Genomic DNA, 288,358 nt, shown 5'->3' on the forward strand with positions numbered 1-288,358 from the left:
TGCGCTGCTCTACCTTTTAATCATCTGACGGCTTAAGGCAATTTCAAATACGACAGCGTATATCATGTTGTAGCGCCAATGTAATATACTATGCTACATGCAGGTGCTCCATGATATATGTTGGCCTCACCTCAAGAGAACTGCGTATTAGGGTACGTGAGCATGTGCGGGACATTTGCGCGGCCAAGACAGTGGCTGACTATGCTGAACTCAAATCCATCCCTCGCCACTTTAAGGCTTATCACAACTGTGATCCAACTACATTTAAAGTGAGAGGGATTGAGGCCATCCACCTTGGGATTCGCGGTGGGAATTATAAAAAGATACTGGCCCATGCGCATGTGCATGCGCTGTGACATGTGACGCCCGTTATTTACCATGCCTGGACCTGGGGTACGCACCGCGCATGCGCCGCTCATGCCGCTTTCTTATTTGTCTACTTAGACCTTGTGATGTGTCACATGCTGCGTCTCCATGACTACTAAAGGTCCTTGTCCATACTGATTCAGTATACCCTCTGAAGAAGTGTCCAGCGTGGACACGAAACGCGCGTCGAGCTTTTCACCATCCAGAGAGGGTCTGTGCACACAGCGGTAAGCATTGCGGATACCATTTCATTACGTGCCTTGTGCTATTCTCGCATATTTGCTCTGCAGCACTTTGTAGCATAGCATAGCATGTTTTATCTCATGCCTATCTGGGCTGCACCTGGCTTTGTGCCGGATCTTATTTGTTACTCTTGGCGCTTTTTGCAGATTATAGCCATAACTATAAACATACTTCATCGGTGATGTGGATATTGTTTTAAGCGCTTTCTATATGTCAATTTACACGTACTACTTATTATAGAGGGCCCTGTAGCATAGTACAGCGTGTATTGATTCTACGCCCACCTGGGCTGTACTCAGCTATATATCGGATTCTACCTGCCGTTCCTGCCGCTGTTTACAAATTATAGCCACAACCATAAAATTTAACTCCTGTGTCAGCATTTTACACATAATTGCTATGACATAATATTGTGCTGTGGTTATTAAGGCTGGGCTCTATATTACTGCATGATATGCACTTATTTTTACATTTATTAGAGCCTTGTCTGGCTATCCGCCACATTACTTATGCTGCTCCTAAAGGGCTGAAGTTATACGTACAATTATACCAATATCTTGATATATAACTACTGTTAAAACTTTGTTATTGGCCTGCTGTGTGCACATCACCATATACTGTATATTCTGAAACCTTATCATATCTTATGTGTTTTTAAAAAATATTTGTTTAAATAAATGTGTACTTTTTTCTATATACTATGATTTGAGTCACTCCTGTATTTTGCTCCTGAGTCCTATAGTATCTATGGAGTCTGAATCGCTCTTTATGTGTTGGGCTACTACTTAGTACCCCCACTCAATGGCATCTTTCATGCACCTGGGCTCATTTGTATACATACTTAGGCAGTTAACTGGTTCATGCAGCTTTACATGAACACCCAAGCCTTACACTATGGCTGGTCCAAATAACTAAAGCAATTGTTACCATCCACCTCTCGTGTCTCCCCTTTTCCTCATAGTTTGTAAGCTTGCGAGCAGGGCCCTCATTCCTCTTGGTATCTATTTTGACCTGTGATTTCTGTTATGCTGTAATGTCTATTGTCTGTACAAGTCCCCTCTATAAATTGTAAAGCGCTTCGGAATATGTTGGACTATATAATTAAAATTATTATTATTATTATTATTATTATTATTAATAGACGCTGTAGCTTGTGCCTAATTCTGGATGACACAGCCTGGCGCTAGGTAGCTCAATCACCCAAGTACTTTCAACAACACTAGGGATGGGAATGATTAAGGAACTTTCATCAGATTCAGTCATACATTAGCCTTCAGGAACCTTCCTAGTGATCAAATCAGAGACACTACAGGACCTGAGCATGTGACTCCCGACCTCCAAAGAGAGGTCGTCCTGTGGGCTTGCTCAGTAGAAGAGAAGTATGACTTTGCCCCTTCAAAATCTGCTCACTGCTGATCAATGCTGGTTACAATGGCTAAGCCTGGAAAGGCAGCTGTAGCCAAAAGCACAGTATCTGCTTGAACCAGACGCTGGGATCAACGTCTCTGTTAAGCAGGCTCCACTGTGGCTGGAGGAGAATGGGAGACCGCAGCGGACATGGTTTGAGATTCCCCCTGTGCAGCGGCGGGAACTCGACACCTAACACACACACATGGTATTAATATGATCACTGCATCAGTAGATTAATTCATTGAGAGGTGTAGTTCACAAAATGGGGTCACTTATGGGGAGGTTCTGCTGTTCTGGCATCTCATGTACTCTCCCAATGGGTTATGGCACCTGCAAACCATAATTGTAAAATCTGGCGCTCCTTGCCTTCTGAGCTTTGCACTGTGCCTGAAAAACATTTCCTGATTACATGTAGGGTATTGAAGGATAGAATGTGCGGTCAGGCGGAGCACTGGGCATATGGATAAGGACAGAAGGTTACAAAATGTTCAAACCTTTAATAAAATGCTGAACACACAACGCATAATGCCTGATGAATAGTGTTGAGCGATACCTTCCGATACTCAAAGGTATCGGTATCGGATGGGATCGGACGATATCCAAAAAATATCGGATATCGCCGATACTGATACCAATGCAAGTCAATGGGACACAAGTATCGGAAGCTATCCTGGATGGTTCCCAGAGTTTGAAGGAGAGGAAACTCTCCTTCAGGCCCTGGGATCCATATTCATGTAAAAAATAAAGAATAAAAATAAAAAATATGGATATACTCACCCCTGTGACAGACCCTGGCTCTCAGCGCTGCAAACGTCTGCCTCCGTTACCAAGAATGCAGTGAGTGAAGGACCTTCGATGACGTCGCGGTCAGGTGACCGGTCACCTGACCGCTCACGTGACCGCGACGTCATCGAAGGTCCTTCACTCACTGCATTCTTAGGAACGGAGGCTGCCGGTTGCATCGCTGAGAGCCAGGGTTCGTCGGAGGGGTGAGTATATCCATATTTTTTATTTTTATTCTTTATTTTTTACATGAATATGGATCCCAGGGCCTGAAGGAGAGTTTCCTCTCCTTCAGACCCTTGGGACCATATGCACCGCACACGCCGAAGATGACTGGGAACACTTCCGATTCCGATTTCCGATATCACAAAAATATCGGAACTCGGTATCGGAATTCCGATACAGCAAAAATCGTATGATACCCAATATTTGCAGTATCGGAATGCTCAACACTACTGATGAAGGGACCTGCGTAGTTTCAAAGGCTTGCAATTTGTTACCATCTTTTCAGTTAGCCATTAAAAGGCATCAACCACAGAGCACTCTCAATTCCAAATGTTATTCTATCTAAAATTGCAAAAATATGCAATTTAATGGTAGAAATTTTCTTTATTATTCTCTAATTTTGTGTGTATTTATTGTTTGTAACATGTACTTTGTCTTTATTTATTGTTTGTAGGTGTCTGTTTGTACATTCAACATGTCCCTATCTGCATTTAGATGTTTCTGGTATTTTCTTGTCACTCCTGCCGTTTCTGCTGCGGTTTGCCCCTTTCCCTTTTCCAAAATGGAGTCCCCATCTATTGCATGCCTTTGCGCATGCGCGGCTGTGTTCCCGTGCTGCATCGATGCCATGGCTGTGCCGTTGCGTGCTCATTACTGGGGGACACAGGGCCCTGTGCCGACCCGGTGTATGACGCTGTGCAGCGTACCCGCTGGTGTCGGTCCAGCAGTGACATCGCCGCTTGGACTCCATCCCATTTTGTGATGTGGGGAGATGGTTGCCTAGCGACTATATGTCACTTCCGGTTGCGGCAGTATTCCATTTCCGGTGACGGCGGCGTTCTATTTCCGGTGTTATGAGTTAAATAGCCGCACATCAGACCTCTCTGTATATTCCCCCTGAGGAAGGTTTATCACCGAAACGTGCGTTGGGGAGGGCGCACGGACCCTGGATCTGTTCTACCGATTTGCCCTGTTTCAGGTAATGTTGATTCACTTATGCCAATTATGTTATTGGGCCTTGGTAATGTCTATGTGGTTACATTATGACAGTAATATTTTCCAACATAGTGGTATGGACATTTTAGTCCACCGTGCGCTGGTATTGAGTGGATTTGGATCCCGGCTCCGTGCGCTCCAGTATGCTCTTTCAGTGGTGTCCTCATACACCCTGTGGTACTGAGCCTCATCTGTTCCTTTGTATTGTGTGTCTCTTTATATAAATATACATTTTTGTACTTTAATAAAGTTGATGTTTACATATATTTATTTGGGTTTTTGGTCGTTTTTGGGTCTTCATTGACCCACATCTTTTTTGTTCGGTAGAAATGTAACTTATTCTTCACCGCTCAGTGGTATAAAATTCTGTGAGGCACATGTGGTGTTAATATGATCACCGCACCCCTAAATTAATTCATTGGGGAGTGTAATTTGTAAAATGAGTTCACATATAGGGGTTTTTGTTGTTCTGGCACTTCAGCGGCTCTGCCAATGTGACATGGCACCCTCAAACATTCCACCAAAATCTGAACTCTAATATGGCGCCTCTTTCCTTATGAGCTTTGCACTGTGCCTCAAAAGCAGTATTCCCCTACATATGGGGTATCAGCGTACTCAGGGCAAATTGCACAATACCTTTTGGGGTCAGTTTCTCCTCTTACCCTTGGGAAAATAAAAAATTGGGGGAGAAAAAATTATTTTTGTGGTAAAAATGATTTTTTATTTATACGGCTGTACGTTATAAACTTCTGAGAAGCACTTGGAGGTTCAAAATGCTTACTACAAATCTAGATAAGTTTGTTGGGTGGGTCTAGTTTCCAAAATGGTGTTACTTGTGGGGGGTTTCCACTGTTTAAGCACATCAGGGGCTCTCCAAATGCGACATGGTGTCCTATCTCAATTCCAGCCAATTTTGCCTTGAAAGGTCAAATTGCGCTTCTTTCCCTTCTGAGCTCTGCCATGCACCCAAATAGTGGTTTTCCTGCACATATGGGGTATCAGTGCACTCAGGATAAATTGCACAACATCTTAATTGGTCCAATTTCTCCTCTTACCCTTGGTAAAATGAAAAAAATTGGATCTGAAGTAATTTTTTTGTGTAAAAAAGTTAAATGTTCATTTTTTTTAAACATTCCAAAAATTCCTGTGAAGCACCTGAAAGGTTAATGAACATCTTGAATGTGGTTTTGAGCACCTTTAGGGGTGAAGTTTTTAGAATGGTGTCACTTTTGGGAATTTTCTATCTTATAGATCCCTCAAAGTGACTTCAAATGTGAGGTGGTCCAAAAAAAAAGTGGTGTTGTAAAAATGAGAAATCACTGTTTAAATTTTAACCTTATAACTTCCTAACGAGAAAAATTTTGGTTCCAAAATTGTGCTGATATAAAGTAGACATGTAGGAAGTAGGGTTGAGCGAAACGGGTCGAAATTGTTCAAAAGTCGCCGACTTTTGGCAAGGTCGGGTTTCATGAAACCCGACCCGACCCCAGTGGGGGGTCGGCCATGAAGTCGGCGATCTTTTGAATCTGGAATCGGAATTCCGATCCAGATTCCCGATATGTTTAAGATATCGGGAATTGGTATCGGAATTCAGATTAAAGTGTAAAATATAGAATTAAAATAAAAAATATTGCAATACTTACCCTCTGACACGCCCTGGTACTAACCGGCAGCCTTCCTCCTTCGAATCCGCGCTTCTAGGACCTTGCCGTGACGTCGCGGTGACGTCGCGGCTTGTGATTGGCCGCGCGGCCGCCCATGTGACCGCTCGCGCGGCCAATCACAAGCCGCGACGTCACCCGCGACGTCACCGAAGGTCCTGGAAGGCTGATTCTAAGGAAGGAAGGTTCCCGGTTAGTACCAGGGCGCGTCAGAGGGTAAGTATAAGGATATTTTTTATTTTAATTCTATATTTTACACTTAAATATGGATCCCAGGGCCTGAAGGAGAGTTTCCGCTCCTTCAGACCCTGGGAACCATGGAAACCCAATGCACTGCATTGGGTTTCGAGTTTCGGCCGACCCCGACCCCGACTTTTTTATAGGATCGGCCGATTTCACTCGACCCGACTTTTCCAAAAGTCGGGTTTCGTGAAACCCGACCCGATCCTATAAAAGTGAAGGTCGCTCAACCCTAGTAGGAAGTGTTACTTATTAAGTATTTTGTGTGACATATTTCTGTGATTTAAGGGCATGAAAATTCAAATTTTTAAAATTGCAACATTTTCTAAATTTTTTACAAATTTCCGTATTTTCACAAATAACTGCAAGTCATATCATAGAAATTTTACCACTATCATGAAGTACAGTATGTCATGAAAAAATTATGAGTCACAGCTCATTTGTGATTTTTTTCTCAGCTGACATAATACAGCATGCTGCGACTGTTCAATGCAAGTCAATGTGTACAAGAAAAAATTGCAAGGGTACTCAGACCATGTAAGTGCCGTCTGATTTTTACACACTGATGTCCTTTGAAAATCCGGCAATTCATCTGCCCCATACAGTAAAATCACAGCATGACCTGTACTGTACATGATGTAAAAAATGATGTGGGATTCTCTGACATTTCATTAACCAGCATAGAGAAAACGGACAGCTGGGAACGGATGTTTATAGCTTGGGAAGGGGGTAATACCCATGGAGCTTCCCAGGCTATTAATATCAGTTCACAGCTGTACACTTAGCCTTTCCTGGTTATTAAAATGGCGGACCTCCTGAAAAAAGTTATGTAGGGTCTCTCTATATTTAATGACCAGCAAAAGGTAGGCAGACAGCTGTGGGGTGATATTAACCCCTTACCGGCATCGGACGTACTATACCGTCCGATGCCGGCTCCCCTGCTTTGATGCAGGGCTCCGCGGTGAGCCCGCACCAAAGCCGGGACATGTCAGCTGTTTTGAACAGCTAACATGTGCCCGTAATAGGTGCGGGCAGAATCGCGATCTGCCCGCACCTATTAACTAGTTAAATGCCGCTGTCAAACGCAGACAGCGGCATTTAACTACCGCTTCCGGCCGGGCGGCCGGAAATGACGTCATCGCCGACCCCCGTCACATGATCGGGGGTCGGCGATGCGTCTCCATTGTAACCATAGAGGTCCTAGAGACCTCTATGGTTACTGATTGCCCGTCGCTGTGAGCGCCACCCTGTGGTCGGCGCTCACAGCACACGTGCAATTCTGCTACATAGCAGCGATCAGCAAAGGAGGCTATTGAAGCATGGCAAAAGTTAAAAAAAAAAGTTTAAAAAAATGTGAAAAAAATAAAAAAAACATAAAAGTTTCAATCACCCCCCTTTCGCCCCAATCAAAATAAATCAATAAAAAAAATATCAAATCTACGCATATTTGGTATCACCGCGCTCAGAATAGCCCGATCTATCAATTAAAAAAAAGTATTAACCTGATCGCTAAACAGCGTAGCGGGAAAAAATTCAAAACACCAGAATTACGTTTTTTTGGTCGCCGCGACATTGCATTAAAATACAATAACGGGCGATCAAAAGAACGTATCTGCACCGAAATGCTATCATTAAAAACGTCATCTCGGCACGCAAAAAATAAGCCCTCAACCGACCCCAGATCATGAAAAATGGAGACGCTACGAGTATCGGAAAATGGCGCAATTTTTTTTTTTTTTTTTAGCAATGTTTGGAATTTTTTTTTTACCATTTAGATAAAAAATAACCTAGTCATGTTTGGTGTCTATGAACTCGTAATGACCTGGAGAATCATAATGGCAGGTCAGTTTTAGCATTTAGTGAACCTAGCAAAAAAGCCAAACAAAAAACAAGTGTGTGATTGCACTTTTTTTGCAATTTCACCGCACTTGGAATTTTTTTCCCGTTTTCTAGTACACAACATGCTAAAACCAATGATTGACAGAAAAATAAAAAAGTTATGGGTCTGGGAAGGAGGGGAGTGAAAAACGAACACGGAAAAACGAAAAATCCCCCGGTCATGAAGGGGTTAATAACCTAAGAAGGGGCAATGGATATTAGCCCCATCCCAGACTAATAACATCTCTCAGCCACCCCAGAAAAGGTGCATCCGTTAGATGCGCCAAATCTGGTACTTTGCCTTGATTTTCCCACTTGCCCCGGATTGTACTCATATGAAAATCTCATGGAACTTGCATGGCATCAGTCCTACTTTTCTGGACCGAAATCTGCACTTTTTTTCACAGGGAAGGGTGCGAGTCCTTAGGCTATATAAAGTAGCTGAGATTCTCGGCCAGAAAACTTGAAGAGTGTCATGCCTTTTTTTCTCATCTAGCATCCATATGCCATGCGAGTGCTATATGAGTGTGCATTTTTCCCCACCTAGCAACAGTATGACATGCGTGTGCAATCCATATGCGTTTTTAACATCAGCTTTTACATACAGTGATTCTTTGTGTCATTTCAAACATTTTCTAAATAATGAAACAATCTTATATACAGAGATAGATAGAAATAGAACAGTGAGATACATTATCAGTTCTTTGTGTATGTAGTTTTCTGCATTTTTATTTAGCTAATAAATAAAAGAAAAAAGTGTTATGGGGTCATATTTTTATTAGCCAGCTAAGGGAAAGCAGACAGCTGAGAGCTGACTTTAATAGTCTGGGAAGGTGGCAATAAACATGGAGCTTCCCAGGCTATTCAAATCAGATCACAGCTGTCTACTTGATGTGCGGTCCCCCTTATTTTAATAACCTGCAAGCTGGATGTTCCCTGCCCAGAATAATAACTCCAGCCACCCAGAAATGGCACATTCATTAGAGGCGTCAATTCAGGTGCTTAGCTTCGGTTCTTCCTGCTTGTCCTGGTGCATTGGAAAGCGGGGTAATCGTTTTGGAGTTGATGTCAGCTTTGTAATGTCAGCACACCATTTTTTTGGACTTCCCCCTCTTTAATAACTAGTAATGGCAGACAGCTGACAGCTCACATTAGTAATTAGTATTGTAGACAGCTGTGAGCTCACATTAATTGCCTTGAATGTTTTTCCCCCTTCCCAGACTATTAAGACCCTCTGTTTTACACATTCACAGCACTAATTATATATCTCAATGGCATATATATCTATTCTATCCATTGTATTCTGATGGTTCACGCTGTGAATTTATGGTACTCTGCTAGGGTTGAGCGAAACGGGTCGGCCATTTTCAGAAGTCACCGACTTTTGGCAAAGTCGGGTTTCATGAAACCTGACTCAACCCCTGTGTGGGGTCGGCCATGATGTCGGCGATCGTCTGAATCTGGTATCGGAATTCCGATACCGAGTTCCGATATGTTTGCAATATCGGAAATCGGTATCGGAATCCATATTTAAGTGTAAAATAAAGAATTAAAATAAAAAATATTGCTATACTTACCCTCTGACGCGCCCTGGTACTAACCGTCAGCCTTCCTTCCTTAGAATCAGCGCGTGAAAGACCTTAGATGACGTCGCGGCTTGTGATTGGTCGTGCGGCCGCCAATGTGACCGCTCACGCGACCAATCACAAGCCGCGACGTCACCAAAGGTCCTTCAAGCGCTAATTCTTAGGAAGGAAGGCTGCCGAAAAGAAGCAGGGCGCGTCTAAGGGTGAGTATATACCTAATAGGGCACGTCAGAGGGTAAGTATAGCAATATTTTTTATTTTAATTCTTTATTTTACACTTAAATATGGATCCCAGGGCCTGAAGGAGAGTTTCCTCTCCTTCAGACCCTGGGATCCATAGTATCCCATTGCACTGCATTGGGCTTCGTGTTTCGGCCGACCCCGACTTTTCTATAGGATCGGCCGATTTCACTCGACCCGACTTTTGAGAAAGTCGGGTGTTAGGAGTCGAGTTTCCTCTGCTGCACAGGGGGAATCTCGATCCGTCTCCGCTGCGGTCTCCCATTCTCCTCCAGCCGCAGTGGAGTCTGCTCAGCAGGGACGTCGCTCCCAGTGTCTTGCTCACTCTCGCTCTGTACAGAGTTACTGCTGCTTCTTCAGCTCCTGCCATTAAAGTCAGTGCTGGTCAGCGGCGAGCGGACTTCCCTGGGACTAAGTCCTTGTTTGCGCACACTGAGCATGCCCAGAGCAAGATCTCCCGTTGGAGATCGAGGGTCATGTGCTCTGGCTCTGCAGCGCATTCCATTGGTCCTCTTGGCAGGCCCTGGAAGGGCAAAGTTTCTGTGGCCACTTCCTGTCCTGCAATTATATAAACTGCGCATGACCGCACGGCCATGCGCTAGTGTACAATTGAATACGTGTGTTTGTTGTGAGTGCAAGTCGTTCATTAAATACCCCTACCCTATTGCATGACTGTTCGCGTATGGAGTATGGCTGCTATCTAGCGCCCGACAAATCACTCAACGTGTCACACACGTATCAGCGTCTATTGCTGTGACCGCCAGTGCGGCACCACGCGCCAGTAGTGCGCTTCCTGACCCACGTCTGGGTGCTTAGTGGTGCCTGCCAGCACGGCACAGTTCGCACTTCGGTGCTCTAATTATAAGAGTTGCCTAACACACCCTGTTGCGGTGTTGTGTCAGCAAGTGGTCTAATCGGACTTCAATCCTAGTTGGGGTTAAGTTCGCTGACTGCTTGCTCGCCTTCTATGTGCGGTACCGCGATCCTGTGACGTAACAGGATCGCTTCCTTCACGTTGGGTGAAGTTTAACCCACGCGAGTATACTTATGAGTACCACCATATAGTCCGTCATTACTCAGCAGCAGGTTCCATCTCTGCACGGTGGACCCCGGGCTACGAACGCACCGTACACTATCAGTCTTATTATTTGGTGCGTTTCGCTAGCCCTAACATTACACTAGCGCCAGGGTCTGGCTAGTGATGACGGACAAACAGCAATCCCTGCGGTATATACAGCAGCTGGAGGGTAGGTTGGCGGCTCTCGAGAGCGCAACCTCAGCTGTGGATTTTACCGCAGTTGCTGTACAGGCTGCCAGCGTGGCTGCAGCAACTTTGTCCATTGCCACCTCTGTTCCGACATTTTCTCGCCTCCCGCTGCTAGAAAAAAATTCTGGTAATAGCAAATTTTGTAGGGGATTCGTGAGTCAGTGCTCTATTCATCTCGAGCTTCTGGCTGCACGTTTCCCCACGGAGCGGGCTAAGGTGGGATTTATTGTGTCTCTATTGTCGGACAGGGTGTTGGAATGGGCTACGCCGCTGTGGGAGCGTGGCGATCATGTGGTGCAGAGTGCTCCTCTGTTTTTGAGCACTTTAAAACAGGTCTTTTTAGGACCTCAAGTCACCCATGACACTGCGCTCCAACTGCTGGCATTAACTCAGGGTGAGTCCTTGGTCAGTCATTTTGCCGTCCAATTCCGCACTTTAGCATCTGAGCTGGAATGGTCGGATAAAGCTCTTATCCCCATATTTTGGAGGGGCTTGGCTGACCATGTAAAGGACGCTCTGGCCACTAGGGAGATTCCTGCCACACTGGAGGAGTTAATAACAGTCTCCACTCGAATTGACCTCCGTTTTAATGAGCGGAGGTTAGAGCGAGCCCAGTGTAGGCAGAGGTTTCGGCTGGCTCCTACTTTCGCCAAACCTCTGGAATCTCCAGTCCTGGTTCCTGAGTCACATGAGGCCAGGGATGTGTCACAAGCGGGACCTAAGTCCCGGACCGCTTGTGCACTCAGGGTCTGTCATGTTTGCCAGCAGTCTGGACATTTAGCCACCAGATGTCCTCAGCGGTCGAGGAAACGTCAGCGTCTAGTGGTCATAGGTGGAGGTACACTAGACACGGCGACGTTTGCCTCTAAATTGTCCTTTAAGGGGACAATTACTATAGGCTCATTCTCCCACTCGGTAGAGCTCTGCGTGGATTCTGGGGCGGAGGGCAATTTTATGTCTTCTGCCTTCGCCCAACGCCACGCAATACCTCTGGTTATGCTAGCTCAACCTGTAACAGTACGAGTGGTGAATGGGTCGACTCTGCCCTCACAGATAACTCACCAGACCATCCCTTTTACTCTGTCCATGTCGCCATCTCATCAGGAGATTATTTCTCTGCTCGTCATTCCAGAGGGAATTGATGAAGTCCTGTTGGGAATACCTTGGCTACGGTACCACTCTCCTCATATCGAGTGGTCCTCCGGCAGAATTCTGGGATGGGATGAATCTTGTGGGGGTAGGTGTCAGAGGGAGTGCGTTCAGGTAGCTACAACTGAGGTACCCGCAGATCTTTCCTCTCTCCCCAAGCAGTATTGGTCGTATGCAGACGTATTCTCCAAAAAGGCGGCGGAGACCCTTCCGCCCCATCGCCCCTATGACTGTCCTATTGACCTCTTGCCTGGTGCTGAGCCTCCCCGGGGTCGAGTCTATCCGCTATCTCTCCCGGAGACGGAGGCAATGTCACAGTTCATCCAGGAAAATCTGGCAAGAGGGTTCATCAGGAAGTCAGTGTCACCTGCTGGGGCAGGGTTCTTCTTCGTGCAGAAGAAGAGTGGGGAATTGCGTCCATGCATCGACTACAGGGGTCTTAACGCCATCACCGTTAAGAATAAATACCCTTTGCCTTTGATATCTGAACTGTTCGATAGGCTTCAGGGAGCAAGGGTATTTACTAAATTAGATCTGCGGGGTGCTTACAACCTGATTCGCATCCGTGAGGGGGACGAATGGAAGACGGCTTTTAACACCAGGGATGGGCACTATGAATATCTGGTGATGCCCTTTGGGCTCTGTAATGCCCCAGCCATTTTCCAAGACTTTGTGAATGATATCTTCCGGGATATGCTTTCCACCTTGGTCGTAGTCTATCTGGATGATATTCTCATCTACTCTCCAGATATTGACTCCCACCGGAGAGATGTTTGCAAAGTCTTCGACCTCCTACGGGCAAACTCCCTCTATGCCAAGTTGGAGAAGTGTATGTTTGAGCAGGAGTCCTTACCTTTCCTAGGCTACATCATCTCAGCCCAGGGATTGGCTATGGATCCTGCCAAACTACAGGCTGTGATGGACTGGCAGGAACCCCATTCTCTTAAAGCGGTGCAGCGCTTTATGGGGTTCATCAATTATTATCGCCAGTTCATCCCGCATTTCTCAATTTTGGTAGCTCCCTTGGTTGCCCTCACCAAGAAGGGGCGAATCCCAAATTGTGGTCTGAGGAGGTCTCCAAGGCTTTTATCTCTATAAAGTCACACTTCGCTAGCGCTCCCATTCTTCATCGCCCCGATGTTGATAAGCCATTTATCATGGAGGTGGATGCCTCTTCTATTGGTGCTGGAGCAGTCCTCTTCCAAAAGGATGCTCAAGGTCGGAAGCATCCTTGCTTCTTTTTCTCCAAGACCTTCGCACCAGCAGAGAGGAATTATTCCATCGGGGACAGGGAGTTGCTAGCCATGAAGTTGGCTTTCTCGGAGTGGAGACAACTCTTGGAGGGAGCACATTTTCCCTTCCAAGTCTTCACAGATCACAAAAATTTGGTGTATCTGCAGACAGCTCAGCGGTTGAATTCTCGCCAGGCCAGATGGTCCTTGTTCTTCTCCCGGTTTCATTTCACCCTCCATTTCCTTTCTGGGGAGAAGAACATTCGGGCCGACGCTCTCTCTTGCTCCGTTGTGTCATCTGCGGAGGAGGAGGAGGAGCCTCGGCTTATTGTCCCCACAGAGAGTTTGAGAACCGTGGCCCCGGTTTCGCTGGAGTCTGTGCCCCCGGGCAAGACTTTTGTTCCATCTAGTTTGCGACCGGAGGTTCTCTCTTGGGCGCACTCGTCCAGGGTGGGTGGACATTTTGGTACTAAAAGGACATCAGAGTTACTGGCGAGGACATACTGGTGGCCGCATATGGCTCGTGATGTCGCGGAGTACGTTCGGGCGTGTGTCTCTTGCGCCAGGAACAAGACTCCTCGGCAACGGCCAGCTGGGTTGCTTTATCCTCTGCCCGTGGCTGACAGGCCCTGGGAGATGGTCGGGATGGACTTTGTGGTTGGCTTACCCAAGTCTCGTAATTGCACCATTATCTGGGTGATCACCGATCATTTTTCCAAAATGATGCATTTGGTGCCTCTTTTACGGCTACCATTTGCACGGGCGTTGGCTGTCTTGTTTATCAAGCATATCTTTCGCTTACACGGTATGCCAGACAAAATTGTTAGTGACCGGGGTCCCCAGTTTAAGTCTCGATTCTGGAGGGAGCTATGTCGTCTACTCAGTATTGAGTTAAATCTCTCTTCGGCATATCATCCCGAGACGAATGGGTTGGTAGAAAGGGCCAAACAGACCTTGGTCACATATCTGCGACATTTTGTTTCTGCCAGACAGGATGACTGGGCATCCTTGCTACCGTGGGCAGAGTTTGCACATAACAATGCCGTAGCCGACTCTACCGGTCAGACTCCATTCCTGTTAAATTACGGCCAGCATCCGCGTGTTCCTGTGCCCATGCCTGTGTCTTCCGCTGATCCCAGGGTGGCAGACTGGGCTGTGGAGGCACGGGACATTTGGGATCGCACGCAGGATGCCATTCGGGCCTCCAAGGAGAGAATGAGGTCCTCCGCCGATGTTCATCGGCGCCCCGCTCCGATTTTTGCCCCTGGCGACTTGGTGTGGCTCTCCGCCCGTAACATCAGGCTGCGAGTTGAGTCCACTAAGTTTGCTCCTCGCTACTTGGGTCCCTTCAAGGTTCTCGAACAGGTTAATCCTGTGGTCTACCACCTGGCTCTTCCTCCACGCTTGGGTATCACCGACACCTTTCATGTGTCCCTCTTGAAACCCGTATACATGTCCCGGTTTTCCGAGTCATCTGCCGGGACATCGGGTTCGTCTACGGACGATTACGAGGTGAACGCTATCTTGGGGTGCAAGGTGGTACGCGGCAAAAAGTTTTATTTGGTGGATTGGAAGGGTTATGGTCCAGAGGACAGGTCTTGGGAGCCTGCTGAAAACATTCGGGCCCCACAGCTCATTGCTGCCTTCGAGCGTAGCGAGGCCCAAGGAGGCGGGGCAATGTTAGGAGTCGAGTTTCCTCTGCTGCACAGGGGGAATCTCGATCCGTCTCCGCTGCGGTCTCCCATTCTCCTCCAGCCGCAGTGGAGTCTGCTCAGCAGGGACGTCGCTCCCAGTGTCTTGCTCGCTCTCGCTCTGTACAGCGAGTTACTGCTGCTTCTTCAGCTCCTGCCATTAAAGTCAGTGCTGGTCAGCGGCGAGCGGACTTCCCTGGGACTAAGTCCTTGTTTGCGCACACTGAGCATGCCCAGAGCAAGATCTCCCGTTGGAGATCGAGGGTCATGTGCTCTGGCTCTGCAGCGCATTCCATTGGTCCTCTTGGCAGGCCCTGGAAGGGCAAAGTTCTGCGGCCACTTCCTGTCCTGCAATTATATAAACTGCGCATGACCGCACGGCCATGCGCTAGTGTACAATTGAATACGTGTGTTTGTTGTGAGTGCAAGTCGTTCATTAAATACCCCTACCCTATTGTATGACTGTTCGCGTATGGAGTATGGCTGCTATCTAGCGCCCGACAAATCACTCAACGTGTCACACACGTATCAGCGTCTATTGCTGTGACCGCCAGTGCGGCGCCACGCGCCAGTAGTGCGCTTCCTGACCCACATCTGGGTGCTTAGTGGTGCCTGCCAGCACGGCACAGTTCGCACTTCGGTGCTCTAATTATAAGAGTTGCCTAACACACCCTGTTGCGGTGTTGTGTCAGCAAGTGGTCTAATCGGACTTCAATCCTAGTTGGGGTTAAGTTCGCTGACTGCTTGCTCGCCTTCTATGTGCGGTACCGCGATCCTGTGACGCAACAGGATCGCTTCCTTCACGTTGGGTGAAGTTTAACCCACGCGAGTATACTTATGAGTACCGCCATATAGTCCGTCATTACTCAGCAGCAGGTTCCATCTCTGCACGGTGGACCCCGGGCTACGAACGCACCGTACACTATCAGTCTTATTATTTGGTGCGTTCCGCTAGCCCTAACATCGGGTTTCGTGAAACCCGACCCGATCCTATAAAAGTAAAAGTCCTATACTCTGCTGTTGAAATGTTAGATTTTCCTATGAGATGGATGCGTAGAAATCGTATGGCACAACCATGCCTTAATGTTGAGATTTTCTCAATAATTTCATTGCATATCCCACATAAATTTCATGTGAATTCCACCCAGAAAAAAACTCCTTCTGATTTCAATAACAAATTTGCATTGATTCTCAAAACGATCCTTCTGGGAAAAAGAAAGTTGCCACTTCTCAACAAGGATTTCACATTGACATACGTCTACTAAACTAAATAAGCTAAAATCTATCTGAAAGCTATAGTGAAATCTACTCTCAAAATCTGCACAAAAAAATCTGTTATCTGAACACAGCTTTAGTGTTTCTGTCCCCATATATCAGGACCCTGCAGAAGCTTTATGGCCCTTCTGGGACTCTTCCCACTTTGTGGGAAATGATAGAAACCAAGTTTTACCATTGTTATGTATTAAGTTTTGCCTTTTCAGTTTATATTTAAAATGTGCAGCTGACAAAAAATGACTGGTGTGTAATTGGTTATCAGTAATTTTGCATTCTCCCACTGCACAGGGTAGATTCTAAGCCTTGCCTGCATCTGTGATCTCCCTTTCAGCTTTGGCCACTGAGGGTGCTGCTAAGCATAGATGTCGGTCACTGCGTCTTGCTCTGGTTCGTGCTATTCATCTGGTTACTGCTGGCTCTTCTGCCAAGTCTATGGTAACCAGTAGGGTTGAGCGAAACGGGTCGTTCATTTTCAAAAGTCGCCGACTTTTGGCAAAGTCGGGTTTCATGAAACCCGATCCGACCCTTGTGTGGGGTCGGCCATGCGGTACGCGACTTTTGCGCCAAAGTCGCGTTTCAATGACGCAAAAAGCGCCATTTCTCAGCCAATGAAGGTGAACGCAGAGTGTGGGCAACGTGATGACATAGGTCCTGGTCCCCACCATCTTAGAGAAGGGCATTGCAGTGATTGGCTTGCTGTCTGCGGCGTCACAGGGGCTATAAAGGGGCGTTCCCGCCGACCGCCATCTAACTGCTGCTGATCTGAGCTTAGGGAGAGGTTGCTGCCGCTTCGTTAAAAGCAGGGATAGCGTTAGGCAGGGTCCATTAACCACCAAACCGCTTGTGCTGTAGCGATTTCCACTGTCCAACACCACCTTCGGTGTGCAGGGATAGTGGAAGCTACATTTTTTTTTGCTCAGCGCTGTAGCTCATTGGGCTGCCCTAGAAGGCTCCCTGATAGCTGCATTGCTGTGTGTACGCCGCTGTGCAAACCAACTGCTTTTTTCAAAGCACAAATCCTCTTGTTCCTTCCTTTCTGCACAGCTATCTTTTTTGTTTGTCCACACTTTTTATTTAATTTGTGCATCAGTCCACTCCTTATTGCTGCCTGCCATACCTGGCTGAGATTACTGCAGGGAGATAGTAATTGTAGGACAGTCCCTGTTTTTTTTTTTTTTTTGTGGGAGATTAAGATTGGCATTTCTGCTAGAGTGCCATCCCTGTGTGTGCCATCTCTCACTCAGTGGGCCATAGAAAGCCTATTTATTTTTTTGGTTGATTTGGGTTCTAAATTCTACCTGAAAAAATCACTAAATCAATCAGTGGGAGAAAAATATTGGCCTCTGGGCTTGTGTGCCACTCCTGACTCCTGTGTGTGCCATCTCTCACTCAGTGGGCCATAAAAAGCCTATTTATTTTTTTGCTTGATTTATGTTCTAAATTCTACCTGAAAAAATCAATAAATCAATCAGTGGGAGATAAATATTGGCCTCTGGGCTTGTGTGCCACTCCTGACTCCTGTGTGTGCCATCTCTCACTCAGTGGGCCATAGAAAGCCTATTTATTTTTTTGCTTGATTTGGGTTCTAAATTCTACCTGAAAAAATCACTAAATCAATCAGTGGGAGAAAAATATTGGCCTCTGGGCTTGTGTGCCACTCCTGAATCCTGTGTGTGCCATCTCTCACTCAGTGGGCCATAGAAAGCCTATTTATTTTTTTGCTTGATTTGGGTTCTAAATTCTACCTGAAAAAATCACTAAATCAATCAGTGGGAGATAAATATTAGCCTCTGGGCTTGTGTGCCACTCCTGACTCCTGTGTGTGCCATCTCTCACTCAGTGGGCCATAGAAAGCCAATTTATTTTTTTGCTTGATTTGGGTTCTAAAATCTACCTGAAAAAATCAATAAATCAAACAGTGGGAGAAAAATATTGGCCTCTGGGCTTGTGTGCCACTCCTGACTCCTGTGTGTGCCATCTCTCACTCAGTGGGCCATAGAAAGCCAATTTTTTTTTATTTGGTTTCTAATTTCTCCCTGAAAAAAATCATTTTATTTTATTTGGTTTCTAAATTCTCCCTGAAAAGAATCATTTTATTTTATTTGGTTTCTAAATTCTTCCTGAAAAAATTATTTTATTTTATTTTGTTTCTAAAGTCTCCCTTAACAAAAAAACAAAAAAAATCAGTGGGAGATTAACATTGCCCTTTCTGCTTGTGTGCCACTCCTGACTCCTGTGTGTGCCATCTCTCACTCAGTGGGCCATAGAAAGCCTATTTTTTTTAATTTGGTTTCTAAATTCTCCCTGAAAAAAATTATTTTATTTTATTTGGTTTCTAAATTCTTTCTGAAAAAATCATTTTATTTTATTTTGTTTCTAAAGTCTCCCTGAAAAAAAAAAAAAAATGGGAGATTAATATTGATATTTGTGCTTGAGTGACAGTCCTGCGTGTGTGGCATCTCTGTGATTTGGTGCCACAGAAAACAGAGTGTGTAAAATTGTGCCTGATTTTCCTTGCGGTCTCACCAACCTGTAAAGGGATATCGAAATCATACTGAAGTTATAGCTCACCGTGTAAGTTGTTTGACAGCAACAAATAAAGTTACTTTGGTTAAGTTTTTAAAACAATGAGGAAGTCTGGTGCAAGAGGTCGTGGCCGTGGGCGTTCATTGTCAGCTGGTAATGATGGTAGTGGTAGTGGAGTATCAGGTGGTCGTGGGAAAAAAATATTCCACCTAAGTCTGGAGCTGTGGAGCCAGGTTCGTCGTCTGGCTACACAAGGCCTCGAACGCTCTTTTTCTGGGAGTAGGAAAACCGCTTTTAAAGCCGGAGCAGAAACAGCAAGTTTTGGCTTACCTTGCAGACTCAGCCTCTAGCTCTTTTGCCTCCTCTTCTGAAACTGGTAAATGTAAAAGCAGCGCGTCGTTTGTGGATGTTCACGGTCAGGGACAAGTCGCTTCCTTGTCCTCTTCAGCAAAAACAACAACAAGAGAGAAGGATGCAGCAGGCGACACAACGGGTTACTCCATGGAGCTCTTTACACATACCGTCCCTGGCTTAGAAAGTGAAACAGTTAACAGGCCATGCCCATTACAAGTAGATTCTGACATGGAGTGCACTGATGCACAGCCACAGCCAGACTACTATGCTGGTCCTTTGACTCAGACCACAACATTGCCCTCTCAGGTTACTGATCCACAATCAGACCCTGATGAGACTATGTTGCCCCGTCACCAACGCTATACCACCGACCGACACGGTGACACAGACGAAGTTGCACACGAGCTAGAAGAGGAGGTAATAGATGACCCAGTTGTTGACCCCGATTGGCAGCCATTGGGGGAACAGGGTGCAGGCGGCAGTACTTCTGAAGCGGAGGTGGAGGAGGGGCCGCAGCAGGCATCAACATCGCAACAGGTTCCATCTGCCGGGCCCGTATCTGGCCCAAAACGCGTGGCAAAGCCAAAACCTGTTGGAGGACAGCGTGGCCATCCGGTTACAGCTCAGTCTGCAATCCCTGAAAAGGGATCCGATGCTAGGAAGAGTGCAGTCTGGCATTTTTTTAAACAACATCCAATTGATCAGCGCAAAGTCATCTGTCAAAAATGTTCAACTAGCTTAAGCAGAGGTCAGAATCTGAAACGTCTCAATACAAGTTGCATGCATAGACATTTAACCACCATGCATTTCCAAGCCTGGACTAACTACCAAACGTCCCTTAAGGTTGTAGCACCCTCGGCCAATGAAGCTAGTCAGCAACGCAACATCCCTTCCGTCACTGTAAGGCCACCATTTTCCGCACCACCGGCAGTATCTGTGCAGGTTTCTTTGCCAGCCAAAAGCAGTCAGGGTATCACCAGTTTTGTAGGAGGAAATATTGCATCTAGGGCACCGGCGGAAACAATGCCGTCTCCAACCGTCTCTCAGTCTGCCATGTCCACCGGCACACCCGCTAGTTCCACGATCTCCAGCTCTCCAGTCCAGCTCACCCTACATGAGACTCTGGTTAGAAAAAGGAAGTACTTATCCTCGCATCCGCGTACACAGGGTTTGAACGCCCACATAGCTAGACTAATCTCGTTAGAGATGATGCCCTACCGGTTAGTTGAAAGCGAAGTTTTCAAAGCCCTGATGGAGTACGCTGAACCACGCTACGAGCTACCCAGTCGACACATTTTTTCCAGAAAAGCCATCCCAGCCCTGCACCAGCATGTTAAACAGCGCATCGTCCATGCACTCAGGCAATCTGTGAGTACAAAGGTGCACCTGACTACAGATGCATGGACCAGTAGGCATGGCCAGGGACGTTACGTGTCCATCACGGCACACTGGGTGAATGTGGTGGATGCAGGGTCCACAGGGGACATCAATTTCGGGACAGTTGTGCCTAGCCCACGGTCTACGAAACAGTTGGCTGTAGGCGTTCGCACCCCCTCCTCCTCGTCCTCCTGCAGAAGCGAGAGCTCTTCCACAGACCGCAGTCACCCAACCACTCCATCGGCAGCTGACACTGTTGCACACCAGTTGTCCCATTATGGGGCAGCTACTGGCAAGCGTCAGCAGGCTGTATTGGCTATGAAGTGTTTGGGCGACAACAGACACACCGCGGAAGTTCTGTCCGAGTTCTTGCAGCAAGAAATGCAGTCGTGGCTGGGCACAGTAGATCTTGAGGCAGGCAAGGTAGTGAGTGATAACGGAAGGAATTTCATGGCTGCCATCTCCCTTTCCCAACTGAAACACATTCCTTGCCTGGCTCACACCTTAAACCTGGTGGTGCAGTGCTTATTGAAAACTTATCCTGGGTTCTCCGACCTGCTCCTCAAAGTGCGTGGACTTTGCTCACATATCCGCTGTTCGCCTGTACACTCCAGCCGTATGCAGACCTATCAGCGGTCTTTGAACCTTCCCCAGCATCGCCTAATCATAGACGTTGCAACAAGGTGGAACTCAACACTGCACATGCTTCAGAGACTGTGCGAACAGAGGCGGGCTGTTATGTTTTTGTGGGAGGATACACATACACGGGCAGGCAGTAGGATGGCAGACATGGAGTTGTCAGGTGTGCAGTGGTCGAAGATACAAGACATGTGTCAAGTCCTTCAGTGTTTTGAGGAATGCACACGGCTGGTTAGTGCAAACAACGCCATAATAAGCATGAGCATCCCCCTAATGTGTCTGCTGATGCAAAGTTTGACGCACATAAAGGATCAGGCGTCTGCACCAGAGGAAGAGGAAAGCCTTGATGACAGTCAGCCATTGTCTGGTCAGGGCAGTGTACAGGACGAGGTAGCGGGCGAAGAGGAGGTGGAGGACGAGGAGGATGATGGGGATGAGTATATTTTTAATGAGGAAGCTTTCCCGGGGGCACTGGAAATTGGTTGCGTGGCAAGGCCGGGTTCTGATTTTTTGAGGGACACAAGTGACGTAGATTTGCCTGAAACTGCCCCTCAACCAATCACAACCGCAGATTTGACAACTGGAACTTTGGCCCACATGGCGGATTATGCCTTACGTATCCTCAAAAGGGACACACGCATTATGAAAATGATGAACGATGATGATTACTGGTTGGCCTGCCTCCTTGATCCTCACAATAAAGGCAAATTGCAAAATATTATGCCACATGAGAACTTGGAACTAATATTAGCAACCAAACAATCAACTCTTGTTGACCGTTTGCTTCACGCATTCCCAGCACACAGCGCCCGTGATCGTTCTCACACGAGCTCCAGGGGGCAGCAGACCAGGAGTGTTAGGGGTGCACACATCAGAAGTGGTGTTGGACAGAGGGGTTTTCTGACCAGGTTGTGGAGTGATTTTGCTATGACCACAGACAGGACAGGTACTGCTGCATCAATTGAAAGTGACAGGAGACAACATTTGTCCAGTATGGTTACAAACTATTTTTCATCCCTTATCGATGTTCTCCCTCAACCGTCATTCCCATTTGATTACTGGGCATCAAAATTAGACACCTGGCCAGAATTGGCAGAATATGCATTGCAGGAGCTTGCTTGCCCGGCAGCTAGTGTCCTATCAGAAAGAGTATTCAGTGCTGCAGGTTCAATATTAACCGAAAAAAGGACTCGTCTGGCTACCCAAAATGTTGATGATCTAACATTCATTAAAATGAACCACAACTGGATTTCGAATTCTTTTGCCCCACCTTGCCCGGCCGACACCTAGCTTTCCTATGAAAAGCTCTTGCCTGTGGACTACTGTGAATTACTTTTCTAATGTCTAATTTGCTGCAGCTGATTGTCCAGCATACGACATGTTTACACCTCCCTAAATGGCCAAACTCCCCACACTGCGCCGTGGTATCGCGACTTGGCGCAAGCACCCGTGAGAGTGCTCTTTGTCTGAAGAGGTGGGTGTGCCCGCTTTTGGTCGACAGCACTGCCACTTGGTCCCTCATAGTACAATAAAGTGTCTCTGGCGGTGGTGGTGCGCACCCAACGTCAGACACACTGTTGTAACATGAGGGGCCCTGGGCCTGTACCACCGGCCACAAGAGAGTTCACCCACCCCCAGGTCAAACATTACTCTACCACTTCCACAGTTATCTCTCACACTTCCACCAATGTTTAGTCTATGCGCTGACATCCTTCCATTCCTGCCACTGACAATACCATTGTGTTGACATGTATGATGGTACTTAACATAGTCAGGGGCAGTGTCCTCTATTTACCACAGTAAATACTTTGCGCTAAATTAGTAGGTCTGAAACTATGCAGAGGATCCCACCCCTTCACCTAATGATTGCACCCTTTAGTGTTTTCGTTTTGTTTTAATGCGAGACATTCACATTTATTTATTGTTTTGGACTACTAACTGGCAGACACTCATTACAGTCGGCCTCCGCTGACCAGACCACTGCTGCCCGTGTACCCCTGGAACCAATTTTAAATTGCCTACAGCCAGCCCAATTTTATTATGTTAGGCCTTCGAAGCCTGTCTGCGGTCCCTCCTTCCACTAGGCCTCCACTGACCAGACCACTGCTGCCAGTGTACCCATGGAACCAATTATAAAGTGCCTACAGCATGTCCAATTTTATTATGTTAGGCCTTTGAAGCCTGTCTGCGGTCCCTTCTTATACTAGGCCTCCACTGACCTGTGTACTGCTGCCCGTGTACCCCTGGAACCAATTATAAAGTGCCTACAGCCTGTCCAATTTTATTATGTTAGACCTTTGAAGCCTGTCTGCGGTCCCTCCTTCCACTAGGCCTCCACTGACCTGTGTACTGCTGCCCGGGTACCCCTGGAACCAATTATAAAGTGGCTACAGCCTGTCCAATTTTATTATGTTAGGCCTTTGAACCCTGTCTGCGGTCCCTCCTTCCACTAGGCCTCCACTGACCTGTGTACTGCTGCCCGTGTACCCCTGGAACCAATTATAAAGTGCCTACAGCCTGTCCAATTTTATTATGTTAGGCCTTTGAACCCTGTCTGCGGTCCCTCCTTCCACTAGGCCTCCACTGACCTGTGTACTGCTGCCCGTGTACCCCTGGAACCAATTATAAAGTGCCTACAGCCTGTCCAATTTTATTATGTTAGGCCTTTCAAGCCTGTCTGCGGTCCCTCCTTCCACTAGGCCTCCACTGACCTGTGTACTGCTGCCCGTGTACCCCTGGAACCAATTATAAAGTGCCTACAGCCTGTCCAATTTTATTATGTTAGGCCTTTCAAGCCTGTCTGCGGTCCCTCCTTCCACTAGGCCTCCACTGACCTGTGCACTGCTGCCCGTGTACCCCTGGAACCAATTATAAAGTGGCTACAGCCTGTCCAATTTTATTATGTTAGGCCTTTGAAGCCTGTCTGCGGTCCCTCCTTCCACTAGGCCTCCTCTGACCTGTGTACTGCTGCCCGTGTACCCATGGAACCAATTATAAAGTGCCTACAGCCTGTCCAATTTTATTATGTTAGGCCTTTGAACCCTGTCTGCGGTCCCTCCTTCCACTAGGCCTCCACTGACCTGTGTACTGCTGCCCGTGTACCCCTGGAACCAATTATAAAGTGCCTACAGCCTGTCCAATTTTATTATGTTAGGCCTTTGAAGCCTGTCTGCGGTCCCTCCTTCCACTAGGCCTCCACTGACCTGTGTACTGCTGCCCGTGTACCCCTGGAACCAATTATAAAGTGCCTACAACCTGTCCAATTTTATTATGTTAGGCCTTTGAAGCCTGTCTGCGGTCCCTCCTTCCACTAGGCCTCCACTGACCTGTGTACTGCTGCCCGTGTACCCCTGGAACCAATTATAAAGTGCCTACAGCTTGTCCAATTTTATTATGTTAGGCCTTTGAACCCTGTCTGCGGTCCCACCTTCCATTAGGCCTCCACTGACCTGTGTACTGCTGCCCGTGTACCCCTGGAACCAATGATAAAGTGCCTACAGCCTGTCCAATCTTATTATGTTAGGCCTTTGAAGCCTGTCTGCGGTCCCTCCTTCCACTAGGCCTCCACTGACCTGTGTACTGCTGCCCGTGTGCCCCTGGAACCAATTATAAAGTGCCTACAGCCTGTCCAATTTTATTATGTTAGGCCTTTGAACCCTGTCTGCGGTCCCTCCTTCCACTAGGCCTCCACTGACCTGTGTACTGCTGCCCGTGTACCCCTGGAACCAATTATAAAGTGCCTACAGCCTGTCCAATTTTATTATGTTAGGCCTTTGAAGCCTGTCTGCGGTCCCTCCTTCCACTAGGCCTCCACTGACCTGTGTACTGCTGTCCGTGTACCCCTGGAACCAATTATAAAGTGCCTACAGCCTGTCCAATTTTATTATGTTAGGCCTTTGAACCCTGTCTGCGGTCCCTCCTTCCACTAGGCCTCCACTGACCTGTGTACTGCTGCCCGTGTACCCCTGGAACCAATTATAAAGTGCCTACAGCCTGTCCAATTTTATTATGTTAGGCCTTTGAAGCCTGTCTGCGGTCCCTCCTTCCACTAAGCCTCCACTGACCTGTGTACTGCTGCCCGTGTACCCCTGGAACCAATTATAAAGTGTCTACAGCCTGTCCAATTATATTATGTTAGGCCTTTGAAGCTTGTCTGCGGTCCCTCCTTCCACTAGGCCTCCACTGACCTGTGTACTGCTGCCCGTGTACCCCTGGAACCAATTATAAAGTGCCTACAGCCTGTCCAATTTTATTATGTTAGGCCTTTGAAGCCTGTCTGCGGTCCCTCCTTCCACTAAGCCTCCACTGACCTGTGTACTGCTGCCCGTGTACCCCTGGAACCAATTATAAAGTGTCTACAGCCTGTCCAATTACATTATGTTAGGCCTTTGAAGCTTGTCTGCGGTCCCTCCTTCCACTAGGCCTATACTGACCTGTGTACTGCTGCCCATGTACCCCTGGAAAGAAATTATAAAGTGCCTACAGCCTGTCCAATTTTATTATGTTAGGCCTTTGAAGCCTGTCTGCGGTCCCTCCTTCCACTAGGCCTCCACTGACCTGTGTACTGCTGCCCGTGTACCCCTGGAACCAATTATAAAGTGGCTACAGCCTGTCCAATGTTATTATGTTAGGCCTTTGAAGCCTGTCTGCGGTCCCTCCTTCCACTAGGCCTCCACTGACCTGTGTACTGCTGCCCGTGTACCCCTGGAACCAATTATAAAGTGGCTACAGCCTGTCCAATTTTATTATGTTAGGCCTTTGAAGCCTGTCTGCGGTCCCTCCTTCCACTAGACCTCCACTGACCTGTGTACTGCTGCCCGGGTACCCCTGGAACCAATTATAAAGTGGCTACAGCCTGTCCAATTTTATTATGTTAGGCCTTTGAACCCTGTCTGCGGTCCCTCCTTCCACTAGGCCTCCACTGACCTGTGTACTGCTGCCCGTGTACTCCTGGAACCAATTATAAAGTGCCTACAGCCTGTCCAATTTTATTATGTTAGGCCTTTGAAGCCTGTCTGCGGTCCCTCCTTCCACTATGCCTCCACTGACCTGTGTACTGCTGCCCGTGTACCCCTGGAACCAATTATAAAGTGCCTACAGCCTGTCCAATTTTATTATGTTAGGCCTTTGAACCCTGTCTGCGGTCCCTCCTTCCACTAGGCCTCCACTGACCTGTGTACTGCTGCCCGTGTACCCCTGGAACCAATTATAAAGTGCCTACAGCCTGTCCAATTTTATTATGTTAGGCCTTTCAAGCCTGTCTGCGGTCCCTCCTTCCACTAGGCCTCCACTGACCTGTGTACTGCTGCCCGTGTACCCCTGGAACCAATTATAAAGTGCCTACAGCCTGTCCAATTTTATTATGTTAGGCCTTTCAAGCCTGTCTGCGGTCCCTCCTTCCACTAGGCCTCCACTGACCTGTGCACTGCTGCCCGTGTACCCCTGGAACCAATTATAAAGTGGCTACAGCCTGTCCAATTTTATTATGTTAGGCCTTTGAAGCCTGTCTGCGGTCCCTCCTTCCACTAGGCCTCCACTGACCTGTGTACTGCTGCCCGTGTACCCATGGAACCAATTATAAAGTGCCTACAGCCTGTCCAATTTTATTATGTTAGGCCTTTGAACCCTGTCTGCGGTCCCTCCTTCCACTAGGCCTCCACTGACCTGTGTACTGCTGCCCGTGTACCCCTGGAACCAATTATAAAGTGCCTACAGCCTGTCCAATTTTATTATGTTAGGCCTTTGAAGCCTGTCTGCGGTCCCTCCTTCCACTAGGCCTCCACTGACCTGTGTACTGCTGCCCGTGTACCCCTGGAACCAATTATAAAGTGCCTACAACCTGTCCAATTTTATTATGTTAGGCCTTTGAAGCCTGTCTGCGGTCCCTCCTTCCACTAGGCCTCCACTGACCTGTGTACTGCTGCCCGTGTACCCCTGGAACCAATTATAAAGTGCCTACAGCTTGTCCAATTTTATTATGTTAGGCCTTTGAACCCTGTCTGCGGTCCCTCCTTCCACTAGGCCTCCACTGACCTGTGTACTGCTGCCCGTGTACCCCTGGAACCAATGATAAAGTGCCTACAGCCTGTCCAATCTTATTATGTTAGGCCTTTGAAGCCTGTCTGCGGTCCCTCCTTCCACTAGGCCTCCACTGACCTGTGTACTGCTGCCCGTGTACCCCTGGAACCAATTATAAAGTGCCTACAGCCTGTCCAATTTTATTATGTTAGGCCTTTGAACCCTGTCTGTGGTCCCTCCTTCCACTAGGCCTCTACTGACCTGTGTACTGCTGCCCGTGTACCCCTGGAACCATTTATAAAGTGGCTACAGCCTGTCCAATTTTATTATGTTAGGCCTTTGAAGCCTGTCTGCGGTCCCTCCTTCCACTAGGCCTCCACTGACCTGTGTACTGCTGCCCGTGTACCCCTGGAACCAATTATAAAGTGCCTACAGCCTGTCCAATATTATTATGTTAGGCCTTTGAACCCTGTCTGCGGTCCCTCCTTCCACTAGGCCTCCACTGACCTGTGCACTTCTGCCCCTGTACCCCTGGAACCAATTATAAAGTGCCTACAGCCTGTCCAATTTTATTATGTTAGGCCTTTGAAGCCTGTCTGCGGTCCCTCCTTCCACTAAGCCTCCACTGACCTGTGTACTGCTGCCCGTGTACCCCTGGAACCAATTATAAAGTGCCTACAGCCTGTCCAATTTTATTATGTTAGGCCTTTGAAGCCTGTCTGCGGTCCCTCCTTCCACTAGGCCTCCACTGACCTGTGTACTGCTGCCCGTGTACCCCTGGAACCAATTATAAAGTGCCTACAGCCTGTCCAATTTTATTATGTTAGGCCTTTGAAGCCTGTCTGCGGTCCCTCCTTCCACTAAGCCTCCACTGACCTGTGTACTGCTGCCCGTGTACCCCTGGAACCAATTATAAAGTGCCTACAGCCTGTCCAATTTTATTATGTTAGGCCTTTGAACCCTGTCTGCGGTCCCTCCTTCCACTAGGCCTCCACTGACCTGTGTACTGCTGCCCGTGTACCCCTGGAACCAATTATAAAGTGCCTACAGCCTGTCCAATTTTATTATGTTAGGCCTTTGAAGCCTGACTGCGGTCCCTCCTTCCACTAGGCCTGCACTGACCTGTGTACTGCTGCCCGTGTACTCCTGGAACCAATTATAAAGTGCCTACAGCCTGTCCAATTTTATTATGTTAGGCCTTTGAAGCCTGTCTGCGGTCCCTCCTTCCACTAGGCCTCCACTGACCTGTGTACTGCTACTCGTGTACCCCTGGAACCAATTATAAAGTGCCTACAGCCTGTCCAATTTTATTATGTTAGGCCTTTGAACCCTGTCTGCGGTCCCTCCTTCCACTAGGCCTCCACTGACCTGTGTACTGCTGCCCGTGTACCCCTGGAACCAATTATAAAGTGCCTACAGCCTGTCCAATTTAATTATGTTAGGCCTTTGAAGCCTGTCTGCGGTCCCTCCTTCCACTAGGCCTATACTGACCTGTGTACTGCTGCCCATGTACCCCTGGAAAGAAATTATAAAGTGCCTACAGCCTGTCCAATTTTATTATGTTAGGCCTTTGAAGCCTGTCTGCGGTCCCTCCTTCCACTAGGCCTCCACTGACCTGTGTACTGCTGCCCGTGTACCCCTGGAACCAATTATAAAGTGGCTACAGCCTGTCCAATTTTATTATGTTAGGCCTTTGAAGCCTGTCTGCGGTCCCTCCTTCCACTAGGCCTCCACTGACCTGTGTACTGCTGCCCGTGTACCCCTGGAACCAATTATAAAGTGCCTACAGCCTGTCCAATTTTATTATGTTAGGCCTTTGAAGCCTGTCTGCGGTCCCTCCTTCCACTAGGCCTCCACTGACCTGAGTACTGCTGCCCGTGTACCCCTGGAACCAATTATAAAGTGCCTACAGCCTGTCCAATTTTATTATGTTAGGCCTTTGAAGCCTGTCTGCGGTCCCTCCTTCCACTATTCCTCCACTGACCTGTGTACTGCTGCCCGTGTACCCCTGGAACCAATTATAAAGTGGCTACAGCCTGTCCAATTTTATTATGTTAGGCCTTTGAAGCCTGTCTGCGGTCCCTCCTTCCACTAGGCCTCCACTGACCTGTGTACTGCTGCCCGTGTACCCCTGGAACCAATTATAAAGTGCCTACAGCCTGTCCAATTTTATTATGTTAGGCCTTTGAAGCCTGTCTGCGGTCCCTCCTTCCACTAGGCCTCCACTGACCTGTGTACTGCTGCCCATGTACCCCTGGAACCAATTATAAAGTGCGTACAGCCTGTCCAATTTTATTATGTTAGGCCTTTGAACCCTGTCTGCGGTCCCTCCTTCCACTAGGCCTCCACTGACCTGTGTACTGCTGCCCGAGTACCCCTGGAACCAATTATAAAGTGCCTACAGCCTGTCCAATTTTATTATGTTAGGCCTTTGAAGCCTGTCAGCGGTCCCTCCTTCCACTAGGCCTCCACTGACCTGAGTACTGCTGCCCGTGTACCCCTGGAACCAATTATAAAGTGCCTACAGCCTGTCCAATTTTATTATGTTAGGCCTTTGAAGCCTGTCTGCGGTCCCTCCTTCCACTATTCCTCCACTGACCTGTGTACTGCTGCCCGTGTACCCCTGGAACCAATTATAAAGTGGCTACAGCCTGTCCAATTTTATTATGTTAGGCCTTTGAAGCCTGTCTGCGGTCCCTCCTTCCACTAGGCCTCCACTGACCTGTGTACTGCTGCCCGTGTACCCCTGGAACCAATTATAAAGTGCCTACAGCCTGTCCAATTTTATTATGTTAGGCCTTTGAAGCCTGTCTGCGGTCCCTCCTTCCACTAGGCCTCCACTGACCTGTGTACTGCTGCCCATGTACCCCTGGAACCAATTATAAAGTGCGTACAGCCTGTCCAATTTTATTATGTTAGGCCTTTGAACCCTGTCTGCGGTCCCTCCTTCCACTAGGCCTCCACTGACCTGTGTACTGCTGCCCGAGTACCCCTGGAACCAATTATAAAGTGCCTACAGCCTGTCCAATTTTATTATGTTAGGCCTTTGAAGCCTGTCAGCGGTCCCTCCTTCCACTAGGCCTCCACTGACCTGTGTACTGCTGCCCATGTACCCCTGGAACCAATTATAAAGTGGCTACAGCCTGTCCAATTTTATTATGTTAGGCCTTTGAAGCCTGTCTGCGGTCCCTCCTTCCACTAGGCCTCCACTGACCTGTGTACTGCTGCCCGTGTACCCCTGGAACCAATTATAAAGTGCCTACAGCCTGTCCAATTTTATTATGTTAGGCCTTTGAAGCCTGTCTGCGGTCCCTCCTTCCACTAGGCCTCCACTGACCTGAGTACTGCTGCCCGTGTACCCCTGGAACCAATTATAAAGTGCCTACAGCCTGTCCAATTTTATTATGTTAGGCCTTTGAACCCTGTCTGCGGTCCCTCCTTCCACTATGCCTCCACTGACCTGTGTACTGCTGCCCGTGTACCCCTGGAACCAATTATAAAGTGGCTACAGCCTGTCCAATTTTATTATGTTAGGCCTTTGAAGCCTGTCTGCGGTCCCTCCTTCCACTAGGCCTCCACTGACCTGTGTACTGCTGCCCGTGTACCCCTGGAACCAATTATAAAGTGCCTACAGCCTGTCCAATTTTATTATGTTAGGCCTTTGAAGCCTGTCTGCGGTCCCTCCTTCCACTAGGCCTCCACTGACCTGTGTACTGCTGCCCATGTACCCCTGGAACCAATTATAAAGTGCCTACAGCCTGTCCAATTTTATTATGTTAGGCCTTTGAACCCTGTCTGCGGTCCCTCCTTCCACTAGGCCTCCACTGACCTGTGTACTGCTGCCCGTGTACCCCTGGAACCAATTATAAAGTGCCTACAGCCTGTCCAATTTTATTATGTTAGGCCTTTGAAGCCTGTCAGCGGTCCCTCCTTCCACTAGGCCTCCACTGACCTGTGTACTGCTGCCCATGTACCCCTGGAACCAATTATAAAGTGGCTACAGCCTGTCCAATTTTATTATGTTAGGCCTTCGAAGCCTGTCTGCGGTCCCTCCTTCCACTAGGCCTCGACTGACCAGACCACATTCTGCCCGTGTACCCCTGGAACCAATTTTAAATTGCCTACAGCCAGCCCAATTTATTATATTAGGCCTTCGAAGAGTGTCTGCGGTCCCTCCTTCCACTAGGCCTCCACTGACCTGTCTACTGCTGCCCGTGTACCCCTGGAACCAATTGTAAATTGCCTACAGCCAGCCCAATTTATTATGTTATGCCTTCGAAGCCTGTCTGCGGTCCCTCCTTCCACTAGGCCTCCACTGACCTGTGTACTGCTGCCCATGTACCCCTGTAACCAATTTTAAAGTGGCTACAGCCTGTCCAATTTTATTATGTTAGGCCTTCGAAGCCTGTCTGCGGTCCCTACTTCCACTAGGCCTCCACTGACCAGACCACTGCTGCCCGTGTACCCCTGGAACCAATTTTAAATTGCCTACAGCCAGCCCAATTTATTATGTTAGGCCTTCGAAGCCTGTCTGCGGTCCCTCCTTCCACTATGCCTCCACTGACCTGTCTACTGCTGCCCGTGTACCCCTGGAACCAATTGTAAATGGCCTACAGCCAGCCCAATTTATTATGTTAGGCCTTCGAAGCCTGTATGCGGTCCCTCCTTCCACTAGGCCTCCACTGACCTGTCTACTGCTGCCTGTGTACCCCTGGAACCAATTATAAAGTGCCTACAGCCTGTCCAATTTTATTATGTTAGGCCTTCGAAGCCTGTCTGCGGCCCGTTCAAACTACTACTCCTACACTGACCAGACCACTGCAGCCTGTGTTCCCCTGGAACCTATTTAAAAGTGCCTACAGCCCAATATTTTTTTATGTTAGGCCTTCGAAGAATGTCTGCGGCCCGTTCTTTCTACTACTACTACACTGACCATTCTACTACTGCCCGTGTACCCCTTGAACCAATGTTAAAGTGCCTACAGCCCAATAATTTTTTTTGTTAGGCCTTCGAAGCCTGTCTGCGGCCCGTTCTGTCAACTACTACTACACTGACCAGTCTACTGCTGCCCGTGTACCCCTGGAACCTCTTTAAAAGTGCCTACAGCCCAATATTTTTTTATGTTAGGCCTTCGAAGCCTGTCTGCGGCCCGTTCTTTCTACTACTCCTACACTGACCAGACCACTGCTGCCTGTGTTCCCCTGGAACCTATTTAAAAGTGCCTACAGCCCAATATTTTATTATGTTAGGCCTTCGAAGCCTGTCTGCGGCCCATTCTTTCTACTACTACTACACTGAACTACCTAAATATGGATCAATAAAGACCCCAAAAGACGATCAGGAACCCAATATATCTGCATAAATATCAACTTTATTAAATAGACAAAACAAATATATAAATACAAACAGTAACACAGATGTGGCTCAGTACCGCAGGGTGCACAGGGACACCACAGAAAAGAGCATAAACGGAGCGCACGGAGCCGGGGTCAGAGTCCACTCATAACTAGTGCCAGGTGGATTATAACAATCATTACCACTATAGTATCCATGCCACCATCAGCATACTAGCTACTAGACAGGGCCCAATAATGTAAACATCAGAATTATACGTTACCAATAAAGCAGGGCAAGTGAGTAGACCAGATCCAGAGTCCGTGCGCCCTCCCCAACGCACGTTTCGGTGATAAACCTTCCTCAGGGGGATATGTAAGGAGAGGTCAAATGCGAGTTTAAATAGCTGCTAGACCGGAAATAGAACGCCGTCATGACCGGAAATGAAAAAACGCCGCAACCGGAAGTGACAAATAGTTACTAAGCAACCCATTCCCTATAGGGCCGAGTGGAATAGAATACAAGCCCGACCGGAAGCTAGAAATCGCCGCGGCCGGAAGTGACAACCAGTCACTAGGCAACCAATACCCTATAAGTCCAAGTGGATCAAAATGAAACGACGATATAACCGCCATCCCGACACCATCGGGTAACGCCGCACAGCGCCGTATACCGGGCGGACACAGGGCCCTGTGTCCCCCAGCAACATACGCATCGCGGCGTCACCATAGCGACGAGACACCCGGATACATGGCCGCGCATGCGCAGACGCATGCAATGGACACAACCTCCATCTTGGAATAGGGAAAGAGGCACACACAGCAGAATCAATCAGCAGCACAAGAAAAAAAGGGGAAAAAAGAACAAAGAAAGACAACAAATAAATGGGTATATACACAAAGGGGCATATAGGAAGTAAAAATACATCCTGTAGACACAAATTAAATAAAAAATAAAAAATAAAAGATAAAGCAAATAACCCCCATAATGGAAATGTGCATACCACAGATACAAGATATCCAAATATATACGTATGAGATTATACAGATCACATATTAATATATACATACATAATAACTATAATATTGACGAAATGATAAGTCTCGTATAAATGTATGCAGAGGTAAACAATGAAATCAAGTCTCGTATTAATCAGTCCATGGTATCCATTCCGCTACATAAAGGCTGTTGATGATAAAGTCCAGGTATCTGTAGAACACTGCCACCGGTGTAGAAAACCCCAAAACAGGGAGTAGACCCATCCAAATGTCCACATCAGCACGTAACACCACCAATATGAAAAAACGCACAACAAGACCTAAATATAGATATAGATATAAAAATATAAATGTTAGTAAAATACAACAAAAAAAAAAAAAATTTAAAACATGTAATAAAACAGTGTCCCGCACACATGTGCAGCAGAAGGGGAATCACAAAAAGGACGAGAAGTTGAAATATTCATTAAGGCCACGAGGGTGGACAGTACCGAGTGTCCAGATCCATCGAGTTTCTAATTGGGAGAGGCGTTGAGAAATATTCCCCCCCCGGATACCCAGGTCGATGGAGTCAATGCCCTTTACTCGAAATCCCCTGCTATTACATCCATGATGAATCTTCTTCATCATTGGATTTATTTTTTGAGGGAGTCAATAAGAATGATCTTAACATCCGTCTGACTGTTAACCACCATAGGGACGTTATTGAGTTTCTAGATGTTACTTTACGGAGGGAGGCTGACGGTATGATAGGTACAAATATATTTCGGAAACCGACATCCACCAATATGCTGCTGCATGCCTCCTCCTCGCATCCTCCACATATGGTTCGGGCTGTGCCTGTGGGGCAGTTTTTGAGACTCCGACGTATATGCTCCACACAGGCACTGTTCGAGGTGGAGGCGGATAAGCTTGGCCGGCGGTTTCTAGAAAGGGGTTATAGTCGTAGGGCCATCAAGAGGGCTTATCATAGGGCTAAGTGGACAGATAGGGATTCCCTATTGTACCGTACCCGCACTGACACGAAAAATGTCAACGTGATGAGGTTCGTTACTAACTTTAGCTCTCAATCCGAGACAGTGCGAGCTGCCCTTACAAATGCTTGGCCCATTCTGATGACTGATGAGACAATCGCAAAAATTATCCCAAAAAAAACATCTATTTCATTTCGTCGTGGGAAGAATTTGCGTGATTGCCTCGTCAGAAGTCATTATGAGAACATATCTCCCCGTACATTCCTAGATAATGTCCGGTCAGAAGAGGTTGTAGGCCCTGTGGGCACTGTGTCGCCTGTAGTAACATTGAACGTAGTAGTTCTTTTGTCGATTCCTCTGGATGTAAGAAGTATGATATCGTTAAGTCAATTACATGCGAATCGAGTAATGTTATCTACTATGCCACGTGTCCGTGCTCCCTGATTTATGTTGGCCTTACCACACGCCAGCTTAAGGTTAGAGTCAGGGAGCACGTACGTGGCATTGAGGCGGCAAGAGAACAAGGCGACATGGTGCTCCTAAATACTATTCCGAAACACTTCAAGATTCATCATGGATGTAATAGCAGGGGATTTCGAGTAAAGGGCATTGACTCCATCGACCTGGGTATCCGGGGGGGAAAATATTTCTCAACGCCTCTCCCAATTAGAAACTCGATGGATCTGGACACTCGGTACTGTCCACCCTCGTGGCCTTAATGAATATTTCAACTTCTCGTCCTTTTTGTCATTCCCCTTCTGCTGCACATGTGTGCGGGACACTGTTTTATTACATGTTTTTAAATTTTTTTTTTTTTGTTGTATTTTACTAACATTTATATTTTTATATCTATATCTATATTTAGGTCTTGTTGTGCGTTTTTTCATATTGGTGGTGTTACGTGCTGATGTGGACATTTGGATGGGTCTACTCCCTGTTTTGGGGTTTTCTACACCGGTGGCAGTGTTCTACAGATACCTGGACTTTATCATCAACAGCCTTTATGTAGCGGAATGGATACCATGGACTGATTAATACGAGACTTGATTTCATTGTTTACCTCTGCATACATTTATACGAGACTTATCATTTCGTCAATATTATAGTTATTATGTATGTATATATTAATATGTGATCTGTATAATCTCATACGTATATATTTGGATATCTTGTATCTGTGGTATGCACATTTCCATTTTGGGGGTTATTTGCTTTATCTTTTATTTTTTATTTTTTATTTAATTTGTGTCTACAGGATGTATTTTTACTTCCTATATGCCCCTTTGTGTATATATACCCATTTATTTGTTGTCTTTCTTTGTTCTTTTTTCCCCTTTTTTTCTTGTGCTGCTGATTGATTCTGCTGTGTGTGCCTCTTTCCCTATTCCAAGATGGAGGTTGTGTCCATTGCATGCGTCTGCGCATGCGCGGCCATGTATCCGGGTGTCTCGTCGCTATGGTGACGCCGCGATGCGTATGTTGCTGGGGGACACAGGGCCCTGTGTCCGCCCGGTATACGGCGCTGTGCGGCGTTACCCGATGGTGTCGGGTTGGCGGTTATATCGTCGTTTCATTTTGATCCACTTGGACTTATAGGGTATTGGTTGCCTAGTGACTGGTTGTCACTTCCGGCCGCGGCGATTTCTAGCTTCCGGTCGGGCTTGTATTCTATTCCACTCGGCCCTATAGGGAATGGGTTGCTTAGTAACTATTTGTCACTTCCGGTTGCGGCGTTTTTTCATTTCCGGTCATGACGGCGTTCTATTTCCGGTCTAGCAGCTATTTAAACGCGCATTTGACCTCTCCTTACATATCCCCCTGAGGAAGGTTTATCACCGAAACGTGCGTTGGGGAGGGCGCACGGACTCTGGATCTGGTCTACTCACTTGCCCTGCTTTATTGGTAACGTATAATTCTGATGTTTACATTATTGGGCCCTGTCTAGTAGCTAGTATGCTGATGGTGGCATGGATACTTAGTATTATAGTGGTAATGATTGTTATAATCCACCTGGCACTAGTTATGAGTGGACTCTGACCCCGGCTCCGTGCGCTCCGTTTATGCTCTTTTCTGTGGTGTCCCTGTGCACCCTGCGGTACTGAGCCACATCTGTGTTACTGTTTGTATTTATATATTTGTTTTGTCTATTTAATAAAGTTGATATTTATGCAGATATATTGGGTTCCTGATCGTCTTTTGGGGTCTTTATTGATCCATATTTAGGTAGTTTTAGAGTTGGTAGCGATTTACCCTTCAATATATGTATATCTTTATTAGTCCTTGTGGCATGGCGGTTTTATGAATATATTTTTGACCACATTATCTTGCTATGCATATTTTTGTCGTGTGCTTGTTTCCTACTACTACACTGACCAGACCACTGCTGCCTGTGTACCCCTGGAACCTATTTAAAAGTGCCTACAGCCCAATATTTTTTTATGTTAGGCCTTCGAAGCCTGTCTGCAGCCCGTTCTTTCTACTACTACTACACTGACCAGTCTACTGCTGCCCGTGTACCCCTTGAACCAATGTTAAAGTGCCTACAGCCCAATATTTTTTTATGTTAGGCCTTCTAAGCCTGTCTGCGGCTCGTTCTTTCAACTACTACTACACTGACCAGTCTACTGCTGCCCGTGTACCCCTCGAACCTATTTAAAAGTGCCTACAGCCCAATATTTTATTATGTTAGGCCTTCGAAGCCTGTCTGCAGCCCGTTCTTTCTACTACTCCTACACTGACCAGACCAATGCTGCCCGTATACCCCTGGAACCTATTTAAAAGTGCCTACAGCCCAATATTTTTTTATGTTAGGCCTTCGAAGCCTGTCTGCGGCCCGTTCTTTCTACTACTACTACACTGACCAGACCACTGCTGGCCGTGTACCCCTGGAACCTATTTTTAATTGCATAGAGCATCCTTTTTTTAATAGTAGGCGTACAAAGTCTGTCTGCGGTCCACTATTGAAATTGTCCTCCACTGCCCAGAGCAATGCTGCCTGTGTACCCCTGTAACCTTTTTTAAGCTGCAGTGAGCCACATTTTTGGTTTAAGGCCTACTACCTGTGTCTGTCTGCGCCACTCAATTCAGCTGTGTTCCTTTGAAAAAAGCTGAGCGTCAATAGTCTTGTTTTCAGCCTCTAGGAATTTTAAAACTGCATTGGGGCTACAAATTTGGTAGGGCCTACAAACGGTGTCTGCCGCCCCAAGGTGTGCCCCAGGTTTCATCCACTTTGCTTCGATCTTCCTACTCTCGTTTAGTAGTTGTTGCAAACTACACTGCATTAGGCCTACAAATTGGGTATGGGGTGTAGAGAGACGGTGTGTTACACTCCAAGGTGTTCCCCAGGTTTCCTCTCCATTGCTTCAATCTTAATGCTCTCGTTTAGTAGTTGTTGGAAACTACACGGCATTAGGCCTACAAATTGGGTATGGGGTGTAGAGACGGTGTGTTCCACTCCAAGGTGTTCCCCAGGTTTCCTCTCCATTGCTTCGATCTTAATGCTCTCGTTTAGTAGTTGTTGGAAACTACACTGCATTAGGCCTACAAATTGGGTATGGGGTGTAGAGACGGTGTTTTCCACTACAAGGTGTTCCCCAGGTTTCCTCTCCATTGCTTCAATCTTAAAGCTCTCGTTTAGTAGTTGTTGGAAACTACACTGCATTAGGCCTACAAATTGGGTATGGGGTGTAGAGACGGTGTGTTCCACTCCAAGGTGTTCTCCAGGTTTCCTCTCCATTGCTTCAATCTTAATGCTCTCGTTTAGTAGTTGTTGGAAACTACACTGCATTAGGCCTACAAATTGGGTATGGGGTGTGGAGACGGTGTCTTCCACTCCAAGGTGTTCTCCAGGTTGCCTTTCCTGAGCTTCTATCTTCAGGCTCTTGTTAAACAGTGCTTAAATGGAACAACTGCATTTGGCTTACTAGTTGGTTTGGGGCCTACTAACAGTGTCTGCCGCTCCTTGCTGTTCTCCTGGTTTCCTGTCCTGAAATTCCATTTTCAGGCTCTCGTTAAGTAGTTGTTAATGTTAGACTGCATTTGGCCTACTAGTTGGGTTGGGGCCTACTATCAGTGTCTGCCACTCCTTGCTGTTCTCCTCCACTGAACAAAGCTGTGCCGCCTGTTTACTACGGTTGCCAATTTTGAACTGCATTTCGACTACTTACTGATTTGGGCCTACTCTCTGTGTCAGCCTCTCATTCCAGTTGTCCTCCACTGCAATGCCCCCTGGTTAGTCCTGTGTTACCAATTTTGAACTGCATTTAGCCAACTTTATTCTTTGGGCCTATATCTGTGTTTCCTCCTCATCCTGCCCATTGCCCAGCCAGTGATAGATGAGTCTGCTGGTACATTGACCCATAACGCAACATTCCCCGTGCACGCTACGCAACAAGATTGTGACCCTGCTGAATGTCAGGTTCCTCTTCCCGCATACCATACCACCTTACACGGGGACAAAGAGGAAGGTGCAGATGAAAGTCCAGGTTCCTTCATCAGGTCGGGGGAGGAATACTAGTTGGCGACGTCACTGGCACAGGGCCTCTCATAGTATGCAAAAGTGTTGCTGCCGGTGGGAGGAGCAGTGCCAATGCCAACGAGTGGGCCCCCCCTGCTTGCTCAGGATCACATCACTTGCAAAGTTTAAATACTTACCTCTCCCTGCTCCACTGCCGTGACGTGGTCCATATTTCCTGGGCCCACTAATTACTTGAACCAGCCCTACCCCCCACAACTTTAGCTAAATGACCCCCAATTTCAAATGCCTTCCAATTATTATAAGGTAAATTACGATTGACAAGCTTCTGTAACAAGAATGGATGTTTTTGCCATTAAAATGGGCAGTGTAGGTGTTTTCCTGGCCTCCACTCACTGCCGACTATGCTCCCCCATTGACTTGCATTGGGTTTCGTGTTTCGGTCGATACCCGACTTTTCGCGATAATTGGCCGATTCCACTCGACTCGACTTCTAAGATAGTCGGGTTTCGCGAAACACGGCTCGACTCTAAAAAGGTCAAGGTCGCTCAACCCTAGTAACCAGCGGTAGGCATCAATGAGCAAACGCTCTGGAAACTGTCCAGAAATCACCCTACTGAGCATACTCGTGATGTGGCGACATCTCATTGGTGGTCGGTCCTCAGCTACTCTGGTGATGTGGCAACTCCAGATTGGTCCACAGGCAAGGTCCTGTCCGACTGGACTTAAGGTTTATATATAAAAGGCTCTCAGAGGTGCACACCGATGCGCTAGTATCAATCATTTTACATGTGAGTATGAGACATTGCAGCAGTGTGGTCTATGTCAGCATGTGCTCAGAGTCGGCGGTAAGCTGTTAGAATTCCGGCACCTCCGGAGAGGAGTTTGTCTGTATAGATTCAAGGCTGGCATCTAGCCATTAGAATTCCGGCACTTCCTGAGAGGAGTTGATTGAGTGCTGTTGCTGACTGTGTGACCACTGTTTGCTGCTTGTCGCATTAGTGGGCTTCAATCCCCTGTGAAGTTAACAGGGATCGTGTCAAATGTCATATCTACTTTGTTACTGTGTGTGAGTGAAACAGCTCTATTGCAGATCATATGCTTCGTTAGTTTGTGCAAGTGACACAGCTCCATTGCAGAGCCTCTGCTTTGTTACTGTGTGCGAGTGACATGTAACTCAGTGCGAGCTAACAATCGCTCACTGTGTGCTCCACCATTGTTCACATTAGGTGCAGTTTTACATCTCTGCACGATGGACCCCGGGTTGTGATTGCACTTCTTTATTACATTTATTTAGTGCAATCCGCCAACCCTAATATCATAATCTTCATGTGACCCTAACAGCAGTACCATGTGTGCTTCCCTGGTGTTAGGACATGCTAGCAACTCTGTTTAGTGCAAAGTTGTTTTTTGCGTTATTTACTTTTTGTTGATTGAAAAATATTCTCCTCAAACCTTCATTCAAAAGGCGAGATAGTAACTATAGAACTATAAGTTCTGTTTTTCCAGAAAATGAAATTACCTTAAAAATAAGTGTTTCATTATTTACCATACACTTCTCAATAATTGCCTTCAGCCTTCAGTGAATACCTTTTTGACTATGTACATGATTGATCATTCTGCCAACCATTTTTTTTGCATTTCCATCATTTTTTAAGAGTTACATTGAGGTTTATTTACAACTGCGGACTTGAGTTGATGGAAGCTGAACAGCGCTGGCATTGTGTCTAGAACAACAGAACAGCTCATGAATCATTTCAAACCTATTCCAAGCCCTAATAAATAAAAGTTTGTTTTTTTAATACATTTTATTTTATAAAGTGGTAAAATTATTTGTTGACTAAGCAGATTACATTTTTACACACAGATTTCAAGATTTTTTGAATCCAAAACAAAATATTTTGTCAGAAGAAATACTTTTTCACCTGAATAGTCAGGTTCTATCAAGGATTTGAAAGTGCTTCATAGTTTTCCAATCTTCTGTCTGTGCTAATCATCTTTGATGTTTCACATATGCATGGAATGTGTTGCCAGCATTTAAAATAGCTCTTTGCTACATTCTGGTTTATTTATTCATGCAGTCAGACTGTCTGGTTGATGTGCTATTGCATGTGTAATGCACATTCATAGATCAGCCAAACATAAAAGCCATAATAAATGATTCTATGGAGCTACATAATATCACAATGATGCTGAGCTATTTAACAATGGAATATATATAAAAAGGTCAAATCTACCTTTCTGTACATGAAGAATATTTAATATGCTACCAAATCATGCCATCCTCACAGACAAGCGGTGGACTCTGCGTCTTTTCCTGGACACTGTCACCCTACAAGAAACATGGATCTCCCCCTATCCGACTTGATGGCCATATATCTCTGATTAATCAGACTACATATAATGCTCCATGCTGTTATGGCCCCATAGATGCCCCATATAATGCTCCATGCAGTTATGGCCCCATAGATGTCCCATATAATGCTCCATGCAGTTATGGCCCCATAGATGCCCCATATAATGCTCCATGCATTTATGGCCCCATAGATGCCCCATTTAATGCTCCATGCAGTTCTTTATGGCTCCATAGATGCGCCATACAGCATTGTGCCACATGTAATGCTGCTGCTGCAATAAAAAAAAAATCACATACTCACCTCTCATCGCTGCTCCTCAGTGTCCCGTCTCTCCGCACTGACTGTTCAGGCACACTAATACATCATTGCGCCCTCTGAACTGCACAGTCACTACAAGAGGACGGGAAGACGGAGCCGCGCCCGGCGGATGGAACGCAGACAGGTGAATATTAAATACTCACCTGCTCCTGACGCTGTCCCTGTCTGTTTCATAGTACCGCAGCTTCTTTGCGCCTGCGCGAGAAGGACCTGCCATGATGTAATGGTCACATGACCGTGATGTCAAGACAGGTCCTTCTCACGCAGGCGCGCAGGGCCTGTGATGACGTTGCGGTCACATGTCCTTGTCGCATACCATCCTTAGCACCTGAACGTTGTGAAGAGCGGGAAAGGTGCCGGAGGGTGAGTATATGATGATTTTTTATTCTTTTTATTATTTTTAACATTAGATCTTTTTACTATTGACGCTGCATAGGCAGCATCAATAGTAAAAACTTGGTCACACAGGGTTAATAGCGGCGGTAACAGAGTGAGTTACCAGCGACATAACGCGGTCCGTTACCACCGGCATTAACCCTATGTGAGCGGTGACTGGAGGGGAGTATGCGGGTGCCGGGCAGTGACTGTGGGGAGTAAGGAGCGGCCATTTTCTTCCGGACTGTGTCCGTCGCTGATTGGTCGTGGCTGTTTTGCCGTGACTAGGGTTGAGCGACCTTGACCTTTTTGGAGTCGAGCCGTGTTTCGCGAAACCCGACTATCTTAGAAGTCGAGTCGAGTGGAATCGGCCGATTATCGCGAAAAGTCGGGTATCGCCCGAAACACGAAACCCAATGCAAGTCAATGGGGGAGCATAGTCGGCAGTGAGTGGAGGCCAGGAAAACATCTACACTGCCCATTTTAATGGCAAAAACATCCATTCTTGTTACTGAAGCTTGTCAATCGTAATTTACCTTATAATAATTGGAAGGCATTTGAAATTGGGGGTCATTTGGCTAAAGTTGTGGGGGGTAGGGCTGGTTCAAGTAATTAGTGGGCCCAGGAAATCTGGAACACGTCACGGCAGTGGAGCAGGGAGAGGTAAGTATTTAAACTTTGCAAGTGCTGTGATCCTGAGCAAGCAGGGGGGGCCCACTAGTTGGCATTGGCACTGGCACAGGGCCCCTCAAAGTACACCGGTGTGTTTGCACGGCGGGGGCGCCTCCCACCGGCAGCAACACTATTGCGTACTATGAGAGGCCCTGTGCCAGTGACGTCGCCAACTAGTATTCCTCCCCCCATCTGATGAAGGAACCTGCACTTTCATCTGCACCTTCCTCTTTGTCCCCGTGTAAGGTGGTATGGTATGCGGGAAGAGGAACCTGACTTTCAGCAGGGTCACAATCTTGTTGTGTAGCGTGCACGGGGAATGTTGCGTTATGGGTCAATGTACCAGCAGACTCATCTATCACTGACTGGGCAATGGGCAGGATGAGGAGGAAACACAGATATAGGCCCAAAGAATAAAGTTGGCTAAATGCAGTTCAAAATTGGTAACACAGGACTAACCAGGGGGCATTGCAGTGGAGGACAACTGGAATGAGAGGCTGACACAGAGAGTAGGCCCAAATCAGTAAGTAGTCGAAATGCAGTTCAAAATTGGCAACCGTAGTAAACAGGCGGCACAGCTTTGTTCAGTGGAGGAGAACAGCAAGGAGTGGCAGACACCGATAGTAGGCCCCAACCCAACTAGTAGGCCAAATGCAGTCTAACATTAACAACTACTTAACGAGAGCCTGAAAATGGAATTTCAGGACAGGAAACCAGGAGAACAGCAAGGAGCGGCAGACACTGTTAGTAGGCCCCAAACCAACTAGTACGCCAAATGCAGTTGTTCCATTTAACCACTATTTAACAAGAGCCTGAAGATAGAAGCTCAGGAAAGGCAACCTGGAGAACACCTTGGAGTGGAACACACCGTCTCTACACCCCATACCCAATTTGTAGGCCTAATGCAGTGTAGTTTCCAACAACTACTAAACGAGAGCATTAAGATCGAAGCAATGGCGAGGAAACCTGGGGAACACCTTGGAGTGGAACACACCATCTCTCTACACCCCATACCTATTTTGTAGGCCTAATGCAGTGTAGTTTCCAACAACTACTAAACGAGAGCCTGAAGATAGAAGCTCAGGAAAGGCAACCTGGAGAACACCTTGGAGTGGAACACACCGTCTCTACACCCCATACCCAATTTGTAGGCCTAATGCAGTGTAGTTTCCAACAACTACTAAACGAGAGCATGAAGATCGAAGCAATGGCGAGGAAACCTGGGGAACACCTTGGAGTGGAACACACCATCTCTCTACACTCCATACCCAATTTGTAGGCCTAATGCAGTGTAGTTTTCTACAACTACTAAACGAGAGTCGGAAGACCGAAGCAATGTGGACGAAACCTGGGGAACACCTTGGAGTGTAACACACCATCTCTCTACACCCCATACCCAATTTGTAGGCCTAATGCAGTGTAGTTTCCAACAACTACTAAACGAGAGCATGAAGATCGAAGCAATGGAGAGGAAACCTGGGGAACACCTTGGAGTGGAACACACCATCTCTCTACACCCCATACCCATTTTGTAGGCCTAATGCAGTGTAGTTTCCAACAACTACTAAACGAGAGCATGAAGATCGAAGCAATGGAGAGGAAACCTTGGGAACACCTTGGAGTGGAACACACCATCTCTCTACAACCCATACCCATTTTGTAGGCCTAATGCAGTGTAGTTTCCAACAACTACTAAATGAGAGCATGAAGATCGAAGCAATGGAGAGGAAACCTGGGGAACACCTTGGAGTGCAACACACCATCTCTCTACACCCCATACCCAATTCGTAGGCCTAATGCAGCGTAGTTTCCAACAACTACTAAACGAGAGCATGAAGATCGAAGCAATGGAGAGGAAACCTGGGGAACACCTTGGAGTGGAACACACCATCTCTCTACACCCCATACCCAATTTGTAGGCCTAATGCAGTGTAGTTTTCTACAACTACTAAACGAGAGTCGGAAGACTGAAGCAATGTGGACGAAACCTGGGGCACACCTTGGGGCGGCAGACACCGTTAGTAGGCCCTACCAAAGTTGTACCCCCAATGCAGTTTTAAAATTCCTAGAGGCTGAAAACAAGACTATTGATGCTCAGCTTTTTTCAAAGGAACACAGCTGAATTGAGTGGCGCAGACAGACACAGGTAGTAGGCCTTAAACCAAAAATGTGGCTCACTGCAGCTTAAAAAAGTTACAGGGGTACACAGGCAGCATTGCTCTGGGCACTGGAGGACAATTTCAATAGAGGACCGTTGACAGACTTTGTACGCCTACTATTAAAATAAGGATGCTCTATGCAATTAAAAATAGGTTCCAGGGGTCCACGGGCAGCAGTGGTCTGGTCAGTGGACGAGTATTGGAAGGAGGGACCGCAGACAGGCGTAGTAGGCCTAACATAACAAAATTAGGCTGTAGACACTTTAACCCCTTCCCGACCCATGACGCCACGTAGGCGTCATGAAAGTCGGTGCCAATCCTACCCATGACGCCTATGTGGCGTCATGGAAAGATCGCGTCCCTGCAGGCCGGGTGAAAGGGTTAACTCCCATTTCACCAGATCTGCAGGGACAGGGGGAGTGGTAGTTTAGTCCAGGGGGGGTGGCTTCACCCCCTTGTGGCTACGATCGCTCTGATTGGCTGTTGAAAGTGAAACTGCCAATCAGAGCGATTTGTAATATTTCACCTATTATAACGGGTGAAATATTACAATCCAGCCATGGCCGATGCTGAAATATCATCGGCCATGGCTGGAAATACTAATGTGCCCCCACCCCACCCCACCGATCGCCCCCCCAGCCCTCCGATCTGGCCGGTACACTGCTCCGGCTCCCCTCCGTCCAGTGCTCCGCTCCCCCCGTGCTTTTGTCCGCTCCCCCCGTGCTCCAATCACCCCCCCATGCTCCAATCACCCCCCTGCACTCCGATCCACCCCCCCTGGTGCTCTGTTCCACCCCCCCGTGCTCCATTCCAGCCCCCCCGTGCTCCGTTCCACGCCCCCCGTGCTCCGTTCCACCCCTCCCGCGCTCCGATTCCCCCCCCCGTGCTCCGATCCCCCCCCCCGTGGTCCCCCCCCACCCCATCATACTTACCGATCCAGCCGGGGTCCCGTCCGTCCTCTCCCTGGGCGCCGCCATCTTCCAAAATGGCGGGCGCATGCGCAGTGCGCCCGCCGAATCTGCCGGCCGGCAGATTCGTTCCAAAGTGCATTTTGATCACTGAGATAGATTATATCTCAGTGATCAAAATAAAAAAAATAATAAATGACTCCCCCCCCTTTGTCACCCCCATAGGTAGGGACAATAAAAAAATAAAGAAATTTTTTTTTTCCACTAATGTTAGAATAGGGTTAGGGTTAGGGGTAGGGTTAGGGGTAGGGTTAGGAGTAGGGTTAGGGGTAGGGGTAGGGTTAGGGTTAGGGGTAGGGTTAGGGTTAGGGGTAGGGTTAGGGTTAGGGGTAGGGGTAGGGTTAGGGGTAGGGTTAGGGGTAGGGTTAGGGTTAGGGGTAGGGGTAGGGTTAGGGCTAGGGGTAGGGTTAGGGTTAGGGTTTCGGTATGTGCACACGTATTCTGGTCCTCTGCGGATTTTTCCGCTGCGGATTTGATAAATCCGCAGTGCTAAACCGCTGCGGATTTATGGCGGATTTACCTCGGTTTTTCTGCGCATTTCACTGCGGTTTTACAACTGTGATTTTCTATTTGAGCAGTTGTAAAACCGCTGCGGAATCCGCACAAAGAAGTGACATGCTGCGGAATGTAAACCGCTGCGTTTCCGTGCAGTTTTTCCGCAGCATGGGCACAGCGATTTTTGTTTCCCGTAGGTTTACATTGAACTGTAAACTCATGGGAAACTGCTGCGGATCCGCAGCGTTTTCCGCAGCGTGTGCACATACCTTTAGAATTAGGCTATGTGCACACTGTGCGGATTTGGCCGCTGCGGATTCGCAGCAGAGTTCCATCAGGTTTACAGTACCAAGTAAACATATGAAAAACCAAATCCGCTGTGCCCATGGTGCGGAAAATACCGCGCGGAAACGCTGCGTTGTATTTTCCGCAGCATGTCAATTCTTTGTGTGGATTCCGCAGCGTTTTACACCTGTTCCTCAATAGGAATCCGCAGGTGAAATCCGCACAAAAAACACTGGAAATCCGCGGAAAATCCGCAGGTAAAACGCAGTGCCATTTACCCGCCGATTTTTCAAAAATGGTGCGGAAATATCTCACACGAATCCGCAACGTGGGCACATAGCCTTAGGGTTAGGGTTGGAATTAGGGTTGTGGTTAGGGTTGTGATTAGGGTTATGGCTACAGTTGGGATTAGGGTTAGGGGTGTGTTGGGGTTAGTGTTGGAGGTAGAATTGAGGGGTTACCACTGTTTAGGCACATCAGGGGTCTCCAAACGCAACATGGCGCCACCATTGATTCCAGCCAATCTCGTATTCAAAAAGTCAAATGGTGCTCCCTCACTTCCGAGCCCTGACGTGTGCCCAAACAGTGGTTTACCCCCACATATGGGGTACCAGCATACTCAGGACAAACTGCGCAACAATTACTGGGGTCCAATTTCTACTGTTACCCTTGTGAATCAAAAAAAATGCTTGCTAAAACATAATTTTTGAGGAAAGAAAAATGATTTTTTATTTTCACGGCTCTGCGTTGTAAACGTCTGTGAAGCACTTGGGGGTTCAAAGTGCTCACCACATATCTAGATAAGTTCCTTGGGGGGTCTAGTTTCTAAAATGGGGTCACTTGTGGGGGTTTCTACTGTTTAGGCACACCAGGGGCTCTGCAAAAGCAACGTGACACCCGCAGACCATTCCATCAAAGTCTGCATTTCAAAAGTCACTACTTCCCTTCTGAGCCCCGACGTGTGCCCAAACAGTGGTTTACCCCCACTCATGGGGTATCAGCGTACTCAGGAGAAACTGGAAAACAACTTTTGGGGTCCAATTTCTCCTGCAACCCTTGGGAAAATAAAAAATTCTGGGCTAAATAATTATTTTTGAGGAAAGAAAACGTATTTATTATTTTCACGGCTCTGCATTATAAACTTCTATGAAGCACTTGGGGGTTCAAAGTGCTCACCACACATCTAGATAAGTTCCTTTCGGGGTCTAGTTTCCAAAATGGGGTCACTTGTGGGGGGTTTCTACTGTTTAGGCACATCAGGGGCTCTGCAAACGCAACGTGACGCCCGCAGAGCATTCCATCAAAGTCTGCATTTCAAAACGTCACTACTTCAATTCCAAGCCCCGGCATGTGCCCAAACAGTAGTTTACCCCCATATATGGGGTATCACCGTACTCAGGAGAAACTGGACAACAAATATTGGGGTCAAATTTCTCCTGTTACCCTTGGGAAAATTAAAAAATTCTGGGCTAAATAATTATTTTTGAGGAAAGAAAACGTATTTATTATTTTCACGGCTCTGCATTATAAACTTCTATGAAGCGCTTGGGGGTTCAAAGTGCTCACCACACATCTAGATAAGTTCCTTTCGGGGTCTAGTTTCCAAAATGCGGTCACTTGTGGGGGGTTTCTACTGTTTAGCCACATCAGGGGCTCTGCAAACGCAACGTGACGCCCACAGAGCATTCCATCAAAGTCTGCATTTCAAAACGTCACTACTTCACTTCCGAGCCTCGGCATGTGCCCAAACAGTGGTTTACCCCCACATATGGGGTATCAGCGTACTCAGGAGAAACTGGACAACAACTTTTGGAGTCCAATTTCTTCTGTAACCCTTGGGAAAATAAAAAATTCTGGGCTAAATAATTATTTTTGAGGAAAAAAAATGTATTTATTATTTTCACGGCTCTGCATTATAAACTTCTATGAAGCACTTGGGGGTTCAAAGTGCTCCCCACACATCTAGATAAGTTCCTTTGGGGGTCTAGTTTCCAAAATGGGGTCACTTGTGGGGGGTTTCTACTGTTAAGCCACATCAGGGGCTCTGCAAACGCAACGTGACGCCCACAGAGCATTCCATCAAAGTCTGCATTTCAAAACGTCACTACTTCACTTCCGAGCCCCGACATGTGCCCAAACAGTGATTTACCCCCACATATGGGGTATCAGCGTACTCAGGAGAAACTGGAAAACAACTTTTGGGGTCAAATTTCTCCTGTTACCCTTGGGAAAATAAAAAATTGCAGGCTAAAAGATCATTTTTGAGAAAATAATTTTTTTTTTTTATTTTCATGGCTCTGCGTTATAAACTTTTGTGAAGCACTTGGGGGTTCAAAGTCCTCACCACACATCTAGATTAGTTCCTTTGGGGGTCTAGTTTCCAAAATGGTGTCATTTCTGGGGGATCTCCAATGTTTAGGCACACAGGGGCTCTCCAAACGTGACATGGTGTCCGCTAATGATTGGAGCTAATTTTCCATTTAAAAAAGCAAATGGCGTGCCATCCCTTCCGAACCCTGCCGTGCGCCCAAACAGTGGTTTACCCCCACATATGGGGTATCAGCGTACTCAGAACAAACTGGACAACAATATTTGGGGTCCAATTTCTCCTATTATCCTTGGCAAAATAGGAAATTCCAGGCTAAAAAATCATTTTTGAGGAAAGAAAAATTATTTTTTATTTTCATGGCTCTGAGTTATAAACTTCTGTGAAGCACCTGGGGGTTTAAAGTGCTCAATATGCATCTAGATAAGTTCCTTGGGGGGTCTAGTTTCCAAAATGGGGTCACTTGTGGGGGAGCTCCAATGTTTAGGCACACAGGGGCTCTCCAAACGCGACATGGTGTCCGCTAACAATTGGAGCTAATTTTCCATTCAAAAAGTCAAATGGCGCGCCTTCCCTTCCGAGCCCTGCCGAGTGCCCAAACAGTGGTTTACCCCCACATATGAGGTATCGACGTACTCGGGAGAAATTGCCCAACAAATTTTATGATCCATTTTATCCTATTGCCCATGTGAAAATGAAAAAATTGAGGTGAAAATAATTTTTTTGTGAAAAAAAAGTACTTTTTCATTTTTACAGATCAATTTGTGAAGCACCTGAGGGTTTAAAGTGCTCACTAGGCATCTAAATAAGTTCCTTGGGGGGTCTAGTTTCCAAAATGGGGTCACTTGTGGGGGAGCGCCAATGTTTAGGCACACAGGCGCTATCCAAATGCGACATGGTGTCCGCTAACGATGGAAATAATTTTTCATTCAAAAAGTCAAATGGCGCTCCTTCCCTTCCGAGCCTTACCATGTGCCCAAACAGTGGTTTACCCCCACATGTGAGGTATTGGTGTACTCAGGAGAAATTGCCCAACACATTTTAGGATCCATTTTATCCTGTTGCCTATGTGAAAATGAAAAAATTGAGGCTAAAAGAATTTTTTTGTGAAAAAAAAGTACTTTTTCATTTTTACGGATCAATTTGTGAAGCACCTGGGGGTTCAAAGTGCTCACTATGCATCTAGATAAGTTCCTTGGGGCGTCTAGTTTCCAAAATGGGGTCACTTGTGGGGGAGCTCCAATTTTTAGGCACACGGGGGCTCTCCAAACGTGACATGGTGTCCGCTAAAGAGTGGAGCCAATTTTTGATTCAAAAAGTCAAATGGTGCTCCTTCCCTTCCAAGCCCTGCCGTGCGCCCAAACAGTGGTTTACCCCCACATATGAGGTATCAGCATACTCAGGACAAATTGGACAACAACTTTCGTGGTTCAGTTTCTCCTTTTCCCATTGGGAAAATAAAAAAATTGTTGCTAAAAGATAATTTTTGTGACTAAAAAGTTAAATGTTCATTTTTTCCTTCCATGTTGCTTCTGCTGCTGTGAAGCACCTGAAGGGTTAATAAACTTCTTGAATGTGGTTTTGAGTACCTTGAGGGGTGCAGTTTTTAGAATGGTGTCACTTTTGGGTATTTTCAGCCATATAGACCCCTCAAACTGACTTCAAATGTGAGGTGGTCCCTAAAAAAAATGGTTTTGTAAATTTCGTTGTAAAAATGACAAATCGCTGGTCAAATTTTAACCCTTATAACTTCCTAAAAAAAAAAATTTTGTTTCCAAAATTGTGCTGATGTAAAGTAAACATGTGGGAAATGTTATTTATTAACTATTTTGTGTCACATATCTCTCTGGTTTAACAGAATAAAAATTCAAAATGTGAAAATTGCGAAATTTTCAAAATTTTCGCCAAATTTCCGTTTTTATCACAAATAAACGCAGAATTTATTGACCTAAATTTACCACTAACATGAAGCCCAATATGTCACGAAAAAACAATCTCAGAACTGCTAGGATCCGTTGAAGCGTTCCTGAGTTATTACCTCATAAAGGGACACTGGTCAGAATTGCAAAAAACGGCAAGGTCTTTAAGGTCAAAATAGGCTGGGTCATGAAGGGGTTAAAATTGGTTCCAGGGGTACACGGGCAGCAGTGGTGTGGTCAGCGGAGGAAAATTTGAATTAGGGACTGCAGACAGACTTTGTAGGCTGTCCCCTGTGGACCATGCATCCAACACATTAACCCAGTGCGCCGTAATGGACACATAACTTTTTGAGGACATGCCTACTGGTCCATGCGTCTCTTGTCAGGTGCACCTTTCTACTGTTTGATTGCCTGAGTGCTATGACAATGCAGACTTTTTCATGCCGCTGGAGCGCTGGGATGGCTTTTCTCACAAAAGAAATGTCGACTGGGTAGCTTGAACCGTGGTACAGCGTAGTTCATCTGGGCTTTCTAAATATAAAACAAAGAAAAAAAGGAGGCTCCATGCACTTTCAGCTGGGTTCCAGGGGTACACGGCCAGCATTGGTCTGGTCAGTGGAGAACTATTGGAAGGAAGGACCGCAGACAGGCTTCGAAGGCCTAACATAAAAAAATTGGGCTGTAGGCACTTTATAATTGGTTCCAGGGGAACACGGGCAGCAGTGGCCTGGTCAGTGTAGTAGTAGTAGAAAGAACGGACCGCAGACAGGCTTCGAAGGCCTAACATAAAAAAATTGGGCTGGCTGTAGGCAATGTTAAATTGGTTCCAGGGGTACACGGGCAGCAGTGGTCTGGTCAGTGGAGGCCTAGTGGAAGGAGTGACCGCAGACAGGCATCGAAGGCCTAACGTAATAACAGATGGCTGTAGGCAATTTTAAATTGGTTCCAGGGGAACACGGGCAGCAGTGGCCTGGTCAGTGTAGTAGTAGTAGAAAGAACGGACCGCAGACAGGCTTCGAAGGCCTAACATTAAAAAAATTGGGTTGGCTGTAGGCAATTTAAAATTGGTTCCAGGGGTACACGGGCAGCAGTGGTGTGGTCAGTGGAGGCCTAGTGGAAGGAGTGACCGCAGACAGGCATCGAAGGCCTAACATAATAACAGATGGCTGTAGGCAATTTTAAATTGGTTCCAGGGGAACACGGGCAGCAGTGGCCTGGTCAGTGTAGTAGTAGTAGAAAGAACGGACCGCAGACAGGCTTCGAAGGCCTAACATAAAAAAATTGGGCTGGCTGTAGGCAATTTTAAATTGGTTCCAGGGGAACACGGGCAGCAGTGGCCTGGTCAATGTAGTAGTAGTAGAAAGAACGGACCACAGACAGGCTTCGAAGGCCTAACATAAAAAAATTGGGTTGGCTGTAGGCAATTTTAAATTGGTTCCAGGGGAACACGGGCAGCAGTGGCCTGGTCAGTGTAGTAGTAGTTGAAAGAACGAACCGCAGACAGGCTTCGAAGGCCTAACATTAAAATATTGGGCTGGCTGTAGGCAATTTTAAATTGGTTCCAGGGGTACACGGGCAGCAGTGGTGTGGTCAGTGGAGGCCTAGTGGAAGGAGTGACCGCAGACAGGCATCGAAGGCCTAACATAATAACAGATGGCTGTAGGCAATTTTAAATTGGTTCCAGGGGAACACGGGCAGCAGTGGCCTGGTCAGTGTAGTAGTAGTAGAAAGAACGGACCGCAGACAGGCTTCGAAGGCCTAACATAAAAAAATTGGGCTGGCTGTAGGCAATTTTAAATTGGTTCCAGGGGAACACGGGCAGCAGTGGTCTGGTCAGTGGAGGCCTAGTGGAAGGAGTGACCGCAGACAGGCATCGAAGGCCTAACATAATAACAGATGGCTGTAGGCAATTTTAAATTGGTTCCAGGGGAACACGGGCAGCAGTGGCCTGGTCAGTGTAGTAGTAGTAGAAAGAACGGACCGCAGACAGGCTTCGAAGGCCTAACATCAAAAAATTGGGTTGGCTGTAGGCAATTTTAAATTGGTTCCAGGGGAACACGGGCAGCAGTGGCCTGGTCAGTGTAGTAGTACTAGAAAGAACGGACCGCAGACAGGCTTCGAAGGCCTAACATAAAAAAATTGGGCTGGCTGTAGGCAATTTTAAATTGGTTCCAGGGGAATACGGGCAGCAGTGGTCTGGTCAGTGGAGGCCTAGTGGAAGGAGTGACCGCAGACAGGCATCGAAGGCCTAACATAATAACAGATGGCTGTAGGCAATTTTAAATTGGTTCCAGGGGAACACGGGCAGCAGTGGCCTGGTCAGTGTAGTAGTAGTAGAAAGAACGGACCGCAGACAGGCTTTGAAGGCCTAACATAAAAAAATTGGGCTGGCTGTAGGCTATTTTAAATTGGTTCCAGGGGTACACGGGCAGCAGTGGTGTGGTCAGTGGAGGCCTAGTGGAAGGAGTGACCGCAGACAGGCATCAAAGGCCTAACATAATAACATATGGCTGTAGGCAATTTTAAATTGGTTCCAGGTGAACACGGCCAGCAGTGGCCTGGTCAGCGGAGGATGATTGTAATGAGTGTCTGCCAGTTAGTAGTCCAAAACAATACATAAATGTGAATGTCTCACATTAAAATCCAGCGAAAACACTAAAGGGTGCAATCTTTAGGTACAGGGGTGGGATCCTCTGCGTTGTTTCTGACCTACTAATTTGGCGCAAAGTTTTTACTTTGGTAAATAGAGGACACTGCCCCTGACTATGTTAAGTACCATTATACATGTCAACACAATGGTATTGTCAGTGGCAGGAATGGAAGGATGTCAGCGCATAGTCTAAACATTGGTGGAAGTGTGAGAGATAATTGTGGAAGTGGCAGAGCAATGTTTGACCTGGGGGTGGGTGAACTCTCTTGTGGACGGCGGTACAGGCCCAGGGCCCCTCATGTTACAACAGTGTGTCTGACGTTGGGTGCGCACCACCACCGCCAGAGACAGTTTATTGTACTATGAGGGACCCAGTGGCAGTGCTGTCGACCAAAAGCGGGCACACCCACCTCTTCAGACAAACAGCACTCTCACGGGTGCTTGCGCCAAGTCGCGATACCACGGCCCCGTGTGGGGAGTTTGGCCATTTAGGGAGGTGTAAACATGTCGTATGCTGGACAATCAGCTGCTGCAAATTAAGACATTTGAAAAGTCATTCACAGTAGTCCACAGGCAAGAGCTTTTCATAGGAAAGCTAGGTGTCGCCCGGGCAAGGTGGGGCAAAAGAATTCGAAATCCAGTTGTGGTTCATTTTAATGAATGTTAGATCATCAACATTTTGTGTAGCCAGACGAGTCCTTTTTTCGGTTAATATTGAACCTGCAGCACTGAATACTCTTTCTGATAGGACACTAGCTGCCGGGCAAGCAAGCTCCTGCAATGCATATTCAGCCAATTCTGGCCAGGTGTCTAATTTTGATGCCCAGTAATCAAATGGGAATGACGGTTGAGGGAGAACATCGATAAGGGATGAAAAATAGTTTGTAACCATACTGGACAAATGTTGTCTCCTGTCACTTTCAATTGATGCAGCAGTACCTGTCCTGTCTGCGGTCATAGCAAAATCACTCCACAACCTGGTCAGAAAACCCCTCTGTCCAACGCCACTTCTGATGTGTGCACCCCTAACACTCCTGGTCTGCTGCCCCCTGGAGCTCGTGTGAGAACGATCACGGGCGCTGTGTGCTGGGAATGCCTGAAGCAAACGGTCAACAAGAGTTGATTGTTTTGTTGCTAATATTAGGTCCAAGTTCTCATGTGGCATAATATTTCGCAATTTGCCTTTATAGCGAGGATCAAGGAGGCAGGCCAACCAGTAATCGTCATCGTTCATCATTTTAGTAATGCGTGTGTCCCTTTTGAGGATACGCAAGACATAATCCGCCATGTGGGCCAAAGTTCCAGTTGTCAAATCTGCGGTTGTGCTTGGTTGAGGTGCAGTTGCAGGCAAATCTACGTCACTTGTGTCCCTCAAAAAACCAGAACCCGGCCTTGCCACACCACCAATTTCCAGTGCCCCCGGGAAAGCTTCCTCATTAAAAATATACTCATCCCCATCATCCTCCTCGTCCTCCACCTCCTCTTCGCCCGCTACCTCGTCCTGTACACTGCCCTGACCAGACAATGGCTGACTGTCATCAAGGCTTTCCTCTTCCTCTGGTGCAGACGCCTGATCCTTTATGTTCGTCAAACTTTGCATCAGCAGACGCATTAGGGGGATGCTCATGCTTATTATGGCGTTGTCTGCACTAACCAGCCGTGTGCATTCCTCAAAACACTGAAGGACTTGACACATGTCTTGTATCTTCGACCACTGCACACCCGACAACTCCATGTCTGCCATCCTACTGCCTGCCCGTGTATGTGTATCCTCCCACAAAAACATAACAGCCCGCCTCTGTTCGCACAGTCTCTGAAGCATGTGCAGTGTTGAGTTCCACCTTGTTGCAACGTCTATGATTAGGCGATGCTGGGGAAGGTTCAAAGACCGCTGATAGGTCTGCATACGGCTGGAGTGTACAGGCGAACGGCGGATATGTGAGCAAAGTCCACGCACTTTGAGGAGCAGGTCGGAGAAACCAGGATAAGTTTTCAATAAGCACTGCACCACCAGGTTTAAGGTGTGAGCCAGGCAAGGAATGTGTTTCAGTTGGGAAAGGGAGATGGCAGCCATGAAATTCCTTCCATTATCACTCACTACCTTGCTTGCCTCAAGATCTACTGTGCCCAGCCACGACTGCGTTTCTTCCTGCAAGAACTCGGACAGAACTTCCGCGGTGTGTCTGTTGTCGCCCAAACACTTCATAGCCAATACAGCCTGCTGACGCTTGCCAGTAGCTGCCCCATAATGGGACAACTGGTGTGCAACAGTGACAGCTGACGATGTAGTGGTTTGGCGACTGCGGTCTGTGGAAGAGCTCTCGCTTCTGCAGGAGGACGAGGAGGAGGAGGAGGGGGTGCGAACGCCTACATCCAACTGTTTCCTAGACCGTGGGCTAGGCACAACTATCCCGAAATTGATGTCCCCTGTGGACCCTGCATCCACCACATTCACCCAGTGTGCTGTGATGGACACGTAACGTCCCTGGCCATGCCTACTGGTCCATGCATCTGTAGTCAGGTGCACCTTTGTACTCACAGATTGCCTGAGTGCATGGACGATGCGCTGTTTAACATGCTGGTGCAGGGCCGGGATGGCTTTTCTGGAAAAAAAGTGTCGACTGGGTAGCTCGTAGCGTGGTTCAGCGTACTCCATCAGGGCTTTGAAAGCTTCGCTTTCAACTAACCGGTAGGGCATCATCTCTAACGAGATTAGTCTAGCTATGTGGGCGTTCAAACCCTGTGTACGCGGATGCGAGGATAAGTACTTCCTTTTTCTAACCAGAGTCTCATGTAGGGTGAGCTGGACTGGAGAGCTGGAGATCGTGGAACTAGCGGGTGTGCCGGTGGCCATGGCAGACTGAGAGACTGTTGGAGACGGTATTGTTTCTGCTGGTGCCCTAGATGCAGTATTTCCTCCTACAAAACTGGTGATTCCCTGACCCTGACTGCTTTGGGCTGGCAAAGAAACCTGCACAGATACTGCCGGTGGTGCGGAAAATGGTGGCCTTACAGTGACGGAAGGGATGTTGCGTTGCTGACTAGCTTCATTGGCCGAGGGTGCTACAACCTTAAGGGATGTTTGGTAGTTAGTCCAGGCTTGCAAATGCATGGTGGTTAAATGTCTATGCATGCAACTTGTATTGAGACTTTTCAGATTCTGACCTCTGCTTAAGCTAGTTGAACATTTTTGACAGATGACTTTGCGCTGATCAATTGGATGTTTAAAAAAATGCCAGACTGCACTCTTCCTAGCATCGGATCCCTTTTCAGGAATTGCAGACTGAGCTTCAACCGGATGGACACGCTGTCCTCCAACAGTTTTTTTCTTTGCCACGCGTTTTGGGCCAGATACGGGCCCGGCAGATGGAACCTGTTGCGATGTTAATGCCTGCTGCGGCCCCTCCTCCTCTGCTTCAGAACTACTGCCGCCTGCACCCTGTTCCCCCAATGGCTGCCAATCGGGGTCAACAACAGGGTCATCTATTACCTCCTCTTCTACCTCGTGTGCAACTTCGTCTGTGTCACCGTGTCGGTCGGTGGTATAGCGTTCGTGATGGGGCAACATAGTCTCATCAGGGTCTGATTGTGGATCAGTACCCTCAGAGGGCAATGTTGTGGTCTGAGTCAAAGGACCAGCATAGTAGTCTGGCTGTGGCTGTGCATCAGTGCACTCCATGTCAGAATCTACTTGTAATGGGCATGGCCTGTTAACTGTTTCACTTTCTAAGCCAGGGACGGTATGTGTAAAGAGCTCCATGGAGTAACCCGTTGTGTCGCCTGCTGCATCCTTCTCTCTTGTTGTTGTTTTTGCTGAAGAGGACAAGGAAGCGACTTGTCCCTGACCGTGAACATCCACAAACGATGCGCTGCTTTTACATTTACCAGTTTCAGAAGAGGAGGCAAAAGAGCAAGAGGCTGAGTCTGCAAGGTAAGCCAAAACTTGCTGTTGCTGCTCCGGCTTTAAAAGCGGTTTTCCTACTCCCAGAAAAGAGAGCGTTCCAGGCCTTGTGTAGCCAGACGACGAACCTGGCTCCACAGCTCCAGACTTAGGTGGAATATTTTTTTTCCCACGACCACCTGATGCTCCAATACCACTACCATCATTACCAGCTGACAATGAATGCCCACGGCCACGACCTCTTGCACCAGACTTCCTCATTGTTTTAAAAACTTAACCAAAGTAACTTTATTTGTTGCTGTCAAACAACTTACACGGTGAGCTATAACTTCAGTTTGATTTCAATATCCCTTTACAGGTTGGTGAGACCACAAGGAAAATCAGGCACAATGTTACACACTCTGTTTTCTGTGGCACCAAATCACAGAGATGCCACACACGCAGGACTGTCACTCAAGCACAAATGTCAATATAAATCTCCCACTGTTTTTTTTTTTTTTTTCAGGGAGACTTTATAAACAAAATAAAATAAAATGATTTTTTCAGGAAGAATTTAGAAACCAAATAAAATAAAATGATTTTTCAGGGACAATTTAGAAACCAAATAAAAAAAAAATAGGCTTTCTATGGCCCACTGAGTGAGAGATGGCACACACAGGAGTCAGGAGTGGCACACAAGCCCAGAGGCCAATATTTTTCTCCCACTGATTGATGTAGTGATTTTTTCAGGTAGATTTTAGAACCCAAATCAAGCAAAAAAATTAATAGGCTTTCTATGGCCCACTGACTGAGAGATGGCACACACAGGAGTCAGGAGTGGCACACAAGCCCTGAGGCCAATATTTTTCTCCCACTGATTGATGTAGTGATTTTTTCAGGAAGATTTTGGAACCCAAATCAAGAAAAAAAATAATATGCTTTCTATGGCCCACAATTTGAGAGAGAGAGAGAGAGAGAGAGAGAGATGGCACACCCAGGAGTCAAGACTGGCACACAAGCAGAAAGGGCAATATTAATCTCCCACCTATTTTTTTTTTTTCAGGGAGACTTTATAAACAAAATAAAATAAAATGATTTTTTCAGGAATAATTTAGAAACCAAATAAAATAAAATGATTTTTTCAATGACAATTTAGAAACCAAATTAAAAAAAAAAAAAAGCTTTCTATGCCCCACTGAGTGAGAGATGGCACACACAGGAGTCAGGAGTGGCCCACAAGCCCAGAGGCCAATATTTTTCTCCCACTGATTGATGTAGTGATTTTTTCAGGTAGATTTTAGAACCCAAATCAAGCAAAAAAATTAGTAGGCTTTCTATGGCCCACAATTTGAGAGAGAGAGAGAGAGAGAGAGAGAGATGGCACACCCAGGAGTCAAGACTGGCACACAAGCAGAAAGGGCAATATTAATCTCCCACCTATTTTTTTTTTCAGGGAGACTTTATAAACAAAATAAAATAAAATGATTTTTTCAGGAATAATTTAGAAACCAAATAAAATAAAATGATTTTTTCAATGACAATTTAGAAACCAAATAAAAAATAAAAAAAAGGCTTTATATGACCCACTGAGTGAGAGATGGCACACACAGGAGTCAGGAGTGGCCCACAAGCCCAGAGGCCAATATTTTTCTCCCACTGATTGATGTTGTGATTTTTTCAGGTAGATTTTAGAACCCAAATCAAGCAAAAAAATAAATATGCTTTCTATGGCCCACTGACTGAGAGATGGCACACACAGGAGTCAGGAGTGGCACACAAGCCCTGAGGCCAATATTTTTCTCCCACTGATTGATGTAGTGATTTTTTCAGGTAGATTTTAGAACCCAAATCAAGCAAAAAAATAAATAGGCTTTCTATGGCCCACTGACTGAGAGATGGCACACACAGGAGTCAGGAGTGGCACACAAGCCCTGAGGCCAATATTTTTCTCCCACTGATTGATGTAGTGTTTTTTACAGGTATATTTTAGAACCCAAATCAAGCAAAAAAATTAATAGGCTTTATATGGCCCACTGACTGAGAGATGGCACACACAGGAGTCAGGAGTGGCCCACAAGCACAGAGGCCAATATTTTTCTCCCACTGATTGATGTTGTGATTTTTTCAGGTAGATTTTGGAACCCAAATCAAGCCAAAAAATTAATAGGCTTTCTATGGCCCACAATTTGAGAGAGAGAGAGATGGCACACCCAGGAGTCAAGACTGGCACACAAGCAGAAAGGGCAATATTAATCTCCCACCTATTTTTTTTTTCAGGGAGACTTTATAAACAAAATAAAATAAAATGATTTTTTCAGGAATAATTTAGAAACCAAATAAAATAAAATCATTTTTTCAATGACAATTTAGAGACCAAATAAAAAAATAAAAAAAAGGCTTTATATGCCCCACTGAGTGAGAGATAGCACACACAGGAGTCAGGAGTGGCCCACAAGCCCAGAGGCCAATATTTTTCTCCCACTGATTGATGTTGTGATTTTTTCAGGTAGATTTTAGAACCCAAATCAAGCAAAAAAATAAATAGGCTTTCCATGGCCCACTGACTGAGAGATGGCACACACAGGAGTCATGAGTGGCCCACAAGCCCAGAGGCCAATATTTTTCTCCCACTGATTGATGTTGTGATTTTTTCAGGTAGATTTTGGAACCCAAATCAAGCCAAAAAATTAATAGGCTTTCTATGGCCCACAATTTGAGAGAGAGAGAGAGATGGCACACCCAGGAGTCAAGACTGGCACACAAGCAGAAAAGGCAATATTAATCTCCCACCTATTTTTTTTTTTCAGGGAGACTTTATAAACAAAATAAAATAAAATGATTTTTTCAGGAATAATTTAGAAACCAAATAAAATAAAATGATTTTTTAAATGACAATTTAGAAACCAAATAAAAAAAAATAAAAAAAGGCTTTCTATGCCCCACTGAGTGAGAGATGGCACACACAGGAGTCAGGAGTGGCACACAAGCCCTGAGGCCAATATTTTTCTCCCACTGATTGATGTAGTGATTTTTACAGGTAGATTTTAGAACCCAAATCAAGCAAAAAAATAAATAGGCTTTCTATGGCCCACTGTCTGAGAGATGGCACACACAGGAGTCAGGAGTGGCACACAAGCCCTGAGGCCAATATTTTTCTCCCACTGATTGATGTAGTGATTTTTACAGGTAGATTTTAGAACCCAAATCAAGCAAAAAAATAAATAGGCTTTCTATGGCCCACTGACTGAGAGATGGCACACACAGGAGTCAGGAGTGGCCCACAAGCCCAGAGGCCAATATTTTTCTATCACTGATTGATGTGATTTTTTCAGGTAGATTTTGTAACCCAAATCAAGCAAAAAAATTAATAGGCTTTCTATGGCCCACTGACTGAGAGATGGCACACACAGGAGTCAGGAGTGGCACACAAGCCCTGAGGCCAATATTTTTCTCCCACTGATTGATGTAATGATTTTTTCAGGTAGATTTTGGAACCCAAATCAAGCCAAAAAAATTAATAGGCTTTCTATGGCCCACAATTTGAGAGAGAGAGAGAGAGAGATGGCACACCCAGGAGTCAAGACTGGCACAAAAGCAGAAAGGGCAATATTAATCTCCCACCTATTTTTTTTTTTTTTCAGGGAGACTTTATAAACAAAATAAAATAAAATGTTTTTTTCAGGAATAATTTAGAAACCAAATAAAATAAAATGATTTTTTCAATGACAATTTAGAAACCAAATAAAAAAAAATTAAAAAAAGGCTTTCTATGCCCCACTGAGTGAGAGATGGCACACACAGGAGTCAGGAGTGGCACACAAGCCCTGAGGCCAATATTTTTCTCCCACTGATTGATGTAGTGATTTTTTCAGGTAGATTTTAGAACCCAAATCAAGCAAAAAAATAAATAGGCTTTCTATGGCCCACTGACTGAGAGATGGCACACACAGGAGTCAGGAGTGGCACACAAGCCCAGAGGCCAATATTTTTCACCCACTGATTGATGTAGTGATTTTTACAGGTAGATTTTAGAACCCAAATCAAGCAAAAAAATAAATAGGCTTTCTATGGCCCACTGACTGAGAGATGGCACACACAGGAGTCAGGAGTGGCACACAAGCCCTGAGGCCAATATTTTTCTCCCACTGATTGATGTAGTGATTTTTTCAGGTAGATTTTGGAACCCAAATCAAGCAAAAAAATTAATAGGCTTTCTATGGCCAGCAATTTGAGAGAGAGAGAGAGAGACAGAGAGAGAGAGAGAGATGGCACACCCAGGAGTCAAGACTGGCACACAAGCAGAAAGGGCAATATTAATCTCCCACCTATTTTATTTTTTTTCAGGGAGACTTTATAAACAAAATAAAATAAAATGATTTTTTCAGGAATAATTTAGAAACCAAATAAAATAAGATGATTTTTTCAATGACAAATTAGAAACCAAAAAAAAAAAAAAAAAGGCTTTCTATGCCCCACTGAGTGAGAGATGGCACACACAGGAGTCAGGAGTGGCCCACAAGCCCAGAGGCCAATATTTTTCTCCCACTGATTGATGTTGTGATTTTTTCAGGTAGATTTTGGAACCCAAATCAAGCCAAAAAATTAATAGGCTTTCTATGGCCCACAATTTGAGAGAGAGAGAGAGAGAGATGGCACACCCAGGAGTCAAGACTGGCACACAAGCAGAAAGGGCAATATTAACCCCTTTACCCCCAAGGGTGGTTTGCACGTTATGGACCGGGTCAATTTTTACAATTCTGACCACTGTCCCTTTATGAGGTTATAACTCTGGAACGCTTCAACGGATCCCGGTGATTCTGACATTGTTTTCTCGTGACATATGGTACTTCATGATAGTGGTAAAATTTCTTTGATATTACCTGCGTTTATTTGTGAAAAAATGGAAATTTGGCGAAAATTTTGAAAATTTCGCAATTTTCCAACTTTGAATTTTTATGCAATTAAATCACAGAGATATGTCACACAAAATACTTAATAAGTAACATTTCCCACATGTCTCCTTTACATCAGCACAATTTTGGAACCAAAATTTTTTTTTGTTAGGGAGTTATAAGGGTTAAAAGTTGACCAGCAATTTCTCATTTTTACAACACCATTTTATTTTAGGGACCACATCTCATTTGAAGTCATTTTGAGGGGTCTATATGATAGAAAATACCCAAGTTTGACACCATTCTAAAAACTGCACCCCTCAAGGTTCTCAAAACCACATTCAAGAAGTTTATTAACCCTTCAGGTGCTTCACAGGAATTTTTGGAATGTTTAAATAAAAATGAACATTTAACTTTTTTTCACAAAAAATTTACTTCAGCTCCAATTTGTTTTATTTTACCAAGGGTAACAGGAGAAAATGGACCCCAAAAGTTGTTGTACAATTTGTCCTGAGTACGCTGATACCCCATATGGTGGGGGTTAACCACAGTTTGTGCACATGGCAGAGCTCGGAAGGGAAGGAGCGCCATTTGACTTTTCAATGCAAAATTGACTGGAATTGAGATGGGACGCCATGTTGCGTTTGGAGAGCCACTGATGTGGCTAAACATTGAAACCCCCCACAAGTGACACCATTTTGGAAAGTAGACCCCCTAAGGAACTTATCTAGAGGTGTGGTGAGCACTTTGACCCACCAAGTGCTTCACAGAAGTTTATAATGCAGAACCGTAAAAATAAAAAATCATTTTTTTTCACAAACATTATCTTTTCGCCCCCAATTTTTTATTTTCCCAATGGTAAGAGAAGAAATTGGACCACAAAAGTTGTGGCACAATTTGTCCTGAGTACTCTGATACCCCATATGTGGGGGTAAACCATTGTTTGGGCGCATGGGAGAGCTCGGAAGGGAAGGAGCGCCGTTTGACCTTTCAATGCAAAATTGACAGGAATTGAGATGAGACGCCATGTTGCGTTTGGAGAGCCACTGATGTGCCTAAACATTGAAACCCCCCACAAGTGACACCATTTTGGAAAGTAGACCCCCTAAGGAACTTATCTAGAGGTGTGGTGAGCACTTTGACCCACCAAGTGCTTCACAGAAGTTTATAATGCAGAACCTCAAAAATAAAAAATCATTTTTTTTCACAAACATTATCTTTTCGCCCCCAATTTTTTATTTTCCCAATGGTAAGAGAAGAAATTGGACCACAAAAGTTGTGGCACAATTTGTCCTGAGTACTCTGATACCCCATATGTGGGGGTAAACCATTGTTTGGGCGCATGGGAGAGCTCGGAAGGGAAGGAGCGCCGTTTGACCTTTCAATGCAAAATTGACAGGAATTGAGATGAGACGCCATGTTGCGTTTGGAGAGCCACTGATGTGCCTAAACATTGAAAACCCCCACAAGTGACACCATTTTGGAAAGTAGACCCCCTAAGGAACTTATCTAGAGGTGTGGTGAGCACTTTGACCCACCAAGTGCTTCACAGAAGTTTATAATGCAGAACCGTAAAAATAAAAAATCATTTTTTTTTCACAAAAATTATCTTTTCGCCCCCAATTTTTTATTTTCCCAATGGTAAGAGAAGAAATTGGACCACAAAAGTTGTGGCACAATTTGTCCTGAGTACTCTGATACCCCATATGTGGGGGTAAACCATTGTTTGGGCGCATGGGAGAGCTCGGAAGGGAAGGAGCGCCGTTTGACCTTTCAATGCAAAATTGATAGGAATTGAGATTGGACGCCATGTTGCGTTTGGAGAGCCACTGATGTACCTAAACATTGAAACCCCCCACAAGTGACACCATTTTGAAAAGTAGACCCCCTAAGGAACTTATCTAGATGTGTGGTGAGCACTTTGACCCAATAAGAGCTTCACAGAAGTTTATAATGCAGAGCCGTAAAAATAAAACAAAATTTTTTTCCCACAAAAATAATTTTTTAGCCCCCAGTTTTGTATTTTCCTGAGGGTAACAGGAGAAATTGGACCCCAAAAGTTGTTGTGCAATTTGTCCTGAGTGCGCTGATACCCTATATGTGGGGGAGAACCAGCGTTTGGGCGCATGGGAGGGCTCGGAAGGGAAGGAGCGCCATTTGGAATACAGACTTAGATGGAATGGTCTGCAGGCGTCACATTGTGTTTGCAGAGCCCCTAATGTACCTAAACAGTAGAAACCCCCCACAAGTGACCCCATATTGGAAACTAGACCCCCTAAGGAACTTATTTAGATGTGTTGTGAGAACTTTGAGCCCCCAAGTATTTCACTACAGTTTATAACGCAGAGCCGTGAAAATAAAACAAAAAATTTCCCCTCAAAATTATTTTTTAGCCCCCAGTTTTGTATTTTCTCGAGGGTAAAAGGAGAAATTGGACCCCAAAAGTTGTTGTCCAATTTGTCCTGAGTGCGTTGATACCCCATATGTGGGGTGAACCAGCGTTTGGGCGCATGGGAGGGCTCGGAAGGGAAGGAGCGCCATTTGGAATGCAGACTTAGATGGAATGGTCTGCAGGCGTCACATTGCGTTTGCGGAGCCCCTAATATACCTAAACAGTAGAAACCCCCACAAGTGACCCCATGTTGGAAACTAGACCCCCCCACGAACTTATCTAGATGTGTTGTGAGAACTTTGAGCCCCCAAGTGTTTCACTACAGTTTATAACGCAGAGCCGTGAAAATAAAAAATCTCTTTTTTTCCCACAAAAATTATTTTTTAGCCCCCAGTTTTGTATTTTCCCAAGGGTAACAGGAGAAATTGGACCCCAAAAGTTGTTGTCCAATTTGTCCTGAGTACGCTGATACCCCATATGTTGGGGTAAACTCCTGTTTGGGCACACGGGAGAGCTCGGAAGGGAAGGAGCACTGTTTTACTTTTTCAATGCAGAATTGGATAGAATTGAGATCGGTCGCCATGTCGCGTTTGGAGATCCCCCTGATGTGCCTAAACAGTGGAAACCCCCCAATTATAACTGAAACCCTAATCCAAACACACCCCTAACCCTAATCCCAATCGCAAATGTAATCCAAACCCTAACCCTAACTTTAGCCCCAACCCTAACTGTAGCCTTAACCCTAACCCTAGCCCTTACCCTAACCCTAACCCTAGCCCTAACCCTAGCCCCAACCCTAACCCTAGCCCTAACCCTAGCCCTAACCCAAGCCCTAACCCTAGCCCTAACCCTAGTCCCAACCCTAACCCTAGCCCTAACCCTAGCCCCAACCCTAACCCTAGCCCTAACCCTAGCCCTAACCCTAGCCCTAACCCAAGCCCCAACCCTAACCCTAACCCTAGTCCCAACCCTAGCCCTAACCCTAGCCCTAGCCCTAACCCTAGCCCTAGCCCTAACCCTAGCCCTAACCCTAGCCCTAACCCTAGCCCTAGCCCTAACCCTAATGGGAAAATGGAAATAAATACATTTTTTTCATTTACTTTTATAGCGGGTTTTTTAGCGGATTTTTATGATTGGCAGCTGTCACACACTGAAAGACGCTTTTTATTGCAAAAAATATTTTTTGCGTTACCACATTTTGAGAGCTATAATTTTTCTATATTTTGGTCCACAGAGTCATGTGAGGTCTTGTTTTTTGCGGGACGAGTGGACGTTTTTATTGGTAACATTTTCGGGCACGTGACATTTTTTGATCGCTTTTTATTCCGATTTTTGTGAGGCAGAATGACCAAAAACCAGCTATTCATGAATTTCTTTTGGGGGAGGCGTTTATACCGTTCCGCGTTTGGTAAAATTGATAAAGCAGTTTTATTCTTCGGGTCAGTACGATTACAGCGACACCTCATTTATATCATTTTTTTATGTTTTGGCGCTTTTATACGATAAAAACTATTTTATAGAAAAAATAATTATTTTGGCATCGCTTTATTCTCAGGACTATAACTTTTTTATTTTTTTGCTGATGATGCTGTATGGCGGCTCGTTTTTTGCGGGACAAGATGACGTTTTCAGCGGTACCATGGTTATTTATATCTGTCTTTTTGATCGCGTGTTATTCCACTTTTTGTTTGGTGGTATGATAATAAAGCGTTGTTTTTTGCCTGGGTTTTTTTTTTTTTTTTCTTACGGTGTTTACTGAAGGGGTTAACTAGTGGGCCAGTTTTATAGGTGGGGTCGTTACGGACGCGGCGATACTAAATATGTGTACTTTTATTGTTTTGTTTTTTTATTTAGATAAAGAAATGTATTTATGGGAATAATATATTTTTTTTTTTTCATTATTTAGGATTTTTTTTTTTTTTTTTTATTTTTTTTTTTTACACACTTGGAAATTTTTTTTTTTACTTTTTTACTTTGCCCCAGGGGGGGACAATACAGATCGGTGATCTACCAGTTTGCACAGCACTCTGACAGATCACCGATCTGTCTGAGAGCAGTGCAGCGTTACCAAGTGCCTGCTCTGAGCAGGCACTTGGTAAGCCACCTCCCTCCCTGCAGGACCCGGATCCGCGGCCATTTTGGATCCGGGACTTACTGCAGGGAGGGAGGTAGGAGACCCCCGGAGCAACGCGATCACATCGCGTTGCTGCGGGGGTCTCAGGGAAGCCCGCAGGGAGCCCCCTCCCTGCGCGATGCTTCCCTGCACCGCCGGCACATCGCGATCATCTTTGATCGCGGTGTGCCGGGGGTTAATGTGCCGGGGGCGGTCCGTGACCGCTCCTGGCACATAGTGCCGGATGTCAGCTGCGATAAGCAGCTGACACCCGGCCGCGATCGTCGGCGCTCCCCCCGTGAGCGCGGCCGATCGCGCTGGACGTAATATTCCGTCCTTGGGAATTAAGGCCCACCTCACATTGACGGAATATTACGTCCAATGGCAGAAAGGGGTTAATCTCCCACCTATTTTTTTTTTTTTTTTTTTTTAGTGAGACTTTTTAAACAAAATAAAATAAAATGATTTTTTCAGGAATAATTTAGAAACCAAATAAAATAAAATGATTTTTTCAATGACAATTTAGAAACCAAATAAAAAAAAAGGCTTTCGTTGCCCCACTGAGTGAGAGATGGCACACACAGGAGTCAGGAGTGGCCCACAAGCCCAGAGGCCAATATTTTTCTCCCACTGATTGATGTTGTGATTTTTTCAGGTAGATTTTGGAACCCAAATCAAGCAAAAAAATAAATAGGCTTTCTATGGCCCACTGACTGAGAGATGGCACACACAGGAGTCAGGAGTGGCCCACAAGCCCAGAGGCCAATATTTTTCTCCCACTGATTGATGTTGTGATTTTTTCAGGTAGATTTTGGAACCCAAATCAAGCCAAAAAATTAATAGGCTTTCTATGGCCCACAATTTGAGAGAGAGAGAGAGAGAGAGAGATGGCACACCCAGGAGTCAAGACTGGCACACAAGCAGAAAGGGCAATATTAATCTCCCACCTATTTTTTTTTTCAGGGAGACTTTATGAACAAAATAAAATAAAATGACTTTTTCAGGAATAATTTAGAAACCAAATAAAATAAAATGATTTTTTCAATGACAATTTAGAAACCAAATAAAAAAAAAAAAAAAAAGGCTTTCTATGCCCCACTGAGTGAGAGATGGCACACACAGGAGTCAGGAGTGGCCCACAAGCCCAGAGGCCAATATTTTTCTCCCACTGATTGATGTTGTGATTTTTTCAGGTAGATTTTGGAACCCAAATCAAGCAAAAAAATTAATAGGCTTTCTATGGCCCACTGACTGAGAGATGGCACACACATGAGTCAGGAGTGGCACACAAGCCCTGAGGCCAATATTTTTCTCCCACTGATTGATGTAGTGATTTTTTCAGGTAGATTTTAGAACCCAAATCAAGCAAAAAAATAAATAAGCTTTCTATGGCCCACTGACTGAGAGATGGCACACACAGGAGTCAGGAGTGGCCCACAAGCCCAGAGGCCAATATTTTTCTCCCACTGATTGATGTTGTGATTTTTTCAGGTAGATTTTGGAACCCAAATCAAGCAAAAAAATTTATAGGCTTTCTATGGCCCACTGACTGAGAGATGGCACACACAGGAGTCAGGAGTGGCACACAAGCCCTGAGGCCAATATTTTTCTCCCACTGATTGATGTAGTGATTTTTTCAGGTAGATTTTGGAACCCAAATCAAGCCAAAAAATTTATAGGCTTTCTATGGCCCACAATTTGAGAGAGAGAGAGAGAGAGATGGCACACCCAGGTGTCAAGACTGGCACACAAGCAGAAAGGGCAATATTAATCTCCCACCTATTTTTTTTTTTCAGGGAGACTTTATAAACAAAATAAAATAAAATGATTTTTTCAGGAATAATTTAGAAACAAAATAAAATAAAATGATTTTTTCAATGACAGTTTAGAAACCAAATAAAAAAAAAATAAAAAAAGGCTTTCTATGCCCCACTGACTGAGAGATGGCACACACAGGAGTCAGGAGTGGCACACAAGCCCTGAGGCCAATATTTTTCTCCCACTGATTGATGTAGTGATTTTTTCAGGTAGATTTTAGAACCCAAATCAAGCAAAAAAATAAATAGGCTTTCTATGGCCCACTGACTGAGAGATGGCACACACATGAGTCAGGAGTGGCACACAAGCCCTGAGGCCAATATTTTTCTCCCACTGATTGATGTACTGATTTTTACAGGTAGATTTTAGAACCCAAATCAAGCAAAAAAATAAATAGGCTTTCTATGGCCCACTGACTGAGAGATGGCACACACAGGAGTCAGGAGTGGCACACAAGCCCTGAGGCCAATATTTTTCTCCCACTGATTGATGTAGTGATTTTTTCAGGTAGATTTTGGAACCCAAATCAAGCCAAAAAATTAATAGGCTTTCTATGGCCCACAATTTGAGAGAGAGAGAGAGAGAGAGAGAGAGAGAGATGGCACACCCAGGAGTCAAGACTGGCACACAAGCAGAAAGGGCAATATTAATCTCCCACCTATTTTTTTTTTTCAGGGAGACTTTATAAACAAAATAAAATAAAATGATTTTTTCAGGAATAATTTAGAAACCAAATAAAATAAAATGATTTTTTCAATGACAATTTAGAAACCAAATAAAAAAAAAAAAAGGCTTTCTATGCCCCACTGAGTGAGAGATGGCACACACAGGAGTCAGGAGTGGCCCACAAGCCCAGAGGCCAATATTTTTCTCCCACTGATTGATGTTGTGATTTTTTCAGGTAGATTTTAGAACTCAAATCAAGCAAAAAAATTAATAGGCTTTCTATGGCCAGCAATTTGAGAGCGAGAGAGAGAGAGAGAGATGGTACACCCAGGAGTCAAGACTGGCACACAAGCAGAAAGGGCAATATTAATCTCCCACCTATTTTTTTTTTTTTTTTCAGGGAGACTTTATAAACGAAATAAAATAAAATGATTTTTTCAATGACAATTTAGAAACTAAATAAAAAAAAAAAAAAAAGGCTTTCTATGCCCCACTGAGTGAGAGATGGCACACACAGGAGTCAGGAGTGGCCCACAAGCCCAGAGGCCAATATTTTTCTCCCACTGATTGATGATGTGATTTTTTCAGGTAGATTTTGGAACCCAAATCAAGCAAAAAAATTTATAGGCTTTCTATGGCCCACTGACTGAGAGATGGCACACACAGGAGTCAGGAGTGGCACACAAGCCCTGAGGCCAATATTTTTCTCCCACTGATTGATGTAGTGATTTTTTCAGGTAGATTTTGGAACCCAAATCAAGCAAAAAAATAAATAAGCTTTCTATGGCCCACTGACTGAGAGATGGCACACACAGGAGTCAGGAGTGGCCCACAAGCCCAGAGGCCAATATTTTTCTCCCACTGATTGATGTTGTGATTTTTTCAGGTAGATTTTGGAACCCAAATCAAGCAAAAAAAATTATAGGCTTTCTATGGCCCACTGACTGAGAGATGGCACACACAGGAGTCAGGAGTGGCACACAAGCCCTGAGGCCAATATTTTTCTCCCACTGATTGATGTAGTGATTTTTTCAGGTAGATTTTGGAACCCAAATCAAGCCAAAAAATTTATAGGCTTTCTATGGCCCACAATTTGAGAGAGAGAGAGAGAGAGATGGCACACCCAGGTGTCAAGACTGGCACACAAGCAGAAAGGGCAATATTAATCTCCCACCTATTTTTTTTTTTCAGGGAGACTTTATAAACAAAATAAAATAAAATGATTTTTTCAGGAATAATTTAGAAACAAAATAAAATAAAATGATTTTTTCAATGACAGTTTAGAAACCAAATAAAAAAAAAAATAAAAAAAGGCTTTCTATGCCCCACTGACTGAGAGATGGCACACACAGGAGTCAGGAGTGGCACACAAGCCCTGAGGCCAATATTTTTCTCCCACTGATTGATGTAGTGATTTTTTCAGGTAGATTTTAGAACCCAAATCAAGCAAAAAAATAAATAGGCTTTCTATGGCCCACTGACTGAGAGATGGCACACACATGAGTCAGGAGTGGCACACAAGCCCTGAGGCCAATATTTTTCTCCCACTGATTGATGTACTGATTTTTACAGGTAGATTTTAGAACCCAAATCAAGCAAAAAAATAAATAGGCTTTCTATGGCCCACTGACTGAGAGATGGCACACACAGGAGTCAGGAGTGGCACACAAGCCCTGAGGCCAATATTTTTCTCCCACTGATTGATGTAGTGATTTTTTCAGGTAGATTTTGGAACCCAAATCAAGCCAAAAAATTAATAGGCTTTCTATGGCCCACAATTTGAGAGAGAGAGAGAGAGAGAGAGAGAGATGGCACACCCAGGAGTCAAGACTGGCACACAAGCAGAAAGGGCAATATTAATCTCCCACCTATTTTTTTTTTTCAGGGAGACTTTATAAACAAAATAAAATAAAATGATTTTTTCAGGAATAATTTAGAAACCAAATAAAATAAAATGATTTTTTCAATGACAATTTAGAAACCAAATAAAAAAAAAAAAAGGCTTTCTATGCCCCACTGAGTGAGAGATGGCACACACAGGAGTCAGGAGTGGCCCACAAGCCCAGAGGCCAATATTTTTCTCCCACTGATTGATGTTGTGATTTTTTCAGGTAGATTTTAGAACTCAAATCAAGCAAAAAAATTAATAGGCTTTCTATGGCCAGCAATTTGAGAGCGAGAGAGAGAGAGAGAGATGGTACACCCAGGAGTCAAGACTGGCACACAAGCAGAAAGGGCAATATTAATCTCCCACCTATTTTTTTTTTTTTTTTTCAGGGAGACTTTATAAACGAAATAAAATAAAATGATTTTTTCAATGACAATTTAGAAACTAAATAAAAAAAAAAAAAAAAGGCTTTCTATGCCCCACTGAGTGAGAGATGGCACACACAGGAGTCAGGAGTGGCCCACAAGCCCAGAGGCCAATATTTTTCTCCCACTGATTGATGATGTGATTTTTTCAGGTAGATTTTGGAACCCAAATCAAGCCAAAAATTAATAGGCTTTCTATGGCCCACAATTTGAGAGAGAGAGAGAGAGAGAGAGAGATGGCACACCCAGGAGTCAAGACTGGCACACAAGCAGAAAGGGCAATATTAATCTCCCACCTAATTTTTTCTTTCAGGGAGACTTTATAAACAAAATAAAATAAAATGATTTTTTTTAGGAATAATTTAGAAACCAAATAAAATAAAATGATTTTTTCAATGACAATTTAGAAACCAAATAAAAAAAAAATAAAAAAAGGCTTTCTATGCCCCACTGACTGAGAGATGGCACACACAGGAGTCAGGAGTGGCACACAAGCCCTGAGGCCAATATTTTTCTCCCACTGATTGATGTAGTGATTTTTTCAGGTAGATTTTAGAACCCAAATCAAGCAAAAAAATAAATAGGCTTTCTATAGCCCACTGACTGAGAGATGGCACACACAGGAGTCAGGAGTGGCACACAAGCCCTGAGGCCAATATTTTTCTCCCACTGATTGATGTAGTGATTTTTACAGGTAGATTTTAGAACCCAAATCAAGCAAAAAAATAAATAGGCTTTCTATGGCCCACTGACTGAGAGATGGCACACACAGGAGTCAGGAGTGGCCCACAAGCCCAGAGGCCAATATTTTTCTCCCACTGAGTGATGTTGTGATTTTTTCAGGTAGATTTTGGAAATCAAATCAAGCAAAAAAATTAATAGGCTTTCTATGGCCCACAATTTGAGAGAGAGAGAGACAGATGGCATACCCAGGAGTCAAGACTGGCACACAAGCAGAAAGGGCAATATTAATCTCCCACCTATTTTTTTTTTTCAGGGAGACTTTATAAACAAAATAAAATAAAATGATTTTTTTCAGGAATAATTTAGAAACCAAATAAAATAAAATGATTTTTTCAATGACAATTTAGAAACCAAATAAAAAAAAATAAAAAAAGGCTTTCTATGCCCCACTGAGTGAGAGATGGCACACACAGGAGTCAGGAGTGGCCCACAAGCCCAGAGGCCAATATTTTTCTCCCACTGATTAATGTAGTGATTTTTTCAGGTAGATTTTAGAACCCAAATCAAGCAAAAAAATTAATAGGCTTTCTATGGCCCACTGACTGAGAGATGGCACACACAGGAGTCAGGAGTGGCACACAAGCCCTGAGGCCAATATTTTTCTCCCACTGATTGATGTAGTGATTTTTTCAGGTAGATTTTAGAACCCAAATCAAGCAAAAAAATAAATAGGCTTTCTATGGCCCACTGACTGAGAGATGGCACACACAGGAGTCAGGAGTGGCACACAAGCCCTGAGGCCAATATTTTTCTCCCACTGATTGATGTAATGATTTTTTCAGGTAGATTTTAGAACCCAAATCAAGCAAAAAAATAAATAGGCTTTCTATGGCCCACTGACTGAGAGATGGCACACACAGGAGTCAGGAGTGGCACACAAGCCCTGAGGCCAATATTTTTCTCCCACTGATTGATGTAGTGATTTTTTCAGGTAGATTTTAGAACCCAAATCAAGCAAAAAAATAAATAGGCTTTCTATGGCCCACTGACTGAGAGATGGCACACACAGGAGTCAGGAGTGGCACACAAGCCCTGAGGCCAATATTTTTCTCCCACTGATTGATGTAGTGATTTTTTCAGGTAGATTTTAGAACCCAAATCAAGCAAAAAAATAAATAGGCTTTCTATGGCCCACTGACTGAGAGATGGCACACACAGGAGTCAGGAGTGGCACACAAGCCCTGAGGCCAATATTTTTCTCCCACTGATTGATGTAGTGATTTTTTCAGGTAGATTTTAGAACCCAAATCAAGCAAAAAAATAAATAGCAGCAAGACGAAGAAACTTGGCGGCACTCACCGGTCTTCAAACAGGTATCTTTTATTGCTTCACGGCACGGGGGTACAAATAAGAAGAGAGCAGCAGGCGAACCTGCTGCTATATCGCTTACACTTGTTGTTCCGGCTGGAGCACTGCAGGTCTGCCGGCTGGCTAGCAACTGTGGATTCTGGAAGCCTCGGTCATGAGAGTGGTGGTGCGGTCAGCTGTTCTCTCTTTCTCGCATATAAAAAAATAAATAGGCTTTCTATGGCCCACTGACTGAGAGATGGCACACACAGGGATGGCACTCTAGCAGAAATGCCAATCTTAATCTCCCACAAAAAAAAACAAAAAAAACAGGGACTGTCCTACAATTACTATCTCCCTGCAGTAATCTCAGCCAGGTATGGCAGGTAGCAATAAGGAGTGGACTGATGCACAAATTAAATAAAAAGTGTGGACAAACAAAAAAGATAGCTGTGCAGAAAGGAAGGAACAAGAGGATTTGTGCTTTGAAAAAAGCAGTTGGTTTGCACAGCGGCGTACACACAGCAATGCAGCTATCAGGGAGCCTTCTAGGGCAGCCCAATGAGCTACAGCGCTGAGAAAAAAAAAATGTAGCTTCCACTGTCCCTGCACACCGAAGGTGGTGTTGGACAGTGGAAATCGCTACAGCACAAGTGGTTTGGTGGTTAATGGACCCTGCCTAACGCTATCCCTGCTTCTGACGAAGCGGCAGCAACCTCTCCCTAAGCTCAGATCAGCAGCAGTAAGATGGCGGTCGGCGGGAACGCCTCTTTATAGCCCCTGTGACGCTGCAGACAGCAAACCAATCACTCCAATGCCCTTCTCTAAGATGGTGGGGACCAGGACCTATGTCATCACGCTGCCCACACTCTGCGTTCACCTTCATTGGCTGAGAAATGGCGCTTTTCGCATCATTGAAACGCGACTTTGGCGCGAAAGTCGCGTACCGCATGGCCTACAACGCACAGGGGTCGGATCGGGTTTCATGAAACTCGACTTCGCCAAAAGTCGGCGACTTTTGAAAATGTTCGACCCGTTTCGCTCAACCCTAGCCGTGACCAATCAGCGACTAGGATTCCATGAAAGACAGAGGCCGCGACCAATGAATATCTTTGACAGAAAGACAGACAGACAGACAGAAAGACGGAAGTGACCCTTAGACAATTATATAGTAGATGTACACATGGTGGTGGTTTGGAAGGCATGGGAGATATGTCAGGTTCCCTTTAAGTGAAATCAGTGGAAAAGGCACAAATTTAAGATTCAGATATACATCTCCTCATAGCTTACATAGTAATAATATCCTACCATTTCTGTGAATGTGTGCCAGATTTATTCAGTAGCTTACGGCTTTTAAAACATTTTCTGCAGATCACTTCATCTATCCTCACTTCTACAATCAGACTGATAAAAAAATGTAAAACTTAGTATATGTGGGTAATTAACTTCTAAACTAAAATATTTAGTAAGATTTATAATACATGTAAATGTGATGTTATGCTAGTATAAGTGCATCACCTACATAAAATGAGTCATTTTGGAATATGTATATTTTTACCACAATATGTAAAATTGTTGAATTAGAAAATCTTTTACATATGGTGTGTAGTTCACTTTTAAATTGCTGTTAACTGAAATATTTCAAACAAAGAATCAGTCTTTTTATTTTTAACATGGAAGGTACAATATTTGCATTCCTTCTTTTAGGTCAAACTTTGTTGTTTGCTTCTAGCAATTTAGTTTTTCTGTTTCTAGTAGGTCATACAAAATTGTGCACTTTAGAAAAGTACTAAAACTGTATGTGCTTTAAAAAAAGCTACTGGGCAAATTTAGTTGTCCCATTCAGCAGCTTCATTTATTTAACTTTTAGTGTCATTCAATGCTATTTTAACAGTAGGTGAAGCTATTTTAAAATAAAGAGTATGTATAATTTACATTCATATGTCATATGTGCCCACCTGGAAACACCCAGTGTTTGGGGTGCCAAACCCGAACAGTAACATGGACTTCCTGGTGAAGTCCATGTTCGAGGTACGTGCCCGAACAGTAGGTGTTTGGTACGGACCCCGAACTTTACTGTTTGGGCTCGCCCATCTCTAATAAACAGCAATACTTCTGAACTACAGTATTGCAATATATTATAGTTGCTCATTAAAACTGACAGGTATTCTTTTAGGACTTGCCTCTAGGTCAAACATGGAATGTAAACATTGGAGAGTAGAGGCATTTGCTAGACTAGAGGCATTTGCTAGAAAATCATCAGCACTCAAAGATAGTCTTGTAGAGGCAATAAAGGGGAGAAAGAGAGAGACCCTTATTTACAACAACTTATGCACTACGGTTGGTATTGACACAGCATTTCAAGGGTTAGACAGCAAGAACTAGAGATAGCTCTCACCAAAGATATTACATCAGAGTATCAGCTGCATGTTACAGATTACACGGGTATTGATAATGTTGATCAATCTTTTGAAGGAAGGGTTTCAAGGGTATTAAAATTTCATAAACTAAATATTTTAAAAATGAAAAGTTATAAATCTATGTTATCTGATAGACAGAAAGGTAGTTGCTTGCTTCTTTGCAAGACATAGCTTTGATAACAATGTGATGAAAGAAAGCTATTTGTATTATAGAATTCCGATCTTTTTTTCAGCCAAATTAAAAAGTGCATGATATACAGAGACTGATAACTATCATGTTTACACACTTTGACCATGTACTAGTCCTAATCATACCATGTGGTATTTAAAATATTGCTTAAATTTAAAGCCAATGGCCACTCCTCTTCTGATGATATCATAAATACGAAAATATAAACTACCGTATATACTCGAGTATAAGCTGAGATTTTCCGCCCAAATTTTTGGGTTAAAAGTGCCCCTCTCGGCTTATACTCGAGTCACGGTCGGTGGGTGAGGGGAAGAGAGGTCTGAGGCATACTTACCTGCTCCCGGTGCTCCTGGCGCTCCCCCTGCCCGTCCCACGGTCTTCGGTGCTGCAGCTCTTCCCCTGTTCAGCGGTCACGTGGGACCGCTCATTAAACTTATGAATATGGACTCCACTCCCATAGGGGTGGAGCCGCATATTCATTCCTCTAATGAGCGGTGCCAGTGACCGCTGACAGAGGAAGAAGCTGCGGCACCCGGAGACAAGCTGTCCGGGAGAAGGAGCGGGATGCCGGGAGCAGGTAAGTATTACATATTCACCTGTCCACGTTCCACACGCCGGGCGCCGCTCCATCTTCCTGTCCTCTGGCTCTGACTGTGCAGGTCAGAGGGCACGATGACGTATAGTGTGCGCGCCGCCCTCTGCCTGATCAGTCAGTGCGGAGAGAAGCCGGGACGGGACGCTGAGGAGCTGCAAGCAAGAGAGGTGAGTATGGCATTTTTTTTATTGCAGCAATCGCAGCATTATATATATCGGTAGCACAGTTTTATATGGCACATCTATGGGACCATAATGAACGGTGCAGAGCACTATATGGCACAGCTTTATATGGAACATCTATGGGGCAATAATGAACGGTGCAGAGCACTATATGGCAGAGCTTTCTATGGCACATATATGGGGCAATAAAGAATGGTGCAGAGCACTATATGGCAGAGCTTTCTATGGCACATCTATGGGACCATAATGAATGGTGCAGAGCACTATATGGCAGAGCTTTCTATGGCACATCTATGGGGCAATAATGAAAGGTGCAGATCACTATATGGCAGAGCTTTCTATGGCACATCTATGGAGCAATAATGAGCAGTGCAGAGCACTATATAGCACAGCTTTATATGGCACATCTAAGGGGCAATAATGAACGGTGCATGTTATGATCTGGTGGCCTAGGAGCAGCATGTGATGTACTCTGGAGAAGGTGGTACCTGTACTGACCGCAGACCCTGAACTAGCACCGCAACTAGAAGTAGCCGTGGGATGTATCTAACACTCCCTAGACACCTCGACACAGCCTAAGGACTAACTTCCCCTAAAGATAGAAACGGGAAAACTATCTTGCCTCAGAGAAAATCCCCAAAGGATAGACAGACCCCCACAAATATTGACTGTGAGAGGAGAGGGAAATGACATACGCAGACTGATATCAGGATTAGCAAAGGAGGCCTTTCTAGCTAAAAATAAAGAATAGGACAGAGTACTATGCGGTCAGTATTAAAACACTAGAAAATATCCACCACAGAAAATACAAATCTCCACATCTGACTAAAGACATGGAGGGTATATCTGCATCTCCAGAGATACAACTTGGCTGCAAAAAATCCACACACAGACAAAGCTGGACAAGACAAAACATGAAAATGCACAGAACTAGAAGGCCCACAGCATGTGGACAGCAAAAACAAAGCCAGCACTTATCTTTGATGAAAAGAACAGCAAAACAGGAGAGACCAGTCAGGGATGTGAATCCTCCAAAAACAATGGACAACTGGCACTGACTAAAGGATCAAGCAAGACTTAAATAGCCCAGTCCAAATTGCAATAAGTGGACACACCTGATAAATGCTGTGATCCAAAGACAGCAGCACTACCACTCATAACCACCGGAGGGAGCCCAAGAGCAGAATTCACAACAGGTGCAGAGCACTATATGACACAGTTTTAGGAATAGAAGAAAGGCGTTCCAGCTCCTTTAAAAATTTCAAAAACTTTATTTCTCCATTAAAATGCGAAACAGCAATCCTTGCCTTAGTGCGAAAATGTGAGTGCAGAGTACATGCGACGCGTTTCGATCTAAATGATCTTACTCAATGGATTGAGCAATCCATTGAGTAAGATCATTTAGATCGAAACGCGTCGCATGTACTCTGCACTCACATTTTCGCACTAAGGCAAGGATTGCTGTTTCGCATTTTAATGGAGAAATAAAGTTTTTGAAATTTTTAAAGGAGCTGGAACGCCTTTCTTCTATTCCTTCTGCTATTCACTCATCCTGGTCCGAGATGAAGTTCCATACACCTGCGTGGATCGGTGAGCTGGCTGTGGCTATTTAGTCTTTTTTTTTCAGCACATGACACAATTTTATATGGCACATCTATGGGGCAATAATGAACAATATGGAGCATTATATGTGGCACAGCTTTATATGGAGCATCTATGGGGCAATAATGAACAGTATGGAGCATTATATGTGGCACAGCTTTATACAGAGCATCTATGGGGCAATAATGAACGGTATGGAGCATCTATTTTTATTTTTGAAATTCACCGGTAGCTGCTGCATTTCCTACCCTAGGCTTATACTCGAGTCAATAAGTTTTCCCAGTTTTTTGTGGCAAAATTAGGGGGGTCGGCTTATACTCGGGTCGGCTTATACTCGAGTGTATACGGTATATGCAAAAAAACAATATAAATTGAACAAAACAATAAAGTAACAAGCTGTAAATATTTGCTCAAATAGACCCTCGTGTCATGCAAATGAGTTTGAACCCTTGAGCCTGTGTTTATTATTATTTGGTCGGCTTCTCTATCCGCCAAGCCACAGCAGATGCACCTTATTTCCTGGTGTTCAGTTTCTGTTACTCTTGCTTCAGTCCGTTTAGGGGTAACAGATATTTTAATTTGCTGAATTGTCTGCCCTATCACCTTTTGGGTGCTGCATTATATACTTTTTCCCTGCTGGTATTTCCTGCTGGTAATAGTCTCATTTGGATGTCCAGCTATACTGCTGCAGTTAAAGCCAGGCAGTGAAAAAACAGCTAGGATTTATCTCTCTGCTGCTTATGTTCTTTACCGTGCACCTATCTTCTGTTTCTTTTTAGGAATTAGGATGCAAATTATTTAACAGTGTGAACTTTATCGGTAATTTTGGGGTTTGTTCTACTCACCCTGGGATCTATTTCTATTTCAGCACACTTTCCCTTCTGTAGGTTATTTGCACTCTGCCCTGCTCTCCAATTCTTTAAGAGGAAGAGCAATCGCTTTGCGGCCTTTCATTGCGCATAAATCCGAATCACAATTGTTTAGTCTGTGGTTAGGGCTATCTCAGATCACGCAGGAACCACTAAGGACTGCGGGATCAGGATTTCTAGTCTGTACAGGAAATGGCAAGGTCGGTTGCAGTTTTCAGTGTGTTACCTATTTTCCTGAGGGAGTTGCCACACTATGATAACACCTCCTTTCTTTGAATTGCTTTGTATAGCTATGATAACTGTAACTCTGCACCTGTGTGTTCATCACATCACCATGTACTTGAAGTATACAATAAGGCAGTGGTCCCCAACTCCAGGCCTCGAGGGCCGCCAACAGTGCAGGTTTTCAGGATTTCCTTAGTAATGCACAGGGGTTGGAATCATCACCTGTGCAGATGATCACATTACCACTGATGAAATACTAAAGAAATCCTGAAAACCTGCACTGTTGGCGGCCCTCGAGGCCTGGAGTTGGGGACCCCTGCAATAAGGGTTCTTACTAAAAGCAAGCCTAAAAAAATTAAGACATTTCAGAGACGTATATAAAATATCCTTATGCAAACATTATGTTTCATATATAGTGAGATGACTGCTCAAAATTTATAGAAAATGGTCTTCCTAAGCATTGTAAATGATGGGATTAAAATTTGTCAGAAGAACTCTGGTCTAAATGAAAAGATGGTCTATTGAAAAAGGAATGACCTTTTATCGAGGTTTCTCTGTATAATGTGAAATATTTGTTTCAGTTTCAAAACATCTAATTCTTAACTTTCTTACTGAAATGCCATGTAATAATATTTAAATTGATACTTGTAGGATTTGTGCCACGTTTCTTAAAAGCTTTATTTTTAAAAAACCTTATTTTTTTACTTAATAGATGAATAATTATTTATTTCATTTTAGAACGCTTTGTAGATTGGTGATTTTATTTAGATTATTTTGAACCATAGAGTTATTCGCAATATAAGCCATACATAAATGGATTCATCTCCTTCTTAGTAATGTTTGTACAGTTTTCAGCTACCAAAATGTATCATTGTGACATTTTTACATTTTGTCCTGGAGTAATATCTTCATAACCAACTCAATATGACTAGAAGTCTTTTGAAACATTTTTACTTTGAACACAATAATATATTCAGAGACTTTCAAATAATACAGCGCGGATGTGGACATTTAAAGATAATTTGAAATATTTAGCTTCACTTTGTCTTCTATCAAAGCAATAAAAAACATCTCAGATAAAAGTGCAGACGGTAAAAGCCAGTAAACTGCTTCTATAGTTCAGCACAATCAGGTATTATTTTCCAATGATTATATTATGCATGTTTAATGATAAATGCAGCATGTACTCTCTAAGTGGCTTGAATACAATTAATGCAGATATTAGCTTTACATATTATTATTATTATTATTAATCATAGAAGAGTTAGTGAGCTATAAGTACAGTGCAAATAATCAAAGGCTTAAACATCCCACACAATAGAGCTGAAATAATTACTCTCCCTGAGCTACTATTGTTTCCAGCCCCAGGCACCTCTAGACTAATAAAAGGTTTCATTTTAAATTATATGAAAAGAATGTCAATATTATACAGCAAGTATGTGTTCAGCTGCAGAGAGCTGCATCAGATGAAAAAGGTTCAGTAATGAATTTTTATAGAATTGGCCAGATGTATTAAATCTTGTGACACTTTCCCTTTTTCATCTTTTTGTTCACCTTCTTGGTAATAAAAGAGATTCAAATATTGTATGATTTACTGTAGAGGAAGTCATTTTAATTGCACACATCTTACAGTTTACATGCATAATTTGATTTTAACTGTTAAAATTGAAAGGAATAAAATATTTTTTTGGTTTGTATTCTTACATGACTGTGATCTATTTGAATGTAACAGCAAGGTGCAATCGGGCTTAGTCTGGCCCACATTGGAGCAGGTGAAACCCCTTTGGTGGCCTCCTGTGCGGGATTGGGCACTCCATCCACTTTATTGGAGCAAAAATTGGCACAATACACTTGATTAAATATGTGCAGACAAATGCAGCAAACTACATTCATTTAACAAAAAGCCCAGCATATTATTGTCATGTAGCTGAACAGTGGGCCCTCAGAGTCAATGTTATTGGTGGATCCTTGGCACCCCTCTCTGAAACTGCACATAATTTTTATTGTGAGACAGGAAAAGCTATCCATACTTAGTGCAAAATGCAAGATTATTAGTATAGAAATTATGAAAAGTTATAAAAATGGCTGAGATACAAAAATGATCATCACATGGAGGCAAATGCTATTTATGAGCTGGGATGAGTTTTGTGCCTATCGGCCTTCGATTGTCCCCTCTATTACCATAATTGGAAGCAATGATCTTATTATTATTGATTATTATCATTTGCTTATATAATATAATTATATATAATTTTCCCAGCATTTTACAGATATTATCATCACTGCCCGCAGTATGTCTTTGTAGTATGAGAGGAGACCAAAGTGCACTGAGGAAACCGACATAAACACGAGGAGAAAATACAAAATCGTTGCAGTTGTTGTCCTTGGTGGGATCTTGTAACCAGTCTTAATGTTTATCAGAGTGAATTTTTCAGCTATTGTCTGAAAAGGAGCCAGTTGAAATAATTTTGTCCAATACTCAGTAGTCATGAATGAGCTTTCTGAAAGAACATTCCCAGAATGTTCATAGATCATTCCACAAAAAAACAGATTTAACAAATGAAATGGCCAAGATTGACCAAAATATATATGGCTGGTATGGCTGAACATGGCTGATAAGTAGTGTTGAGCATTCCGATACCGCAAGTATCGGGTATCGGCCGATACTTGCGGTATCGGAATTCCGATACCGAGATCCGATATTTTTGTGATATCGGGTATCGGTATCGGAAGTGTAAAATAAAGAATTAAAATAAAAAATATTGTTATATTCACCTCTCCGGCGGCCCCTGGACATCAGCGGGAGGATCCGGCGTCCGGCACGGCTTCTTTCTTCAAAATGCGCGCCTTCAGGACCTGTGGAATGACGTCCCGGCTTCTGATTGGTCGCGTGCCGCCCATGTGACCGCCACGCGACCAATCAGAAGCCGCGACGTCATTCCTCAGCTAAAGTCCTAGAATGAGCGCCTTCTAGGACCTGAGGAATGACGTCGCGGCTTCTGATTGGTCGCGTGGCGGTCACATGGGCGGCACGCGACCAATCAGAAGCCGGGACGTCATTCCACAGGTCCTGAAGGCGCGCATTTTGAAGAAAGAAGCCGTGCCGGACGCCGGATCCTCCCGCTGATGTCCAGGGGCCGCCGGAGAGGTGAATATAACAATATTTTTTATTTTAATTCTTTATTTTACACTTTAATATGGATCCCAGGGCCTGAAGGAGAGTTTCCTCTCCTTCAGACCCTGGGATCCATGAGGATACATTCCGATACTTGATGTCCCATTGACTTGTATTGGTATCGGATATCGGTATCGGCGATATCCGATATTTTTCGGGTATCGGCCGATACTATCCGATACCGATACTTTCAAGTATCGGACGGTATCGCTCAACACTACTGATAAGTTTTAACAACTCTGTAGATACCAGACCCATTAAAGGAGCAAACATTGACTGATAAGGTAGCTATCTTGTCAGATTTTGTTCTGCATGAGCTAATTTGCATATTCTCTCCCTCAGACCTTTGCTTGTAAGACTCAATACTCAACTGGGATCTTTAAATGTGAATTTTGCTCCCCTGGAAAAAAATGAATGCAGCAATTTAGATAATTATTTTGATGTACAATAACAAATTATATAGTGGTTCCGTTATAGCCAGAAAAATTGATGTGAATACTTTTATGCCCAATGATGACAAAAGTATTCTTGGAGTGATTCCTTTATTGGCGAACCAGAAAATAAAATGCTTGCAAGCTTTCAGAGCACAAAGGCTCCTTCTTCAAGCAGGATTAGAAATACATCTATTTGTAATCTTGCCTGAAGAAGAAGCCTTTGTGCTCTGAAAGCTTGCAAACATTATATTTTCTAGTTCGCCAATAAGGAGGAAGAAAATGAAATCATTGTTTTATTTGTTCAACAAAAAAGACAGGAAAACTGAGCATTACTGTACAATTTCTGGACAAAATGTCTGTATAGAACATTCATGAGAAAAGATAGCATGTGCAAACTGTTCTGAAGACCAATAAAATTGAAAAGGAAAAATTGGAAAAGAAATGTAGTTGTAGGTTTTGTTTACTTACATTCAAATAAACAAGGCAGCACACTGCGGCACTAAAATATGCAAACATGAAACAGTTTATTCTCAGCGAGGAAAGGAAAGTTTAGGACCTGATATATGAGAGATGCCTTAATGTGGCTACTAGGTACACATGAATTGGCCAATTGATGCGCTAAACGCTCTCATTTTTTCATATTTCTAGTGCAGTAATGCAGTTCAATTTTCATGTTTGCATGTTTTAGCGCTGCAGTGTGCTGCCTTATTTATTTGACTGTATACGAGTTGGTGACTCTGGGTTCAGCACCTGTTCACACTTAGGATATGTTTGGATGGGACGGTCAGTTTTTTGAAATTTGTATTCATTAGCCTTCTGACTGAGCACTCCTCCACCTCTTAGCTACAGGTGTTTTAATCGCAGCAGGTCCAATACCCCTCCACAGAGAGAGAGAAATTTAGTCTAAGAAGAGGATCCACAGGTTCCCATTCAGATGAAGACGTTTATTCTCAGCGAGGAAAGGAAAGGTATACGAGAGATGCCTTAATGTGGTACCAGGTACACATGACTTGGCCAATTTATGTGCTAAAAGCTCTCATTTTTTCATATTTCTAGTGCAGTAATGCAGTTCAATTTTCAATTTTCATGTTTGCATGTTTCAGCGCTGCAGTGTGCTGCCTTATTTATTTGACTGCATACGAGTTGGCGACTCTAGGTTCAGCACCTGTTCACACTTAGTCTATGTATAGATGTGATGGTCAGTTTTTTGAAATTTGTTTACTTACATTAACATTTTAATACCCTTGATAACAATTACAATTTTCTTTATTTTTCATATCTTACTTGCCCATTTTGAAATAAACTTAAAAACTGCTAAAAAGTTATTTATTTCAATTCCGCCATATATTTTGCACACGGGGCTGAAAGGCCCCTGTTATGTGAATGAGTAGATTTTTACTGTCATGCATAGTAGGGTTAACCAGGCAGGCATGATATAATCTGTGCATCATGCTGCAATTATGATGTTGCACCAGATCGACTAATCGAAAGGCACGCTGAGGATCCCTGAAGGTAAGAGATTTGGGAGCCTTTCAGATTGTGGCCAGAGAACGAATCGATCCACCCAACTCTACTTGCTGCTAAAAAGAATTAGTTTTTAGTATGCAGTTATAAAATGACTTGCTATAGGCTAAGTCTCTGAGTCACTGGATTAATCTGTTATGCCAATAGATTATTGATAGAAGTGTTCTATGATCCCTACTGATCTCCAGAATAGACACCAAGCCATTTTGTCCTTTGAGATCAGAAGATTCCAAAATCAATAATCATAATCTCCCATCTCTGGTCGCCTGTAGAAGTAGCTTTTGTTAAGAGGACACAATTATTTGATTTAAGGATAGAACAGTTAAAGGACTTCTCTGAGAAGGAGATAAAATGGCTTCTCTGATATAATTAAAACTGCAGCCCACCCGAGTCACCTGTCAGTACAGGCTGCAGACTGAAGACATACAGCTTCCAAGACCTGTGACTCAATGACAAGAGATGTTTCACAAATTTCTCAGGCAGGGAGCATGCCTGACGTATGTAAAGAAATGTATCTCTTCTGGCGGAGCACACAGGGAGTTATGTCCAGCTTCATCCTCCTCAATGATTATTTATTATCCAGTTGGCACAGTCAATCTCCCTGTGAGTCGCCCGTCAGTGCTGTGGGGTACTTGGTACCGGGTCAGGTACTTAAAGGGAAGTGTCACGGTGGCGGCGACCTGGTCCATGGTCCTGGGCGCCCATGTTACAGGCAAGTCTTTAAAGGGATTTGTAGAAATAAGGAAATTTTGTGACACCACCTGTGATATTCGGGCAGGGGTGACCGACGCTGCTTAAGAGGGTCCTCTGGGGTGATGTTATGGCAGCCAGAAGGTATAACTTCCCGCAGGTGAAGTAGGTCCCCAGGGCTCCCGGTGAATAGATGGAAGATGGTGAGTTGTGCAGTAAAGAACGAATGACACAGTTGTGCAGTCTTTTTACCTGGTTTACTGATGGCAGCAAGTAGCCACAGTCCAGGGCAGCAGATCACAGGTACAGGCAGGGTCTGGCGGGCTTCACACCTGCACTGCTAAAAATCTGTCAGACTGACAGAGGAGGAGGAGGAGAGGAGAATGAAGCTTTAGATCTGTATGTGTGATACAGCTCTTATCAGTCATGATGCAGGTCTCAGGAGTAGAGATGGACTAACCCGAACAGTAAAGTTTGGCATCCATACCGAACACCTACTGTTTGGGCACGGACACTGAACACGGACTTCACCAGGAAGTCCGTGTTACTGTTCGGGTTCGGCTGCCTGAACGCCGGGTGTTTGTTGCACTGTCTGTTTGTGATAAGGAGTGTACTGTCGACACTCACTTCTGTGATTATGACAGCTGTGATTGAAAATCTACCTGTGTGTTAGCTGAACACTAAACAACTGTAGGAATAAGGGTGCACACCAAAAACATAATCCAATATAGTTCAAAAAAAGAAAAAAGGTGGCATTCACCATCCAATTAAAACAGTCCTCTATTTAGTTCATAAAACGGGTACAGCAAGAGCGCTGACTGCGCTTCAAAGGGTCCTGTTTTCTGTTTTATTTCTAGGAAAGGATTTTATTCTGGCTGCTGTCTTTATTTACCATACAGCTGTAGGATTAATAATGGATATGTGTCTTATAAATGCCTCTCCATTACTAAGGAGTGGGCTTGATGTCACCTGACAATACAAAGGTAACATCAACTCCACAAATATTAACCCCACTTGCCACCACTACAGAGCAAGTGGGAGGAGTTGGGCAAAGCGCCTGAATTGGTTCGTCTAATAGATGTGCCTTTCCTGGGCAGCTGCGGGCTGCTATTTTTGGGCAGGGGGGGGCAATATCCATGGCCCCTTACCAACCTGAGAATACCAGCCCCCAGCGTTCTGCTTTAACAAGGATGATTGTCAAAAATGGGGGGATTATTAATTTAAATAATTAAAAAAGCTGCATTGGGATCCCAATATTCTTGATAACTAGCCGTGCTGAAGCTAACAGGTGAGGGTTGCACCCTCCAGCTGTAAGTTTTGCCTGGTTGGTTAACAAAAATACAGGGGAACCCACGCCGGGTTTTTCTTTTCTAATTATTTATTTACAGTGCAGTGAATACTCTCATCAGCCGGAGCAGCTGATGAGAGTATTCACTGCACTGTAAATCTCGCTGTTGTTAGCGGCAGCAGGTGTCAGATGATGGGAGCAGTTGTCACACCAGCTGACACCAGTGACTGGAGGTAAACTTTTTATCTCCAATCACAGCTGCGCGCTCACGCTGTCTTTTGACAGCATGGGAACCGCAGCTCTCTGACCGGGGGGGATGGTTTCACCACCGATCAGAAGCATTGTTTGCCGTTCTGTCATGCAAATGAGAGTGCAGCAAACACTGGATGTTTAGGTTCCCCATTCAAGTGAATGAGGTCCGGTACTGCTCTGGTACCCGAACCCGAACTTTTTTTTAACTGTTTGGCAGAACCCGCCAGATCCGAACATCCAGGTTACTTGAGCGCCTTATGTTTTCACTCTGAAGCCCATTTTAACACATGACTAGGATGTGCTCCAGCTTTAACTACAGTATATTAGGGACTCCATTTTATCTCATTCTTGGAGAATCTCTTTAAAAAGCAGCAGGGTGACACACAGTGAAGAAATTATTTACCAGTACATTTGCTATTATATTTAGTGTTGAATGATTTGTCTAATTTTTGCAATAAATATTAATCTCCTGCTTTTTCTGGATAAAAAAAATGTTTTGACTATTAGTTAAATAAATCATTAAAAAGTCTTAGACTTTGGTGTAATATAGTAAATTTAGTTTTCATGTTTTCAGGATTTCATATAAGATTCAACTGCATGACTTTAATTAAAATATCACTCAAAGGATTAAATAGAAATAAACTACAAATGCAAAACTGTCTGCAACAATATTCATCTCATGACAAATTAATGTTGTAATGCATTTTTGCCCTTGGCCAAGGATTTTCTACATCTTAGATATCGCTAGATGTAATACCATAAACATGTCACATTAAGTAGAAGATCAGCAAAAACATATGGATGGAAGTTAAAGCAACCAAACTGAAGGAAATTTCTGGTGTCATTGAAAGGGTAGCTATCTTTAACATACTAAGTATGTAGTTTACAATTTTTTAGTGTTTATTTGTTTTGGTATTTTTTACTATTGTCAGTAAAGAAGCACTCCCATCAAAATTATTATCCTATGAATATATTGCAGTTATCATATTATATAGCACTGTGTACTTACAAATGCTCATTTTGCCTTTCTACCCAACTGATTCTTCTCTTTTCCACTTGGTCTATGGCATCATGTTTTTAAAAACTGACTAGCTGATGCCTTCTAAGCTCTATGTAGAAACGGTAAGTCAATTTTCCCTGTATAAGTCATAGGTCAGTGCAAAAGTAGATAAAAGGAAGAGGAGTAGAGGAGCTGGGTCAGGAGTTGAAGTGAGGAATGATAAATGCGGGGACAAAAGACTTCCTGTTTCTACATAGAGAAGAGAAAAGAGAATTAGTTGGGTAGAATGGCAAAAAGAACACAGTGCTATGATGATTACAATATATAAAGAGGATAAAAACTTTAATGGGAGGGCATCTTTAACCCCTTCCTGACATGCGCCGTACTAGTACTGCTTTGCAGGAACTGCATTCCCGCAAACCGCAGTACTAGTACGGTGCTGATGTTTCCGGTCACCGCTCTGCATCGCACAGTGACCGGGTGAGGATGGCTGCTGTTTCTAATAGCAGACCATCCTGGCACGTCACCACGAGGGGCTGATCCGCCCCCCCGCGTCGCCGAGCGCTGTGATTGGCTGGTGAACTCTCACAGCCAATCACAGCAAAGCTGCTAATAAAGTTGTAAAAAATAAGAAAAAAGCATGTGACAGGCTGTGATTGGTGCTGTGTGATGTAGCACCAATCACAACCATCACAGAAGGTGGGGGGATCGCCATGTCACCTCACCTGATTAACCCCTATGGCGCTGATTGGCTGTACAATAGCTTCTAGCTATTCAGCGCCAAAGGGGTTAATCAGGGGTTAATTTAAAATAGCAATCACCGCCCTGAACGCCATCTTTACCTCAGATTTGGTGGGCAGAGCGGTGGTCTAAGCCCCTCTGTGTCACATGAGAAAAGATTCCATTGGTGGCCAGTGCGATCGTCTCTGCGATCTCCTGCCCTCCTGTGCTGATCTGCGATCTGTGCTGTGCTGCCATCTGCCTGCTGTGTGACTCCAGTGATCACAGCAGCAGCACCTCCCCCACCCCTTTCCCATCCCCATCCCTGTTCCAGTACCCCCCTCTCCTCCCTCCAATTGATTTTTTTGCACACTTTTTTTGCACTTTTTTCGTGTGCGCGGCATCCTGCGCAAAACATTCGTGCTCTTCCTGTGTCCGCAGTGCTTTGATCAGTATCGCTGCTGATCAGAGACTGTGCCACAGGACTTTTCTTTAGCTAGTTAGTGTAGCGAACTTCGCAGTCTAAGCAAAGTCCGATTTTTTTTTTTTTAGAAAAAATAATAATCGTAGTTAGTACAGTACAATGTAGTTTCAGGCTCAGCAAAGTACCATAGCCAGCGTCAGTGTTTGATGTCCCCTTTCCCTTCCCCCTCCCTGTTCCAGTACCCCCTCCCTCTCCTCCCTCCAATTGAATTTTTGGCACTTTTTTGCGCTCTTTTTCCTGTGTGCAGCATGCCGTGCAGAGCATTTGTGCTCTTCCTGTGTCCGCAGTGCTTTGATCAGTATCGCTGCTGATCAGAGACTGCGCCACGGGAATTTTTCTTTTTTAGCTATTTAGTGTAAGGGACTTCGCAGTCTAAGTGACGTCCGATTTTTTTTAGAAAAAAATAATAATCGTAGTTAGTATAGTGTAGTTTTACACGCAGCAAGGTCGCGCAGCCGGTGTCAGTGTTTGGTGACATCCCCCCGTCCAATTGAATTTTTAGCGCACTTTTTTTGCTCTTTTTTCCTCTGCGCATCATCCCACGCAGAGCATTCGTGCTCTTCCTGTGTCCGCAGCGCTTTGCTCAGGATCTTTGCTGATCAGAGACTGCACCACGGGACTTTTTCTTTTTTAGCTAGTTAGTGTAGCGGACTTTGCAGTCTAAGTGATGTCCAAGTTTTTTTAGAAAAAAATAATAGTAGTTAGTACAGCATAGTTTTAGACATAGCAAAGTAGCGTAGCTGGTGTCACATCAATAGTGACGACCGATCTTCTTTTAGAGAAAAAAAATTGTACAGCGTAGTTTTAGTGGTAGCGTGTTAGTACAGCCGGCGTCACAGCGTTAGTGATGACCGATCTTGTTTTAGAAAAAAAAAGTACAGAGTAGTTTTATAGGTAGGGAGGTAGTTTTTATTTTCTTGCATAAAAAGTGCATTAGGGGAGCGTACGTCACATTGTTGGTGATGTCCGTTTTTCTTTTGTAAAAAAAAGAATTAGTTGCGTCGATTAACTTTTTAGCGAGTGCATTAAGGGAATGTATGTCACATTGTTGGTGACGTCGGTTTTTCTTTTGTAAAAAAGAATTTGCATCAGATAAATTTATAGGGAGGGCATTAGTGTAGCGAATGTCTGTTTTTTATACAAACTTTTTTTTAAATCAGTTTTTCTTTACAGTTTTCTTCTACATTTTACCTCTCCACTACTTTTTTCTCTGTTTTGCTATAATAAAGAGTACCTTATGCACAAGCCCCACACATTACACATGTAAAAGCACCACTTACATACACATCCCCGGGGTTTGGGAAAAAAATAAAAATGACCCATTCATCGACAAGGCGCTATTCACCAGAGGAGGCTTACGCCAACCTTGTGTCCGACAAGAATTCAGCCAGTGAGGAAGTTCCCACATTCCTCTATTTCTCCTCCTCTTCATCTGGTGAGGAAGGACCCCCAACAAGGCGCGCTAGGACCCACGCAACTCATTTCGGATTTCAGCAGCAGCTCAGGAATCCAGTTTGACACCACTGGCCTCACTGAAATTGACTTCTTCAAATTCTTTTTCAGTGAGGAAATAATAAATCTTATGGTGGCCCAGACGAACCTGTATGCCCAGCAATTTTTCACCCAAAATCCCACGTCATCATACGCCAGATGGACCCCCGTAAATGCAGCAGAGATGATGACATTTTGGGGAATTGTGCTGCATATGGGCATAATAAAGAAAACAGAGATTCGTCAGTACTGGAGTACTAATATTCTGTACAGTACACCAGTATTCCGCATGGCCATGAAAAGGACACGATTTAAAGGGATCCAAAAAATTTTGCATTATAGTGATAATGCACAGTGTCCTCCCCGAGACAATACTAACTTTGATCGTCTATATAAAATTCAGACAGTGGTTGAACACTTCAGCAGAAAATTTGCTGAGGCGTACATACCCAAGAGGGACATCGATATTGATGAATCTCTCGTTCATTTCAAAGGGAGGCTAAAATTCCGACAATACCTGCCCAGTAAGAGGTCCAGGTACGGAATAAAGCTGTACAAACTGTGCGAGAGTACCTCATGCTGGTGGTAAAGTATAAGTACAAAAGGGATGTCATTATCCTGACCACCATACACCATGAAAACAGCACCCTTGTCACTGTTCGTGGGACCACAGCACAAGTCCGAAAGCCAGCTTGTATCTTGGATTACAATCGGTACATGGTGGGTGTGAATCTTTCAGATCAGGTCCTCCAACCATACAGTGCCATGCGAAAAGCCAAAGTATGGTACAAAAAATTGGCCGTGCACATTGTACAGATGGCGCTGTACAATACTTTTGTGCTGTCCCGATCTGCAGGCAATACAGGGACCTTCCTTCAGCTTCAGGAGGAAGTCATCAAGGCCCTAATGTTTGGCACTCGGGGAGGTGAGGGCCCCAGTACTTCTGAATCTGATAGTGCCTGTATTGTCCCAGGTCAACATTTCCCAGGACAGGTTCCCCAAGCAGTGAGGACAGGCCGATCACAAAAAACGGTGCAGAGTATGCTCCAAGAGGGGAATCCGAGAGGACACAACTTACCATTGTGAAACGTGCCATGAGAAACCTGGCCTTTGCATTAAGGATTGTTTCAAAGCATACCACACATCCACAAATTAATAAAATTAGTTTATACCCTTTTGACACAACACATCTATAATCTGATGTACCGAGCACATCTTACACATACCGCCACATTATAAATTCATACACTAAAACCAAAAGCATTATAGTTAATACTATAAAACTATGCCTCTAGATAAATTCCCTCAGAGGTGTAGTTTCCAAAATGGGGTCAATTGTGGAGGATTTCCACTGTTAAGGCACATCAGGGGCTCTGCAAATGCAACATTGTGCCCGCAGACCATTCCATCAAAGTCTGCAATCCAAAACATCACTCCTTCCATTCTGAGTACTGCTGTGGGCACAAACAGAGGTTTCCCCCCACATATGGGGTATCGGCATATTCAGGTGAAAATGTGCAACAACTTTAGTGGTTTATTTTCTCCCATTACCTTTGTGAAAATACAAAAAATACAAAATTGGGGCTAAAAGATCATTTTTGTGGAAAAAAATGTGATTTTTTTTTCACGGCTCTACGTTATAAACTTCTGTGAAGCACCTGGGGGTTCAAAGTGCTCACCACACAGCTACATAACCTCATTAAAGGGTCTAGTTTCCAAAATGGCATCACTTGTGGGGGTTTTCCAATGTTTAGGCACATCAGGGGCTCTGCAAATGCAACATGACGCCCACAGTCCATTCCATCAAAGTCTGCAATCCAAAATGGCACTCCTTCCATTCTGAGTCCTGCTGTGCGCACAAACAATGGTTTTCCCCCATACATGGAGTATCAGCGTATTCAGAAGAAAATGTCCAACAACGTTAGTGGGTTTTTTTTCCTGTTACCTTTCTGAAAATAAAAAAATTGGGGCTAAAAGATCATTTTTGTGGAAAAAAATTTGATTTTTTTTTTCACGGCTCTACGTTATAAACTTCTGTGAAGTACCTGGGGTTAAAAGTGCTCACAGCACAGCTACAAAAGTTAGTTAAAGGGTCTAGTTTCCAAAATGGGGTCACTTGTGGGGGTTTTCCAATGTTTAGGCACATCAGGGGCTCTTCAAACGCAACATGGCGTCCACTCTCAATTCCAGCCAATTTTGCGTTCAAAAAGTCAAAAGGTGCTCATTCCCTTCCGAGCCCTGCTGTGTGCCCAAACAGTGCTTTTCCCCCACATATGAGGTATTGGCGTATTCAGGAGAAATTGCTCAACAATTTTAGTGGACTATTTTCTCCTTTTACACTTGTGAAAATAAAAAAATTGTTGCTAAAAGATATTTTTATGGCAAAAATGGGATTTTTTTCACAGCTCTACGTTATAAACTTCTGTGAAGCACCTGGGGGTTCAAAGTGCTCACCACACAGCTACATAAGTTCGATAAAGGGTCTAGTTTCCAAAATGGGGTCACTTGTGGGGGTTTTCTAATGTTTAGGCACATCAGGGGCTCTTCAAACGCAACATGGCGTCCACTCTCAATTCCAGCCAATTTTGCATTCAAAAAGTCAAAAGGTGCTCCTTCCCTTACGAGCACTGCTGTGCGCCCAAACAGTGGTTTTCTCCCACATATGGGGTATCAGCCTATTCAGGAGAAATTGCTCACCAACTTTAATGGATCATTTTCTCCTTTTACCCTTGTGAAAATAAACAAATTGTTGCCGAATTATTATTTTTGGGACTAAAAAGTTAAATGTTCATTTTTTTCCTTCCACATTGCTTCAGCTCCTGTGAAGCACCTGAAGGGTTAATAAACTTCTTGAATGTGGTTTTGAGTACCTTGAGGGGTGCCATTTTTGAAATGGTGTCACTTTGGGTATTTTCTGTTGTATAGACCCCTCAAAGTGAGGTGGCCCCTAAAAAAAATGGTTTACTAAATTTTATTGAAAAAATCAAAAATCGCAGGTCAACTTTTAACCCTTATAACTTTCTGACCAAAAAATATTTTGTTTCCAAAATTGTGCTGATGTATAGTACACATGTGGGAAATGTTAATTATGAACTAATTTTTGTGACATATCTCTCTGATTTAAGGGCATAAAAATTCAAAGTTCAAAAATTGCTAAATTTTCCAAATTTTCGCCAAATTTCCGTTTTTTTCACAAATAAACGCAAGTCAAATCGAAGAAATGTTACCACTATCATAAAGTACAATATGTCATGAGAAAACAATCTCAGTATCCCTGGATCCGTTGATTCAGAGTTATGTCCTCATAGTGACATTGGTCAGAATTGAATAAAATGGCCTTGTCAGGAAGATAAAAACAGGCTTCGGGGTGACGGGGTTAAAAAAAACATTGAAAAAATAAATCATAAAATGTTTCCATATGTAATATGCAATACAGTATGTAAGGTATTGAAGGGGTAGTCTCATAAAGACAACTTATTTTTACAATAATGCTGGCCACAGATCAATTGATAAGCACAAGTCTTATGTTGAGATTTTCCTGCAATCAGCTGGTGTTACCAAATGGCACTGCATGGTAAATATGGCATTACATGGTGGCTATTTAACTGAAAACTAAATGGGCTCTTACCGCCAGAGTCAGTAAAATGTTGGTGGCTATCAATGAGGCTCCGATATGTACAAATGAAAATCCCTTCAAGATTATTTACATTATATGGCCTACATATTTCAGCAAAACATAAAAAAACTAAGAACTAAAATTAGCATAAAAGGGGTTATCAGAGATTTTATAATTGGGGCAAAAGAGGAAATCCAAGTAAAATATTTAAAAAAAATTTGGAGGATCTCTGAATCCTCTTTTTGTGCTAGTATTGGTTAAAGTAGGACTCGTAAGCGTGGGGACCCGTGACGTGGGTTACGAGCTTGCGTATTTTGGCCAAAATATAAACTAATACTTCACATATTTTTTATGTGTTTTTTGCAGTTTTTTGGGGTGCAGTTGGGCCCATTCTGTTTTGTAAACTGTGGTGTCTGTTCACATAGGATGCATCTTAATAGCGCTGGGCAATCCGCATGAGCTAATAGAAGGGTGTCACTAATAGGCTGTTAACCTGGATGCTGTGCATTCCCATTGAGTGAACAGCGCCACATACAAGTCTCTTATGTGCAGTCATATGCCAAGCAGCCACCCCCTCCATTAATTTGTGAGTGGCTACCTCATCGGTATTTCTGCACCTGTGTTGCCGCCATCTTAACCACATGGGTCCACTGCATCCTGATAGCGCATTTGTTTGGAGGCCTAGGCAGTTAAGCATCTCTGCCTTTTTTGCTATTTTTCAGAATTTTTGGAGGATCTCTGAATCCTCTTTTTGTGCTAGTATTGGTTAAAATATTTAAAACAAAAAACATTACTCATTTTTTTAAACCCCTGCCATAACAGTAACATGGTCCTTACCGGTCATGCAATGATGATGTCACATCTGCTGGTTTCTGTCACCGGCATCACTATGTTGATGGTGGCAAATAATTGGCTGCAGCAGTAACTAGAATGATGGATGTGACGTTTCTGTGAAATGAGCCAGGCACTGGTGCAGAGTTCAATAGATAAGTAATGCTTTTATTAATATTTCATAGCATTTCCTGCCTTTATTATAGTTTTTTAAAATTCTGGATAGCCCCTTTAAATGACATCATGATCAAAAGCTGCAACCACAATATAATTTTTTGTATATGTAACATAGGAAACGAGTAGTGAAAAGTAAAAGTAAAGTGCAGCTTTTCATGTGAAATTATGTGGAGTATAAGAATTTAGGGGATATTGATTGAACTGGAATATTGAATAAGTATCTCATATACAGTATATACTCCGGTATAAGCCAACCCGAGTATAAGCCGAAACCCCAAATTTTGCCACAAAAAAATGGGAAAACTTATTGACTCGAGTATAAGCCTAGGCAGCAGCTACTGGTAAATTTCAAAAATAAAAATAGATACTTATAAAAGTAAAATGAATTAATTAATCAGTAGGTTAAGTGTTTTTGAATATCCATATTGAATCAGGAGCCCCATATAATGCTCCATAAAGTTCATGATGGGCCCAATAAGATGCTCCATATTAAAATATGCCACATATAATGATGCATAAAAGGTTAATGATGGCCCCATAAGATGCTCCATAGAATATTATGCCCCATATAATGCTGCACAAAGGATGATAGCCCTATAAGATGCTCCATAGAATATTATGCCCCATATAATGCTGCACAAAGGTTGATGGCCCCATAAGAAGCTCCATAGAATACTATGTCCCATTTAATGCTGCAAAAAGGTTGATGGCCCCATAAGATGCTCAATAGAATAATATTCCCCATATGCTGCTCTGTAAAGGATGATAGCTCCATAAGATGCTCCATAGAATATTATGCTCCATATAATGCTGCACAAAGGGTGATGGCCCCATAAGATGCTCCATAGCATATTATGCCCCATATGCTGCCCCCTAAACGTTGATGGCCCCATAAGATGTTTCATAGAATAATATGCCCCTTATGCTGCTGCGATTAAAAAAAATGACATACTCACCTCTCATCGCTGGGTGCCGAGTACCGGGGGCCTGAGCAGGCGGGGACACTGTTGCGCTCTGGGGGCCAGGTGCCAGAGTCGCTGCTGGCTGAGGCCCCTGACACTTGCAATATTCACCTGTCCCTGTTCTACCGCCGTGCGCCGCTGTGTCTTCCAGATCTCTGCAGTGACTGTTCGGGGTAGAGGGCACGCACTAAACACATCATCGCACCCTCTGACCTGAACATCACAGCCAGAGGATGTGGAAGACACAGCGCGGTGGTGGAACGGGGACAGGTGAATATTGCATAGCTCACCCTCCTCCGTCGTACTCACCCCCTCCTGGCAGTCTCCCTGTATGTTCCTGCTTCTCCGATGGTCTCCGGCTCATGCCGGCAGCTTGTTACTGTGTTCAGCGGTCACACAGTACCGCTCATTAAAGTAATGAATATGCACTCTACACCTATGGGAGTGGAGTCACGTCCATATTTATTACTTTAATGAGCTGTACCATGTGACCGCTGAACACAGGAAGAGCTGCAGGCATCGGAGACCATCGGAGAAGCAGTGAAGTACAGAGACCGCTCCGGGGGCAGGTGAGTATGATGTGACAGCTGCCGATCCCCCCCCCAGCCGACTCATTGGGACAATGACTCGAGTATAAGCCGAGAGGGACACTTTCAGCCTAAAAAAAGGCCTGAAAATCTAGGCTTATGCTCGAGTATTTACAGTACTTGTCCTTTTTACCATTTTATGTTTACTTGTTGCTGAGCCTTTCTTGTTAGGTTACCATTTGCAAGCAAGAGCTTACTTTTGTCTGAGTGATTATCATAGAATTGTAAATATAAAGTATCAAATCAAATGTAGCCAATATTTTCTCTTATTTTATTTCTGCAGTTTCCCTTAGTATTCAGTTTTTTTCCTTTAAAAATCAGCAAAATGGTTCCAGAGATATGGTCCTTTTTGTTACGTGCAGCCAATATGCTAATTTTTATAGCGTTTACAAAAGGGTGTTGATCAAGGTACTCTGGGAGTGTTATTAGCCTGCTGCACATGATTACCCTGTGAGCAAGATCACCTTGGTATAGCATAACAATTTGCACATTTTTGTAAAAATGCCCATATAACATATTTAAAAAGCCTTTATCTCTAAACCATATGGCAGATTTCAAACACTTTAACACCCATCATTGAGTGCCTCTGCCTATTTAGTGTGGGCTCTGGTGCTGAGCCCACACCTTTTTCAGCACATGACAGCTGATCTGATCAGCTATCATGTGCACCTAACATCTGCAGGTGGAATCGTGGTCCACCCGCGGCTGTTAACATGCTAAATGCCAGTTCATTTTCCCACACATCAGAGTTCAGCGCAGGTCAGGCTGTGAGTCAGCTCACCTTCAGAGATGGCACCGATAGTCACTGATGCTGCACCGCCAGCATCTCATTCATTCAACAGTGGTTTACAGCCGGGGCGGTCGCATCTTAGCATCATCCTGGTTGTATACTGTATATCCCCCAGACATGGATTACTGTGTTGGACACAGCAACAGACAGGTATGGGTATATTGTTGTTTTTTTATTTTATTATTATTACAGTAGATCGAGGGAGTTGCATGGATGAGCTGTATAATAAAGATGGGAAACTGTGTAGTGTTTTATTTCATTATAATACTTTATTCTGGCTGTGTCTTTATTTAACCTGTAACCACTATAGGATTAGTAATGGATGGATGTCTTATTGACACCTCACCATTACTAAGCCAGGCTTGATGTCACCTTACAATATAAAGGTGACATTAACCCCCAAACTATTACCCCACTTGCCACCGCTACAGGGCAAGATGGAAGAATGAGGCTAAGTGCCGGAATTGGCACATCTTACAGATGCGCCTTTTCTGGGGTGGCTGAGTGCTGATGTTTTTAGCCGGGGGGGGGGGAAATATCCATGGTCCCTTCCAAGGTTATTAATATCATCCTGCAGCTGTCTGCATAGCCTTTGCTGGTTATTAATTATGGGGGGACACTACATCATTTTTTGGGGGGTCCCCCATTTTAATAACCAGTAAAGGCTAAGTATACAGCTGTGAGCTGATATTAATAGCCCTGGAAGCTCCATGGGTATTACCCCCTGCCCAGGCTATAAACATCTGCCCCCAGTCGCTGGCTTTCCTTCTGCTGGTTTTGAAAATTGCAAGGGAGCCCACACTATTTTTTTCTGTAAAATAATCTTTTATTAATTAAACGCATGTCCTGTAATTTGCACACACACTGTACTAATTGTATTTGTGACATCTACACTGTGTGCAGAATTATTAGACAAGTTGTATTTTAGAGGATTATTTTTATTATTGATCAACAACTATGTTCTCAATCAACCCAAAAGACTCATAAATATCAAAACTTAATATTTTTGGAAGTTGGAGTGTTTTTTTTTTTAGATTTGGCTATCTTAGGAGGATATTTGTTTGTGCAGGTAACTATTACTGTGCAGAATTATTAGGCAACTTTATAAAAACCAAACATTTTCCCCTCTCACTTATTTATTTTCACCAGGTAAACCAATATAACTGCACAAAATTTAGAAATAAACATTTCTGACATGCAAAAACAAAACCCCCCCAAAATTAGTGACCATTATAGCCACCTTTCTTTATGATGACACTCAACAGCCTTCCATCCATAGATTCTGTCAGCTGCTTGATCTGGTTACGATCAACATTGCGTGCAGCAGCCACCACAGCCTCCCAGACACTGGTCCGAGAGGTGTACTGGTTTCCCTCCCTGTAGATCTCAGAGAGGTGTACTGGTTTCCCTCCCTGTAGATCTCACATTTTATGAGGGACCACAGGACCTCTATGGGGTTCAGATCAGGTGAACAAAGGGGCCATGTCATTATTTTTTCTTCTTTGAGACCTTTACTGGCCAGCCATGCTGTGGAGTAGTTGGAGGCATGTGATGGTGCATTGTCCTGCATGAAAATCATGTTTTTCTTGAACGATATCGACTTCTTCCTGTACCACTGCTTGAAGAAGTTGTCTTCCAGAAACTGGCGGTAGGTCTGGGAGTTGAGTTTCACTCCATCCTCAACCCGAAAAGGTCCCACAAGTTCATCTTTGATGATACCAGCCCATACCAGTACCCACCTCCACCTTGCTGGCGTCTGAGTCAGAGTGGAGCTCTCTGCCCTTTACTGATCAAGCCTCTGGCCCATCTATCTGGCCCATCAAGAGTCACTCTCATTTCATCAGTCCATAAAACCTTTGAAAAGTCAGTCTTAAGATATTTCTTGGCCCAGTCTTGACGTTTTATCTTATGTTTCTTGTTCAAAGGTGGACGTTTTTCAGCCTTCCTTACCTTGGACATGTCCCTGAGTATCACACACCTTGTGCTTTTTGTTACTCCAGTAACATTGCAACTCTGAAATATGGCACAACTGGTGGCAAATGGCATCTTGGCTTCACGCAAGATTCACATTTGGTTTTCCTCAATTCATGGGCAGTGATTTTGCTCCTTTTTTGCCCAACATGCTTCTTGCGACTCTGTTGGCTATTTGCCATGAAACGCTTGATTGTTTGGTGATCACGCTTCAAAAGTTTGGCAATTTCAAGACTGCTGCATCCCTCTGCAAGACATCTCACAATTTTGGACTTTTCAGAGCCCGTCAAATCTCTCTTCTGACCCATTTTGCCAAAGGAAAGGAAGTTGCCTAATAATTAAGCACACCTTATATAGGGTTTTGATGTCATTAGTAGTGTTGAGCGATACCTTCCAATATTCAAAGGTATCGGTATCGGATGGTATCGGCCGATATCCAAAAAATATCGGATATCGCCGATACCGATACCTGATACCAATGCAAGTCAATGGGACACAAATATCGGAAGTGATCCTGGATGGTTCCCAGGGTCTGAAGGAGAGAAAACTCTCCTTCAGGCCCTAGGATCCATATTCACGTAAAAAATAAAGAATAAAAATAAAACATATGGATATACTCACCCCTCCGACGAACCCTGGCTGTCACCGCTGTGAGCGTCTGCCTTCGTTCCTAAGAATGCAGTGAGTGAAGGACCTTCGATGACATCGCGGTCAGGTGACCGGTCACGTGACCTGGAAACCATACGCACCGCACACGCCAATTCCGATTTCCGATATCGCAAAAATATCGGAACTCGATATCGGAATTCCGATACAGCAAATATTGGCCGATACCCGATACTTGCAGTATCAGAATGCTCAACACTTGTCATTAGACAACACCCCTCCTCATTACAGAGATGCACATCACCTGATTTACTTAATTGGTCGTTGGCTCTCAAGCCTGAACAGCTTGGAGAAGGACAACATGTACAAAAAGTATCATGTGATCAAAATACAACTTGCCTAATAATTCTGCACACATTGTATATATCTAGCTATTCTATATGTATTTACTGTATGTAATCCATATCTTCTATCCTGTCAGCTCCTGCACTGATTTTACCGAAGCCGTCAGATGAATTATCGATTTTTCCTCTATCTTTCTGTGTAATATCAATACATATATGTATATATGTGTGTGTGTTACTGACATGTATACACATATGTATTCTATGTGTATATTTCTATTCTATCTATTCTATTTTAAGCTGTCAATGTGATTTTACTGTACACCGCACATGAATTACCGTTATTTCAAAGGACACTGATGCGTAAAAAGTGGACAGCATTCACAAGGTGCGAGTGCTGTGTGATTTTTTTTCTCGCATCCATTGACTTGCATTGGCTAGTCTCAGCCGATATACACAGCAAATCGCAGCATGCTGCGATTTCACTCATGCGTATAATATGGCCGAGAAAAACAACCGTGGAAGCTGACCCCTAGATTAACAGCAGTCCGAGCGCTATGTGCTTTTTTCTCACATAGCACTCATCCATATACCTCGCTAGTGTGACTCCAGCCGTACTTTGCAATTTTGTGTCTCAGGAAGGTGATTAAATAAAAATCATAATTTTCTGTTGTATTAAAAAATAGCATATCTTTATCTAGCAGTTGTGCAACTGATGCAACCCGGGTCCAGATAATCTTATGTGACTATTTAGCAGGGGTAATAATCTTCTTTACTCTGCATTTGGAGTGTGTCAGCAAGATAATTGGAAAAAAATCATAATTTTCTATTGTTTTTTTTTTTTTTTTTAAAAGCGTATCTTTATTTAGCACTTTTGCGACTGGTGCAATCTGTGTAGCGATAATCTTACGTGACAATTTAGCAGGGACAATAATCTTCATTACTCCACTTTTGGAGTGTGTCAGTGAGATGATTTAAAAAAAAACATGATTTTCCATTGTTTAAAAAAATAGCATATCTTTAACTAACATTTGTGCAACTGGCGCAATACGGGTACAGACAATCTTACGTGACAATTTAGCAGGGGCAATAATCTTCTTTACTCCATATTTTGAATGTGTCAGCAAGACGATTGAAATAGAAGATTTCTATTGTTTTAAAAAATAGCGCATCTTTACCTTGTACTTGTATGACTGGCGCAATCCAGGTACAGATAATCTTACTTGAGCGTGTCAGCAAGCCGATTGGAAAAAAATCATAATGTTCTATTGTTTTTTTTTTTTTAAAAAACGTATCTTTATTTAGCACTTTTGCGACTGGTGCAATCCGTGTAGAGATAATCTTATGTGACAATTTAGCAGGGACAATAATCTTCACTACTCCGCATTTGGAGTATGTCAGCAAGAGGATTTTAAAAGAATCATAATTTTCTATTGTTTTAAGAATAGCATATCTTTATCTAGCATTTGTGCGACTGGCGCAATCCGGGTACAGATAATCTTATGTGACAATTTAGCAGGGGCAATATATTTCATTACTTTGTGTTTTGAATGTGTCAGCAAGACGATTGAAAAAAATCTAAATTTTCTATTGTTTTAAAAAATAGCGTATATTTAGTAGTTGTGTGACTGATGCATCAGTCAATCCGGGTAAAGATAATCTTTTGTGATAATTTAGCAGGGGCAAAAATCTTCATTAGGCCGGGGTCACACTTGCAAGTTCAATGTGAGAAACTCACATGAGTCTCTTGCATCAAGTACTGGCACAAGAAATACATGCAGATGCAAACTCCGGTCCCGAGTGCCAGCAGCAGTGCTGGGACTTGATGCGAGAGACTCACGCGAGTTTCTCGCATTGAACGCGCAAGTGTAACCCCGGCCGTACTCTGCTGTTGGAGTGTGTCAGCAAGGGAATCAATAGTGTTTACAAGTTTCACTATTGCACAATGTGCCAAGGTTTCACAAAGTACAAACCATTAGCCACATGGGGAATATATACATGACCACTAAGTATTTGTTGCAGAAGCAGGAGGAGGTGATTTCATAAACAAAATGGGTTTCGATGGTAAGGGATGAATGTTAAGACAACTTCTCAAACAAAACATTTGGGCTGCTTTTACATTACATTGCTGTCAACCGTAGGGCTTACAAAGTTGCTGAAAATCCAGTCCTTGTTTAATTTTAGAAGAGTCAACCTGTCTGCATTTTCCTTTGACAGGTGTGTGCACCTATCCATTATGATTGCACCAGCCAAACTAAAAACCTGCTCAGACAACACACTTTCAGTAGGGCATGGCAGCACTTCCAAGATGTAGAAGGAGAGGTAAGGCCAAATGTGGAGCTTGGGCAACCAATAGTTAAAGGGTACTGAAAAATAAGGAAGCACGCAGGTATGGTCACTTAAGTAGTCCTTCACCATCTTGGTCAACTTCTCCCTCCTTGTCATAGTTATACCCACAGATGGCCCTTGCTGATATAACCATCTCATGAAAATGTGTAAGTTGGTGGACATTCTCCCACCCTCTGATTTGCACCAGGTGTGTGTGACCCTCCCTTGTAATCTTTGTGGGTGAAAAAAGGCAGTACCTCTGCCAGCAGCGTTGTCTGAGGGTAACATTTTTAGCAAGTCTTCCTGTCATGCTGCAGCTATGCAGGATGATACAAGCTCCACTAGAAGGCAATAGAGTGGAGGGAGGATAGCAAGTCTGCAAGAACAGACTTGCAGCATTGCAGCAAGGCTACCACCAAGTAGCAGCAGAATAGTCAAACGAGCCAGGTCAAAACCTAGAGAGTAATGCAGTACAAAGGGAAAACACCAAATACAGAGTCAGCAGGGCACCAGGGGGTCAATACCATTCAGACGCCGAAGTACCAGAAGCAAAAGACAAAGTCAGGTAAGGCTCAAAGCCGAGTCAAACACCAGGAAATCCAAATAATAAGGGAAGAGGATTGGGAGAGAGGAGGGAACAGACATGATCGAAGTCAGCTAGAGCAGCAAGACAAATCAGGGTAACAACAGAGTCAGATACTCACATGGTAGGCAGAAAATACAACTGACACCCCTTTGCAGGATGCAGCAAAGATAAATAGCAAACTTGAACCCAGAATGAAGCAGAGCAAAGTTAACCCCTGACATAACCAGACCAGGAAAGGGGTAGACAGGATTCAAAACCCAGTCTGGATCATGACACTTCCACTATGGCCCTCTGGCATGCATTCACTTAAAATGGCAGGTCTGCCTCAGACATGAGAGAAGCAGATTTCTCCTTGTACCAAGGGTCAAAAAAAGGTGTGCAACCAAATTTCACGTTGGACAAAAATGTGTTTCACGCAAGGGTCTTGGGAAAGGCATGAACTCTGACATGTGTGGCAGATTACAAAGAGTCAAACGTTCAATGTTCAACACTAATCATCCTCTTCTCCTTACGGTGCATAGCCTCCTCTTCTTTTTCAGGCCATCCATGCTGGACAGGCATGAAGCTGGGATTGGTAGTCCCCTCTGTAGTGCAAACCAAAAACTCCTGGTCCTCCTCTTCCTCCGCCTCTTCCTCCTGTTCCTCGTCATCACCCAATGTGGCTTGAGAATATTGTGTGAGGCTGGGCTGTGTGGTATCAGCCACTGTAAAATTTGGCTCCATAGCCACCTACTCGGCATTCATAGCTTACTCTTTGAGATTCTGTAACAAATGTTTTAATAGACAGAGCAGTGGGATGGCTATGCTGACAATAGCGTTATCAGCACTCACCATCTTCGTGCAGTACTCAAAGTTTTGAAGAACCTCAGAAATGTCATGTGGGTGCTGAGCGTTACTCTGATGGGCATTGAGAAGCAGGAATTCAGGCACTGTTCTCACTAAGAATTGCTAACATATGAACCACCTACCTCCTCAACACATTTATCTAACTATCCCTGTTTTGCTCATTCAAAATTTTTTCCTAACCAGGATTTTTGTGTTATTCTGTAATGTCTTTTATTGTTTGTACAAGTCCCCTCTAAAATGTAAAGTGCTGCGGAATATGTTGGCTCTATAGAAATAAAATTATTTTTTATTATTATTATTATTATTAAAGGTTGAATTATAGCATGTGGGCAGGTCACAAATCAGTCGGTGATGAGGCAAATTAAAGCACTGCTGCAGCAAATCTAGTCCGGAGAAAGCCTGAGATGACTTTTGCAAATGTTCCCTGACACGCTTTACCTTGGCAAGTAGGTATAGCAAGTCAAGGTATGATTTAAAAAATGCTGTACAACCAAGTTCAGCACATGGGCCATGCATGGAACATGTTTACCAGCTTGCCGAGGTTTAAAGCCGTCACCAAGTTACACCCATTATTGCACACAACCAGACCTGGTTGGAGGCTCAACAGGGAGAGCCACTGATCAGTCCGTTCTTTTATCACCTTCAACAACTTAGCGGCGTTCTGAGCTTTATCACCTGTTATGAAAGGTAATTCAGTACCACAATGGACATAGAGGTCAGCGCACATACAGTGACCTGGCAATAACCCAAAAAACAAGAACGAGCTCTGAGACGTGGGAACTCTGTTGACCGCAATCCCTAATCCTCTCCAACCACACTAAAGGCAGCCGTGGATTGCGCCTAACGCTCCCTATGCAACTCGGCACGGCCTGAGAAACTAGCTAGCCTGAAGATAGAAAATAAGCCTACCTTGCCTCAGAGAAATACCCCAAAGGAAAAGGCAGCCCCCACATATAATGACTGTGAGTTAAGATGAAAAGACAAACGTAGAGATGAAATAGATTTAGCAAAGTGAGGCCCAACTTTCTGAACAGAGCGAGGATAGGAAAGGTAACTTTGTGGTCAACACAAAACCCTACAAAAACCACGCAAAGGGGGCAAAAAGACCCTCCGTACCGAACTAACGGCACGGAGGTACACCCTCTGCGTCCCAGAGCTTCCAGCAAGCAGTAAAAAACAAATTGACAAGCTGGACAGAAAAAAACAGCAAACAAATAGCAAAGAGGAACTTAGCTATGCAGAGCAGCAGGCCACAGGAACGATCCAGGAGGAAACAGGTCCAATACTAGAACATTGACTGGAGGCCAGGATCAAAGCACTAGGTGGAGTTAAATAGAGCAGCACCTAACGACTTCACCACATCACCTGAGGAAGGAAACTCAGAAGCCGCAGTACCACTTTCCTCCACCAACGGAAGCTCACAGAGAGAACCAGCCGAAGTACCACTTGTGACCACAGGAGGGAGCTCTGCCACAGAATTCACAACAGTACCCCCCCTTGAGGAGGGGTCACCGAACCCTCACCAGAGCTCCCAGGACGACCAGGATGAGCCATATGAAAGGCACGAACAAGATCGGGAGCATGTACATCAGAAGCAAAGACCCAGGAATTATCTTCCTGAGCATAACCCTTCCACTTAACCAGATACTGGAGTTTCCGCCTTGAAACACGAGAATCCAAAATCTTCTCCACAATATACTCCAACTCCCCCTCCACCAAAACCGGGGCAGGAGGATCAACAGATGGAACCATAGGTGCCACGTATCTCCGCAACAATGACCTATGGAATACGTTATGTATGGAAAAAGAATCTGGAAGGGTCAGACGAAAAGACACAGGATTAAGAACCTCAGAAATCCTATACGGACCAATAAAACGAGGTTTAAACTTAGGAGAGGAAACCTTCATAGGAATATGACGAGAAGATAACCAAACCAAGTCCCCAACCCGAAGTCGGGGACCCACTGTTGTGAGTTCTGTTTTTGGGCTCCCTCTGGTGGTTACTGATGGTACTGGGTGATTTGTGTTCTGCTGTCTCTGGTGTCCACCTGTTCTATTAGGATTTGGGAGTTTCCTATTTAACCGGGCTTTCTTGTCATTTCCCTGCCGGCTATCAAGGTTATCAGAGTGTTTTGTTACCTCAGCTTCTGGCTTCAGTAATCTTCAGGACAAGCTAAGTTTTGATTTTCTTGTTCCACGTTTTGCTTTATTTTTGTCTTGTCCAGCTTGCATATAATTGTCTCTTTGCTGCTGGTTGCTTTAGTGGGCTGTAATTGCTCCTCATGTTCCATGAGTTGGAACATGAGTTCAAGTAATTACAGGATGGTTTTTTGAAGGGTTTTTTGCTGACCGCGCAGTTTACTTTTGTATCCTCTGCTATCTAGTTTTAGCGGGCCTCATTTTGCTGAATCTGTTTTCATACTGTGTATGTGCCTTCCTCTCATTTCACCGTCATTATATGTGGGGGGCTGCTATTTCTGTGGGGTATTTCTCTGGAGGCAAGAGAGGTCTTTGTTTCTTCTAATAGGGGAAGTTAGATCTTCGGCTGGTGCGAGACGTCTAGGATCAACGTAGGCACGTTCCCCGGCTATTGTTATTTGTGTGTTCAGGTTTAGGGTCGCGGTCAGCTCAGGTTCCATCACCCTAGAGCTCGTTGGTGCTTGTCCTTTTGTGATTCCCTGCCATTGGAATCATGACAGTATAGCCGGCCAAAATGTTTGGGCTGAAGTAGGAGGAAAAGTACTCTGAGGAAGTTTTTTTTTTTTTTCTCTCCTCTGAGGTTGCTGTCTAGCCTAATTGCAGCCAGGCTGATTTTTTTTTTTTTTTTTTTTTCCCTCCTCTTAATCCTTGAATGGCTCTGACCTTAGCTGTTTATCATGGACGTCCAGAATTTAGCTTCCAGCTTGAATAATCTTGCTGCTAAGGTTCAAAATATACAAGATTTTGTTGTACATGCTCCTATGTCTGAACCTAGAATTCCTATTCCAGAGTTCTTTGCTGGAGATAGATCTAGTTTTCTGAATTTTAGGAACAATTGCAAGCTGTTCCTTTCTTTGAAATCTCGCTCTTCTGGAGACCCTGCTCAGCAGGTTAAGATTATTATATCTTTCCTGCGGGGTGACCCTCAAAATTGGGCATTTGCATTGGCACCAGGGGATCCTGCGTTGCTTAATGTGGATGCGTTTTTTCTGGCATTGGGTTTGCTCTATGAGGAACCTAACCAGGAGATTCAGGCTGAAAAAGCTTTATTAGCTCTCTCTCAGGGGCAAGATGAAGCAGAAATATATTGTCTAAAATTTCGGAAATGGTCAGTGCTTACTCAGTGGAATGAGTGCGCCCTGGCTGCAAAGTTCAGAGATGGCCTTTCTGAGGCCATTAAAGATGTTATGGTGGGGTTCCCTGTGCCTACGGGTCTGAATGAGTCTATGACTATGGCTATTCAGATTGATCGGCGTTTACGGGAGCGCAAGCCTGTGCACCATTTGGCGGTGTCTTCTGAACAGGCACTTGAGACAATGCAATGTGATAGAGTTCAGTCTAGAAGTGAACGGCAAAACTATAGGCGGAAAAATGGGTTGTGCTTTTATTGTGGTGATTCAGCTCATGTTATATCAGCATGCTCTAAACGCACAAAAAAGGTTGATAAGTCTGTTGCCATTAGTACGTTACAGTCTAAGTTCATTCTGTCTGTGACTCTGATTTGCTCATTATCATCCATTTCCGTCGATGCCTATGTAGATTCAGGCGCTGCCCTGAGTCTTATGGATTGGTCATTTGCCAAGCGATGTGGGTTTAGTCTTGAGCCTCTGGAAGTCCCTATTCCTTTGAAGGGAATTGACTCTACACCTTTAGCTATGAATAAACCTCAGTACTGGACACAAGTGACCATGCGTATGACTCCCGTTCATCAGGAGGTGATTCGCTTCCTGGTATTGTATAATTTACATGATGTTCTAGTACTTGGTCTGCCATGGTTACAAACTCATAATCCAGTCCTTGACTGGAAAACAATGTCTGTGTTAAGCTGGGGATGTCAGGGGGTTCATGATGATGCACCTCCGATTTCTATCGCTTCATCTACTCCTTCTGAGGTTCCTGTATTTTTGTCTGATTATTGGGATGTTTTTGAGGAGCCTAAGCTCAGTTCGCTTCCTCCTCACAGGGATTGCGATTGTGCTATAGATTTAATTCCTGGTAGTAAATTTCCTAAAGGTCGTTTGTTCAATCTGTCAGTGCCAGAGCATACTGCTATGCGGGATTATGTTAAGGAGTCCTTGGAAAAGGGACATATCCGTCCATCTTCGTCCCCTTTGGGAGCAGGTTTTTTTTTCGTGGCCAAAAAAGATGGGTCCTTGAGGCCTTGTATAGATTATCGTCTTTTGAATAAGATTACCGTAAAATATCAGTATCCTTTGCCTTTGTTGACTGATTTGTTTGCTCGCATTAAGGGGGCTAAATGGTTCACTAAGATTGATCTTCGGGGTGCGTATAATCCTATACGAATAAAGCAAGGTGATGAGTGGAAAACCGCATTTAATACGCCTGAGGGCCATTTTGAGTATTTGGTAATGCCTTTCGGACTTTCTAATGCTCCTTCAGTCTTCCAGTCCTTTATGCACGATATTTTCCGTGAATATCTGGATAAATTTATGATTGTGTATTTGGATGATATTTTGTTTTTTTCTGATGACTGGGAGTCTCATGTTCAGCAGGTCAGGAAGGTGTTTCAGGTCCTGCGGGCTAATTCCTTGTTTGTAAAGGGCTCAAAGTGTCTCTTTGGAGTCCAGAAGATTTCTTTCTTGGGGTATATTTTTTCCCCTTCTACTATTGAGATGGATCCCGTCAAGGTTCGGGCTATTTGTGACTGGACGCAGCCTGCATCTCTTAAGAGTCTGCAGAAGTTCTTAGGCTTTGCTAATTTCTATCGTCGTTTTATAACTAATTTTTCTAGTGTTGTTAAGCCTTTGACGGATTTGACTAAGAAGGGTGCTGATGTTGCTGATTGGTCTCCTGCGGCTGTGGAGGCCTTTCGGGAACTTAAACGCCGGTTTTCTTCTGCTCCTGTGTTGCGTCAGCCTGATGTTTCGCTTCCTTTCCAAGTTGAGGTTGATGCTTCCGAGATTGGAGCGGGGGCGGTTTTGTCACAGAGAAGCTCCGATTGCTCGGTGATGAAGCCATGTGCATTCTTTTCTAGAAAATTTTTGCCCACTGAGCGGAATTATGATGTGGGTAATCGGGAACTTTTGGCCATGAAGTGGGCATTTGAGGAGTGGCGTCATTGGCTGGAGGGTGCTAGACATCGTGTGGTGGTCTTGACTGATCACAAAAATCTCATTTACCTTGAGTCTGCCAGGCGTCTGAATCCTAGACAGGCTCGTTGGTCACTGTTTTTCTCTCGTTTCAATTTTGTGGTTTCATACCTGCCAGGTTCAAAGAATGTGAAGGCGGATGCTCTTTCTAGGAGTTTTGTGCCTGACTCCCCTGGAAATTCTGAGCCCACTGGTATCCTTAGGGATGGGGTGATTTTGTCGGCCGTCTTCCCAGACTTGCGACGTGCTTTGCAGGAGTTTCAGGCGGGTAAACCTGATCGTTGTCCGCCTGAGAGACTGTTTGTTCCGGATAGTTGGACCAGTAGAGTCATCTCCGAGGTCCATTCTTCTGCGTTGGCAGGTCATCCTGGAATATTTGGTACTAGAGACTTGGTGGCCAGGTCTTTTTGGTGGCCTTCCTTGTCGAGGGATGTGCGTTCTTTTGTGCAGTCTTGTGAGGTTTGTGCTCGGGCTAAGCCTTGCTGTTCTCGAGCCAGTGGATTGTTGTCACCTTTGCCTATCCCGAAGAGGCCTTGGACGCACATTTCCATGGACTTTATTTCGGATCTCCCTGTCTCTCAAAAAATGTCTGTCATCTGGGTTGTGTGTGACCGCTTTTCTAAAATGGTTCATCTTGTACCCTTGCCTAAGTTGCCTTCCTCCTCTGAGTTGGTCCCTCTGTTTTTCCAGAACGTGGTTCGTTTGCATGGGATTCCGGAGAACATCGTTTCTGACAGGGGATCCCAGTTTGTGTCTAGATTTTGGCGGACGTTCTGTGCTAAGATGGGCATTGATTTGTCCTTTTCATCTGCATTCCATCCTCAGACGAATGGCCAGACGGAGCGAACTAATCAGACCTTGGAAACTTATTTGAGGTGTTTTGTTTCTGCTGATCAGGATGACTGGGTTACCTTTTTGCCGCTGGCCGAGTTTGCCCTTAATAATCGGGCTAGTTCTGCTACCTTGGTTTCTCCTTTCTTTTGTAATTCGGGGTTTCATCCTCGTTTTTCCTCTGGTCAGGTGGAGCCTTCTGATTATCCTGGAGTGGACATGGTGGTGGATGGGTTGCATCGGATTTGGAGTCATGTGGTGGACAATTTGAAGTTGTCCCAGGAGAAGGCTCAGCAGTTTGCTAATCGCCGTCGCCGCGTGGGTCCTCGACTTCGTGTTGGGGACTTGGTGTGGTTGTCTTCTCGTTTTGTTCCTATGAAGGTCTCTTCTCCTAAGTTCAAGCCTCGGTTCATCGGTCCTTATAGGATCTTGGAAATTCTTAACCCTGTGTCGTTTCGTTTGGATCTCCTGGCATCGTTTGCTATTCATAATGTGTTCCATCGGTCGTTGTTGCGGAGGTATGAGGTACCTGTTGTTCCTTCGCTTGAGCCTCCTGCTCCGGTGCTGGTGGAGGGAGAATTGGAGTATGTTGTGGAGAAGATCTTGGATTCTCGTGTTTCCAGACGGAAACTCCAATATTTGGTCAAGTGGAAGGGTTATGGTCAGGAGGATAATTCTTGGGTGGTTGCCTCTGATGTTCATGCTGATGATTTGGTCCGCGCTTTTCATAGGGCTCATCCTGGTCGCCCTGGTGGTTCTCGTGAGGGTTCGGTGACCCCTCCTCAAGGGGGGGGTACTGTTGTGGGTTCTGTTTTTGGGCTCCCTCTGGTGGTTACTGATGGTACTGGGTGATTTGTGTTCTGCTGTCTCTGGTGTCCACCTGTTCTATTAGGATTTGGGAGTTTCCTATTTAACCGGGCTTTCTTGTCATTTCCCCGCCGGCTATCAAGGTTATCAGAGTGTTTTGTTACCTCAGCTTCTGGCTTCAGTAATCTTCAGGACAAGCTAAGTTTTGATTTTCTTGTTCCACGTTTTGCTTTATTTTTGTCTTGTCCAGCTTGCATATAATTGTCTCTTTGCTGCTGGTTGCTTTAGTGGGCTGTAATTGCTCCTCATGTTCCATGAGTTGGAACATGAGTTCAAGTAATTACAGGATGGTTTTTTGAAGGGTTTTTTGCTGACCGCGCAGTTTACTTTTGTATCCTCTGCTATCTAGTTTTAGCGGGCCTCATTTTGCTGAATCTGTTTTCATACTGTGTATGTGCCTTCCTCTCATTTCACCGTCATTATATGTGGGGGGCTGCTATTTCTGTGGGGTATTTCTCTGGAGGCAAGAGAGGTCTTTGTTTCTTCTAATAGGGGAAGTTAGATCTTCGGCTGGTGCGAGACGTCTAGGATCAACGTAGGCACGTTCCCCGGCTATTGTTATTTGTGTGTTCAGGTTTAGGGTCGCGGTCAGCTCAGGTTCCATCACCCTAGAGCTCGTTGGTGCTTGTCCTTTTGTGATTCCCTGCCATTGGAATCATGACAACCCACACAGCGTCTGCGATTAGCGAAACATTGAGCCTTCTCCTGGGACAAAGTCAAATTGTCCACTACATGAGTCCAAATCTGCTGCAACCTGTCCACCACAGTATCCACACCAGGACAGTCCGAAGACTCAACCTGCCCTGAAGAGAAACGAGGATGGAACCCAGAGTTGCAGAAAAACGGTGAAACCAAGGTAGCGGAGCTGGCCCGATTATTAAGGGCGAACTCAGCCAAAGGCAAAAAGGACACCCAGTCATCCTGATCAGCAGAAACAAAGCATCTCAGATAAGTTTCCAAGGTCTGATTGGTTCGTTCGGTCTGGCCATTAGTCTGAGGATGGAAAGCTGAGGAAAAAGACAAGTCAATGCCCATCCTACCACAAAAGACTCGCCAAAACCTCGAAACAAACTGGGAACCTCTGTCAGAAACGATATTCTCTGGAATGCCATGTAAACGAACCACATGCTGGAAAAACAATGGCACCAAATCAGAGGAGGAAGGCAATTTAGACAAGGGTACCAAATGGACCATCTTAGAGAAGCGATCACAGACCACCTAAATGACTGACATCTTTTGAGAGACGGGAAGATCTGAATTAAAATCCATAGAGATATGTGTCCAAGGCCTCTTCGGGACCGGCAAGGGCAAAAGCAACCCACTGGCACGAGAACAGCAGGGCTTAGCCCGAGCACAAATCCCACAGGACTGCACAAAAGTACGCACATCCCGTGACAGAGATGGCCACCAAAAGGATCTAGCCACTAACTCTCTGGTACCAAAGATTCCAGGATGACCAGCCAACACCGAACAATGAACCTCAGAGATAACTTTATTCGTCCACCTATCAGGGACAAACAGTTTCTCCGCTGGGCAACGATCAGGTTTATTAGCCTGAAATTTTTGCAGCACCCGCCGCAAATCAGGGGAGATGGCAGACACAATTACTCCCTCTTTGAGGATACCCGCCGGCTCAGATACACCCGGAGAGTCGGGCACAAAACTCTTAGACAGAGCATCCGCCTTCACATTTTTAGAGCCCGGAAGGTATGAAATCACAAAGTCAAAACGGGCAAAAAACAACGACCAACGAGCTTGTCTAGGATTCAACCGCTTGGCGGACTCGAGATAAGTCAAGTTCTTATGATCAGTCAAGACCACCACGCGATGCTTAGCTCCTTCAAGCCAATGACGCCACTCCTCGAATGCCCACTTCATGGCCAGCAACTCTCGATTGCCCACATCATAATTTCGCTCAGCAGGCGAAAACTTCCTGGAAAAGAAGGCGCATGGTTTCATCACCGAGCAATCAGAAATTCTCTGCGACAAAACAGCCCCTGCTCCAATCTCAGAAGCATCAACCTCGACCTGGAACGGAAGCGAAACATCTGGTTGACACAACACAGGGGCAGAAGAAAAACGACGCTTCAACTCTTGAAAAGCTTCCACCGCAGCAGAAGACCAATTGACCAAATCAGCACCTTTCTTGGTCAAATCGGTCAATGGTTTAGCAATACTAGAAAAATTGCAGATGAAGCGACGATAAAAATTAGCAAAGCCCAGGAACTATTGCAGACTTTTCAGAGATGTCGGCTGAGTCCAATTATGGATGGCTTGGACCTTAACAGGGTCCATCTCGATAGTAGAAGGGGAAAAGATGAACCCCAAAAATGAAACCTTCTGAACACCAAAGAGACACTTTGATCCCTTCACAAACAAAGAATTAGCACGCAGGACCTGAAACACCGTTCTGACCTGCTTCACATGAGACTCCCAATCATCCGAGAAGATCAAAATGTCATCTAAGTACACAATCAGGAATTTATCCAGGTACTCTCGGAAGATGTCATGCATAAAGGACTGACACACTGATGGAGCATTCGCAAGTCCGAATGGCATTACTAGATACTCAAAATGGCCCTCGGGCGTATTAAATGCAGTTTTCCACTCATCGCCTTGCTTAATACGCACAAGATTATACGCACCACGAAGATCTATCTTGGTGAACCAACTAGCCCCCTTAATCCGAGCAAACAAATCAGATAACAATGGCAAGGGGTACTGAAATCTAACTGTGATCTTATTTAGAAGGCGGTAATCTATACAAGGTCTCAGTGAACCATCCTTCTTGGCTACAAAATAGAACCCTGCTCCTAATGGCGACGATGACGGGCGAATATGCCCCTTCTCCAAAGACTCCTTCACATAACTCCGCATAGCGGCGTGCTCAGGCACAGATAAATTAAACAGTCGACCTTTTGGGAATTTACTACCAGGAATCAAATCGATAGCACAATCACAATCCCTATGCGGAGGTAGGGTATCGGACTTGGGCTCATCAAATAAATCCCGGTAATCAGACAAGAACTCAGGAACCTCAGAAGGGGTGGATGACGAAATAGTCAGAAATGGGACATCACCATGTATTCCCTGACAACCCCAGCTGGACACAGACATGGATTTCCAATCTAATACTGGATTATGGACTTGTAGCCATGGCAACCCCAACACGACCACATCATGCAGATTATGCAACACCAGAAAGCGAATAACCTCCTGATGTGCAGGAGCCATGCACATGGTCAGCTGGGTCCAGTACTGAGGCTTATTCTTGGCCAAAGGCGTAGCATCAATTCCTCTCAATGGAATAGGACACTGCAAGGGCTCCAAGAAAAACCCACAACGCCTAGCATACTCCAAGTCCATCAAATTCAGAGCAGCGCCTGAGTCCACAAATGCCATGACAGAATACGATGACAAAGAGCAGATCAAGGTAACAGACAGAAGAAATTTTGACTGTACCATACCAATGGTGGCAGACCTAGAGAACCGCTTAGTGCGCTTAGGACAATCAGAGATAGCATGAGTGGAATCACCACAGTAGAAACACAGCCCATTCAGACGTCTGTGTTCTTGCCGTTCAACTCTGGTCAAAGTCCTATCGCACTGCATAGGCTCAGGTTTAAGCTCAGGTAATACCGCCAAATGGTGCACAGATTTACGCTCGCGCAAGCGTCGACCGATCTGAATGGCCAAAGACATAGACTCATTCAGACCAGCAGGCATAGGAAATCCCACCATGACATCCTTAAGGGCTTCAGAGAGACCTTCTCTGAAAATAGCTGCGAGCGCACCTTCATTCCACTGAGTGAGTACGGACCACTTTCTAAATTTCTGACTATATACCTCTATTTCATCCTGACCCTGACACAGAGCCAGCAAATTCTTCTCTGCCTGATCCACAGAATTAGGCTCATCGTACAGCAATCCGAGCGCCAGGAAAAATGCATCGATATTACTTAATGCAGGATCTCCTGACGCAAGAGAAAATGCCCAGTCCTGAGGGTCGCCACGCAAAAAAGAAATAACGATCCTAACTTGTTGAACTGGGTCACCAGAGGAGCGAGGTTTCAAAGCCAGAAATAGTTTACAATTATTTTTGAAACTCAGAAATTTAGTTCTATCTCCAAAAGACAAATCAGGAATATGAATTCTCGGTTCTAACATAGAATTCTGAACCACAAAGTCTTGAATACTTTGTACTCTTGCCGTGAGCTGATCCACACATGAAGACAGACCTTTAATGTCCATTGCTACACCTGTGTCCTGAACCACCCAAATGTCTAGGGGAAAAAAAAGGCAAAACACAGTGCAAAGAAAAAAAAATGGTCTCAGAACTTCTTTTTTCCCTCTATTGGGATTCATTAGTACTTTGGGCCTCCAGTACTGTTATGAAAGGTAATTCAGTACCACAATGGACATAGAGGTCAGCGCACATACAGTGACCTGGCAATAACCCCAAAAAACAAGAACGAGCTCTGAGACGCTCCCTATGCAACTCGGCACGGCCTGAGAAACTAGCTAGCCTGAAGATAGAAAATAAGCCTACCTTGCCTCAGAGAAATACCCCAAAGGAAAAGGCATCCCCCACATATAATGACTGTGAGTTAAGATGAAAAGACAAACGTAGAGATGAAATAGATTTAGCAAAGTGAGGCCCAACTTTCTGAACAGAGCGAGGATAGGAAAGGTAACTTTGTGGTCAACACAAAACCCTACAAAAACCACGCAAAGGGGGCAAAAAGACCCTCCGTACCGAACTAACGGCACGGAGGTACACCCTCTGCGTCCCAGAGCTTCCAGCAAGCAGTAAAAAACAAATTGACAAGCTGGACAGAAAAAAACAGCAAACAAATAGCAAAGAGGAACTTAGCTATGCAGAGCAGCAGGCCACAGGAACGATCCAGGAGGAAACAGGTCCAATACTAGAACATTGACTGGAGGCCAGGATCAAAGCACTAGGTGGAGTTAAATAGAGCAGCACCTAACAACTTCACCACATCACCTGAGGAAGGAAACTCAGAAGCCGCAGTACCACTTTCCTCCACCAACGGAAGCTCACAGAGAGAACCAGCTGAAGTACCACTTGTGACCACAGGAGGGAGCTCTGCCACAGAATTCACAACAATCACCTAAACAGATGAACTTCAGCAAAGCGTGCTGCCACTTTGCCAAGGCAGTGCTGCAGACCTCTCAGCTGGGTAGTGATGGGGAGGCTACATTTGGTGAGGAGAAGGAGAAGAAAAAGGAACTTTAATACAAGGAGACTTAAACCATGATGAAAGTTGAGACCTCTATGCTTGGTGTGGGTAAAATGTGCCAGCCTCTGACTCTGTCCAAGACTCCACCAGATTCAGCCAGTGTGGGAAATGTAAGGGAAATGTAGCGTCCCTGTCTACAAGAACTTGTCCACATGTCTGTGGTAAAGTAGACCTTCCCTGTGACTACATTGGCCAGAGCACCCCTGATATTATGTAACACAACTGTTTATGTAATGCCTTGGTGGCACACCGGGAAAAGTAGTGTCAGATGGTAATCAAGTACTATGGGGCTACCACTGCCAAGAAGTTGTGGAAAGACTCAGTTCCCTCAAGTCAAAATGGCAATATTTCCAGGACTACCAATCTGGCTGCATGTTTAGCATTTTGACCTGTCCGTGGGGATGTCGATATTTCTGCTATCTGCTTAATGTATGGGGCAGAGACAAGTGAACGCTGTGATGGGACAATGAACTGAACGCGGCTGCTGACCGTCGTATCTGTTCAAGATCCAGTCACCTTCTGATCTGTAACAAGGCTATCATGCTACACGGGAGTGAGACAGAGGGAATGATGAAATCGAGAGTGGACCCTCTGGGTCACGGCCCCAGAGCCCCCAAGGGCGAGCAAACCTGATGGACGCACCCCCCTATACAGGGAGTGTTAGGAACAGGCCCAAGGAGGATGGAACCGCAACTGCCGGAGCCAAAGGGATGACTGGGCCAAGATGGTAAGCAGGAACACTGAGGATAAGAAGATGACTGGAGGCGGTGAGCTGAAAAAGAAACAAAAATAGTAAGCGACCGCAATACAGGAGAGTATGGAGACAGAGAGGGACAATAGAGCCAGGAATAGACGACACAAGCACAGGAGGGAAGGAGCACTTGGAACTAGCAAGTGAGAATGCAGAAGAAGGCCTGAGAACGATGCAGGATCAGCTACTAAGCAGAATAGCAGCAGCGGAGATACACAGGCGCTTACCTGGGTAAGCGCCAAGCAGAAATACCCGGTGGGCACCGCCATATTGGAGGTGAGGCAACCGGGTCACAACCTCCCAGAAACCCGAGCGTCGGAAGAGACGCTATGGCGCATGCGCAGGCGTGTACTACGGAAGACAGAGAATGAACTTCAATCCAATATTGCGGCCAGCATTCAGCCAGCGGGTAAGGAAAGGGTGAATCAAACACCTGAAAACTCCGCCCATATGACCAAAAACTGGTCCCGCCAAATTCAGGTTACAGATTCCCGTTAAAACTGAACTGTGGAGCTTACAAACTGCAGGTCTCACAGCACCTGCTGGCCCTCTGCTAATTGTCAGCGAGGGCCGCATAATGACATGACTGTGGACATGGTAGAGGTGGCTGGCAAAGCCCAAAATTCAAATGAGGGAGGGACCTCCTGAAAGTAGGGGTAAGAGCCCTCCCAATTGTATGATACAGGGCCACCTGAGGGCTCTTACAAAACTCAGATTTCACGGCACCTTCTGGCACTCTGATAATTGTCAGCGAGGGCCGCATAATGACATGGCGGTGGACATGTTTTAGCTGGCATTGTAAAGTGATAGGAAATATGGATTCCACTATCTTGCTAACTATTTGACATGAGGGAGGGACCTCCTAAAAGTAGGGGAGAGAGCTCCCCCAAATGTATGATACAGGGCCTCCTGAGGGCCCTTACCAAACTCATGATTCACGGCACCTGTTGGCGCTCTGCTAATTGTTGTTTTTTTATGCTTTATGGCCAAAGTGAACATGCATTTAAGTGCTGAATGTATACCAACTTTAACCAAGCTCATTTTTTTTTTGTGTATTTTTGCATTCTGCTGGAGTGTGGCCTTCCTCCCTTGAGCTGGAAACTAAATTTAAGAACTGCCCTAGACTGGTGTCCACAGGTCAGGACTCGGTCCTTTTGTCTGCCCTATTCACACATAAAGGTCAACTCTGACACTTGGTATGGTTTCTAATATTAGACAGCGTAGAACCGTCCCAATCAGGATCACCTTATCGATGGTGGGATGGCTTTTATGCTATTTATGATCAAAAACAGTATTACTAAGAACTCTGTTATTTAGATGCACTTTTGCATTTTACTTATTTAGTTACAGCAGGGCTTCCGCTTATTTTGCTTTATGTAATGACTAATAGTCTGCTCTCCTGATCTACATTTTTCACAGTGGTAATGAACCCTTTTATTTAAAATAAGCTCTGGAGACTGATTATTGGGGCGATCTGTGCCCGGACCCTGACGCTCTTAAAAGTTCATTTACCTATTTAGGAAAATGTGGATGTCTCTGGAATAAGACATCGAATTGCATATATCAAGGTCCTATTTTATTCAGATTTCTATGACCTAGATACCCATATAGAAAGACTAGAAGAGTTGAGTCTATTGATGGATTCCCTTTAAGAAAAAAAGACAAAAAAGCAGAATATGCAGGGGAGCATCATGAATGAGATAAAGGCGAAGACTGGCCACTTTTGACCTGTTAACAAGTCTTCTTTAAAGATCTCAATCACAGATAATTCTACAAGTGCAACTCTTGAACTTTGAAAATCAATTTTATTATCACAGTTGAATCATTCTTGATAAAGTTGTATAATTCATAATTAAACTTTCTCCTCTGTGTTCACTTGTATGGCTGCTTCTAGCGATAATATTCTATACACACAGCACTCTGCATGAACCTTATATAAACAGAGTCTGTGGCCATGTGATTCCAAGTCTCAGCGCTAAATGATAAAATAAGCACAACTCAGTTTGAGCACTCTGTAATTGAATGTGGATCTCACTTGAGCTAGTGTTAAATTACCACTACATTTGGGCCTAGCACAACAATATGCTATATCTGCATTTCCAGAGCCTATACATTGTCCCATGCATCTAAAATCTGAATAAAATTATTTATGTTAACCTGCACTAAACCTCCAGACAATTTCAAATGCACCTGATTTATTTAAGAGGTATGTGCCCATTAATAAATTAATTGCAAATCTCACAAACTATTCTCTTGATTTTCATTGGTGCAAAACATACTATATTTTCAACTTGTTTGATAAGGGGGATGATTGCCCTCCTGTGCACCCACAAATACAGACTGATGTGTATCCCAATACGCCACAGATAAGCTATCATGTGTACAGATGAGTGAATCAACTGTAAAAAAATTGATTTCTCTATGAATTTCCTCTTCAAAAATCAAATTTGTTGAGCATCCGTTTTGTGTGAATCTAATAAAAAAATGATAGCCAGCCATGGCACTGACATTAGCAAATTGTGTCACACCCCCCATTATTGCAATAGGCCTAATCAGCAAAAGCAAACGCTGGAAGACCTGAAACAAGAATCAGAAGACTAGCTATTGTTAGGACTGGTGGAACGCACCAAATAATATTTAGAGAGGATATGAGGTATGTTCGCAGTCCAGGGTCCACCGTGCCGAAAGGACACCTGCTGCTCGGTAATGGCGGACGAGATGGCAGATTAATGTGAATACACACACGGGTTAGCTTCACTCAGTATGAAGGAAGCGAACCCTGTTGCGTCACAGGGCCACGATACTACACAGAGAACCCAAGTAAAGGGTCACAGAACTCTGTCCCAAGACACGGGGAAAAAGTTCCTCTAGACCTCTTACGCTTGACACTGTTACTGTGGTGTCAGGGGTAGAACTGAACTAATAATCATAATTTATCGCACAAGAGTGTATACAACGCCGCTCTGGCGGATGCCACTAACCCCCCTTACCAGGGCCCAGAAAGCGCACTAAGTGCATGGTGTCACACTGGCAGTCACTGCTGAGAGATGCTGATTTGTGTGCTAGATGTGCAGAGTAGCACTGACTGGCGCTAGGTAGCTTACACCATTCGCGAGCAGGCAATAACACTATGGATGGGAATGATTCGGAGCTTTCATCCAGCAACAGGCATTCATCTACACACACACAAGTAAATAAGTTTACACTAGCGCATGGCCGAGCGGCCATGCAAACCTTTTATAGCAGTAGCGCTCCAGGACCTTCCTGATGGTCCAATAGGAGTTGCAACAGGACCTGAGCATGTGACCCCCGACATCCAATGGGAGGATGTCATTCCTCAGCTAAAGTCCTAGAATGAGCGCCTTCTAGGACCTGAGGAATGACGTCGCGGCTTCTGATTGGTCGCGTGGCGGTCACATGGGCGGCACGCGACCAATCAGAAGCCGGGACGTCATTCCACAGGTCCTGAAGGCGCGCATTTTGAAGAAAGAAGCCGTGCCGGACGCCGGATCCCCCCGCTGATGTCCAGGGGCCGCCGGAGAGGTGAATATAACAATATTTTTTATTTTAATTCTTTATTTTACACTTTAATATGGATCCCAGGGCCTGAAGGAGAGTTTCCTCTCCTTCAGACCCTGGGATCCATGAGGATACATTCCGATACTTGATGTCCCATTGACTTGTATTGGTATCGGATATCGGTATCGGCGATATCCGATATTTTTCGGGTATCGGCCGATACTATCCGATACCGATACTTTCAAGTATCGGACGGTATCGCTCAACACTACTGGTCAATATCCTTTGAGGTACAATAGTATAACCAGAGGAGTAACTAGTCTGATGGGCCAGTGCACAATTTGAGCTTTGGCCCCATCTGCATGTTGGTCAGACGGAAGTGCTCTTGTAGTGTTCTAGATCCTATAAAGACAAATATATTCACCTCCATGTAATAATCTCCCCCCTTCCTGTCTCCTTTTTGAAATATTGCATTGCAGTCTTGCAGCACTGGAGTCCAGTTTCCTCCCACATTCCAAAAACGTACTAATAGGCAATCTAGATTGTGAGCCCCATTGGAGACAGCAATGATAATGTATGTAAAGCACTGCGGAATATGTTAGTGCTATATAAAAATAAAGATTATTGTTATTATTATAATCTCCCCCATCCTGGGTCACTTCCTGGTATAATGTCCCCCATCCTGGTATAGTCTTCTCTATCCTGGTTTAATGTCCCCATCCTGATATAATGTTACCCATCTCGGTTTAATGTCCCCATTCTGGTATAATGTCCACCATCCCGATATAAAATACACATTCTGGTATAATGCATCCCATTCTGTGCCTTTTATGTTCTCCTCCAACACATTTCAAAAAGAAACAAATGATTCAAATCACCTACCTCCGCTTTCATGCTGTGCGGCATAACTTTCTGTAGCCACCGGAAGGAGTCGGCTGTTGATTTTGGCAAGCCGGTACAGGTAGCACATGACATCATTGCCATGCGCTGCCCGTCACGGGCAAGCTGATGTCTGCTGATAGCCATTGATAGGCCAGCATGTTGTATTGCAGAATAGACACCTGACAAATCTCTGTTGAACAATACATTTCACCTGAATATATTCCTCGGACGTGCATTCAGGTGAACTTTGCATCAGTATGTCCCCTGTTATGGACCTGGTGGTTAGGAGCACCCGGCACAACCTGATAGTTAAACTCACACAGGACAAGCTCTGGGATGTGGGAGCTCTGCTGACCGCAGGCCCTAATCCTATCACAACAACTAGAAATAGCCGTGAAGCGTTCCTGACACTCCTTAGACGCCTCTTCACAGCCTAAGAGCTAGCTAGCCCTAGAGAAAATAAAGCCTACCCCACATATATTGACTGTGAGTAAAGATGAAAGTCACAATCGCAGAAATGAAACAGGTTTCAGCAAAGGGAGGCCAGACTTACTAAACAGACAGAGGATAGGAAAGGTATCTTTGCGGTTAGCACAAAAAACTACAAAAGACCACGCAGAGTGTGCAAAAAGACCTCCGCACCGACTAACGGTGCGGAGATGCCACTCTGCATCCCAGAGCTTCCAGCTAGCAAGACAAAATCATGATAACCAGCTGGACAAGGAAACAATGAACAAATAATAACTATCAGGAACTTAGCTTCTGCTGGAGAAGACAGGTCACCAGAAAGATCCAAGAGCGAACTGAACCAATGCAGGAACATTGACAGCTGGCATGGAGTAACGACCTGAGTGGAGTTAAATAGAGCAGCCAACCAAAGGATAAACCACGTCACCTGTGTAAGGAGCCTCAGAAGCAGCAGCTTCACTCACAGCCACCAGAGGGAGTCCATGGACAGAACTCGCCGAAGTACTATTCACGACCACAGGAGGGAGTTCGACAACAGAATTCACAACAGTCCCCCTCCTGCATCGGCCCGATTGCAATTGTTAGGCCTCTGAGTATAACCACATCTGTATTTGAAAAGATAAAACTATTTACTAATTTTAAAACAACAGAATTTGCTTTACTAACATTAGGAGAATATGCTGAATCTAGCTTGAGCCAGCGAGGTCCATGACCAAAGCCCTGGTATCTGTTTCAATTTCATACATTGAAATTATAACGTTTTGTAATTGCATATACTTTGACTGCAAAAAGACCATTTCAATTTTAAGGTTTTTCTCCATTTAACTTTTCACAAATATTTATACTTGCCATGATAAAAATATACCAATATCAGCTGATATTCAAATTCCCAGGATCCAACACTATATCTCAGCTATTATTCTGGTGATTGTGCACAGGCTGTAATGGTGATGATGTCACATCTACAGTATACAGTTACAGCCTATCAATGAGCTCATATAGACAGATGCTGTGCTCAGGGCTAGGCTGGAGTTCTGTAGATGTGACATCACCATGCATAATCACCAGAATAGCATTGGAAACATCACTGTACCCGAAGAACGGGAGCAACTGGATTTAAATCCCACCAAGGTCAACTTGTGCAAGGAGTTTGTATTTTCTCCCCATGTTTGCATAGGTTTCCTTCCTTCTATGGTTTACCCCACACTCCAAAAACATACTGATAGGGAATTTTGAAAGTGTGCCCCAGTGGGGACAATGATGATGATGTCTATAAAGCACTGCGGAATATGATGGCTCTATATAAGTAAGCATAATAAATAAATAAAATACATTTAGATAAAACCCATTTAGAGGTCAAAATGTCAGGGTCATCACTGTTAAATGCTGTGATAATAATACTTAACTGTCAGACTAAAAATAGATGGGCAGCATGGGTGAATATGCTGTTAGTGTAACTTGTATAGCCACACAGAGACTCAAAATATAAGGGTGCCAACTTCTATCTCCAAAACAGACAAAATTGTGCATTATGAGGAGCTAGTGGACAGCAAAGAGCCCATGCAATGCTGGGTTCATCTGGGTGGGTGAAAATCCCACCAAGGGCAACATCTGCAAGGAGTTTGTATGTTCTCCCCATGTTTGCATGGATTTCCTCCGGGTTCACTGGTTTCCTCCCACACTCCAAAAACACACTGATGGGGAATCTAGATTGTGAGCCCCAATATGGACAGAGCTGATAATGTCTGTAAAGCGCTATGGAATTAATGGTGCTAAATAAGTGAGTAAAATAAATAAATATATTGTCCTTGCACAGGGCCCCTATTCTATTTGTATCCGCTCTTGATGGGCAGAGCACGATGTTTATCATCATTGCAAGTTTCTTTTTTACTTGCATAGAAAAAAATCTCAAAACAAAAGTAGGTAATATGGTTACATTTTCCATTTAAGCAATATGCCGAAAAAGAGAATGGTCAGCATCTCCAAAAATCATACATTGATCTAATACCGCTAGGCAAAAAATATATGTAACTGAATATGAGTGTAGTGACCTGGTCCAGAGTGTGTCCGTCCCTTTAAGTAACCCTGGACTGTGAGAAGCTTCCCTACACTACAGCTCACTCTCTAGCTGTCCCTCTACATTTATTCCCTGCATTTGTGAGCTGTAATTATCCATTTCTAGTCACCTCCATTTTAGACTCAAGGCAACTCTCATCTGTGTTTTATTTCAAGGTGTTCCTTAGTAGTATTTCTCATTTGCTGTGTTCTTGCACCATCTGCTGGTGAAATGTATGATTTAAATTATACTCAATGTACGATCTCACACAGCATTGGGGATAGATCCTATTGGTCAGTGATCCTGTCACCAAGATTCAATAGGAGGAGCTACCTCCAGTTTCTGTCGAGACAAGACAGAGATCTGGAAAGTCCCCAAGGAGTCTGGTACAAGATGTGACCCCGAGCAGACCTCAGTTGAGAGGTCTCCTTGCCCCTTCAGGCTCCTTACCTGGAGGTTCATCCTTCTCTTCATGTTATTCATCTAAAGACTTTTAAATTTTTCTTTTAACCCTTGGTCTTGCACTCTCCGGATTTACTCATGCTTCTCCAGCATTAGGTCACCCTGAAGTGCACAGAAGAGCCTATTGCCCCGCGTGTTGAGGAAATTGAGGGTATCCCACCTTACCGCAAACTATCCATTATTTTCTTCAAGTATGTTTCTGCATGGACCGCAAGAACCTTTCAAATGGATACAGGACACTAGGTCTGTAAATACCCTGACTATATATCTCCTTTTCTACTTATATGCCCCAAAAGACTTTCAACCCTCTTTTAGTTACCTGCAAGTACTGCTTCTAACTCATGCAGGTTCTTAAAGCTCCGGAACCTAAATTCTGTGTCAGTATCTAAGTGTGAACTGTATTTGCCATGCACCACCCACGAGAGACTGTTCCTTTTTTGTTCCCAGTTATATTTCCCATTCCTGCTGAAGGAAAGGCAACTGTTATCCCTGATACCAGTGTGTGTAATAATTCCTTCGGCTGCGGAGATCGTGTGGGGGTGGAGAGCAGGGAACATTCGGCCTGGTCTAATGGTTTAACATTCTGATCAGACTGTATGAAGCCCACTGCCATGTCACGGTGCACCTCTTAGTGGCATGTAGCCATATGCTGACCACCGCTGCAGCGACAATGCACCGGCAGGGCAGGCAGCCTGTTGCCTCACAGCGCCCATGCTGCAAGACCGAGTCCCCACGATTGCCCTACCAGCACAAAACCACAGTGACAATGGCCGCCACACAGCATCAACATCAAATGAAAGGAACGTTGAAATTCACCTTCCTCAAGCTCTCCAGTGAGAGCAAAAATGGACTAGACCCCTTTCCTTGCAGTGTCCTGCTAATTTAAAATGATGTGACATGGCAATGGGTTCCATACAATCTGATCAGAATGTTAACCTAAGAACCTCATGTTCAGTTATATATATTTTTGTCTACCGGTATTAGATCAATGTATGATTTTTTGAGTTGCTGTCCATTCTCTTTTTCAGAATTTTCCATGTAAGGCTATCGTGACTATACATAGTTTTCTGTCCTTGTGATACGCTAAAAAGAAATACATATCAGTGTATGTTATTCTGGCCTCCTATTACCGATTTTGTATCCTATACCTCACTTCATTGTGAATTACACCGATGACAATTTTTTTTTGCGTTTTTTATTTCATTTTTTTTGTTATCTTTGATGCTTTTTTTATGGTAGAACACAATAATTACATGAATGAACAAGCAGGTTCCAATAAAGCAACTGCCAATAACATTCACCAGATATTCAAGAAAAAATTCCTGCAGCTTATCAGAAGTAAAAAAAAAAAAAGGGACACAAAACTGTGATTATTGGTGGAATGTATTTTCCTAGACATCTTGTCAGTAATCTCGCTGAAGGACAATCAACTTATTTCAGGCTCCATGGACAGAGGTTTTCCACTCAGCAAAACCAAATACAATATAAAATATTTCAGGTTGTGTTTAAGCACATGAACACAATGAACGGTATATATGGAATCTTGTTTGGAGCTCTTTTACAAGGCAATTATATTTTATGTTCATTCGGTGGTCGTTTAGGCATAATGACAAATGAGAAAATTCATACATTCTCAGAGACATATAATACCGTGATTTTAAGTTTTACTGTACCCCATTAACATAATATGCTTGAGTTTTGGAACTTGCCTGCATCTTGACTAGCATAATGCAGGCTTTTCATTACATTCACACATACTTTATTTTACAGTGGAAAGACAGTTTTTCTAAAAGTAATTGTGGAGAAACATTTTTCCTACCGCTCTGAGGTAAACTAATTAAGTCCATGTTGCAATAAAGACGCATTTACATTTTCTATCTTTTTTTTACACCCCGGCACAAATTAGAAATATTTCCACTCATATCAGATTGTCTTTATTGTACATTCCAAATCTTAACGTTCAATCTGATCAATCTAGATTAAAAATAAAACAATTCCCTCACTTGTGTATAATGTTTCATATGCACCGAAGCAGTATGTAAACAGAGTATTTGGCATTTTTATTAGGATGTGGAACTCAGTCATTTCCTTTGCAACAACATCTCATAAACTATTTTGACAGTCTAATAAACTATAAAAAGCTGTGGTAAAAACTGGCTCAGAATGTTATAACCGTACAAAATGGAAAGAGCAAGAAAAAACATCTATCACTGGGATTATTATCGCTGTTGTCATAGCAACTTAGTTGCAAAGGCAATATCTCCATGGTTCTGCTGTTTGTTATCATCCTTCTTGATTTTACATCATTGAAATTGTAGTAATTACACTCTGCCTGATGAAAAATGCATGCTGTCATGGCAACTAAGTCAAATATTCTTAATCATTTCACCTCTTCAATCTAAAATATAATTGTTTGTCAGTAAAATAGGTTAGACTGAAGGCTTCTACAGAATTATGATTGCCTTAAGTGTTTCAAAAAATGTACTCTTAAGTTTAAAGCTTTAAGATAAACCACAGTAATAGCCCGATACACAAAACAAAGGCTTTTTCCGGAAATAAATCAGCCTTTGAAAACACTTCTGCTGAACAAATTTGAGGGATTATGCTCTAAACATTTTTATAATTGCGCTTAAATATTTATGTTTGACTTGCTATTGTGTCTAGTCTCATGAGAAGAGGAGCAGAGACATATGCTAATATTACAACAAGTATTTTCATATTCTTCACCGTAAAAACGTTTGCAATAAAGAACTACGTATCAATAGCTACAGATGTATCACGCTACTAATTATTAAACTGTGGACACAATCTACATCCAGTTGTGGGGCCATTAAAGGGACCCTTTCATATGAAAAAACACTAGTAACATGCAGATATGGGGGTTAATTTGCAGGTTAATAGCGTTCTACAGCTTCCCGGTGCTCTCACTTATAGCCCCGCTTCCGGGAGAAAATTATATTTATTCCTACCAGCAGTGTTTGGCTTTCAGTCATGAGGGTGGTGCCAGCAAGATTTCAGTCACTGCTCTGTGTATATGGCAGCTGTAACCACGCCCCTTGTACTGACTAAAAGCCAGCCCTAATGCTGATCCTGCTATTAGTCAGTGCCAGCGGTGTGGTTGCAGCCATTGTTCTCTGTACAGAGTGGTGACTTAAGCTATGCTGGCACCACCCCCATGACTGAAAGAGCGAGTGAATAAAGCTAAAGTTCATTTCCTTCCAACAGCGTGGCGCTCACTGAGTGCACTATTAACCTGCAGATTAACCCCATATCTGAAGGTTGATAAAATTTTTTCATGTGAAAGGTTTTATTTAATCAGGATAAGGTTAGAGTGAGGATAGAAGAATCCACTTACAAACTGAAGTCCAAATAGGCAACAGTTTATATGCTTTATATCAAGGGTGAACCACCTGCAGTCTGGGAGACACATGCCGCCCATGATGCCATTCTGTATAGCCCCCAAATATATGGATTGAAAAATGAGTGACCTTAACTATATGTGAGCAGACTCACACAGAAGAGTAGAGGCAAGCAGCGGAGGAGCAATGACTGACAAGTACACATGGTGCAATCTGTAGACATCTCTGGATGCCTCACACACCAGTACAATGGGTTCTTTTAACCCAGAAAACTATCTCAAGCAGAATGTGAGTTAGACAAATGGCCTTCCAAACCAGTGTCTAAACTCTAGTTTATGGAAATTGTGAAAAATTAGGCAGTAAGTAAAAAAAACATCATCTACTGTAGAGGGCCATGTTTATTCATCAGTTTGTTATGAGGAAATTGAAGCAAATTTTTCCTGCAAATCCACATTAAAAAGTGCTTCAAATACTCTATGAATAGGAGTCCTGCTGGTTTTACTGGAAAATGTTCAAAATGTGTTTTTGTTTGTAGATTTGGGAGCAGAAGCTATTTCTAAATCCTTGTGAGAAACCTATGAACATGAGAGTGTTAATTGGTAGAGTCGAGAGTCCTGTAAATAGAATTCGTACCTATCAGACATTTATTGTATATACATGCAATATGACATAAATGTCATTGAGGGTAATACCCCTTTAATTTTCAGTGCTCCCTCCACATTAGTTCTACACATTAGTAACTGGTCATCAGGTATTTTATATATTTCTATTAGTTACCTTACAAGCTCCATGGATGTTATATACTCACTTGTCTATTTACTGGCTCCATAGAACACCTTATGTGATAATAGTAACTTTTACTATCATTTTGCAGAGTAATTTATTCTGTACACTTTTTTTGGCTATGTTGTAACTTCTTACCATTGATCTCTCTCCTGTACATGGCACTAGTGTGTTGCCTTTTCACGTATTATTGTGTCTTGTATTATTGTTTATTTATTATTGTTGTTTGACATCTTTTAGAATATTTTCAATAAATTTCTATATTTTTAGCTCAAGTGTCCATCTTTTTTGGTTTTCTTTTCTAACACACGTAAATGTTGAACACCAAGCTTATTCCCCTTCCACCACAACCGTTCTTTTTTCCACTTATGTTGAACCTTCCCATCTTGTAACCTGCTACACACACCTGTCAGTCACCTGTCACTAAAGGAACAATCAGTATATATTTTCTTAGTGTGCCTGAACAACAATGTTATAACTAACGATGTGTAAGTGGAAATCTGGCCTTCTGATTTGTCTCTGAAACACAGTTTTATCATAAATGATTTGGATTAGTAAATTGGGCCTCGTGGCTGCACCTCAATGTTAGGCCTAATGATTTTTAAGTGGAAATCTGACCTTCTGATTTGCCACTGAAACACGGCTTTACTAGAAACGATTTGTAGTAGCTAATTGGGCCTCGTGGCTGCACCCCAATATTAGGCCTAATGATTTTTAAGTGGAAATCTGGCCTTCTGATTTGCCACTGGAAAAGTTTTATCACAGAAGATTTGGATTAGATAATTGGGCCTCCAGGCTGCACCACAATATTAGGCATAACTTTTTTTAAATGGAAATCTGGCCTTCTGATTTGCCACTAAAACACAGTTTTATTACAAATGATTTGCAGTAGCTTTTTGGGCCCCATGACTGCACCTCAATATTAGGCCTAACAATTTTTCAGTGGAAATCTTGCCTTCTAATTTGCCACTGAAACACAGTTTTAGCACAAATAATTTGGAGTAGCTAATTAGGTCTCGTGGCTGCACCCAATATTAGGCCTAGAGATTTTTAAGTGGAAATTGTTTCTTAAACACAGTTTTATCACAAACGATTTGGAGTAGCTCTCCACACATTCTTCTTCTCCACACACCCTCTCCTTATCAAACACATCTTCCCATCCTCCCCACTCATCATGAGGCACCACTATCCTAGCCAAAGTAATAACAAAAGGATTAGTGGAAATGCGATGAACTATAGAATTGTGACCAAATTTTAATGACTTTGAGTAAAAATTCTTGTGAAAGCGAACACGAATCCGAATATACTACATTCGTTACAAATTTAAGATTCGTGAATGTTTTCCGAAAAAGTTTGCTCTTCTCTACTGATAATAAAATAATCATTTTATTTCTATAGCACCAACATATTCTGCAGCACTTTTCATTTTAGAGGGGACTTTTACAGACAAAGGACATTACCAGCATAACAATAATCACATAAATCAACAGATGTCAAGAGGAATGAGGGCCCTGCTCACAAGCTTGCAATCTATGAGGAAATAAGGGAGACATGAAAGGTGGATGGTAACAACTGCTTTCATTGTTCTGACCAGACACAATGTAAGAAATCGGGTGTTCATGTAATATGCTGCTTGAATCGGTTATCAGCCAGAATATGTAAAAGTATAAAAACAGAGGGCTATTAAATGCATAAAGCATGTGAGAACATTATAAGAGGAACCAGGTTATGGTAAAAATTTTGAATGGGCAACACAGGGATAGTAAGATTAATGTGTTGAGGCGGTAGGCCAGTCTGAAGAAATGCATTTTTAGGGCACGATTAAAACTGTGGGTATTGGGGATATTTTTCGCTTTGTAAGACGCTCCTTATTATAAGACGCACCCCAAATTTTTAGAAGACAAATAGGAAAAAAACTTTTAAATAAATTGGTGGTGCTTCTTATAATCCATGCATCTTATTGCTTACTGGGGGTTGTGGCTGCAGTGGATCAGGGTACCAGGGTCGCTGCTGGAGACAGGAATGAAGCGTTGCTGCAGACTGATATGAGCGGGTGTGCAGGTGTCCTGTGCTGCAGGGGGGCTCCAATGATGCAGGGGTGTCTCTGGTTGTGGGGGTGTCTCCGGTGCTGCGGGGGGGCTCTGCTGACATTTTGTGAAAGGCCAGAGCCCCCCAGCAGTTCGTCCATGCTTTCTTTTGCGGTGGACTTCGGGAAAATGTCCACCGCGAGGTAGCGCATGCGCAGATGGAGATCTTGGGACCGAGATCTTGAGAGATGAGATCTCAGTGCTGAAATCTCATCTCCCGAGATTCCTGCGGCCATTTTCCCGAAGTCCGTCGCACAGGAAAGCCTAGACTAATTGCCAGAGGGCTCTGGCCTTTCACAAAATGTCACCAGAGCGCCCCCAGAGCACCGGAGACTCCAGCATCATCCTGGACAGCAGCGGAAAACCGAGGCAGCGGTGGCGGACACCCCCTCATCCCAGCTGTAACCGTAAGTGGTATATCCGCTTTGTAAGATGCACCCCCATTTCCCCCCCAAATTTGGGGGAAATAAAGTGCGTCTTGCAAAGCAAAAAATACGGTAATCAAATTATCCTGGGTAATGCATTCCAAAAAATTGGCGCAGCATGTGAGAAGTTGGGGAGACTGCAGTGGAAGCTTCTGATTATTGAGGATGCTAACCTTAGGTCATTAGCAGAATGAAGGGCATAAGTAGGGTGGTAGACTGAGATGAGGGAGATGTAGGGTGGTGATGAATCATGGAGTGCTTTGTGGGTGAGAGTGACAAGTTTATATTGAATTCTGGAGTGGATGGGTAACCAGTGCAATGAATGGCATAAGGTAGAGGCATTGGTGTAACGGTTTGTGAGGAATAAGATCCAGGCTGCAGCATTCAAGACAGATTGAAGAGGGGAGAGTTTGGTAAGAGGGAGACCGATTAGTAGAGAGTTACAATAGTCCAGATGAGAATGAATAAGAGCAACAGTAAGAGGTTTTGCAGAGTTAAAAGTAAGAAAAGGTCAAATTCTAGAAATGTTTTTGAAGTTCAGATAACAAAAGCGAGCCAGTGATCTTATGTGAGGGGTGAATGAAAGCTATGAATCAAGTATAACCCCAAGACTGCGGGCATATGTTGCTGGGGAGTAATGGTAGAACCACACATGGAAATGGCAATGTTGGGCATACAGTTAGGGCCAGAAATATTTGGACAGTGACACAAGTTTTGTTATTTTAGCTGTTTACAAAAACATGTTCAGAAATAAAATTATATATGTAATATGGGCTGAAAGTGCACACTCCCAGCTGCAATATGATAGTTTCCACATCCAAATCGGAGAAAGGGTTTAGGAATCATAGCTCTGTAATGCATAGCGTCATCTTTTTCAAGGGACCAAAAGTAATTGGACAATGGACTCTAAGGGCTGCAATTAACTCTGAAGGCGTCTCCCTCGTTAACCTGTAATCAATGAAGTAGTTAAAAGGTCAGGGGTGGATTCCAGGTGTGTGGTTTTGCATTTGGAAGCTGTTGCTGTGAGCAGACAACATGCGGTCAAAGGAACTCTCAATTGAGGTGAAGCAGAACATCCTGAGGCTGAAAAAAAAGAAAAAATCCATCAGAGAGATAGCAGACATGCTTGGAGTAGCAAAATCAACAGTTGGGTACATTCTGAGAAAAAAGGAATTGACTGGTGAGCTTGGGAACTCAAAAAGGCCTGGGCGTCCACGGATGACAACAGTGGTGGATGATCGCCGCATACTTAATTTGGTGAAGAAGAACCCGTTCACAACATCAACTGAAGTCCAGAACACTCTCAGTGAAGTAGGTGTATCTGTCTCTAAGTCAACAGTAAAGAGAAAACTCCATGACAGTAAATACAAAGGGTTCACATCTAGATGCAAACCATTCATCAATACCAAAAATAGACAGGCCAGAGTTAAATTTGCAGAAAAACACCTCAAGAAGCCAGCTCAGTTCTGGAAAAGTATTCTATGGACAGATGAGACAAAGATCAACCTGTACCAGAATGATGGGAAGAAAAAAGTTTGGAGAAGAAAGGGAACGGCACATGATCCAAGGCACACCACATCCTCTGTAAAACATGGTGGAGGCAACGTGATGGCATGGGCATGCATGGCTTTCAATGGCACTGGGTCACTTGTGTTTATTGATGACATAAGAGCAGACAAGAGTAGCCGGATGAATTCTGAAGTGTACCGGGATATACTTTCAGCCCAGATTCAGCCAAATGCTGCAAAGTTGATTGGACGGCGCTTCATAGTACAGATGGACAATGACCCCAAGCATACAGCCAAAGCTACCCAGGAGTTCATGAGTGCCAAAAAGTGGAACATTATGCAATGGACAAGTCAATCTCCAGATCTAAACCCAATTGAGCATGCATTTCACTTGCTCAAATCCAGACTTAAGACGCAAAGACCCACAAACAAGCAAGACCTGAAGGCTGCGGCTGTAAAGGCCTGGCAAAGCATTAAGAAGGAGGAAACCCAGCGTTTGGTGATGTCCATGGGTTCCAGACTTAAGGCAGTGATTGCCTCCAAAGGAATTGCAACAAAATATTGAAAATAAAAATATTTTGTTTGGGTTATGTTTATTTGTCCAATTACTTTTGACCTCCTAAAATGTGGAGTGTTTGTAAAGAAATGTGTACAATTCCTACATTTTCTATCAGATATTTTTGTTCAACCCTTCAAATTAAACGTTACAATCTGCACTTGAATTCTGTTGTAGAGGTTTCATTTCAAATCCAATGTGGTGGCATGCAGAGCCCAACTCGCGAAAATTGTATCACTGTCCAAATATTTCTGGCCCTAACTGTAGGTAGGTTAGTAGAGGTATGAAACACAAGGAGTTCAGTTTTTGACAGGTTCAGTTTCAGATAGAGGGAGGACATGATGTTAGAGACAGCGGTAAGACAATCACTTGTGTTTTGTAATAATGCAGGTGTGATGTCAGGAGTAGAGGTGTATAATTTGGTGTCATCAGCATAGAGATGGAACTGGAAAAAAGATCTACTGATTTGCAGCAGCCAGGGTCATCTACCTGGCTAATCGGTATTCAGATGCAGTCGCTCTTCGCCAGTCATTACAATGGCTGCCCGTTCATTATAGGATCCAATTCAAAGTACTTGTTCTCACCCACAAAGCTCTTCACAGTGCAGCACCCCCTTATATCTCCTCCCTTTTTTCTGTCTATTGGCCTAACCGACCGCTACACTCTGCAAATGACTTTTGACTAACCACTGCACTAATCTGTACCTCCCACTCCCGTCTCCAAGACTTTTCCCACGCTGCACCAATCCTCTGGAATGCCCTACCCCAAGAAATAACGACTATCCACAATTTGCATAGTTTTAGGTGCGCCCTCAAAACATATTTGTTCAGTGCGGCCTATTATGATCTCTAATCAAAGTTATTTTATGTTTAAGGGCGCGTGTTTAGCCCATTCCCTATCTCCATCTATCCCCCATTCCCTCAAGATGGCTGGACCATCATTGTAAATACATCATTGTAAATAATTTGTAGATTGTGAGCCCTCGCGGGCAGGGTCCTCTCTCCTCCTGTACCAGTTGTGACTTTTATTGTTCAAGATTATTGTACCTGTTTTTATTATGTATACCCCTCCTCACATGTAAAGCGCCATGGAATAAATGGCGCTATAATAATAAATAATAATAATAATAATAAGCTCGTGTACCTTGTATCTCCCCCACCATATTGTACAGTAGATTGTAAGCTCTCATGAGCAGGGTCATCTTATTTTGCTTTAATTATTGCATTGTTAACGTTGTTACTTATGACTTGCGTTTGAAACTGTTAAACTGTAAAGCCCTGAGGAATATGTTGGTGCTATATAAATAAAGATTATTATTATTTACTGATTGTTTGTCCAATAGGGTCAGTATACAAGGAGAAGAAAAGGGGGCCTAGGACTGATCCTTGCGGATTTTCAACAGTAAGGGGAAGATGAGAGGAGGAGGAGCCAGCAAAAGATAAAGTGAATGAGGGTCAGAGAGGTAAGAGGAGAACCAGGAGAGAACAGTGTTTTTGAGGCCGATGGAGTGGAGCATTGTGAGGAGGAGTTGATGATCCACAGTGTTGAATGCTGCAGAGAGATGCAGGAGAATTAGCAAGGAGTACTGACCATTAGATTTAGCTGTCAGCAGATCATTAGAGACTTTAGTAAGGGCAGTTTAAGTACAATGTAAAGAATGTAAACTGCATTCAGGAGGGTCAAGAAGAGAGTTATCTGATACTGATGACTAGAGATGGGCGAACCCGAATAGTACAATTCGGTGCCCATACTGAACACTTACTGTTCGGGCTCGGGCACGGACACCGAACACGGACTTCACCAGGAAGTCTGTATTACTGTTCAGGTTCGGCCCCCGAACCTCCAAGTGTTTCTTGCACTTTCATGTACACCAGCGGTAAAATCATTACTGCCAGTCAGACAGCCACGGTTCCCATGCTGTGAAATCCCAACGTCAGCCCGCAGCTGTGATGGGAGGTAGAAAGTTTACTGCCAGTCACTGGCGTCAGCTGATGGGACTGCTGCTCTCATCAGCCTACACCTGCTGCCACTAATAACAGCGAGATTGGGTGGCTGCTGCTCTGAGTATTAATCAGCCGGCTCCTACGCTCTAAATAAATAATAAAAAAAAGGTGTGTGTTCACCTGTAATTATTATAACAAGACAGATAAAACTCATTGCTAGAGGCTGCAACCCTCAGCTGTCAGCTTTAGCAAGGCTGGTTATCAGGAATAGAGGGGTCCCCATGCTGTATTTTTAATTATTTAAATAAATAATTTTAAATAATGGTGTGGGTTCCCCTCCATTTTTGACAATCAGTTAAGCTAAAGCAGACAGTTGGTATTCTCAAGCTGGTAAGGGGCCATGGATATTGCCCCCCAGCCTAAAATAACATTACTAATCCTATAGTTATATTGTAAATAAACACACAATCAGAATAAAGTATTTTATTTGAAATAAAAACAAAACACACTTTTCCATTTTTATTTACAAATAATAAACACAGTTATACTCACCTAACACATTCCATTGAAGCCCTTGTCTCCTGTAATAAAAGTAATTAAACAAAAATAAAAAACAACCATATCCCTCACCTGTCCATCGTTCTGTCCCACACCATAATCAATATCTGGGGATAAATAGTTTTCAACTTGGATGGTGCAAAAACAGGCAGAGATGCTTACCTGTCTAACTAGGCCTCAATACAAATGCACTGACAGGGTTTGTATTGAGGCCTAGTTAGACAGGTAAGCATCTCTACCTATTTTTGTTTGTTCTTGAATATTGCCTCATCTTTTTGTGGTTTTGATCAACCTGGATGGTGCCAAGATGCAACTATTCAGGCTGAAAACCACTGGGAGATTGAGCTGCTGTGAGCTCAGCATCATGGTCTAGCAGTGATGTCATTGAGGTTACCGCTAGTCATTGAGGCTGTGTGGGATGGAGGGATGATTGGATAGATGGATGGATGAGGGATGGATGGATGGATGGATGAATGGATGGAGGGATGGCTGGATGAGGGATAGATGGATGGTTGGATTGCTCTAGAGATGTATGAAGGTATGGCCGAGCAGATGATAGATGGATGGTTGGATCAGGGAGAGATGGATGGATAATGGATGGATGGTGGGATAGCTGGATGGATAGCAGAGGGATGGATAGAGGGATGGATGGATGGAGGGATGTCTGGAGGGTTGGATGAGGGATGGATGGAGGGGTGGCTGGAGGGTTGGATGAGGGATGGATGGAGGGGTGGCTGGATGGAGGGATGGTTGGAATCCATAGGATCCCACACCATAATCTATCTCTGCGACATGTGCTCTTCAGCATGTCATAATGCGACCGATCATGCTGAGAAGCAAGGAAGAATGAGCTGCAGCGAGTGTGCCCCTGAACTACAGTGATCACTGCTAGCACAATGAGAAAAAGTCTCATGGAGCAGCAGTGAGTTCACCGTAGTTCACCAAGATAAATTACTCCAGGTGAACTCACCTCTGCACCAAGAGACCTTTCCTCACTGTGCAATCGGTGCTCTCACCAAGGTCACCACAATTCATTGGCCTGGCTGGGAACATAGTCTCAGTGACCTGCGGTAACCTCGATGATATCACTGCTAGTGACTGACACAGAGCTCGCAGCAGCTCATTCTCCCAGAGGTTCTCAGCCTGAACAGTTGTGTTTGACACCTTCCAGGTTGATAAAAACCACAAAAAGAGGAAAAAAAAAGGTTCTCAGCCTGGACGGTCACATCTTAACACCGTCCAGGTTGAAAGCTGTTTATTCTCAGACATGGAATACGGTGTGAGATAGAACATTGGACAGGTGAAGGATATGATTTTTTTCACTTTTGTTTTTTACAGGAGACGCTGGCTTCAGTGGAATAGGACACTAGGTGTGTATTTCTGTTATTAATTATTTTACGTTTTGTACAGGAGACAATAGCTTTTTTTAAATTTGAATTAAAACTTTTTAACTGTTTGGCCAAACCTGCCGGACCCGGACATCCAGGGGTCTACCCATCTCTACGGATGACAATTATTACTACTAGAAAGCAGACCGCGGTCCAGAAATATTAGTTATTTGACCGAAAATGGCTTCAAGATGGCTGATGCTATTTATTTATTTCCCAGACTACTAGAAAACACACAGTGGTCCAGAAAAATTAGCTTTTTGGCCTACAAATGGCAATGAGACTGCTGATGCCAATTATTTATTTCTCAGAGTAGTAGAAAACAGCAACTTAAAGGCACAGTACTTCCACAGCCGAGGGGTGCAGGCTACACAAAACAGAAGAAACAGTACTCCTACAGGCAGAGTTGCATAGTAAACACAGCGGATTACAGGAAGAGTACTCCCATAGGGGTTGCAGAGTACACACAGGGGTTTAATGGCACAATACTCTCACAGGAAGGGTTGCAGAGTGCAAACAGCAGCTTAAAGGGGCAGCACGGTTGCTCAATGGATAGCATTGCAGCGCTGGGGTCCTGGGTTCTAATCCCACCTTGGACAACAACTGCAAGGAGTTTGTATGTTCTCCCCGTGTTTGCGTGGGTTTCCTCCAGGCACTCCGGTTTCCTCCCATATACCAAAGACATACTGATAGGGAATTTAGATTGTGAGCACCATCGGGGACAGTGATGATAATGTGTGCAAACTGTAATGCGCTGAGGAATATGTTAGCGCTATATAAAGATTATTATTATTAAAGGCACAGTACTCTCACATGCCGGGTTGCATAGTGCATACAGTGGCTTAAAGGAACAGTACTCCCACAGATATGCATTGCTAAATAAACACAGTGGCTTTTGGCACAGTACTCACATAGGTGAGGTTGCAGAGTACACGAAGCTGTTTTTAGCACAGTACTTCCACAGATATCGGTTGCAGAGTATGCACAGTGGTTGTTGGCACTGTACTCCCACAGTTATGGGTCGCAGAGTTCACACAGCAGCTTTTGGCACAGTATTCCCACAAGCAAGGTTGCAGACTACACACAGCAACTTTTTTTGCACAGTGCACAGTCAGATTCTGTCCTTCAAACCAGCTCCATCATGTCCCTAAACTAGTATAATAGAAGAATGGCTGCGCAGTCATGATCGGGCCTCTACAAAGACAGGGACATGTGGAGCCATGTCAATACTTGGCTCCAGAAGTGCCCACAGTCTAAAAGCTTGTTGATTGGCTGTGCTGCAGCCTTTCAACAAGCTTTATTTGTTTGGCGAACCCAGACAGGAAACCGGACATACATGAAAAAGTCTGTGTTCGAATTTGCTCATCCCTACACAGGAACTGTTTTCATATTGTTATTATTTCTGTTACCATTAAGAAGTATTTGTAGTCTCATTATCACAAGTAGGTATTAGGTCTTTTTTTGTCACTAAAGGTGGAGAAAGGTTAAACTTGGTAGACCTACTGTACAGACCAAAAATTTGGACACACCTTCTTATTTAAAGATTTTTCTGTATTTTCATGATTATGAAAATTGTACATTCACACTGAAGGTATCAAAACTATGAATTAACACATGTGGAATTATATACTTAACAAAAAAGTGTGAAACAACTGAAAATATGTCTTTTATTCAAGGTTCTTCAAAATAGCCACCTTTTGCTTTGATGACTGCTTTATACACTCTTGGCATTCTCTTGATGAGCTTCAAGAGGTAGTCACCGGGAATCGTCTTCCAACAATCTTGAAGGTGTTCCCAGAGATGCTTAGCACTTTTGCCTTCACTCTGCGGTCCAGCTCACTCCAAACCATCTCGATTGGGTTCAGGTCTGGTGACTGTGGAGGCCAGGTCATCTGGCGTAGCACCCCATCACTCTCCTTCTTGGTCAAATAGCCCTTACACAGCCTGGAGGTGTGTTTGAGGTCATTGTCCTGTTCAAAAATAAATGATGGTCCAACTAAACGCAAACCGGATGGAATAGCATGCCTCTGCAAGATGCTGTGGTAGCGGTGCTGGTTCAGTATGCTATCAATTTTGAATAAATCCCCAACAGTGTCACCAGAAAAGCACCCCCACACCATCACACCTCCTCCTCCATTCTTCACGGTGGGAACCAGGCATGTAGAGTCCATCCGTTCACCTTTTAAAACACGGTGGTTGGAACCAACGATCTCAAATTTGGACTCATCAGACCAAAGCACAGATTTCCACTAGTCTAATGTCCATTCCTTGTGTTCTTTAGCCCAAACAAGTCTCTTCTTCTTGTTGCCTGTCCGTGCAGTGATTTCCTAGCAGCTATTTTACCATGAAGGCCTGCTGCACAAAGTCTCCTCTTAACAGTTGTTGTAGAGATGTGTCTGCTGCTAGAACTCTGTGTGGCATTAACCTGGTCTGTAATCTGAGCTGCTGTTAACCTGCGATTTCTGAGTGTGGTGACTCTGATAAACTTATCCTCAGAAACAGAGGTGACTCTTGGTCTTCCTTTCCTGGGGTGGTCCTCATGTGAGCCAGTTTCTTCATGTCACTTGGGGACACTTTCAAAGTTTTCCCAATTTTTAGGACTGACTGACTGTTAGGGGACGAGTTCCCGCCTCTGCACCTGGGGAATCTCGGGCCATCTCCGCTGTGGTCTCCCATTCTTCTGCAGCAGTGGAGCCTGCTCAGCGGAGTCGTCGGTCCCAGCATCTTGCCCAGTCTCACTCTGTGCAAAGGGTTACTGCTGCTTTTCCTGCTTCTACCATTGAATGCAGCGGTGAGCAGACGCTTTTGGGACTAAGTCCTGCTTTTCCCCTTCTGAGCATGCCCGGGGTAAGATCTCTCATTGGAGATCGAGGGTCACATGCTTAGATACTGCAGCAAAACTCATTGGTTCTCCAGGAAGGTCCTGAAGTTGCTCAGGCTCTGTGGCAGCCTCTCATTGGTCCTTCTAGGAAGGTCCTGTACTTGCTGCAGCTATAAAAGGTTTGCATGGCCACACGGCCATGCGCTAGTATCAAATCTAAGTGATGTGCTTTGCGCCAGTGTGGTTAGGGGTGTATGTGTTCAGGGACCTGGCTGAAATAAGCCCTTAGAATACCGACACCTCTGGGGAGGAGATTGTATGATTGCATAACCACAAACTGCTATCTGCTTGGCAGTTGCTGTGTACTCCTGTGAGTTAAACAGGACACAGTGCTTTCTTTAGGTGACTCTGTGAAGTAATAGAGTTCACTTCTACCACCATATAGGGCCGCCATTTGCCAGCAACAGGTTCTCTCCTGCACGGTGGACCCGGGGCTGCGAACGCACCAAATAACATCTCTCTATTTACTCGGTGTGTTCCACCAGCCTGTTATGTTTGCTAATGACAGGTGTTATGAAGGCAATCCAGAAACACAGTGTGCTTAGCGATCTGACAAATACCCAAAAATACAAGAACGAGCTCTGAGACGTGGAAACTCTATAGACTGCACACCTGATCCTATCCTAAACACAACTAAAAGCGGCTGTGGATTGCGCCTAACAACTACCTAGGCAACTCGGCACAGCCTAAGAAACTAGCTAGCCTGAAGATAGAAAAATAGGCCTGACTTGCCCCAGAGAAATTCCCCAAAGGAAAAGGCAGCCCCCCACATATAATGACTGTGAGTAAGATGAAAAGACAAAACGTAGGGATGAAATAGATTCAGCAAAGTGGGGCCTGATATTCTAGGACAGAGCGAGGACAGTAAAGCGAACTTTGCAGTCTACAAAAAACCCTAAAGCAAAACCACGCAAAGGGGGCAAAAAAAACCACCGTGCCGAACTAACGGCACGGCGGTACACCCTTTGCATCTCAGAGCTTCCAGCAAAACAAAAGACAAGCTGGACAGAAAAAAAGCAACAAAAAGCAAAAAGCACTTAGCTATACAGAGCAGCAGGTCACAGGAACAATCAGGAGAAGCTCAGATCCAACACTGAAACATTGACAAGGAGCAAGGATAGCAGAATCAGGCGGAGTTAAGTAATGAAGCAGTTAACGAGCTCACCAGAACACCTGAGGGAGGAAGCTCAGAAGCTGCAGTACCACTTGTGACCACAGGAGTGAATTCAGCCACAGAATTCACAACAGTACCCCCCCCCTTGAGGAGGGGTCACCGAACCCTCACCAGAGCCCCCAGGCCGACCAGGATGAGCCGCATGAAAGGCACGAACAAGATCGGAAGCATGAACATCAGAGGCAAAAACCCAGGAATTATCTTCCTGAGCATAACCCTTCCATTTGACCAGATACTGGAGTTTCCGTCTAGAAACACGAGAATCCAAAATCTTCTCCACAATATACTCCAATTCCCCCTCCACCAAAACCGGGGCAGGAGGCTCAACAGATGGAACCATAGGTGCCACGTATCTCCGCAACAACGACCTATGGAATACATTATGTATGGAAAAGGAGTCTGGGAGGGTCAAACGAAAAGACACAGGATTGAGAACCTCAGAAATCCTATACGGACCAATAAAACGAGGTTTAAATTTAGGAGAGGAAACCTTCATAGGAATATGACGAGAAGATAACCAAACCAGATACCCAACACGAAGTCGGGGACCCACACGGCTTCTGCGATTAGCGAAAAGTTGAGCTTTCTCCTGGGACAAGATCAAATTGTCCACTACCTGAGTCCAGATCTGCTGCAACCTATCCACCACAGAATCCACACCAGGACAGTCCGAAGACTCAACCTGTCCTGAAGAGAAACGAGGATGGAACCCAGAATTGCAAAAAAATGGAGAAACCAAGGTAGCCGAGCTGGCCCGATTATTAAGGGCGAACTCAGCCAACGGCAAAAAGGACACCCAATCATCCTGGTCTGCAGAAACAAAACATCTCAGATATGTTTCCAAGGTCTGATTGGTTCGTTCGGTCTGGCCATTAGTCTGAGGATGGAAAGCCGAGGAAAAGGATAGGTCAATGCCCATCCTACCACAAAAGGCTCGCCAAAACCTTGAAACAAACTCGGAACCTCTGTCAGAAACAATATTCTCAGGAATGCCATGCAACCGAACCACATGCTGAAAGAACAAAGGTACCAAATCAGAGGAGGAAGGCAATTTAGCCAAGGGCACCAGATGGACCATTTTAGAAAAGCGATCACAGACCACCCAAATTACTGACATCTTTTGAGAAACGGGAAGGTCAGAAATGAAATCCATCGAAATATGTGTCCAAGGCCTCTTTGGGACCGGCAAGGGCAAAAGCAACCCACTGGCACGAGAACAGCAGGGCTTAGCCCTAGCACAAATCCCACAGGACTGCACAAAAGTACGTACATCCCGTGACAGAGATGGCCACCAGAAGGATCTAGCCACTAACTCTCTGGTACCAAAGATTCCAGGATGACCAGCCAACACCGAACAATGAAGTTCAGAGATAAGTTTATTAGTCCACCTATCAGGGACGAACAGTTTCTCTGCTGGACAACGATCAGGTTTATTCGCCTGAAATTTTTGCAGCACCCGCCGCAAATCAGGGGAGATGGCAGACACAATGACTCCTTCCTTGAGGATACCCGCTGGCTCAGATAAACCCGGAGAGTCGGGCACAAAACTCCTAGACAGAGCATCCGCCTTCACATTTTTAGAGCCCGGAAGGTACGAAATCACAAAGTCGAAGCGGGCAAAAAATAACGACCAACGGGCCTGTCTAGGATTCAAGCGCTTGGCAGACTCGAGATAAGTCAAGTTCTTATGATCAGTCAATACCACCACGCGATGCTTAGCTCCTTCAAGCCAATGACGCCACTCCTCGAATGCCCACTTCATGGCCAGCAACTCTCGATTGCCCACATCATAATTACGCTCAGCGGGCGAAAACTTCCTGGAAAAGAAAGCACATGGTTTCATCACTGAGCAATCAGAACCTCTCTGTGACAAAACCGCCCCTGCTCCAATCTCAGAAGCATCAACCTCGACCTGGAACGGAAGAGAAACATCTGGCTGACACAACACAGGGGCAGAACATAAACGACGCTTCAACTCCTGAAAAGCTTCCACAGCAGCAGAAGACCAATTAACCAAATCAGCACCCTTCTTGGTCAAATCGGTCAATGGTTTGGCAATGCTAGAAAAATTACAGATGAAGCGACGATAAAAATTAGCAAAGCCCAGGAACTTTTGCAGACTTTTCAGAGATGTCGGCTGAATCCAATCCTGGATGGCTTGGACCTTAACTGGATCCATGTCGATAGTAGAAGGGGTAAAGATGAACCCCAAAAATGAAACTTTCTGCACACCGAAGAGACACTTTGATCCCTTCACAAACAAAGAGTTAGCACGCAGGACCTGAAAAACCATTCTGACCTGCTTCACATGAGACTCCCAATCATCTGAGAAGATCAAAATGTCATCCAAGTAAACAATCAGGAATTTATCCAGATACTCACGGAAGATGTCATGCATAAAAGACTGAAACACAGATGGAGCATTGGCAAGTCCGAACGGCATCACTAGATACTCAAAATGACCCTCGGGCGTATTGAATGCAGTTTTCCATTCATCTCCTTGCCTGATTCTCACCAGATTATACGCACCACGAAGATCTATCTTAGTGAACCAACTAGCCCCCTTAATCCGAGCAAACAAGTCAGATAACAATGGCAAGGGATACTGAAATTTAACAGTGATCTTATTAAGAAGGCGGTAATCAATACATGGTCTCAGCGAACCATCCTTCTTGGCTACAAAGAAGAACCCTGCTCCCAGTGGTGATGACGATGGGCGAATATGTCCCTTCTCCAGGGATTCCTTCACATAACTGCGCATAGCGGCGTGTTCGGGCACGGATAAATTAAATAATCGACCTTTAGGGAATTTACTACCAGGAATCAAATTGATAGCACAATCACAATCCCTATGCGGAGGTAGAGCATCGGACTTGGGCTCTTCAAATACATCCTGATAATCAGACAAGAACTCTGGGACCTCAGAAGGGGTGGATGACGAAATCGACAAAAATGGAACATCACCATGTACCCCCTGACAACCCCAGCTGGATACCGACATGGAATTCCAATCCAATACTGGATTATGGGTTTGTAGCCATGGCAACCCCAACACAACCACATCATGCAGATTATGCAACACCAGAAAGCGAATAACTTCCTGATGTGCAGGAGCCATGCACATGGTCAGCTGGGCCCAGTATTGAGGTTTATTCTTGGCCAAAGGTGTAGCATCAATTCTTCTCAATGGAATAGAACACCGCAAAGGCTCCAAGAAAAACCCACAACGTTTAGCATAATCCAAATCCATCAGATTCAGGGCAGCGCCCGAATCCACAAACGCCATGACAGAAAACGACGACAAAGAGCATATCAAGGTAATGGACAGAAGGAATTTGGACTGTACAGTACCAATGACGGCAGACCTAGCGGACCGCTTAGTGCGCTTAGGACAATCAGAAATAGCATGAGTGGAATCACCACAGTAGAAACACAGACCATTCAGACGTCTGTATTCCTGCCGTTCAACTCTAGTCATAGTCCTATCGCACTGCATAGGCTCAGGTTTAACCTCAGGCAGTACCGCCAAATGGTGCACAGATTTACGCTCGCGCAAGCGTCGACCGATCTGAATGGCCAAAGACAAAGACTCATTCAAACCAGCAGGCATAGGAAATCCCACCATGACATCCTTAAGAGCCTCAGAGAGACCCTTTCTGAACAAAGCTGCCAGCGCAGATTCATTCCACTGAGTGAGTACTGACCATTTCCTAAATTTCTGACAATATACTTCTATATCATCCTGACCCTGGCACAAAGCCAGCAAATTTTTCTCAGCCTGATCCACTGAATTAGGCTCATCGTACAGCAATCCGAGCGCCAGGAAAAACGCATCGACACTACTCAATGCAGGGTCTCCTGGCGCAAGAGAAAATGCCCAGTCTTGAGGGTCGCCGCGCAAAAAAGAAATAATAATCAAAACCTGTTGAATAGGATTACCAGAAGAATGAGGTTTCAAGGCCAGAAATAGCTTACAATTATTTTTGAAACTTAGAAACTTAGTTCTATCTCCAAAAAACAAATCAGGAATAGGAATTCTTGGTTCTAACATAGATTTCTGATCAATAGTATCTTGAATTTTTTGTACATTTATAACGAGATTATCCATTGAAGAGCACAGACCCTGAATATCCATGTCCACACCTGTGTCCAGAATCACCCAAATGTCTAGGGGGAAAAAAAAGTGAACACAGAGCAGAAAAAAAAAAAAAAAAATGATGTCAGAACTTTTTCTTTCCCTCTATTGAGAATCATTAGTTAGGCTCCTTGTACTGTTATGTTTGCTAATGACAGGTGTTATGAAGGCAATCCAGAAACACAGTGTGCTTAGCGATCAGAGCGCACACAGTGATCTGACAAATACCCAAAAATACAAGAACGAGCTCTGAGACGTGGAAACTCTGTAGACTGCACACCTGATCCTATCCTAAACACAACTAAAAGTGGCTGTGGATTGCGCCTAACAACTACCTAGGCAACTCGGCACAGCCTAAGAAACTAGCTAGCCTGAAGATAGAAAAATAGGCCTGACTTGCCCCAGAGAAATTCCCCAAAGGAAAAGGCAGCCCCCCACATATAATGACTGTGAGTAAGATGAAAAGACAAAACGTAGGGATGAAATAGATTCAGCAAAGTGGGGCCCGATATTCTAGGACAGAGCGAGGACAGTAAAGCGAACTTTGCAGTCTACAAAAAACCCTAAAGCAAAACCACGCAAAGGGGGCAAAAAAACCCACCGTGCCGAACTAACGGCACGGCGGTACACCCTTTGCGTCTCAGAGCTTCCAGCAAAACAAAAGACAAGCTGGACAGAAAAAAAGCAACAAAAAGCAAAAAGCACTTAGCTATACAGAGCAGCAGGTCACAGGAACAATCAGGAGAAGCTCAGATCCAACACTGAAACATTGACAAGGAGCAAGGATAGCAGAATCAGGCGGAGTTAAGTAATGAAGCAGTTAACGAGCTCACCAGAACACCTGAGGGAGGAAGCTCAGAAGCTGCAGTACCACTTGTGACCACAGGAGTGAATTCAGCCACAGAATTCACAACACCAGCCCCAATAGAATACTAGCACCAGGGTATGGCTAATGAATGGCGGACGATCAGCGTTTACATCGGTACATCCAGCAGCTGGAGGGTAGGTTGGCGGCTCTTGAGCACACAACCTCAGCTGTGGATGTCACCGCATTCGTTGTTCAGGCTGCAAGTGTAGCTGCAGCCAGTTTGTCCTCTGCTACCCCTGCTCTGACTTTATCCCATCTCCCGCTTCCAGACAAGTTTGCTGTTGACACTAAGCTATGTCAGGGATTCGTGAGTCAGTGCTTCATACATCTAGAGCTCCTGGCTGCATGTTTTCCTACGGAACGGGCGAAAGTGGGATTTATTTTATCCCTTTCGTCTGGCAGGGTGTTGGAGTGGGCAATGCCACTATGGGAGCATAATGGTCGTGTGGTGCAGAGTGCTCCTCTCTTCCTGGACGCTCTGAAACAGGTCTTTTTGGGACCTCGTGTCACCCACAATACCGCTCTCCAATTGTTGGCAATAACACAGGGTTCATCCATGGTCAGCCAGTTCACTGTCCAATTCCGGACTCTGGCCTCTGAGCTGGAGTGGCCGGATAAAGTCCTTATTCTGGTGTTCTGGAAAGGACCGGCAGACCATGTGAAGGATTCCTTGGTCACCAGGGAGATTCCTGCCACACTGGAGGAGCTCATTTCAATATCTACCTGCATCGACCTCCATTTTAACGAGCAGAGGTTAGAGCGGACCCAGTGTAGGCAGAGGTTTCGGCTGGCTCATGTTAGGGGTCGAGTTCCCGCTTCTGCACAGGGGGAATCTCGAGCCACTTCCGCTGCGGTCTCCCATTCTTGTCCAGCCGCAGTGGAGCCTGCTCAGCAAGGACGTCGGTCCCAGCGTCTTGCTCATTCTCACTCTGTTCTGAGAGTTAGTGCTGCTTCTCCAGTCTCTGCCATTAAAGTCAGTGCTGGTCAGCAGCGAGCGGACTTCTCTGGGACTAAGTCCTTGTCTGCATGTACTGAGCATGCCCAGCGTAAGGTCTCCCGTTGGAGATCGAGGGTCATGTGCTCAGGCTCTGCAGCACATTCCATTGGTCCTCTTGGCAGGTCCTAGAAGGGCAAAAGTGCTGTGGCCACTTCCTGTGCTGCTGCTATATAAACTGCGCATGACCGCACGGCCATGCGCTAGTATTGTCTTACAATTGCTTATGTGTGTATGTTGTGAGTGCAAGTCGTCCTTGGAAACCCCTACCCTATTGAATGTCTGTTCGCGGAAGGTGTATGGCTGCTACCTAGCGCCCGACAGCGTCCTGTAGCTGTGCCTGCCAGTACGGCGCCGTGCGCCTGCCTTGCGCTTTCCATACCCGAGTCTGGGTGGTTAGTGGCGTCCGTTAGTGCGGCATCGCTCGCACTCTTGTGCACATAGATTTCTTAAGGTTCTCTACACACCCAGTTGCGGTGTTACGCCAGCAAGGGTCTAATCGGGCTCCAATCCCTTCTGGGGTTAAGTCCGCTGACCACTTGCTCGCGCACTAGTGCGGTACTGCGGTCCTGTGAATTAACTGGCTCGCTTTCTTCACGCTGGGTGAGGTTTAACCCACGCGTGTATACTTTAGTGTACCGCCATATTGTCTGCTAATTGCTAGCAGCAGGTTCTCACCTGCACGGTGGACCCCGGACTGCGAACGCACCTTTATCATCTGTCTTGGTGCGTTCCGCCAGTCCTAACAGAATACTAGCGCCAGGGTCTGGCTAGTAAAATGGCGGACGATCAGCGTTTACAGCGGTACATCCAGCAGTTGGAGGGAAGGTTGGCGGCTTTTGAGCGTTCAACCTCAGCTGTGGATGTTACTGCTGTCGCTGTTCAGGCTGCAAGTGTGGCTGCAGCTACCTTGTCCACTGCCGCTCCTGTACCGACGCTATCTCGCCTCCCGCTACCAGAGAAATTTTCTGGTGACAGTAAATCCTGTAGGGGTTTCGTGAGTCAGTGCTCAATACATCTCGAGCTTCTGGCCTCTCGTTTCCCTACAGAGCGGGCCAAGGTGGGCTTTATAATTTCTTTATTGTCGGACAGGGCGTTGCAGTGGGCTACGCCGCTGTGGGAGCGTGGCGATCATGTGGTGCAGAGTGCTCCGTTATTCCTGAGCACTCTGAAACAGGTCTTTCTAGGACCTCGTGTCACCCATGACACGGCGCTCCAACTGTTGGCACTGACTCAGGGCTCGTCCTTGGTCAGCCTTTTTGCCGTCCATTTCCGCACTCTGGCATCTGAGCTGGAGTGGTCGGATAAAGCCCTTATCCCTATATTTTGGAGGGGGCTGGCTGACCACGTTAAGGACGCTCTGGCCACTAGGGAGATTCCCGCCACACTGGAGGAGTTAATAGCAGTATCTACTCGCATTGACCTCCGTTTTCACGAGCGGAGGTTAGAGCGAGCCCAGTGTAGGCAGAGGTTTCGGCTGGCTCCCACCTTCGCCAAACCTTTGGAATCTCCAGTTCTGGCTCCTGAGTTCCAGGGACCTAAGGTGGTGTCACGAGCGGGATCTAAGTCCCAGACTGCTCGTGCACTCCAGGGTTGCCATGTTTGCCAACAGTCAGGACATCTTGCCACCAGATGTCATCAGCGGTCGAGGAAACGTCAGCGTCTAGTGGTAGTAGGTGGAGGTGCACTAGACACTGCGACGTTTGCCTCCAAATTGTCCTTTAAGGGGACAATTACCTTTGGCTCATCCTCCCACTCGGTAGACCTCTGCGTGGATTCTGGGGCGGAGGGCAATTTTATGTCTTCTGCCTTCGCCCAACGTCACGCAATACCCCTGGTTATGCTATCCCAACCAGTAACGGTACGAGTGGTGAATGGGTCGACACTCCCCGCACAGATAACACATCAGACCATCCCTGTTACTCTGTCCCTGTCGCCATCCCATCAGGAGATTATTTCTCTGCTCGTCATTCCTGAGGGTATTGATGAGGTCCTGTTGGGGATACCTTGGCTACGGTACCACTCTCCTCACATCGAGTGGTCCTCAGGCAGAATTCTGGGATGGGGTGAATCATGTGGGGGTAGGTGTCACCGAGAGTGCGTTCAGGTTGCTACTACTGAGGTACTCGCAGATCTATCCTCTCTCCCCAAGCAATATTGGTCTTATGCAGACGTGTTCTCCAAGAAGGCGGCGGAGACCCTTCCGCCCCATCGCCCCTATGACTGTCCTATCGATCTCCTGCCTGGTGCTGAGCCTCCCCGGGGTCGAGTCTATCCATTATCTCTCCCGGAAACGGAGGCAATGTCTCAGTACATACAAGAGAATCTGGCAAGAGGGTTCATTAGGAAGTCAGTGTCACCTGCTGGGGCAGGGTTCTTCTTCGTGCAGAAGAAGAATGGAGAACTACGTCCATGCATAGACTACAGGGGTCTTAATGCTATCACAGTTAAGAACAAGTACCCTTTGCCGTTGATATCTGAGCTTTTCGATAGGCTTCGGGGAGCTAGAGTGTTTACGAAACTAGATCTGCGGGGTGCTTACAACCTGATTCGCATCCGTGAGGGGGACGAGTGGAAAACGGCATTTAACACCAGAGATGGGCACTATGAGTATCTGGTGATGCCCTTCGGGCTCTGTAATGCACCTGCCGTTTTTCAAGACTTTGTCAATGACATCTTCCGGGATATGCTTTCCACCTCGGTTGTAGTCTATCTGGATGATATTCTCATCTTTTCTCCAGATATTGACTCCCACCGGAGAGTTGTTGGCAGAGTCTTCGACCTCCTACGGGCAAACTCTCTTTACGCAAAGTTGGAGAAGTGTGTGTTTGAGCAGGAGTCCTTACCTTTCCTGGGCTATATCATCTCCGCCCAGGGATTGGCTATGGATCCTGCCAAACTACAGGCTGTGATGGACTGGCAAGAGCCCCATTCTCTTAAAGCGGTGCAGCGCTTTATGGGGTTCATAAACTATTACCGCCAGTTCATTCCCCACTTCTCAACTCTGGTAGCTCCCTTGGTAGCCCTCACCAAGAAGGGAGCGAATCCCAAATTGTGGTCGGAAGGGGTCTCCAAGGCCTTCACTTCTATTAAGTCCCACTTTGCTAGCGCTCCCATCTTACATCGTCCCGATGTGGATAAGCCATTCCTACTGGAGGTGGATGCCTCGTCCGTTGGTGCTGGAGCAGTCCTCTACCAAAAGGATGCTCAAGGTCGGAAGCATCCATGCTTCTTCTTCTCCAAGACCTTCACGCCAGCGGAGAGGAACTACTCCATCGGGGACAGGGAGTTGCTAGCAATGAAGTTGGCCTTTTCGGAGTGGAGACACCTTCTGGAAGGTGCGCGGTTTCCCTTCCAAGTTTACACGGACCACAAAAATTTGGTTTATTTGCAGACAGCCCAGCGGCTAAATTCTCGCCAGGCCAGATGGTCCCTGTTCTTCTCCCGGTTCCACTTTTCCCTTCATTATCTCGCCGGGGAGAAGAATATCCGTGCTGACGCTCTCTCTCGCTCCCTTATGTCAACTGAGGAGGAGGAAGAGGAGCCTCGGCTTATTGTCCCTTCCGAGAGCCTGAGAACCGTGGCGCCGGTTTCGCTAGAGTCTGTGCCTCCGGGCAAGACTTTTGTGCCCATTAATTTGCGACCGGAGGTTCTCTCTTGGGCTCATTCGTCCAGGGTGCGTGGACACTTTGGGACAAAGAGGACATCTGAGCTACTGGCGAGGACGTACTGGTGGCCGCATATGGTCCGGGATGTCAGGGATTATGTTCTGGCGTGTGTCTCCTGCGCCAAAAATAAATCTCCGCGTCAAAGGCCAGCTGGTTTGCTCTATCCCTTGCCGGTGGCAGATAGGCCCTGGGAGATGGTCGGGATGGACTTTGTTGTGGGTTTGCCCAAGTCTCGCGGCTGTACCATCATTTGGGTCATCACCGATCATTTCTCAAAAATGGTGCATTTGGTGCCGCTGCCGCGGTTACCTTCTGCACGGGCCTTGGCAGCGTTGTTCATCAGACATATCTTCCGCCTACATGGTATGCCAGACAAAATTGTCAGTGACCGGGGTCCCCAGTTTGCGTCTCGGTTCTGGAGAGAGCTCTGTCGTCTTCTCAGTATTGAGTTGAATCTCTCTTCCGCTTATCATCCCGAGACGAATGGGTTGGTAGAGAGGGCCAACCAGACCTTGGTCACATACCTGCGACATTTTGTTTCAGCCAGGCAGGATGACTGGGCATCCTTGCTATCATGGGCAGAGTTTGCACTGAACAACGCCGTTGCCGACTCCACTGGACAAACCCCATTCCTCCTCAACTATGGTCAGCATCCACGGGTTCCTGTGCCTATGCCCGTGTCTTCCGCCGACTCCAGGGTGGCAGACTGGGCTGTGGAGGCACGGGATATTTGGGACCGCACTCAGGATGCCATTCGGGCCTCTAAGGAGAGAATGAGGTCCTCCGCTGATGCTCATCGGCGCCCCGCCCCGACCTTTGCTCCTGGCGACTTGGTGTGGCTCTCCGCCTGTAACATCAGGCTGCGAGTTGAGTCCACTAAATTTGCTCCTCGCTACTTGGGTCCATTCAAGGTCCTCGAGCAGGTTAATCCTGTGGTCTATCGTTTGGCCCTTCCGCCATGCCTGGGTATCACCGACACCTTTCATGTGTCCCTCTTGAAACCCGTGTATATGTCCCGCTTTTCCGAGTCATCTGCTGGGACATCGGGTTCGTCTACGGACGATTATGAGGTGAACGCTATTTTGGGGTGCAAGGTGGTGCATGGTAAAAAATTTTATTTGGTGGACTGGAAGGGTTATGGCCCCGAGGACAGGTCCTGGGAGCCTGTTGAGCACATTCGGGCTCCGCAGCTCATTGCTGCCTTCGAACGTAGCGAGGCCCAAGGAGGGGGGGGGCCCTAGGAGGGGGGGTAATGTTAGGGGTCGAGTTCCCGCTTCTGCACAGGGGGAATCTCGAGCCACTTCCGCTGCGGTCTCCCATTCTTGTCCAGCCGCAGTGGAGCCTGCTCAGCAAGGACGTCGGTCCCAGCGTCTTGCTCATTCTCACTCTGTTCTGAGAGTTAGTGCTGCTTCTCCAGTCTCTGCCATTAAAGTCAGTGCTGGTCAGCAGCGAGCGGACTTCTCTGGGACTAAGTCCTTGTCTGCATGTACTGAGCATGCCCAGCGTAAGGTCTCCCGTTGGAGATCGAGGGTCATGTGCTCAGGCTCTGCAGCACATTCCATTGGTCCTCTTGGCAGGTCCTAGAAGGGCAAAAGTGCTGTGGCCACTTCCTGTGCTGCTGCTATATAAACTGCGCATGACCGCACGGCCATGCGCTAGTATTGTCTTACAATTGCTTATGTGTGTATGTTGTGAGTGCAAGTCGTCCTTGGAAACCCCTACCCTATTGAATGTCTGTTCGCGGAAGGTGTATGGCTGCTACCTAGCGCCCGACTTAGCCTACAGCACTAAACACACATCACAGCGTCCTGTAGCTGTGCCTGCCAGTACGGCGCCGTGCGCCTGCCTTGCGCTTTCCATACCCGAGTCTGGGTGGTTAGTGGCGTCCGTTAGTGCGGCATCGCTCGCACTCTTGTGCACATAGATTTCTTAAGGTTCTCTACACACCCAGTTGCGGTGTTACGCCAGCAAGGGTCTAATCGGGCTCCAATCCCTTCTGGGGTTAAGTCCGCTGACCACTTGCTCGCGCACTAGTGCGGTACTGCGGTCCTGTGAATTAACTGGCTCGCTTTCTTCACGCTGGGTGAGGTTTAACCCACGCGTGTATACTTTAGTGTACCGCCATATTGTCTGCTAATTGCTAGCAGCAGGTTCTCACCTGCACGGTGGACCCCGGACTGCGAACGCACCTTTATCATCTGTCTTGGTGCGTTCCGCCAGTCCTAACAGCTCATACCTTCTCCAGCCCTCTAGAATCTCCTGCTCAGGTGTCTGACTCCTATGAGGCCATGGAGGTTTCTAGAGCGGGACCTAAGTCTTGGACCGCTCGAGTACCCATGGTTTGTAAAAATTGCCAACAGCTAGGACATTACGCTAATAAATGTCCACGGTGGTCGGGAAACGATCGCTGTTGTGAATTCTGTTGTCGGGCTCCCTCCTGTGGTCATGAATGGTACTTCGGCTGGTTCTGTCCATGGACTTCCTCTGGTGGGTGTTTCTGAGTTTCCTTCCACAGGTGACGAGGTTAATTCGTTAGCTGCTGCTCTATTGAACTCCACTTAGATCTTTGCTCCATGCCACCTGTCAATGTTCCAGTATTGGTTTAGTTCACTCCTGGATCGTTCTTGTGACCTGTCTTCCCAACAGAAGCTAAGTTCCAGCTTGTATTTCTTTGGTTTGCTATTTTTCTGTCCAGCTTGCAATTTTTATTGTTGTCTTGCTTGCTGGAAGCTCTGGGACGCAGAGGGAGCGCCTCCGCACCGTGAGTCGGTGCGGAGGGTCTTTTTGCGCCCTCTGCGTGGTCTTTTTGTAGGTTTTTGTGCTGATCGCAAAGTAACCTTTCCTATCCTCGGTCTGTTCAGTAAGTCGGGCCTCACTTTGCTAAATCTATTTCATCTCTGTGTTTGTATTTTCATCTTACTCACAGTCATTGTATGTGGGGGGCTGCCTTTTCCTTTGGGGAGTTTCTCTGAGGCAAGGTAGGCTTTATTTTTCATCTTCAGGGCTAGCTAGTTTCTTAGGCTGTGCCGAGTTGCATAGGGAGCATCAGGCGCAATCCACGGCTATTTCTAGTGTGTTTGATAGGATTAGGGATTGCGGTCAGCAGAGTTCCCACGTCCCAGAGCTCGTCCTTTATTATCAGTAACTATCAGGTCATTCCGTGTGCTCTTAACCACCAGGTCCATTATTGTCCTGACCACCAGGTCATAACAGTACAGGTGGCCAAAAGTACTAATGCATCTCAATAGAGGGATAAGAGAAGTTCTGAGACCATTTTTTTTTCTTTGCAGTGTGTTTTGTCTCTTTTTTCCTCTTTACCTCTGGGTGGTTCAGGACACTGGTGTAAACATGGACATTCAAGGTCTGTCCTCTTGGATGGATAATCTCACTACAAGGGTACAAAACATTCAAGATTTTGTGGTTCAGAATCCGATGTCTGAGCCTAGGATTCCAATTCCTGATTTGTTTTTTGGTGATAGATCTAAGTTCTTGAATTTCAAAAATAATTGTAAATTATTTCTTGCCTTGAAACCTCGCTCCTCAGGTGACCCTGTTCATCAAGTAAAGATCATTATTTCTTTGTTACGTGGTGACCCTCAAGACTGGGCATTTTCCCTTGCGCCAGGAGATCCGGCATTGCGTGATGTTGATGCATTTTTCTTGGCGCTTGGATTGCTTTATGACGAACCTAATTCAGTGGATCAGGCAGAGAAAATCTTGCTGGCTCTGTGTCAGGGTCAGGATGAAGCGGAGATATATTGTCAGAAGTTTAGAAAGTGGTCTGTGCTCACTCAGTGGAATGAATGTGCCCTGGCAGCAATCTTCAGAAAGGGTCTCTCTGAAGCCCTTAAGGATGTCATGGTGGGGTTTCCCATGCCTGCTGGTCTGAATGAGTCTATGTCCTTGGCCATTCAGATCGATCGACGCTTGCGTGAGCGTAAAGCTGTGCACCATTTGGCGGTACTATCTGAGCATGGGCCTGAGCCTATGCAATGTGATAGGACTTTGACCAGAGCTGAACGGCAAGAACACAGACGTCGGAATGGGCTATGTTTTTACTGTGGTGATTCCACTCATGCTATCTCCGTTTGTCCTAAGCGCACTAAGCGGTTCGCTAGGTCTGCCACCATTGGTATGGTACAGTCTAAATTTCTATTGTCTGTTACTCTGATTTGCTCTTTGTCATCCTATTCTGTTATGGCATTTGTGGATTCAGGCGCTGCCCTGAATTTGATGGACTTGGAGTATGCTAGGCGATGTGGTTTTTTCTTGGAGCCCTTGCAGTATCCTATTCCATTGAGAGGAATTGATGCTACGCCCTTGGCCAAGAATAAGCCTCAGTACTGGACCCAATTGACCATGTGCATGGCTCCTGCACATCAGGAGGATATCCGCTTTCTGGTGTTGCATAATCTGCATGATGTGGTCGTTTTGGGGTTGCCATGGCTACAGGTTCATAATCCAGTATTGGACTGGAAATCTATGTCTGTGTCCAGCTGGGGTTGCCAGGGGGTACATGGTGATGTTCCATTTTTGTCTATTTCGTCATCCACCCCTTTTGAAGTTCCAGAGTTTTTGTCGGATTATCGGGATGTATTTGATGAGCCCAAAGCCAGTGCCCTACCTCCTCATAGGGATTGCGATTGTGCAATTAATTTGATTCCTGGTAGTAAGTCTCCTAAGGGCCGATTGTTCAATTTATCTGTGCCAGAACACGCCGCTATGCGGAGTTATATAAAGGAATCCTTGGAGAAAGGCCATATTCGCCCGTCGTCATCACCGTTAGGAGCAGGGTTCTTTTTTGTGGCCAAGAAGGATGGTTCTTTGAGACCTTGTATTGATTACCGCCTTCTTAATAAAATTACAGTCAAATTTCAGTATCCTTTGCCGTTGCTATCTGATTTGTTTGCTCGTATTTAAGGGGCTAGTTGGTTCACCAAGATAGATCTTCGAGGGGCGTATAATCTTGTGCGTATTAAACAAGGCGATGAATGGAAAACAGCATTTAATACGCCCGAGGGCCATTTTGAGTACCTGGTTATGCCATTCGGGCTTTCCAATGCTCCATCAGTATTTCAGTCCTTTATGCATGACATCTTCAGAGAGTACCTGGATAAATTCCTGATTGTGTATTTGGATGATATTTTGGTCTTTTTGGATGATTGGGAGTCTCATGTGAAGCAGGTCAGAATGGTGTTCCAGGTCCTTCGTGCAAATTCCTTGTTTGTGAAGGGGTCAAAGTGTCTCTTTGGAGTTCAGAAGGTTTCATTTTTGGGGTTCATTTTTTCCCCTTCTACTATCGAGATGGACCCTGTTAAAGTCCAAGCCATTTACGATTGGACTCAGCCGACATCTGTGAAGAGCCTGCAGAAGTTCCTGGGCTTTGCTAATTTTTATCGGCGCTTCATCGCTAATTTTTCTACTGTTGCTAAACCATTAACTGATTTGACCAAGAAGGGTGCTGATGTGGTCAATTGGTCTTCTGCAGCTGTAGAGGCTTTTCAGGAATTGAAGCGTCGTTTTTCTTCTGCCCCTGTGTTGTGCCAGCCAGATGTTTCGCTCCCGTTTTAGGTTGAGGTTGATGCTTCTGAGATTGGAGCAGGGGCTGTTTTGTCGCAAAGAAGTTCTGATGGCTCGGTGATGAAGCCATGTGCTTTCTTTTCTAGAAAGTTTTCGCCTGCTGAGCGTAACTATGATGTTGGTAATCGTGAGTTGTTGGCCATGAAGTGGGCATTCGAGGAGTGGCGTCATTGGCTGGAAGGAGCCAAGCATCGCGTGGTGGTCTTGACAGATCACAAGAATTTGACTTATCTTGAGTCTGCCAAACGGTTGAATCCGAGACAGGCTCGATGATCGTTATTTTTCTCCCATTTTGATTTTGTGGTTTCGTACCTTCCGAGCTCTAAGAATGTGAAGGCTGATGCCCTGTCAAGGAGTTTTGTGCCTGACTCTCCGGGTGTTCCTGAGTCGGCGGGTATTCTCAAAGAGGGGGTAATTTTGTCTGCCATCTCCCCTGATTTGCGGCGGGTGCTGCAAAAATTTCAGGCTGATAGACTTGACCGTTGCCCAGCGGAGAAACTGTTTGTCCCTGATAGATGGACTAGCAGAGTTATCTCTGAGATTCATTGTTCAGTGTTGGCTGGGCATCCTGGAATCTTTGGTACCAGAGATTTGGTGGCTAGATCCTTCTGGTGGCCGTCTTTGTCACGGGATGTGCGTTCTTTTGTGCAGTCCTGTGGGACTTGTGCTCGGGCTAAGCCCTGCTGTTCTCGTGCCAGTGGGTTGCTTTTGCCCTTGCCGGTCCCGAAGAGGCCCTGGACGCATATTTCTATGGATTTTATTTCGGATCTCCCCGTCTCTCAAAAGATGTCGGTCATTTGGGTGGTTTGTGATCGCTTTTCTAAGATGGTCCATTTGGTACCTTTGTCTAAATTGCCTTCCTCCTCTGATTTGTGTTGTGAATTCTGTGGCTGAGTTCACTTCTGTGGTCACAAGTGGTATTGCAGTCTCTGGGCTTCCTCCCTCAGGTGTTTTGGTGAGCTCGTTGGCTGCCTTGCTATTTAGCTCCACCTGAGTCTGTCTTCCTTGCTCCTTGTCAATGTTCCAGTGTTGGATCTGAGCTACTGCATCTTTCCTTGGGCCTGCTGCTCTGCTAGATAAGTGCTTCTAGTTTGTTTTCTGTTTTTTCTGTCCAGCTTGCTATTAACTTTTGCTGGAAGCTCTGAGAAGCAAAGGGGTGCACCGCCGTGCTGTTAGTTCGGCACGGTGGGTCTTTTTGCCCCTTTGCGTGGTTTTCGTTTAGGGTTTTTTGTAGACTGCATAGTTCTCTTTGCTATCCTCGCTCTGTCTAGAATATCGGGCCTCACTTTGCTGAATCTATTTCATTCCTACGTTTGTCTTTTCATCTTGCTAACAGTCATTATATGTGAGGATAGATCAGGTACTGCAGTCTACAGAGATTCCACGTCTCAGAGCTCGTCCTATTGTTTTTGGTTATTGCCAGATCTCTGTATGTGCGCTGATTACTGCACGCTGTGTTGCCTGATTGCCAGCCATAACAGTACAAGGAGCCATACCAATGATTCCCAATAGAGGGAAAAAAGAAATCCTGACATCATTTTTTTTTCTTAGCTCTGTCTTCAGTCTTTTTTTTCCCCTAGACATTAGAGTGCTTCAGGACACAGCTGTGGACATGGATATTCAGGCTCTGTGCTCCTCAATGGATAATCTCGTTGTAAATGTACAAAAGATTCAAGATACTATTGATCAGAAATCGATGCTAGAACCAAGAATTCCGATTCCTGATTTGTTTTTTGGTGACAGAACTAAGTTCCTGAGCTTCAGAAATAATTGTAAGCTATTTTTGGCCTTGAAACCTCATTCTTCTGGTAATCCTATTCAACAGGTTTTGATTATTATTTCTTTTTTGCGCGGCGACCCACAGGACTGGGCGTTTTCTCTTGCACCAGGAGATTCTGCATTGAGTAATGTTGATGCATTTTTCCAGGCGCTGGGATTGCTTTACGATGAGCCTAATTCAGTGGATCAGGCTGAGAAAAATCTGCTGGCTTTATGCCAGGGTCAGGATGATGTAGAAGTATATTGTCAGAAATTTAGGAAGTGGTCAGTACTCACTCTGTGGAATGAATCTGCACTAGCGGCTTTGTTCAGAAAGGGTCTCTCTGAAGCTCTTAAGGATGTAATGGTGGGATTTCCTATGCCTGCTGGTTTGAATGAGTCTATGTCCTTGGCCATTCAGATCGGTCGTCGCTTGCGCGAGCGTAAATCTGTGCACCATCTGGCGGTATTGTCTGAGAGTAAACCTGAGCCTATGCAGTGCGACAGGACTATGACTAAAGTAGAACGGCAAGAAAACAGACGTCTGAACAGACTGTGTTTCTATTGTGGTGATTCTACTCATGCTATTTCTAATTGTCCTAAACGCACTAGGCGGTTCGATAGCTCTGCCGTTATTGGTACTGTACAGTCCAAATTCCTTTTGTCCATTACCTTAATGTGCTCTTTGTCATCGTATTCTGTCATGGCGTTTGTGGATTCAGGCGCTGCCCTGAATCTGATGGATTTGGATTATGCTAAACGTTGTGGATTTTTCTTGGAGCCTTTGCGGTGTCCTATTCCGTTGAGAGGAATTGATGCTACACCTTTGGCCAAGAATAAGCCTCAGTACTGGGCCCAGCTGACCATGTGCATGGCTCCTGCACATCAGGAAGTTATTCGCTTTCTGGTACTGCATAATTTGCATGATGTGGTCGTGTTGGGGTTGCCATGGCTACAAACCCATAATCCAGTATTGGATTGGAACTCTATGTCGGTAACCAGCTGGGGTTGTCAGGGAGTACATGGTGATGTTCCATTTTTGTCTATTTCGTCATCCATTCCTTCTGACATCCCAGAGTTCTTGTCGGACTTTCAGGATGTATTTGAAGAGTCCAAGTCTGATGCCCTACCTCCGCATAGGAATTGTGATTGTGCTATCAATTTGATTCCTGGTAGTAAATTCCCTAAGGGTCGTTTATTTAATTTGTCCGTACCTGAACACACCGCTATGCGCAGTTATGTGAAGGAGTCCCTGGAGAAGGGACATATTCGCCCATCGTCGTCACCATTGGGAGCAGGGTTCTTTTTTGTAGCCAAGAAGGATGGTTCGCTAAGACAGTGTATTGATTACCGCCTTCTTAATAAGATCACTGTTAAGTTTCAGTATCCCTTGCCATTGATTTCTGACTTGTTTGCTCGGATTAAGGGGGCTAGTTGGTTTACTAAGATTGATCTTCGTGGTGCGTATAATCTGGTGAGAATCAGGCAGGGAGATGAATGGAAAACGGCATTTAATACGCCCGAGGGTCATTTTGAGTATCTGGTGATGCCGTTCGGACTTGCCAATGCTCCATCTGTTTTTCAGTCTTTTATGCATGACATTTTCCGTGAGTATCTGGATAAATTCCTGATTGTTTACTTGGATGACATTTTGATCTTCTCAGATGATTGGGAGTCTCATGTGAAGCAAGTCAGAATGGTTTTCCAGGTACTGTGTGCTAATTCCTTGTTCGTGAAGGGATCAAAGTGTCTCTTCGGTGTGCAGAAAGTTTCATTTTTGGGGTTCATCTTTTCCCCTTCTACTATCGAGATGGATCCGGTTAAGGTTCAGGCCATCCAGGATTGGACTCAGCCGACATCTCTAAAAAGTCTGCAGAAATTCCTGGGCTTTGCTAATTTTTATCGTCGCTTCATCTGTAATTTTTCTAGCATTGCCAGACCATTGACCGATTTGACCAAGAAGGGTGCTGATTTGGTTAATTGGTCTTCTGCTGCCGTGGAAGCTTTTCAGGAGTTGAAGCGTCGTTTTTGCTGTGCCCCTGTGTTGTGTCAACCTGATGTTTCTCTTCCGTTCCAGGTCGAGGTTGATGCTTCTGAGATTGGTGCAGGGGCGGTTTTGTCACAGAGAGGTTCTGGTTGCTCAGTGTTCAAACCATGTGCTTTCTTTTCCAGGAAATTTTCTGCTACTGAGCGTAATTATGATGTGGGCAACCGAGAGTTGCTGGCCATGAAGTGGGCATTCGAGGAGTGGCGTCATTGGCTTGAGGGTGCTAAGCATCGCGTGGTGGTTTTGACTGATCATAAGAACCTTACTTATCTTGAGTCTGCCAAGCGCTTGAATCCTAGACAGGCCCGTTGGTCGTTATTTTTTGCTCGTTTTGATTTTGTGATTTCATACCTTCCGGGCTCTAAAAATGTGAAGGCGGATGCTCTGTCTAGGAGTTTTGTGCCCGACTCTCCGGGGTTATCTGAGCCGGCGAGTATCCTCAAGGAAGGAGTCATTGTGTCTGCCATCTCCCCTGATTTGCGGAGAGTGTTGCAGAAATTTCAGGCTAATAAACCTGATCATTGTCCGGCCGAGAAACTGTTCGTCCCTGATAGGTGGACTAGTAAAGTTATCTCTGAACTTCATTGTTCAGTGCTGGCCGGTCATCCAGGAATCTTTGGTACCAGGGAGTTGGTTGCTAGATCCTTCTGGTGGCCATCTCTGTCACGGGATGTGCGTGCTTTTGTGCAGTCCTGTGGAATTTGTGCTAGGGCTAAGCCCTGCTGTTCACGTGCCAGTGGGTTGCTTTTGCCCTTGCCGGTCCCGAAGAGGCCTTGGACACATATTTCGATGGATTTCATTTCTGACCTTCCCGTTTCTCAAAAAATGTCGGTCATTTGGGTGGTCTGTGATCGCTTTTCTAAAATGGTCCATCTGGTGCCCTTGGTTAAATTGCCTTCCTCCTCTGATTTGGTGCCTTTGTTCTTCCAGCATGTGGTTCGTTTACATGGCATTCCTGAGAATATTGTTTCTGACAGAGGTTCCCAGTTTGTCTCGAGGTTCTGGCGAGCCTTTTGTGGTAGGATGGGCATTGACCTATCTTTCTCCTCGGCCTTCCATCCTCAGACTAATGGCCAGACCGAACGAACCAATCAGACCTTGGAAACATATCTGAGATGTTTTGTTTCCGCTGACCAGGATGATTGGGTGTCATTTTTGCCGTTGGCTGAGTTCGCCCTTAATAATCGGGCCAGCTCGGCTACCTTGGTCTCTCCATTTTTCTGCAATTCTGGGTTCCATCCTCGTTTCTCTTCAGGACAGGTTGAGTCTTCGGACTGTCCTGGTGTGGATTCTGTGGTGGACAGGTTGCAGCAGATCTGGACTCAGGTAGTGGACAATTTGACCTTGTCCCAGGAGAAGGCTCAGCTTTTCGCTAATCGCAGACGCCGTGTGGGACCCCGACTTCGTGTTGGGGATCTGGTTTGGTTATCTTCTCGTCATATTCCTATGAAGGTTTCCTCTCCTAAATTTAAACCTCGTTTTATTGGTCCGTATAGGATTTCTGAGATTCTCAATCCGGTGTCTTTTCGTCTGATCCTCCCAGACTCCTTTTCCATACATAATGTATTCCATAGGTCGTTGTTGAGGAGATACGTGGCACCTATGGTTCCATCTGTGGAGCCTCCTGCCCCTGTTTTGGTGGAGGGGGAATTGGAGTATATTGTGGAGAAGATTTTGGATTCTCGTGTCTCTAGACGGAAACTCCAGTATCTGGTCAAATGGAAGGGTTATGCTCAGGAAGATAATTCCTGGGTTTTTGCCTCTGATGTCCATGCCCCAGATCTTGTTCGTGCCTTTCATGTGGCTCATCCTGGTCGGCCTGGGGGTTCTGGTGAGGGTTCGGTGACCCCTCCTCAAGGGGGGGGTACTGTTGTGAATTCTGTGGCTGAGTTCACTTCTGTGGTCACAAGTGGTATTGCAGTCTCTGGGCTTCCTCCCTCAGGTGTTTTGGTGAGCTCGTTGGCTGCCTTGCTATTTAGCTCCACCTGAGTCTGTCTTCCTTGCTCCTTGTCAATGTTCCAGTGTTGGATCTGAGCTACTGCATCTTTCCTTGGGCCTGCTGCTCTGCTAGATAAGTGCTTCTAGTTTGTTTTCTGTTTTTTCTGTCCAGCTTGCTATTAACTTTTGCTGGAAGCTCTGAGAAGCAAAGGGGTGCACCGCCGTGCTGTTAGTTCGGCACGGTGGGTCTTTTTGCCCCTTTGCGTGGTTTTCGTTTAGGGTTTTTTGTAGACTGCATAGTTCTCTTTGCTATCCTCGCTCTGTCTAGAATATCGGGCCTCACTTTGCTGAATCTATTTCATTCCTACGTTTGTCTTTTCATCTTGCTAACAGTCATTATATGTGAGGATAGATCAGGTACTGCAGTCTACAGAGATTCCACGTCTCAGAGCTCATCCTATTGTTTTTGGTTATTGCCAGATCTCTGTATGTGCGCTGATTACTGCACGCTGTGTTGCCTGATTGCCAGCCATAACAGATTTGGTGCCATTATTTTTCCAGCATGTGGTTCGTTTACATGGTATCCCGGAGAACATCGTTTCTGACAGAGGTTCCCAGTTTGTTTCGAGGTTTTGGCGATCCTTTTGTGCTAGGATGGGCATTGATTTGTCTTTTTCCTCGGCTTTCCATCCTCAGACAAATGGCCAAACCGAACGAACTAATCAAACTCTGGAAACATATCTGAGATGCTTTGTTTCTGCTGATCAGGATGATTGGGTGTCCTTTTTGCCGTTGGCTGAGTTCGCCCTTAATAATCGGGCCAGCTCGGCTACTTTGGTTTTGCCGTTTTTCTGCAATTCTGGTTTCCATCCTCGTTTCTCTTCAGGGCAGGTTGAGTCTTCGGACTGTCCTGGTGTAGATACTGTGGTGGATAGGTTGCAGCAGATTTGGACTCATGTGGTGGACAATTTGACATTGTCCCAGGAGAAGGCTCAACGTTTCGCTAACCGCCGGCGCTGTGTGGGTCCCCAACTTCGTGTTGGGGATTTGGTTTGGTTGTCGTCTCGTTATGTTCCTATGAAGGTTTCCTCTCCTAAGTTTAAGCCTCGTTTCATTGGTCCGTATAAGATTTCTGAGGTTATCAATCCTGTGTCATTTCGTTTGGCCCTTCCTGCTTCTTTTGCCATCCATAATGTGTTCCATAGGTCGTTATTGCGGAGATATGTGGCGCCTGTGGTTCCATCCGTTGATCCTCCTGCCCCGGTGTTGGTTGAGGGGGAGTTGGAGAATGTGGTGGAGAAGATTTTGGATTCTCGTGTTTCGAGACGGAAACTCCAGTACCTGGTCAAGTGGAAGGGTTATGGTCAGGAAGATAATTCCTGGGTTTTTGCCTCTGATGTTCATGCTGCCGATCTAGTTCGTGCCTTTCATTTGGCTCATCCTGGTCGGCCTGGGGGCTCTGGTGAGGGTTCGGTGACCCCTCCTCAAGGGGGGGTACTGTTGTGAATTCTGTTGTAGGGCTCCCTCCTGTGGCCATGAATGGTACTTCGGCTGGTTCTGTCCATGGACTTCCTCTGGTGGGTGTTTCTGAGTTTCCTTCCACAGGTGACGAGGTTAATTCGTTAGCTGCTGCTCTATTTAACTCCACTTAGATCTTTGCTCCATGCCACCTGTCAATGTTCCAGTATTGGTTTAGTTCACTCCTGGATCGTTCTTGTGACCTGTCTTCCCAACAGAAGCTAAGTTCCAGCTTGTATTTCTTTGGTTTGCTATTTTTCTGTCTAGCTTGCAATTTTTATTGTTGTCTTGCTTGCTGGAAGCTCTGGGACGCAGAGGGAGCGCCTCCGGACCGTGAGTCGGTGCGGAGGGTCTTTTTGCGCCCTCTGCGTGGTCTTTTTGTAGGTTTTTGTGCTGATCGCAAAGTAACCTTTCCTATCCTCGGTCTGTTCAGTAAGTCGGGCCTCACTTTGCTAAATCTATTTCATCTCTGTGTTTGTATTTTCATCTTACTCACAGTCATTGTATGTGGGGGGCTGCCTTTTCCTTTGGGGAGTTTCTCTGAGGCAAGGTAGGCTTTATTTTTCTATCTTCAGGGCTAGCTAGTTTCTTAGGCTGTGCCGAGTTGCATAGGGAGCGTCAGGCGCAATCCACGGCTATTTCTAGTGTGTTTGATAGGATTAGGGATTGCGGTCAGCAGAGTTCCCACGTTCCAGAGCTCGTCCTTTATTATCAGTAACTATCAGGTCATTCTGTGTGCTCTTAACCACCAGGTCCATTATTGTCCTGACCACCAGGTCATAACAGATCGCATCTAGTAACCATTAGAGGATGTTCACTAGACACAGCGGCATTTTCCTCCAAGCTGCCCTTCAAAGGGACAATCATGTTAGGCTCATCCTCCCTAACAGTCGAGCTTTGTGTGGATTCTGGAGCACTGGGGAATTTCATGTCCTCTGCTTTTGCTCTGCACCATGCAATACCTCTGGTGATGTTCGCCAATCCGGTAACTGTTGGAGTAGTGAATGGGTCGACACTTCCTTCACAAATTACACACCAGACTGTCCTTTTCAGGTTATTCATGTCCCCTTCCCACCAGGAGATTATTTTTCTTCTTGTCCTTCCCGAGGGAATGGACGAGATTCTACTGGGAATACCATGGCTTCGTTTTCACTCCCCACATATTGAGTGGACCTCTGGGAGGATATTGGTTTGGAGTGAATCATGTCAAGGCAGAGGTGTGAGAGAGTGCGTTCAGGTTTCCACCACCGAGATACCCGCAGATCTTTCTTCTCTTCCCAAATGCTATTGGTTCTATGCAGACGTCTTCTCCAGAAAGGCTGCTGAGACCCTTCCGCCTCACTGCCCCTATGACTGTCCTCTTGATCTCTTGCCTGGAGCAGAACTTCCTCGGGGATGGGTCTATCCCCTCTCTCTCCCGGAAACGGAGGCTATGTCCCAATACATCCAGGAGAGTTTGGCAAGAGGGTTCATTAGGAAGTTAGTGTCACCTGCAGGGGCGGGGTTCTTCTTCATGCAGAAGAAGAATGGAGAATTATGTCCTTGCATAGATTACAGGGGTCTTAACGCCATCACCGTTAAGAATAAGAACCCGCTGCCCCAGATTTCTGAGCTCTTTGATAGGCTATGGGGAGCAAGGGTATTTACCAAATTAGATCTGCGGGGTGCTTATAACCTGATTCGCATCTGTGAGGGGAACGAATGGAGGACGGCGTGTAATGCTCTGGCCATTTTCCAAGACTTTGTCAATGATATCTTCCAGGATATGCTCTCCACCTCGGTCGTAGTCTATCTGGATGATATGCTCATCTTCTCTCCAGATATTGACTCCCACCGGAGAGATGTTGGCAGAGTCTTCGGTCAGACGCTTTTGGGACTAAGTCCTGCTTTTCCCCTTCTGAGCATGCCCGGGGTAAGATCTCTCATTGGAGATCGAGGGTCACATGCTTAGATACTGCAGCACAACTCATTGGTTTTCCAGGAAGGTCCTGAAGTTGCTCAGGCTCTGTGGCAGCCTCTCATTGGTCCTTCTAGGAAGGTCCTGTACTTGCTGCAGCTATAAAAGGTTCGCATGGTCACACAGCTATGCGCTAGTATCAAATCTAAGTGATGTGCTTTGCGCCAGTGTGGTTAGGTGTGTATGTGTTTAGGGACCCGGCTGAAATATGCCCCTAGAATACCAGCACCTCCGGTGAGGAGATTGTGTGTATGGATTCAGGGCCCCGGCTGAAATAAGCCCCTAGAATACCAGCTCCTCCAGTGAGGAGATTGTATTATTGCGTAACCACAAACTGCTATCTGCTCGGCAGTTGCTATGTACTCCTGTGACTTAAAAAGGACACAGTGCTTTCTTTAGGCAACTCTGTGAAGTGTCAGAGTTTGCTTCTACCACCATATAGGGCCGCCATTTGCCAGCAGCAGGTTCTCTCCTGCACGGTGGACCCCGGGCCCGCGAATGCACCAAATAACATCTCTCTATTTACTCGGTGCGCTCCGCCAGCCCTAACACTGACCTTCATTTCTTAAAGTAATGATGGCCACTCGTTTTTCTTACTTAGCTGTTTTTTTCTTGCCATAATACAAATTCTAACAGTCTATTCAGTAGGACTAACAGCTGTGCATCCACTAGACTTCTGTACAACACAACTGATGGTCCCAACCCATTTATAAGGCAAGAAATCCCACTTATTAAACCTGACAGGGCACACCTCTGAATTGAAAACCATTCCCAGTGACTACCTCTTGAAGCTCATCAAGAGAATGCCAAGAGTGTGCAAAGCAGTCATCAAAGCAAAAGGTGGCTACTTTGAAGAACCTAGAATATAAGACATACTTTCAGTTGTTTCAGTTGTTAAGTATATAATTCTACATGTGTTAATTCATAGTTTTGAAGCCTTCAGTGTGAATGTACAATTTTCATAGTCATGAAAATACAGAAAAATCTTTAAATGAGAAGGTGTGTCCAGACTTTTGGTCTGTACTGTAGGTCTTTCTTCAACCTATGTAACTAAAGGTACCGTCACACTAGACGATATCGCTAGCGATCCGTGACGTTGCAGCGTCCTGGCTAGCGATATCGTCCAGTGTGACAGGCAGCAGCGATCAGGCCCCTGCTGTGCTGTCGCTGGTCGGGGAAGAAAGTCCAGAACTTTATTTCGTCGCTGGACTCCCCGCAGACATCGCTGAATCGGCGTGTGTGACACCGATTCAGCGATGTCTTCACTCGTAACCAGGGTAAACATCGGGTTACTAAGCGCAGGGCCGCGCTTAGTAACCCGATGTTTACCCTGGTTACCATCCTAAAAGTAAAAAAAACAAACAGTACATACTTACCTACAGCCATCTGTCCTCCAGCGCTGTGCTCTGCTCTCCTCCTGTACTGTCTGTGAGCGTTGGTCAGCCGGAAAGCAGAGCGGTGACGTCACCACTCTGCTTTCCGGCCGCTGTGCTCACACAGACAGTACAGGAGGAGTGCAGAGCACAGCGCTGGAGGACAGACGGCTGTAGGTAAGTATGTACTGTTTGTTTTTTTTACTTTTAGGATGGTAACCAGGGTAAACATCGGGTTACTAAGCGCGGCCCTGTGCTTAGTTACCCGATGTTTACCCTGGTTACCGGCATCGTTGGTCGCTGGAGAGCGGTCTGTGTGACAGCTCTCCAGCGACCAAACAGCGACGCTGCAGCGATCCGGATCGTTGTCGGTATCACTGCAGCGTCGCTAAGTGTGACGGTACCTTAACTATCTGAGCAGTTGCAGATCTCATCACAACTTGCACATAATCGGGCTACTTGTCAATTCAATAACTTAATATATTCTGGATTCAGAATATTTTTCTGTCTCTTTAATTCTGGTGATTATGTTAAGATATGTGCATGACATTAGTGACATGTAGAAATGCTGCACATCCTGTACTTTTTACATTTTTGCACTACTAGCTGCAAATTAAATGTTGAATCCTTTTTTTATTTACAAAATGTGCTTTCAAATTTCTTAAAGGTGCTCATGAATTTAAAGTGTTGGGTGCATTTTGTGCTATGTGTCTCCTTCTAAAAACTACTTGCATATGTATGGGGATATATATTTTTCATTTCATAATTTATGTTTCATTAGTTTGTCAAAAATGTGAAAATCCTGGCTTCTACATCTTTCAGTGGACAGTGTGTGATGTCCAGAATGAAGACACTCAATTTTAGTAGGTCAAGGTTACTCTTAGCTAGCATCTGTCTGAGCAACACAGAAAATGCTGCCATTTTAAAAAAATATATATACATATAAAATATTATGTTATTATGTTATCATTAGAGATGAACAAATTAAGTCAATGTGAATCGAATTTGAGTTGAATTTTTTACATTTGCAGGTTTCGCTGAGTTTGAGGAATTCATGATTCGAGTCACAAGAATTACCAAAAGAATGCCTGTGGCCTTTTCAAACATTGAATCAGTCACAGAAAGCTGACATGACTTTATGTTCAGCTGCAGGCTTTCTCATAATGCCTTCAAGTTATCTCATTACATGGCACAGTGCAGCAAATCAGGGGAGACCTTAATAGCCTGTATAAAAGTTTAGACAGGGAATGCAGCGGCAAATTTTGTGGTTATTTAGCATAGCATGATAATTTCAGAGCTCACAGTTCAATAATAGAGAAATAGAGAAAATATTGGACAATTAATCTAGACAGTAATGTGCTGAATAACTACAGCACTGAAGAAGATATGGGTAGTAACACAAATACACTATGCGTCAGAACACTGCGATTAAAATATGCATGAATTTCACTTGTGATATACTTTTAAAAAAGTAAGGTATTTTTTAATCAATAAGCATAGAATACATCTAGCCATGGAATTTATATATTTATTAATTACAGTGTGTTGATGCATAGTGTATTTTTTATTTATTTATTAGCCACAGGGGGCTCGGAGGAACAGGTGGGGTATTTGCTCGGGCGCGATCAGCAAAGGGACACCATTGAGCTGACTCTGCCATGACTCAAGTTTAACTCGTGTACTTATGCAACAGTGTGAGCTATTTCTTATATGCTGACTTCAGCTAAATCTCTGTCACAGATAAAGCAGAATATAATGGTGGAGCAAGAAGCTGACAGCTCATTTCTAGATTATTCAGTCTATAAAAATAACTGAAGGTCCTGGCAAAAAAATCTTGGAAACTCCTCTACTTTTATGGAAGTTTGCAACCTCTGTTTAACATATATGCCAGGATGTGTAATTTAAACAAGATTTACTGGCCAGAGAACATTTTTGAGAAGCACTGTATCATGCCAAATCCTTACAGTATGTAAATTACTCACCTTCAGGATTCTGTTCTGCTTGTCGGTTCCAGCAGTCTTCATTTGACCACTCATGCGATTTTCATGCTTATGGACATGTGAACATTATCTTCTTCTCCTGAGTCTTTAAATGAAGCAGGGGCTTTAGTTTTTCACTGAGCATTAAGAAAATCAGTAAGAAAAGCTAGTAGGGATGTTGCTGTAAGTATCCAAATCACAAATGAGAGGTCACATGATAACAAGTCAAACTGCTTAAGCTCATTATACAAGTGGCATCATTACTGAATTTTCGCCCGAGTGTGAAAAAACTAAATTTGCCTTTGACTTGTGCACCAGATTATTAATTTTATTCTATAGGTGTGCAAGGCAGTTGCACGTAACCTCCCCCAGGGGGCGCAGGTAAGGGGAACAAGGTAGCACTCACCGTGTAGCACCACAGTGCAAGGCGCGTAGCCCAACCAGGAGGCAGCAGAGTACTCAGACAGTCCGGTCCACAAGTAATAGGAGACAAGGTACCAGAAGTAACAGCAGATCATGTAGTCAGAAACAAGCCAGAAGTCAGAGCCAAACGGGAGCACCGTATCCAAAATGTGAGACGTAAGACAAAGTTGGGGTACAAGCCAGAGAGTCAAAAGCCAGTTGGGGAACGTGGTACAGAGGCGGAAAACAAGAGGCGGAGTCAGAGATCAGGCTGAGTCATGCACTGTAGGGATCGGGTCTAATACAAATAAGGGAAGTCATAGGCAGAAGGAACACCAGGGTATACAGGTCAGCTGCTCTAGCCAGGAAGCATGAACTATCACTGACGCTGGCCAGCAGACTACAGATGACTTAAAAAGCCCAGCCAGCTTAAAAATGAGGCCGAGGGGATTAACTCCCTCATGACCAGTCCAGAGAGGGAACAGCAGAAAACAAACTCCGAACTGGATCATGACAGTGCCCCCCTCTCAATGGGGGGCCACAGGACCCCCAGGCTTCCCTGAACAATGAGCGTGAAAGGCCCAGCCCAAATGATCTGCATGGATCGAATGCGCCGGCACCCACGACTGGTCCTCAGAACCGTACCTTTCCAATGGACCAAGTACTGAAGTGAATGGCAGAGCATACAAGAATCCACCACCCTTTCCACCTCAAACTTGATCTGACCATCCACCACAACTGGCACTGGGTGTGAGGGAGATTTCCATGAGGAAGGCACTGATGGCTTCGAAAGTGCCTTATGGAACACAACTACAGAAGCGAGTGCAGACGAAAGGCCACAGGATTAACCACCTGTAAAATTTTAAAAGGGCCAATAAACTCAATTTAGCAGAGAGAATCCTCAATCTGATATTCTTGGTGGAAACCATACCTTATCCACACCTGGTAAGCTGGCCCCACAGATTGTCGTTTATCTGCCAAAAATTTATATTTGCCCTGAGCCTCCCCAATGTTTCTGTGAACCTCCCTCCAGATCTCCCCCAACCATACAAAGGCCGAATCAGCCCTTGGGCACCCCAAATCGAGCCGGGAAAACTCACCAAAGTGTGGGTGAAACCCATAGTTGCAGAAGAACAGGGAAGAACCAGTAGACTGATTGACACGATTGTTAGACTGATTTACTTATTGAAAGTAAATTCTGTCATGGGTACCGCAGAGCACCAGTCAAAAGGTCAGACTGATACCCAGCCTTTTACAAAAAGCCCTCCAGAATTTTGCCACAAATTGCACCCCTCTATCAGACACCACACTGACAGAAACACCATGCAATTGGACCACATGCTCAATTCATAGTTTTGATAGAGTCTCAGCGTAGGAAAACCCACCTGTGGTGAAATATCTGTATATATATACATATATATATACATATATATGTGTGTGTAGGGACATATGTCTAGGGTTATATGTGTGACTAGTGATAATGTAACATCTGTCCTGTAGGCAAGTCGCACTTTGGTGTTAATAGGTACTTCCTTGGGACTAGTAGAAATTCTGTCTCCATATCCCACCAGGAGGTCTGGCTAAGGCCAAGAAGAAAGAAACGCTTGACACCCCCTAGTGCTTGGAGGGGAGATGCTAATTGCGGCTTGAGGGTTAGCTATCTCTGGGAACCACCTCACAAGTGTCTCCAGAGGAAAATAACATATATTCATTAGTAGAGCGGCCATGGCCCAATCAAACAGACCGCAATTATGATATTAACCTGGGAGGCCGGTCTAGAAACCTGCACTTAGACCAAAGTTATAAATTTAGGCTGCAGATAGAGAATTGTGTTCACATGTGAGGGCAGCCTGAGAAGCTGGTGTGATCCAATCTACATTCTTCCTTCCCTCAGGGAGCAGAAAGCAACTACCAGTTAGGTAATTTCTGTAAGTTTTCTCCTGTTTATTTTGACACTGTTTTGCATAAGTTGTATGTCTTTTTATTATCATATTTTTATACCTTTTTCTTATTGTAAGCATTGAACTTTTTGTTATTAAAGTATAAAACTTTAACAAGTTGAACCTTGAATATTCTAGAAGAATCCATAGCGTAAAGGTGTGTGAGACTTTTATGAGTGATAGATATATTTTTATTAGTATTGTTAGTTCCGGGACTCATCGCCCGTGTATTCGATGAATGGTGGCAGCGCGTATGAGTGGGTGTGTGGCCTGGGCCTGATTTATGCTCCTATTGCAGCATAGGACAGAGGTTGAATGCTGGGACTGAGAGTGGGGAGATAGATTAACCCTTGCAGGCACAACCCCAAGTCACATGTGAGAGCAGGCACGTGACTATTAAGTGACACCACGGAGAAGGGATCCGTGACACCCCCAATGGTATAAAATGTTCCTGTTTACTGAACCTATCAACAACTACCCAGATCAGAGTTTTGCCATTAGAGGGGGGAAGATCGGTGATAAAAATCCATGGACAGATGAGCCCACTGTCTGTCTGGAATTAGACTTTTTCAAAATCTTATTCTCAGAGGATTTTGTTAACCTCATGGTGGGCCAAACAAATTTGTACGCTCATCGATTTTTTTGTACAAAATCCTGATTCATCATTTTTTAACTGGACTCTTGTAGATGCAGTTGAAATGATGAAGTTTTGGGTTCCGGTCCTTCATATGGGGATCATGAAGAAGCCAGAATTTCAGTAGTATTGAAGTGTTGATGTTTTTTACAACACTCCAGTGTTCCAAATGGTCATGACCCGGACACGTTTTGAGACCATCCACAAATTCCCGCATTATAATAATAATGTGCGTTGTCCTCCCTGAGATGACCCCAACTTGGACCGTCTGTTGAAAGTTTGGCCAGTCATCAAACACTTCAGCAAAAAGTTTGCTAAAGTGTACATGCCCCAAAGGGACATCTGTGGGGATGAGTCCCTAATTCACTTCAAGGGGAGGCTCAAATTCCAGCATTACCTGCCCAGTAAGAGGGCCAGGTATGGAATTAAACTCTATAAGCTGTTTGAGAGTAATTCAGGGTACACCCACAGGTTTTGAGTTCATGATGGGAAGGACACCCAGATTGAACCACATGAAGGCCCCCCCCTGTCCTGGGAGTGAGTGGGAAAATTGTGTGGGATTTGGTGCACCCACTGCTGGATCATGGTTATTACTTCTAAGTGGATAACTTTTATAACAGCATCACACTCTTCGAGACCATCTCTGTTTGAGGTACCACAGCCTACAATACTGTCCGCAAAAAACAGAGAGTCCTCCTGAAAATGCTAAATGGGCAGATGCTCAGAAGGGTTAACAGGAGAGCCCAATGTAGTGACCACTTATGATGGTCAAGTACAAGGACAAGGGGGATGTCTTTTTATTGACCACCATACATAGATATGGCAGCACCCTCAGCACTCTACAAGGTACCTCCACACAGGTCACCAAACCAGACTGTGTACTGGAGTACAACAAAACCTTGGGGCCGTTGATCTCTCTGATCAAGTCCTCCAGCTGTACAGTGCTTTGAGAAAGGCTAAGGTGTGGTACAACAAGCTGTTTGTGCTCTTCATACAGATGGATATGCACAACACTTTCCTGCTGTCATAATGTGCAGGCCAGACTGCTACGTCGTACCTTCAGTTCCAGCTGGTATTAATTAAGGCCCTGATATTTGGCAGTCCGGATGGAGCGGGCCCCAGTACTTCTGGAACTGAAAGGGCTCATATTGTACCAGGTCAACATTTCCTGGGGGAGGTCCCTCAAAGAGGAAAAATGGTAAGTTGCAAAAGATGTGTAAAGTGTGTTACAGAAGGAATTTTTTTTTTTTGGAAAAAATAGATTTTTTTATTTTGATGGCTCTACGTTATAAACTTTTGTGAAACACTTGGGAGTTCAAAGTGCTCAGCACATATCTAGATAAGTTCCTTAAGGGGTCTAGTTTCCAAAATGGGGTCATTTGTGGGGGGTTTCCACTGTTTAGGCACATCAGGGGCTTTCCAGACGCGACATGGTGTCAGCTCTCAATTCCAGCGAGTTTTGCGTTGAAAAAGTCAAACGGTGCTCCTTCTCTTCCGAGCCCAAACAATGTTTTTTCCCACATATGGGGTATCAGCATACTCAGGAGAAATTGCACAACTCTTGGTGTCCAATTTTTTCTGTTACCATTGTGAAAATTGGGTTCTAAATTAACATTTTAGTAAAAAAAGTTAATTATTCATTTTTCCCTTCACATTCCATTAATTGCTGTGAAGCACGTGAAGGGATAATAAACTTCTAGAATGTCGTTTTGAGCACCTTGAGGGGTGCAGTTTTTAATATGGTGTCACTTTTGGGTATTTTCTGTCATATAGACCCATCAAAGTGACTTAAAATGTGATGTGGTCTCTAAAAATATTGGTTTTGTAAATTTTGTTGGAAAAATTAAAAATCGCTGGTCAACTTTTAACCCTTATAACTTCCTACCAAAAAAAATGTTGGTTCCAAAATTGTGCTGATGTAAACTAGACATGTGGGAAATGTTTTTGTTAGCTATTTTGTGTGACATATCTCTGTAATTTAAGGGCATGAAAATTCAAAGTTTGAAAATCTTAAAATTTTAAAATTTTTGACAAATTTCCATTTTTCTCACAAATAAACAAAAGTCATGTCAAAGAAATTTTACCAATTTTATGAAGTACAATATGTTGTGAAAACACAGTCTCAGAATCACTGGGATCCATTGAAGCATTACAGAGTTATTAAATCAGAAAGTGACAGTGGTCAGAATTGTGAAAATTGGCCGGGTCATTAACGTGCAAACCACCCTCGCGGGTAAAGGGGTTAAACACTTCTATTTAGGGCAATTAGTGTGCATGCAATTTGTGGCAAATTTATTTGCTGTGATTCAAATTTTTTGTGCAAAATCAGCAGTACCTTAAAAATTCAAATTTTAAAAGATTCACTCATCCCCAGCTACCATGTGTTAGGTGTCAAGTTCCCACCTCTGCACAGGGGGAATCTCAAACCATCTCCTCTGCAGTCTCCCATTCTTCTCCAGCCGCAGAGCAGTCTGCTCAGCAGAGACGTCGGTCCCAACGTCTAGCTCAGGGTAATGCTGGACGACCAGTTACTACTGCCCTTCCAGGCTCTGTCCTTGTAGCCAGCAATGTTCAGCAGCAAGCAGGTCTATCTGGGACTAAGTCCTGCTTTTCCCTTACTGAGCATGCCCATGTGACGACCTCCCATTGGAGGTCGGGAGTCACATGCTCAGGTCCTGTTGTGGCTCCTATTGGACCATCTGGAAGGTCTTGTAGCACTGCCACTATAAAAGGTTTGCTCGGCCATGCGCTAGTGTACATTTGTAAACGTGTGTGTGTTGACGTGTGAAAGTCGCGCATGATCCCCTCTCTTATGTATGACTGCTCATGTAAGGTGGATGATTGCTATCTAGCGCCCGACTTGCTATCAGCACGTGACACACAAAACAGAGTCAAGTTGCAGTGACCGCCAGTGCAGCGCCGTGCGCTTTCACAGCGCTTTCCTTGCCCAAGCCTGGGTGGTTAGTGGGGTCCGCCAGAGCAGCACCGCGCGCGCTCCCATGCATTTAAATTATTATTTCAGTTACGCTGACACCCCAGTTGCGGTGTTGAGCGCAAGAGGTCCAGTTGTACTCTAATCCCGAGTCTTGGGGTAGAGTTCTTGCTTATGCTCTTTGTGCGGTACCGTGGCCCTGTGACAGGTTTCACTTTCTTCATATTGTGTGAAGTTAACCCGTGTGTGAATCCATATTGTACCACCATATAGTCCGTCATTACTTAGCAGCAGGTTCCATCTCTACACGGTGGACCCCAGGCTGCGAACCCACCTTACGCTATCTTCCTAATTATTTGGTGCGTTCCGCTAGTCGTAACACTACACTAGCGCCAGGGTCTGGCTAGTGATGATGGACAAACAGCAATCCTTGCGGTACATCCAGCAGCTGGAGGGTAGGTTGGCAGCTCTCGAGCGCACAACCTCAGCTGTGAATGTAACCGCAGTTGCTGTTCAGGCTGCTAGCGTGGCTGCAGTAACCTTGTTCACTGCCACCCCTGTTCCGACTCTATTTCGCTTCCCGCTGCCAGAAAATTTTTCTGGTGATAGTAAATCTTGTAGGGGTTTAGTGAGCCAGTGCTCCATACATCTCAAGCTTCTGGCTGCACGTTTCCCCACAGAGCAGGCTAAGGTGGGATTTATTGTGTCTCTCCTGTCGGACAGGGCGTTGGAGTGGGCTACGCCGCTGTGGGAGCGAGGTGATCATGTGGTGCTCCGTTGTTCACTCTGAAACAGGTCTTTTTAGGACCTCGTGTCACCCATGATACGGCGCTTTAACTTTTGGCATTAACTCAGGGCTCGTCCTTGGTCAGCCATTTTGCCGTCCACTTTCGCACCCTAGTATCTGAGCTGGAGTGGTTGGATAAAGCCCTTATTCTGATATTTTGGAGGGGGCTGGCTGACCACGTGAAGGACGCTCTGGCCACTAGGGAGATTCCTGCCACACTGGAAGAGTTAATAGCTGTCTCCAGTCGTATTTACCTCCGTTTTCATGAGCGGAGGTTAGAGCGAGCCCAGTGTAGGCAGACGTTGTGGCTGGCTCCTACATTCGCCAAACCTTTGGAATCTCCAGTCAAGGCCCCTGAGTCACATGAGGCTATGGTAGGGTCACGAGCGGGATCTAAGTCCAGGACCGCTCGTGCACTCCAGGTTTGTCATGTTTGCCAGCAGTCAGGACATCTTGCCACCAGATCTCCCCCGGTTGAGGAAACGTCAGCGTCTAGTTGTTGTAGGTGGAGGTACACTAGACTCGGCGACGTTTGCCTCCAAATTGTCCTTTAAGGGTACAATTACTATAGGTTCATTTACCCACTCGGTAGAGCTCTGCGTGTATTCTAGGGAGGAGGGCAAATTTATGTCTTCTGCCTTCGCCCAGCGTCACGCAATTCCCCTGGTAATGTTAGCTCAACCAGTAACCATACGAGTGGTAAATAGGTCGACACAGCCCTCACAGATAACACACCAGGCCATCCCTTTTTCTCTGTCCATGTCACCATCTCATCAGGAAATTATATCCCTGCTCGTCATTCCTGAGAAAATTGATGAGGTCCTGTTAGGGATACCTTGGCTACGGTTCCACTCTCCTCATATTGAGTGTTCCACTGGCAGAATTTTGGGATGGGGTCAATCTTGTGGGGGTAGATGTCAGAGGGAATGTTTTCAGGTTGCTACAACTGAGGTACCTGCAGATCTATCCTTTCTCCTCAAACAATATTAGCCCTATGCGGACGTGTTCTGTTATGGCTGGCAATCAGGCAACACAGCGTGCAGTAATCAGCGCACATACAGAGATCTGGCAATAACCAAAAACAATAGGACGAGCTCTGAGACGTGGAATCTCTGTAGACTGCAGTACCTGATCTATCCTCACACAACTATAAGCAGCAGTGGATTGCGCCTAACAACTACCTATGCAACTCGGCACCGCCTGAGGAGCTGACTAGCCTGAAGATAGAAATACAAGCCTGACTTACCTCAGAGAAATACCCCAAAGGAATAGGCAGCCCCCCACATATAATGACTGTTAGCAAGATGAAAAGACAAACGTAGGAATGAAATAGATTCAGCAAAGTGAGGCCCGATATTCTAGACAGAGCGAGGATAGCAAAGAGAACTATGCAGTCTACAAAAAACCCTAAAACGAAAACCACGCAAAGGGGCAAAAAGACCCACCGTGCCGAACTAACAGCACGGCGGTGCACCCCTCTGCTTCTCAGAGCTTCCAGCAAAAGACAATAGCAAGCTGGACAGAAAAAAACAGAAAACAAACTAGAAGCACTTATCTAGCAGAGCAGCAGGCCCAAGGAAAGATGCAGTAGCTCAGATCCAACACTGGAACATTGACAAGGAGCAAGGAAGACAGACTCAGGTGGAGCTAAATAGCAAGGCAGCCAACGAGCTCACCAAAACACCTGAGGGAGGAAGCCCAGAGACTGCAATACCACTTGTGACCACAGAAGTGAACTCAGCCACAGAATTCACAACAGTACCCCCCCCTTGAGGAGGGGTCACCGAACCCTCACCAGAACCCCCAGGCCGACCAGGATGAGCCACATGAAAGGCACGAACAAGATCTGGGGCATGGACATCAGAGGCAAAAACCCAGGAATTATCTTCCTGAGCATAACCCTTCCATTTGACCAGATACTGGAGTTTCCGTCTAGAGACACGAGAATCCAAAATCTTCTCCACAATATACTCCAATTCCCCCTCCACCAAAACAGGGGCAGAAGGCTCCACAGATGGAACCATAGGTGCCACGTATCTCCTCAACAACGACCTATGGAATACATTATGTATGGAAAAGGAGTCTGGGAGGGTCAGACGAAAAGACACCGGATTGAGAATCTCAGAAATCCTATACGGACCAATAAAACGAGGTTTAAATTTAGGAGAGGAAACCTTCATAGGAATATGACGAGAAGATAACCAAACCAAATCCCCAACACGAAGTCGGGGTCCCACACGGCGTCTGCGATTAGCGAAAAGCTGAGCCTTCTCCTGGGACAAGGTCAAATTGTCCACTACCTGAGTCCAGATCTGCTGCAACCTGTCCACCACAGAATCCACACCAGGACAGTCCGAAGACTCAACCTGTCCTGAAGAGAAACGAGGATGGAACCCAGAATTGCAGAAAAATGGAGAGACCAAGGTAGCCGAGCTGGCCCGATTATTAAGGGCGAACTCAGCCAACGGCAAAAATGACACCCAATCATCCTGGTCAGCGGAAACAAAACATCTCAGATATGTTTCCAAGGTCTGATTGGTTCGTTCGGTCTGGCCATTAGTCTGAGGATGGAAGGCCGAGGAGAAAGATAGGTCAATGCCCATCCTACCACAAAAGGCTCGCCAGAACCTCGAGACAAACTGGGAACCTCTGTCAGAAACAATATTCTCAGGAATGCCATGTAAACGAACCACATGCTGGAAGAACAAAGGCACCAAATCAGAGGAGGAAGGCAATTTAACCAAGGGCACCAGATGGACCATTTTAGAAAAGCGATCACAGACCACCCAAATGACCGACATTTTTTGAGAAACGGGAAGGTCAGAAATGAAATCCATCGAAATATGTGTCCAAGGCCTCTTCGGGACCGGCAAGGGCAAAAGCAACCCACTGGCACGTGAACAGCAGGGCTTAGCCCTAGCACAAATTCCACAGGACTGCACAAAAGCACGCACATCCCGTGACAGAGATGGCCACCAGAAGGATCTAGCAACCAACTCCCTGGTACCAAAGATTCCTGGATGACCGGCCAGCACCGAACAATGAAGTTCAGAGATAACTTTACTAGTCCACCTATCAGGGACGAACAGTTTCTCGGCCGGACAACGATCAGGTTTATTAGCCTGAAATTTCTGCAACACTCTCCGCAAATCAGGGGAGATGGCAGACACAATGACTCCTTCCTTGAGGATACTCGCCGGCTCAGATAACCCCGGAGAGTCGGGCACAAAACTCCTAGACAGAGCATCCGCCTTCACATTTTTAGAGCCCGGAAGGTATGAAATCACAAAATCAAAACGAGCAAAAAATAACGACCAACGGGCCTGTCTAGGATTCAAGCGCTTGGCAGACTCGAGATAAGTCAAGTTCTTATGATCAGTCAATACCACCACGCGATGCTTAGCACCCTCAAGCCAATGACGCCACTCCTCGAATGCCCACTTCATGGCCAGCAACTCTCGGTTGCCCACATCATAATTACGCTCAGCAGCAGAAAATTTCCTGGAAAAGAAAGCACATGGTTTGAACACTGAGCAACCAGAACCTCTCTGTGACAAAACCGCCCCTGCACCAATCTCAGAAGCATCAACCTCGACCTGGAACGGAAGAGAAACATCAGGTTGACACAACACAGGGGCACAGCAAAAACGACGCTTCAACTCCTGAAAAGCTTCCACGGCAGCAGAAGACCAATTAACCAAATCAGCACCCTTCTTGGTCAAATCGGTCAATGGTCTGGCAATGCTAGAAAAATTACAGATGAAGCGACGATAAAAATTAGCAAAGCCCAGGAATTTCTGCAGACTTTTTAGAGATGTCGGCTGAGTCCAATCCTGGATGGCCTGAACCTTAACCGGATCCATCTCGATAGTAGAAGGGGAAAAGATGAACCCCAAAAATGAAACTTTCTGCACACCGAAGAGACACTTTGATCCCTTCACGAACAAGGAATTAGCACGCAGTACCTGGAAAACCATTCTGACTTGCTTCACATGAGACTCCCAATCATCTGAGAAGATCAAAATGTCATCCAAGTAAACAATCAAGAATTTATCCAGATACTCACGGAAAATGTCATGCATAAAAGACTGAAAAACAGATGGAGCATTGGCAAGTCCGAACGGCATCACCAGATACTCAAAATGACCCTCGGGCGTATTAAATGCCGTTTTCCATTCATCTCCCTGCCTGATTCTCACCAGATTATACTCACCACGAAGATCAATCTTAGTAAACCAACTAGCCCCCTTAATCCGAGCAAACAAGTCAGAAATCAATGGCAAGGGATACTGAAACTTAACAGTGATCTTATTAAGAAGGCGGTAATCAATACACGGTCTTAGCGAACCATCCTTCTTGGCTACAAAAAAGAACCCTGCTCCCAATGGTGACGACGATGGGCGAATATGTCCCTTCTCCAGGGACTCCTTCACATAACTGCGCATAGCGGTGTGTTCAGGTACGGACAAATTAAATAAACGACCCTTAGGGAATTTACTACCAGGAATCAAATCGATAGCACAATCACAATTCCTATGCGGAGGTAGGGCATCAGACTTGGACTCTTCAAATACATCCTGAAAGTCCGACAAGAACTCTGGGATGTCAGAAGGAATGGATGACAAAATAGACAAAAATGGAACATCACCATGTACTCCCTGACAACCCCAGCTGGTTACCGACATAGAGTTCCAATCCAATACTGGATTATGGGTTTGTAGCCATGGCAACCCCAACACGACCACATCATGCAAATTATGCAGTACCAGAAAGCGAATAACTTCCTGATGTGCAGGAGCCATGCACATGGTCAGCTGGGCCCAGTACTGAGGCTTATTCTTGGCCAAAGGTGTAGCATCAATTCCTCTCAACGGAATAGGACACCGCAAAGGCTCCAAGAAAAATCCACAACGTTTAGCATAATCCAAATCCATCAGATTCAGGGCAGCGCCTGAATCCACAAACGCCATGACAGAATACGATGACAAAGAGCACATTAAGGTAATGGACAAAAGGAATTTGGACTGTACAGTACCAATAACGGCAGAGCTATCGAACCGCCTAGTGCGTTTAGGACAATTAGAAATAGCATGAGTAGAATCACCACAATAGAAACACAGTCTGTTCAGACGTCTGTGTTCTTGCCGTTCTACTTTAGTCATAGTCCTGTCGCACTGCATAGGCTCAGGTTTACTCTCAGGCAGTACCGCCAGATGGTGCACAAATTTACGCTCGCGCAAGCGACGACCGATCTGAATGGCCAAGGACATAGACTCATTCAAACCAGCAGGCATAGGAAATCCCACCATTACATCCTTAAGAGCTTCAGAGAGACCCTTTCTGAACAAAGCCGCTAGTGCAGATTCATTCCACAGAGTGAGTACTGACCATTTCCTAAATTTCTGACAATATACTTCTACATCATCCTGACCCTGGCATAAAGCCAGCAGATTTTTCTCAGCCTGATCCACTGAATTAGGCTCATCGTAAAGCAATCCGAGCGCCAGGAAAAATGCATCAACATTACTCAATGCAGAATCTCCTGGTGCAAGAGAAAACGCCCAGTCCTGTGGGTCGCCGCGCAAAAAAGAAATAATAATCAAAACCTGTTGAATAGGATTACCAGAAGAATGAGGTTTCAAGGCCAAAAATAGCTTACAATTATTTCTGAAGCTCAGGAACTTAGTTCTGTCACCAAAAAACAAATCAGGAATCGGAATTCTTGGTTCTAGCATCGATTTCTGATCAATAGTATCTTGAATCTTTTGTACATTTACAACGAGATTATCCATTGAGGAGCACAGAGCCTGAATATCCATGTCCACAGCTGTGTCCTGAAGCACTCTAATGTCTAGGGGAAAAAAAAGACTGAAGACAGAGCTAAGAAAAAAAAATGATGTCAGGATTTCTTTTTTCCCTCTATTGGGAATCATTGGTGGGGCTCCTTGTACTGTTATGGCTGGCAATCAGGCAACACAGCGTGCAGTAATCAGCGCACATACAGAGATCTGGCAATAACCAAAAACAATAGGACGAGCTCTGAGACGTGGAATCTCTGTAGACTGCAGTACCTGATCTATCCTCACACAACTATAAGCAGCAGTGGATTGCGCCTAACAACTACCTATGCAACTCGGCACCGCCTGAGGAGCTGACTAGCCTGAAGATAGAAATACAAGCCTGACTTACCTCAGAGAAATACCCCAAAGGAATAGGCAGCCCCCCACATATAATGACTGTTAGCAAGATGAAAAGACAAACGTAGGAATGAAATAGATTCAGCAAAGTGAGGCCCGATATTCTAGACAGAGCGAGGATAGCAAAGAGAACTATGCAGTCTACAAAAAACCCTAAAACGAAAACCACGCAAAGGGGCAAAAAGACCCACCGTGCCGAACTAACAGCACGGCGGTGCACCCCTCTGCTTCTCAGAGCTTCCAGCAAAAGACAATAGCAAGCTGGACAGAAAAAAACAGAAAACAAACTAGAAGCACTTATCTAGCAGAGCAGCAGGCCCAAGGAAAGATGCAGTAGCTCAGATCCAACACTGGAACATTGACAAGGAGCAAGGAAGACAGACTCAGGTGGAGCTAAATAGCAAGGCAGCCAACGAGCTCACCAAAACACCTGAGGGAGGAAGCCCAGAGACTGCAATACCACTTGTGACCACAGAAGTGAACTCAGCCACAGAATTCACAACAGTGTTCTCCAAAAGAGCTGCGGAGACCCTTCCGCCTCACGACCCCTATGACTGTCCTATTGACCTCTTGCCTGGTGCTGAGCCTCCCCGGGGTCGAATCTATCCGTTATCTCTCCCGGAGACGGAGGCAATGTCACAGTACATCCAGGAAAATCTGGCAAGAGGATTCATTAATAAGTCAGTGTCACCTGCAGGGGCTGGGTTCTTCTTCGTGCAGAAGAGGAACGGGGAACTACGTTCATGCATAAACTATAGGGGTCTTAACGCCATCACTGTTAGAATAAGTATACTCTGCCCCTGATATCTGAGCTCTTTGATAGGCTTTGGGGAGCAAGGGCATTTACTAAATTAGATCTGTGGGGTGCTTACAACCTGATTCTCATCTGTGAAGGGGACGAATGGAAGACAGCTTTTAACACCAGGGATGGGTACTATGAATATCTGGTGATGCCATTCGGGCGCTGTAATGCCCCAGCCGTTTTCCAAGACTTTGTCAATGACATCTTCCGGGATATGCTCTCCACCTCGGTCGTAGTCTGTCTGGATGATATTCTCCTCTACTATCTATCTATCTAGATATTGACTCCCACCGTAGAGATGTTTGTAGAGTCTTCGACCTCTTACGGGCAAATTTCCTCTACGCAAAGTTGGAGAAATGTGTGTTTGAGCAGGAGTCCTTACCTTTCCTGGGCTACATTATCTCTGCCCAGGGATTGGCTATGGATCCTGCCAAAGTACAGGCTGTGATGGACTGGTAGGTACCCCATTCTCTTAAAGCGGTGCAGCGCTTTTTGGGGGTTCATTAATTACTATCGCCAGTTCATTCCACACTTCTCAAATTTGGTAGCTCCCTTGGTTGCCCTCACCAAGAAGGGAGCAAATCCTAAATTGTGGTCTAAGGAGGTCTCCAAGGCCTTTCACTCAATTAAGTCACACTTTGCTAGCGCTCCCATCCTACATTTCCCCGATGTAGATAAGCCATTTATAATGGAGGTGGATGCCTTATCCGTTGGTGCTGGAGCAGTCCTTTTCCAAAAGAATGCTCAAGGTCGGAAGCATCCTTGCTTCTTCTTTTCTAAAACCTTCTCGCCAGCGGAGAGGAATTATTCCATCGGGGACAGGGAGTTGCTAGCCATGAAGTTGGCCTTCTCAGAGAGGAGACATCTCTTGGAGGGGGCTCGTTTTCCCTTCCAAGTCTTCACAGACCACAAGAAGTTGATGTACTTGCAGACAGCACAGCGGTTAAATTCTCACCAGGCCAGATGGTCCTTATTCTTCTCCCGGTTTCATTTCACCCTCCATTTTCTTTCTGGGGAGAAGAACGTTTGTGCCGACACTCTCTCTCGCTCCGTTAAATCATCATCTGAGGAGGAAGAGGAACCATAGCTTATTGTCCCCACTGAGAGCCTGAGAACTGTGGCCTCGGTTTCGCTAGTGTCTGTGCCTCCGGGCAAGACTTTTGTACCATCCAGCCTGCGTCCTGAGGTTCTCTCTTGGGCTCACTCGTCCAGGGTTGGTGGACATTTTGGGTCCAAAAGGACATCTGAGCTACTGATAAGGACATACTGGTGGCTGCATATGGCTTGTGACATCGCAGACTATGTTCGGGCGTGTGTCTCTTGCGCCAAGAGCAAGTCTCCTTGGCAATGGCCAGCTGGGTTGTTTTACCCCTGCCGGTAGTGGACAGGCCCTGGGAGATGGTCGGGATGGATTTTGTGGTGGGCTTACCCAAGTCTCTTAGCTGCACCATTATCTGGGTGATCATCGACCATTTCTCCAAAATGGTGCACTTGGTGCCTCTTCCACGGCTACCTTCTGCACAGGCTCTGGCAGCGTTGTTCATCAAGCATATCTTTCACCTACATGGTATGCCGGACAAAATTGTCAGTGACCGGGATCCCCAGTTGGCGTCTCGATTCTGGAGAGAGCTTTGTTGTCTACTCACTATTGAGTTTAATCTCTCCTCGGCATATCACCCCGAGACGAATGGGTTGGTTGAGAGGGCCAACCAGACCCTGGTCACATATTTACCACATTTTGCTTCTGCCAGGCTGGATGACTGGGCATCTTTGCTACCGGGGGCAGAGTTTGCACTTAACAACGCCGTAGCTGACTCCACCGGTCAAACTCCATTCCTCCTGAATTACAGCCAGCATCTGAGTATCCCTGTGCCCATGCCCGTGTCTTCCGCCGACTTTAGGGTGGCAGACTGGGCTGTGGAGGCACGGGACATTTGGTACCACACTCAGGAAGCCATTCGGGCCTCCAAGGGAAGAATGAGGACCTCCGCCAATGCACTTCGGTGCCCAGCTTCGACCTTTGCTCCTGGCGACTTGGTGTGGCTCTCCGCCCGTAACATCAGGCTGTGAGTTGAGTCCACTAAGTTTGCACCTCGCTAATTGGGTCCCTTCAAGGTCTTCGAAAAGGTTAAGCCTGTGGTCTACCATCTGGCCTTTCCTCTATGCCTAGGTATCACCGACACCTTTCATGTGTCCCTCTTGAAGCCCTTATACATGTCCCGGTTTTCCGAGTCATCTGCCGGCACATCGGGTTCATCTACAGACGATTAGGAGGTGAACGCTATTTTGGGGTGCAAGGTGGTACGTGGCAAAAAATTTTATTTAGTGCATTGGAAAGGTCCCGGGAGCCTGCTGAACACATTCAAGCTCCACAGCTCATTGCTGCCTTTGAGCGTAGTGAGGTCCAAGGAGGGGGGGGGGGCACAATGGACACAATGTTAGGTGTCGAGTTCCTGGCTCTGCACAGGGGGAATCTCGAACCATCTCTGCTGGGGTCTCCCATTCTTCTCCAGCCACAGAGGAGTCTGCTTAGCATAGACGTCAGTCCCAGCATCTAGCTCAGGCTGATACTGAACGACTACTTACTACTGCCCTTCCAGTCTCAGTCCTTGTAGCCAGCAATCTTCAGCAGTGAGCAGGTCTTTCTGGAACTAAGTCCTGCTTTTCACTTACTGAGCATGCCCACGTGACGACCTCCCATTGGAGGTCGGGGGTCACATGCTCAGGTCCTGTTGCGGCTCCTATTGGACCATCTGGAAGGTCTTGTAGCACTGCCGTTATAAAAGGTTCGCATGCAGCTCGGCCATGCGCTAGTGTACACTTGTAAATGTGTGTGTGCTGACGTGTGAAAGTCACTCATTAATTATCCCCTCCCTTGTGTATGACTGCTCATGTAAGGTGGATGATTGCTATCTAGCGCCCGGCTTGCTATCAGCACGTGGCACACAAAGCAGACCTGTGTGGCGCCATGCGCTTTCACAGTGCTTTCCTTGCCCAAGCCTGGGTGGTTAGTGGCGTCCGCCAGAGCGGCACCGCACGCACTCTTGTGCATTTAAATTATTATTTCAGTTACGCTGACACCCCAGTTGCGGTGTCGCGCGCAAGAGGTCTAGTTGTATTCTAATCCCGAGTCAAGGGGTAGAGCTCTGTGACTTCTTGCTTGCGATCTTTGTGCGGTACGCGACCCTGTGACGTAACAGGGTTCACTTTCTTCATACTGGGTGAAGTTAACCCGTGTGTGAATCCATATTGTACTGCCATATAGTCCATCATTACTTAGTAGCAGGTTCCATCTCTGTGGTGGACCCCGGGCTGCAAATGCACCTTACTCTATCTTTCTAATTATTTGGTGCGTTCCTCTAGCCCTAACATGCTACCTTAAAAAAATTAATATTATATATGGTCAGTTATTACATAACCTTTATTGTTTGCCTAAACTAAAATTATGTTAAGATTTGAATATAATAACTTATATAAAACGCATACTTGATTTTGGTGGCCTAAAACTGCGGTTTTATAAAGTCACAAAATTCCTTGGTGACTTCATTTCCTTAGAAATTGACAATGTAATTTATATCATTTACATTCATTTTCCAAGTTTTCTGTTTTTAATTTAGGTGTGTAATATAAGACTGTTTTTTACTACTCTAATATGATTGGACAGATCATAAACATGTTGGTCATGCCAATGGTTTATAACCGACAGTACATATTATGTAAGAATATGACTGAAATGAACAGTAGTGGATGATAAAAAATGGGAATAAATGACTAAAATGTTATAAGGTCCAGTGTACATACTATGGAAGCACCTGATGAATACCCTGTAAATGATAATTATGTTATAATATAGTTTCTATATTTAAATAGAAATAGAGAAATATAGAGCAGTTTATATGTTATGTAAATTTTGAAAATTGTTTTCCACTATGTCATGGTATTCATTCCGTTAATAATTAATATTTTTATATGGCTCTCCAAAGGTTAACATTTTGTAATAAAAATGTGTGTTTAATGCTGAACATTCTATATATCACTGAAATTATTTATAGTCACAAAAACTGTACTGTTATTTCTATAGCGTAGATGCTTTTCTATAAAAAATAAATGGACAGTTGTGATTTATGAACTTAATTATAGAGTGATATTGAACATTACAGCCTAGAATGGAAAGCAGTTTGTTCTAAATCTAATCAGACTGGTGCTGGGTTTTTATTAGTTAGGTTTTTTGTACTTTTATACTGAAAATGCAGAAAAATATTGCAACATTTAAGTCCTTTGTAAAGGTTTAAAATAACTAATCTTGTTATATACTTTTCTTAAAAATACAGAATTTTCCATGCTGCTTTCTTCCGATGAAATATATACAGTTGTGTGAAAAAGTGTTGCCTCTTCCTGATTTCCTATTCTTTTGCATGTTTGTCACTAGGGTTGAGCGAAACGGATCGGACAAATTGAAAAATCGTCAACTTTCGGCAAAGTCGGGTTTCGTGAAACCCGACCCGATCCTAGTGTGGGATCGGCGATGAGGTCGCGTTTCGTATGATGTTTTCAGCGCCATTTTTCATCCAATGAAGGAGGACGCAAAGTGTGGGCAGCGTGATGACATAGGTCTCGGTCCCCACCATCTTAGAGAAGGGCATGACAGTGATTGGCTTGCTTTCTGCGGCATCACAGAACCTGGCTGGAAGATGTACGACAAACTAACAGAACTGACGTAGATCCACTTAGTGCCAATTTAAATCTCCCTTTTTCGGGGGGAGACTGCACCAAAACTCAGGCCCAGTGTATAACACTACACAATGTAAGTGGCAGAACGTGGCTGGAAGATATTGGACAAAATAACAGAACTGACGTAGAACCACTTTGTGCCAATTTAAATCTCCCTTTTTTGGGGGGGGGAGACTGCACCAAAACTCAGGCCCAGTGTATAACACTACACAATGTAAGTGGCAGAACGTGGCTGCAAGATATTGGACAAAATAACAGAACTGACGTAGAACCACTTAGTGCCAATTTAAATTTCCCTTTTTTGGGGGGAGACTGCACCAAAACTCAGGCCCAGTGTATAACACTACACAATGTAAGTGGAAGAACGTGGCTGGAAGATATATAAAAAAAAATACAAGGACAAATACAATTACAATCTCAATTTCAATCTCCCTACAATGATCTCAGGACAAGTAGGGCAGCAATACAAAGGACTGCTGCACACAAAAGTGTGGACAAATAAACAAGATAACTGTGCAGAAAGGAGCAACTGGATTTTTTGCTTTTAAAAAAGCAGTTGGTTTGCACAGCGGCGTACACACAGCAATGCAGCTATCAGGGAGCCTTATAAGGCAGCCTAATAAGCTACAGAGCTGATGCACAAAAATATAAACTCCACTCTCCCTGCAAAGAAATGGTGGTGTTGGACAGTGGAAATCACTACAGCACAAGCAGTTTCGGGGCTTAATCTTCCCTCCCTAACTATATCCCTTCTGATGCAGCTGCAGCAACCTCTCCCTATGCTAAGATCAGCAGAAGTAAGATGACGGTCGGCGTGCACGCCACTTTATAGCCCCTGTGACGCCGCAGAAAGCAAGCCAATCACTGTCATGCCCTTCTCTAAGATGGTGGGGACCGAGACCTATGTCATCACGCTGCCCACACTCTGCGTCCTCCTTCATTGGCTGAGAAATGGTGCTGAAAACATCATACGAAACATGACTTTGGTGCGCTGATCGTCGACCTCATTGCTGATCTCACACTAGGATCGGGTCGGGTTTCACGAAACCTGACTTTGCCGAAAGTCGGCGATTTTTCAATTTGTCCGATCTGTTTCGCTCAACCCTAGTCAATAGCTTTATAACTCCGAACGTCTTAAAAAAAAATTAATTCCTGCTATTCGATTTGATTGGGCTAAACCTCTATGCCTTTAATGTCTCCTCCACCTCCCCAATACATCCTACATTATTCTTAGTTGTTTTCCTTCATGTAGAATTAACCTACAAGCAAAGAAAGTGTTTATTTTAATTCCGATATTTTGGTCCCATTGACTTGCATTGGTATCGGCAATATCTGATATTTTTTGAATATCAGCCAATCCAATACCGATGCTTCTGGATATCAGAAGGTATCGCTCAACAATATTGGTCAGACAATAATAGCCAATGTAGGTGTCGAGTTCCAGCCTCTGCACAGGGGGAATCTCAAGCTATCTCCGCTGCGGTCTCCCATTCTTCTCCAGCCGAGTCTATCTGCCTCCATCTCCGGGAGAGATAACTATGTCACAATACATTCAGGAAAATCTGGCAAGAGGATTCATTAGAAAGTCAGTGTCACCTGCAGGGGCTGGGTTCTTCTTCATGCAGAAGAAGAATGGGGAACTACGTCCATGCATAGACAACAGGGGTCTTAACGTCATCACAGTTAAAAGCAAAAATCATGTTGCTCCTTTCTGCACAGTTATCTTGTTTACTTGTCCACACTTTTGTGTACAGCAGTCCTTTTTATTGCTGCCATACTTGTCCTGAGATCATTGTAGGGAGATTAAAATTGTACTACAGTCCTTGTATTTTTTCATATATCTTCCAGCCACTTTCTGCCACTTACATTGTGTTGTTTTATGCACAGGGCTTGAGGTTTGGTTTAGTCTCCCCCCAAAAAAAAGTGAGATTCAAATTATCACAAAGTGGATATATTTCAGTCCTGTTAGTTTGTGGAATATCAGCCAGCCACTTTCTGCCACTTACATTGTGTTGTTATATACACTGGGCCTAAGTTGTGGTTCAGTCTCCCAAAAAAAAGGGGGAGATTTAAATTCTCACAAAGTGGATATACTTCTGTCCTGTTAGTTTTTCGTATATCAGCCAGCCACTTTCTGCCACTTAGATTGCTGTTATGAAAGGCAATTCAGAATCACAATGGACATGGAGGTCAGAGCACATACAGTGAACTGACAATAACCCAAAATAATAGAACGAGCTCTGAGACGTGGGAACTCTGCAGACCGCAATCCCTAAGCCTATCAAACCACACTAAAGGTAGCCGTGGAGCGCTCCTGACCAGAACCTAGGCGCCTCGTCACAGCCTGAGAAACTAGCTAATCCTGAAGATAGAAAAATAAGCCTACCTTGCCTCAGAGAAATTCCCCAAAGGAAAAGGCAGCCCCCCACATATAATGACTGTGAGTAAGATGAAAACACAAACATAGAGATGAAACAGATTTAGCAAAGTGAGGCCCGACTAGCTGAACAGAACGAGGGTAGGGAATATAACTTTGCGGTCAGCACAAAAACCTATAAAAAACCACGCAGAGGGGACAAAAAGACCCTCCGCACCGACTAACGGTACGGAGGTGGTCCCTCTGCGTCTCAGAGCTTCCAGCAGGCGAGAAAAACCAATAAAGCAAGCTGGACAGAAAAATAGCAACAAAATAACATAAGCAAAACTTAGCTTTGCAGAGCAGCAGGCCACAGGAATGATCCAGGGAAAAAACAAGTCCCACACTGAAACATTGACAGGAAGCATAGATCAAAGCATCAGGTGGAGTTAAGTAGAGAAGAAGCTAACGAGCTCACCAGATCACCTGAGGGAGGAAACTCAGAAGCTGCAGTACCACTTTCCTCCACAAACGGAAGATCCCAGAGAGAATCAGCCGAAGTACCACTTGTGACCACAGGAGTGAACTCTGCCACAGAATTCACAACAGTACCCCCCCCTTGAGGAGGGGTCACCGAACCCTCACCAGAGCCCCCAGGCCGACCAGGATGAGCCACATGAAAGGCACGAACAAGATCGGGATCATGGACATCAGAGGCAAAAACCCAGGAATTATCCTCCTGAGCATAACCCTTCCATTTAACCAGATACTGGAGTTTCCGTCTTGAAACACGAGAATCCAAAATCTTCTCTACAATATACTCCAATTCCCCCTCCACCAAAACCGGGGCAGGAGGCTCAACAGATGGAACCATAGGTGCCACGTATCTCCGCAACAATGACCTATGGAATACGTTATGTATGGAAAAAGAATCTGGAAGGGTCAGACGAAAAGACACAGGATTAAGAACCTCAGAAATCCTATACGGACCAATAAAACGAGGTTTAAACTTAGGAGAGGAAACCTTCATAGGAATATGACGAGAAGATAACCAAACCAGATCCCCAACACGAAGTCGAGGACCCACACGGCATCTGCGATTAGCGAAAAGTTGAGCCTTCTCCTGGGACAAGGTCAAATTGTCCACTACCTGAGTCCAAATCTGCTGCAACCTGTCCACCACAGTATCCACACCAGGACAGTCCGAAGACTCAACCTGTCCAGAAGAGAAACGAGGATGGAACCCAGAATTGCAGAAAAACTGTGAAACCAAGGTAGCCGAGCTGGCCCGATTATTAAGGGCGAACTCAGCCAAAGGCAAAAAGGACACCCAGTCATCCTGATCAGCAGAAACAAAGCACCTCAGATATGTTTCCAAGGTCTGATTGGTTCGCTCGGTCTGGCCATTAGTCTGAGGATGGAAAGCCGAGGAAAAAGACAAGTCAATACCCATCCTACCACAAAAGGCTCGCCAAAACCTCGAAACAAACTGGGAACCTCTGTCAGAAACAATATTCTCTGGAATGCCATGCAAACGAACCACATGCTGGAAGAACAAAGGCACCAAATCAGAGGAGGAAGGCAATTTAGACAAGGGTACCAGATGGACCATCTTAGAAAAGCGATCACAGACCACCCAAATGACTGACATCTTTTGAGAAACGGGAAGGTCAGAAATAAAATCCATAGAGATATGTGTCCAAGGCCTCTTCGGGACCAGCAAGGACAAAAGCAACCCACTGGCACGAGAACAGCAGGGCTTAGCCCGAGCACAAATCCCACAGGACTGCACAAAAGCACGCACATCCCGCGACAGAGAGGGCCACCAAAAGGATCTAGCCACTAACTCTCTGGTACCAAAGATTCCAGGATGACCAGCCAACACCGAACAATGAAGTTCAGAGATAACTCTATTCGTCCACCTATCAGGGACAAACAGTTTCTCCACTGGGCAACGATCAGGTTTATTAGCCTGAAATTTTTGCAGCACCCGCCGCAAATCAGGGGAGATGGCAGACACAATTACTCCTTCCTTGAGGATACCCGCCGGCTCAGATAAACCCGGAGAGTCGGGTACAAAACTCCTAGACAGAGCATCCGCCTTCACATTTTTAGAGCCCGGAATGTACGAAATCACAAAGTCAAAACGGGCAAAAAACAACGACCAACGAGCTTGTCTAGGATTCAAGCGCTTGGCAGACTCGAGATAAGTCAAGTTCTTATGATCAGTCAATACCACCACGCGATGCTTAGCTCCTTCAAGCCAATGACGCCACTCCTCGAATGCCCACTTCATGGCCAGCAACTCTCGGTTGCCCACATCATAATTACGTTCAGCAGGCGAAAACTTCCTGGAAAAGAAAGCGCATGGTTTCATCACTGAGCAACCAGAACCTCTCTGCGACAAAACAGCCCCTGCTCCAATCTCAGAAGCATCAACCTCGACCTGGAACGGAAGAGAAACATCTGGTTGACACAACACAGGGGCAGAAGAAAAACGATGCTTCAACTCTTGAAAAGCTTCCACAGCAGCAGAAGACCAATTGACCACATCAGCACCCTTCTTGGTCAAATCGGTCAATGGTTTAGCAATACTAGAAAAATTGCAGATGAAGCGACGATAAAAATTAGCAAAGCCCAGGAACTTTTGCAGACTTTTCAGAGATGTCGGCTGAGTCCAATCATGGATGGCTTGGACCTTAACAGGATCCATCTCGATAGTAGAAGGGGAAAAGATGAACCCCAAAAATGAAACCTTATGCACACCAAAGAGACACTTTGATCCCTTCACAAACAAAGAATTAGCACGCAGGACCTGAAAAACCGTTCTGACCTGCTTCACATGAGACTCCCAATCATCCGAGAAGATCAAAATGTCATCCAAGTACACAATCAGGAATTTATCCAGGTACTCTCGGAAGATGTCATGCATAAAGGACTGAAACACTGATGGAGCATTGGCAAGTCCGAACGGCATCACTAGATACTCAAAATGACCCTCGGGCGTATTAAATGCAGTTTTCCATTCATCACCTTGCTTAATTCGCACCAGATTATACGCACCACGAAGATCTATCTTTGTGAACCAACTAGCCCCCTTAATCCGAGCAAACAGATCAGATAACAATGGCAAGGGGTACTGAAATTTAACCGTGATCTTATTAAGAAGGCAGTAATCTATACAAGGTCTCAGCGAACCATCCTTCTTGGCTACAAAAAAGAACCCTGCTCCTAATGGCGACGATGACGGGCGAATATGCCCCTTCTCCAGGGATTCCTTCACATAACTGCACATAGCGGTGTGCTCAGGCACGGATAAATTAAACAATCGACCTTTTGGGAATTTACTACCAGGAATCAAATTGATAGCACAATCACAATCCCTATGCGGAGGTAGGGTATTGGACTTGGGCTCATCAAATACATCCCGGTAATCAGACAAGAACTCTGGGACCTCAGAAGGAGTGGATGATGAAATTGACAGAAATGGAACATCACCATGTACCCCCTGACAACCCCAGCTGGACACCGACATGGATTTCCAATCTAATACTGGATTATGGGCTTGTAGCCATGGCAACCCCAACACGACCACATCATGCAGATTATGCAACACCAGAAAGCGAATAACCTCCTGATGTGCAGGAGCCATGCACATGGTCAGCTGGGTCCAGTATTGAGGCTTATTCTTGGCCAAAGGCGTAGCATCAATTCCTCTCAATGGAATAGGACACTGCAAGGGCTCCAAGAAAAACCCACAACGCTTAGCATATTCCAAGTCCATCAAATTCAGGGCAGCGCCTGAATCCACAAATGCCATGACAGAATATGATGACAAAGAGCAGATCAAGGTAACGGACAGAAGAAATTTTGACTGTACAGTACCAATGGTGGCAGACCTAGCGAACCGCTTAGTGCGCTTAGGACAATCAGAGATAGCATGAGTGGAATCACCACAGTAGAAACACAGACCATTCAGACGTCTATGTTCTTGCCGTTCAACTCTGGTCAAGGTCCTATCACACTGCATAGGCTCAGGTTTAAGCTCAGGTAATACCGCCAAATGGTGCACAGGTTTACGCTCACGCAAGCGTCGACCGATCTGAATGGCCAAAGACATAGACTCATTCAAACCAGCAGGCATAGGAAATCCCACCATGACATCCTTAAGGGCTTCAGAGAGACCCTTTCTGAATATTGCTGCCAGCGCAGATTCATTCCATTGAGTGAGCACTGACCACTTTCTAAATTTCTGACAATATACCTCTATCTCATCCTGAGCCTGACAAAGAGCCAGCAAATTTTTTTCTGCCTGATCCACTGAATTAGGCTCATCGTACAGCAACCCAAGCGCCAGGAAAAACGCATCGATATTACTCAATGCAGGATCTCCTGACGCAAGAGAAAACGCCCAGTCCTGAGGGTCGCCGCGCAAAAAAGAAATGACGATCCTAACCTGTTGAATTGGGTCACCAGAAGAGCGAGGTTTCAAAGCCAGAAATAGTTTACAATTATTTTTGAAACTCAGAAATTTAGTTCTATCTCCAAAAAACAAATCTGGAATAGGAATTCTCGGTTCAAGCAAAGAATTCTGGACCACAAAATCTTGAATATTTTGAACTCTTGCCGTGAGCTGATCCACACATGAAGACAGACCTTTAATGTCCATTGCTACACTTGTGTCCTGAACCACCCAAATGTCTAGGGGAAAAAAAAGACAAAACACAGTGCAAAGAAAAAAAAATGGTCTCAGAACTTCTTTTTTCCCTCTATTGAGAATCATTAGCACTTTTGGCTTCCTGTACTGTTATGAAAGGCAATTCAGAATCACAATGGACATGGAGGTCAGAGCACATACAGTGAACTGACAATAACCCAAAATAATAGAACGAGCTCTGAGACGTGGGAACTCTGCAGACCGCAATCCCTAAGCCTATCAAACCACACTAAAGGTAGCCGTGGAGCGCTCCTGACCAGAACCTAGGCGCCTCGTCACAGCCTGAGAAACTAGCTAATCCTGAAGATAGAAAAATAAGCCTACCTTGCCTCAGAGAAATTCCCCAAAGGAAAAGGCAGCCCCCCACATATAATGACTGTGAGTAAGATGAAAACACAAATATAGAGATGAAACAGATTTAGCAAAGTGAGGCCCGACTAGCTGAACAGAACGAGGATAGGGAAGATAACTTTGCGGTCAGCACAAAAACCTATAAAAAAACCACGCAGAGGGGACAAAAAGACCCTCCGCACCGACTAACGGTACGGAGGTGGTCCCTCTGCGTCTCAGAGCTTCCAGCAGGCGAGAAAAACCAATAAAACAAGCTGGACAGAAAAATAGCAACAAAATAACATAAGCAAAACTTAGCTTTGCAGAGCAGCAGGCCACAGGAATGATCCAGGGAAAAAACAAGTCCCACACTGAAACATTGACAGGAAGCATTGATCAAAGCATCAGGTGGAGTTAAGTAGAGAAGAAGCTAACGAGCTCACCAGATCACCTGAGGGAAGAAACTCAGAAGCTGCAGTACCACTTTCCTCCACAAACGGAAGATCCCAGAGAGAATCAGCCGAAGTACCACTTGTGACCACAGGAGTGAACTCTGCCACAGAATTCACAACAGATTGCATTGTTATATACACTGGGCCTAAGTTGTGGTTCAGTCTCCCCCCAAAAAAGGGAGATTCAAATTCTCACAAAGTGGATATACTTCTGTCCTGTTAATTTGTTGTATGTCAGCCAGCCACTTTCTGCCACTTAGATTGCGTTGTTATATACACTGGGCCTAAGTTGTGGTTCAGTCTCCCAAAAAAAGGGAGATTCAAATTCTCACAAAGTGGATATACTTCTGTCCTGTTAGTTTTTCGTATATCAGCCAGCCACTTTCTGCCACTTAGATTGCGTTGTTATATACACTGGGCCTAAGTTGTGGTTCAGTCTCCCCCCAAAAAAGGGAGATTCAAATTCTCACAAAGTGGATATACTTCTGTCCTGTTAGTTTGTCATATGTCAGCCAGCCACTTTCTGCCACTTAGATTGCGTTTTTATATACACTAGGCCTAAGTAGTGGTTCAGTCTCCCTCCCAAAAAGGGGAGATTCAAATTCTAACAAAGTGGTTATACTTCTGTCCTGTTAGTTTGTTGTATATCAGCCAGCCACTTTCAGCCACTTACATTGTGTTGTTTTTTGCACAGGGCCTGATTTTTTGATCAGTCACCCAAAAAAAAGGGAGATTTAAAATCTCAACACGTTTATATACACCTTCTACCTTGTTTTACAGTACCATATAACAGTTGTTATTTTGGTTAGATTTTCCAAAAGATGAGGAAGTCAGGTGGAAGAGGCCGTGGGTGGTGGTTGCGAGCTGGTACTGATGGTGGTGGTGATGCATCTGGTGGTAGTGGCAAAAGCACAATAGCACCTAAGGCTGGAGGTGTTGAGCCAGCATCATCGTCTGGCTACACAAGGCCTCGAAGGCTCCCTTATCTGGGAGTGGGAAAATGGCTTTTAAAGCCGGAGCAGCAGGAAAAAGTTTTGGCTTTCCTTGCTGATTCAGCCTCTAGCTCTTTCGCCTCCTCTTCAGAAAGTTCCAAATATAAAAGCAGCGAGTCGTCAATGGATGCTCCCGGTCAGGAACAAGACGTTTCCCTGTGTCCTTCACCCAAATCAAAAGTGAAGGATGCGTCAGGCGACACTACAGGTTACTCCATGGAGCTCTTTACACATACCGTGCCTGGGTTAGAACGGGAAATTGTTAACTGCCCATTACAAGATGAATCGGACATGGAGTGCACTGATGCACAGCCACAGCTAGATTATAATCCTGTTCCATTGACTCAGATCACTACATTGCCCTCGCAGTATACTGAGCCAGAATCTTACCCTGATGAGACTATGGTGCCCTGTCCCGAATGCTATAGCACCTTGAATGGTGACACAGAGGAAGGTTCCCACTGACATTGAAGAGGAGGTGATAGATGACCCAGTTGTTGACCCAGATTGGCAACCATTGGGGGAAGAGGGTGCCGCTGCCAGTAGATCAGAAACGGAGGAGTATGATCCGCAGCAGCCATCTACATCGCAACAACTTTCATCTGGCAGGCCCGTATCAGGCCAAAAACGTTTGTCAAAAGCAAAAACAGTTTTAGGACAGCTTGGCCATCCGGGGAAAGTAGCACAGCGTGCAATGCCTGAAAAGGTATTCCATAGTAGGAAGAGTGCAGTGTGGCAATTTTTTAACCAAGATCCGAATGATCAGTCAAAAGTTATCTGTAAGAAATGCTCAAAGACCTTTAGCAGATGGAAGAATCTTCAAAATTTAAATATAACATGCATGCTTAGACATTTAATCAGCATGCATTTGCAAGCCTGGACTAATTACCAAACATCCCCTACAGTTGGTGCACCTGCTCAGAATGAAGGTAGTCAGCAATGCTACATTGCTTCCCTCACTGTAAGCCCACCGGTTAGGACACCAACAGCAGCAAATGTGGAGGTATCATCACAAGGCCAAAGCAGTCAGGGAATCACAAGGTTATTGGTAGGAAACACTGTATGTAGGCCAACATCGAGAATACCATCACCAACCCTCTCTCAATCCGCCATGTCCACCACCACCACCACTGCTAGTTCCACAATATGCAGCTCTCCAGTCCAGATCACCCTCATTAGGAAAAGAAAGTACTCATCCTCTTATCCGCGTACACAGGGTTTGAACGCCCACATTGCTAGACTTATCTCTTTAGAGATGATACCCTACCGGTTAGTTGAAAGCGAAGCTTTCAAAAGCAATGATGGCCTACTGTTGTGAATTCTGTGGCAGAGTTCACTCCTGTGGTCACAAGTGGTACTTCGGCTGATTCTCTCTGGGAGCTTCCGTTTGTGGAGGAAAGTGGTACTGCAGCTTCTGAGTTTCCTCCCTCAGGTGATCTGGTGAGGTCGTTAGCTGCTTCTCTACTTAACTCCACCTAATGCTTTGATTCATGCTTCCTGTCAATGTTCCAGTGTTGGACTTGTGTTTCTCTGGATCATTCCTGTGGCCTGCTGCTCTGCATAGCTAAGTGCTTCTTTGCTATTTGTTGCTATTTTTTCTGTCCAGCTTGTCTATTTGTTTTGCTGGAAGCTCTGGGACGCAAGGGGTGTACCTCCGTGCCGTTAGTTCGGTACGGAGGGTCTTTTTGCCCCTTTGCGTGGTTTTCTTTAGGGTTTTGTGTAGACCGCAAAGTTATCTTTCCTATCCTCGTTCTGTCTAGAATATCGGGCCTCACTTTGCTGAATCTATTTCATCCCTACGTTTGTCTTTTCATCTTACTCACAGTCATTATATGTGGGGGGCTGCCTTTTCCTTTGGGGTATTTCTCTGAGGCAAGGTAGGCTTATTTTTCTATCTTCAGGCTAGTTAGTTTCTCAGGCTGTGCCGAGTTGCATAGGGAGCGTTAGGCGCAATCCACAGCTGCCTCTAGTTGTGTTTGGAGAGGATTAGGATTTGCGGTCTACAGAGTTCCCACGTCTCAGAGCTCGTTCTGTTATTTTGGGTTGTTGTCAGATCACTGTGTGTGCTCTGATCGCTATGTACATTGTGTTCGTGAATTGCCTATCACAACAGTACAGGAAGCCCAAAGTGCTAATGTTTCTCAATAGAGGGAAAAAAGAAGTTCTGAGACCATTTTTTTTCCTTTGCACTGTGTTTTGTCTTTTTTTTCCCCTAGACATTTGGGTGGTTCCGGACACAGGTGTGGACATGGATATTCAGGGTCTGTGCTCTTCAATGGATAATCTCGTTATAAATGTACAAAAGATTCAAGACTTGGTGGTTCAGAAGCCTATGTTAGAACCAAAAATTCCTATTCCTGATTTGTTTTTTGGTGATAGAGTCAAGTTTATGAATTTCAAAAATAATTGCAAGCTGTTTTTGGCCTTGAAACCTCACTCCTCTGGTGACCCAGCTCAACAAGTGAGAATTATTATTTCTTTTTTGCGTGGGGACCCTCAAGACTGGGCATTTTCCCTTGCGCCGGGAGATCCTGCATTGGGTAATATTGATGCGTTTTTCCTGGCGCTCGGATTGCTGTACGATGAGCCTAATTCAGTGGATCAGGCAGAGAAAAATTTGCTGGCTTTGTGTCAGGGTCAGGATGAGATAGAGGTATACTGTCAGAAATTTAGAAAGTGGTCTGTACTCACTCAATGGAATGAAGCTGCGCTCGCAGCGATTTTCAGAAAGGGTCTCTCTGAAGCCCTTAAAGATGTCATGGTGGGATTTCCTATGCCTGATGGTCTGAATGAATCTATGTCTTTGGCCATTCAGATCGGTCGACGCTTGCGTGAGCGTAAAGCTGTGCACCATTTGGCGGTGTTACCTGAGATTAAACCTAAGCCTATGCAGTGCGATAGGACTTTGTCCAGAGTTGAACGGCATGAACACAGACGTCTGAATGGTCTGTGTTTCTACTGTGGTGATTCCACTCATGCCATTTCTGATTGTCCTAAGCGCTCTAAGCGGTTCGCTAGGTTTGCCACCATTGGTACAGTACAGTCAAAATTTCTTCTGTCCGTTACTTTGATATGCTCTTTGTCATCATATTCTGTCATGGCGTTTGTGGATTCAGGCGCTGCCCTGAATTTGATGGACTTGGATTATGCTAAGCGTTGTGGGTTTTTCTTGGAGCCCTTGCAGTGTCCTATTCCATTAAGAGGAATTGATACTACACCTTTGGCCAAGAATAAGCCTCAGTACTGGACCCAGCTGACCATGTGCATGGCTCCTGCACATCAGGAGGATATTCGCTTTCTGGTGTTGCATAATCTGCATGATGTGGTCGTGTTGGGGTTGCCATGGCTACAAGTCCATAATCCAGTATTAGATTGGAAATCCATGTCGGTGTCCAGCTGGGGTTGTCAGGGGGTACATGGTGATGTTCCATTTCTGTCAATTTCGTCATCCACCCCTTCTGAGGTCCCAGAGTTCTTGTCTGATTACCGGGATGTATTTGATGAGCCCAAGTCTGATACCCTACCTCCGCATAGGGATTGTGATTGTGTTATCAATTTGATTCCTGGTAGTAAATTCCCAAAAGGTCGATTGTTTAATTTATCCGTACCTGAGCACACCGCTATGCGCAGTTATGTGAAGGAATCCCTGGAGAAGGGGCATATTCGCCCGTCATCGTCGCCATTAGGAGCAGGGTTCTTTTTTGTAGCCAAGAAGGATGGTTCGCTGAGACCTTGTATAGATTACCGCCTTCTTAATAAGATCACGGTTAAATTTCAGTACCCCTTGCCATTGTTATCTGACCTGTTTGCTCGGATTAAGGGGGCTAGTTGGTTCACAAAGATAGATCTTCGTGGTGCGTATAATCTGGTGCAAATTAAGCAAGGCGATGAATGGAAAACTGCATTTAATACGCCCGAGGGTCATTTTGAGTATCTAGTGATGCCGTTCGGACTTGCCAATGCTCCATCAGTGTTTCAGTCCTTTATGCATGACATCTTCCGAGAGTACCTGGATAAATTCCTGATTGTGTACTTGGATGACATTTTGATCTTCTCGGATGATTGGGAGTCTCATGTGAAGCAGGTCAGAACGGTTTTTCAGGTCCTGCGTGCTAATTCTTTGTTTGTGAAGGGATCAAAGTGTCTCTTTGGTGTGCAGAAGGTTTCATTTTTGGGGTTCATCTTTTCCCCTTCTACTATCAAGATGGATCCTGTTAAGGTCCAGGCCATCCATGATTGGACTCAGCCGACATCTCTGAAAAGTCTGCAAAAGTTCCTGGGCTTTGCTAATTTTTATCGTCGCTTCATCTGCAATTTCTCTAGTATTGCTAAACCATTGACCGATTTGACCAAGAAGGGTGCTGATTTGGTCAATTGGTCTTCTGCTGCTGTGGAAGCTTTTCAAGAGTTGAAGCGTCGTTTTTCTTCTGCCCCTGTGTTGTGTCAACCAGATGTTTCTCTTCCGTTCCAGGTCGAGGTTGATGCTTCTGAGATTGGAGCAGGGGCTGTTTTGTCGCAGAGAGGTTCTGATTGCTCAGTGATGAAACCATGCGCTTTCTTTTCCAGGAAGTTTTTGCCTGCTGAGCGAAATTATGATGTGGGCAACCGAGAGTTGCTGGCCATGAAGTGGGCATTCGAGGAGTGGCGTCATTGGCTTGAAGGAGCTAAGCATCGCATGGTGGTATTGACTGATCATAAGAACTTGACTTATCTCGAGTCTGCCAAGCGCTTGAATCCTAGACAAGCTCGTTGGTCGTTGTTTTTTGCCCGTTTTGACTTTGTGATTTCGTACCTTCCGGGCTCTAAAAATGTGAAGGCGGATGCTCTGTCTAGGAGTTTTGTACCCGACTCTCCGGGTTTATCTGAGCCGGCGGGTATCCTCAAGGAAGGAGTAATTGTGTCTGCCATCTCCCCTGATTTGCGGCGGGTGCTGCAAAAATTTCAGGCTAATAAACCTGATCGTTGCCCAGCGGAGAAACTGTTTGTCCCTGATAGGTGGACGAATAGAGTTATCTCTGAACTTCATTGTTCGGTGTTGGCTGGTCATCCTGGAATCTTTGGTACCAGAGAGTTAGTGGCTAGATCCTTTTGGTGGCCGTCTCTGTCGCGGGATGTGCGTACTTTTGTGCAGTCCTGTGGGATTTGTGCTCGGGCTAAGCCCTGCTGTTCTCGTGCCAGTGGGTTGCTTTTGCCCTTGCCGGTCCCAAAGAGGCCTTGGACACATATCTCTATGGATTTTATTTCTGACCTTCCCGTTTCTCAAAAGATGTCAGTCATTTGGGTGGTCTGTGATCGCTTTTCTAAGATGGTCCATCTGGTACCCTTGTCTAAATTGCCTTCCTCCTCTGATTTGGTGCCTTTGTTCTTCCAGCATGTGGTTCGTTTGCATGGCATTCCGGAGAATATTGTTTCTGACAGGGGTTCCCAGTTTGTTTCGAGGTTTTGGCGAGCCTTTCGTGGTAGGATGGGCATTGACTTGTCTTTTTCCTCGGCTTTCCATCCTCAGACTAATGGCCAGACCGAACGAACCAATCAGACCTTGGAAACATATCTGAGATGCTTTGTTTCTGCTGATCAGGATGACTGGGTGTCCTTTTTGCCTTTGGCTGAGTTCGCCCTTAATAATCGGGCCAGCTCGGCTACCCTGGTTTCACCGTTTTTCTGCAATTCTGGGTTCCATCCTCGTTTCTCTTCAGGACAGGTTGAGTCTTCGGACTGTCCTGGTGTGGATACTGTGGTGGACAGGTTGCAGCAGATTTGGACTCAGGTAGTGGACAGTTTGACCTTGTCCGAGGAGAAGGCTCAACTTTTCGCTAATCGCAGACGCCGTGTGGGTCCCCGACTTCATGTTTGGGATCTGGTTTGGTTATCTTCTCGTAATATTCCTATGAAGGTTTCCTCTCCTAAGTTTAAACCTCGTTTTATTGGTCCGAATAGGATTTCTGAGGTTCTTAATCCTGTGTCTTTTCGTCTGACCCTCCCAGATTCTTTTTCCATACATAACGTATTCCATAGGTCATTGTTGCGGAGATACGTGGCACCTATGGTTCCATCTGTTGACCCTCCTGCCCCGGTTTTGGTGGAGGAGGAATTGGAGTATATTGTGGAGAAGATTTTGGATTCTCGTGTTTCAAGACGGAAACTCCAGTATCTGGTTAAGTGGAAGGGTTATGCTCAGGAAGATAATTCCTGGGTTTTTGCCTCTGATGTCCATGCTCCCGATCTTGTTCGTGCCTTTCATGTGGCTCATCCTGGTCGGCCTGGGGGCTCTGGTGAGGGTTCGGTGACCCCTCCTCAAGGGGGGGTACTGTTGTGAATTCTGTGGCAGAGTTCACTCCTGTGGTCACAAGTGGTACTTCGGCTGATTCTCTCTGGGAGCTTCCGTTTGTGGAGGAAAGTGGTACTGCAGCTTCTGAGTTTCCTCCCTCAGGTGATCTGGTGAGGTCGTTAGCTGCTTCTCTACTTAACTCCACCTAATGCTTTGATTCATGCTTCCTGTCAATGTTCCAGTGTTGGACTTGTGTTTCTCTGGATCATTCCTGTGGCCTGCTGCTCTGCATAGCTAAGTGCTTCTTTGCTATTTGTTGCTATTTTTTCTGTCCAGCTTGTCTATTTGTTTTGCTGGAAGCTCTGGGACGCAAGGGGTGTACCTCCGTGCCGTTAGTTCGGTACGGAGGGTCTTTTTGCCCCTTTGCGTGGTTTTCTTTAGGGTTTTGTGTAGACCGCAAAGTTATCTTTCCTATCCTCGTTCTGTCTAGAATATCGGGCCTCACTTTGCTGAATCTATTTCATCCCTACGTTTGTCTTTTCATCTTACTCACAGTCATTATATGTGGGGGGCTGCCTTTTCCTTTGGGGTATTTCTCTGAGGCAAGGTAGGCTTATTTTTCTATCTTCAGGCTAGTTAGTTTCTCAGGCTGTGCCGAGTTGCATAGGGAGCGTTAGGCGCAATCCACAGCTGCCTCTAGTTGTGTTTGGAGAGGATTAGGATTTGCGGTCTACAGAGTTCCCACGTCTCAGAGCTCGTTCTGTTATTTTGGGTTGTTGTCAGATCACTGTGTGTGCTCTGATCGCTATGTACATTGTGTTCCTGAATTGCCTATCACAACAACCTACGCAGTACCACGCTATGACCTATCCAGTTGACACTTCTTTGCGAGAAAAGCCATTCCAGCCCTCCAACAGCATGTCAGAGACCGCATTGTCCATGCACTGAGGCAATCAGTCAGTAGAAAGGTGCACCTCACAACAGATGCATGGACCATTAGGCATGGCCAGGGACATTACGTGTCCATGATGGCATACTGGGTTAATGTGGTGGATGCAGGGTCCACAGGGGACAGCCATAGTGGGACAGTTCTGCCTAGCCCACGGTCTAGGAAACAGTTGGCTGTAGGCGTTCGCCACCCCTCCTGCTCCTCCTCCTCCAGAAGCGAAAGCTCAACCACATAGCGCAGTCGCACGACCACTCCATCCGCAGCTGTCAGTGTTGCATATGAGGTGTCCCATTATCGAAAAGATAGTGGTAAGCATCAGCAGGCTGTGTTAGAAATTAAGTGTTTGGGCAACAACAGACACACCGCGGAAGTACTGGCTGAGTACTTGCAGCAACAAACTCAGTCATAGCTGGGCAGTGTACATCTTGAGGCAGGCAAGGTAGTCAGTGATAACGGAAGGAATTTTATGGGTGCCATAGCCTTTTCAGAACTTAAACACATACCTTGCCTGGCTCACACCTTGAACCTGGTGGTGCAGTGCTTCCTGAAAAATTATCTGGAGTTACCAGCCCTGCTCCTGAAGGTGCGAAGACTTTGCTCGCACATCCGCCGGTCGCCCGTACATTCCAGCCGTATGCTGAACCATCAGCGATCGCTGAATCTTCCCTAGCACCGCCTAATAATCGACGTTGCAACAAGGTGGAACTCCACACTGCACATGGTTCAGAGGCTGTGCGAACAGAGGCGTGCTGTAATTAATTTGTGGCAGGATACCCATACACGGGCAGGCAGTTGGATTGCAGACATAGAATTGTCTGGTGTGCAGTGGTCGAAGCTCCAAGACCTCTGTCAAATCCTTCAGTGTTTTGAGGAATGCACACAACTGGTAAGTGCAGACAACGCCATCATAAGCATGAGCATCCCACTAATGTGTCTGCTGATGCAAAGTTTGATGCACATTAAGGAGCTGGCGTCTGCAGGTGAGGAGGAGGGAAGCTCTGATGACAGTCAGCCATTGTCTGCTCAGGGAACTCTTCTGGACGAGGTGGTGGATGAAGAAGTGGAGGAGGAGGATGATGGGGATGAATATTTATGGGAGGAGGATGCTTCACAGGGGGCAATAGAAACTGGTGGCATTGCAAGGTCAGGTACAGGGTTTTTGCGGGACACAAGTGATGTTGATTTGCAAGAAAGTGCTCCTCAACCAAGCACAAGCAGTGAATTGACACCTGCAACATTGGCCCACATGGCTGAGTATGCCTTGCGTATACTAAAAAGGGACCCCCTCATTATCAAAATGATGACCGATGACGATCACTGGTTGGCCTGCCTCCTGGATCCACGATACAAAGGAAAATTACAAAATATCATGCCACATGAGAACCTTGAGCAAATATTGGCTACCAAACAATCAACTCTTGTAGACTGTTTGGATCAGGCATTCCCAGCACACAGCGGTGGTGATGGTTCTCACAGGAGCCGTAGGGGGCAACATGGCAGAGATGTTAGAGGTGCACAAATCTGAAGTGGCATTGGACAGAGGGGTTTTATGACTAGGCTTTGGAGTGATTTAGCAATGACCGCTGACACGACAGGGAGTGCTGCATCAATTCAATGTGACAGGAGAAAGCATTTGTCCAGTATGGTTATGAACTACTTTTCCTCCCCGATGTTCTCCCTCACAGGTCATTCCCCTTTGATTACTGGGCATCTAAAATAGACACCTGGCCTAAATTGGCAGAATATGCATTACAGGAGCTTGCTTGCCCAGCTGCTAGTGTGCTATCAGAAAGAGTCTTCAGTAGGGTTGAGCGAAACGGATCGGCCAATTTCAAAAGTCGCTGACTTTTGGCAAACCCGACCCGATACCACTCTGGGATCGGGTCGGCGGTCGACGATCTTTCTCCAAAGTCGGGTTTCGTTATATATATATATATATATATATATATATGTAATTGAGACACACATATATATATATATATTTATATTTACTTCAGTGCGATATTGCAGAAAAGCCGGTAATTCAATTGCCGGCTTTCCATTTCTCCTTCCTAAACCCAACATGATATGAGACATGGTTTACATGCAGTAAACCATGTCATATCCCCATTTTTTTTGCATATTCCACACTACTAAGGTTACTAGTGTGTATGCAAAATTTGGGCGCTGTAGCTATTAAATTTAAGGGTTAAATCGTGGAAAAAATTGGCGTGGGCTCCCGCGCAATTTTCTCCGCCAGAGTGGTAAAGCCAGTGACTGAGGGCAGATATTAATAGCCTGGAGAGGGTACATGGTTATTGCCCCCCCCCCCCCCGGCTAAAAACATCTACCCCCAGCCACCCCAGAAAAGGCACATCTGGAAGATGCGCCTATTCTGGCACTTGGCCACTTTCTTCCCATCCCCGTGTAGCGGTGGGATATGGAGTAATGAAGGGTTAATGTCACCTTGCTATTGTAAGGTGACATTAAGCCAGATTAATAATGGAGAGGCGTCAATTATGACACCTATTCATTATTAATCCAATTGTATGAAATGGTTAAAAAACACACACACATTATTACAAAGTCTTTTAATGAAATAAAGACACAGGTTGTTGTAATATATAGTAACATAGTTAGTAAGGCCGAAAAAAGACATTTGTCCATCCAGTTCACCCTATATTCCATCATAATAAATCCCCATATCTACGTCTTTCTACAGAACCTAATAATTGTATGATACAATATTGTTCTGCTCCAGGAAGACATCCAGGCCTCTCTTGAACCCCTCGACTCAGTTCGCCATCACCACCTCCTCAGGCAAGCAATTCCAGATTCTCACCGCCCTAACAGTAAAGAATCCTCTTCTATGTTGGTGGAAAAACCTTCTATCCTCCAGACGCAAAGAATGCCCCCTTGTGCCTGTCACCTTCCTTGGTATAAACAGATCCTCAGCGAGATATTTGTATTGTCCCCTTATATACTTATACATGGTTATTAGATCGCCCCTCAGTCGTCTTTTTTCTAGACTAAATAATCCTAATTTCGCTAATCTATCTTGGTATTGTAGTTCTCCCATCCCCTTTATTAATTTTGTTGCCCTCCTTTGTACTCTCTCTAGTTCCATTATATCCTTCCTGAGCACCGGTGCCCAAAACTGGAAACAGTACTCCATGTGCGGTCTAACTAGGGATTTGTACAGAGGCAGTATAATGCTCTCATCATGTGTATCCAGACCTCTCTTAATGCACCCCATGATCCTGTTTGCCTTGGCAGCTGCTGCCTGGCACTGGCTGCTCCAGGTAAGTTTATCATTAACTAGGATCCCCAAGTCCTTCTCCCTGTCAGATTTACCCAGTGGTTTTCCCGTTCAGTGTGTAATCCTGATATTGATTCCTTCTTCCCATGTGTATAACCTTACATTTATCATTGTTAAACCTCATCTGCCACCTTTCAGCCCAAGTTTCTAACTTATCCAGATCCATCTATAGCAGAATACTATCTTCTCTTGTATTAACTGCTTTATATAGTTTTGTATTATCTGCAAATATCGATATTTTACTGTGTAAACCTTCTACCAGATCATTAATGAATATGTTGAAGAGAACAGGTCCCAATACCGACCCCAGCGGTACTCCACTGGTCACAGCGACCCATTTAGAGACTATACCATTTATAACCACCCTCTGCTTTCTATCACTAAGCCAGTTACTAACCCATTAACCCATTTACACACATTTTCCCCCAGACCAAGCATTCTCATTTTGTGTACCAACCTCTTGTGCGGCACGGTATCAAACGCTTTGGAAAAATCGAGATATACCACGTCCAATGACTCACCGTGGTCCAGCCTATAGCTTACCTCTTCATAAAAACTGATTAGATTGGTTTGACAGGAGCGATTTTTCATATACCCATGCTGACATGGAGTTAAACAGTTATTCTCATTGAGATAATCCAGAATAACATCCTTCAGAAACCCTTCAAATATTTTACCAACAATAGAGGTTAGACTTACTGGCCTATAATTTCCAGGTTCACTTTTAGAGCCCTTTTTGAATATTGGCACCACATTTGCTATGCGCCAGTCCTGCGGAACAGAACCCGTCGCTATAGAGTCCCTAAAAATAAGAAATAATGGTTTATCTATTACATTACTTAGTTCTCTTAGTACTCGTGGGTGTATGCCTTCCAGACCCGGAGATTTATCTATTTTAATCTTATTTAGCCGGTTTCGCACCTCTTCTTGGGTTAGATTGATGACCCTTAATATAGGGTTTTCATTGTTTCTTGGGATTTCACCTAGCATTTCATTTTCCACCGTGAGTACCGTGGAGAAGAAGGTGTTTAATATGTTAGCTTTTTCCTCGTCATCTACAACCATACTTTCCTCACAATTTTTTAAGGGGCCTACATTTTCAGTTTTTATTCTTTTACTATTGATATAGTTGAAGAACAGTTTGGGATTAGTTTTACTCTCCTTAGCAATGCGCTTCTCTGTTTCCTTTTTGGCAGCTTTAATTAGTTTTTTAGATAAAGTATTTTTCTCCCTATAGTTTTTTACAGCTTCAATGGTGCCATCCTGCTTTAGTAGTGCAAATGCTTTCTTTTTACTGTTAATTGCCTGTCTTACTTCTTTGTTTAGCCACATTGGGTTTTTCCTATTTCTAGTCCTTTTATTCCCACAAGGTATAAACCACTTACAGTGCCTATTTAGGATGTTCTTAAACATTTTCCATTTATTATCTGTATTCTTATTTCTGAGGATATTGTCCCAGTCTACCAGATTAAGGGCATCTCTAAGCTGGTCAAACTTTGCCTTCCTAAAGTTCAGTGTTTTTGTGACTCCCTGACAAGTCCCCCTAGTGAAAGACAGGTGAAACTGTACAATATTGTGGTCGCTATTTCCTAGATGCCCGACCACCTGCAGATTTTATTATTCTGTCAGGTCTATTAGATAGTATTAGGCCTAAAAGTGCTGCTCCTCTGGTTGGATACTGCACCAATTGTGAAAGATAATTTTTCTTGGTTATTAGCAGAAACCTGTTGCCTTTATGGGTTTCACAGGTTTCTGTTTCCCAGTTAATATCCGGGTAGTTTCACAGGTTTCTGTTTCCCAGTTAATATCCAAGTAGTTAAAGTCCCCATAACCAGGACCTCATTATTGGTTGCAGCTTCATCTATCTGCCTTAGTAGTAGACTTTCCATGATTTCTGTTATATTTGGGGGTTTGTAACAGACCCCAATGAGAATTTTGTTACCATTTTTCCCTCCATGAATTTCGACCCATATGGACTCGACATCCTCATTCCCTTCGCTAATATCCTCCCTTAAAGTGGACTTTAGACAAGACTTTACATAGAGACAAACCCCTCCTCCTCTCCGATTTTTACGATCCTTTCTAAACAGACTGTAACCCTGTAAGTTAACTGCCCAGTCATAGCTTTCATCTAACCATGTCTCGGTTATTCCCACTATGTCAAAGTTACCTGTAGATATTTCTGCTTCTAGTTCTTCCATCTTGTTTGTCAGGCTTCTGGCGTTTGCGAGCATGCAGTTTAGAGGATTTTGTTTTGTTCCAATCTCCTCGCTGTGGATTGTATTAGAAATGTTCTTACCTCCCTTCTGAGTATGTTTTCCTGGGTCTTCTTTGTTCAATTCTAATGTTTTTCTTCCCGTCCCCTCTTCTTCTAGTTTAACGCACTCCTGATGAGTGTAGCGAGTCTTCTGGCGAATGTGTGTTTCCCAGGTTTGTTGAGGTGTAGTCCGTCTCTGGCGAGGAGTCCATCGTACAAGTAATGCACACCGTGGTCCAGGAATCCGAATCCTTGTCGCATCAAGGATCCTGTTCCATCTCCTGGTGCCATGCCCGTCTACTGAAAGGATAGAAGAAAAAACTACCTGTGCATCCAGTTCCTTTACTTTCTTCCCCAACTCTTCAAAGTCCTTGCAGATTGTCGGTAGGTCCTTCCTTGCCGTGTCATTGGTGCCAACATGTATCAGAAGAAATGGGTGGATGTCCTTGGAGCTGTAGAGCTTTGGTATCCTATTGTTTCATTTCAAAAACCTGACCTGCACATCCAAACATAGACTCAGTGTGAACAGGTGCTGAACCTAGAGTCGCCAACTCGTATATAGTTAAGTAAATAAGGCAGCACACTGCAGCGCTAAAACATGCAAACTTGAAAACACGAAATTTGAACTGCATTACTGCACTAGAAATATGAAAAATGAGAGCTTTTAGCGCATAAAAATGGCCAATTTTATGTGTACCTGGTAGCCTCTTTACGGCATCTCTCTTATACCAGGTCCTACGCTTGCCTTACCTCGCTGAGAATAAACGTCTCCATCTGAATGGGTGCATGGGAAACCTCTTCTTAGACTAAAATTCTCTCTCTCTGTGGAGGGGTATTGGACCTGCTGTAATTAAAACACATGTGGCTAGGAGGCGGAGTGCACGATCAGAAGGCTAGAGAATACATTTCAAAAACCTGACCTGCACATCCAAACATAGACTCAGTGTGAACAGGTGCTGAACCTAGAGTCGCCAACTCGTATATAGTTAAGTAAATAAGGCAGCACACTGCAGCACAAAAACATGCAAACTTGAAAACACGAAATTTGAACTGCATTACTGCACTAGAAATATGAAAAATGTATTCTCTAGCCTTCTGATCGTGCATGGTCACATGCTTCCACTCATCGGCTTTTGGAGGTTCTCTGACACTTTTTTCAACTTCTGTGACCAGTAGAGATGCTTCTGTTCTGTCTAGGAAGTCTTCATTCTCTTTGATGAGTTTCAAAGTTACTATTCTTTCTTCCAGACCCCACACCTTTTCTACTAAAAGGGCCACTAGTCTACACTTCTGAGAGGTGAAATTGGATTCTTTTTCTGGTCGATCTGTGAACATGTAGCACATGCTGCAGCTCACCATGTAGGTTGTCACATCTGCCATGTTGCTCCTAGATCCTGCTGACTTGCTGTGTGTTTTCCTTCTTGTGTAATCTACTCAGCCAAGCATTCTTGCAATAATGTCCTACAGGCAAAAATTCGGCGCGCGGTTTGGTGATGCTTTCCAAGCAGCTGGTCCCGGCTGTACCCAACAATCTTCTTGCTGAGGTATGAGGTATGACGAGATCCACGATAGGGCCAAGTCTGTGATGCCAAGGGATGAGAGGGTCTGCAGCAGCAGGGAATGGTCCACTGTGTCAAAGGCAGAGGACAGGTCCAGGAGGAGGAGGATAGAGTAGTGTCGCTTGCTCTTGGCGGTTAATAGGTCATTGGTGACCTTAGTTAGGGCAGTTTCAGTGGAGTGGTGTGGTGCTATAATTCTTTTCTTCCCTGGTAAGCTTTCTGCTCAGATAGCTTACTGGGTATTCCTCGCCATTCACTTCCTGTGACAACACTGCACCGAGGCCAACACCAGAGGCGTCCGTTTGGACAATAAACTCCCGTTTAAATTCAGGGGCAACCAACACTGGTTGGTCACAGAGGATCGTTTTCAAATACTGAAAGGCCTTCTCTGCTTCTGCGTTCCGCTTTATTGTGATAGATTTCAAGCCCTTGGTAAGATCTGTGAGCGGGGCCGCGATGGTGGCAAAATGTTTGATGAAGCGCCTATAATAACCAAAGATCCCTAAAAAGGCTCTGACTTGTTTTTTGCTGACCGGTCGTGGCCAATTCTGAATAGCGTCCACTTTATTGGTCTGTGGCTTTACAACTCCTCGCCCTATGCTATATCCCAGATAGCGAGCCTCTTCCAATTCCAAGGTACATTTCTTAGGATTGGCAGTTAACCCAGCAGTTTTTATCGAGTACAAGACGGCTTGTACTTTTGGCAAATGTGTGTCCCAGTCATCATTAAAGACAATGATATCGTCCAAGTATGTGGACTGTGATGCAGCGGTAGGACCATACACAGTGAAACGGCAGTGACCCAAGCAAGTTCAAACAAAACGTTCTTTTATTGTGTTACTTCACACAATCAATACAGTATACAGCTTCTTCATACAGTCCATTAATAATGCATGGCTATATGACGCAGTCAATACACAGGCCGAACTTCCCTCTGTCCAGTTTCCCTGGGTGACCGCACGCCGGTAACAAGTTTCTGTACTCACTCAGCGCACTGCACTCTTTATCCTCTGGAGTGCAGCCGGGTACACATAAGACAGCCCAAGACGCAGGGTGTCAGTCTCTCTGGTTCCTTTAGCCTCTGTGCTGCTCCACACAGAGAGAGCTCTGCAGACAACTGCCCTGTCAGCTTCCAAGAACACACTGACACCTTTCCCCCAGTACTACAGGGCTTTTTAATCAGTCACTGCTTCACTCTTCTAATTACAGCCACAGCTGTGTCTGTAGTATGCCCTCATGGCTTCACTATGCTTCCTTGCACATTCTGGAGAGCACATATAGTGCCCCCTAGCTGTAACAGGGGCCACTGCCTCACAGGACGCATACTGGATGTGGGGTTTTAGGACAATATCCATTAGACGTTGGAAGGTGGCAGCAGCACCATGCAACCCAAATGGCATATCATGGTACTGGAACAGTCCCTGGGGCGTTACAAAGGCCGTTTTCTCTTTGGCTGAATCCGTGAGGGGAATCTGCCAATAACCTTTTGTTAAGTCGATAGTGGATATGTACCTGGCCGAACCCAGTCTCTCTATAAGTTCATCAACTCTCGGCATCGGGTAGACATCGAATTTCGATACCTCACTTAATTTCCGAAAATCATTACAAAATCTAATAGTCCCATCGGGTTTGGGCACCAGCACGATTGGGCTAGCCCAACCACTCCGGGACTCTTCAATGACTCCAAGTTCTAACATTTTCTCGACTTCCTGGGCAATGGCTTGTCTCCGAGCCTCCGGAATTCAATATGGTTTTAGTCGTACACGGGCCTGTGGATCAGTAACAATGTCATGTTTAATTAAGTGAGTACGGCCAGGAAGCTCTGAAAAAACCTCTGCGTTTTTCTGTATAAATTCCTTGGTCTCTCGTTTTTGACTTTCGGATAGTGTCTCTGCAATACCCACCTCTGGCAGTGCTACCTGGGGGTCATTTACCACAGATGGTGGTGCCCTATGAGGTCCATCATTAAGGGTGGCTTCTGTCATTAGACTCTCCCTGTCCCGCCTGGCATTAAGAAAGTTTATGTGGTAGATTTGTTCGGTTTTCCTCTTGTCTGGTTGATATATCTTATAATTTACTTCACCTCATATGGGCCCTGCCACTTCACAAGAAATTTATTTTCTACAGTAGGTACTAATACTAACACCCTGTCTCCGGGTTGAAAGACTCGTGTTTTAGCCTCTCAGTTATATACCGTGCTTTGGGCCTGTTGCGCACGTTCTAAACATTCCTTAACTATTGGCATGACTGCCTCAATTCTTTTTTGCATAAGCATTACGTGTTCAATTATACTATGATAAGGAGTCACCTCTTGTTCCCAAGTCTCTTTAGCAATATCTAACAGGCCTCTAGGACATCGCCCGTAATCTAGCTCAAAAGGCGAAAAGCCTGTGGAGGATTGGGGTACTTCCCATATAGCGAACAGGAGATATGGTAGGAGAGCATCCCAATCCCTCCCGTCCTTATATACCACTCTTTTCAACATTCCCTTCAGGGTTTTATTAAATCGCTCCACCAATCCGTCAGTCTGCGGGTGATATACTGAAGTACGCAAGTGGGAGATTTTTAGTAGCTTACATAAGTCCTTAAGTATTCGAGACATAAAGGGGGTTCCCTGATCTGTTAGTATTTCTTTCGGAATGCCGGTGCGAGAAAACATATTAACAACTTCCTTTGAAATTGCTTTCGCATTGCCATTCCGCAGAGGCACTGCTTCAGGGTAACGAATGGCATAATCTAGTACTACCACAATGTACTGATGACCCCTGGCAGATTTAACTAATGGACCAACTATATCTATTGCTATCCTCTCGAAGGGCACCTCTACTATTGGTAAGGGCACAAGGGGGCTTCTAAAATGTGACATAGGTGTGGTCAATTGGCACGTAGGACAGGACTGACAATACCGGGTCACGTCCCCCCCTAGACCCGGCCAAAAGAAACGTTGCAGAATACGGTGTTTTGTTTTTTCTCCGGCCAGGTGTCCCCCCAAGGGATGTTTATATGCCAGTTCCAAAACTACCTGGCGAAAGGACTTGGGCACCACTAGTTGCTCTACCACCACCCCTCGCACTTTGTCTATGTGATACAACATACCCTGTTGCACCGCTACATATGGGAACTCATTTTGAGCCCCTGGGTACAATGGTCTTCCCTCAGAGACCTTTACATTTTCCCATGCCCTTGCCAGAGTAGGGTCCTGGTGCTGAGCGGTCCCGAACTTACCACGGGCCACCTCAAGACCTGGCATTTCTATAGCCTCCTCTAGTTCACTTGTGTCGCCTGTATATACAGCCAGAGGTGAGTCTACAGATTCTGGAGTTTCCTCTGAGATGGCTCAGGGGTTAGCCCCATGGCACCCTCCTCAACTAGAGTGTTTATGCCATTTTTAAGGCTCCACAAGTCCCAAAATAAGGTAAAGTCTCTCCCCAATATTACATCATGTCCCATAGACTTTAGGACTGCCGCTTGATGTCTTTTGGTTCCTACTGGCGTGGCAAGGGTGACCCAGGCAGTGGGGTAGTTTTTTATATCGCCATGGATGCAACTAATGCCCAGGTTGAGATCGTTAGGGCTCTAGGGTCCACCAAACTGGCATGTACCAGAGTTACTTGACTGCCGGAATCCAAGACAGCATTCACACTATGGCCATCGACCTCGAGGCAACACACGTGTCATTCATTTCCTGTGAGGACCTCTGCAACACAGACCGACTGTACATATAACGAAAGGCGTCTCATAGTGTTACAGTCCATTGGCTCTGTAGTCATTGGGCAGTTATCTGCTACATGGCCGAGCCCGCGACATCACCAACATTGTATAGGTCCTTCCTTCCTCGCTGGAGACACCTGATAGGGTCTGCTGAATTGCTGTGAGACTGTACCGCCTCCATAGTCCTTTGTGGGTCGGCTATCCTTTATTGCAACGTTCTCTTCTTTTGAAGATGAAGTAGGTTTCGCAGTATTTTCTGGCGATTTCTTGGGAGCCCAGCGAGGTGATAACGTCCCTTGGAGTAGGCTGTCGGAAGCATTGTAGCGTTCGACCATATTCACCAACTGGTCGGCTGTAGATGGGTCACCCTGTCCAACCCACCTCTGTATCTTAGCGGGTAAGGACCGCAGGTACTTGTCTAGAACAACACGCTCCACCATCTCTGCGGATGTCAAAATCTCTGGTTGCAGCCATTTTTTTTGAAAACCCTATATTAAGGGTCACCAATCTAACCCAAGAAGAGGTGCGAAACTGGCTAAATAAGATTAAAATAGATAAATCTCCGGGTCCGGATGGCATACACCCACGAGTACTAAGAGAACTAAGTAACGTAATAGATAAACCATTATTTCTTATTTTTAGGGACTCTATAGCGACGGGGTCTGTTCTGCAGGACTGGCGCATAGCAAATGTGGTGCCAATATTCAAAAAGGGCTGTAAAAGTGAACCTGGAAATCATAGGCCAGTAAGGCTAACCTCTATTGTTGGTAAAATATTTGAAGGGTTTCTGAAGGATGTTATTCTGGATTATCTCAATGAGAATAACTGTTTAACTCCATATCAGCATGGGTTTATGAGAAATCGCTCCTGTCAAACCAATCTAATCAGTTTTTATGAAGAGGTAAGCTATAGGCTGGACCAGGGTGAGTCATTGGACGTGGTATATCTCGATTTTTCCAAAGCGTTTGATACGGTGCCGCACAAGAGGTTGGTACACAAAATGAGAATGCTTGGTCTGGGGGAAAATGTGTGTAAATGGGTTAGTAACTGGCTTAGTGATAGAAAGCAGAGGGTGGTTATAAATGGCATAGTCTCTAACTGGGTCGCTGTGACCAGTGGGGTACCGCAGGGGTCGGTATTGGGACCTGTTCTCTTCAACATATTCATTAATGATCTGGTAGAAGGTTTACACAGTAAAATATCGATATTTGCAGATGATACAAAACTATGTAAAGCAGATAATACAAGAGAAGATGGTATTCTGCTACAGATGGATCTGGATAAGTTGGAAATTTGGGCTGAAAGGTGGCAGATGAGGTTTAACAATGATAAATGTAAGGTTATACACATGGGAAGAAGGAATCAATATCACCATTACACACTGAACGGGAAACCACTGGGTAAATCTGACAGGGAGAAGGACTTGGGGATCCTAGTTAATGATAAACTTACCTGGAGCAGCCAGTGCCAGGCAGCAGCTGCCAAGGCAAACAGGATCATGGGGTGCATTAAAAGAGGTCTGGATACACATGATGAGAGCATTATACTGCCTCTGTACAAATCCCTAGTTAGACCGCACATGGAGTACTGTGTCCAGTTTTGGGCACCGGTGCTCAGGAAGGATATAATGGAACTAGAGAGAGTACAAAGGAGGGCAACAAAATTAATAAAGGGGATGGGAGATCTACAATACCCAGATAGATTAGCAAAATTAGGATTATTTAGTCTAGAAAAAAGATGACTGAGGGGCGATCTAATAACCATGTATAAGTATAAGGGGACAATACAAATATCTAGCTGAGGATCTGTTTATACCAAGGAAGGTGACGGGCACAAGGGGGCATTCTTTGCATCTGGAGGAGAGAAGGTTTTTCCACCAACATAGAAGAGGATTCTTTACTGTTAGGGCTGTGAGAATCTGGAATTGCTTGCCTGAGGAGGTAGTGATGGCGAACTCAGTCGAGGGGTTCAGGAGAGGCCTGGATGTCTTCCTGGAGCAGAACAATATTGTATCATACAATTATTAGGTTCTGTAGAAGGACGTAGATCTGGGGATTTATTGTGATGGTATATAGGCTGAACTGGATGGACAAATATCTTTTTTCGGCCTTAATAACTATGTTACTATGTTTACTAGATGGATAAGATCATGCATTTGTGAGCAGGCTGTCTGATGTTCCACAAAAGTCCATAAATGTACCCTCTGTGCTCGTACATATGTGTTTACTCCCAGCCTATCCAGGATTTCGCCTTTTATTTTGGTATAGTCCATAGCATCCACTCCACTTAGATCGTAATAGGCCTTTTGTGGGTCCCCGCTCAAAAATGGCACAACCACTTCAGCCCACCTGTCCACCGGTAAATGCTCACGTTCTGCAATACGTTCAAATACAGTGAGATACGCTTCTACATCATCGTCAGCAGTCATTTTAAGCAGGGTTTTTTGTATGGCTTTCCGTGCACCAGCAACACTTTGTGCATGATCCCTCTCATCTCGCGTCTGCCGAATCAAGGCCTGCTTTATTGCATTCAACTGCTCTTGCTGAATCTGGTTTTGCTGGTCCAGGGCTTGCTGGAAGTAAGTATTGGTCTGCTGTTGTTGAACATTTGCATGCAATAATGGTTTCACTAGTTCCTCCATATTACTGGACTCTTGGCTCTTCAAAAGCACAGGAGCTTTCAGCCAGGACATACACAGAGCACTTTATCTGCAGTCACAGTCCAATAGCCACAAGTGTCCGCATTCGAAACACCATTTGTGGGAATATAGCTCAGCAGGGATCTTTGCTTTGGCCCAAGCAGGTGGCTATGGAGTCACAACGGACATTAGCAGGCTAGCGAGTTCCATACAGGTATGTGTCAGGTGTGTTTATTGTACACATTTGCCGTACAATGTTACACGTGCCAAACATGAAATAAAATATCTAAGGCAGTCTGGCCACCAACTAACAACAAGATTCTAACTACAAAATACAACAAGAAAGAAGTTTGTGCAACCTTACTGTGTCAGCTTCCCAGACCAGCAGATGAGAGACTGAGATACCAGCAGTACCTGATTATATCAGCTCAAGCAGTCAGGAGTCAAAACTGGATTGCATGTGTGGAAGGGAAGCACCAGTCCTTTCAGGCTGATCACTAAAGAAACCAGGACTAGATTACAGTGAAATAAACAGCTTCACAATCAATACCGTGATACATATGAAATGAAACGGGGAGAAACATATCTGTTTTCTAGTACTTCTCCCCTTGGCACCTCACAATATTTATACTAGATGGTGGCCCGATTCAAACGCATCGGGTATTCTAGAATATGCGTCCACATAGTATATTGCACAGCCCACGTAGTATATTGCCCAACCACGTAGTATATTGCCCAGCCACGTAGTATATTGCCCAGCCATGCAGTATATTGCCCAGTCACGTAGTATATTGCCCAGTGATGTAGTATATTGCCCAGCCACGTAGTATATTGCCCAGTAATGTAGTATATTGCCCAGTCACATAGTATATTGCCCAGCAACGTAGTATATTAGCCCAACCATGTAGTAATGCCCAGCCACGTAGTATATTGCCCAGTGATGTAGTATATTGCCCAGTGACGTAGTATATTGCCCAACCACGTAGTATATTGCCCAGCCACGTAGTATATTGCCCAACCACATACTATATTGCCCAGTCACATAGTATATTGCCCAGCCACGTAGTATATTGACCAACCATGTAGTATATTGCCCAGTGACGTAGTATATTGTGCAGCCATGTAGTATATTGCCCAGTTACGTAGTATATTGCCTAGTGACGTAGTATACAGCACAGAGCCACGTAGTATATTGCCCAGTTACGTAGGATATTGCCCAGTGACGTAGTATACAGCACAGAGCCACGTAGTATATTGCACAGCAATGTAGTATACAGCACAGAGCCACGTAGTATATTGGACAGTTACGTAGTATATTGCCCAGCTACGTAGTATATTGCCCACTGACGTAGTATACAGCACAGAGCCATGTAGTATATTGCCCAGCTACGTAGTATATTGCCCAGCCAGGTTTGTCACAGTTTAAAAAATAAATATAAACATATACTCACCTTTCCGAGGGCCCCTTGTAGTCCACGGCAGCTTCCGGTCCCAGGGTTGGTATGAGCACAGGACGTGTGATGACGTCGCAGTCACATGACCGTGACGTCATGGAAAGGTCTTTCTAGCGCAGTTGCACAGGGCCTGTGATGATGTTGCGGTCACATGACTGTGATGTCAAGGCAGGTCCTTCTCGCGCAGGGCCTGTGATGACGTCGCGGTCACATGACCGTGACGTCATGGAAGGTCCTTCTTCCATACCATCTTGCCACCGGAACCTGCAACGGAAGATGGCGGCCGGCGCAAGCGGCTCAGCGGACTACAGAGGGTGAGTATAGCAGGGTTTTTTTTTAAAATTATTTTTAACATTACATTTTTTACTATTGAAGCCGCATAGGCAGCATCAATAGTAAAAAGTTGGGGACACACAGGGTTAATAGCGGCGGTAACAGAGTGCGTTACCCACGGCATAACGCGGTCCGTTACCGCTGGCATTAACCCTGTGTTAGTGGTGACCGGAGGGGAGTATGCGGGCGACAGGCACTGACTGCGGGGAGTAAGGAGCGGCCATTTTCTTCTGGACTGTGCCCGTCACTGATTGGTCGCGGCAGCCATGACAGGCAGCTGGCGAGACCAATCAGCGAATGAATAACTGTGACAGAAAGACAGAAGGACAGAAAGACGGAAGTGACCCTTAGACAATTATATAGTAGATGTCTATTTTTGCCTAAAATATGTACATAATGTGTCATCTATTACTTTAAGGCTGCCGTCACACTAGCAGTATTTGGTCAGTATTTTGCATCAATATTTGCAAGCCAAAACCAGGAGTGGGTGATAAATACAGAAGTGGTGCATATGTTTCTATTATACTTTTCCTCTAATTGTTCCACTCCTGGTTTTGGCTTACAAATACTGATGTAAAATACTGACCAAATACTGATAGTGTGATGGCAGCCTAAGACAATAAACATGGAAGAGTGCAGCACAAGAAGCACCAGGTGGTTTAATTGGGATGTATCAATGAAAGGTGGGGGGATTAGCCTCTCACCTGGAAGGGTTGTGCACCCCTGCACAACTCTGGTAGCGGATGTTTCTGTGCACTCCTGCTCTGTTGACCGGGACCGCTCCTGTGCTTCCTGGTCTGTTCACGTGGGCCCAAGATCCAGTCACGTGATGCCACTTCACAGGATGTGATGTCACTTCAGGTCCTGTTGCCTGAAGATGAACTTTATGGCCCAAGCTGCTCCAGCTATAACTTTAGGCCTTCTAGAGATCATTTCATCTTCATGGTTCAGCATCAGCACCAGTATCAAAACTAGAGGACTCTTATTAGTTAAACTGTGTGCACACAGGCCTGGATAACTGCTCTCTCCCTCCACTCATAACTGTCCAGTATAGTCGGAGTCAATTTTCATCGTTAGAGTTTGGTCAGAATTTCATCAGTTTTTCACAGATGGAAAAAAAAGATTGAGGCTTCTAAGTCTTCTCATAAAAAGCAAACCCTAAAAAAGAGACAAAATGCTGGTTGCATCCAAGTGCTGTTTGATATTTCATGGACCTTTGGACTTGCATTGTTGAGTTTTCTTCGAGAATTGGATCAAGATTTGACATGTCTCTATGATTTTGTGTGGACCACTCGGTCGGAAAAAAAAAACAGACATGTGAACGGCCTCATAGAGTATAATAGGTACAAGTTCCTTCCATGAATATTACGGAGAGACATCATATGAGAAAAACTGATATCTGAATCAGCCCTTATTCAGACCCAAAAAGTTGCTGTTGTATGATAAGCTTTCAATTCTTTCAGAATAAAAACATGGTCTTGCAATTTTCTTGCCGCTATTGATGTTTTTGTTTATATCTAATAATTATGTAGAGGTAATTTATTAAATAAATAATGAGTGGCAATTTATGAAATAAATAAGGAGTAGTAATTTAGGAAATAATTTGAAAAAAATCTGTTTTTAAAGAAAAGTTAAAAAAAATCAATTGGGGCTGTTCATTGGACTTAGCTTACCTTCTGATGTCACCTTTACTTTTTTCTGTATTTTTTTGCAGTCCGTACATTTGGTGTATGGGATCGTGCACTAGTGGGGACAGTTTAGATTATGACCAATAACTTTGGAAGTATAAATGCTTGGTTCGTTACTCTGTGCAATACAACATATTGGCCACTTCTTCATAATTAATATCATTATCTGGCCTGCATAACAGCAATAAACCTAACTTGGAATTGGTCCAACTTAGCAGACGCTTATAAATTAAGTAACAAATTACATTATTCAGCTAATAGATGTATTGCTCTTCACATATCAACACATTTCACTGCAAATTGCTGTTTTTAAAAAATGATTTCACATTTTATTTAATGTTAAATGATTCATTAAATAGAGTGCCAACTCACTTTTTATTATTATGGTTTTCTCTTACACTTTGTCAAAATATGTCTACTTGATAGGAAATGTAATAGAAGTTGCTTATGATGGGATCACTAACATTCATTGGTTTCTCTGTAGCAAGTAAAACTGTAACCATGGCGACAATCTTTTTTTGCCAGGATGAAAATGAGACAGCACTCTGCTGCAGCTATTAGTAAAATACACAAATATCCCTCAAGGCAAACATCTAAAGCAAATGGACTGCAAAGTAAGGAGCACTAATTTCTATTTATTTAGGATTTGTAAACCTAGCAGAGCAAGATATTAACAAAGGAACAAATAGGGATCGTTCCAGAACATTCTGTTTAGATTTTGCTTTGTGTCTCAAAATATTCATTTTCAGCGGAATAAAGATAAAAGGTTTTATTTTCATATTTCTACATTCATCCATTGCTAAAACATTCGTCAATGTTCCTTGATATCATCTGCTGCATGTGTATATCTGTGCCTGTGTGTGGTTTCTTAGGGAGATGGTATTGAAAGTTCATCTTTGCACTACTTCATCCCTTTGTGGTCACCATGTATTCTGTTTCCCTTTTTGATTATGTTTTCAACAAAATGTTGTCCTTTTTAGGGTTCCATCACTTTTGTTTTTTTGAGCTGATAATGCATTAAAAATATCACTTTTTTATGTGACTTATTTTAGTCTGGGGTCACACCAGTGTAAATTCTCTCATGTGAGAGAATCGTATTTATTATGTAAATGAAACTCGGATCAAATTCTAATCTGAATTTCAACAGTGTCAGCATAGTATGATCCGATTCTATTGGATGGAAGACTCAGAGCACACTGTGAGGAGAAGATGGAGAACAAAATTTCTCCATCTTTTCCATTTATGTGAGCCAGCGGAAATTGGACAGCACTCGGATGTCATTTGAGTGCTGGCCAATGTTTCCATGCATTTATAGACTTTTTTCTCATGCCAAATCTCCAATCCGATTGGCATTCCTGCAATGTCATCAGGAGGGCCCGATCATTGATGATGACATCTGGGTCACTAGGCTATGAAAAACCTGGTAGACCATGCTGAGATCATGGTCTACGAGGTTTCTGTCAATGCAGCACTGACAGGTAGGGTTGAGCGAAACGGATCGGACAAATTAAAAAATAGCCGACTTTCGGCAAAGTCGGGTTTCATGAACCCTGACCCGATCCTAGGGTGCGATCGGCCATGAGTTCGCCGATCTGCGTGCAAAAGTCGCGTTTCATATGACGCTTTCAGCGCCATTTTTCAACCAATGAAGGAGGACGCAGAGTGTGGGCAGCGTGATGACATAGGTCTCGGTCCCCACCATCTTAGAGAAGGGCATGACAGTGATTGGCTTGCTTTCTGCGGCATCACAGGGGCTATAAAGGGGCGTGCACGCCGACCGCCATCTTACTTCTGCCAATCTTAGCATAGGGAGCTGTTGCCGCAGCTTCATCAGAAGAAGGGATATAGTTAGGGAGGGAAGATTAATCCCCAAACTGCTTGTGCTGTAGCGATTTCCACTTTCCAACACCACCATTTCTTTGCAGGGACAGTGGAGGCTAGATTTTTGTGCACCAGCTCTGTAGCTTATTAGGCTGCCTTATAAGGCTTGATAGAAAAGGACGTGACAAATCGCAGAAAACTATAATTCATTGTCAGGGCATTTATAGATAGATCTAAGCAAGTGCTCAATAGTTTATTGCCCAAACACCATATCTGCCATGGACTTAAGGATCAGACCGGTTATTAAAACGCTTACAAGAACAAAAGGGGGGGAGAAGAAAATCCAATCAATAACCTTAGGTCTTTAGGTAAAAAAATGCTTTATTGTGGAAGGCACAGAAGCGGTGGCAGCAGTGGATAGCCACCAGACAGTTAACACAAAGGGCACTGGGCAACCATACATGCCACATTAAAGATAACCATAATAAATATAGCGGGTCACAAATGTATCCAAGAGCATATAGTCAATTAGATAAGTAAATACAAGGATGGATTACATAGAGATAAATAACATCCCAGCTCTTAGTAGAGCCTAAAGTGCAAAATGAGCATATTATATATACAATAAAATCGATATTAAGGATACATCACCCAGAGTGTGCAGGCTAGGCACAGGCGCAGGTGTTGGGGTGGGCACTGGGACCCTCTACCTGCCAGCACTAGACTGGCTAGGTGAGAGGCTCTGGACTGGGGTGTAAGGGGTATCGTTTCTCCTTATGGAGAGTGACATACCATCTCTGGCTTGTCAAGGTAAGGAGGCTTATTTGCCGTACAATGCTCCTCTGGGAAATATAATATGCAAATTGCCTCTTCTGAGAAAAAGAGGACTTAAACTCTATAGCGCCACCTGTTGGAAGTAGCGATCCTACAAGTCACAATCAACTCTTTAACGAGTCATGCAATATGACTTAGGATAAAAGCCAAAGTGGATATACTTCAGTCCTGTTAGTTTGTCGTATATCAGCCAGCCACATTCTTCCACTTACATTGTGTTGTTTTATACACTGGGCCTGAGTTCTGGTTCAGTCTCCCCCCCAAAAAAGTGAGATTCAAATTCTCACAAAGTGAATATACTTTAGTCCTGTTAGTTTGTAGTATATCAGCCAGCCACTTTCTTCCACTTACATTGTGTTGTTTTATACACTGGGCCTGAGTTCTGGTTCAGTCTCCCCCCAAAAAAGTGAGATTCAAATTCTCACAAAGTGGATATACTTCAGTCCTGTTAGTTTGTTGTATGTCAGCCAGCCACTTTCTGCCACTTAGATTGTGTTGTTATATACACTGGGCCTGAGTTTTGGTTCAGTCTCCCCAAAAAAAGGGAGATTCAAATTCTCACAAAGTGGATATGCTTCAGTCCTGTTAGTTTGTTGTATGTCAGCCAGCCACTTTCTGACCTGAGATTGCATTGTTATATACACTGTGCTGGACTGGCGAAACGCACCAAGTATAAGGTGAAATAATATTAGGTGCGTTCGCAGTCCAGGGTCCACCGTGCAGGTGATAACCTGCTGCTAGTAAATGGCAGCGCTATATGGCGGTGGAAGCGAACCCTGTTAAGCCACAGGACCGCAATACCGCACTAAAGAGTGCAAGCTAAGAGTCACCGAACTCAGTCCCAAGACTCGGGGTTGAAGTCCGTTCAGACTAATAGCGCACAACACCGCAACTGGGTGTATTAGGTAACAAATAGAAATAATTTTAGAGCACCGAAGTGCGAACTGTGCCGTGCTGGCAGACACCACCAAACACCCGGACGTGGGTTAGGAAGCGCACTACAGCGCGTGGCGCCGCACTGGCGGTCACAGCAATGGACGCTGATTCGTGTGTAACACGTTGTGAGGATAGTCAGGTGCTAGATATCAGCCATACAACTTACACGATCTGTCATACAATAGGGTGGGTTATTTAAAGGACGACTTGCACTCATCAACATACACACGTATACAATTGTACACTAGCACATGGCCGTGCGGTCATGCGAAGCTTATATAGCTGCAGTACGTATAGGACCTTCCAAAAAAGGACCAATGGGAATCTGCCACAGAAGTTTAGCACCTTCAGGACCTTCCAGGAGGACCAATGGGAACCTCTGCAGCATCTGAGCATGTGACCCTCGATCTCCAATGGGAGATCTCACCCTGGGCATGCTCAGAAGGGAAAAAGCAGGACTTAATCCCAAAAGTGTCCGCTCACCGCTGTCCAGCACTGGCGTTAATGGCAAAAGCTGGAAAAGCAACAGCAAGCCTAAGCACAGAGTGAGACTGAGCCAGACGCAAGGACCAACGTCTCCGCTGAGCAGGTTTCAATGCGGCAGGAGAAGAATGGGAGACCGCAGCAAAAACGGCCCGAGATTCCCCCTGTGCAGAAAAGGGAACTTGACCCCTAACATTACCCCCCTCCTAGGGCCCCCTTCCTTGGACCTCGCTACGCTTGAAGGCAGCAATGAGCTGCGGAGCCCGAATGTGTTCAGCAGGCTCCCAAGACCTGTCCTCAGGACCACAGTCCTTCCAATCCACCAGATAAATTTTTTTGCCACGTACCACCTTGTACCCCAGAATGGCATTCACCTCGTAATCGTCCGTAGATGAACCCGATGTCCCAGCAGATGACTCGGAAAACCGGGACATGTATACGGGCTTCAAAAGGGATGCATGAAAGGTGTCGGTGATACCTAGGCGAGGCGGAAGAGCTAAACGGTAGACCACAGGATTAACTCATTCGAGGACCTTAAAAGGACCTAAGTAGCGAGGTGCAAACTTAGTGGACTCAACTCGCAGCCTGATGCCTGATGTTACGGGCGGAGAGCCACACTAAGTCGCCAGGAGCAAAGGTCGGAGCAGGGCGCCGATGTGCATCGGCGGAGGACATAATTCTCTTCTTGGAAGCCCGAATGGCATCCTGAGTGCGATCCCAAATGTCCCGTGCCTCCACAGCCCAGTCTGCCACCCTGGAATCGGCGGAAGACACGGGCATGGGCACAGGTACCCGCGGATGCTGACCATAGTTAAGGAGGAATGGAGTCTGTCCAGTGGAGTCGGCTACAGCATTGTTCAGAGCAAACTCCGCCCACGATAGCAAAGATGCCCAGTCATCTTGCCTAGCAGTGACAAAATGTTGCAGATATGTGACCAAGGTCTGGTTGGCTCTCTCTACCAATCCATTTGTCTCAGGATGATAGGCAGAAGAGAGATTTAACTCAATACTGAGAAGATGACAAAGCTCTCTCCAGAACCGAGACGCAAACTGGGGACCCCGATCACTGACAATTTTGTCCGGCATACCGTGAAGGCAGAAGATATGTTTAATAAACAACGCTGCCAAGGCCCGTGCAGAAGGTAGCCGAGGAAGTGGCACCAAATGCACCATTTTAGAAAAATGGTCGGTGATTACCCAAATGACGGTACAGCCACGAGACTTGGGCAAACCCACCACAAAGTCCATCCCGACCATTTCCCAGGGCCTGTCTGCCACCGGCAGAGGGTATAACAAACCAGCTGGCTGTTGTGAGAGAGACTTATTTTTGGCACAAGAGACATATGCCCGAACATAGTCTCCGACGTCACGAACCATATGTGGCCACCAGTACATTCTCGCCAGCAACTCAGATGTCCTCTTTGCCCCAAAGTGTCCACCCACTCTGGACGAATGAGCCCAAGAGAGAACCTCCGGTTGCAAATTGATGGGGACAAAAGTCTTGCCCGGAGGCACAGACTCTAGCGAAACCGGAGCTACGGTTCTCAGGCTCTCTGAAGGTACAATAAGCCGAGGCTCCTCTTCCTCCTCCTCAGTTGACACAAGGGAGCGAGAGAGCGTCAGCACGAATGTTCTTCTCCCCTGCGAGATAATGGAGAGTGAAGTGGAATCGGGAGAAGAACAAGGACCATCTGGCCTGACGAGAATTCAGCCGCTGGGCTGTACGCAAATAGACCAAATTTTTGTGGTCTGGGAAAAAAGATGTCTACACTCCGAAAAGACCAACTTCATTGCTAGCAACTCCCTATCCCCGATGGAGTAATTTCTCTCAGCTGGTGTGAAGGTCTTTGAGAAGAGGAAGCATGGATGCTTCCGACTTTGAGAATCCTTTTGATAGAGGACTGCTCCAGCACCAACGGATGAGGCATCCACCTCCATTAGGAATGGCTTATCCACATCGGGACGATGTAAGATGGAAGCGCTAGCAAAATGAGACTTTATAGAAATGAAGGCCTTGGAGACCTCTTTCGAACACAATTTGGGATTCGCTCCCTTCTTGGTGAGTGATACCAAGGGAGCTACCAAAGTTGAGAAGTGGGGAATGAACTGGCGATAGTAATTTATGAACCCCATAAAGCGCTGAACCGCTTTAAGAGAATGGGGTTCTTGCCAGTCCATCACAGCCTGTAGTTTGGCAGGATCCATAGCCAATCCCTGGGCGGAGATTATATTGCCCAGGAAAGGTAAAGACTAGTGTTGAGCGATACCTTCAGAGAGTGAAGGACCTTCGATGATGTCGTGGTCAGATGAGCAGTCACCTGACCGCTCACGTGACCGTGACGTCATCAAAGGTCCTACACTCACTGCATTCTCAGGAACGGAGGCGGACGCTTGCAGCGGTGACATCCAGGGTCCTTTGGAGGGGTGAGTATATCCATATTTTTTATTTTTATTCTTTATTTTTTACATTAATATGGATCCCTGGGCCTGAAGGAGAGTTTCCTCTCCTCCAGACCCTGGGAACCATACGCACCGCACACGCCGATTCCGATTTCTGATATCACAAAAATATCGGAACTCGGTATCGGAATTCCGATACAGCAAACCGATACAGGGGAACCTCAACCCCTAACACACTGGGCCTGGGTTTTGGTTCAGTCTCCCAATTAAAATAGGGAGATTCAAATTCTCACAAAGTATATATACTTCAGTCCTGTTAGTTTGTCGTATATCAGCCAGCCACTTACATTGTGTTGTTTTATGCACAGGGGCTGAGTTGTAGTTCAGTCTCCCCCAAAAAAGGGAGATTTAAATTCTCAACAAGTTTATATACACCTTCTACCTTGTTTTACAGTACCATATAACGGTTGTTATTTTGATTAGATTTTCCAAAAAATGAGGAAGTCTGGTGGAAGAGCCCGTGGGCGGTGATTGCCAGCTGGTACTGATGGTGGTGGTGGTGCATCTGGTGGTAGTGGCAAAAGCACAATAGCACCTAAGGCTGGAGGTGTTGAGCCAGTGTCATTGTCTGGCTACACAAGGCCTCGAAGGCTCCCTTATTTGGGACCTACAAGAGAAAAAAGTAAACGAAAACCCTGATGTAACTAAGTAAAAAAGCAAAAGTGCATTTAAATAACACAGAGTTTTTAGTAATACTGTTTTTTGATTAAAAAAATAGTACAAAAGCCATCCCACCTCGTCACGGTAACTCTGATCGGGACAGTCCTACACTGTCTAATATTAAAACCTTACATTGTGTCATTGTTGACCTCAGTGTGAATAAGGGCAGACAAAAGGACTGGGCCCAACCATTGAAACACTAGACTGGGGAAGCCTTATATAGTCTCTAGCTCAGAAACAGGGAGGCCACACCCTGGCTTGCACAGAATGCAACAATACAGAGAAAAAAAACACAAAACTGAGCTTAACTTGACTTGGTACACATGCAGAGGTTAAACGCATGTTAATTGGCCACAAAACTTTAAAACCTACAAGAGAAAAAAGTAAACGAAAACCCTGATGTAACTAAGTAAAAAAGCAAAACTGCATTTAAATAACCCAGAGTTTTTAGTAATACTGTTTTTTGATCAAAAAATAGCACAAAAGCCATCCCACCTCGTCACGGTAACTCTGATCGGGACAGTCCTACACTGTCTAATATTAAAACCTTACATTGTGTCAATGTTGACCTCAGTCTGAATAAGGGCAGACAAAAGGACTGGGCCCAACCATTGAAACACTAGACTGGGGAAGCCTTATATAGTCTCTAGCTCAGAAACAGGGAGGCCACACCCCGGCTTGCACAGAATGCAACAATACAGAGAAAAAAAACACAAAACTGAGCTTAACTTGACTTGGTACACATGCAGAGGTTAAACGCATGTTAATTGGCCACAAAACTTTAAAACCTACAAGAGAAAAAAGTAAACGAAAACCCTGATGTAACTAAGTAAAAAAGCAAAACTGCATTTAAATAACCCAGAGTTTTTAGTAATACTGTTTTTTGATCAAAAAATAGCACAAAAGCCATCCCACCTCGTCACGGTAACTCTGATCGGGACAGTCCTACACTGTCTAATATTAAAACCTTACATTGTGTCAATGTTGACCTCAGTCTGAATAAGGGCAGACAAAAGGACTGGGCCCAACCATTGAAACACTAGACTGGGGAAGCGTTATATAGTCTCTAGCTCAGAAACAGGGAGGCCACACCCCGGCTTGCACAGAATGCAACAATACAGAGAAAAAACAAACAAACACAAAACTGAGCTTAACTTGAGTTGGTACACATGCAGAGGTTAAACGAATGTTAATTGGCCACAAAACATTAAAACCTACAAGAGAAAAAAGTAAACGAAAACCCAGATGTAACTAAGTAAAAAAGCAAAAGTGCAGTTAAATAACACAGAGTTTTTAGTAATACTGTTTTTGATAAAAAAAATAGCACAAAAGCCATCCCACCTCGTCACGAGCTAAGCTCAGTTTTGTGTTTTTTTTCTCTGTATTGTTGCATTCTGTGCAAGACGGGGTGTGGCCTCCCTGTTTCTGAGCTAGAGACTATATAAGGCTTCCCCAGTCTAGTGTTTCAATGGTTGGGCCCTATCCTTTTGTCTGCCCTTATTCACACTGAGGTCAACATTGACACAATGTAAGGTTTTAATATTAGACAGTGTAGGACTGTCCCGATCAGAGCTACCGTGACGAGGTGGGATGACTTTTTTGCTATTTTTTTTTATCAAAAAACAGTATTACTAAAAACTTTGTGTTATTTAAATGCATTTTTGCTTTTTTACTTAGTTACATCAGGGTTTTCGTTTACTTTTTTCTCTTGTAGGTTTTAATGTTTTGTGGCCAATTAACATGCGTTTAACCTCTGCATGTGTACCAACTCAAGTTAAGCTCAGTTTTGTGGGGTTTTTTTTCTCCCTTATCTGGGAGTAGGAAAACAGCTTTTAAAGCCGGAGCAGCAGGAAAAAGTTTTGGCTTTCCTTGCTGACTCAGCCTCTAGCTCTTTCACCTCCTCTTCAGAAAGTTCTAAATATAAAAGTAGCGAGTCCTCAGTGGATGCTCCCGGTCAGGAACAAGACGTTTCCTTGTGTCCTTCACCCAAACCAAAAGTGAAGGATGCATCAGGTGACACTACAGGTTACTCCATGGAGGTCTTTACACATACCGTGCCTGGGTTAGAAAGGGAAATTGTTAACTGCCCATTACAAGATGAATCGGACATGGAGTGCACTGATGCACAGCCATAGCTAGATTATTATGCTGTTCCATTGACTCAGATCACTACATTGCCCTCGCAGTGTACTGAGCCAGAATCTGACCCTGATGAGACTATGGTGCCCCGTCCCGAACGCTATAGCACCTTACACGGTGACACAGAGGAAGGTGCACATGACATTGAAGAGGAGGTGATAGATGACCCAGTTGTTGACCCAGATTGGCAGCCATTGGGGGAAGAGGGTGCCGCTGCCAGTAGCTCAGAGGCAGAGGAGGATGATCCGCAGCAGCCATCTACATCGCAACAGCTGTCATCTGGCAGGCTCGTATCAGGCCAAAAACATTTGTCAAAAACAAAAACAGTTTTAGGACAGCGTGGCCATCCGGTGAAAGTAGCACAGCGTGCAATGCCTGAAAAGATATTCCATAGTAGGAAGAGTGCAGTGTGGCAATTTTTTAACCAAGATCCGAATGATCAGTCAAAAGTTATCTGTAAGAAATGCTCAAAGACCTTTAGCAGAGGGAAGAATCTTCAAATTTTAAATACAATGTGCATGCTTAGACATTTAACCAGCATGCACTTGCAAGCCTGGACTAACTACCAAACGTCCTGTATCATTGGTGCAAATGCTCAGAATGAAGGTAGTCAGCAACGCTACATTGCTTCCCTCACTGTAAGCCCACCAGTTAGGACACCACCAGCAGCAAATGTGGAGGTATCGTCGCCTGGGCTAAAGCAGTTAGGGAATCACAAGGTTATTGGTAGGAAACACTGTATGTAGGCCAACATCAAGAATACCATCACCAACCCTCGCTCAATCCGCCATGTCCACCACCACCGCTAGTTCCACCATATGCAGGTCTCCAGTACAGCTCACCCTACAAGAGACTCTCATTAGGAAAATAAAGTACTCATCCTCTCATCTGCGTACACAGGGTTTGAACGCCCACATTGCTATACTAATCTCATGAGAGATGATGCCCTACCAGTTGGTTGAAAGTGAAGCTTTCAAAGACCTGATGGCCTACGCAGTACCATGCTATGACCTACCCAGTTGGTACTTCTTTGCGAGAAAAGCCATTCCAGCCCTCCACCAGCATGTCAAAGACCGCATTGTCCATGCACTGAGGCAATCAGTAAGTGGAAAGGTGCACCTCAAAACAGATGCATGGACCAGTAGGCATGGCCAGGGACGTTACGTGTCCATCACGGCGCACTGGGTTAATGTGGTGGATACAGGGTCCACATTGGACAGCCATTGTGGGACAGTTCTGCCTAGCCCACGGTATAGGAAACAGTTGGCTGTAGGCGTTCACCAACCCTCCTCCTCTAGAAGCGAAAGCTCGTCCACAGAGTGCAGTCGCATGACCACTCCAGCCGCAGCTGCCAGTGTTGCACACGAGGTGTCCCATCATTGAACAGCTAGAGGTAAGCGTCAGCAGGCTGTGTTAAAAATGAAGTGTTTGGGCAATAACAGACACACCGCGGAAGTATTGGCCGAGTACTTGCAGCAAGAAACTCAGTCATGGCTGGGCAGTGTACATCTTGAGGCAGGCAAGGTAGTCAGTGATAACGGAAGGAATTTTATGGGTGCCATAGCCCTTTCAGAACTTAAACACATACCTTGCCTGGCTCACACCTTGAACCTGGTGGTGCAGTGCTTCCTGAAAAATTATCTGGAGTTACCAGCCCTGCTCCTGAAGGTGCGAAGACTTTGCTTGCACATCCGCCTGTCGCCCATACACTCCAGCCGTATGCTGAACCATCAGCGATCGCTGAATCTTCCCCAGCACCGCCTAATAATCAACGTTGCAACAAGGTGGAACTCCACACTGCACATGGTTCAGAGGCTGTGCGAACAGAGGCGTGCTGTAATTTATTTGTGGGAAGATACACATACACGGGCAGGCAGTTGGATGGCAGACATGGAGTTGTCTGGTGTGCAGTGGTCGAAGCTGCACACGGCTGGTAAGTGCAGACGACGCCATCATAAGCATGAGCATCCCAATAATGGGTCTGCTGATGCAAAGTTTGACGCACATTAAGGAGCTGGCGTCTGCAGCCGAGGAGGTGGGTAGCCTTGATGACAGTCAGCCATTGATGACAATCAGCCATTGTCTGCTCAGGGAACTCTCCTGGACGAGGTGGTGAACGAAGAGGAGGAGGAGGAGGATGATGGGGATGAATATTTATGGGATGAGGATGCTTCTCAGGGGGCAATAGAAACTGGTGGCGTTGCAAGGTCAGGTACAGGGTTTTTGCGGGACACAAGTGATGTTGATTTGCAAGAAAGTGCTCCTCAACCCAGCACAAGCAATGAATTGACACCTGGAACATTGGCCCACATGGCTGAGTATGCCTTGCGTGTCCTAAAAAGGGACCCCCGCATTATCAAAATGATGACTGATGACGATTACTGGTTGGCCTGCCTCCTGGATCCATGATATAAAGGAAAATTACAAAATATCATGAACCATGACCAACAATTTTTTGGCATACATTTAGCCCACTTTATTATTTTGGCCTACTAACTGTGTCAGCCACTCATTACAGTTGTCCTCCACTGAACAAAGCAATGCCGCCTGTGTACTCCTGTTACCGATTTTGAACTGCATTTAGCCTACTTTTTTATTTTAGGCCTACTAAGTCTGTCTGAGCCACTCATTACAGTTGTCCTCCAACACTGAACAAAGCAATGCCGCCTGTGTACTCCTGTTACCAATTTTGAACTGCATTTAGCCTACTTACTTATTTGGGCCAAGTAACTGTGTCAGCCACTCAATACAGTTGTCCTCCACTGAACAAAGCAATGCCGCCTGTGTACTCCTGTTACCGATTTTGAACTGCATTTAGCCTACTTTTTTATTTTAGGCCTACTAAGTCTGTCTGCGCCTCTCATTACAGTTGTCCTCCGCTGAACAAAGCTATGCCACCTGTGTACTCCTGTTACCAATTTTGAACTGCATTTAGCCTACTTACTTATTTTGGCCTAGTAACTGTGTCAGCCACTCAATACAGATGTCCTCCACTAAACAAAGCAATGCCGCCTGTGTACTTCTGTTACCAATTTTGAACTGCATTTAGCCTACTTACTTATTTGGGCCTAGGAACTGTGTCAGCCACTCATTACAGTTGTCCTCCACTGAACAAAGCTATGCTGCCTGTTTAGTCCTGTTACCAATTTTTAACTGCTTTTAGCATACTTTTTTTATTTTGGGCCTATATCTGTGTTTCGTCCTCATCCTGCACATTGCCAAGCCACTGCTAGATGAGTCTGCTGGTACATTGACCCAGACCACTACATTCCCCTTGCACTCTACACTGCCAGAATCTGACCCTGCTGAAAGTCAGGTTCCCCTTCCCACATATTATACCACCTTACACGGGGACAAAGAGGAAGCTGCAGATGAAAGTGCAGGTTTCTTCATCAGGTGGGGTTTATACTCGTTGTCACTGGCACAGGGCCCTTCATAGTATGCAAAAGTGTCTCTGGCAGTGGAAGGCACCGCCCACCGTCAAACACACCGTCATACTATGAGGGGCCCTGTGCCAGTGCCAACTAGTGGGCCCCCCGCTAGCTCAGGATCACAGCGCTTGCAAAGTTGAAATACTTACCTCTCCCTGCTCCACCGCCGTGACGTATTCCGCGTTTCCTGGGCCCACGAAAATCTTGAGCCAGCCCTACCCCCCACAACTTTAGCCAAATGACCCCCTGTTTTCAATGCCTAACTATTATTATAAAGTAAATTAAGATTGATAAGCTGCAGTAATACAAATTGATGTTTTTTGCATTAAAATTGGCACTGTAGGTGTTTTCCTGTCCTCCACTGACTGCCGACTTTGATTCTCCATTGACTTGCATTGGGTTTCGGCCCCCGACTTTTCGCAATAATCGGCCGATTTCACCTGACCCGACTTTTGACAAACTCGGGTTTCTCTAAACCCGATTCGATCCTAAGTAAAAGTCGCTCAACTCTAGTGAAGAGAGGTTACATTACTCCTTCCTATGGGGGAGGCCAAAAGATGAATCATGATTTGTGCTGATGACAGAGGGAGAGGGATTGAGAGGTGGCATAATGTACCTGCTGATGGGTGGGTGGATGGACTTTTGAAAAACACCATTGATTTTATCATGTCGTGTATTAGAAAGCAGGGAAAAAAATCCAAGTGCGGTGAAATTGCAAAAAAATGCAATCCCACGCTTGTTTTTTGTTTGGCTTTTTTGCTAGGTTCACAAAATGCTAAAACTGACCTACCTGCTGATGGGTGGGTGGATGGAGAAGGGAATGAGAGAGGTAATAAAAAACAGGGCTGTTCCTCTGCACATCAATGGCAGGATAGTAATTGTAAAACAATATGTCTATATATATCCATGTTTTCTGTCTTATCCGGAGCCAGTTGATTTAAGGATCTGACTGTTCCTACTGTATGCTTGATTTAAGGATTGAGCTAGTCCTCCAAACCATCAGACGGAGGAATAGTCAGTCACTAATTTCTCACACAATAGAGTGACAAAAATCTTGTCATTTTCAGACGACTTTGGTGCCAACCACTCACCATTAGAGCCTATTCCTGATGTGTGTTTTTTTTTTTTTACAAATATTCGGTTACACATTATTTAAGATATGTCCTATGTGACAATAATATAGTTAATTATGTAATGAAATAAAGAATATTCACCTGTTCTATATGAATGAAGTTTGAGCCATTCTCTTCTAGCTAACAAAAGGAACTTCAATCTATCAGTCTGGTTCATTTTTTACTTCTCTTTTACTCCCATTTCTCTATTTAAAAAATCCTAAATGTAAAACTTTATACATTTCCAGAAGATTTGTACTGACATTTCATTTTGTCTGTTTTACAATATTTGTGTATTTACATTTAGCAAAGTCTTATTTTACATTTTACGTGCATTTAGGACACATTTTTTCCAATCTGTATGCTCAGGCTCTCACACAAAATAACTCAAGAGTTTATAACATTCCATTCTAGTTATACATTGAAAACTCCCTGATTCTTTCTATGGTCATGGTGTATTTCTTATTTCTAATGTCATTTTATATTACTTTAAAGTAACATTACACTGTATGATTCAGGCAATTTAGAAAATGTAATAACTATAAAATAAATCTATTTATGTTGCAATTTGAAACAAGATATATGCAGGCACTTGCCAAAATAGAAGTTGGTATGTCATAGGAAAAATAAATTATTTTTACTCTACAGCTCTGGACTAAGCTACATCTCTAACTTTAAAATAAATAATAATGGATGACATGATATGTATAGTTGCCAAAACTCTTGGACAGACAAACAGTAACGTTTCACAGTCCTGCAGCTAACATGTGAGCTATTCCTACTTGACATAAAAAATCCAGTGTCTTTCAAATAAGTCTTCAAAATATCTTTTCTGCACAGTAGTTCACTGATTGTTGCCGTGCATCACAGGGGGCCTCAGTTCAAAGTTAACCAAGGATAAAATCTCCATGACATTTTTAAAAACAACAAGCAGTATCATTCCTATGGCACATTCTACATTTCTGAGATAGGAGCAGGAAAAAGTTTTGAAGTTGTCCAGTACATCAGCAGTTAATAACAGGATAAATAAAACTTTACGGCACAGACAGTTAATGGTGCAAGTCAAACCTAACCCTCCAACTATTTTTTTTGCTTCTTTCAATGGTTCATTACTAGTAAGTATTATTAACCCCTTTCTGACCTCGGTCGGGATAGTACGTCCGAGGTCAGATCCCCTGCTTTGATGCAGGGCTCCGCGGTGAGCCCGCATCAAAGCCGGGACATGTCAGCTGTTTTGAACAGCTGACATGTGCCCGTAATAGGCGCGGGCAGAATCGCGATCTGCCCGCACCTATTAACTAGTTAAATGCCGCTGTCAAACTCAGACAGCGGCATTTAACTACCGCTTCTGGCCGGGCGGCCGGAAATGACATCGCCGACCCCCGTCACATGATCGGGGGTCGGCGATGCGTCAGGATGGTAACTATAGAGGTCCTTGAGACCTCTATCGTTACTGATCGCTGGTAGCTGTGAGCGCCACCCTGTGGTCGGCGCTCACAGCACACCTCCATTTCTGCTACATAGCAGCGATCAGCAGATCACTGCTATGTAGCAGAGGCGATCGAGTTGTGCCTGCTTCTAGCCTCCCATGGAGGCTATTGAAGCATGGCAAAAGTAAAAAAAAAAAGTTAAAAAAAATGTGAAAAAAATAAAAAAAATATAAAAGTTTAAATCACCTTTCGCCCCAATCAAAATAAATCAATAAAAAAAATCAAATCTGCACATATTTGGTATCGCCGCGCTCAGAATCGCCCGATCTATCAAATAAAAAAAAGCATTAACTTGATCGCTAAACGGCGTAGCAAGAAAAAAGTTCGAAACGCCAGAATTACGATTTTTAGGTCGCCGTGACATTGCATTAAAATGCAATGACGGGCGATCAAAAGAACGTATCTGCACCAAAATGCTATCATTAAAAACGTCATCTCGGCACGCAAAAAATAAGCCCTCAACCGACCCATTGGTTTTATCATGTCGTGTACTAGAAAGCAGGAAAAAAATTCCAAGTGCGGTGAAATTGCAAACAAATGCAATCCCACACTTGTTTTTTCTTTGGCTTTTTTGCTAGGTTCACAAAATGCTAAAACTGACCTGCCATTATGATTCTCCAGGTCATTATGAGTTCATAGACACTAAACATGTCTAGGTTCTTATTTGTCTAAGTGGTGAAAAAAATCCCAAACTTTCCTAAAAAAAAAAGTGCGCAATTTTCTGATACACGTAGCGTCTCCATTTTTCAAGATCTTGGGTTGGGTGAGGGCTTATTTTTAGCTTGGCGAGCTGACATTTTTAATGATACCATGTAGGTGCAGATATGTTCTTTTCATCACCCGTTATTGCATTTTAATGCAATGTCGTGGCAACCAAAAAACCTTAATTCTGGCGTTTTGTATTTTTTCATCGTTACGCCATTTAGCGATCAGATTAATCTTTCTTTTATTGATAGATCGTGCGATTCTGAATGTGGCAATACCAAATATGTGTGTTTGATTTTTTTTTATTGTTTTATTTTGAGTGGGGCAAAAGGGGAGTGATTTAAACTTTTATATTTTTTTACTTTTTATATTTTTAAAAACATTTTTTTTACTTTTTCTATGCTTCAATAGTCTCTATAGGAGACTAGAAGCTGGCACAACTTAATCGGCTCAACTACATATAGGCGATGTTCAGTTCGCCTCTATGTAGCTGAATTGCTGAATTGCAATGAGTGCTGACCACTGGGTGGCGCTCACAGCAATCCGGCACTGACAACCATAGAGGTCTCAAGGAGACCTCTGGTTGTCATGCTGATGCACCAATGACCCCCAATCATGTGACGGGGGTAACCAATGCATGTATTTCCGGCCCGATTGCCGGTAGCATGATTTAAATGCCGCTGTCAGAGTTTGACAGCAGTACTTAACTAGTTAATAGCCACAAGTGGATCGCAATTCCACCCGTGGCTACTGTGGGCAAATGGCAGCTGTTCAAAACAGCTCACTGCCGGAGCCCACATCATAGCGAGAATACTGACATCGGCGTTGTCACGATGTATGAAATATCATATAAGTTTAGTTGCTCTTCAGCTCATGAGGTGGGCTAAGCCCCCCTTCTCTCTCTGGCTCTCCTTGTTTCTCTGTGTGCTACGGAATGTATGTAAGAAGGGGGTTTTATTGCACTGGGGTCATAAATTCCAGGCTCGACGAAAGTCACTCGCCCCCTCCCAACTGCACCAGCTGGAACTGGAAAAATGGCTCCAAAATTCATGGAAGTCCTTTGTTCCATTATTGTAAGAGATTAGGCAAATGATTTAAGCTAGAAATAGGAAAAATATATATTCTTTACGTCCCTCGGCGGATCTATCCGCCACTTCAAACATGAGCTTCTAACTCCATCTGGTAAAGAAGTAGGATCGAGGAGCTGCTGGATATGTTAGCTGGCGCAGATTTCCTAACAATAATGGATCTGAGTAGAGGATACTGGCAGATTCCCCTGAGCCCGAGGTGCAGGAGAAGTCTGCCTTTATCACACCCTTTGGACTGTACAAGTCCACGGTCATGCCCTTCGGCATGAAGAATGCCCCTGCCACTTTCCAGTGGATGGTCAAGCTCCTGCTTCAGGGACTGGAGAAGTACGCCGTGGCGTACTTGGATGACATTGCCATCTTCAGTTCCTCCTGGGAGGAACAACTGCAGCATCTCGAGGAGGTGCTCAGGCGAATTCACCAAGCAGGACTGACTATCAAGCCGGGAAAGTGCCAGATGGGCATGAGGGAGGTTCACTACCTGGGACACCGGGTAGGCGGAAACACCCTAAAGCCAGAGCCTGAGAAAGTGGGCGCGATCGTGAACTGGCCCACTCCCGTGACCAAGAAACAGGTGATGACATTCTTGGGCACTGCAGGGTACTATAGGCGCTTTGTACAGCACTATAGTAGCCTGGCAAAACCTTTGACGGACCTCACCAGGAAGAAGTGACCCCACATTGTCAACTGGACAGATGGCTGTGAGGGGGCCTTCCAGACATTGAAAACAGCACTGTGCAACACCCCTGTGTTGAAAGCAGTCGACAGCAGTCGACCGTTCTTGGTGCAGACCGACGCCAGCGAGTTTGGCCTTGGTGCTGTGCTCAGCCAGGTTGAATCGGAGGACCAAGAGCACCCCGTGTTATACCTGAGCCGGAAACTTTTGCCGAGGGAAGTGGCCTACTCCACCATCGAGAAGGAGTGCCTGGCCATAGTCTGGGCCCTGCAGCGCTTGCAGCCCTACTTGTACGGTCGCCCCTTCACTGTGGTGACAGACCACAACCCTCTGCGCTGGCTAAACGCCATGTGTGGAACCAATGGCAGGTTGCTACGCTGGAGCCTTGCCCTTCAGCAGTTTGACTTCACCATTGAACACAAAACGGGCAGGGAGCATGGGAATGCAGATGGACTGTCCCACCAGGGTGAACCTACTGAGGTTCACGATATTGTATGAAATATCATAATTTTAGTTGCTCTTCAGCTCACGAGGTGGGCTAAGCCCCCTTCTCTCTCTGGCTCTCCTTGTTTCTCTGTGTGCTACGGAATGTATGTTAGAAGGGGGTTTTATTGCCCTGTGGTCATAAATTCCAGGCTCGACGAAAATCACTCGCCCCCTCCCAACTGCACCAGCTGGAACTGGAAAAATGGCTCCAAAATTCATGGAAGTCCTTTGTTCCATTACTGTAAGAGATTAGGCAAACGATTTAAGCTAGAAATAGGAAAAATATATATTCTTTACGTCCCTCGGCGGATCTATCCGCCACTCCAAACATGAGCTTCTAACTCCATCTGGTAAAGAAGTAGGGATTTCTCTGTAAATATGTATCCCAGATAGGACATATTTGATCTCATTAGAATGCCCACGTTAATACGAGATGAATGCTGGGTTTGTTATGACTATGACATGTTTTGAAGCGAAGTTATAGAAAGTAGACAAATTTAAGGTTAAAGTACTCAGAATGTAGAGAGAGCAGGGTCTGGATAAGCCAGCCTTTTTGTGATGTCACAGGCTGCAGGTTTTAAGTTTCTGGCTGGCTCCCAGCAGTCACTTCTTGTCTTTTTCCTGGAGAGCCCGGAGCACGTCCAATGAACTGGAACGTATGGGAGCTCCACTAGCCTGGTTGCCTGAAATGCTCTGTGAACATGTGAGTGTTATCTTTTCTCCTGTAATCCCTTTATGTTATAATTACCTTGTACATATTTGCAATTGTCTCTTTTGTAACACCTTTGTAAAATATTTTGACAAAGCACTGCCTAAATTTTGTGGGGTATATTATTTAATACTAGTTCTTTCTCCATGCTCTAAACGTATCCTAAGTCTCCTGGAGGGAATTATGCTACTGTGTTGGGTTAGCTTCGGACCCGTTTAATCGAAGCTGGTGGCAGCGATAGTGTGCAGGCTTTTGGGTGATGTTGTAGCGACTGCGGTGTTAATAATTATTGTTCCTGCCTGAGTGGGAGTAGTTTATCGCATAGCTGCAGCATGCCCAATAGCCAGTACATAGCAGGCAGCCTGTCTGGCGACTAATTACCCAGGGTGCAGTACCAAATCTGACCTGAGAGTAAGGGGGTGCCAGAGAGCTGCAAGTTTTAAGTGGAACTGTAAGCAGGATATACATAAATCCCTGCAGTTCGTGGTATAGTGAAGAGCAGTGGGATACCTAAAATAAGCCCCTGCTGTAAACTAAGAGGTCAATAGCCTTGTGTGTGTTGTTTCATCAAATTGTTAGCAGTGGAGGGATAACTAAGATAAGCCGTCCTGCACATGTGATAGCCGTCTGTTGGCCTAAAGTCACCCCGATCCGTGACGTAGGGGTGACAGTCACGGTGTGAATCGTGACAGGCGTACTAAAACGTCCGATATCAGTAAGGGGTTAAAGATTGAAAAAAGTAGTCTCTAAGCTTCACTGGGAACAGAAACTTATTTTAACCCCTTTACGACATTTTAAAAGCTTATATGTTGTGGTCGGATATGGTTCCGGATCGATGACATATAGGTACGTCATGGCGATCATGTGCAGCACAAGAGCTGTGCCAGTATGATCGCTGCTGGGAGTTTGGCCTATGTGATAGCTAAGCCACAGGTTTCAGAGCCAGGCACGGTGCTCGCACCTCCCCCAGCTGTTTAACTCCGTAAATGCCATGATCGATATTGATTACAACATTTATGAGGCTGGGAGAGGCAGGTCATTCACTAGGTTCCCCCGTGTGGTTCTGGGATTTTTGCTCACCATTCCTGTGATAATTTTTACCCCACGAGGTGAGATCTTGTGTGGAGCCCCAGATCGTAGGAGATTACCAAACCTCTTACCAAACTCTCCACTCTCCAATCTGTCTTGAATGCTGCAGCCAGGATCACATTCCTTACCAATCATTACACCGATGCCTCTACCTTGTGACAGTCATTACACTGGTTACCCATCCATGCTAGAATTCAGTATAAACTTATTACCTGCACCCACTGGCGGACACAGTCAGAAAAGGGCCCCCGTGCAAGAAAAATTTATGATCCCTTTGCAGCCCGAGAACTCCTAAAAATGCAAAATTGCACTTGCTTTGGAGAGAGAAATGGGCCCCCTTACCTCTTGGGCCCCTGTGCGGCCGAACAGGTTTCACCAATGGTATGTCCGCCCCTGCCTGCACCCACAAAGCACTCCATGGCTCAGCACCACCCTACATCTCCTCATTCATCTCAGTCTACTGCCCAACCCGTGCTCTCTGTTCTGCTAATGTCCAGAGGTTAACATCCTCAGTAATCAGAACCTCCCACTCCCATCTCCAAGGTTTTTAACAAGCTGCACCAATTTTTTGGAATGCACTACCCAGGTTAATTCAATTAATCCCCAATACCCACAGTTTTAAGGGTGCCCTAAATACTGATTTCTTCAGACTGGCCTATCGCCGCAATACATTAATCTAACTATCCCTGTGTTGCCTTTTCAAAATTTTTACCATAACCAGGTTCCTCGTATCATGTTCTCACACGCTTCATGCATTTAATAGCCCTCTGTGTCTGTGCTGTTACATACTTAGGCTGATAACCACTTCATGCAGCATTACATGAACACCCGATTTCTTACATTATGGCAGGTCCGAACAATGAATGCAATTGTTACCATCCATCTTTCGGGTCTCCCCTTTTTCCTCATAGACTGTGGCATCTGTTTTGATCTATGTTTTTATTGTTATGCTGTAATGTCATTTGCCTGTACAAGTCCCCACTAAAATGTAAAGTGCTGCAAAATATATTGGCGCTATAGAAATAAAATTATTATTATTTATTATTAGATTATCAGTGGTCTTGTATGTCTTTCATTTGCTTACTATTGCTCCCACAGTTGATTTCATCATGCCAAGCTGCTTGCCTATTGCAGATTCAGTCTTCCCAGCCTGGTGCAGGGCTACAATTTTGTTTCTGGTGTCCTTTGACAGCTATCTGGTCTTCACCACAGTGGAGTTTGGAGTGTGACTGTTTGCAGTTGTGGACAGTTGTTTTTTACACTGATAACAAGTTCAAACAGGTGCCATTGCTATATGTACTGAGTGGAAGACAGAGGAGCCTCTTAAAGAAGAAGTTACAGGTCTGTGAGAACCAGAAATCTTGCATGTTTTTAGGTGACCAAATACTTATTTTCCACCATAATTTGCAAAATAAATCTTGCCAAATCAGACAAGGTGATTTTCTGTATTTATTTTCTCGTTTTGCCTCTCATAGTTGTGGTCTACCTATGATGTCAATTACAGGCATCTCTCATCTTTTTAAGTAAGAGAACTTGCACAATTGGTGGCTGACTAAATACTTTTTTCCTCCACTATATGTATATATATATATATATATATATATATATATATATATATATATATATATGAATATTTCCATTGAAAACTTTCTTTCAATGACAGAGAATTACTCTAAAAATGTATAACCTAATATCAAAATATCATTGCCATACGGATTGCATTCACATGTTATTCAGGTATCATTCAGAAGCTAGGTGATAAAAATCACTTTGTACTCACAAGAAAATTGCATGACACTTGTCTGTCTTTTCAGAAACAACATCGAACCAAAAATGTTTAACAGCAATGGGTATGTGGCTTAACATTAATATTAGAATATCATCAAAAAGTTTTTTTCAGTTCTTTAATGCAAAAAGTGAAACTCATATATTATATAGAGTCATTACAAACAGAGTGATCTATTTCAAGTGATTAATTCTGTTTATGTTGATGATAGTGATGAGCGAGCACTAAAATGCTCGGGTGCTTGATACTCGGGTCGAGCAATTTGTAATACTCGGGTACTCGGACAGAACAATGAGCGCAATGTAAGTCTATGCGAAACCCGAGCATTTTTACTGTGATCCCCCGGTCTAAAAAAATCTGGAAATGATGGAAACACTGCTCAAATGACATGGGAACATTATGTCAAATGCCCCTGGAAGCATTTCTGACTCCTAGGTCACAGGTCTAAACAAAGTTGTCAGAGTTTCACGCCATTTTTACAGGTGTACCAAAAAACATACAAAACCAAAACCAAAATGGATTTTGCTGGGAAATATGTTAATGAATATCCTTTCAAGGGTAATGACTTGTATATAAGACAAAATAATTAACCCCAAACAAAAGTGTTCCTCCACCACTTTGTTCACATGCAGCATTTTTGATGCGTTTTTCAACTATAGCATTGCTTTCAACGAATACAATTGCTTTCACTGGGAAATTGTTGTGAATTCTGCTTTTGAGCTCCCTCTGGTGGTAGTAGATGATAATGCAGTTGTTCCTGGGCTGCAGTCTTGGACAGGTGTATCTGCTAATTGCAGTTCTGACTGGGGTATTTAGGCTTGCAGGACTCATTAGTCCTTGCCAGTTGTCAATGTTTTTTGGGGTATGATGGATCTCTGTCTGGCTTCTCCTACTTGGCTGCCATTTCAGCAAAGATAAGTGTCTGTTTTTCTTTTTTTTCTGGGCTGTGTGCTTGTTTTTGGTTGTACAAAAAGGGATGAACAGCGCTCCAGCCGGGTGTCGTGGTAACAAAAAGGTCTTTATTAATCCATGTAAAAGCGACGTTTCGACCAGTATCCTGGTCTTTTTCAAGCATGTAACACAGTGCAAGGTGTCGGCTTAAATGGTGTGGATACCACACAGGGCACCAATCACCAGTTAGCCACTAATTACATAAATACATACAACAAATAACATCAATCAAATAATATCCCACCCATTAAAATGGATATATACAATATCAACGGCATGAAAAGCACAGAAAAGAAGAAAAAATCAAAGCAAAAGAGCTTATATAATATAACATTGCTGCAGTGTTTACATATCCTCCAACCAATTAGGCTCCGGCATGCCCGTAACCAGGGCTACAAATGTCCAATAGCTATCCCAATCCTCATATCCAATCCAGGTTCTCTCTATGTTTGGCGCCAAAATTCAGCCAGCCTATCCGAGTTCATCACGCTTCCAGAGAGCCCTAAATAACAAATCAGGCAGCCACTTACAACTTACATAATAGTTACATCACAATCCCGCGTCCTATCCCGGCAAGCCACAGGACCGCAGCAGGCTTAGAAGCGCCCGGATGGCTGTAGCTGCGCGCCATGGCAACAGCCCGCCCATCTCACATGACCGCAGAGCACGGCCCGCCCCGCCGCGACGCAAAAACTCCCTCCCCCAGTAAAGGAGAAGCCGCGGGCGCGCGCAGGCGCGATATCGCTGAATACCGCAGCACCGCTATACTCGATGCAAACCGGCCCAGCGGCACCGCGCATGCCACACCCCCGACTCCCCCCACCCAGGGAGGACGCCAATGCGTCACAGCCAGAACGCCCCAAACCCGACGTCACGGAGCCGGCAAGCTAGATGTCAATGCGCAGGCGCCCACATCGTCACAGGATCTAGGTAGCCATGGCCACAGTGGGTTGTCACGGTAACCTAAAAAACAGAAATAGATTGGGTAAACCAGCTCAAGGCAGTAAGCTCAAATACATAATACAAACAAGCATCCCTACTGGTTATACAAATCTATAGAGTACCACTAATGGGGGACAGCAAAAACGACATTGTATATTCAATCCTAAAGAATAAAAAACATTAAAAAGTGAAAACACCTTAAAAACAAAATACTGATAAAGAAGCCATAATTGGGAGAAGAGAGAACTATTTAGGAATACAAACCTGTAAATTGAAATCTAAATTAAGACCTCCAGGTTGTAAAGTCCCCAAAGAGTAAATCCATCTCATTTCCTTTTTCCTGAGCAATGATAGTCTATCCCCTCCTCTCCTCAAAGCCGGCACACTGTCTATTACTCTAAAGCGTAATTGATTGACCGAATGCTTATTATCCAAAAAGTGTTTGGGGACAGGCAAATCTGTAAGTCCTGTGCGTATCGTGCTTTTATGCTTACTGATTCGCGTCCGAACCTCCATCGTGGTCTCCCCCACGTAGGCTAACCCACACGGACACGTAATCATGTAAATAACAAAGCTCGAAGAGCAAGTATAGCGTTCTTTTAAATAAATTTTCTTCCCTGTATGGGGGTGATAGAAAAACTCTCCTTTAAGCATGTTGTTACAGCTTGCACAACCCAGGCATGGAAAATTTCCAAGTCTGGGTGTGCTCAGAGTCGTTTGAATTGAGGAACTCTTAAAGGACCCAATATCAGATCTTACTAGACTATCACCCAGATTGCGTCCCCTTCTGTAAGACATCATTGGATAATTGTTAAACGCCGGTATTGATGGTGAACCGCGTTGTAGGCCCAACCAATGTTTTCTCAAAATCCTGTCAATTTGACCACTAGCTGAAGTGTACGTAGATACAAAAGGGATACGTTCCCCAGTCTGCTTAGAAGAACCTGACTCATGAGTAGATTCCCGTGGTAAGTTACGGACCTTATGATTAAATCTGCTCAGCTCCTTCTTGGGATAACCCCTGTTAGAGAATTTAAGACACATCTCATCCAGCCTCCGATCAACCACAGTGTCATCCGACACAATTCTCCGCACCCTCAGGAGTTGGCTCCATGGTAAGGAGTTAACCATTCTCCGAGGATGGTTGCTATCGAAAAGCAACAGGCCATTCCTGTCAGTCTCTTTCACAAAGATGTCCGTCTTTAGTCTATCCCCCTCTTTATACACAAGGGTATCCAAGAACTGGAGCTGAGAAGTAGAGAATGTCAAGGTAAATTGTAATTCCACGTATACTCCATTAAGATATTGATGGAATTTATTAAGCTCTGTCTCATTGCCATCCCATATTAGAAAAATATCATCAATGTAACGCCACCAAGCTCTTACGTGGCGCCAGAGGGTAGAACAGTACACGAACCTGTCCTCGAATACCGCCATGTAGATGTTGGCATAAGTGGGGGCCACATTGGACCCCATGGCGGTACCCCTCAACTGCAAAAAGAACTCATCCCCAAAGAGAAAATAATTCCTCCTGAGGATGAGCTCCAACAGTGTGAGGACAAGTCGTGCACTCTCTGGGGCCACGTCAGAGCCGGATAGCGCACATGAAACCGCGTCGAGCCCTTTATCATGCTCGATCGACGTGTATAAAGATACAACGTCGAACGATGCAAGCAGGGTAGTCTCAGACACAGTGATGCCTTCAAGTTTGTTAAGGAAGTCATTGGTGTCACGAATGTAAGATTTAGCAGATGTGGCATACGTGCGCAATACTTTATCCAAAAAAATTGCTGTTTTGTTGAAGAGAGAACCCCTCCCCGACACAATAGGTCTTCCGGGGGGGTTTAGCAAGTCCTTATGAATTTTCGGTAGTATGTAAATAACCGGTATTACCGGTGCATCAACAATCAAATATTCTGACAACTTGTGGTCAATGAGTCCCATGGCTAGGGAGTCACTGACCACAAGTTGTAATTCCTTCTGAAAACGATTAGTGGGATTACTTGGTAGTTTCTCATAGACACACTGGTCTCCCAGTTGCCGCAAAATCTCTGCTTTGTATTTTACACTATCCATCACGACAACCGCCCCACCCTTATCGGCCTGTTTAACGGTTATCAAAGCATTGTCTGCCAAGGCCCTCAAAACCTTCTTCTCAACTGATGTCATATTATGACGGCCCGGAGATTTGAATGTCTTTTTCAATTTATCAACATCTCTCTGTACCAAATCAATATAAGATTCCACAAAATGATCCCTGTTGGGCGGCTGGAAATTACTTTTAGTATACAACCCCAATTCACGCAGGGCAAAGCCCTGTGATGGTATATATGTTTTTGGTTGTATTCCTGCTCTGAATGTAGGATTCGCTGGAGTTGCAGATATACGCTCCTACGTCTTTAGTTAGATGGAGGAAGTTTTTGTATATTCTGCTGTGGATATTTTTGAAGGGTTTTAACACTGACCACACAGAACTCTGTCCTATCCTGTCCTATTTTAGCTAGAGTGGCCTCCTGTGCTAAATCCTGTTTTTCTGCCTGTGTATGTTTTTTCCTCTCCGACTCACTGCCATTATTTGTGGGGGGCTGTCTATCCTTTGGGGTTCTGCTCTGAGGCATGATAGTATTCCTATTTCCATCTTTAGTGGTATTTAGTCCTCCGGCTGTGACGAGGTGTCTAGGATTGGTTAGGTACACTCCACGACTACTTCTAGTTGCAGTGTTAAGATCAGGATTTGCGGTCAGTATAGTGACCACCTACTCCAGTGAAAGTTTTCATGCTGCTCCAAGGTCACCGGATCATAACAGGAAATGTCATTGTAACATTTAACAACCCTAGCTGGCCATGTGCTGTGTGACACATAAGGAGACACATCTTGTTTTATTTATGAAGGAGGGACTCTTAATTTCACAGAGCCTATTTTTAGAGGGGCATCAGGCAGCATTAATATTCTAAAAGGGCCATTATTATACAGTGGGTCTCCTATACTGCTAAAAAACACACAAATAGTCAGCTCACCTGGAAATCTGCCACCTCTCATCTGTTCCTGCACGGCGGAAGGAAAACACAGTCCACAAGAAAAAAATATGATAGGTCCAGCAGGAAATTCAAGTAAAACTCTTATTTATGTCTTCATATTGAAAACATGCATAATGGTAAACCACTCAAAAAGAATTGCACAGCATCACACATAAAAAATTCATGGAGTGGCAGCGTTATTCTGACGCGTTTCGACTTGATGTCTTAATCATGGACATGATTAAGACATCAAGTCGAAACGCCTCGGTGTAACGCTGCCACTTTTTGAGTGGTTTACCATTATCCATGTTTTAAATATGAAGAAATAAATAAGAGTTTTACTTGAATTTCCTGCTGGACCTATCATATTTTTTTTCCTATACTGTTAATGCCTATGCAGTGAGTGGCTGGGCTGTCAAAAATTAGGACGCACCCCAATACCCCTTTCACGAGATGTACAGGAGGGCCTCCTGAAAAAATGTTGCATTGAATCCAAGGTCTGCCCTGCACCAAAGTTACATGCACCCCAGTAACCCTTTCAGCAGATGTATTTGAGGGGCTCATGACAAAATTGTTCCCATTAGAAGAAAGTGTGGTTCCCATACTATTTTCTTATGCATTGAATGTAAGACCTGCCCTGCACCAAATTTACATGCTCTATGTCATGGGGTCTTTCTCCGGTACCACACAATCAACAGAGCCAGCGAAGAGTGAACAATCCCAAGCCCTTTATTTAGGCAATAATACGAAAAGTCCATATACGATCCACCACACAAAGGATAAAATAGTCCAGAACACGAATGCAGTTCAGTAACAGGATAAAAGTCCAACAATCCAGCAGACAGAGGTCAGGAGGGGGAAGGTCTCAGGGGCTCATTGTTTCAACAAGCTAGGTCAACATGTCATTAGCATTTTAGCAAACAATACAGTAGTGTGGGGGCTGATATCAGATGGCAGCAACAGCCATTCATCAGTTAGCAAATAACTCCTACAAGAGAACACCATGAAAATAAGTAAAGGTACTTTCCAACAAGAACGACAGCGATCCGTGATGTTGCAGCATCCTGGATAGCGATCTCGTTGTGTTTGACACACAGCAGCGATCAGGATCCTGCTGTGACATCGCTGGTCGTAGCTAGAAGTTTATTTGGTCATCAGGTCGGCGTGATTCGTCATGTTTGACAGCAAAAGCAACGATGCCTGCAATAGTTTTTCACATAGCTAACAACCAGCGAGAACGATAAGTTTGTCACTGGATCGCTCCTGCATCATTCTGCTGTTGCCATGTTTGACGTCACCTAGCGACCTAAACAGCGACGCTGCAGCAATCGGCTCGTTGTCTATATCGCTGCAGCGTCGCTTAATGTGACGGTACCTTAAAATAGAAATATGCACAAAAATGATACCCACTAGGGTTGAGCGACCTTGACTTTTTTAGAGTCGAGTCGGGTTTCGCGAAACCCGACTATCTCAAAAGTCGAGTCGAGTGGAATCGGCCGATTATCGCGAAAAGTCGGGGATCGACCGAAACACGAAACCCAATGCAAGTCAATGGGGGAGCATAGTCGGCAGTGAGTGGAGGCCAGGAAAACACCTACAGTGCCCATTTTAATGGCAAAAAACATACATTCTTGTTACTGAAGCTTGTCAATCTAAATTTACCTTATAATAATAGTAAGGCATTGGAAATTGGGGGTCATTTGGCTAAAGTTGTGGGGGGTAGGGCTGGTTCAAGTATTTAGTGAGCCCAGGAAATCTGGACCACATCACGGCAGTGGAGCAGGGAGAGGTAAGTATTTCAACTTTGCAAGTGCTGTGATCCTGAGCAAGCAGGGGGGGCCCACTCGTTGGCATTGGCACTGGCACAGGGCCCCTCAAAGTACGACGGTGTGTTTGCACAGCGGGGGCGCCTCCCACCGGCAGCAACACTTTTGCATACTATGAGGGGCCCTGTGCCAGTGACGTCGCCAACGAGTATTCCTCCCCCCACCTAATGAAGGAACCTGCACCTTCATCTGCACCTTCCTCTTTGTCCCCGTGTAAGGTGGTATGGTATGCGGGAAGGGGAACCTGACTTTCAGCAGGGTCACAATCTTGCAGTGTAGCGTGCATGGGGAATGTTGCGTTATTGGTCAATGTACCAGCAGACTCATCTATCACTGGCTGGGCAATGGACAGGATGAGGGGGAAACAGATATGGGCCCAAAGAATAAAGTGTGCTAAATGCAGTTCAAAATTGGTAACAGGACTAACCAGGGGACATTGTTTGTTCAGTGGAGGACAACTGGAATGAGAGGCTGACACAGAGAGTAGGCCCAAATCAGTAAGTAGTCTAAATGCAGTGCAAAATTGGCAACAGTAGTAAACAGGCAGCACAGCTTTGTTCACTGGAGGAGAACAGCAAGGAGCGGCAGACACCGATAGAAGGCCCCAACCCAACTAGTAGGCCCACTGCAGTTTTAAAATTCCGATAGGCTGAAAACCAGATAATTGTAGGTCATTTTTTGTAAAGAGGACAGCTGTATTGAGTGGCGCAGCCAGACACTACAAGTAGGCCTTACACACAAAGTTGGCTCGACGCAGGTTTAAAAAAGGTTACATGGGTACACGGTCTGCATTGGTGTGCTCAGTGGAGGACAATTGGAAGGAGGGACCGCAGAAAGACTTAGTAGGCGTAAAATAACAAAATAGGCTCTATGCAGCTTTGATTATGTGGCAACCTGGAGAACACCTTGGAGCGGCAGACACCGTCTCTACGACCCAGACCCAACTTGTAGGCCTAATGTAGTATTGTTTCAACAACTACTTAAGACGAGCATGAAGATTGAAGCAATGGAGAAGCAACATGGAGAACACCTTGGAGCGGCCGACACCGTCTTTACGACCCAGACCCAACTTGTAGGCCTAATGTAGTGTTGTTTCAACAACTACTTAAGACGAGCATGAAGATTGAAGCAATGGAGAAGCAACATGGAGAACACCTTGGAGCGGCAGACACCGTCTCTACGACCCAGACCCAACTTGTAGGCCTAATGTAGTGTTGTTTCAACAACTACTTAAGACGAGCATGAAGATTGAAGCAATGGAGAGGCAACCTGGAGAACACCTTGGAGCGGCAGACACCGTCTCTACGACCCAGACCCAACTTGTAGGCCTAATGTAGTGTTGTTTCAACAACTACTTAACACGAGCATGAAGATTGAAGCTATGGAGAGGCAACCTGGAGAACACCTTGGAGTGGCAGACACCGTCTCTACGACCCAGACCCAACTTGTAGACCTAATGTAGTGTTGTTTCAACAACTACTTAACACGAGCATGAAGATTGAAGCTATGGAGAGGCAACCTGGAGAACACCTTGGAGCGGTAGACACCGTTAGTAGGCCCTACCGAAGTAGTAGCCCCAATGCAGTTTTCAAATTCCTATAGGCTGAAAACCAGACTATTGACGCTCAGGTTTTTTCAGAGGAGGACAGCTGTATTGAGTTTCGCAGACAGACACAGGTAGTAGGCCTTAAACACAAAATTTGGCTCAATGCACTTTAAAAAAGGTTACAGGGGTACACAGGCAGCTTTGGTCTGGTCAGTGAAGGACAATTTCTATAAGGGACCGCAGACAGGCTTAGTAGACTGTTGTGAATTCCGCTCTTGGGCTCCCTCCAGTGGTTGTAAGTAGCATTTTTGTGAGTTCTGCTCTTTGGCTCCCTCCTGTGGTTTTGAGTGGTATGGCTGCTTTTTTGGATTTAGCTTCAGCAGCTGTTTTCACTGATCGTCTTTCTGGCTCGGCTATATTTGTCTGGCCTTATCCCTCATTCAATGCCAGTTGTCAATTGTTCCTGCCTGGAGTCATTGCTCTTAGGACTTTCCTGACACTCTGACCAGTTCATCAAAGCTAAGTCCTTGCTTGTCCTTTTGCGGTTCTCTTGTTGTGGACTTTGTTGTTCAGCACTTTCTTTGTTTTTGTTAATTTGTCCAGCTTTTCAGTATGGATCTATTCAGTTAAGCTGGAAGCTCTGGGCAGCAGAGTTTGCCCTCCACACCTTTAGTCAGGTGTGGAGATTTTTGCATTTCTCTGCGGTGGACTTTTTCTAGTTTTTTTTACTGACCGCACAGCGTTCTGTTCTGTATTATTTCTATTTTGCTAGAAGTGGCCTCCTGTGCTAAATCTTGTTTCATACTACGTATGTCATTTCCTTCTCCTCTCACAGTCATTATTTGTGGGGGGCTAATCTATCCTTTGGGGATTTTCTCTGAGGCAAGATAGTTTTCCTGCTTCTATCTTTAGGGGTAGTTAGCTCTTAGGCTGTGACGAGATGCCTAGGCCGAGTTAGGAGCATTCCACGGCTGCTTCTAGTGTTATGTTGAGCTTAGGGACTGCGGTCAGTATAGTTGCCACCTGCTCAGAGCTAGACGCATATCGCTCCTTAATCACCAGATCATAACAGTAGACCTAACATAACCAAAGTAGGCTGTAGGCACTTTAAAATAGGTTCCAGGGGTACACGGGCAGCAGTGGTCTGGTCAGTGGAGGACTAGTGGAAGGAGGGACCGCAGACAGGCTTAGTAGGCCTAACATAACAAAAGTAGGCTGTAGGCACTTTAAAATAGGTTCCAGGGGTACACGGGCAGCAGTGGTCTGGTCAGTGGAGGACTAGTGGAAGGAGGGACCGCAGACAGGCTTAGTAGGCCTAACATAACAAAAGTAGGCTGTAGGCACTTTAAAATAGGTTCCAGGGGTACACGGGCAGCAGTGGTCTGGTCAGTGGAGGACTAGAGGAAGGAGGGACCGCAGACAGGCTTAGTAGGCCTAACATAACAAAAGTAGGCTGTAGGCACTTTTAAAATAGGTTCCAGGGGTACACGGGCAGCAGTGGTCTGGTCAGTGGAGGACTAGTGGAAGGAGGGACCGCAGACAGGCTTAGTAGGCCTAACATAACAAAAGTAGGCTGTAGGCACTTTTAAAATAGGTTCCAGGGGTACACGGGCAGCAGTGGTCTGGTCAGTGAAGGACAATTTCTATAATGGACGGCAGACAGGCTTAGTAGGCATAACATAGCAAAAGTAGGCTGTAGACACTTGGAATTATCTTGCAGGGGTACACAGGCAGCATTGGTGTGGTCAGCGGAGGCCGATTGTAATGAGTGTATGACAGTTAGTACTCACAAAAAATAAATAGATGTTAATGTCTCACAATACAACAAAACCAAAACACAAAAGGGTGGCATACTTAGGTACAGGGGTGGGCTCCTCTGCTGAGTTTCAGACCTAGTAATTTGGCGCAAAGTATTTACTGGTGTAAATATAGGACACTGGCTCTGACTATTTTAAGTAGCATCATACATGTCAACACATTGGTATTGTCAGTGCCAGGCATTGAAGGATGTCAGCGCATAGACTAAACATTGGTGGAGCTGTGAGAGATAATTTTGCAAGTGGTAAAGCACTGTTTGAGCTGGGGGGGAGCTCTCTTGTGGCCGGCGGTACAGGCCCAGGGCCCCTCATGTTACAACGGTGTGTCTGATGTTGGGTGCGCACCACCACCGCCAGAGACACTTTATTGTACTATGAGGAACCCAGTGGCAGTGCCGTCGACCAAAAGCGTGCACACCCACCTCTTCAGACAAACGGCTCTCTCACGGGTGCTTGCGCCAAGTGGCGAGACCATGGCCCCGTGGGGGGAGTTTGGCCATTTAGGGAGGTATAAACATGTCATATGCTGGACAAACAGCTGCTGTAAATTACGAGATTGGAAAAGTCAGTCAGAGCTGACCACAAGCAAGACCTTTTCATAGGAAAGCTAGGTGTCAGCCGGGAAAGGTGGGGCAAAAGAATTCGAAATCCAGTTGTGGTTCATTTTAATGAAGGTTAGATCATCAACATTTTGGGTAGCCAGACGAGTCCTTTTTTTGGTTAATATTGAACCTGCAGCACTGAATACTCTTTCTGATAGCACACTAGCTGCTAGGCAAGCAAGCTCCTGCAATGCATATTCTGCCAATTCTGGCCAGGTGTCTAATTTGGATGCCCAGTAATCAAATGGGAATGACGGTTGAGGGAGAACGTCAATAAGGGATGAAAAATAGTTAGTGACCATACTGGACAAATGTTTTCTCCTGTCACTTTGAATTGATGCTGCAGTACCTGTCCTGTCTGCGGTCATAGCAAAATCACTCCACAACCTGGTCAGAAAACCCCTCTGTCCAACGCCACTTCTGATTTCTGCACCTCTAACACCTCTGGCCTGCTGCCCCCTGCAGCTCATGTGATAACGCTCACCGTCGCTGTGTGCTGGGAATGCCTGAATCAAACGGTCAACAAGAGTTGATTGTTTGGTTGCTAATATTTGTTCCAGGTTCTCATGTGGCATAATATTTTGCAATTTGCCTTTATAGTGAGGATCAAGGAGGCAGGCCAACCAGTAATCGTCATCGGTCATCATTTTAATAATGCGTGGGTCCCTTTTCAGGATACACAAGGCATAATCCGCCATGTGGGCCAAAGTTCCAGTTGTCAAATCTGCGGTTGTGCTGGGTTGAGGGGCAGTTTCAGGCAAATCTACGTCACTTGTCTCCCTAAAAAAAACTGAACCCGGCCTTGCAACGCCACCAGTTGCTATTGGCCCTGGAGAAGCTTCCTCATTAAAAAAATACTCATCCCCATCATCCTCCTCGTCCTCCTCCTCCTCCTGTTCGCTTGCTACCTCGTCCTGAACACTGCCCTGACCAGACAATGGCTGACTGTCATCAAGGCTTTCCTCTTCCTCTGCTGCAGACGCCTGCTCCTTTATGTGCGTCAAACTTTGCATCAGCAGACGCATTAGGCGAATGCTCATGCTTATTATGGCGTTGTCTGCACTAACCAGGCGTGTGCATTCCTCAAAACACTGAAGGACTTGACACATGTCTTGTATCTTCGACCACTGCACACCTGACAACTCCATGTCTGCCATCCTACTGCCTGCCCGTGTATGTGTATCCTCCCACAAAAACATAACAGCACGCCTCTGTTCGCACAGTCTCTGAAGCATGTGCAGTGTTGAGTTCCACCTTGTTGCAACATTGATGATTAGGCAATGCTGGGGAAGGTTCAAAGACCACTGATAGGTCTGCATACGGCTGGAGTGTACGGGCGAACGGCGGATATGCGAGCAAAGTCCGCGCACTTTGAGGAGCAGGTCGGATAACCCTGGATAACTTTTCAGGAAGCACTGCACCACCACGTTTAAGGTGTGAGCCAGGCAAGGAATGTGTTTCAGTTGGGAAAGGGAGATGGCAGCCATGAAATTCCTTCCGTTATCACTCACAACCTTGCCTGCCTCAAGATCTACTGTACAGTGCCCAGCTACGACTGCGTTTCTTTCTGCAAGAACTCGGACAGAACTTCCGCGGTGTGTCTGTTGTCGCCCAAACACTTCATAGCCAATACAGCCTGCTGACGCTTGCCAGTAGCTGCCCCATAATGGGACACCTGGTGTGCAACAGTGGCAGCTGCGGATGGAGTGGTTGTGCGACTGTGGACAGTGGACGAGCTCTCGCTTCTGCAGGAGGACGAGGAGGAGGGGGTGCGAACGGCTACAGCCAACTGTTTCCTAGACCGTGGGCTAGGCAGAACTGTCCCAAAATTGCTGTCCCCTGTGGACCCTGCATCTACCACATTCACCCAGTGTGCCGTGATGGACACGTAACGTCCCTGGCCATGCCTACTGGTCCATACATCTGTTATCAGGTGCACCTTTGTACTCACAGATTGCCTGAGTGCATGGACGATGCGCTCTTTAACATGCTGGTGGAGGGCTGGGATGGCTTTTCTCGAAAAGAAGTGACGACTGAGTAGCTCGTAGCGTGGTGCAGCGTAGTCCATCAGGGCTTAGAAAGCTTCGCTTTCAACTAACCGGTAGGGCATCATCTCTAACGAGATTAGTCTAGCTATGTGGGCGTTCAAACCCTATGTGCGAGGCTAAGTACTTAATTTTTCTAACCATAGTCTCATGTGGGGTGAGCTGGACTGGAGAGCTGGAGATCGTGGAACTAGCGGGGGTGCCGGTGGACATGGCAGACTGAGAGACGGTTGGAGACGGTATTCTTGCCGGTGCCCTACATGCAGTGTTTCCAACTACACAACTGGTGATTCCCTGACCCTGACTGCTTTGGCCTGGCCACGAAACCTGCACAGATACTGCAGGTGGTGCGGAAAATGGTGGCCTTACAGTGACGGTAAGGATGTAGCGTTGCTGTCTAGCTTCATTGGCCGAGGGTGCTACAACCTTAAGGGACGTTTGGTAGTTAGTCCAGGCTTGCAAATGCATGGTGGTTAAATGTCTATGCATGCAACTTGTGTTTAGACTTTTCAGATTCTGACCTCTGCTTAAGGTAGTTGAACATTTTTGACAGATAACTTTGCGCTGATCAATTGGATGTTGTTTAAAAAAATGCCAGACTGCACTCTTTCTAGCATCGGATACCTTTTCAGGCATTGCAGACTGAGCTTTAACCGTATGGCCACGCTGTCCTCCAACAGGTTTTGGCTTTGCCACGCGTTTTGGGCCAGATACGGGCCCGGCAGATGGAACCTGTTGCGATGTTGATGCCTGCTGCGGCTCCTCCTCCTCCGCTTCAGAACTACTGCCGCCTGCACCCTGTTCCCCCAATGGCTGCCAATCGGGGTCAACAACTGGGTCATCTATGACCTCCTCTTCTATCTCGTGTGCAACTTCGTCTGTGTCACCGTGTAAGCCGGTGGTATAGCGTTCGTGACGGGGCACCTGTTATGGACCTGATGGTTAGGAGCACCCAGAACGACCTGATGGTTAAACTAACACAGGACAAGCTCTGGGAAGTGGGAGCTCTGCTGACCGCAACCCCTAATCCTATCACACACTAGAAATAGCCGTGGAGCATACCTAACTCTGCCTAGACGCCTCTTCACAGCCTAAGAGCTAACTAGCCCTAGAGATAGAAAATAAAGCCTACCTTGCCTCAGAGAAATTCCCCAAAGGAAAAGGCAGCCACCCACATATATTGACTGTGAGTTAAGATGAAAGTCACAAACACAGAAATGAAACAGGTTTCAGCAAAGGAGGCCAGACTTACTAAACAGACTGAGGATAGGAAAGGTATCTTTGCGGTCAGCACAAAAACTACAAAAAAACCACGCAGAGTGTGCAAAAAGACCCCCGCACCGACTCACGGTGCGAAGGTGCCACTCTGCATCTCAGAGCTTCCAGCTAGCAAGGCAAAATCATGATAGCAAGCTGGACAAGAAAACAATGAACAAAAAATAAACCAGCAGGGACTTAGCTTCTGCTGGAGTAGACAGGTCATCAGAAAGATCCAAGAGTGAACTGAACCAGTACAAGAACATTGACAGCTGGCATGGAGTAACGATCTGAGTGGAGTTAAATAGAGCAGCCAGCCAAAGAATAAACTAAGTCACCTGTGGAAGGAACCTCAGAACCATCAGCTCCACTCACAGCCACCAGAGGGAGTCCATGGACAGAACTCGCCGAAGTACCATTCATGACCACAGGAGGGAGTTCGATAACAGAATTCACAACAGTACCCCCCCCTTGAGGAGGGGTCACCGAACCCTCACCAGAGCCCCCAGGCCGATCAGGACGAGCCAAATGAAAGGCACGAACTAGATCGGCAGCATGAACATCAGAGGCAAAAACCCAGGAATTATCTTCCTGACCATAACCCTTCCACTTGACCAGGTACTGGAGTTTCCGTCTCGAAATACGAGAATCCAAAATCTTCTCCACCACATTCTCCAACTCCCCCTCAACCAACACCAGGGCAGGAGGATCAACGGAGGGAACCATAGGCGCCACGTATCTCCGCAATAACGACCTATGGAACACATTATGGATGGCAAAAGAAGCTGGAAGGGCCAAATGAAATGACACAGGATTGAGAACTTCAGAAATCTTATACGGACCAATGAAACGAGGCTTAAACTTAGGAGAGGGAACCTTCATAGGAACATAACGAGATGACAACCAAACCAAATCCCAAACAAGAAGTCGGGGACCAACACAGCGCCGGCGGTTAGCGAAACGTTGAGCCTTCTCCTGGGACAATGTCAAATTGTCCACCACATGAGTCCAAATCTGCTGCAACCTGTCCACCACAGAATCCACACCAAGACAGTCCGAAGGCTCAACCTGCCCTGAAGAGAAACGAGGATGGAAACCAGAATTACAGAAAAAAGGCGAAACCAAAGTAGCCGAGCTGGCCCGATTATTAAGTGCGAACTCAGCCAAAGGCAAGAAGGACACCCAATCATCCTGATCAGCAGAAACAAAGCATCTCAGATATGTTTCCAAAGTCTGATTAGTTCGTTCGGTTTGGCCATTTGTCTGAGGATGGAAAGCCGAAGAAAAAGACAAATCAATGCCCATCTTAGCACAAAAGGACCGCCAAAACCTCGAAACAAACTGGGAACCTCTGTCCGAGACGATGTTCTCCGGAATGCCATGCAAACGGACCATATGCTGGAAAAACAATGGCACCAAATCAGAGGAGGAAGGCAATTTAGACAAGGGTACCAAATGGACCATCTTAGAGAAGCGATCACAAACCACCCAAATGCCCAACATCCTTTGAGAGACAGGGAGATCTGAAATAAAAATCCATGGAAATATGCGTCCAGGGCCTCTTCGGGACCGGCAAGGGCAAAAGCAACCCACTGGCACGAGAACAGCAGGGCTTAGCCCGAGCACAAGTCCCACAGGACTGCACAAAAGAACGCACATCCCGTGACAAAGAGGGCCACCAAAAGGATCTAGCCACCAAATCTCTGGTACCAAAGATTCCAGGATGACCAGCCAACACCGAAAAATGAACCTCAGAGATAACTCTACTAGTCCATCTATCAGGGACAAACAGTTTCTCCGCTGGAAAACGGTCAGGTCTATCAGCCTGAAACTTCTGCAGCACCCGCCGCAAATCAGGGGAGATGGCAGACAAAATTACCCCCTCTTTGAGAATACCCGCCGGCTCAGGAACACCCGGAGAGTCAGGCACAAAACTCCTTGACAGGGCATCAGCCTTCACATTCTTAGAGCCCGGAAGGTACGAAACCACAAAATCAAAACGGGAGAAAAACAGCGACCATCGAGCCTGTCTAGGATTCAACCATTTGGTAGACTCGAGATAAGTCAAATTCTTGTGATCCGTCAAGACCACCACGCGATGCTTGGCAACTTCAAGCCAATGTCGCCACTCCTCGAATGCCCACTTCATGGCCAACAACTCTTGATTGCCAACATCATAATTGCGCTCAGCAGGTGAGAACTTTCTAGAAAAGAAGGCACATGGTTTCATCACCGAGCCATCAGAACTTCTTTGAGACAAAAGAGCCCCTGCTCCAATCTCAGAAGCATCAACCTCGACCTGAAACGGGAGCGAAACATCTGGCTGGCACAACACAGGAGCAGAAGAAAAACGACGCTTCAACTCCTGAAAAGCCTCTACGGCCGCAGAGGACCAATTGACCACATCAGCACCTTTCTTGGTCAAATCAGTCAACGGTTTAGCAAAACTAGAAAAATTAGCGATGAAGCGACGGTAAAAATTAGCAAAGCCCAGGAACTTCTGCAGGCTCTTCACAGATGTCGGCTGAGTCCAATCATAAATGGCCTGAACTTTAACAGGGTCCATCTCGATAGTAGAAGGGGAAAAAAATGAAACCCAAAAATGAAACCTTCTGAACTCCAAAGAGACATTTTGACCCCTTCAAAAACAAGGAATTCGCACGAAGGACCTGGAACACCATTCTGACCTGCTTCACATGAGACTCCCAATCATCCGAAAAGACCAAAATATCATCCAAATATACAATCATGAATCTATCCAGGTACTTTCGGAAGATGTCATGCATAAAGGACTGAAACACAGATGGAGCATTAGAAAGCCCGAATGGCATTACCAGGTACTCAAAATGGCCCTCGGGCGTATTAAATGCTGTTTTCCATTCATCGCCCTGTTTAATACGCACAAGATTATACGCCCTCGAAGATCTATCTTGGTGAACCAACTAGCCCCCTTAATCCGAGCAAACAAATCAGACTGCAGCGGCAAAGGGTACTGAAATTTGACCGTGATCTTATTAAGAAGGCGGTAATCAATACAAGGTCTCAAAGAACCATCCTTCTTGGCCACAAAAATGAACCCTGCTCATAACGGTGATGACGACGGGCGAATATGACCTTTCTCCAAGGATTCCTTTATATAACTCCGCATAGCGGCGTGCTCTGGCACAGATAAATTGAAAAGTCGGCCCTTAGGAAACTTACTACCAGGAATCAAATTAATAGCACAATCGCAATCCCAATGAGGAGGTAGGGCACTGGATTTGGGCTCATCAAATACATCCCGGTAATCCGACAAAAACTCAGGGACTTCAGATGGAGTGGAAGACGAAATTGACAGCAATGGAACATCACCATGTACCCCTTGACAACCCCAGCTGGACACAGACATAGATTTCCAATCCAATACTGGATTATGGACCTGTAGCCATGGCAACCCCAAAACGACCATATCATGCAGATTATGCAACACCAAAAAGCGAATAGCCTCCTGATGTGCAGGAGCCATGCACATGGTCAATTGAGTCCAGTACTGAGGCTTATTCTTGGCCAAAGGTGTAGCATCAATTCCTCTCAATGGAATAGGATACTGCAAGGGCTCCAAGAAAAAACCACAGCGCCTGGCAAACTCCAAGTCCATCAAATTCAGGGCAGCGCCTGAATCCACAAATGCCATAACAGAATAGGATGACAAAGAGCAAATCAGAGTAACGGACAAAAGAAATTTAGACTGTACCGTACCAATGGTGGCAGACCTAGCGAACCGCTTAGTGCGCTTAGGACACTCGGAGATAGCATGAGTGGAATCACCACAGTAAAAACACAGCCCATTCCGACGTCTGTGTTCTTGCCGTTCAGCTCTGGTCAAAATCCTATCACATTGCATAGGCTCAGGCCTATACTCAGAGAATACCGCCAAATGGTGCACAGCTTTGCGCTCACGCAAGCGCCGATCGATCTGAATGGCCAAGGACATAGACTCGTTCAGACCAGCAGGCGTGGGAAATCCCACCATGACATCCTTAAGGGCTTCAGAAAGACCCTTTCTGAAAATTGCCGCCAGGGCACACTCATTCCACTGAGTAAGCACAGACCACTTTCTAAACTAAACTTCTGACAATATACCTCCGCTTCATCTTGACCCTGACACAAAGCCAGCAAGATTTTCTCTGCCTGATCCACTGAAATTGGTTCATCATAAAGCAATCCAAGCGCCAGAAAAAACGCATCTACATCACGCAATGCAGGATCTCCTGGCGCAAGGGAAAATGCCCAGTCTTGAGGGTCGCCACGCAACAAAGAAATAATGATTTTAACTTGTTGAACGGGGTCACTAGAGGAGCGGGGTTTCAAAGCAAGAAACAGTTTACAATTATTTTTGAAATTCAGGAACTTAGATCTATCCCCAGAAAACAAATCAGGAATTGGAATTCTAGGCTCTAACATCGGATTCTGAACCACAAAATCTTGAATGTTTTGTACCCTTGCAGTGAGATGATCCACACAAGAGGACAGACCTTGAATGTCCCTATCTACACCTGTGTCCTGAACCACCCAGAGGTTAAGGGGAAAAGAAAGACAAAACACACTGCAGAGAAAAAAAAATGGTCTCTGAACTTCTCTTATCCCTCTATTGAGATGCATTAACACTTTTGGCCAGCTGTACTGTTATGGACCTGGTGGTTAGGAGCACCCGGAACGACCTGATGGTTAAACTAACACAGGACAAGCTCTGGGAAGTGGGAGCTCTGCTGACCGCAACCCCTAATCCTATCACACACACTAGAAATAGCCGTGGAGCGTACCTAACTCTGCCTAGACGCCTCTTCACAGCCTAAGAGCTAACTAGCCCTAGAGATAGAAAATAAAGCCTACCTTGCCTCAGAGAAATTCCCCAAAGGAAAAGGCAGCCCCCCACATATATTGACTGTGAGTTAAGATGAAAGTCACAAACACAGAAATGAAACAGGTTTCAGCAAAGGAGGCCAGACTTACTAAACGGACTGAGAACAGGAAAGGTATCTTTGCGGTCAGCACAAAAACAACAAAAAGACCACGCAGAGTGTGCAAAAAGACCCCCGCACCGACTCACGGTGCGAAGGTGCCACTCTGCATCCCAGAGCTTCCAGCTAGCAAGGCAAAATCATGATAGCAAGCTGGACAAGAAAACAATGAACAAAAAATAAACTAGCAGGGACTTAGCTTCTGCTGGAGTAGACAGGTCACCAGAAAGATCCAAGAGCGAACTGAACCAGTACAAGAACATTGACAGCTGGCATGGAGTAACGATCTGAGTGGAGTTAAATAGAGCAGCCAGCCAAAGAATAAACTAAGTCACCTGTGGAAGGAACCTCAGAACCAGCAGCTCCACTCACAGCCACCAGAGGGAGTCCATGGACAGAACTCGCCGAAGTACCATTCATGACCACAGGAGGGAGTTCGATAACAGAATTCACAACAGGCACCATAGTCTCATCAGGGTCTGATTCTGGATCAGTACACTGCGAGGGCAATGTTGTGGTCTGAGTCAAAGGAACAGCATAGTAATCTGGCTGTGGCTGTGCATCTGTGCACTCCATGTCCGATTCAACTTGTAATGGGCATGACCTGTTAACTGTTTCACTTTCTAACCCAGGAACGGTATGTGTACAGAGCTCCATGGAGTAACCCGTTGTGTCGCCTGACGCATCCTTCTCTGTTGTTGTTTTGGCTGAAGAGGACAAGGAAGCGACTTGTCCCTGACCATGAACATCCACTAACGACGCGCTGCTTTTACATTTACCAGTTTCAGAAGAGGAGGCAAAAGAGCTAGAGGCTGAGTCAGCAAGGAAAGCCAAAACTTGCTCTTGCTGCTCCGGCTTTAAAAGCGGTTTTCCTGCTCCCAGAAAAGGGAGCGTTTGAGGCCTTGTGTAGCCAGTCGACGAACCTGGCTCCACAGCTCGAGAATTAGGTGCTATATTGTTTTTCCCACGACCACCTGATGCTCCACCACCACTACCATCATTACCAGCTGGCAATGAACGCCCACGGCCACAACCTCTTCCACCAGACTTCCTCATTGTTTTAAAAACGTAACCAAAGTAATGGTATTTGTTACTGTTAAACAACAAATTCACAAGGTGAACTCAAACTTCTGTAGGATTTAGATATCCCTTTATAGGTGGGTGAGACTGCAAGGAAAATCAGGCACAATGTTACACACTCGGTTTTCTGTTGCACAAAATGAGAGAGATGCCACACACGCAGGACTGTCACTCAAGCACAAATGCCCATATTAATCTCCCACTATTTTTTTTTTTTCAGGGAGAATTTAAAAACCAAAATAACCAGAAACAGACACTAGGCTTTCTGTGGCCCACAATTTGAGAGAGATGGCACACAGGACTGGCACAGAAGCACAAAGGCCAATATTAATCTCCCACTATTTATTTTTTTTTCAGGGAGAATTTAAAAACCAAAATAACCAAAAACAGACACTAGGCTTTCTGTGGCCCACAATTTGAGAGACATGGCACACAGGACTGGCACAGAAGCACAAAGGCCAATATTATTCTCCCACTATTTATTTTTTTTTTTCATGGAGAATTTAAAAACCAAAATAAAAAAAAACAGACACTAGGCTTTCTGTGGCCCACAATTTGAGAGAGATGGCACACAGGACTGGCACAGAAGCACAAAGGCCAATATTAATCTCCCACTATTTATTTTTTTTTCAGGGAGAATTTAAAAACCGAAATAACCAAAAACAGACACTAGGCTTTCTGTGGCCCACAATTTGAGAGAGATGGCACACAGGACTGGCACGGAAGCACAAAGGCCAATATTAATCTCCCACTATTTATTTTTTTTCAGGGAGAATTTAAAAACCAAAATAACCAAAAACAGACACTAGGCTTTCTGTGGCCCACAATTTGAGAGAGATGGCACACAGGACTGGCACGGAAGCACAAAGGCCAATATTAATTTCCCACTATTTTTTTTTTTCAGGGAGAATTTAAAAATCAAAATAAAAAAAAAACAGACACTAGGCTTTCTGTGGCCCACAATTTTAGAGAGATGGCACACAGGACTGGCACAGAAGCACAAAGGCCAATATTAATCTCCCACGATTTATTTTTTTTTCAGGGAGAATTTAAAAACCAAAATAACCAAAAACAGACACTAGGCTTTCTGTGGCCCACAATTTGAGAGAGATGGCACACAGGACTGGCACAGAAGCACAAAGGCCAATATTAATCTCCCACTATTTATTTTTTTTCAGGGAGAATTTAAAAACCAAAAAAAAAAAAACAGACACTAGGCTTTCTGTGGCCCACAATTTGAGAGAGATGGCACACAGGACTGGCACAGAAGCACAAAGGCCAATATTAATCTCCCACTATTTTTTTTTTTCAGGGAGAATTTAAAAACCAAAATAACCAAAAACAGACACTAGGCTTTCTGTGGCCCACAATTTGAGAGAGATGGCACACAGGACTGGCACAGAAGCACAAGGGCCAATATTAGTCTCCCACTATTTATTTTTTTCTCAGGGAGAATTTAAAAACCAAAATAAAAAAAAAACAGACACTAGGCTTTCTGTGGCCCACAATTTGAGAGAGATGGCACACAGGACTGGCGCAGAAGCACAAAGGCCAATATTAATCTCCCACTATTTATTTTTTTTTCAGGGAGAATTTAAAAACCAAAATAACCAAAAACAGACACTAGGCTTTCTGTGGCCCACAATTTGAGAGAGATGGCACACAGGACTGGCACAGAAGCACAAAGGCCAATATTAATCTCCCACTATTTTTTTTTTCAGGGAGAATTTAAAAACCAAAATAAAAAAAAAACAGACACTAGGCTTTCTGTGGCCCACAATTTGAGAGAGATGGCACACAGGACTGGCACAGAAGCACAAAGGCCAATATTAATCTCCCACTATTTTTTTTTTTCAGGGAGAATTTAAAAACCAAAATAACCAAAAACAGACACTAGGCTTTCTGTGGCCCACAATTTGAGAGACATGGCACACAGGACTGGCACAGAAGCACAAAGGCCAATATTAATCTCCCACTATTTTTTTTTTCAGGGAGAATTTAAAAACCAAAATAAAAAAAAAACAGACACTAGGCTTTCTGTGGCCCACAATTTTAGAGAGATGGCAAACAGGACTGGCACAGAAGCACAAAGGCCAATATTAATCTCCCACTATTTATTTTTTTTTCAGGGAGAATTTAAAAACCAAAATAACCAAAAACAGACACTAGGCTTTCTGTGGCCCACAATTTGAGAGAGATGGCACACAGGACTGGCACAGAAGCACAAAGGCCAATATTAATCTCCCACTATTTTTTTTTTTTTTCAGGGAGAATTTAAAAACCAAAAAAAAAAACAGACACTAGGCTTTCTGTGGCCCACAATTTGAGAGAGATGGCACACAGGACTGGCACAGAAGCACAAAGGCCAATATTAATCTCCCACTTTTTTTTTTTTCAGGGAGAATTTAAAAACCAAAATAACCAAAAACAGACACTAGGCTTTCTGTAGCCCACAATTTGAGAGAGATGGCACACAGGACTGGCACAGAAGCACAAAGGCCAATATTAATCTCCCACTACTTTTTTTGGTTAGGGAGAATTGCCAAGAAATCAGGGCCAGTATTACACACTAGGCTTTCTGCGCCCCAAAATTGGAGAGAGATGGTACACACAGGACTGGCACTCTAGCAGAAATGCCAATCTTAATCTCCCACTACTTTTTTTGGTTAGGGAGAATTGCCAAGAAATCAGGGCCAGTAGTACACACTAGGCTTTCTGTGCCCCAAAATTGAGAGAGATGGAACACACAGGACTGGCACTCTAGCAGAAATGCCAATCTTAATCTCCCACTACTTTTTTTGGTTAGGGAGAATTGCCAAGAAATCAGGGCCAGTATTACACACTAGGCTTTCTGTGCCCCAAAATTGGAGAGAGATGGCACACACAGGACTGGAACTCTAGCAGAAATGCCAATCTTAATCTCCCACTATTTTTATTTTTAGGGAGAATTAAAAAAAAAAAAAAAAAAAAAAAAAAGGATTATAGATATGGTTGAGCGAAACGGATCGTTCATTTTCAAAAGTCGCCGACTTGAAACATGAAACCCGACCCGACCCCTGTGCGGAGTCGGCCATGCGGTACGCGACTTTCGCGCCAAAGTCGCGTTTCAATGACGCGAAAAGCGCCATTTCTCAGCCAATGAAGGTGGACGCAGAGTGTGGGCAGCGTGATGACATAGGTCCTGGTCCCCACCATCTTAGAGAAGGGCATTGCAGTGATTGGCTTGCTGTCTGTGGCGTCACAGGGGCTATAAAGGGGCGTTCCCGCCGACCGCCATCTTACTGCTGCTGATCTGAGCATAGGGAGAGGTTGCTGCCGCTTCTTCAGAAGCAGGGATAGTGTTAGGCAGGGTCCATTAACCACCAAACTGCTTGTGCTGTAGCGATTTCCACTGTCCAACACCACCTTTGTTTGCAGGGACAGTGGAAGCTACATTTTTTTTCCTCAGCGCTGTAGCTCATTGGGCTGCCCTAGAAGGCTCCCTGATAGCTGCATTGCTGTGTGTACGCCGCTGTGCAAACCAACTGCTTTTTTCAAAGCACAAATCCTGTTGTTCCTTCCTTTCTGCACAGCTATCTTGTTTGTTTGTCCACACTTTTTATTTAATTTGTGCAGCAGTCCACTCCTTATTGCTGCCTGCCATACCTGGCTGAGATTACTGCAGGGAGATAGTAATTGTAGGACAGTCCCTGTGTTTTTTTTTTTTTTAATTCTCCCTTAAAAAAAAAGCTGTGGGAGATTAAGATTGGCATTTCTGCTCGAGTGCCATCCCTGTGTGTGCCATCTCACATAGTGGGCCATAGAAAGCCTAATTTTTTTTCTGTTTTTTTTGTGGGGTTTCTAAATTCTCCCTGAAAAAAAAAAACAGTGGGAGATTAATATTGGCCTTTGGGCTTGTGTGCCAGTCCTGAGCGTGCCATCTCTCTCTCAAATAGTGGGCCATAGAAAGCCTATTTTTTTTTTATTATTGGTTTTATAAATTCTCCCTGAAAAAAAAAAACAGTGGGAGATTAATATTGCCCTTTGGGCTTGTGTGCCAGTCCTGAGCGTGCCATCTCTCTCTCAAATAGTGGCCCATAGAAAGCCTATTTATTATTTTTTCATTGGTTTTATAAATTCTCCCTGAAAAAAAAAAAAACAGTGGGAGATTAATATTGGCCTTTGGGCTTGTGTGCCAGTCCTGAGCGTGCCATCTCTCTGTCAAATAGTGGGCCATAGAAAGCCTATTTATTATTTTTTCATTGGTTTTATAAATTCTCCCTGAAAAAAAAAAACAGTGGGAGATTAATATTGCCCTTTGGGCTTGTGTGCCAGTCCTGAGCGTGCCATCTCTCTCTCTCAGATAGTGGGCCATAGAAAGCCTATTTGTTTTTTTTGTTTTTATTTGGTTTCTAAATTCTCTCTGAAAAAATCACTTTTTTTAATTTGTTTTCTAAATTCTTCCTTAAAAAATCATTTTTTTGGGGGGGGTTTCTAAATTGTCCCTGAAAAAATAAAAAAAAACAGTGGGAGATTAATATTGGCCTTTCTGCTTGTGTGCCAGTCCTGACTCCTGGGTGTGCCATCTCTCTCTCTCAGAAAGTGGGCCATAGAAAGCCTTTTTTTTTTTATTTGGTTTCTAAATTCTCTCTGAAAAAATCACTTTTTTTATTTGTTTTCTAAATTCTTCCTTAAAAAATCATTTTTTTGGGGAGGGTTTCTAAATTCTCCCTGAAAAAATAAAAAAAAAGTGGGAGATTAATATTGGCCTTTCTGCTTGTGTGCCAGTCCTGACTCCTGGGTGTGCCATCTCTCTCTCTCAGATAGTGGGCCATAGAAAGCCTATTTTTTTTTTATGATTTGGTTTCTAAATTCTCTCTGAAAAAAATCACTTTTTTTAAATTTGTTTTCTAAATTCTTCCTTAAAAAATCTTTTTTTTGGGGGGGTTTCTAAATTCTCCCTGAAAAAATAAAAAAAACCAGTGTGGTAGGTCTCGAGTCCCGCTTCTGCACAGGGGGAATCTCGGGCCATCTCCGCTGCGGTCTCCCATTCTTATCCAGCCGCAGTGGAGTCTGCTCAGCAGGGACGTCGGTCCCAGCGTCTTGCTCAGTCTCACTCTGTACAGAGAGTTACTGCTGCTTTTTCAGCTTCTACCATTAAAGCCAGTGCTGGTCAGCAGCGAGCGGACTTCTCTGGGACTAAGTCCTTGTCTGCACACACTGAGCATGCCCAGGGCAAGATCTCCCGTTGGAGATCGAGGGTCATGTGCTCAGGCTCTGCAGCACATTCCATTGGTCCTCTTGGCAGGTCTTAGAAGGGCAAAGTTTCTGTGGCCACTTCCTGTGCTGCAACTATATAAACTGCGCATGACCGCACGGCCATGCGCTAGTGTACATTTGCTTACATGTGTTTGTTGTGAGTGCAAGTCGTCCTTGGATACCCCTTCCCTATTGAATGTCTGTTCGCGGAAGGTGTATGGTTGCTATCTAGCGCCCGACTTATCCTACAGCACTAATCACACGTTACAGCGTCCAGTTGCTGTGACCGCCAGTACGGCGCCGTGCACTTCCTCTGTGCTTTCCTTACCCAAGCCTGGGTGGTTAGTGGCGTTCGTCAGTGCGGCACCGCATGCACTCTTGTGCCCTAATATTGTTATTCTGCTTCCTTACACACCCAGTTGCGGTGTTGTGCCAGCAAGGGTCTAATCGGACTTCAATCCTAGTTGGGGTTGAGTTCGCTGACCACTTGCTCGCCTTCTATGTGCGGTACCGCGATCCTGTGACGCAACAGGATCGCTTCCTTCACGCTGGGTGAAGTTTAACCCACGTGTGTATACTTATGAGTACCGCCATATCGTCCATCATTACTTAGCAGCAGGTTCCATCTCTGCACGGTGGACCCCGGGCTGCGAACGCACCATACACTATCTGTCTTATTATTTGGTGCGTTCCGCTAGCCCTAACATTACACTAGCGCCAGGGTCTGGCTAGTAATGACGGACAAACAGCAATCCTTGCAGTATATCCAGCAGCTGGAGGGTAGGTTGGCGGCTCTTGAGAGCGCAACCTCAGCTGTGGATGTTACCGCAGTTGCTGTACAGGCTGCTAGCGTGGCTGCAGCAACCCTGTCCATTGCCACCCCTGCTCCGACATTTTCTCGCCTCCCGCTGCCAGAAAAATTTTCTGGTGATAGCAAGTTTTGTAGGGGATTTGTGAGTCAGTGCTCTATTCACCTCGAGCTCCTGGCTGCACGTTTTCCCACAGAGCGGGCTAAGGTGGGATTTATAGTGTCTCTCTTGTCGGACAGGGCGTTGGAATGGGCTACGCCGCTGTGGGAGCGTGGTGATCATGTGGTGCAGAGTGCTCCGCTGTTTCTGAGCACTCTGAAACAGGTCTTTTTAGGACCTCAAGTCACCCATGATACTGCGCTCCAACTGCTGGCATTAACTCAGGGTGAGTCCTTGGTCAGTCATTTTGCCGTCCAATTCCGCACTTTAGCTTCTGAGCTGGATTGGTCGGATAAAGCTCTTATCCCCATATTTTGGAGGGGCCTGGCTGACCACGTTAAGGACGCTCTGGCCACTAGGGAGATTCCTGCCACACTGGAGGAGTTAATAACTGTCTCCACTCGAATTGACCTCCGTTTTAACGAGCGGAGGTTAGAGCGAGCCCAGTGTAGGCAGAGGTTTCGGCTGGCTCCTACCTTCGCCAAACCTCTGGAATCTCCGGTCCTTGTTCCTGAGTCACATGAGGCCAGGGAAGTGTCACAAGCGGGATCTAAGTCTCGGACCGCTTGTGCACTCAAGGTCTGTCTTGTTTGCCAGCAGTCAGGATATCTAGCCACCAGATGTTCTCAGCGGTCGAGGAAACGTCAGCGTCTAGTGGTAGTAGGTGGAGGTACACTAGACACGGCGACGTTTGCCTCTAAATTGTCCTTTAAGGGGACAATTACTATAGGCTCATTCTCCCACTCGGTAGAGCTCTGCGTGGATTATGGGGCGGAGGGCAATTTTATGTCTTCTGCCTTCGCCCAATGTCACGCAATACCCCTGGTTATGCTAGCTCAACCAGTAACGGTACGAGTGGTGAATGGGTCGACACTGCCCTCACAGATAACACACCAGACCATCCCTTTTACTCTGTCCATGTCGCCATCTCATCAGGAGATTATATCTCTGCTCATCATTCCAGAGGGAATTGATGAGGTCCTGTTGGGAATACCTTGGCTACGGTACCACTCTCCTCATATCGAGTGGTCCTCTGGCAGAATCCTGGGATGGGGTGAATCTTGTGGGGGTAGGTGTCAGAGGGAGTGCGTTCAGGTTGCTACTACAGAGGTACCCGCAGATCTTTCCTCTCTCCCCAAGCAGTATTGGTCTTATGCAGACGTGTTCTCCAAAAAGGCGGCGGAGATCCTTCCGCCCCATTGCCCCTATGACTGTCCTATTGATCTCTTGCCTAGTGCTGAGCCTCCCCGGGGTCGAGTCTACCCGCTATCTCTCCCGGAGACGGAGGCAATGTCACAGTACATCCAGGAAAATCTGGCAAGAGGATTCATTAGGAAGTCAGTGTCACCTGCTGGGGCAGGGTTCTTCTTCGTGCAGAAGAAGAATGGGGAATTGCGTCCATGCATAGACTACAGGGGTCTTAACGCTATCACCGTTAAAAATAAGTATCCTTTGCCCTTGATATCTGAGCTCTTCGATAGGCTTCGGGGAGCAAGGGTATTTACTAAACTAGATCTGCGGGGTGCTTACAACCTGATTCGCATCCGTGAGTGGGACGAATGGAAGACGGCTTTTAACACCAGGGATGGGCACTATGAATATCTGGTGATGCCCTTCGGGCTCTGTAATGCCCCAGCCGTTTTCCAAGACTTTGTGAACGATATCTTCCGGGATATGCTTTCCACCTCGGTCGTAGTCTATCTGGATGATATTCTCATCTACTCTCCAGATATTGACTCCCACCGGAGAGATGTTTGCAAAGTCTTCGACCTCCTACGGGCAAACTCCCTCTATGCCAAGTTGGAGAAGTGAGTGTTTGAGCAGGAGTCCCTACCTTTCCTAGGCTACATCATCTCTGCCCAGGGATTGGCTATGGATCCTGCCAAACTACAGGCTGTGATGGACTGGCAGGAACCCCATTCTCTTAAAGCGGTGCAGCGCTTTATGGGGTTCATTAATTATTATCGCCAGTTCATTCCGCACTTCTCAACTTTGGTAGCTCCCTTGGTTGCCCTCACCAAGAAGGGGGCGAATCCCAAATTGTGGTCTGAGGAGGTCTCCAAGGCCTTTAACTCTTCATTTAAGTCACACTTCGCTAGCGCTCCCATCCTACATCGCCCCGATGTTGATAAGCCATTTATCATGGAGGGGGATGCCTCTTCTGTTGGTGCTGGAGCAGTCCTCTTCCAAAAGGATGCTCAAGGTCGGAAGCATCCTTGCTTCTTTTTCTCCAAGACCTTCTCACCAGCAGAGAGGAATTATTCCATCGGGGACAGGGAGTTGCTAGCCATGAAGTTGGCTTTCTCGGAGTGGAGACATCTCTTGGAGGGAGCACGTTTTCCCTTCCAAGTCTTCACAGACCATAAAAATTTGGTGTACCTGCAGACAGCCCAGCGGTTGAATTCTCGCCAGGCCAGATGGTCCTTATTCTTCTCCCGGTTTCATTTCACCCTCCATTTTCTTTCTGGGGAGAAGAACATTCGGGCCGACGCTCTCTCTCGCTCCGTTGTGTCATCTGCGGAGGAGGAGGAGGAGCCTCGGCTTATTGTCCCCACCGAGAGCTTGAGAACTGTGGCCCCGGTTTCGCTAGAGTCTGTGCCCCCGGGCAAGACTTTTGTTCCATCCAATTTGCGACCGGAGGTTCTCTCTTGGGCACACTCATCCAGGGTGGGTGGACATTTTGGTACCAAAAGGACATCTGAGTTACTGGCGAGGACGTACTGGTGGCCGCATATGGCTCGTGATGTCGCAGAGTATGTTCGGGCGTGTGTCTCTTGCGCCAAGAACAAGACTCCTCGGCAACGGCCAGCTGGTTTGCTTTTTCCTCTGCCGGTGGCGGACAGGCCCTGGGAGATGGTCGGGATGGACTTTGTGGTGGGCTTACCCAAGTCTCGTAACTGCACCATTATCTGGGTGATCACCGACCATTTTTCCAAAATGGTGCACTTGGTGCCTCTTCCACGGCTACCTTCTGCACGGGCGTTGGCTGTCTTGTTCGTCAAGCATATCTTTCGCCTACACGGTATGCCAGACAAAATTGTTAGTGACCGGGGTCCCCAGTTTGCGTCTCGATTCTGGAGAGAGCTTTGTCGTCTACTCAGTATTGAGTTGAATCTCTCTTCGGCATATCATCCCGAGACGAATGGGTTGGTAGAGAGGGCCAACCAGACCTTGGTCACATATTTACGACATTTTGTTTCTGCCAGGCAGGATGACTGGGCATCCTTGCTACCGTGGGCAGAGTTTGCACTTAACAATGCCGTGGCCGACTCCACTGGTCAGACTCCATTCCTCCTAAATTACGGCCAGCATCCACGTGTTCCTGTGCCCATGCCTGTGTCTTCTGCTGACTCCAGGGTGGCAGACTGGGCTGTGGAGGCACGGAACATTTGGGACCGCACGCAGGATGCCATTCGGGCCTCCAAGGAGAGAATGAGGTCCTCCGCCGATGTTCATTGGCGCCCCGCTCCGACCTTTGCTCCTGGCGACTTGGTGTGGCTCTCCGCCCGTAACATCAGGCTGCGAGTTGAGTCCACTAAGTTTGCTCCTCGCTACTTGGGTCCCTTCAAGGTTCTCGAACAGGTTAATCCTGTGGTCTACCGTTTGGCTCTTCCTCCACGCTTGGGTATCACCGACACCTTTCATGTGTCCCTCTTGAAACCCGTATACATGTCCCGGTTTTCCGAGTCGTCTGCCGGGACATCGGGTTCGTCTATGGACGATTACGAGGTGAACGCTATTTTGGGGTGCAAGGTGGTACGCGGCAAAAAGTTTTATTTGGTGGATTGGAAGGGTTATGGCCCAGAGGACAGGTCATGGGAGCCTGCTGAAAACATTCGGGCCCCACAGCTCATTGCTGCCTTCGAGCGTAGCGAGGCCCAAGGAGGGGGGCCCTAGGAGGGGGGGTAATGTTAGGTCTCGAGTGTCCGCTTCTGCACAGGGGGAATCTCGGGCCATCTCCGCTGCGGTCTTCCATTCTTATCCAGCCACAGTGGAGTCTGCTCAGCAGGGACGTCGGTCCCAGCGTCTTGCTCAGTCTCACTCTGTACAGAGAGTTACTGCTGCTTCTTCAGCTTCTACCATTAAAGCCAGTGCTGGTCAGCAGCGAGCGGACTTCTCTGGGACTAAGTCCTTGTCTGCACACACTGAGCATGCCCAGGGCAAGATCTCCCGTTGGAGATCGAGGGTCATGTGCTCAGGCTCTGCAGCACATTCCATTGGTCCTCTTGGCAGGCCTTGGAAGGGCAAAGTTTCTGTGGCCACTTCCTGTGCTGCAACTATATAAACTGCGCATGACCGCACGGCCATGCGCTAGTGTACATTGTGCCCTAATATTGTTATTCTGCTTCCTTACACACCCAGTTGCGGTGTTGTGCCAGCAAGGGTCTAATCGGACTTCAATCCTAGTTGGGGTTGAGTTCGCTGACTACTTGCTCGCCTTCTATGTGCGGAACCGCGATCCTGTGACGCAACAGGATCGCTTCCTTCACGCTGGGTGAAGTTTAACCCACGTGTGTATACTTATGAGTAGGGTTGAGCGAAACGGGTCGTTCATTTTCAAAAGTCGCCGACTTTTGGCAAAGTCGGGTTTCATGAAACCCGATCCGACCCCTGTGCGGGGTCGGCCATGCGGTACGCGACTTTCGCGCCAAAGTCGCGTTTCAATGACGCGAAAAGCGCCATTTCTCAGCCAATGAAGGTAAACGCAGAGTGTGGGCAGCGTGATGACATAGGTCCTGGTCCCCACCATCTTAGAGAAGGGCATTGTAGTGATTGGCTTGCTGTCTGCGGCGTCACAGGGGCTATAAAGGGGCGTTCCCGCCGACCGCCATGTTACTGCTGCTGATCTGAGCTTAGGGAGAGGTTGCTGCCGCTTCGTCAGAAGCAGGGATAGCGTTAGGCAGGGTCCATTAACCACCAAACCGCTTGTGCTGTAGCGATTTCCACTGCCCAACACCACCTTCGGTGTGCAGGGACAGTGGAAGCTACATTTTTTTTTTTTCCCCTCAGCGCTGTAGCTCATTGGGCTGCCCTAGAAGGCTCCCTGATAGCTGCATTGCTGTGTGTACGCCGCTGTGCAAACCAACTGCTTTTTTCAAAGCACAAATCCTCTTGTTCCTTCCTTTCTGCACAGCTATCTTTTTTGTTTGTCCACACTTTTTATTTAATTTGTGCATCAGTCCACTCCTTATTGCTGCCTGCCATACCTGGCTGAGATTACTGCAGGGAGATAGTAATTGTTGGACACTCCCTGTTTTTTTTTTTTTTTGTGGGAGATTAAGATTGACATTTCTGCTAGAGTGCCATCCCTGTGTGTGCCATCTCTCACTCAGTGGGCCATAGAAAGCCTATTTATTTTTTTGCTTGATTTGGGTTATAAAATCTACCTGAAAAAAATCACTACATCAATCAGTGGGAGAAAAATATTGGCCTCAGGGCTTGTGTGCCACTCTTGACTCCTGTGTGTGCCATCTCTCAGTCAGTGGGCCATAGAAAGCCTATTTATTTTTTTGCTTGATTTGGGTTCTAAAATCTACCTGAAAAAATCACTACATCAATCAGTGGGAGAAAAATATTGGCCTCAGGGCTTGTGTGCCACTCCTGACTCCTGTGTGCATCATCACTCACTCAGTGGGCCATAGAAAGCCCATTTTTTTTTTTTGCTTTATTTAGGTTCTAAATTCTACCTGAAAAAATCAATAAATCAATCAGTGGGAGATTAATATTGGCCTTTGGGCTTGTGTGCCAGTCCTAAGCGTGCCATCTCTCTCTCTCAGATAGTGGGCCATAGAAAGCCTATTTATTATTTTTTTTATTGGGTTTATAAATTTTCCCTGGAACAAAAAAAAAAAAAGTGGGAGATTAATATTGGCCTCTGGGCTTGTGTGCCAGTCCTGAGCGTGCCATCTCTCTCACAAATAGTGGGCCATAGAAAGCCTATTTATTTTTTTGCTTGATTTGGGTTCTAAAATCTACCTGAAAAAATCACTACATCAATCAGTGGGAGAAAAATATTGGCCTCAGGGCTTGTGTGCCACTCCTGACTCCTGTGTGCATCATCACTCACTCAGTGGGCCATAGAAAGCCCATTTTTTTTTTTTTTGCTTTATTTGGGTTCTAAATTCTACCTGAAAAAATCAATAAATCAATCAGTGGGAGAATAATATTGGCCTTTGGGCTTGTGTGCCAGTCCTAAGCGTGCCATCTCTCTCTCTCAGATAGTGGGCCATAGAAAGCCTATTTATTATTTTTTTTATTGGGTTTATAAATTTTCCCTGGAACAAAAAAAAAAAAGTGGGAGATTAATATTGGCCTCTGGGCTTGTGTGCCAGTCCTGAGCGTGCCATCTCTCTCACAAATAGTGGGCCATAGAAAGCCTATTTATTTATTTTTTTTTGGTTTTATAAATTCTCCCTGAAAAAAAAAAGGGAGATTAATATTGGCCTTTGGGCTTGTGTGCCAGTCCTAAGCGTGCCATCTCTCTCTCTCTCTCTCTCTCAGATAGTGGGCCATAGAAAGCCTATTTATTATTTTTTTTATTGGGTTTATAAATTTTCCCTGGAACAAAAAAAAAAAAGTGGGAGATTAATATTGGCCTCTGGGCTTGTGTGCCAGTCCTGAGCGTGCCATCTCTCTCACAAATAGTGGGCCATAGAAAGCCTATTTATTTTTTTTTTTTTGGTTTTATAAATTCTCCCTGAAAAAAAAAGGGAGAAATAATATTGGCCTTTGGGCTTGTGTGCCAGTCCTAAGCGTGCCATCTCTCTCTCTCAGTTAGTGGGCCATAGAAAGCCTATTTATTTATTTTTTATTGGGTTTATAAATTTTCCCTGAAAAAAAATAAAAAGTGGGAGATTAATATTGGCCTCTGGGCTTGTGTGCCAGTCCTGAGCGTGCCATCTCTCTCACAAATAGTGGGCCATAGAAAGCCTATTTATGTTTTTGGTTGATTTGGGTTCTAAATTCTACCTGAAAAAATCAATAAATCAATCAGTGGGAGATAAATATTGGCCTCTGGGCTTGTGTGCCACTCCTGACTCCTGTGTGCGTCATCTCTCACTCAGTGGGCCATAGAAAGCCTTTTTTTGTTTTATTTGTTTTCTAAATTCTCCCTGAAAAAATCATTTTATTTTATTTGGTTTCTAAATTCTTCCTGAAAAAATCATTTTATTCTATTATTTTTTTTTCCTAAAGTCTCCCTGAAAAAAAAACAAAAAACAAATCAGTGGGAGATTAATATTGCCCTTTCTGCTTGTGTGCCAGTCTTGACTCCTGGGTGTGCCATCTCTCTCTCTCTCTCCAATTGTGGGCCATAGAAAGCCTATTATTTTTTTAGCTTGATTTGGGTTCCAAAATCTACCTGAAAAAATCACTACATCAATCAGTGGGAGATAAATATTGTCCTCTGGGCTTGTGTGCCACTCCTGACTCCTGTGTGCGTCATCTCTCACTCAGTGGGCCATAGAAAGCCTTTTTTTGTTTTATTTGTTTTCTAAATTCTCCCTGAAAAAATCATTTTATTTTATTTGGTTTCTAACTTCTTCCTGAAAAAATCATTTTATTCTATTATTTTTTTTTCCTAAAGTCTCCCTGAAAAAAAAAAAAAATCAAATCAGTGGGAGATTAATATTTACATTTGTGCTTCAGTGACAGTCCTGCGTGTGTGGCATCTCTCTCATTTGTTGCCACCAACAACAGAGTGTGTAACATTGTGCCTGATTTTCGTTGTGGTCTCACTCACCTGTAAAGGGGTAGCTAAATCATACTGAAGTTATAGCTCACCGTGTAAGTTGTGTGACAGCAACAAATACCGTTAGTTTGTTTACGTTTTTAAAACAATGAGGAAGTCTGGTGGAAGAGGTCGTGGCCGGGGGCGTTCATTGTCAGCTGGTAATGAGGGTAGTGGTAGTGGTGGAGCATCAGCTGGTCGTGGGAAAAAAAATATTGCACCTAAGTCTGGAGCTGTGGAGCCAGGTTCGTCGTCTGGCTACACAAGGCCTCGAACGCTCCCTTTTCTGGGAGTAGGAAAACCGCTTTTAAAGCCGGAGCAGCAAGAGCAAGTTTTGGCTTATCTTGCTGACTCAGCCTCTAGCTCTTTTGCCTCCTCTCGTGAAACTGGTAAATGTCAAAGCAGCGCGTCGTTAGTGGATGTTCACGGTCAGGGACAAGTCGCTTCCTTGTCCTCTTCAGCAAAAACAACAACAGAGAAGAATGCAGCAGGCGACACAACGGGTTACTCCATGGAGCTCTTTACACATACCGTCCCTGGCTTAGAAAGTGAAGCAGTTAACAGTCCATGCCCATTACAAGTTGAATCTGACATGGAGTGCACTGATGCACAGCCACAGCCAGACTACTATGCTGGTCCTTTGACTCAGACCACAACATTGCCCTCGCAGGGTAATGATCAAGAATCAGACCCTGATGAGACTATGTTGCCCCATCACGAACGCTATACCACCGACCGACACGGTGACACAGACAAAGTTGCACACGAGCTACAAGAAGAGGTAATAGATGACCCAGTTCTTGACCCCGATTGGCAGCCATTGTGGGAACAGGGTGCAGGCAGCAGCAGTTCTGAAGCGGAGGTGGAGGAGGGGCCGCAGCAGGCATCAACATCGCAACAGGTTCCATCTGCTGGGCCCGTATCTTGCCCAAAACGCGTGGCAAAGCCAAAACCTGTTGGAGGACAGCGTGGCCATCCGGTTAAAGCTCAGTCTGCAATGCCTGAAAAGGTATCCGATGCTAGAAAGAGTGCAGTCTGGCATTTTTTTAAACAACATCCAATTGATCAGCGCAAAGTCATCTGTCAAAAATGTTCAACTACCTTAAGCAGAGGACAGAATCTGAAAAGTCTCAATACAAGTTGCATGCATAGACATTTAACCACCATGCATTTGCAAGCCTGGACTAACTACCAAACGTCCCTTAAGGTTGTAGCACCCTCGGCCAATGAAGCTAGTCAGCAACGCAACATCCCTTCCGTCACTGTAAAGCCACCATTTTCCGCACCACCGGCAGTATCTGTGCAGGTTTCTTTGCCAGCCAAAAGCAGTCAGGGTCAGGGAATCACCAGTTTCGTAGTAGGAAACACTGCATCTAGGGCACCGGCGGCAACAATACCATCTCCCACCGTCTCTCAGTCTGCCATGTCCACCGGCACCCCCGCTAGTTCCACGATCTCCAGCTCTCCAGTCCAGCTCACCCTACATGAGACTATGGTTAGAAAAAGGAAGTACTTAGCCTCGCATCCGCGTACACAGGGTTTGAACGCCCACATAGCTAGACTAATCTCGTTAGAGATGATGCCCTACCGGTTAGTTGAAAGCGAAGCTTTCAAAGCCCTGATGGACTACGCTGTACCACGCTACGAGCTACCCAGTCGACACTTTTTTTCCAGAAAAGCCATCCCAGCCCTCCATCAGCATGTTAAAGAGCGCATCGTCCATGCACTCAGGCAATCTGTGAGCACAAAGGTGCACCTGACAACAGATGCATGGACCAGTAGGCATGGCCAGGGACGTTACGTGTCCATCACGGCACACTGGGTGAATGTTGTGGATGCAGGGTCCACAGGGGACAGCAAGTTTGGGACAGTTCTGCCTAGCCCACGGTCTAGGAAACAGTTGGCTGTAGGCGTTCGCACCCCCTCCTCCTCCTCCTCGTCCTCCTGCAGAAGCGAGAGCTCGTCCACAGACCGCAGTCGCACAACCACTCCATCCGCAGCTGCCACTGTTGCACACCAGGTCTCCCATTATGGGGCAGCTACTGGCAAACGTCAGCAGGCTGTATTGGCTATGAAGTGTTTGGGCGACAACAGACACACCGCGGAAGTTCTGTCCGAGTTCTTGCAGAAAGAAACGCAGTCGTGTCTGGGCACTGTAGATCTTGAGGCAGGCAAGGTAGTGAGTGATAACGGAAGGAATTTCATGGCTGCCATCTCCCTTTCCCAACTGAAACACATTCCTTGCCTGGCTCACACCTTAAACCTGGTGGTGCAGTGCTTCCTGAAAAGTTATCCGGGGTTATCCGACCTGCTCCTCAAAGTGCGTGGACTTTGCTCACATATCCGCCGTTCGCCCGTACACTCCAGCCATATGCAGACCTATCAGCGTTCTTTGAACCTTCCCCAGCATCGCCTAATCATAGACGTTGCAACAAGGTGGAACTCAACACTGCACATGCTTCAGAGACTGTGCGAACAGAGGCGGGCTGTTATGTTTTTGTGGGAGGATACACATACACGGGCAGGCAGTAGGATGGCAGACATGGAGTTGTCAGGTGTGCAGTGGTCGAAGATTCAAGACATGTGTCAAGTCCTTCAGTGTTTTGAGGAATGCACACGGCTGGTTAGTGCAGACAACGCCATAATAAGCATGAGCATCCCCCTAATGCGTCTGCTGATGCAAAGTTTGACGCACATAAAGGATCAGGCGTCTGCAGCTGAGGAAGAGGAAAGCCTTGATGACAGTCAGCCATTGTCTGGCCAGGGCAGTGTACAGGACGATTTAGCGGGCGAAGAGGAGGAGGAGGACGAGGAGGATGATGGGGATGATTATATTTTTAATGAGGAAGCTTTTCCGGGGCCACTGGAAATTGGTGGCGCGGCAAGGCCGGGTTCTGGTTTTTAAAGGGACACAAGTGACGTGGATTTGCCTGAAACTGCCCCTCAACCAAGCACAACCGCAGATTTGAGAACTTGAACTTTGGCCCACATGGCGGATTATGCCTTACGTATCCTCAAAAGGGACACACGCATAACTAAAATGATGAACGATGACGATTACTGGTTGGCCTGCCTCCTTGATCCTCGCTATAAAGGCAAATTGCAAAATATAATGCCACATGAGAACTTGGAACTAATATTAGCAACCAAACAATCAACTCTTGTTGACCGTTTGCTTCTGGCATTCCCTGCACACAGCGCCCGTGATCGTTCTCACACGAGCTGCAGGGGCCAGCAGACCAGAGGAGTTAGAGGGGCAGAAATCAGAAGTGGCGTTGGCCAGAGGGGTTTTCTGACCAAGTTGTGGAGTGATTTTGCTATGACCGCAGACAGGACAGGTACTGCAGCATCAATTCAAAGTGACAGGAGACAACATTTGTCCAGTATGGTTACAAACTATTTTTCATCCCTTATCGACGTTCTCCCTCAACCGTCATTCCCATTTGATTACTGGGCATCAAAATTAGACACCTGGCCAGAATTGGCAGAATATGCATTGCAGGAGCTTGCTTGCTCGGCAGCTAGTGTCCTATCAGAAAGAGTATTCAGTGCTGCAGGTTCAATACTAACAGAAAAAAGGACTCGTCTGGCTACCCAAAATGTAGATGATCTAACCTTCATTAAAATGAACCACAACTGGATTTCGAAATCTTTTGCCCCACCTTGCCCGGCTGACACCTAGCTTTCCTATGAAAAGGTCTTGCCTGTGGACTATTCTGAATGCCTTTTCCAATCTCGTAATTTTCTGCACCTGATTGTCGAGCATACGACATGTTTACACCTCACTAAATGGCCAAACTCCCCACACGGGGCCGTGGTATCGACACTTGGCGACAGCACCCGTGAGAGTGCTGTTTGTCTGAAGAGGTGGGTGTGCCCGCTTTTGGTCGACGGCACTGCCACTGGGTCCCTCCTAGTACAATAAAGTGTCTCTGGCGGTGGTGGTGCGCACCCAACGTCAGACACACCGTTGTAATATGAGGGGCCCTGGGCCTGTACAGCCGGCCACAAGACAGTTCCCCCCCCAGTTCAAACAGTGCTCTACCACTTGCAAAATTATCTCACAGCTCCACCAATGTTTAGTCTATGCGCTGACATCCTTCAATGCCTGCCACTGACAATACCATTGTATTGACATTTTTGTTATGTTAGGCCTTCGAAGCCTGTCTGCGGTCACTCCTTCCACTATGCCTCCACTGACCACACCACTGCTGCCCGTGTACCCCTGGAACCAATTTAAAATTGCCTACAGCCAGCCCAATTTTTTTATTTTAGGCCTTCGATGCCTGTCTGCGGTCACTCCTTCCACTAGGCCTCCACTGACCACACCACTGCTGCCCGTGTACCCCTGGAACCAATTTAAAATTGCCTACAGCCATGTGTTATTATTTTAGGCCTTCGATGCCTGTCTGCGGTCACTCCTTCCACTAGGCCTCCACTGACCACACCACTGCTGCCCGTGTACCCCTGGAACCAATTTAAAATTGCCTACAGCCATGTGTTATTATTTTAGGCCTTCGATGCCTGTCTGCGGTCACTCCTTCCACTAGGCCTCCACTGACCACACCACTGCTGCCCGTGTACCCCTGGAACCAATTTAAAATTGCCTACAGCCAGCCCAATTTTTTTATTTTAGGCCTTCGATGCCTGTCTGCGGTCCGTTCTTTCTACTACTACTACACTGACCAGGCCACTGCTGCCCGTGTTCCCCTGGAACCAATTTAAAATTGCCAACAGCAATGTGTTATTATGTTAGGCCTTCGATGCCTGTTTGCGGTCACTCCTTCCAATAGTTCTCCACTGACCAGACCAATGCTGGCCGTGTACCCCTGGAACCCAGCTGAAAGTGCATGTAGCCTCCTTTTTTTCTTAGTTTTATATTTAGAAAGCCCAGATGAACTACGCTGTGCAACGGTTCAAGCTACCCAGTCGATATTTCTTTTGCAAGAAAAGCCATCCCAGCCCTCCACCGGCATGAAAAAGTCTGCATTGTCATAGCACTCAGGCAATCAAACAGTAGAAAGGTGCACCTGACAAGAGACGCATGGACCAGTAGGCATGTCCACAAAAAGTTACGTGTCCATTACGGCGCACTGGGTTAATGTGTTGGATGCATGGTCCACAGGGGACAGCCTACAAAGTCTGTCTGCAGTCTCTAATTCCAATTTTCCTCCGCTGACCACACCACTGCTGCCCGTGTACCCCTGGAACCAATTTTACAGTGTCTACAGCCTAATTTTGTTATGTTAGGCCTACTACGCCTGTCTGCGGTCCCTCCTTCCAATACTCGTCCACTGACCACACCACTGCTGCCCGTGGACCCCTGGAACCTATTTTTAATTGCATAGAGCATCCTTTTTTTAATAGTAGGCGTACAAAGTCTGTCTGCGGTCCACTATTGAAATTGTCCTCCACTGCCCAGAGCACTGCTGCTTGTGTACCCCTGTAACTTTTTTAAGCTGCAGTGAGCCACATTTTTGGGTTAAGTCCTACTACCTGTGTCTGTCTGTCTGCGCCACTCAATTCAGCTGTGTTCCTTTGAAAAAAGCTGAGCGTCAATAGTCTTGTTTTCAGCCTCTAGGAATTTTAAAACTGCATTGGGGGTACAACTTTGGTAGGGCCTACTAACGGTGTCTGCCTCCCCAAGGTGTGCCCCAGGTTTCCTCGCCATTGCTTCGATCTTAATGCTCTCGTTTAGAAGTTGTTGGAAACTACACTGCATTAGGCCTACAAATTGGGTATGGGGTGTAGAGAGATGGTGTGTTCCACTCCAAGGTGTTCTCCAGGTTACCTTTCCTGAGCTCCGATCTTACGGCTCTCGTTTAGTAGTTGTTGGAAACTACACTGCATTAGGCCTACAAATTGGGTATGGGGTGTAGAGAGATGGTGTGTTCCACTCCAAGGTGTTCTCCAGGTTGCCTTTCCTGAGCTTCGATCTTCCGGCTCTCGTTTAGTAGTTGTTGGAAACTACGCTGCATTAGGCCTACAAATTGGGTATGGGGTGTAGAGAGATGGTGTGTTCCACTCCAAGGTGTTCCCCAGGTTTCCTCGCCAATGCTTCGATCTTCATGCTCTCGTTTAGTAGTTGTTGGAAACAACACTGCATTAGGCCTACAAATTGGGTATGGGGTGTAGAGAGATGGTGTGTTCCACTCCAAGGTGTTCTCCAGGTTGCCTTTCCTGAGCTTCGATCTTCCGGCTCTCGTTTAGTAGTTGTTGGAAACTACGCTGCATTAGGCCTACAAATTGGGTATGGGGTGTAGAGAGATGGTGTGTTCCACTCCAAGGTGTTCTCCAGGTTGCCTTTCCTGAGCTTCGATCTTCATGCTCTCGTTTATTAGTTGTTGGAAACTACACTGCATTAGGCCTACAAATTGGGTATGGGGTGTAGAGAGATGGTGTGTTCCACTCCAAGGTGTTCTCCAGGTTGCCTTTCCTGAGCTTCGATCTTCCGGCTCTCGTTTAGTAGTTCTTGGAAACTACACTGCATTAGGCCTACAAATTGGGTATGGGGTGTAGAGAGATGGTGTGTTCCACTCCAAGGTGTTCTCCAGGTTGCCTTTCCTGAGCTTCGATCTTCCGGCTCTCGTTTAGTAGTTGTTGGAAACTACGCTGCATTAGGCCTACAAATTGGGTATGGGGTGTAGAGAGATGGTGTGTTCCACTCCAAGGTGTTCCCCAGGTTTCCTCGCCAATGCTTCGATCTTCATGCTCTCGTTTAGTAGTTGTTGGAAACTACACTGCATTAGGCCTACAAATTGGGTATGGGGTGTAGAGAGATGGTGTGTTCCACTCCAAGGTGTTCTCCAGGTTGCCTTTCCTGAGCTTCGATCTTCCGGCTCTCGTTTAGTAGTTGTTGGAAACTACGCTGCATTAGGCCTACAAATTGGGTATGGGGTGTAGAGAGATGGTGTGTTCCACTCCAAGGTGTTCTCCAGGTTGCCTTTCCTGAGCTTCGATCTTCATGCTCTCGTTTAGTAGTTGTTGGAAACTACACTGCATTAGGCCTACAAATTGGGTATGGGGTGTAGAGAGATGGTGTGTTCCACTCCAAGGTGTTCTCCAGGTTGCCTTTCCTGAGCTTCGATCTTCCGGCTCTGGTTTAGTAGTTCTTGGAAACTACACTGCATTAGGCCTACAAATTGGGTATGGGGTGTAGAGAGATGGTGTGTTCCACTCCAAGGTGTTCTCCAGGTTGCCTTTCCTGAGCTTCGATCTTCCGGCTCTCGTTTAGTAGTTGTTGGAAACTACGCTGCATTAGGCCTACAAATTGGGTATGGGGTGTAGAGAGATGGTGTGTTCCACTCCAAGGTGTTCCCCAGGTTTCCTCGCCAATGCTTCGATCTTCATGCTCTCGTTTAGTAGTTGTTGGAAACTACACTGCATTAGGCCTACAAATTGGGTATGGGGTGTAGAGAGATGGTGTGTTACACTCCAAGGTGTTCTCCAGGTTGCCTTTCCTGAACTTCTATCTTCAGGCTCTCATTAAATTGTGGTTAAACGGAACAACTGCATTTGGCGTACTAGTTGGTTTGGGGCCTACTATCGGTGTCTGCCACTCCTTGCTGTTCTCCTGGTTTCCTGTCCCGACATTCCATTTTCAGGCTCTCGTTAAGTAGTTGTTAATGTTAGACTGCATTTGGCCTACTAGTTGGGTTGGGGCCTACTATCGGTGTCTGCCACTCCTTGCTGTTCTCCTCCACTGAACAAAGCTGTGCCGCCTGTTTACTACGGTTGCCAATTTTGAACTGCATTTCGACTACTTACTGATTTGGGCCTACTCTCTGTGTCAGCCTCTCATTCCAGTTGTCCTCCACTGCAATGCCCCCTGGTTAGTCCTGTGTTACCAATTTTGAACTGCATTTAGCCCACTTTATTCTTTGGGCCTATATCTGTGTTTCCTCCTCATCCTGCCCATTGCCCAGCCAGTGATAGATGAGTCTGCTGGTACATTGACCCATAACGCAAAATTCCCCGTGCACGCTACACAGCAAGAAGCAAGATTGTGACCCTGCTGAAAGTCAGGTTCCTCTTCCCGCATACCATACCACCTTACACGGGGACAAAGAGGAAGGTGCAGATGAAAGTGCAGGTTCCTTCATCAGGTGGGGGGGAGGAATACTAGTTGGCGACGTCACTGGCACAGGGCCTCTCATAGTACGCAAAAGTGTTGCTGCCGGTGGGAGGCGCCCCCGCCATGCAAACACACCGCTGTACTTTGAGGGGCCCTGTGCCAGTGCCAATGCCAACGAGTGGGCCCCCCCTGCTTGCTCAGGATCACAGCACTTGCAAAGTTGAAATACTTACCTCTCCCTGCTCCACTGCCGTGACGTGGTCCAGATTTACTGGGCCCACTAATTACTTGAACCAGCCCTACCCCCCACAACTTTAGCCAAATGACCCCAATTTCAAATGCCTTCCAATTATTATAAGGTAAATTACGATTGACAAGCTTCTTTAACAAGAATGGATGTTTTTGCCATTAAAATGGGCAGTGTAGGTGTTTTCCTGGCCTCCACTCACTGCCGACTATGCTCCCCCATTGACTTGCATTGGGTTTCGTGTTTCGGGCGATACCCGACTTTTCGCGATAATCGGCCGATTCCACTCGACTCGACTTCTAAGATAGTCGGGTTTCGCGAAACACGGCTCGACTCTAAAAAGGTCAAGGTCGCTCAACCCTACTTATGAGTACCGCCATATAGTCCGTCATTACTTAGCAGCAGGTTCCATCTCTGCACGGTGGACCCCGGGCTGCGAACGCACCATACACTATCTGTCTTATTATTTGGTGCGTTCCGCTAGCCCTAACACAGTGGGAGATTAATATTGGCTTTTCTGCTTGTGTGCCAGTCCTGACTCCTGGGTGTGCCATCTCTCTCTCTCAGATAGTGGGCCATAGAAAGCCTATTTGTTTTGTTTTTTATTATTTGGTTTCTAAATTGTCTCTGAAAAAATCAATTTTTTTTTATTTGTTTTCTAAATTCTTCCTTAAAAAATCATTTTTTTTTTGGTTTCTAAATTCTCCCTGAAAAAATAAAAAAAACAGTGGGAGATTAATATTGGCCTTTCTGCTTGTGTGCCAGTCCTGACTCCTGGGTGTGCCATCTCTCTCTCTCAGATAGTGGTTCATAGCCTATTTTTTTTTATTTTTTCATTTGGTTTCTAAATACTCTCTGAAAAAATCACTTTTTTTATTTGTTTTCTAAATTCTTCCTGAAAAAATCATTTTTTGGGGGGGTTTCTAAATTCTCCCTGAAAAAATAAAAACAAACAGTGGGAGATTAATATTGACATTTGTGCTTGAGTGACAGTCCTGCGTGTGTGGCATCTCTCTCATTTGGTGCCTCCAAAAACAGAGTGTGTAACATTGTGCCTGCTTTTCCTTGCTCACCGTGTTATAGCTCACCGTGTAAGTTGTTTGACAGCAACAAATACCGTTAGCTTGGTTACGTTTTTAAAACAATGAGGAAGTCTGGTGGAAGAGGTCGTGGCCGGGGGCGTTCATTGTCAGCTGGTAATGAGGGTAGTGGTAGTGGTGGAGCATCAGGTGGTCGTGGGAAAAAAAATATTGCACCTAAGTCTGGAGCTGTGGAGCCAGGTTCGTCTTCTGGCTACACAAGGCCTCAAATGCTCCCTTTTCTGGGAGTAGGAAAACCGCTTTTAAAGCCGGAGCAGCAAGATAAAGTTTTGGCTTACCTTGCTGACTCAGCCTCTAGCTCTTTTGCCTCCTCTTTTGAAACTGGTAAATGTAAAAGCAGCGCGTCGTTAGTGGATGTTCACGGTAAAGGACAAGTCGCTTCCTTGTCCTCTTCAGCAAAAACAACAACAGAGAAGGATGCAGCAGGCGACACAACAGGTTACTCCATTCGAGCTCCGATCAGGGACAAGTCGCTTCCTTGTCCTCTTCAGCAAAAACAACAACAGAGAAGGATGCAGCAGGCGACACAACGGGTTACTCCATGGAGCTCTTTACACATACCGTTCCTGGCTTAGAAAGTGAAGCAGTTAACAGGCCATGCCCATTACAAGTTGAATCTGACATGGGGTGCACTGATGCACAGCCACAGCCAGACTACTATGCTGGTCCTTTGACTCAGACCACAACATTGCCCTCGCAGGGTACTGATCCAGAATCAGACCCTGATGAGACAATGTTGCCCTGTCACGAATAGTGTTGAGCATTCCGATACCGCAAGTATCGGGTATCGGCCGATACTTGCGGTATCGGAATTCCGATACCGAGATCCGATATTTTTGTGATATCGGGTATCGGTATCGGAAGTGTAAAATAAAGAATTAAAATAAAAAATATTGTTATATTCACCTCTCCGGCGGCCCCTGGACATCAGCGGGAGGATCCGGCGTCCGGCACGGCTTCTTTCTTCAAAATGCGTGCCTTCAGGACCTGTGGTATGACGTCCCGGCTTCTGATTGGTCGCGTGCCGCCCATGTCACCGCCACGCGACCAATCAGAAGCCGCGACGTCATTCCTCAGCTAAAGTCCTAGAATGAGCGCCTTTTAGGACCTGAGGAATGACGTCGCGGCTTCTGATTGGTCGCGTGGCGGTCACATGGGCGGCACGCGACCAATCAGAAGCCGGGACGTCATTCCACAGGTCCTGAAGGCGCGCATTTTGAAGAAAGAAGCCGTGCCGGACGCCGGATCCTCCCGCTGATGTCCAGGGGCCGCCGGAGAGGTGAATATAACAATATTTTTTATTTTAATTCTTTATTTTACACTTTAATATGGATCCCAGGGCCTGAAGGAGAGTTTCCTCTCCTTCAGACCCTGGGATCCATGAGGATACATTCCGATACTTGATGTCCCATTGACTTGTATTGGTATCGGATATCGGTATCGGCGATATCCGATATTTTTCGGGTATCGGCCGATACTATCCGATACCGATACTTTCAAGTATCGGACGGTATCGCTCAACACTAGTCACGAACGCTCTACCACCGACTTACACGGTGACACAGACGGAGTTGCGCACGAGCTAGAAGAGGAGGTTATAGATGACCCAGTTGTTGACCCCGATTGGCAGCCATTGGGGGAACAGGGTGCAGGCGGCAGTAGTTCTGAAGCAGAGGAGGAGGGGCCGCAGCAGGCATCAACATCGCAACAGGTTCCATCTGCCGGGCCCGTATCTGGCCCAAAACGCGTGGCAAAGTCAAAACCTGTTGGAGGACAGCGTGGCCATCCGGTTAAAGCTCAGTCTGCAATGCCTGAAAAGGTATCCGATGCTAGAAAGAGTGCAGTCTGGCATTTTTTTAAACAACATCCAATTGATCAGCGCAAAGTCATCTGTCAAAAATGTTCAATTACCTTAAGCAGAGGTCAGAATCTGAAAAGTCTCAATACAAGTTGCATGCATAGACATTTAACCACCATGCATTTGCAAGCCTGGACTAACTATCAAACATCCCTTAAGGTTGTAGCACCCGCGGCCAATGAAGCTAGTCAGCAACTCAACATCCCTTCCTGCAGTGTAGAGCCACCATTTTCCGCACCACCTGCAGTATCTGTGCAGGTTTCTTTGCCAGGCCAAAGCAGTCAGGGTCAGGGAATCACCAGTTTCGTAGTAGGAAACACTGCATCTAGGGCACCGGCGGCATCAATACCATCTCCCACCGTCTCTCAGTCTGCCATGTCCACCGGCACCCCCGCTAGTTCCACGATCTCCAGCTCTCCAGTCCAGCTCACCCTACATGAGACTATGGTTAGAAAAAGGAAGTACTTAGCCTCGCATCCGCATACACAGGGTTTG

This window comes from Ranitomeya imitator, chromosome 6 (genome assembly GCF_032444005.1).
Source record: "Ranitomeya imitator isolate aRanImi1 chromosome 6, aRanImi1.pri, whole genome shotgun sequence".
NCBI classification, from domain to species: Eukaryota; Metazoa; Chordata; class Amphibia; order Anura; family Dendrobatidae; genus Ranitomeya; species Ranitomeya imitator.